The sequence below is a fragment of the Oncorhynchus nerka genome, linkage group LG9a, assembly GCF_034236695.1.
Source record: "Oncorhynchus nerka isolate Pitt River linkage group LG9a, Oner_Uvic_2.0, whole genome shotgun sequence".
Classification (NCBI taxonomy): Eukaryota; Metazoa; Chordata; class Actinopteri; order Salmoniformes; family Salmonidae; genus Oncorhynchus; species Oncorhynchus nerka.
This window is the reverse complement of record NC_088404.1, coordinates 42504001-42792358: the sequence shown is the minus strand read 5'-3', so window position 1 is coordinate 42792358 and position 288358 is coordinate 42504001. Positions and strand designations below refer to the sequence as shown.

At 44.4% G+C, this 288358-nt stretch overlaps 8 protein-coding genes and 1 pseudogene across 9 annotated transcripts; 5 read left to right on the top strand and 4 right to left on the bottom strand.

The window, feature by feature from the left end:
• Nucleotides 1-74973: 74973 nt before the first annotated feature.
• trhr2 (thyrotropin releasing hormone receptor 2) lies at nt 74974-95339 on the bottom strand. The gene is made up of 3 exons (XM_029668966.2): nt 94954-95339; nt 93056-93479; nt 74974-75594 (listed from the first exon to the last, which is right to left on the bottom strand). Exons 1-3 carry the CDS (start codon nt 95337-95339, stop codon nt 74974-74976), a joined length of 1431 nt encoding a protein of 476 aa, XP_029524826.1.
• Nucleotides 95340-121119: 25780 nt separating this feature from the next.
• Nucleotides 121120-160707, top strand: LOC115134335 (zinc finger CCCH domain-containing protein 18-like; annotated as a pseudogene).
• An 8896-nt stretch (nt 160708-169603) lies between these two features.
• On the top strand, nt 169604-170486 carry LOC115134770 (interleukin-17C-like). The gene is made up of 3 exons (XM_029668964.1): nt 169604-169630; nt 169777-170030; nt 170237-170486. The coding sequence occupies exons 1-3, from the start codon at nt 169604-169606 to the stop codon at nt 170484-170486; spliced, it is 531 nt and encodes a 176-aa protein (XP_029524824.1).
• Nucleotides 170487-171574: 1088 nt separating this feature from the next.
• tango6 (transport and golgi organization 6 homolog (Drosophila)) lies at nt 171575-201486 on the top strand. Its single transcript, XM_029668174.2, has 18 exons — nt 171575-171734; nt 171993-172642; nt 172901-173017; nt 174001-174157; nt 174325-174431; nt 174538-174700; nt 176339-176406; nt 176501-176613; nt 176805-176981; nt 177233-177359; nt 177488-177682; nt 178358-178498; nt 178639-179289; nt 179991-180048; nt 180325-180474; nt 182671-182822; nt 184771-184884; nt 200778-201486. Exons 1-18 carry the CDS (start codon nt 171683-171685, stop codon nt 200952-200954), a joined length of 3369 nt encoding a protein of 1122 aa, XP_029524034.1. The 5' UTR covers nt 171575-171682; the 3' UTR covers nt 200955-201486.
• Nucleotides 201487-204422: 2936 nt separating this feature from the next.
• On the top strand, nt 204423-218792 carry has3 (hyaluronan synthase 3). The gene is given in 5 exon segments (XM_029668172.2): nt 204423-204728; nt 213390-213624; nt 213627-214039; nt 214783-214884; nt 215007-218792. Coding segments are annotated over 4 exon segments (1680 nt in total). The 5' UTR covers nt 204423-204728; the 3' UTR covers nt 215937-218792.
• On the bottom strand, nt 218508-220227 carry chtf8 (CTF8, chromosome transmission fidelity factor 8 homolog (S. cerevisiae)). Its single transcript, XM_029668173.2, has 3 exons — nt 220032-220227; nt 219193-219310; nt 218508-219085 (listed from the first exon to the last, which is right to left on the bottom strand). The coding sequence occupies exons 1-3, from the start codon at nt 220055-220057 to the stop codon at nt 218852-218854; spliced, it is 378 nt and encodes a 125-aa protein (XP_029524033.2). The 5' UTR covers nt 220058-220227; the 3' UTR covers nt 218508-218851.
• Nucleotides 220228-220285: 58 nt separating this feature from the next.
• On the top strand, nt 220286-228627 carry LOC115134330 (U3 small nucleolar RNA-associated protein 4 homolog). The gene is made up of 17 exons (XM_029668171.2): nt 220286-220382; nt 222184-222352; nt 222544-222732; nt 222846-222930; nt 223316-223405; nt 223567-223778; nt 223977-224151; nt 224260-224351; nt 224441-224537; nt 224696-224760; nt 225560-225682; nt 226865-227021; nt 227156-227262; nt 227380-227475; nt 227654-227839; nt 228024-228134; nt 228301-228627. The coding sequence occupies exons 2-17, from the start codon at nt 222194-222196 to the stop codon at nt 228415-228417; spliced, it is 2061 nt and encodes a 686-aa protein (XP_029524031.2). The 5' UTR covers nt 220286-220382; nt 222184-222193; the 3' UTR covers nt 228418-228627.
• A 298-nt stretch (nt 228628-228925) lies between these two features.
• wfdc1 (WAP four-disulfide core domain 1) lies at nt 228926-246109 on the bottom strand. Of its 2 annotated transcripts, none has more exons than XM_029668170.2 (7): nt 245487-246109; nt 231488-231686; nt 231231-231314; nt 230998-231138; nt 230864-230914; nt 230697-230762; nt 228926-230187 (listed from the first exon to the last, which is right to left on the bottom strand). In XM_029668170.2, the coding sequence occupies exons 1-6, from the start codon at nt 245604-245606 to the stop codon at nt 230698-230700; spliced, it is 660 nt and encodes a 219-aa protein (XP_029524030.1). In that variant the 5' UTR covers nt 245607-246109; the 3' UTR covers nt 228926-230187; nt 230697. The 2 variants fall into 2 exon arrangements, with proteins under 2 accessions (XP_029524030.1, XP_029524029.1); XM_029668169.2 differs by having other exon boundaries at nt 228926-230169; nt 245487-246108.
• A 15839-nt stretch (nt 246110-261948) lies between these two features.
• On the bottom strand, nt 261949-288041 carry si:dkey-246g23.4 (uncharacterized protein LOC559426 homolog). The gene is made up of 6 exons (XM_029668168.2): nt 288019-288041; nt 281558-281650; nt 279145-279417; nt 272825-272968; nt 271045-271914; nt 261949-263417 (listed from the first exon to the last, which is right to left on the bottom strand). Exons 3-6 carry the CDS (start codon nt 279380-279382, stop codon nt 263275-263277), a joined length of 1395 nt encoding a protein of 464 aa, XP_029524028.1. The 5' UTR covers nt 279383-279417; nt 281558-281650; nt 288019-288041; the 3' UTR covers nt 261949-263274.
• Between the last annotated feature and the right edge of the window lie 317 nt (nt 288042-288358).

The window sequence follows — 288358 nt, the reverse complement described above, 5'->3', positions numbered from 1 at the left end:
TTGGAGACTATATATAGTTGACATGTTGTCAATAATCATATGATTCTAAGCCAACCCAGTCTGCAAAACAACACACCAGTCTATAGTCTCTCTATAGATGGGTTGCCTCCCACAATGTACCAATGTTCAGTCTTACATGTCTGTATGCAATTATGACAGTTTGGCATTGAGGAAGGGTTGAATTGGGAAAATCAGGCTTTTCTATGCCACTACCTTATTTGCGTGTTGCCCTAGTGTAAACATCCACCAAACACAAAATATTAGCTAGCAAGATGGAGATCATAGCGGTTATGAGTAAATTTCACAAGTGGCTAGTTTGCATCAACTACCTGCACTAAAACCACAACAAAGATTTTGCCTGCAAATGTTGGTTTTGAATCGCAAAGTTCTGGCATGTGTTGGTGTTCACATACTGGAGAGGGAGTGCAAAACAACGACGCTGGACAGAGTGGAATCAAGTGTAGCAAAAAGGTAGTTTATTTAAAGTCAGAGATACCTTGTCCTGCAGTTAAGCGTGCACGGACCTAGCCATATGACTCTGTGTGGAGTCAGCTGAAAAGGCTGCTTAGACAGAGTTTGCAGCAGAATGTATACACAGAATAATGTAGGTGGAGTCTCGTCGTGTTGGTCTTCTGACTGGTCCTGAAGAGTTGGAGGCAGGCCTGCTCTAGCCAGAGCAGGAGCCCCATTGGTGTACAGCAGAGTCCTCTGCTCTTGGCACCCGACCAGTAGAGGGGGGTGGAGTGTGAGTGTACGTGCTTATGAAATGTCTGTGTGTCAAGGAAGCGTGAGATAAGGGGAACTGGCAGTTTCTGCGTTAGGCTAAGGTGTTTCCTGTTTTTGCAGGAGTGCATGCAAAGACCAATGTCAGTGAAATAGTTTGGCAGTCTAAGCTCGTTAGTGTTGCAGGATGTTCTTTGTGGTTTGCAGGGGAGTATATTTTGAGTGATGGCAGCCATGTGTCCTTCCCTTGAGCTGTTTTGTGCAAGGATAATCATGTTATTGCACGTAGGCTCTAAACTTGACTGAGGACACTGGGCCCAGAGTTATCTGAGGACATCCGGTTTAACCAGAGCGTTGGCCAGCTAGTAATGCTTGATATATGAATATTTATATAACAAATCCCCCTCTTCACGTCTATTAGACGTGAATACTATTATAAAAATGAGAAATAGCGAACGAGAAAAACGAAAAGTAGCGAACGAGTCCATCCCCCCTTTCTATTAGAAAGCAAAATAAGGTAATGGTACATAAAAATAGGAAAAAAAGGTACTCTGGTATTTACTGGCAGGAGGAATATTGTGGCGGGAGGGTATACTCCTCGAAAGAGGTCAAAACATCCTCTGGGTTATCTGTTGCCAATAACGGGTACATATGGACCTGGTCCTTGGGCATAGGGGTAATAGCAGTGGTAATTACTCTAGTGGCCAAAGTGCGGGCGCAGGGAATGCAACAACATCCGCACAGGGTTAGGATAGCTACAAAAACAGCAATGGACACTAGGATAGAGGAGATCAGTGTTTTATATTTACCAAAAGCATCCATCCAGGAGTCCCACATAGAGGTATCGACCCCAGAGTGGTATTTCATTTTACCATTAAGTGTTCGAAGTCCCTCTAGGGCAATGGTTAGACTACCATCCGTGGCTGTGTTATTGGGAATAAAAGTGCAACATTGCTCACTGAACATGGCCCATACACCACCACGTTCAGCCAACAGCATATCGACTGCGATTCTGTTTTGGAAGGCCATTAGGGATGTGGCAGCCAATTGGCCATGAACAGCCTCGAAACCTTGTTGAGTCCAGTTGCCTAGTTTCTGGACATTAAAATGAATGTAGTTTATATCACAAACAAAGGTCCAGATATTCCTAGCCTCGCCCAGGGAGAGAGAGATATCCCTCTAACTGGGCGAGGTTCCTTTTTCAGGGGAGATGGAGTTTGATACTCCATCACCTGAGTTAGGAGTGTCTTCATTTGGTATCGAAATTAGGCTGTTCAAATCAGCTCTGACTTCAGTCAGTGTTCTGGAAGGAGTTGTGGCTGGGGTCCAATGTGTAAGGTGGTGCCAAGGTGCGCCTGATTTACCTTTGACCTGGACTGAGTGTGAAGTAACCTCCTTCACTTCGTACGGTCCAGTCCACCTGGGTTCCAGCCACTTTCTTTTGTGGACTTTAACCCTCACCCAGTCACCAACTTTTACCTTCAGTAGTGGCGTGTCCCCTGGCAGCTCCCCCTCTTGGACCTTCCGAACCTGAGAAGAGAGTGCTGCAGAGAGTTCCGTCAATTTTTTTTCACATAATCCGACATTTCAATTCGTTGTACATCAAGAGCGGGCATATGACCTCCCTCCCTTGGTGGACCAGGCATGACTCTACCAGTCATTATCTCATGAGGAGAGAGATGGGTGCCTGCTCCAGGTGAGGCTCTCATGGCCATCAGCGCCAGAGGCAGGGCTTCAACCCATGTCAACTTCGTACCTGCACATGCTTTAGCTATCTTAGCTTTCAGCGTTTGGTTGCACGTTCCACCAGATCTTGGGACCGGGGATGGTACACAGAACCGAATCTGTGTGTTATGCCAAATCTTTCTTCCACCTGTCTTAGGTGTTTGTTACTGAAATGTGAGCCAGTCAGATTTGATTTGTCTTGGGATGCCATACCTGGGTATTAGTTCGGTTTGTAGCCACTTAATGACTGACCTAGCATCCTCTTTTGCTGTTGGTATTGCTTCTACCCATTTGGAGAACCTATCTACCATAACTAGGAGATAGCGTTTTCCTTTGGATACATTTTCGGGGCCCATGTCGGTGTAGTCTATGCTAATGTCCTGAAAACATGCATTAGGTACTGGGTATGAGCCCATTGGTGTTTGATATGGTTTCTTTGGGTTGTGGCTGCCATAAACGTTGCATTCGTCACAAAATAAGTCAGTCATTTCTTTCATGTGAGGGTGCCACCAGATGTGCGAGACCTTTTGAAGGGTCTTTAGTTTGCCTTCGTGTGTGGGGCCATGTGCTTCCCGTAAGAGTTCTGGGCAGAGTTTTGCTGGGGCAACCAGTCTTCCATCGTGACATCTCCAGAGTTCATCTGGGCCTTTGGTCGCCCTTTTCTGTGCCCAGACTGAGTGTTCATAGGGTCCTGCTGAGTTTTGTAGTTCCACTATAATTTTCTGGGTGAGCTCTGTTTGCGATATCTGTGGTTGCAGTACCATCTGTTTAGGCAGGTATCCTCCAGCTTTTTTGGCTGCTTTGTCTGCTGCGTCATTTCCAGCATTGACTCTTGTTTTCAGTTGCTGGTGTATTTTGCACTTCATGATGGCTACCTGTGCCGGTAATGATACTGATGCTATTAGTCTCTCCATCTGTGTCTTGTGTTTGATTGGAAGATTTCCTGTTGTGGTAAAGTTTCTTCTTACCCACTGTGGTCCATCAGTGTGGACTGCTCCATGGGCATAGGCTGAGTCTGTATAGATATTCCCAGTCTTTCCTTTTGCTCTGATGAGGGCCTGCGTCAATCCGATGATTTCAGCTAATTGGGCAGATGCTGGTTGAGGGATGATTGCTGATTCAAGGGTGACGTGTGACCCGTCTGGGAGTTGCTGCACCACCGCATAGGCTGCTATGTTTCCTTCTTCTCCTTTGTAGCAGCAGCCATCAGTGTATAGCCATTGGTCGGGATTGGTCAGTGGTTCATTCTTCAGGTCTGGTCTCAGTTTTAGTTCTTGTGCCGCTCTTTCAGCACAAGAGTGGGGCAGTCCTTCTTCTGCGTTGAGTGCATCTGCCATATTTTTGTCGGTGTTAACAAACGTGATATGTGACTATGTGCATTTGTTCTGAATCTTGGTTTTTCTTTCAGCACTGAACGTGAATTCTTTACTCATTAGATACGCAGCGACGCCATGATGGGTGTGGATCTCCAATGGATGACACATCACGAGGTGAGCTGTTTTTTCAATAGCTTTTGCTACTGCAGCATCGTATCTGGAGCATGTTGTCTGTCCTACCTCAATGTGGTCAAGTTTTGAGGAGTGGTACATCAATACCTTTCTCTCCCCCTCTTGTTTCAGGAAAAGGACGGATGAGGTGAAGCCTTCCTTTTCAGAAACATCCAAATGGAACTTGTTGTTGTAGTCAGCGCCGCTGCCGCTGAGAGATCTGTTTTCAGGAGTGCAAAAGCTGTTGATGCTTCAGGCGTCCAGGCCAGGGGTGCATGGAGGTTCCTTGGTCCTGCTCCACGCACTATTTCCCTCAGGGGTTCTGTTCTGGCTGTAAAGTCGGGGATATGTGAGCGGCTGTAGCCTGTTAGTCCAAGGAATGACAACATTCCTGATACAGTAATGGGGCGTGTGTGGTGGAGAATAGAGTTGGTTCAGTGTGCTGTTGAAAGTGTTGGCTCCCTTCTCCTGCCGTGGGTGGTGGGCATCTTCATGGCCAGGGCATGGCGTTCCCTGCCATGCCTTGGAACTGTGGTTGGTTGTAATCTTGCTGTTGCTGCTGCATGTGGCTAGGTCCTGAGTGGTTGTATGCTGGCTGTTGCTGCTGCATATGACTAGGTCCTGGTTGGTTGTAGTGTAGAGGAGGGGGTCCTCCTCTTCCTCTCCCTCTTCCTGGTGCTCCTCCACGTCCTCTTCCTCTCCATTGCTGTTGCTGCGGGGAGAGTGGTTTCATGCAATCTCTGGCAAAGTGACCGGGAATTCCGCAGTTATAACACTGGTAGTTTCCCCCTCTGGGTGGTCCAGTGTAGGGGCCCCGTTGAGGCCATTGTGGCTGTTGCTGTTGCAGGATATACTGTTGTGGGGGAGGGTATTGGGGTGGTGGGGAGTGGCTCACACACAATCTGCCCTCCTGTTATTCCGAAGCTCATAGCCCCATTCAACTGGCCCGCCTGTACACTCAGAACTGGGGCCTGTATTGCGGGCTGGGTCCCGGTGAGGAAAGGGTTACCATTGAACGGGTTGTGAGATGGGCCTCGTTGATTATGCCCCATTGAGTATGGCGGAGGTTGGGCCACCTCTATTGGTATTGGTATTTCTGGGTATAGTGAGGGAGGAGCAAACGCCGTGGTTTTGGCAACTTGGGGAACTGTGGGTAAACTCTCGAGTGGAGTTTTGGTCTCTGCTGACGTTGCAGAGGCCACACACATGATATCCAGTTTGTTTTTTGGTTGCACCCTCCTACTCTCTTCTATCGCCCACGTCCCTACTTTCAACTCCGCTTCGGCTCGCTCTCTCACTTTAGTGCCTTCCTTTTTGAACAAATGAGTCTTGTTCCCCTCTGTCTCACTTGCTGTCGTTCTCTCTACGGCTTCTTCTAGCCCTTTCTCCATAGATTGGAGTTCCTCCTCTACGGGAGGTCCCCCTCTAAGGTAACCTGCCTGTGTCCATTTTAGTTTTATCCCTTCCCACACTTTCTTTATTTTCTTGTACTGTTCTTTTCCTCCCACTCTATCAGTCATGCGCTGTTCTAAGTATTCATTGAACTTGAGTTTGGGTGTGGCTGAGCCAAACATGTTATCACAAAGTAATTATGTGAACTGCTAAGGTGATTATCAACGCGGTTAGGCAGGATATAACTAAGGCAGTGATTATCTGAAAAAGGTCTTATTTGGCTCCTATTCCCTGTTATAGCTCATCTGATAATGTCTGTAATGTGTCCTCTAGGTTAAGTCAGTTCTCTACTATGTCCTGTGTATTTATAAGACTATCTTTGTATACTTAGCCCGTCCTTGGTCGAGACCAGGGATGTATTCGCGGTGCCGGCACAGACTTATCTCTTGTACCCCACCCTCGCATACAAAGGGGTTTATCAGTATGTGGTAACTGCTGCGTATGTGTGACTCCGGTATTTTTATTCGAATTTGTTCAGTGATTTATTTAGGTATTTTCTAGAAATAATTCAGCAATTTCCTTTTGGAACAATACATTAGTAAATTCAGGCGGTTCTATAACAATTGTCAGAATAATTTTAGTACTTTGGGAAATACCAACAGAAAAAGGGAAAACCAAAAAAGATTTATTTAGGTATTTTCTAGAAATAATTCAGCAATTTCCTTTTGGAACAATATATTAGTAAATTCAGGCGGTTCTATAACAATTGTCAGAATAATTTTAGTACTTTAGGAAATACCAACAGAAAAAGGGAAAACCCAAAAATATTTATTTAGGTATTTTCTAGAAATAATTCAGCAATTTCCTTTTGGAACAATATATTAGTAAATTCAGGCGGTTCTATAACAATTGTCAGAATAATTTTAGTACCTTGGGAAATACCAACAGAAAAGGGGAAACCAAAAGTCAGTGTTCAGCTCGGCGGCTGTCCAACAGAAAAAGGGAAAATCAAAAGTCAGTGCTCAGCGCGGCGGCTGTTCAGCAGGTGTACAAGATGCTCTGAAAGCGGCATGGTGACTAGACTACTAGGTGGCTAGACTAGCAGTACGAGTACATATAATCCAGTTACGTAACTTAGCATGGCGGTTACTCCGCAACAAACGTTTCTCTCAATTGGGTATGGGATTTGTAGTCTATGGTTTTAATTTCCCCGGTCTCAAAATCGTGGAACGTCACATCAAATTTTCATTATCCATTATGTATTAGAACACAGCCTCAGTTTAACATTTTACGAACAAACTGGGTCCCAGGGGGAATCTAACACATTGGTCAAACACAATTCACTTATCCATTATGTACTAGAACACAGCCTCAGTTTAACATTTCACGAACAAACTGGGTCCCAGGGGGAATCTAGCACATTGGTCAAACACAGTTCACTCAGTTTACATTAGTTTTCAGTATCCATTATGTACTAGAACACAGCCTCAGTTTAACATTTCACGAACAAACTGGGTCCCAGGGGGAATCTAGTACATTGGTCAATCACAGTTCAATAAAAAATAAAAAGTTTTTTAGCAAAACAAGATCTCTTTGATCAATGCCTTTGGTTCTTATGTCAAAATAATTTAGCAACGATTCATACTCACACTCAGTACTTCTGATCAAAATTTGGTTTAGACTATAATATAATATGCAGATTTTGATTTAACAGGTTCTGCTTACCTTTTGGTAGAGCGCTCTGATCAGGTTCCTGAGGCAAGACGAATGGTTGATGGTCTCCTGGACGACAGATCACTCTTCTGTCTGATTTATAAGTTATAAGGAAAATAACTTAAATATGATTAGGTTAGGCTATAGTTGACTAAAGTATGCTATAGTTTACTAAATAAATCTTAGTCTCTAATCCTGAATAATGATGAGTAAGAAAGTTACAGAGGGTCAAAGATCATACCCCCAAGACATGCTAACATCTGCCGTTAGTGGTGGTAATGGTGAGAGGTTAGCATGTCTTGGGGGTAAGATTTTGACCCTCTGTAACTGTTTTACTCATCATTATTCATGATTCATTCAGGATTATCCGTAATCATGGTACTATCCTCATTAATATAGAAGTATTTAGAGACTAAATACTAAACTTTTGACTACTTTCTACATAAGAATCTTTAGGAGAGTCAATCATTTTGACCCCTACTTTTTTTTATGAAAAAAAAGTATTACTTGTTAAACGAAGTGTATTTCTCTGAGCAGTTGTATTGGTATAACAATTTCCCATTAAAAAAAAAGCATACAACATATGTAGCTCAGTATTTGAATTATTTATTTTTATACAGTCATTATTGTTCATCTTTATCAAGGGTATCTCACTACATGTATTGGAGCATACACCACACTAGGAACTATAGGTGTGTCATAGGTCAGTAGTGTAGGAGCTTTCTTTGTTCTTTGAGATATTCTTATATCAATTTCTGCTTTCTCCCTTTCTTCTGGGTTGTATTTAACTGGGTCAGATTCCTCAACCTCATTTGTTTCATCTCCGTTTGTTCCATTTACTTCCTCAGCTTTATTTGTTTCTGTTGCTTTTTCAGCTTTGTCTTTCATTTTAATCTCCTGATCTTGCCTCAGGTTCTACAGTCATTCCATTCGAAGCGATGTCCGAGTCCAAACTGAAAGGTTCTGACATTTCTTCATCTTCTCTGTCTTGACATGCACACTTTATATGATTACATAAGGATAAAGGTATAGTTACAGTAACCTCAAAATGTGGACATGGATGTGTTACTCATTTTAAGCTTGAATGTTAGATTAGTTTGTAAGATAGCCTTAACTTTAGGATATTTACTGTATTACAAAATTAATATTGAATTGTGTTTGGGTGACAACACAACCAAATATCAACATTTAAAGGAGATGTGTCTACTACTTGTGTATTTCCATTTGAGCAACTGGCCTACTCCCATTCTTTAACTGTTATTTTTGGCTGAGTTGGAATCCAACATATAATTTTAATAGGCTATTTATTGCACTTAAAGTGATATTGAATTGTATTTGGTTGTCAAGGCAAACAAATGTATCTTCTGCTTTGATAGTTCCCTCTGTGCCACTGACTCTGGATTCACGTCTCCATCTCAAACGAAAATGAAATAAGAGGACTAAATCAAATCAAATGTAAAATGCACTTTAAAAGTTTGATTTGATTTAGTCCTATTCTTTAACTTAGATTTTTGGTTGAGATGGAGACTTGAATCTAACATACAGTAAGTGTGAGGGTTGAAAATATGCTTGGCCTATCATGAGGGTGTCTGTATGTGTTAGAAGTAACATTTTGCAACATATGGTGTGACTAGCGGAAAGGATGTGGCTGGCCTTGGGTGTAGGCAGTTATTATGAGTTGTGGTGGACACATACAGAACATACTGTTGCGAGAACAAACAGTATTTTGTTAGATAACAGGAGCCAGGTGTGTGATAACTGTATTGAGAGTATGAGCGCATAGATATTCTACACAGCAACAGTTACATCTATCAACTGAAGCGCCTAGGGGCTGGGACAAGCTCGTGCGCCAACAATCAACGATAGGCTGAGTGAGTTTAAACCACGCCCAGTCTCTACTCTGACTGGCCAGCTCGGAAGCAGGAACTACTTCTGTCAGAGTATTTTAGAAGATAATATTAGTGTGTTGGCCAGTTCTCTGTTCTACCCAGCGTGGTGTTACAGCGGACCCGTATATACGAAAATTGCATTTACCATTTATTGCTTAAGTTAATAAAAAGTACTTATAGAATAAAATCGATGTTTCTGAAATTCACTCTCTAACCTGAAACCAGATTCGAATTAACACAACCCCTTACATGGTGACCCAGACGTGATCTGGTTGAAGGATTTCGCTGGAAACTGCCCGGCCGATTGGACATTGCTGTCGTCGGACGGTGTGTCTCACAAACTAGACCGGTCAACTAAAAAAGGTAAGCAGACACCTATTGTGAATAACTAAAGTTCTGCACATTGGCATTATCCAAATTTATTTTGTGAGATACCTGTTTGATATAAGTAACCAATATATAAGTAAGTAAGGTATAATTAAGGTTGGTGTTCAACCTTCCCAAGTTCTCTCACGTCACCCCGCTCCTCCGCTCTCTCCACTGGCTTCCAGTTGAAGCTCGCATCCGCTACAAGACCATGGTGCTTGCCTACGGAGCTGTGAGGGGAACGGCACCTCAGTACCTCCAGGCTCTGATCAGGCCCTACACCCAAACAAGGGCACTGCGTTCATCCACCTCTGGCCTGCTCGCCTCCCTACCACTGAGGAAGTACAGTTCCCGCGCAGCCCAGTCAAAACTGTTCGCTGCTCTGGCCCCCCAATGGTGGAACAAACTCCCTCACGACGCCAGGACAGCGGAGTCAATCACCACCTTCCAGAGACACCTGAAACCCCACCTCTTTCAGGAATACCTAGGATAGGATAAAGTAATCCTTCTCACCCCCCTTAAAAGATTTAGATGCACTATTGTAAAGTGGCTGTTCCACTGGATGTCTTAAGGTGAACGCACCAATTTGTAAGTCGCTCTGGATAAGAGCGTCTGCTAAATGACTTAAATGTTAAATGTAACCAAATTGTATTAGTTTATATTGGTAAAGGATAATTTATTTATTTGACCTTTATTTAACTAGGCAAGTCAGTTAATTAGAGCTACTAGTTCCCCTTTGGGAACTCACCCCACCCCCCCTGAGCTGTAATGTGGCGCAGGGAACGCAAGAAATAATCCTAAAAATATTTAACCTCCACAGAATCGCTTGAAAAATGGCTCAAATGAAAGATAAAGAAGTTATTTATCTACCCAGCAAGTCAGATTTCTAAAATGTTTTACGGCGAAAACATAGCACATATTTATGTCCAACCACCACTGCATACATACCTCATTAGCATAGCCAAGTAGGAAAAAATATGCAATCAACAAACGCAGGATTAAAAGAAAAATCATTTCACTAACCTTTTGAAATCTTCATCAGATGACAGTAATATAACATGTTACACAGTACATTCATTTTTTCAATAATATGCAATATATATCCATAAATCTCTGTTTACAATTATGCATCGTTCAAAAAATGCTACTGCAATGTCAGGAGAAATAAATAGCTCCGGCAGATAACGTCAGCTAACAAGGAATACACATCATAAACTTTGACTAAATATGCATGTTTTACATATGTATGGCAAGATAAACTTCTTCTAAATGCAATTGCTATGTTACAATTATTTTTAACGTTACATTTGGCGTTTACTAGGCTATAATAGAGAGTCGGCGCTCTCATTTAGCATGCTGACTCCTCTATCATTGAGTCGACAGAAACCCAAAATGAAGACGTAAATATTCCCTTACCATGGCTGTTCTTGCTTCAGAAGACGTGGAAGGGTTAATACTCACCAAGTTAGCGTTCAGTTTGCAAGTCTGTGTCTTTCCGTTCTCAAACTAGACACTTTTCGGTCGAAATGTATGCAAATTTCAAGTGGATGCGCACCAAAACGTCGAAAGTATACATTATATTTCGAGTAAACTTGTCAAACTATGTTTATAATTAAGCCTTAGCATGTTATAAAGGTCTACAGCAATCGTGAGGGCGAACAGATTAGCACACGTTGTTCAGTCTGTCCTGGGAGAAAGAGAGAGAAATATCCAATCTCCCATTGGTGAAACTTTTTTTTTGCGTCACCGGGACGTTTGGTCACGCTGAACGTCTCGTGAGCACGCGATTCTCACAGTTACACGCCTCATCGAAAGCAGGCTTCACGCTGAAGACATAGAACGTGTTTCCATGGTTATAGCTGTTTGGGAAGTGTGTATACAATGACGTCAAAGTGATGGCAACTTTTCCCATTACAAGAGAGACTTTGGGAGAATGCATGCCCTGAGACTTCTGCTTTAGCTAGAGACAAAATTTAAACGGTTTTATAAGCTTTAGAGTGTTTCCTATTCGATAACAATTTTTAATTGCATATATTAGCAACTTTTGACAAAAATTTATCATGGTTTATATGGGTGCCGAATTCCTCCAGAAGGGGCAGTATTCTGGGGTATCCTTAACAGGTTTTAAGAATAAATTCTTATTTTCAATGACGGCCTAGGAATAGTGGGTTAACTGCCTTGTTCAGGAGCAGAACAACAGATTGGTACCTTGTCAGCTTCAGGATTTGAACTTGTAACCTTTCGGCTGCTAGTCCAACACTCTACTCACTAGGCTAACCTGCCATCATAAGGAATACATAGTGGTGAATGCAATTTTGACTGGCCAGGTATTCTATGATATAACGAACGAATGTGATGTAGTAGGTGAGATGCCAAGTGTGTATGAATAGGGTAAGATGCCCAATGAATTGGGTGATATGCCCAAAAGTATGAGTGAGGTTGGGGATTAATACAACAGTGAATGAAGTGTACTAGGTGAGATGCCAAGTTTGTATGGTGTAAGTTGAAGCTTACTAGTGTGAATGAAGATTTAGAGACACTCAAATCGTATGAATGAAGTACACTTGATATTTCAGTAGGAGCTGGTATCAGTTTGAATGAGGTCAAGGACCTTCAGATGAGATGTCTTTGTTTTATTAACTGAAACTGCCAAGCGATTGTAGTACATTAGATATTTCAGTTGGAGCTGGTATTGGTGAGAATTATTTTTAAGGGTCACGGACCTACAGATGAGATGTCTGTAACAGAGTTATATTATTGAATATTAAGGAGGACAGATAACTGCGCATTTGTATGATTTAAATTGAGGATTCCAAATTTTGTTGATACTTAGCTAAGGTTTTTGGTAAATAAATACTTTATAGGATTTAATAAAATACGATAAAATAATGGCAAGCCAGGAGGTAGAGAAGGTATTAAAAACACTTAAGTCAACATTAGAAGTTAACGGTGGTAAAAATGGGAAGATTGGAAGAAGCGGGGAGAAAAGCTATACAGGGAGTGGACAGAAGAGGGCAGCATTGCCGCGCACCACGGGCTCCCAGTCGACGGGGAAGGGGTAAACTCAAAGAAGCCATGGAGAAGGCAAAACTAAAGGAGCGCATAGGCTTGGCTATGCTGGAGAAACTCAAGAAAATGTGTAAAGATTGACAGCCTACCCAATCCGGGTTGTATCCGCACATTCCTTTTGCCTGGAAAGATACTGTCGCTAGTGTTTGTATAAGATATAAACTGAAAGTTTTAATAGCTTGTTTGGTTCAAATTGATAGAAGGGATAAATTGAACTTTTTTAATAGTTTGTTTAGGTTGAATTGAGAGACTAATTCATTTAAAATAATGGCGAGGCAATTTCTATGTAATACGTTGTGTTGCCCAAATGATCTGCTGGAATAACGTATTGGGAATGGAGTCGTATTTTAAAATGCTGAATCATAGACGAGACAGTTACCTAAATCTGATGAATTCTAAATAATAATGAAGAGACAATTACAATTTGTGCCCTTTGAAATGTTCTTATGAATTTAGTGAAGTACATGATACGTTTACATTTTGGGGTAGAGAGAGTTGGAAAGTAAAACTGCGTCATTACGTTGGATACACAATAACGTTACTCAAATTGATTTGACCGTTGTTCAGGTACACTCTTTTCTGTACTTCTGGCAGTACAATTTTGATTGAGAGATGTTGATTGATGTTGTAAGTTCTATTAAAGATCCAACAGTTGTGATAAATTGGGTTGGGTTTATCGAACCCGTACTACTGCTACTGCAGTTAGCCAACAATGATTTGGGCTGGGCTGAGCGCCTGTTGCTGAGATCACTCACAATGCACTTTTGCAGTCAGGCAAGGATGTTGTGACTGAAGGTGACAGAGAAAATTGGTTGTGTCATTTAGAGGGAAAATGCGTGCATTATAGCTTTGAGTCACTTCAAAAGTTGCTAAAAAGTTCCAAATACATTTTTAAAAGTAGCTGAATATCGTCAGCGTAGTCTGAAAAGATGCTAAAACTAGCAACAAAATTGCTAGGTGGCCATCACTGATTGGTGGCGTACACCGGGCTATATTTGGCTATAAGAGAGGGAGTTCTGAATAGTTGTATCGTAAAAGGTTTGTAATAAACATTTGGGTTTGAGGGGATTTCATTAGTACAGCCCAGCGACAAGATATCTTAAACGGATACACTCACATATAGAATATTAGAAGTTTTGTTTTCTGAGTTTTTCACTAAATACGTGAACTCGTTAGATAAAGGGTTCTTTAATGTCTAATATAGTATAGAACACGACTGAAAAAGGGTGGTATAACCTTTGACCTCTGTCATGACTTACCCGTGTGGTCTGATCAGCCACAGGGGAGGGCCATTTGGATAATGAATTTGTGGTCATTTGTGATACTGGTTTTAAAGGTAAATTAATTGTAATGGAGTTTACAGCTCTTGGACATAATTATAGTTTGAACCACAGAGGAGAAAGTGGAATTGAGGCAGGACAAATTATGGGGAGCGGGGGAATAAACTCTAGTGAGGAAGAGGAAGAGGTTCAGGATTCTGTTTTAAACATTGGCTGTGAAGGTTTTGAATTGGCTACTATTGATTTAGTATTACAACAGGAACAGAAATCATATTTATCATTGATAATAAATGGGGGAGGACATAGTTTAAGCCAATAGGGCAGGAAAATACATGATAGAAAAAGTGATTTTATAAGCATTAAAATTATTTATGAAAAAAAACAAGTTGCAGTTCTTAGAGATGGTAAATTACTGTAGATAAGGTATCCCAAACTATGCAACATATATTAAATGATTGATGTGACTGATTTTTAAGGTTAACCCATGTTATTGTTAGATAAAATACAGTGGATTCCCGAAGGAGAGATTTCATTAGCACAGAAAAGAGATATGATATGATTAGCATTCATTTGGCTTTATTTGACCATTAGAATATTTTTATTTAAATAGTATTAGAATGGACAGGGATATATGACATCTGTGGTGATTTAGTAATTATGGATAGGATCGAGATAACCTTAATTAACCTATATAAGGACTTTAGAAATTGCCACCATAGACATGTTTTTCTAAAAGATCCATGAGTTTAGATAAAGCCAAACAGTGAGACATTTAGTTAAAATTTGGAAACAACACATAGTTGTTACAGACAGATAGGGGAAAGGGCAGACAGAGGAGTCCTCCCCGCACTGCTGAGACCTTGAAGGTTTGAGAGCAGAGAGGAGAGGGTTTAGAAGGGGCGCCAGGACATGAGCAAGATAACAGAATGGGTGGATAATAGTTACTGAGTGGAGACAAAAGGGAGAATTGGGCATGTGGAGAATGAAAGGGGCGCTCCTACATGATAATGTCAGAACAGAAGGATAATTTACTAATATTACCTAAGTCATTGTTTAGAGTAGGCAAGGTTGTTACCTAGGCAGAGCCAGGTATCAAAAGGGGGATGGGTAAGTTGTGGTCTAGGATAGGATGTGGCCTATTGGATAATAAACTAATTTTTTAAAAATGAAAAAAATCTAGCTAACAAATAAAGATATAATCAGATAAAACAAATGAGAAACTGTTTGTTAACCAAACCTGTATGTCCAAGATTGTATGCACTACAGGTGAATTACAGGAGAAGGTGATTCACTCAATCCAGTCCCTGTGGAGAATAGACGGGAAGCAGCCCATTGGATGGGGCCATACCAAGGACTCCTGGTGACAGCCTTTGCTGTGAGAATAGCTGAAAGAGCTACCTGGATTCATATCGCATTGCAAAGGGGTAGGACACAATGACACTGTCGAACAATCACAGTGTTCGAGAGGAGAACTGGAATCAACAGGATCCGGGGGTCATCTCTCTAATGAAAACTCCCTAACCCCGTCATTTCATCCCTGTGTTTGTTCATAGAAGTGGAAGTGTGTCTGGCCTCTGGCTGCTGATGTGTTTTCCGGGAAAGGGTGGGGCTTCACAGGTGTGCTGGCCGCCCTGAGCTGTCTGATCGTGGGAGCCATATTCCTGATACACCACGTCCCACCTGAGTATGCAGAAGGTGGTAATTTGACCCATGGTTTAGATGACAAGGATTTTGTATCAACCAAGCATAAGAGATCCCTAGATCTGGATAGACAGGAAGTTAGAGTAGAGATTGGGAAGGATGTCTCAGTGGAGTTCTATGTAGACCAAATGGGGTCTCTGACTCCTTGGCAGTCTAGGACTATGAGCCATTATAGAATATATCTGTACAAGTCCCCATGTAGTTTATGGACACAGGCCATAGCTCACACTGAGAGAGGGCAACATAAATCCACATACTCAGTATGGAAGAAGATGGATTTTGTCTTCAATATCATGGTTTGCTTTTTCAACACCACAATAAATAGACTTTGTCGATCTCACCAAACAGAAAATACATCCCTCCCTACCTTGTAGGTCTACCCAGTATTGAAGGCTTGGCTTGACAATCTCCAAATGTCAATAAACTTTTTGGTGTTTTGTAACATATGTCTTTTTCCATTATTCAAATGGCTGCTGCACAGTTTGGATTATTTCATAGATTTAATTTGCAGTTAAAAAATACACACTTGTTAAAAGTGACCGGGATTGCACAATAAAGTTGGGGACTTAAATCCATTGTGGCCCCTATTTTTATAAATAAATACATACACGATTACATAGATACATAGACAAAAAAAAGGTTATACTGTTCACAAATTAGCCAGCTTCTGACATTCTTTAAAAAATGATTATGGTTGGTATGGCTATGAGTTTATGTGGAAGTTTGTACCCCTCAACATTGCTGGTATATTTTTTTTTTTTTTTTTTAACCTTTGTTTAACTAGGCTAGTCAGTTAAGAACTAATTCTTATTTACAATGACGGCCTACCAAAAAGCAAATGGTCTCCTGTGGGGACGCGGGCCTGGGATAAAATCACATCACAACAACAGAGACAACACAACACTACATAAAGAGAGACCTAAGACTACAACATAGCCATGCAGCAACACAACATAACAACAACATGGTAGCACCACAACATGGTAGCAGCACAAAACATGGTACAAACATTATTGGGCACAGACAACAGCACAAAGGGCAAGGTAGAGGCAACAATACATTACACAAAGCAGCCGCAACTGTCAGTAAGAGTGTCCATGATTGAGTCTTTGAATGATGAGATTAAGATAAAACTGTCCAGTTTGAGTGTTTGTTGCAGCTCCTTCCAGTCGCTAGCTGCAGCGAACTGAAAAGAGGAGCGACCCAGGGATGTGTGTGCTTTGGGGACCTTTAACAGAATGTGACTGACAGAACGGGTGTTGTATGTGGAGGATGAGGGCTGCTGTAGATATCTCAGATAGGGGGGAGTGAGGCCTAAGAGGGTTTTATAAATAAGCATCAACCAGTGTGTCTTGCAACAGGTATACAGAGATGACCGGTTTACAGAGGAGTATAGAGTGCAGTGATGTTTCCTATAAGGAGCATTGGTGGCAAATCTGATGGACGAATGGTAAAGCTGTCTAGCTGCTTAAGAGCACCCTTACCTGTGAATCTATAAATTATGTCTCCATAATCTAGCATGGGTAGGATGGTCATCTGAATCAGGGTTAGTTTGTCAGCTGGGGCGAAAGAGGAGCGATTTCGATAGAGGAAACAAAGTCTAGATTTAACTTTAGCCTGCAGCTTTGATATGTGCTGAGAGAAGGACAGTGCACCGTCTAGCCATACTCCCAAGTACTTGTATGAGGTGACTACATCAAGCTCTAAACCCTCAGAGGTAGAAATAACACCTGTGGGAGGAGGGGCATTCTTCTTACCAAACCACATGACCTTTGTTTTGGAGGTGTTCAGAACAAGGTTAAGGGTAGGGAAAGACTTAACCAAATATTAAATTAGGATATAGAAAGATAACCCAGATGAACAAATAGGTCAAAAATCTTTAACACCACCGTCCTCATAAAACAAGGTTACGGGTAGAGAAAGCTTGTTGGAAACTAAGAAAGCTTTGTTGTAGGGCATTTAGAACATTATCCGGGGATAGGTGAGCTGTATCATCTGCATATAAATGGATAAGAGAGCTTCCTACTGCCTGACCTGTGTTGTGATGTAAATTGAGAAGAGTGTGGGGCCTAGGATCGAGCCTTGGGGTACTCCCTTGGTGACAGCCAGTGGCTGAGACAGCAGATTTTCTGACTTTATATACTGCACTCTTTGAGGGAGGTAGTTAGCAAACCAGACCAAAGAACACTCAGAGAAACCAATACTCCTTAGCCGGGCCACAAGAATGGAATGGTCTACCGTATCAAAAGCTTTGGCCAAGTCAATAAAAATAGCAGCACAATATTGCTTAGAATCAAGGGCAATGGTGACATCATTGAGGAGCTTTAAGGTTGCAGTGACACATCCATGACCTGAGCGGAAACCAGATTGCATACCCAAGAGAATACTATAGACATCAAGAAAACCAGTCAGTTGATTATTGACAAGTTTTTCCAACACTTTTGATAAACAGGGCAAAATAGAAATAGGCCTATAATAACAGTTAGGATCAGCTTGATCTCCCTTTTAAATAAAGAACGATCTATGGCTACCTTCCAAGCAATGGGAACGTGCATGTGCATCAGATAGCAACAAGATCACATTGTACAGCAATATCATCAGATAACATGAATACAAAGCCGGTGAGAGGTGGATAGAATAGGATGGGAGGCCAAAAGTCTGTGTAACCAATAGAGAGTCAGTGTCCCGAGTGTGGGAACAAACATAGTCTGTCCCACGGTTGGGTAAATAAAGTTTGTAGTCAACAAAGTATGCAGGAGTCATGAGGCAAATAGCAAAATAGCAGAATGCACAAGAAAAAAAATATATAACAACTTGGGGCTAGCCATTGTAAGTTGAGTCACTCGCCCCAACAGTGCGTGTGTGCTGGAGGCGAGCGAAAGCTCGGGAGAGAGGGATGAGTGTGGTGGAGGTACCTGTACCAAACGGGGGGACAGGCCAGGGCAGACGGTGAACATGTCGCCAGGTGGAATCCAAGCAGCAGTGCAGCAGGCGATGGGAGTAGGTGTCACACCCACTTGGGAGAAGCTTTTATTTCTGGAGGCAGATTTCTAGTACAAAATGTCAGTGAATGGTCTTTGGAGCAGGAGGAGGCTTCAGAGGACGCTTCAAAGACTCCTGACACTTGTTGGGCCCAAAGGCCTTTTACTTCACACCTTAGAGCTAATTTAATTTGTATCTGGCTCAGTTTTAGGTTGAAATGGTGTCCTCAGGTCTCTGCTGTTTGTTGGCTAGAGCACCCTCCGTGTAGCTTGGAAAAATAAAACCCTGGAAGCAGTAATCTCTCCGGTTAGTTTTGGTCAAAATTAGGTTGTAGGTTTGAAGTTTTGAAAATAGCTTTGAATATTTTGGTACTACTACTGGAAAGCCCTTCTTTGTCTACACCCATTCAGCATCGTTCACACGCTCTTAAGCTTTAGCCCCACCCATCTTTAAGGGTTGATCTGAGCGTTCTGTAGTAGTAGTCAAGCACCCAAGCTAACTTGCTAGCTACTTCCAGACACAAATGAGAGAACAGCTCACTGAACATTACTCGCCCTAGAAGAGCTGGTTAGGCTGTTATGTTATCCAGAGCGTTGGTGACTGTAACTGTGCTGGCAACAATTTAATTACGCTTTTTTGCCGATGTTTACTGACACCGTCCATATTCAATGGGTGTTGAGCGTTCGTAAATTCATCAGTTATTCTGTGCTCTGGCACACTCAGATGAGAGTCTTTTGTTAAGACACGTAGCTAGCTAGCTAGGTAAACAATTAACCATAATCCTAATTCATGACATTACTACCCTGCATGAATCTGCAGGTAGCTAACCAACAAGGTTCAATGTTAGCTAGCTAACATTAGGCTATAACTTGTCATGCAAATCTCTCTCAGATATGAATAATAATATCATACATGTAGCATTAGCTAGCGAGCCAGCCAGCTAATGTTAGCTAACTAGCCAACGGTACACTTTAACTTGAAATGAAAAGATTTTATGTCAAAATTAGAAATGTGTAATATCTGAAAATGTAACTAGCTACCCGTGGTCTGAAATCGGAGTAGATAGCCAAAGTGAATTGACCAGCTAGTACCTCTAAAAACAGTTGTTGCAGTGACATTCTATTGAAATGGATTATTGCGCATAGTGGAGTCTTTTGTTAATAAAACATGTAGCTAGCTAGCTAAACAATGAACCATAATCCCAACTCAGGACATTACTACCCTGCAGGAATCTGCAGGTAGCTAACCAACCAGGTTCAATGTTAGCTAGCTAACATTAGACTATAACTAGCTAGCAAACCAGACAGCTAACGTTAGCTATCTAACAGTACACTTTAAATTGAAATGAAACCACTTTCTGTCAAAATTAGAAACGTGTAATATCTGAAAATGGAGCTAGCTAGACTATCATGGATGGATGCATCTCCTGTCGGATGCCATGGTTGCTCTTAGTTTGAAAATGTAATCTCCTTAGCTATCATACTCTAATTCCACTGATTTTAAAACTCGGTCCTCCAGAAATTGGAGAGCATACACGTAAGGTTAGCTAGCAAGCCAGCCAGCTAACGTTAGCTAGCTAACAGTATACTTTAACTTGACATAAGGCTTATGGAGTTATACTACGCAATACATACAATTTAAAAAAGCTGTGTTAGACAGGATTACCTAGACATGGTGACCAGTTCAAATAGACAGAAGCATGCTATATGGTAGACCAATTCAAACTCATGGCTAGCGGGAAAGTTGCTCACTTTTTCTGTGGCTTAACCATCTAGGCTCGTATTTTAATCATTTTATTTGTATTTACAGATGGCATACAAGTTTGTTATTAAGGCACATGAAAGTTCCCATGCTCGAGAAGGCATTTCTGCCAAAAAATGCATTTAGATTTAAAAAAAAGTTTACATTCAAACGGCACTCCCGTGAAGTAGTGACCCGCGACAAACGCCTAGTTTCCTGAATTGGGTCACAAATATTAGAGTCTATGGCTCTGGTATTATGCTGGTGGACATCTCTAACAAATTAAAAATGGTTGGATAGGTTCCCGGGGGCTGAGTCTGTGATAATTATGTGGACCAGACCAAGTTTAATTAATACTACTCTTTTTGTCAACAGATAGCCAGGCTAGCTGCTTAAAATCCTGGACCTCCAGATTAGTATGAGGGTGGAGTTTAAGTACAATTCTTACAGGCTTGTTTTGTCTGGTCTGTAGCTTATTCTTTAGATGTTTGGGGCTAATGGTGAATCATGATGTGCAGGCATAATCAAAGTGATACTAGACTAGTGCACTTGCCAGTGGTTCGGGTGACAATAGCTAGGTTTCCATCCAATTTTCACTTTTCATGACAGATTTTCATGTGAATATTCTGAAATCTGCATAAAAACAATATGAGCATTGTGTTTCCATCAAATTGACTCGTTGAGTATAAAAGTCTATGCGTAAATACGTAGTGCACATAAAAAGTACTTTTGCGGTTAAATTCCTATGTACAAAATAAAAATACAAGTTAAATGATTTTCCATTGCATTTGCACTTTTGGCCTTCTTACAGATACAGTGCGGGTATATTCTACATGATAAGATTATTATGGATAAAAGTGGGAGATCATCAAGTCACCAGAATAAGACCCTCAAAATGTATTGAAAGGCACATCAAGCTCATCACCGTGCACTTTCACCACCCTGTGAAGTTCATCCTAACTTATTTAATCTGTAGCCTAATAAACTGCATGCTTTCCTGAGTCGTAGTGGGAGGACCACACAACATATCATTGTGTGAATCCAAGTTTACTTCGATATGATGGTTATTAAATCAATATTTGGTTGTGTTTACGCCACATATAAAGGGTAATACTGTACATTTTAAAAGTTAAATTATACATTTTTAGGCTATATTGAAGTGTTAAATTCTAGGGACAGTAAGGGAGGAATAGCCACTCGGATTGGAGACACGTTAAGCTATCCTGAATAACTGAGCCTGCCAGGAGAATTTGTTGCCACAGTATTATAGGACTACTTGGGAGAATGATGATCAACAACAGACAGTGCATGTCAGGATCAGAAGTAAAAATACAGCCAGGTTGGCCTGCTACTGTGCCTTTCTAAACCTTATAAACTGTTGAGAGTAGAGCCACAACTGATCCAAATGGAATGAAACATTCAAATCACAGGGCTTTTGCGCCGTTGTTCAAATGACAATTTCATTTCAGCCTAGAGTATCATGTTGTACTCATTTCTAAACAATAATGCAATTACTAATTGCATTGTGGTGTTGTAGGCTAGTTTAGGTAGGATCCTTGTATTGTCCCTAAACAGGAAAAATAGGGGAACTTTTTGAGCTGCATGTCTGATGTCTTCACTGTTCTTTCATGCGCAATGATGCACCTGGCCTTGTGGATTCATATAGAAAATGTATGCAGCTTTCAATGCTTTTATGTGTGGTATGATTGCTGGCTAGCCTATTGCAGATCTGGACAAACCATCCACCTACCAATATTATAACTATGAATGGTGGATATAGGGCAGGACAGATAGACTATATATTTATTGATTTATTTCACCTTTATGTAACCAGGTAGGCTAGTTGAGAACAAGTTCTCATTTAGAAATGTGACCTGGCCAAGATAAAGCAAAGTGGTGCGACACAAACAACAACACAGAGTTACACATGGAATAAACAAACATACAGTCAATAATACAATATAAAAAGTCCATATACAGTGTGTGCAAATGAGGTAGGATAAGGGAGGTAAGGCAGGATAAGGGAGGTAAAGGCAATAAATAGGCCATAGTGGCGAAATAATTTCAATATAGCAATTAAACACTGGAGTGAAAGATGTGCAGAAGATGAATGTGCAAGTAGAGATACTGGGGTGCAAAGGAGTAAAATAAATAAATAAATAACAGTATGGGGATGAGGTTGTTGGATGGGCTTTTTACAGATGGGCTATGTACAGGTGCAGTGATCTGTGAGCTGCTCTGACAGCTGGTGCTTACAGTTAGTGAGGGAGATATGAGTCTCCAGCTTCAGTGATGTTTGCAGTTCGTTCCAGTCATTGGTAGCAGAGAACTGGAAGGAAAGGCAGCCAAAGGAAGAATTGGCTTTGGAGGTGACCAGAGAAATATACCTGCTGGAGCGTGTGCTACGGGTGGGTGTTGCTATGGTGACCAGTGTTCTGAGATAAGGTCGAGCTTTACCTAGCAGAGACGTATACTGTAGATGACCTGGAGCCAGTGGGTTTGGCGACGAATGTGAAGCGAGGACCAGCCAACGAGAGCATACAGGTCGCAGTGGTGGGTAGTATATGGGGCTTTGGTGACAAAATGGATGGCACTGTGATAGACTGAATCCAGTTTGCTGAATAGAGTGTTGGAGGCTAATTTGTAAATGACATCGCCGAGGTCAAGGATCGGTAGGATAGTCAGTTTTACGAGGGTATGTCTGGCAGCATGAGTGAAGGATGCTTTGTTGCAAAATAGGAAGCCGATTCTAGATTTAATTTTGGATTGGAGATGCTTAATGTGAGTCTGGAAGGAGAGTTTACAGTCTAACCAGACACCTAGGCATTTGTAGTTGTCCACATATTCTAAGTCAGAACCGTCCAGTAGTGATGTAGTGATGCTGGATGGTCGGGCATGTGTGGGCAGCGATCGGTTGAAAAGCATGTATTTAATTTTACTTGCATTTAAGGGCAGTTGGAGGCCATGGAAGGAGAGTTGTATGGCATTGAAGCTCGTCTGGAGGATAGTTAACACAGTGTCCAAAGAAGGTTCGAATGTATACAGAATGGTCTCGGCTGCGTAGAGGTGGATCAGAGAATCACCAGCAGCAAAAGTGGCATCATTGATCTATACAGAGAAGAGTCAGCCTGTGAATTGAACCCTGTGGCACCCCATAGAGACTGCCCGAGGTCCGAACAACAGGCCCTCCGATTTGACACACTGAACTCTGTCTGAGAAGTAGTTGGTGAACCAGGCGAGGCAGTCATTTGAGAATCCAAGGCTGTTGAGTCTGCCGATAAGAATGCAGTGATTGACAAAGTCGAAAGCCTTGGCCAGGTCGGTGAATACAGCTGCACAGTATTGTCTCTTATCGATGCAGATTATGATATTGTTTAGGACCTTGAGCGTGGCTGAGGTGCACCCATGACTAGCTCGGAAACCAGATTGCATAGCGGTAAAGGTGTGGTGGGATTCGAAATGGTCAGTAATCTGGTTCTTAACTTGGCTTTCGAAGATCTTAGAAAGGCAGGGAAAGAGAGTTTGAATAGGCTAGTAATAGGGGTTGCAACAATTTCGGCGGATAATTTTAGGAAGAGGGGGTCTAGATTGTCTAGCCAGGCTGATTTGCAGGGGTCCAGGTTTTGCAGCTCTTTCAGAACATCAGCTATCTGGATTTGGGTGAAGGAGAAATGGGGGAAGCTTGGGTAAGTTGCTGTGGGGGGTGCAGGGCTGTTGACCGGGGTAGGGATAGCCAGGTGGAAAGCATGGCCAGTCATAGAAAAATGCTTATTGAAATTCTCAATTATCGTGGATTTAGCGGTGGTGACAGTGTTTCCTAGATTTTTGTATTGTAAACCTGAAATGTTCGTAATTAGAAAGAGGCTCAAGACAGGGATGTCCCCTCTCTCCCCTCCTGTTTGCATTGGAAATTAAGCCGTTTGCAGAAAGAATTAGACAGGACCCAAACGTAACAGGTAGAGTATAAATATTGGTAAACATGAATATAAACTACATTTATTTGCAGATTATGCCTGACCAATATCACTCCCTAAAAACACAACTTTCGGGAACAATAACGATAAAGGCCTCCTGAGTGGTGCAGCGGTATAAGGCATTGCATCGCAGTGCTAGAAGTGTCACTACAGACCCAGGTTCGATGCCAGGCTGTGTTGCAGCTGGCAACAACCGGGAGATCCAAGAGGCAGCTCACAATTGGCCCAGCAATGTCCGGGTTAGGGGAGGGTTTGACCAGCCGGGATGCCCTTGTCCCATTGGGCTCTAGCAACTTCCTTGTGGCAGACCGAGCGCATGCACACTGACTTCGGTCGCCAGTTGTACGGTGTTTCCTGCGACACAGTGGTGCAGCTGGTTTGGGGGTTAAGCGAGCAGTGTGTCAAGAAGCAGTGTGGCCTGGCAGTAATTAATAACTTCATCATGCTTAAAGGGATATTCAATGTCTACTTTTTATTTTTTACCCATCTACCAATAGGTGCCCTTCTTTGCGAGGCATTGGAAAACCTCCCCGGTCTTTGTGGTTAAATATGTGTTTGGAATTCACTGCTCGACATAGGGACCTTACAGATAATTGTATGTGTGAGGTACAGAGATGAGGTAGTCATTCAAAAATCATGTTAAACACTATTATTGCACACAGTGAGTTCATGCAACTTATTATGTGACTTGTTAAGCACATTTGTACTCCTGAACTTATTTAGGCTTGCCATAAGAAAGGGGTTGAATACTTATTGACTCAAGAAATTTCAGCTTTTACATTTGAATTAATTTGTAAAAATGTCTAAAAACCTAATTTCACTTTGACATAGGATATTGTGTGTAGGCCAGTGACAAAACAAATTGCAATTTAATCCATTTTAAATTCAGACTAACACTTGAACTGGACTGCTCTGATTCTCTGCACCTTAACTCACATGCACTCACTCACACATGCCCCCATACATACACACACACACTCATTCACATATACACTCATGCTACATACAGATCACAACAGCTGCTACCAGACACTTATTATGATTGCTAAATACTGAATATTTTAAACAATTGCCCCAAAAACCACCATCCCCAAAACACGTGGACTATAAATATTGGACTATAAATTGTGCCTTCCTGTATTATACGTATGCTGAAATGTTTTCTATTCTACTGAGCCATTTACTTTATGTTCGTATTCTTCAGATGGTATATCAATACACCCAGTCACTACAAAGATACAGGCGTCCCTTCTAACTCAGTTGCCGGAGATGAAGGAAACCGCTCAGGGATTTCACCATGAAATCAATGGTGACTTTAAAACAGTTAAAGAGTTTAATGGCTGTGATAGGAGAAAACTGAGGATGGATCAACAACATTGTAGTTACTCCAAAATACTAACCTAATTGACAGAGTGAAAATAAGGAAGCTTGTATAGAATAAAAACATTCCAAAACATGGATCCTGTTTGCAATAAGGCACTAAAGTAAAACTGCAAAAATGATGTCAAGGAAATATGCCTTATGTCCTGAATACAAAGCATTATGTTTGGGGCAAATCCTACTCAACACATCACTGAGTACCACGCGTGGTGGTGGCTGCATCATTTTATGTGTATGCTGGTCATCAGCAAGGACTAGGGAGTTTTTTTAGGATAAAAATAAACTGAATAGAGCTAAGCACAGGAAAATCCTAGAGGAAAACATGGTTCAGTTTTCTTTCAAACAGACATTGGGAGACAAATTTACCTTTCAGCAGGACAATAACCGAAAACACAAGGCCAAATATACACTGGAGTTGCTTACCAAGATTATATGGCAAGACTTGAAAATGGTTGTCTAGCAATGATCAACAACCAACTTGACAGAACTTGAAGAATTTCAAAAAAGACTAATGTGCAAATATTGTACAATGCGGGTGTGCAAAGTTCTTAGAGACTTACTCAGAAAGTCTCACAGCTGTAATTGCTGCCGACAGTGATTCGAATATGTATTGACTCAGGGGTGTAAATACTCATGTAAATGATATATTTCTGTATTTAAATTTGCAAAAAATGTCTTAAAACGTTTTGTAATTATGGGATATTGTGTGCCATTTAGAATTCAGGCTGTAACACAACACAATGTGGAATAAGTCAAGGGGATTGAATACTTTCTGAAGGCACTGTAGGTGTTCATCTTGTCCAGATGTGTTACGGACGTGTGCATAGCGATGGAAATGGCCTCTTCCGTGATCTGTTAGAGTGGTAGGCAATTGGAGAGGGTCCAGTGTGCCTGGCATGCTGTGCTTGATGTCGCCCATAACCAGCCTCTTGAAGCACTTCCTGATGACTGGGGAGAGTGAGATGGGGTGATAGTCATTTGGGTATGTTTTCTTGGGTACTGGGATGATGGTGGACTCCTTGAAGCAGTATTACTTCATAGAGATGGCTATTTGCTTTCATGCAAGACAAAAACATGGATTCTCCTTTTAAAGAGGGGAAGGGGTGAATCTCAACAGCTGCTTTACATTAAGCACATCATTCCTGTATGTGACTCTCAAAGTACTGAATAATTTAGCTGAGTAAGCATTAAGAACAATATTTTTATATTTAATTTTTTTAATTTAACCTGTTATTTAACTAGATATCTCTAAACATTTCCAGGGGAATTCCCACAGAGCTCCCCTCCATATTTTTACATTTAACATTTACATTTACATTTAAGTCATTTAGCAGACGCTCTTATCCAGAGCGACTTACAAATTGGTGCATTCACCTTATGACCTCCAGTGGAACAGTAGTGCATCTAAATCTTTTCAGGGGGAGGGGGGGTGAGAGGGATTACTTTATCCTATCCTAGGTATTCCTTAAAGAGGTGGGGTTTCAGGTGTCTCCGGAAGGTGGTGATTGACTCCGCTGTCCTGGCGTCGTGAGGGAGTTTGTTCCACCATTGGGGGGCCAGAGCAGCGAACAGTTTTGACTGGGCTGAGCGGGAACTGTACTTCCTCAGTGGTAGGGAGGCGAGCAGGCCAGAGGTGGATGAACGCAGTGCCCTTGTTTGGGTGTAGGGCCTGATCAGAGCCTGGAGGTACTGAGGTGCCGTTCCCCTCACAGCTCCGTAGGCAAGCACCATGGTCTTGTAGCGGATGCGAGCTTCAACTGGAAGCCAGTGGAGGGAGCGGAGGAGCGGGGTGACGTGAGAGAACTTGGGAAGGTTGAACACCAGACGGGCTGCGGCGTTCTGGATGAGTTGTAGGGGTTTAATGGCACAGGCAGGGAGCCCAGCCAACAGCGAGTTGCAGTAATCCAGACGGGAGATGACAAGTGCCTGGATTAGGACCTGCGCCGCTTCCTGTGTGAGGCAGGGTCGTACTCTGCGGATGTTGTAGAGCATGAACCTACAGGAACGGGCCACCGCCTTGATGTTAGTTGAGAACGACAGGGTGTTGTCCAGGATCACGCCAAGGTTCTTAGCGCTCTGGGAGGAGGACACAATGGAGTTGTCAACCGTGATGGCGAGATCATGGAGCGGGCAGTCCTTCCCGGGAGGAAGAGCAGCTCCGTCTTGCCGAGGTTCAGCTTGAGGTGGTGATCCGTCATCCACACGGATATGTCTGCCAGACATGCAGAGATGCGATTCGCCACCTGGTCATCAGAAGGGGGAAAGGAGAAGATTAATTGTGTGTCGTCTGCATAGCAATGATAGGAGAGACCATGTGAGGTTATGACAGAGCCAAGTGACTTGGTGTATAGCGAGAATAGGAGAGGGCCTAGAACAGAGCCCTGGGGACACCAGTGGTGAGAGCACGTGGTGTGGAGACGGATTCTCGCCACGCCACCTGGTAGGAGCGACCTGTCAGGTAGGACGCAATCAGCGTGGGCCGCGCCGGAGATGCCCAACTCGGAGAGGGTGGAGAGGAGGATCTGATGGTTCACAGTATCGAAGGCAGCCGATAGGTCTAGAAGGATGAGAGCAGAGGAGAGAGAGTTAGCTTTAGCAGTGCGGAGCGCCTCCGTGATACAGAGAAGAGCAGTCTCAGTTGAATGACTAGTCTTGAAACCTGACTGATTTGGATCAAGAAGGTCATTCTGAGAGAGATAGCGGGAGAGCTGGCCAAGGGACGGCACGTTCAAGAGTTTTGGAGAGAAAAGAAAGAAGGGATACTGGTCTGTAGTTGTTGACATCGGAGGGATCGAGTGTAGGTTTTTTCAGAAGGGGTGCAACTCTCGCTCTCTTGAAGACGGAAGGGACGTAGCCAGCGGTCAGGGATGAGTTGATGAGCGAGGTGAGGTAAGGGAGGAGGTCTCCGGAAATGGTCTGGAGAAGAGAGGAGGGGATAGGGTCAAGCGGGCAGGTTGTAGGGGCGGCCGGCCGTCACAAGACGCGAGATTTCATCTGGAGAGAGAGGGGAGAAAGAGGTCAGAGCACAGGGTAGGGCAGTGTGAGCAGAACCAGCGGTGTCGTTTGACTTAGCAAGCGAGGATCGGATGTCGTCGACCTTCTTTTCAAAATGGTTGTGAAGTCATCTGCAGAGAGGGAGGAGGGGGAGGGGGAGGAGGATTCAGGAGGGAGGAGAAGGTTGCAAAGAGCTTCCTAGGGTTAGAGGCAGATGCTTGGAATTTAGAGTGGTAGAAAGTGGCTTTAGCAGCAGAGAGAGAAGAGGAAAATGTAGAGAGGAGGGAGTGAAAGGATGTCAGGTCCGCAGGGAGGCGAGTTTTCCTCCATTTCCGCTCGGCTGCCGGAGCCCTGTTCTGTGAGCTCGCAATGAGTCGTCGAGCCACGGAGCGGGAGGGGAGGACCGAGCCGGCCTGGAGGATAGGGGACATAGAGAGTCAAAGGATGCAGAAAGGGAGGAGAGGAGGGTTGAGGAGGCAGAATCAGGAGATAGGTTGGAGAAGGTTTGAGCAGAGGAAGAGATGATAGGATGGAAGAGGAGAGAGTAGCGGGGAGAGAGAGCGAAGGTTGGGACGGCGCGATACCATCCAGTAGGGGCAGTGTGGGAAGTGTTGGATGAGAGCGAGAGGGAAAAGGATACAAGGTAGTGGTCGGAGACTTGGAGGAGTTGCAACGAGGTTAGTGGAAGAACAGCATCTAGTAAAGATGAGGTCGGGCGTATTTCCTGCCTTGTGAGTAGGGGGAAGGTGAGAGGGTGAGGTCAAAAGAGGAGAGGAGTGGAAAGAAGGAGGCAGAGAGGAATGAGTCAAAGGTAGGCGTGGGGAGGTTAAAGTCGCCCAGAACTGTGAGAGGTGAGCCGTCCTCAGGAAAGGAGCTTATCAAGGCATCAAGCTCATTGATGAACTCTCCGAGGGAACCTGGAGGGCGATAAATGATAAGGATGTTAAGCTTGAAAGGGCTGGTAACTGTGACAGCATGGAATTCAAAGGAGGCGATAGACAGATGGGTAAGGGAGAAAGAGAGAATGACCACTTGGGAGAGATGAGGATCCCGGTGCCACCACCCCGCTGACCAGAAGCTCTCGGGGTGTGCGAGAACACGTGGGCAGACGAAGAGAGAGCAGTAGGAGTAGCAGTGTTGTCTGTGGTGATCCATGTTTCCGTCAGTGCCAAGAAGTCGAGGGACTGGAGGGAGACATAGGCGGAGATGAACTCTGCCTTGTTGGCCGCAGATCGGCAGTTCCAGAGGCTACCGGAGACCTGGAACTCCACGTGGGTCGTGCGCGCTGGGACCACCAGATTAGGGTGGCCGCGGCCACGCGGTGTGGAGCGTTTGTATGGTCTGTGCAGAGAGGAGAGAACAGGGATAGGCAGACACATAGTTGACAGGCTACACAAGAGGCTACGCTAATGCAAAGGAGATTGGAATGACAAGTGGACTACACGTCACGAGTGTTCAGAGAGTTAAGCTTACGTAGCAAGAATCTTATTGACTAAAATGATTAAAATGATACAGTACTGCTGAAGTAGGCTAGCTGGCAGAGGCTGCGTTGTTGACTAAGTAGGCTAGTTGGCATTGGCTGCGTTGTTGACACTACACTAATCAAGTCGTTCCGTTGAGTGTAATAGTTTCTACTGTGCTGCTATTCGGGGCTAGCTGGCTAGCTAGCAGTGTTGATTACGTTACGTTGCGTTAAAGAACGACAATAGCTGGCTAACTAACCTAGGAAATCGCTCTAGACTACACAATTATCTTTGATACAAAGACGGCTGTGTAGCTAGCTATGTAGCTAGCTACGATCAAACAAATCAAGCCGTTGTACTGTAATGAAATGAAATGAAAAATGTGATACTACCTGTGGAGCGAGCGAAATGCGACCAGTTGTTGAGTGCAGAAGTTCTGTTCGGTAGCGTTGGCTAGCTGTTGGCTAGCTAGCAGAGTCTCCTATGTTAAGGGACGACATAAAACTACACACTCTAAACTACACAATTATCTTGGGTACGAAGACAGCAAAGACAACTATGTAGCTAGCTAACACTACACTAATCAAGTCGTTCAGTTGAGTGTAATAGTTGTGCTGCTAATCGGTAGACGGTGGACTAGCTAACGGTGGACGTTAGCTAGCTGGCTAGCTGCAGGGCAGTGTAGACTGCGTTAGGACGACGAAATACGATAATTACGCAATTATCTATGATACAAAGACGGCTGTGTAGCTAGCTAAGAAGAAATTGATAAGATTAGACAAATCAAACCGTTGTACTATAATGAAATGTAATGAAATGTAATACTACCTGCGGACCGAGTGCAGATGCGACCGCTCGCTCCAACCCGGAAGTGGGAAGACAGAAAAGTAACTTGACTGTTGATCAGTCAGCACAAACTTTGAAAAGTAACTTGACTGTTGATCAGTCAGCACAAACTTTGATGAAAATGTCATGAAGAAAATTGCATTGACAAAAGGAAGGAGCGTACTGAATAAATGCATCATGTATCACGTTTTAGGGAAGACCCAGATGCAGACAGTGTCGAAGTAACAAAAGTTTATTACTAGAACAGGGTCAGACAGAAGTCAATAATCCAGATCAGAGTCCAAAAGGTACAGAAAAGCAGGCAGTCTCATGGTCAGGGCAGGCAGGGGTCAATAATCCAGTGTGGTGTGACAAGGTACAGAACGGCAGGCAGGCTCAGGGTCAGGGCAGGCAGAATGGTCAAAACCGTGAAAACTAGAAAACAGCAAGGGGAAAACCGCTGGTAGGTTTGACGAACAAACCAAACTGGCAACAGACAAACAGAGAACACAGGTATTTTTTTAATATTTTTTTTATTTTTTTATTTCACCTTTATTTAACCAGGTAGGCTAGTTGAGAACAGGTTCTCATTTGCAACTGCGACCTGGCCAAGATAAAGCATAGCAGTGTGAACAGACAACACAGAGTTACACATGGAGTAAACAATTAACAAGTCAATAACACAGTAGAGAAAAAAAGGGGAGTCTATATACAATGTGTGCAAAAGGCATGAGGAGGTAGGCGAATAATTACAATATTGCAGATTAACACTGGAGTGATAAATGATCAGATGATCATGTACAGGTAGAGATATTGGTGTGCAAAAGAGCAGAAAAGTAAATAAATAAAAACTGTGGGGATGAGGTAGGTGAAAATGGGTGACCTATTTACCAATAGATTATGTACAGCTGCAGCGATCGGTTAGCTGCTCAGATAGCTGATGTTTAAAGTTGGTGAGGAAGATAAAATTCTCCAACTTCAGCGATTTTTGCAATTCGTTCCAGTCACAGGCAGCAGAGTACTGGAACGAAAGGCGGCCGAATGAGGTGTTGGCTTTAGGGATGATCAATGAGATACACCTGCTGGAGCGCGTGCTACGGATGGGTGTTGCCATCGTGACCAGTGAGCTGAGATAAGGCGGAGCTTTGCCTAGCATGGCCTTGTAGATGACCTGGAGCCAGTGGGTCTGGCGACGAATATGTAGCGAGGGCCAGCCGACTAGAGCATACAAGTCGCAGTGGTGGGTAGTATAAGGTGCTTTAGTGACAAAACGGATGGCACTGTGATAAACTGCATCCAGTTTGCTGAGAAGAGTGTTGGAAGCAATTTTGTAGATGACATCGCCGAAGTCGAGGATTGGTAGGATAGTCAGTTTTACTAGGGTAAGCTTGGCAGCGTGAGTGAAGGAGGCTTTGTTGCGGAATAGAAAGCCGACTCTTGATTTGATTTTCGATTGGAGATGTTTGATATGGGTCTGGAAGGAGAGTTTGCAGTCTAGCCAGACACCTAGGTACTTATAGGTGTCCACATATTCAAGGTCGGAACCATCCAGTGTGGTGATGCTAGTCGGGCATGCGGGTGCAGGCAGTGATCGGTTGAAAAGCATGCATTTGGTTTTACTAGCGTTTAAGAGCAGTTGGAGGCCACGGAAGGAGTGTTGTATGGCATTGAAGCTCGATTGGAGGTTAGATAGCACAGTGTCCAATGACGGGCCGAAAGTGTATAGAATGGTGTCGTCTGCGTAGAGGTGGATCAGGGAATCGCCCGCAGCAAGAGCAACATCATTGATATATACAGAGAAAGAGTCGGCCCGGAATTGAACCCTGTGGCACCCCCATAGAGACTGCCAGAGGACCGGACAACATGCCCTCCGATTTGACACACTGAACTCTGTCTGCAAAGTAATTGGTGAACCAGGCAAGGCAGTCATCCGAAAAACCGAGGCTACTGAGTCTGCCGATAAGAATATGGTGATTGACAGAGTCGAAAGCCTTGGCAAGGTCGATGAAGACGGCTGCACAGTACTGTCTTTTATCGATGGCGGTTATGATGTTGTTTAGTACCTTGAGTGTGGCTGAGGTGCACCCGTGACCGGCTCGGAAACCAGATTGCATAGCGGAGAAGGTACGGTGGGATTCGAGATGGTCAGTGACCTGTTTGTTGACTTGGCTTTCGAAGACCTTAGATAGGCAGGGCAGAATGGATATAGGTCTGTAACAGTTTGGGTCCAGGGTGTCTCCCCCTTTGAAGAGGGGGATGACTGCGGGAGCTTTCCAATCCTTGGGGATCTCAGACGATATGAAAGAGAGGTTGAACAGGCTGGTAATAGGGGTTGCGACAATGGCGGCGGATAGTTTCAGAAATAGAGGGTCCAGATTGTCAAGCCCAGCTGATTTATACGGGTCCAGGTTTTGCAGCTCTTTCAGAACATCTGCTATCTGGATTTGGGTAAAGGAAAACCTGGAGAGGCTTGGGCGAGGAGCTGCGGTGGGGCCGGAGCTGTTGGCCGAGGTAGGAGTAGCCAGGCGGAAGGCATGGCCAACCGTTGAGGAATGCTTGTTGAAGTTTTCGATAATCATGGATTTGTCGGTGGTGACCGTGTTCCCTAGCCTCAGTGCAGTGGGCAGCTGGGAGGAGGTGCTCTTGTTCTCCATGGACTTCACAGTGTCCCAGAACATTTTGGAGTTGGAGCTACAGGATGCAAACTTCTGCCTGAAGAAGCTGGCCTTAGCTTTCCTGACTGACTGCGTGTATTGGTTCCTGACTTCCCTGAACAGTTGCATATCTCGGGGACTGTTTGATGCTATTGCAGTCCGCCACAGGATGTTTTTCTGCTGGTCAAGGGCAGTCAGGTCTGGAGTGAACCAAGGGCTGTATCTGTTCTTAGTTCTGCATTTTTTGAACGGAGCATGCTTATCTAAAATGGTGAGGAAGTTACTCTTAAAGAATGACCAGGCATCCTCAACTGACGGGATGAGGTCAATGTCCTTCCAGGATACCCGGGCCAGGTCGATTAGAAAGGCCTGCTCACAGAAGTGTTTTAGGGAGCGTTTGACAGTGATGAGGGGTGGTCGTTTGACTGCGGCACCGTAGCGGATACAGGCAATGAGGCAGTGGTCGCTGAGATCCTGGTTGAAGACAGCGGAGGTGTATTTGGAGGGCCAGTTGGTCAGGATGACATCTATGAGGGTGCCCTTGCTTACAGAGTTAGGGTTGTACCTGGTGGGTTCCTTGATGATTTGTGTGAGATTGAGGGCATCTAGCTTAGATTGTAGGACTGCCGGGGTGTTAAGCATATCCCAGTTTAGGTCACCTAACAGAACAAACTCTGAAGCTAGATGGGGGGCAATCAATTCACAAATGGTGTCCAGGGCACAGCTGGGAGCTGAGGGGGATCGGTAGCAGGCGGCAACAGTGAGAGACTTATTTCTGGAGAGAGTAATTTTCAGAATTAGTAGTTCGAACTGTTTGGGTATGGACCTGGAAAGTATGACATTACTTTGCAGGCTATCTCTGCAGTAGACTGCGACTCCTCCCCCTTTGGCAGTTCTATCTTGACGGAAGATGTTATAGTTGGGTATGGAAATCTCTGAATTTTTGGTGGCCTTCCTGAGCCAGGATTCAGACACGGCAAGGACATCAGGGTTAGCAGAGTGTGCTAAAGCAGTGAGTAAAACAAACTTAGGGAGGAGGCTTACACTGGGGATAATGGGGAAGATGGGTGACATAATGGGGAAGATGGGTGACACCTGAAGGGGGTGGAAACCAGCACAAGGACAGGTGAAACAGATCAAGGTGTGACATCAGGAGTTAGGGCTGGAATTTGCTAACATGCATGTGTACACTGTAATGCACAGCAGATGCTACTTGCATGTGCATTGGCTGGGTTTAGATTTAACATGTTTTTTGGCATGGTAATTAGTTTCATCAGTTACAGTTTGTGTTTTGAGAAGTCATGGTTGATCTTGGTCGAAGAAATGTAAGCTAACTAGCAGCTGTGTGTGCTGAAACTTTAAGCTAGCCAGTTTGACTGTATAGAGTAGCTAGATGAGCTATACCCATTGCATATTGTAAGTTAGCAGCAGGTCAGTTTACAAAACTTCCCAGAGTTTGGTATTGACTATGAACTTTCCTTAGCCATCTAGCTATCTAGCTATGCTTTGTGGGATAATGTAGGATACATTGTTAACCTTGAGTTGTGGTGCACGATCTGCCCATAGAGCTACAGTCTTGTTGTCTTGTAGCTACTGGCTAGTTGGCTAGCTAACTGGCTATAATAGCAGTCAAGGATGTTCGCTAGCTTATTTTGTTTGTGCTCTAATTACATGCAAGTGTGGAGGTCAGCAGTTTACACAAATTACTTCAGCCATAGAAAATTATAGCTAGCTTCCTTTGCTTGTAGCTTGCCTCTCATCCCACTGCTGTTAGCTAGCTTCAGATCATAGCCTGCTACTAACTATCATATAATTAGGAATTTGAATACTAGAATGGACACAAACCTTTTTATGACAGTACAAAGGTCAGCCATTTTGATAAGGGAGTTTGTCAACCAAATTAGCTGCCAATACGCCAACATTCCATTGACATTAATCAACAACCATACATTTCCGCTGTTTACCTCTGCCAAGTGCTTTCATGTCATTTTGATTGATCAAGACTATCCGATATCCGAAAAAATGTCATTATATTATTCTGATAGTACAATCATTTAAAATGCTATGTTTCCTTGCCATTGGTGACATAGTGGCTTAGATGTGATGGTAAGAAGATTTATCGTCACAACTATAATTTAGACGTGGGATATCAACAGGAAACATTAAACAATTGCTGGAGTGTGTCTTTAAATATGCAGCAATGAGTCTGAAAATAATTTGTTTTCGCCTGCAAAGTGAGGATTAAGTTAGTTTGTTGATTCAGTGATTTTCTCATTTCAATTTGTTTTTTTAACAACGTAATATTCAAATGTGACTTTTTGAAAACAGCAGGAGTATTTTTAGTACTTTGAAATGAGAAGTTCAGTTGTAGCAGAGGATTTGGTTGAGTTGCAATATTATATTATGCATAATTAAAGATACTCAAGATTAGTAGCAAGTATCTCATTTCATGTTCAAATTCCCACATAGCGGCCAGGCAATGGAGATGTCTGGATGAGAATAATAGATGGACAGATATCACCGCATGAGTTCCTCTGAGAAGGCGTTAAGTTAATCCAAGCAAAACTGACACTAGCCATTATCACATTGTTGCTGTAGCTTCATTCACCTGAGTCAATAGGGGACTTAAAATTCTACAAACACATGACATACAAGAATTTGCTGCTTGCTACGCACAAGCACAGCACCTGGATAAAACTCAAGTTTAGTTTCATGTCAAATCGAACAGCAGTTACCTGCTCATCTACTAATGCAATTTTTACCTCTGCAATGTGTTGAGAAAAAGTCCCGGTGGTCCCTGCAGCTGCTCTCCATAAAGCCAGCCACCCATACAAACAGCCTTCCCTCCTGCTCCTAGGCATCTGCATGGTCCTAACATCAGCCCCTAATGCCGCTAAACTGCATTTGCCTTTAAATTAAATTGGAATGATTTTAGTAGCCTATTTTAAATTGTTGGTGTTGAGCTAGGGTATGGCAACTGGTGTTTCATAGTGTAACTAGATTGACGTGCCTGAATCAATGAGATTACATTATTTCTAGAGCTATGTTTATAAATGAGGGATGATGATAATTGTTGACCCTGTTTTTCTGTTAGACAAAGTGCACAGTTGGGTGCCAAACTGATCCCCTGGTCATGAATGGATGCCAGGACCTACCAGGAGCAAAGATGGATATCATAACATGTCCAGCAATGTGATTGCAATGGTTGAGCGACCTCCCAAAATAATTGAATTCACTGTTCACTTGCTATTTTCACAGCTTGTCAGGCAAGACCTCAGAATAAAAGTGTGCCATGCGACACAAGCACACGTGACACCTCCTCCGTGGTTTCCAGAGTCTCCCTCGACTCCTATGAAAAGGATATGCCATCATGAGGCATCTGGTATTGACCCGAGTTACTGCCTTGATGACACAGACGGCTTCATCAGTAATGTGTGTTATGTGAAAAGTTGTATAAAAAATTACCCGGTTTGATATACTAGTAGGTTAATTACCCAGCCATGCAGATACATACAAGTAGTAGATTAATTTTGGTTGTGAAGTGCATTATCAAAAAGCTTAGTCCTTTCTTCATAACACAATGCAATGTACCACTTGGCTGTCTACTGTATCACCCTGTCACAGGCCTTAGCAGTCAACACCAACTCATAAGATTACATTGTTTATGAGGATTGCCTGCTGCATTTGTTCGATAGGTGTCCAATTTGTAGCCGAACATGCAACATAGAGAAGACCAGCAAGGGGACCCTCAGCATCAAGCAGACCTGCCCTCGCTGTGAGCATTCCTATAAATGGAACAGGGAAGACACTTGAATCAGGTTGGTGACATTTGAACTGATCAAAGGTCAAAACAGTTTCAAGTTTTATCCCAATCCACCTTCTTAACTAGGTTGGGGGAACCAGGGTCATTGCTGCATTTAACACTCTATTTCCCTTCACATATTGTGATACCTGAAGTGAAATAGAAAGGTGAATGCAACGATCAGCTTGGTTCTACCTTGCTAATCATAACCAACATTGTTATTGTAATCAGTGCTCTGTGTGTGTGTGTGTTGGTGTGTGACCGACTAGTATCTTTGATGAGGGGACAGGAGCTGATCTAAGCTGCAATGCCCATCAATGGGGCTCTGACAAAGACCTCACAGTTGCTTGCAAAAGTATTCACCCCCTGTGGAATTTTCCCTATTTTGTTGCCTTACAACCTGGAATTTAAATGGATTTTTGGGGGGTTTGCTTCATTTGATTTACACAACATGCCTACCACTTTGAAGATGCAAAATATTGTGTTTGTGAAAACAAACAAGAAATAAGACAAAAAAACTAACTTGAGCGTGCATAACTATTCACCCTCCAAAGTCGATACTTTGTAGAGCCACCTTTTGCAGCAATTACAGCTGCAAGTCTCTTGGGGTATGTCTCCATAAGCTTGGCACATCTAGCCACTGGTATTTTTGACCATTCTTCAAGGCAAAACTGCTCTAGCTCCTTCATGTTGAATGGGCTATGCTGGTGTACAGCAATCTTTAAGTCGTACCACAGATTCTCAATTGGATTGGGGTCTGGGCTTTGACTAGGCCATTCCAAGACATTTAAATGTTTCCCCTTAAACGACTCAAGTGTTGCTTTAGCAGTATGCTTAGGGTCATTGCCCTGCTGGAAGGTGAACCTCCGCCCCAGTCTCACATCTCTGGTAGACTGAAACAGGTTTCCCTCAAGAATTCCCTGTATTTAGCGCCATCCACCATTCTTTCAATTCTGACCAGTTTCCCAGTCCCTGCCAATGAAAAACATCCCCACAGCATGACGCTGCCACCACCATGCTTCACTGTGGGGATGGTGTCCTCGGGGTGATAAGAGGTGTTGGGTTTGCGCCAGACATACAGTTTTCCTTGATGGCCAAAAAGCTCAATTTAGTCTCATCTGACCAGAGTATCTTCTTCCATATAGTTGGGGAGTCTCCCACATGCCTTTTGGTGAACACCAAACGTGTTTGCTTATTTTTTCTTTAAGCAATGGCTTTTTTCTGGACACTCTTCCATAAAGCTCTGTGGAGTTTACAGCTTAAAGTGGTCCTATAGACAGATACTCCAATCTCTGCTGTGGAGCTTTGCAGCTCCATCAGGGTTATCTTTGGTCTCTTTGTTGCCTCTCTGATTAATGCCCTCCTTGCCTGGTCTGTGAGTTTTGATGGGCAGCCCTCTCTTGGCAGGTTTGTTGTGGTGCCATATTTTTTCAAATTTTTAATAATGGATTTAATGGTGCTCCGTGGGATGTTCAAAGCTTCTGATATTTTTTTATAACCCAACCCTGATCTGTACTTCTCCACAACTTTGTCCCTGACCTGTTTGGAGAGCTCCTTGGTCTTCATGGTGCCGCTTGCTTGGTGGTGCCCCTTGCTTAGTGGTGTTGCAGACTCTGGGGCCTTTCAGGACAGGTGTGTATATACTGAGATCATGTACCTCTTAGATTGCACACAGATGGACTTTATTTAACACATTATGTGACTTCTGTAGGTAATTGGTTGCACCAGATCTTATTTAGGGGCTTCATAGCAAAGGGGTGAATACGTATGCACGCAGCACTTTTCCGTTTTATTTTTTTATATATTTTTTTCGAAACAAGTCATTTTTTAAATTTCACTTCATCAATTTGGACTATTTTGTATGTCCATTACATGAAATCCCAAATAAAAATACATTTTTAATTACAGGTTGTAACACAACAAAATAGGAAAAACGCCAAGGGGGGTGAATACTTTTGCAAGGCACTGTACCGCCAGCCTCACCCCCCTTGACTTCTCACCAACACTTGCGGATGGGGAGACCAGAATTAGCTATAGATGTAGGATCTTAACTTGAGACAATTTTCTTCAGCAGGAAAATAAACCTTCATCAAAATAACATTATTAGATTATTATTAGAATCAGATTGGAGATTCTATTTAATGGACATATTTTAAATGGGTTGATAGATATGACATTTGGGAAAAATCAAGTCAAAATCTTTTAAGCGCAAATTACAAACTTTAGAAGCCTTTTTAAACCATAAATACACTACACGTTTGCATTTCATACTGTGCAGGAACATTCTCATCAACAGAATATTGATCAAATTAAGATCATACAACTCAAAGTTGAGTCTGATCTGTTCAAACTTCAACATAGGATATGTTTGTTTGTCAGATATCAGATATCCTAACCTCCATTGGCAATAGAACAGTGACTATGTGTGTATGTATGTGTTCACATAAACATGTGCTGTATAGAGCCAGCACATTTAGACTACTGTGTTTTTTTATTATCAAATTGAATGGTATCAGTCAATATGGGGAGGGAGAAACCCTGTGTATTCTGCAGCAGGATCAATTAACTCTGTTTTCTAGAAGGTACACCACAGGTATGACCACTCTGACATATTTTCCCAACCTGGTCTCAGAGGATTTCATATTATTCTGTATGTAAATCCAATACATTCCATTTGGTATGTATATATTACGTTAGGTATGGGTACATAAGATAAATGGCTACTTAAGGCATAAATTAAAGGAGCTTGGTTGGTCAGGGTGGATGGGTGGGCGTACAACACGAACGTATCGCAACCCAAAGGTTGTGAGGTTTGAATATCATCATGGACAACTTTAGCAATTCAGGTAATTAGCAACATTTCAGCTACTTATTACTTTTAAGCTGCTTTGCAACTACTTAGCATATTACCTAACCCTTCCCCTAACCTTAATCCTTTTAGCTAACCCTTCCCCTTCCCCTAACCTTAACACTTTAACATAACTCAAATTCCTAGCCTAGCCAATGTTAGTGAATTTGTCAAAAATATATGTAACATATTGTACGGTTTGAAAATTTGTAACATATTGTACAACATATAATACGAATTGTAATACATAACATATCATACAAAATGGGTAATGAAATCCACAAATGTATACATACCATATGAAACATATCATACATATCATACTAAAAGAAGTGGCCCGGATTTACGTACAGTATAAAACAAAATTCTCTGAGACCAGGTTGGTTTTCCAAGGTAGCCCGATTACCACCAGACAAAATACCAGCTGAGAATGACAATGACAATGAAAATGAAAGGTGCACATTGCTACTGTATATTAGCAGAGCAGATTCCGTGGTATTATTCAAGGGGTTGTTTATTCTACATGGACCTTTAGGTTCCGTGTTCCATGTAAATCATTGGCTTATTGGTGAAATTAGCAATCAGACAAGATATTCTTTAAGTAAATCAATCAAACCTTTATTAATGCAATTGCAGAAATAAGTTGACAACGGAAACACAGCACTTATGTTTCAGAGTAAGTTCTGCAAAATAAAAAAGGTCAAAGTTGCTTTAATATACTTGCAGTTGACCCCTAGTGGTCTAACTGCCTATGTCAACACCTTCTACTCATGAGACCAAGCCCATGCATATACAGTTATACAAACTTGCAGTACAAAATAATAGTCCAGTGTTTTCTAAGGGCTCAGCAGTAATTTTCCATTCATTGTCTTGCAGTGGTATGTCTGACTTATCTCTAATCTATTTACTCCCCTGCAGGGGTCTGTGTCTATGTACAGTGGGGCAAAAAAGTATTTAGTCAGCCACCAATTGTGCAAGTTCTCCCACTTAAGATGAGAGAGGCCTGTAATTTACATCATAGGTACACTTCAACTATGACAGACATGAGAAAAAAAATCCAGAAAATCACATTGTAGGATTTTTTTAATGAATTTATTTGCAAATTATGGTGGAAAATAAGTATTTGGTCAGCTACAAACAAGTAAGATTTCTGGCTCTCACAGACCTGTAACTTCTTTAAGAGGCTACTCTGTCCTCCACTCGTTACCTGTATTAATGGCACCTGTTTGAACTTGTTATCAGTATAAAAGACACCTGTCCACAACCTCAAACAGTCACACTACAAACTCCACTATGGCACAAGACCAAAGAGCTGTCAAAGGACACCAGAAACAAAATTGTAGACCTGCACCAGGCTGGGAAGACTGAATCTGCAATAGGTAAGCAGCTTGGTTTGAAGAAATCAACTGTGGGAGCAATTATTAGGAAATGGAAGACATACAAGACCACTGATAATCTCCCTCGATCTGTGGCTCCACGCAAGATCTCACCCCGTGGGGTCAAAATGATCACAAGAACGGTGAGCAAAAATCCCAGAACCACACGGGGGGACCTAGTGAATGACCTGCAGAGAGCTGGGACCAAAGTAACAAAGCCTACCATCAGTAACACACTACGCCGCCAGGGACTCAAATCCTGCAGTGCCAGACGTGTCCCCCTGCTTAAGCCAGTACATGTCCAGGCCCGTCTGAAGTTTGCTAGAGAGCATTTGGATGATCCAGAAGACTTGGAGAATGGCATATGGTCAGATGAAACCAAAATATAACTTTTTGGTAAAACCTCAACTCGTCGTGTTTGGAGGACAAAGAATGCTGAGTTGCATCCAAAGAACACCATACCTACTGTGAAGCATGGGGGTGGAAACATCATGCTTTGGGGCTGTTTTTCTGCAAAGGGACCAGGATGACTGATCCGTGTAAAGGAAAGAATGAATGGGGCCATGTATTGTGAGATTCTGAGTGAAAACCTCCTTCCATCAGCAAGGGCATTGAAGATGAAACATGGCTGGGTCTTTCAGCATGAGAATCATCCCAAACACACCACCCGGGCAACGAAGGAGTGGCTTCGTAAGAAGCATTTCAAGGTCCTGGAGTGGCCTAGCCAGTCTCCAGATCTCAACCCCATAGAAAATCTTTGGAGGGAGTTGAAAGTCAGTGTTGCCCAGCAACAGCCCCAAAACATCACTGCTCTAGAGGAGATCTGCATGGAGGAATGGGCCAAAATACCAGCAACAGTGTGTGAGAACCTTGTGAAGACTTACAGAAAACGTTTGACCTCTGTCATTGCCAACAAAGGGTATATAATAAAGTATTGAGAAACTTTTGTTATTGACCAAATACTTATTTTCCACCATAATTTGCAAATAAATTCATTAAAAATCCTACAATGTGATTTTCTGGAATTGTTTTCTCATTTTTTCTGTCATAGTTGAAGTGTACCTATGATGAAAATTACAGGACTCATCTTTTTAAGTGGGAGAACGTGCACAATTGGTGGCTGACTAAATACTTTTTTGCCACACTGTATGTCTTTTATTCTTGAGGCGCTTTCTCACAGACACCCTGTTTTGACTGCAATGGCTCACACATCTGCTCAGACCATTTCTTATAAGAGGCAGAGATTTGAAAAGAACTGTGGAACAGTATTAAACCTTATAATGCATATATTGCTAATATATCGTGCAGGACCCTATAGATGTAGTGGGGGAGGGTTTTATAGCCCTCCCCTTCTATTAATACAACATAATCCATTATTAGAATACATCAATCATTTGGTGCAGCTCCTATCATGACCCCAAGGTGACCGCCATCATTCCCCACTTTGAGACTAATTAGTCTCAGTTTCAAATCCCCCAGATGCATTTGATCCCAGGGATGGCCTGGGATGGCCTGCTAAAGGGAGAAACAACTCCTGAGGTTCGTGGAATGCTGGTGGGTGGGGTGAGTCTGTCTATATTCCCATTCCTCCTGAGTCCTGGGAAGAACCTCACGAGTTGGATAGACAATGGGATTAAGAAAACTAGAAATGCACCAGTCTCACCATCAGCACGATTTGTATCAGCTTCCACTTACACCATCACTCCAGCATGTTCAAGGGCAGTTAAGTCATTTTCTTACAAATATAAACAGTAGCCAAAATCACTAATCCTCCTACAAGTATAGGAGTAAACAATGAAAACAAAGTTAACATCACTTCCCCCATGACATTTCCATATGTAGCATTAAACCAGTGACCAATTTTGTCAAAGACAGGTTTTTCAGATTTTGAGAGAGTTTTACTAAGATCAGCAATCTTAGCAATTATTGCAGTCATATTCTCAGGGGAGACAGGGAGGAGCATAACACAATTGTCAGGCTCAACAATATCTAGTGCTAGTTTCTAGTTTCTCATTACCTCTCTGCATAAAGTATAAAAACCCACATTCAAACTCCATCCTTCTCATAGGCTCTCAACCGGACTCCCGATCAGCTCAGGGGTTGATGTAGGCTTTCTAAATATTAAAACCTGGGTTCCTGACCTCTTAGTCTGATTTCCAATTTCTCACCATTTGTATCTTTGTTTTCCTCAAATCCCCCAAGGGGTCTCGTGGCTGAGCCAACAAGGAGACCCATGGAAAGGATGATGGGGAAAACAAACCCCAGACCGGTGTAATCTGTTTCCTAGTTATAGAACCTGCGTGTGAGTGTGAAATTATGTCCCCTCCTTCTGCTCATTGGCTAGAGCCTTCTTCTTCATCTTTCTTTCTGGCCTTTTGGTCTGGGCCCTCTGCTTCTGTCCTTTGGCTCAGACCTTCATCTAAAGGAGGAAGTTCTCAGGGCTCTGCTCTCCCTCCAGTCGCTCATCCATGGCTTCTACTCTGGGAGGTGCTTACAGTGGGAGAGATGATGGCAGCCGGACCTCTTCGCCACTCGCAGGGCTGTTGGTATTACCATGGTTACCTGGAATGGACCCATCCATCGTGGTTGGTTCCATTTTCGCTTGTGGACTCTGAGTTTCACCCAGTCTCCAACGTTTATGGGAAGCTCATCAGGGTCCTCACCTGGGATAACCTTGTTTGCTTTCCTGTGGGCAGAGTGGAGAGACCTGACAATAGAAGTTATTTCTTTCATATACTCAATGTGATCACATTGTGCCTCAGTTATGTCTATCTGTCGGTCAGTCATAGGTCGAACACCTGGTGTGTTCATGGGTCATCCTGTTAACATCTCGTAAGGTGTACACCCAATACCCTTGTTAAGGCTGCTGCGCATTTTCATGAGGACAAGGGGCAAGCATTCCACCCAGCTCATTTTTGTGGAATGGCAGGCTTTTGCAAGCCCCCTTTTGCATGCCAGACAAAAGACGTAGCCATAAGCCAGACCTAGGACAGAGAGCACACCCTCTCTCCCTCCACACTTGGTGATATCAGCCTGCTGCTGTTTCTCAAGATCAGTAGTTTAGGATGACAAACGACTAAAAATAGAATGCATGTGTGTGACAATGGGAAGCCGCCAATTTGGCCACCTCATCAGCTATGCTGTTACCAATACTAGCATAATCACTCCTACCCGTGTGTGCCTCAACCTAATAGCCAATTTGTTAGGTTTTCGCATAGTTTCAACCAACTGTTCAACATAAGGTCTCTTTTTAATAGGTGTGCCTGTGGTATTAATAAACCCTCTTGCTCTCCAAATCCCACACCAGGATAGACAACCCCCAATGGCATATGCTGAGTCTGAGTAGACAGTAAGGGTCTTCCCTTCCCCCAATTTACAAGCTGTTTTCAGAGCTAATAATTCTGCCTGTCACGCTGATAAATGTTCTGGTAGGGGCTGTATAACCTCAATATCACCTTCCACATCTACTACAGAAAATCCTACATGTTTCTGTCCTGTGCTTTGATCTATATACGCAGAACCATCAACAAACAGCACCATGTCAGAGTCAAGCAGAGGTTCATCAAACAAGTCTTTGTCCAGAATACATTCCTGGGCTGTCCCGTTACCCCTGTTACTGTTACTGATGATTTGCTCAGGGAAGCCCGAACAATTTCTCCAGGTTTGCCTAAATAGGAACAGTGAGCTCCAGTGTCTATTAGAAATGGTAGGTAATGTCCATTAACATTAAGAGTACTCACTGGCTCTTCTCTTCCATCATTGAATTCGTAGTGGGAAACACTGGAGCAGGGGAGTCGGGCGCCCTGTTGGTGTTCTGATTTCCCATTGGCCATGGCTGTCCTCTGTCATTAACTTGTCCTCCTTGTCCATAGGTAGGGCATAGGTGGCCCCTGGGGGGAATTTTCCGGCCCCGGGCGAGTGGTACTGTGGCTGAGGAGCATACTGTTCAGTAGTGGGGTAGTACACTCCATGATGTGCATTAGTAAAGTTTCCTCTTCCTCTGCCAGGCTCAACATTTCCTCTGCCCCTGTTGTAACCCCTTCCTCTTTCATTTCCCCCACACTGCAAACTCACATGCCCCAACTTCCCACAGGTCCAGCATTGTTCTAGTCACCTCTTCCTCTTTCATTTCCCCCACACTGCAAACTCACATGCCCCAACTTCCCACAGGTCCAGCATTGTTCTAGTCACCTCTTCCTCTTTCATTTCCCCCACACTGCAAACTCACATGCCTCAACTTCCCACAGGTCCAGCATTGTTCTAGTCACCTCTTCCTCTTTCATTTCCCCCACACTGCAAACTCACATGCCCCAACTTCCCACAGGTCCAGCATTGTTCTAGTCACCTCTTCCTCTTTCATTTCCCCCACACTGCAAACTCACATGCCCCAACTTCCCACAGGTCCAGCATTGTTCCAGTCACCTCTTCCTCTTTCATTTCCCCCACACTGCAAACTCACATGCCCCAACTTCCCACAGTTCCAGCATTGTTCTAGTCACCTCTTCCTCTTTCATTTCCCCCACACTGCAAACTCACATGCCCCAACTTCCCACAGGTCCAGCATTGAGTGTTGTTCCAGTCACAAGGGGCTCTGGCGGGCCCACCTCTTCCAGTCCATGTTTGTGGGTCACCAAAAGGCAGAGTGTTGAAAAGCACATACCCTGCAGGCACCAGGTTCATGGAGACTGTGGGGGATCTGCAGGCTATGGTTTTGGTGAGCCTGTAGAATCAACTTGATATATATTGTGAGTAGAACCACCACTTCCTATCTCGATCTGTGCAAGCTGGGCCATCTTCAGTGCAGTGTCTAGTCCTCCTTTTTTCTTGATTTCTCATCAGTCTTTAGTTTCTTCCAGTTTCTGAACCAGTGTCAGATACTCTTCTTTCTCTCCTCCAGTCCTTCTTCTTCTCTCTTTCTGTCTTCCTTCCCTTCCTGCTCTCTGAATAGGTCACCCATGGATGGTGGCACATTGTACATGTATTTTACTTCTTCAGTAGTTAGTATGTTTTCTACAGGCAGTCATATGTCTAGGGTCTTCCAGTCTGCTCCTTTTTGTGGAGTGAGTTGGGGTGGCAAAGGAAACTCCCTCCAGGGACTGTGCCTCCTTTTGTCATCCAATTCTATTGTTCTCATGCCGCTTGTTGTTGTGTCCTACACCTCTTTCATCATAGTCCCCTTGAGGATAATTGTGGTTGCTTCTCCATTTTCTTCTGTCAGTGGTATGAGAGGGTAGATCTGTGTATAGTCACCCGGGGGTCCTCTGGGTTGAGTCTCATACGGCGGCGGGGCGGTGGGGAGTTCTCCTGTTCTGCCTCTGTCCTGACTCATTTCTTTCCTCCCACACTCTATTTTTATCTCCAGCTTTAGTTGGGTCACGGTAGCCTTGTTCATGAAGATCTGTCCTTCCAGAATCATCATTCCCATCACAGTTTCTGATACAAGGGTACTTTTCTTCTTCCCCATCTTTTTGTCCATTTTTATTTTCTGAATTATCTCCTTGACTAAATCCAACCTAGTCTTGTTGAATGAACCATCCAGTGGATATCGGTTTTCTCCTTCCATTTCTGTCCAGACATGCCATTTCTTATAAGTTAATGTAAATTCCATAGCGGGAAACTTATTTAGCATATATTCAACAGGCGTGACAGGCTTCATTGCTCCTATCTCCTCATTCTGGTTTGACAGTGCCATGGTGCTCTTGCTTTTTATTTAGAAAGTCTGCGTGTAATGTGTTTTCTAATTTCTATAGGGTTATCCTAAAGTGGGTGTAATATGTATGAATATGCCTATATAAATTATTCTCTATCTCCTTTCAGTGTGTGTTAAACAGTGGGTGATACTGAAATCCTAATTATACACTCACTTAATGCAGGCTATAGTAAATGGTTATACTAAACTCAAATATATTTCACACACTGGCCTCACAGAAACAACCGCATGATAGACTTCAATTCCTAATATTATATCTTACGGGTGTAGAGTAACAGTAATATTATATCCACCAATGCCCCTGGTGAAAGCGTCACAAAGTAATTTTCTATAAAAATCTCTACAGAACACAACTTCCTTGTAATATTTTACTGGTATACTAAGGGTTGTGCATTTCCTATACTGTCCAATGGTAGGAAAGTGTTACTAACAAATACGTTCAACCTTTTAATCAAATAACTTCTGTCCTACTCCTAACTTTTTATTCCACCATTGGGCAATTTCCCAATAAAACCGCCATAATCTGCAAGAACAAACAAATAAATAAAACATACAACACAACGTTCATAAATAATTCAATTCATTATTTAGGTAACTGTCCCTGAATTACCTCCCAAAATGAAATAGATGATTATCGCTGAACCACCTCTCCAAAATAACTAGTATTTGGGTAATTGTCGATGAATTACCTCAACAGAATCATCCCACCTCTCCGGAGTACTATATTTATTCATCAATGATTCATTCCATTCATCATATATTGACATCATGCATTTCACCAATAGCCAGTTATGTAATATCTCCAATCTAGAATTCGACTATGTCATATTCAAAGGTTATGTATTTATTTTAGAGTGAGTGAGGTGCCACTTACTTGTTAGGGGGAAACCACACCAGTGAATGTCAATTAATTACAGACTTAGATTAAACAGGTGTCTGCTTACCTTGTTCAATTTGGAGCTCTGGCACCATGGTGTGGAATCTCCTCCAACCGGGGTGGACACTCACTCCTGGCAAGCTCGCCAAATGTTGGGATAGGTTCCTTGTTAATAATTGGCTTAATGCTGAAATCAGCAATCCGACAATATCCTCTTTAACCTCTTCAATCTATGGGGGCGCTATGTCATTATTGGATAAAAAGACGTGCCCGTTTTAAGCGCAATATTTTGTCACGAAAATATGCTCGACTATGCATGGAATTGACAGCCTTGGAAAGACAAAACTCTGACGTTTCCAAAAGTGCAAAGATATTATCTGTGAGTGCCCCAGAACTAATGCTACAGGCGAAACCAAGATGAAGTTTCATACTGGAAATGCCCCAGATTCTGAAGGCGCTGTGTTCCAATGTCTCCTTATATGGCTGTCAATGCGCCAGGAATGAGCCTGCCCTTTGTGTCGTTTCTCCAAGGTGTCTGCAGCATTGTGACGTGTTTGTAGGCATATCATTGGAAGATTGACCATAAGAGACTACATTCACCTGGTGTCCCGCCCGGTGTCCTGTGTCGAAATTATTGCGTAATCTGTAGGTCCATGCACGTTCCATTTCTTCAGAAGAGAAAGTCAACTGCCACGAAGGATTTTATCGTCGATAGATATGTGAAAAACACCTTGAGGATTGATTCTAAACATCGGTTTGCCATGTTTCTGTCGATATTATGGAGTTAATTTGGAAAAAAGTTCGCGTTTTAATGACTTAATATTTTTTTCTTTTTTTTTTCTTACCCAAACGTGATGAACAAAACGGAGCGATTAGTCGACACAAATAATGTTTTTTGTAAAAACTGAAAATTTGCTATCTAACTGAGAGTCTCCTCATTGAAAACATCTGAAGTTCTTCAAAGGTAAATGATTTTATATGAATCCTTTTCTGTTTTTTGTGAAAATGTTGCATGCTGAAAGACAGGCATAATCCTATGCTAGGCTATCAATACTGTTACACAAATGCTTGTTTAGCTATGGTTCAAAAGCATATTTTGAAAATCTGAGATGACAGTGTTGTTAACAAAAGGCTAAGCTTGAGAGCAAATAGATTTATTTCATTTCATTTGCGATTTTCATGAATAGTTAACGTTGTGTTATGCTAATGAGCTTGCGGATAGATTTACACAATCCTGGATACAGGTTTTTTTCGTAGCTAAACGTGACGCAGAAAACGGAGCGATTTGTCCTAAACAAATAATCTTTCAGGAAAAACTGAACATTTGCTATCTGAGAGTCTCCTCATTGAAAACATCCGAAGTTCTTCAAAGGTAAATTATTTTATTTGAATGCTTTTCTGTTTTTTGTGAAAATGTTGCCTGCTGAATGCTAACGCTAAATGCTACGCTAAATGCTACGCTAGCTATCAATAGTGTTACACAAATGCTTGTTTTGCAATGGTTGAGAAGCATATTTTGAAAATCTGAGATGACAGTGTTGTTAACAAAAGGCTAAGCTTGAGAGCAAATAGATTAATTTCATTTCATTTGCGATTTTCATGAATAGTTATGGTAATGAGCTTGAGGCTGTAGTCACGATACCGGATCCGGGATGGCTCGACGCAAGAAGTTAAGTAAATAATCAAACCTGTATTAATGCAATTGCAGACAGAAGTTGACAATGGAAATACAGCACGTATGTTTCAGAGTAAGTTCTGCAAAATAAAAAAGGTAAAAGTTGCTTCAACCTCTCTGGGATATGTGAGACGCTCCCACCTGGCCAAAAGCCAGGGAAAATGCAGAGCACCAAATTCAAATAAATTACTATAAAAATCAAACTTTCATTAAATCACACATGCAAGATAGCAAATTAAAGCTACACTTGTTGTGAATCCGGCCAACATGTCAGATTTCAAAAAGGCTTTTCGGCGAAAGCAAACAATGCTATTATATGAGGATAGCACCTCCGTAAACAAAGAGAGAAACCATATTTCAACCCTGCAGGCGCGACACAAAACGCAGAAATAAAAATATAATTCATGCCTTACCTTTGACGAGCTTCTTTTGTTGGCACTCCAATATGTCCCATAAACATCACAAATGGTCCTTTTTAATTCTGTCGATATATATCCAAAATCTCCATTTATTTGGCGCGTTTGATCCAGAAAAACGCCGGTTCCAACTTGTGCAACGTGACTACAAAATATCTCAAATGTTACCTGTAAACTTTGCCAAAACATTTCAAACTACTTTTGTAATACAACTTTAGGTATTTTTTAACATAAATAAGAGATCAAATTGAAGACAGGATGATCTGTGTTCAATACAGGAGGAAAACAAACTGTAGCTAGCTTTCTGGTCACGCGCCTCTATCTAACAGTACACTTCAAGTGACCCTCGTTCAAGATGGCTGTACTTCTTCATTACACAAAGGAATAAACTCAAACAATTTCTAAAGACTGTTGACATCCAGTGGTGACATCCAGTGGAAGCGATAGGAACTGCAAGAAGGTCCCACTGGATTCCCAATGAAAACTCATTGAAAAGAGTGACCTCAAAATAATAAAATCTGAATGGTTTGTCCTTGGGGTTTCGCCTGCTAAATAAGTTCTGTTATACTCACAGACATGATTCAAACAGTTTTAGAAACTTCAGAGTGTTTTCTATCAAAATCTACTAATAATATGCATATCTTATCTTCTGGGGATGAGTAGTAGGCAGTTGCATTTGGGCATGCATTTCATCCGGACGTGAAAATATTGCCCCGGCACCAAGAAGAGTGGCAGACAGACTCAAGGTCAATACAGGCAGAATAGTCAGGCAGGCACAGAGTCCAGAACAGGCAAGGGTCAAAACCGGGAGGACTAGAAAAAGGAGAATAGCAAAGACAGGAGTATGGGAAAAACCGCTGGTTGACTTGGAACATACAAGACGAACTGGCACAGAGAGACAGGAAACACAGGTATAAATACACTGGGGGAAACAAGCGACACCTGGAGGGGGTGGAGACAATAACAAGGACAGGTGAAACAGATCAGGGTGTGACAGTAGGTCATGTAACTGTTTGTTAAATGCAATATACTCCAACTTCACCAGACAGATGTTGCTGTCCGGTTTTGTGATGAAAGAAAGGTGTGGTTGAATTTCTTGTCTCGGCCTTAGGCCTATACATCACCATCGCAAAGCATACGACTTAATAACAGGTTATCTTTGTGGGCTATACTCAGCCTTGTCTCAGGATGGTAAGTTGGTGGTTGAAGATATCCCTCTAGTGGTGTGGGGGCTGTGCTTCGGCAAAGTGGGTGGGGTTATATCCTTCCTGTTTGGCCCTGTCCGGGGGTGTCCTCGGATGGGGCCACAGTGTCTCCTGACCCCTCCTGTCTCAGCCTCCAGTATTTATGCTGCAGTAGTTTATGTGTCGGGGGGCTAGGGTCAGTTTGTTATATCTGGAGTACTTCTCCTGTCCAATTCGGTGTCCTGTGTGAATTTAAGTGTGCTCTCTCTAATTCTCTCTTTCTCTCTTTCTTTCTCTCTCTCGGAGGACCTGGGACCATGCCTCAGGACTACCTGACATGATGACTCCTTGCTGTCCCCAGTCCACCTGGCCGTGCTGCTGCTCCAGTTTCAACTGTTCTGCCTTATTATTATTGGACCATGCTGGTCATTTATGAACATTTGAACATCTTGGTCATGTTCTGTTATAATCTCCACCCGGCACAGCCAGAAGAGGACTGGCCACCCCACATAGCCTGGTTTCTTCCTAGGTTTTGGCCTTTCTAGGGAGTTTTTCCTAGCCACCGTGCTTCTACACCTGCCTTGCTTGCTGTTTGGGGTTTTAGGCTGGGTTTCTGTACAGCACTTTGAGATATCAGCTGATGTACGAAGGGCTATATAAATACATTTGATTTGATTTGATTTGTTATAGAGCAAACAACACAATTATCACAATACGTAGGTTGTAATATGGCTTTTTTTCTGGCTTGGCCTCCCCAGTAACTTTACCCACGCACTGCTACTGTCACACCCTGATCTGTTTCACCTGGCTTTGGATTTGTTCACTACAACATCCTGCCCGGCAAATAAAGAACAATCTCCCAAATGTTCTGGTCCTGAGTATATGAGCCAATCATTTAATAATACACAATCCATAGCTTAGCTAATGTCATTTTCTATAAAAGAGAAAATAAAAACATTGTTTTAGTGAACATGTCCTGTAACCTAGTGTCAGGCTTCTTGCATTAAGTCAACAAAACAGGATTTGGAAAGATACTACCTGTACCTAACCTCTTCATTAGTCCTAAACATGCCAGATCCAGTGTGGGACTAGGAGCCTCTTGAAGAGCTCCTCTCCTGTCACGTCCTTGCCTCACTTTGATGTAATATTGATGTAATGACCTCACATCTCAATGAGAACATTTCATTTTTCACAGTTGCACTCTAAAACCTGACAAACCGGGTCAATGTAAAAAAGAGCCAATCATTTTGGATCTTTTTCTCCCCAAAATGTGATAGTGGTGCCACTTTAAGATCACACTCATGCCCCTGAAAAAGTCTTAGTTTCTGGAGATTACACATATCCCCTGACAAAGCAGCCCTTGGAGTGGGAACAGAGATGTGGCTGTGAAGATTACTACAGGGCCAACCACAGCACAGATGAGAACGATACAATCTGAACATCAGACAGAGAAAGCGCTTTGAAAAGTGTCCTTCACTCATTCGTTCCCTGTGATATGTCTCACAGGCTTTGGAGGAGTAAATCCTTGTGCAGAACTATCCATAGATTTTAAAGTCATTAATATGCTACATTACAAAAATGGCATCCCTGCTGATTGTATGGACTGTAAGTAGATCAAGGTTCAGGTTATGCTAAGACATAAATGTAACAGAGACCCTCATCTTTCAAAATGTTAGCATTAGAAATATTACTTGATTGACTTCTAAAATGATGACTTGCCTCTCTAGGCTATATAATCAGTATTATATAGACATGACCCAAGGCACCACATCATTTTTAATCATCGACAGAACTCAATTCACTAACCCTGAGCACTCACTGCCAACTAATCAAGTCAGACATAAATCATCATTCCGGAGACAAACAAAATTATCATATTTCTTGCTCAATATTTACCCACGTCCCATGTAAATCTATAGGACATTGCCCTGGTGTGTAAAGATACATAGACAGAGATGTAAATGTTGCAGCTTAGTTTGGCATTTATACTCTCCACAGGGCCGCTAGTGGAGGAGCGACTTAATCCTGATATTATTCTAATCAGACCAGCAGCTTTCAGGACCATGTATACACTAAGATTTTTATGTCATTTCAATAGTTAAACACAGGGAATTCACAGTAAAATACCTTAAATGTGTTTTACAGAATTAATGCCTTTGATTGCACTGCATTGTGGGTAAAATGCTGTTATTAACTGTAATTGGAAGCCTCGTAAAATTACTCTAACATACTGTATTCTTTAACAGTAATAGCTTATGCCTACTGTAGATTCACATTTTCAGTTTCAGGTGCCAACCTAACGCTGTTAGGTGACACACATGAAGCAAAAATGTTTTATATAATTTAATTTCTTACATGCTTTGTAAACAACAGGTGTAGACTAATAGTGAAATGCTTACCTTACAGATCCTTGTCCAACAGTACAGAGTTAAAGCTAACAACAAATGATTATAGTGACATGAAGAATAAATACACAATGAATAACAATAACAAATAAAAAACAACATCCAATCCTCTGTATGTAATTATTGGAGGAGAGTCACGTCATATTTTTAGATATACTGTAGGCCTACCGTAGGCAACACGAGTCTCACTAGTGTTGAGTAATGTGGTGTATGTCTTATCTATTTAAAGAGCATATTGAAGTTAGAAGCAATAGGATTTGAAGCAATAGGCTACAACTAAATTTTGGCACCATTTTGCACTGTTCTGAGACAAGCATGGGGCTGGTCTTGATAAATCCATGAGATTTTTATTTTCACTGAATTTCCATTTGGGTATTGGTTAGACTACAATTATACAATTAGGGTGTATAAATGTTATTTAACGAGGCAAGTCCGTTAAGAACAAATTCTTATTTACAAGCACAGTCTACTCCTTCCTCCCCATCGGGGAATTGAACCTCAGTCTCCTGCGTGCCTGCACGACATGGGGATTCTTTAGCTAAATAGTCCAGTACTGTAGCCTACTCCTGACCGTCACGTTGTACAGCGCCATATTTTCCGTTCCATCCTAATGGAAACCCAGAGGGTTTTTCGTTTTTCTTGGAATAGAAACACCATAATATTAATCAAATGAATTAAGCAACATTTCTTAAAATCAGTCCCATATACAATGTTCTTACAAAAAAAGTTGAACATTATCTAGTACAGACACTATTGAAGGCTATCAAATGCTTCTCAAAGATGCCCTCTGGTGGTCAAACTAGCACTAACTAGCATTAATGGGAGCAGTGGTTGACACTTAAATAACGTGCCACAGAATTCTGCGGCACCATGCAAACTGTGCTGTAGTACGCTGCAACATTTAAAGGATGAACCACTGTATGGACTTGGTCTTTTACCAAATAGGGCTATCGTCTGTGTACCACCCCTACTGATTGGCTCAAACGCATTAAGGAAAATAATTCCACAAATACATTTTTAACAAAGCACACCTGTTCATTTAAATGCATTCCAGGTGACTACCTCATGAAGCTGGTTGAGAGAATGCCAAGAGTGTGCAAAGTTGTCATCAAGGCAAAGGGTGGCTACTTTGAAGAATCTCAAATATAAAACATATTTTGATTTGTTTAAAACTTTTTTGGTAACTACATGATTGCATATGTGTTATTTTATAGTTGTAATGTCTTTATTGTTATTCTACAATGTAGAAAATAGTAAAAATAAAGAAAAACCCTTGAATGTGTAGGTGTGTCCAAACTTTTGACTGGTACTGTATATACAGTGCATTCGGGAAAGTATTCAGACCCCTTGACTATTTCCACATTACAGCCTTATTCTACATTGGATTCAATTGTTTTTTCACCTCATCAATCTACACAATACTCCATAATATCAAAGAAAAAAAGGTTTTTTAGAACATTTTGCAAATGCACATAAAAACTACTGAAATATCACATTTACAGAAGTATTCAAACCCTTTACTAACTACTTTATTGAAGCACCGTTGGCAGCGATTACAGCCTCAAGTTTTCTTCAATATGAAGCTACAAGATTGGCACACCTGTATTTGGGGAGTTTCTCCCATTCTTCTCTGCAGATCCTCTCAAGCTCTGTCAGGTTGGATGGGGAGCGTTGCTGCACAGCTATTTTCAGGACTCTCTAGAGATGTTTGATCGGGTTGGGTTCAAGTCCGGGCTCTGGCTGGTTCACTCAAGGACAATCAGAGACTTGTCCCGTAGCCACTCCTGCGTTGTCTTGGATGTGTGCTTAGGGTCATTGTCCTGTTGGAAGGTGGACCTTTGCCCCAATCTGAGGTCCTGAGCGCTCTGGAGCAGGTTTTCATAAAGGATATCTCTGTACTTTGCTCCATTCATCTTTCCCTCGCTCCTGACTAATCTCCCAGTTCCTGCTGCTGAAAAACATCCCCACAGCATGATACTGCCACCACAATTCTTCACCATAGGGATGGTACCAGGGTTTCCTCCAGATGTGACGCTTGGCATTCAGGCCACATCTTGGTTTAATCAGACCAGAGAATCTTGTTTCTCATGGTCTGAGAGTCATTTAGGTGCCTTTTGGCAAACTCCAGGCAGGATGTCATGTGCCTTTTACTGAGGAGAGGCTTCCGTCTGGCCACTTTACCATAAAGGCCTGATTGGTAGAGTGCTGCAGAGATGGTTATCCTTCTGGAAGGTTCTCCCATCTCCACCAAGGAACTCTGGAGCACGGTCAGAGTGACCATCTGATTCTTGGTCACCTCCCTGACCAAGGCACTTCTCCCCCGATTGCTCAGTTTGGCCGGGCGGCCAGCTCTAGGAAGAGTCTTGGTGGTTACAAATTCCTTCCATTTAAGAATGATGGTGGCCACTGTTCTTGGGGACCTTCAATGCTGCAGACATTTTTTGGTAACCTTCCCCAGATCCTTGCCTCAACACAATCCTGTCTCGGAGCTCTACGGACAATTAGCTTGGTTTTTGCTCTGACATGCACTGTCAACTGTGGGACCTTTTATAGACAGGTGTGTGCCCTTCCAAATCATGTCCAATCAATTGAGTTTACCACAGGTGGACTCCAATAAAGTTGTATGTTGTTTCATAGCAAAGGATCTGAATACTTTGTTTTTTAAACAGAAAACATTTTTTTAAAACTGTTTTTGCTTTGTTGTTATGGGTTATTGTGTGTAGATTGATTGTGATTTTTTAAATTTAATCCATTTTAGAATAAAGCTGTAACGTACCAAAAGGTGGCAAAAGTTGATGGGTCTGAATACTTTCCAAATGCACTGCATGTATTAGTAATGTCCCTAGCCGCTCATTTGTGGGGGCTCTTCCGGGATATTATATTATTGTTTTCCTTGAATGATACCGGTGTATGTTGCATACTTATTAACCATAATTGCTCAACTTTTATGCCGAGTCACTGTACTGAATGCAAACTGCTAGTTGTTAGTGCTGTGATTTTTTTCTCACACTCTCGCTGCCTAATTAAGTATACAACATGGAGGTAGATGATATTGTAGCCTGGAGCACTGAGCAAATAATAGTTCCACTGAGTAATGTATCTGTTGAAGTGACAGATGAAGAACTAAACAATGTCACGAATCCTGCTTCCTGAGTCTGTGTTTGCCTGTGTTTCTGTCCTGGAGTGTGTTTCCGGTGACCTGGAACGAACCCTGTCTGGTTGCCGGGCGAATTAGCTTGTTGGGAGATCGATGTTCACCTGTTCTGTCTTCAGTTACTCACCCGGATCATTTACCCCATTCCCGCCTGGTCGTCGGCGGAGGATTCCGCTACCCCATTGGATCCACCTATTCACTCCCATCAACTCACCACCGCTGCCCGCTACGCCACCTGGATATATCTACCCATTCACATTCACTTGTAAATAAATACTCACCTTCTTCCTACTCTCCTTGTCCTGGTCTGCTTCTGGGTTCGATTTTGAAAGAACGTGACAAACAAAGACTTGAGTCATGTCAAAACTTTTGGGAAGGTTTTGGTGCCCAATCAATGTTCATATTCCTCTGGTAAAAAGCAGCAAATCTTGGTTGAGATATCACATGACGTAAGACAATAGTGTCAGATGTAGGGATACCTGGGGAGGTTGGTCCCTGGCCTGTGCATGTCATTGTTACATCACCTGCATCTCCTGCTGATTGTGAATATTTCCAGTCTAAGCTCTGTATCTTCTGAGGAATAAAGAGAAGATTGTTGCTGATGTATAAGTCCTGCCCTTGCTGTTGATCTAAACACTGAGCTGGTTAGCGCCATTATCTCATTGGTGGAGAAATGTCACAGTGTGCCTACTGATATGCTACTGTAAGCTACGCATGTTCTCTGGTGTGAAGTCTACTCCCAGTAGAGAAGAGGAGCATGATCCTTGGGCTGAGCAGCTTTCACCCCAGTTGCTGCTGTAACCATATACTGCAAGCTAACAGTAAAATGGAGCTGCTGAGAAAATAACAGAATCATTTGAAAACTGAGATGACTCATCTTATGTCTGCTGCTGTCACCACAAGTAAGCGTGACACATACTCTCAGAAGTCAAATTCTGCTTTCAAAGTCAGACAGAAGAATGCTTATCCATCTCAAGGCCCTACCAAGGGTGAAGGTAGACTTGATATCTTCTGCTATAAACGTGGAGAGGATAGACACTTCAAATGAGACAGGGCAAAGAAAATCTGAAGTAATTCAACAAGAGTCTCATAAGCCAGAAACAGTCAATGGGAAACTACAAGGGACCCAGTAAAGGAGCGACCTGACATCCCGGCGAAGATACGTTCCACCAAGTGCAGCAAGAAACATGCAGAAATTAAAGTCGTACTACCTACTGGCTTAGTGGGCCCTAGCGCTGTTGTTCCCGTACAGATTTAAGGCATCTATACTAAAACTTTACTTGTTAGTGGATCTCAGATTACTTTACTCTCCAGGTCCTTTTACAAGTACTTGACGCATCTGCCATTAAAGCCCATTGAACACTTAAAGATTAGCTCAGAGCAATACCCCTACGATGGCTATTTGTCGCTGAAGTTCTTAAGATCAGTAGTAGGTGTAGCGGAGTCTATTGATGCACTTGTGTTGGTATTTCCAGACTCGGCCATGACAGTTGAAGTCGGTACGAACATTTCTGTGGTGATATGGCTGATGACGGCCTGCGAAGAGAAAGGAGGTGAAGACTTCCTGAGCACACTACGAGTTCATCCTGAGAAATCCCAACTGATGTTGATGACGAGAAAAGAGGAACGGTATGGTTCTCACAGACAAAACCAGTAACATTGCTACCTGGTGGAATAACAAGACTCACCAGAATTCCAAAGTTTCCTGGATCACCTTGTACCCAAACCATCCTCGTGGATAGGCCTGACGAATTCCAATTTCCAGAAGATTCCCGGTGTCCATAAGAACTTCTTGTGAGACCTGAAATTCAGACATGCATAACAGTTGCAGTCAGGAATGTGTTATTGCAGGAAATCACCTTAAAAACTTGGCATGCCCATTGCTTACCTGTTTCCTGTAGATATAGCTCCTGATCCTGATGCCACTGAGGGGATAAGCTCAACTTACCTGAGAAGCTGACTACTTCTTCATTCGACTTTGGTGATATACCTGTATCTGAAGATTGGAAGAAGAGGTTTTAACTGTGTCAGGATTTGGCCAGGGTTGTTCCGGTTTTTGTTCACTTTGTTTTCCCTTGATCCCCATTATTATTTGCACCTGTGCCTCGTTTCCCCTGATTGTATTTAAACCCTTTGTTTTCCTCAGTCCTTTGCTCTGTGTTTGTATGTTAGCACCCAGCCCTAGTATTCTGTGAACTCTTGTTGATCCCGGTGGACGCTCTTGTGGAATTCTGTTTTTTGTTCTTGTTTATTTATTTTTGAGTATCTTTTGAGGCTTTTTGTGCTATACCTACCACCTTGTGGATTTACGTTTTTGTCTTGGAGGATTACCTTTGTTCTTGTGGAATTCCTTTTGAGGTTGTGGAGTTACATGTGTTCCTGAAGGACTTCACTTTTTACTTCATTAAATACACCGTCTCAAGTACTGCTGTGTCTGCCTCATCTTCTGGGTTCTGCCGACTATTCGTGGCTCAGATGGTTAAGTGACTGTTTCTCACTCCGGAGACCCGGGTTCGTAACCGGGTCCTGACAAACTGATAAGATGATGGAACGAAAATAAGTTCTCAACTCATGAGTTTGATGTTGGTTGTTCCAAGAGTACTCACCATAACATCAGAGTCACTGATGACACATCATTTAGGGAGAGGTCTCGGCTGCTTGCCCCGGCTGACATGGAAGATTTGAGAAAGCACCTGAAAAATGCTGAAATAATTTCTCAGTCAAGAAGACCCTGCTGATTGTGGTGATGAGGAAGAAGAACGGAACCATATGAATGTGTGTGGAATATAGAACACTCAACAGACATACAGTTCCTGACCAATACCCATTTCCACTGATTGAAGACACCCTGACCAATTTGAATGGAAGCAAATGGATCATGTTGGATCAAATAAGTCGATATTATCAAATTCCGATGACTGAAGGTGTCAAAGAGAAGAATGATTTCATACACTGAGTATACCAATCATTAGGAACACCTTCCTAATATTGAGTTTAAAATGTAATGATATTTTAGTGATATTGAATTGTATTTGGTTGTCAAATCAACCAAATATCAACATTTGAAGGAGATGAATCCTCTGATTAGATAGTTACAGGTTTCAGGTTAGAGAGTGAATTTCAGAAACATTGATTGTATTCTATAAGTACGTTTTATTAACTTAAGCAATAAATGGTAAATGCAATTTTCGTATATACGGGTCCGCTGTAACACCACGCTAGGTAGAACAGAGAACTGGCCAACACACTAATATTATCTTCTAAAATACTCTGACTGTCACGCCTTGGTCTTAGTATTTTGTGTTTTCTTTATTTATTTGGTCAGGCCAGGGTGTGACATGGGTTTATTTTGTGGTGTGTTTTTGTATTGGGGTTTTAGTAGGCATTGGGATTGTGGCTGAGTAGGGTTGTCTAGGAAAGTCTATGGTTGCCTGAGGCGGTTCTTAATCAGGGGCAGGTGATTATCGTTGTCTCTGATTGGGAACCATATTTAGGCAGCCATATTCTTTGAGTGTTTCGTGGGTGATTGTTCCTGTCTCTGTGTAGTTCACCAGATAGGCTCAGTCACTTGGTTTTTTCTTTTCAATTGTTTTGGAAGAGAAGAGAACGAGCGCCATTCTCCTTGCGGAGATGGTGCTAAATACATCAACACGGTCGGTCCCTGGGATTGGGCTGGCCAACACGATTCGGTTTGCTTGGAAGGAAAAGGAGTTTGAGCCTTTAGGACGGGAATCCTTTGGAAGGATAATATTGATGGGGATTCTAAAGCTGACGGTGAAGGACGTGTTTTGTTTCCAAGGCAACTCGTTGGAGGGAGCATACGACGTTGCACTATATACAGAGGAAAAACACGATGATATCCTGAGAAGGGCAAGAGCAGTGGGAGGTGAGAGGCCGATGTGCCACTACGAAATAACAAGCCTGGCGAAGAATAACTTTAGGGTTGTAACTGTGAACATTTACAACCCTTACGTTAAGGACGAAGAGGTGAGGGCTTTTCTGGGGAGATACATGGATAACGTCTCCTCAGCAAGGCACCTCAAAGACTCCCTTGGGTTTTGGAATGGGAGGAGAGGCTTCCAGGCCCTCCTCAGAGAGGACCCAAGGGGACATGGTGGCTACCTCCATCCTCCTGCTATGTTCTCCCTAGGGGCTGACAGGGGGACGTTGTATTATGCACGTCAGCCCCCATTTTGCAGACGCTGTATGGCCTATGGTCACATATTCGCCTCATGCAGTGCAAGAAAATGCAGATTTTGTGCATCTGAGGATCACGAGGCGAGGATTGTGACAAGCCTAAGACGTGCCATGGGTGTGGCTCGTCAGCACACCTGTGGAGGGGTGCCCGGCCCGTCAGAGGTCATATGCGTCTGCGGCTGGGGGGAGCAGGAGCGGGGGATGGGGGAAGAAGAGGAGGGGAAGGAAGCACGCCTCATGACCAGAGTTCAGGTCCAGAGGGGAAGGCCACAAGGAAGGAGGAGGAGCCAGAAGCGGCGGATGGAAGAGAGAAGGAAACGGAAGGCACGGGAGTAGGAGAACCAGAAAAAGCGGCGGAAGAAGGCAACCGAGTGGAGGAGCATGAGAGAGAAGAAAGCGAGGGAGGAGTGGTGGAGAAGGAGACGGTGGAAGAGAAAGTGGACTGGGGGGAAAGTGCCATGGTGGAAGAGATGAGGGGTATGGTGGAGGAGCTGGCGGGGGGGGAGGGTGGTATCTCTTCACTGCCGCCATCACCAAAGAAGAGTATGAAGAGGAGGGGGCGATTGGCCGACAGTGAGGGGGAAGGGATGGCCAAGAGAGTGATGGGGGCGGGAGAAACCTCTGGGTTGCTGCTGGTTTCCCCAGGCCCTCAACTTCTGTTGGGTGGGGACACACATAACAAGACTCAGGACTGGGTACAAGAGGAGGTGGGGAGTTTTTTGTTTTGGGACTTTTGTCCAAACCAGCTGCAACACTGGGGAGGGGGAGGATTGTGGTGGTAGACCCAGGGTGCAGGGCACTCCGGAGCCAAACACTATTCCTGCATCCTGGGAGGGTGTGATGGAGGAAGAGGGTGGGATGTCGGGATTACGGATGGTGTTCTCACCGGTAGATATGGAGCAGGGGAGCATCGTGTGAGTCTCCTGTTTTATGTTTTTTTCTGTCTGGGTTTAGAATTTGAGTGTATTAAATGTATTTATTTTTCTTGGAGTCTAATTTTACTTTTGTTAGTTTAAATGTAAGGGGTTTAAGGGATTTTGTTAAGAGGAGGGCGGTTTTTAGTTATTTGGAGGGTGTGGGGTTTGATTTTTGTTTTTTACAGGAGGTTCACCTGAGGGATGGAGGGGTTGTTATTATGTTTAAGAGGGAGTGGGACAAGGGGGAGTCGGTTTGGGGTGTTGGGGGGGTGCACTTATCGGGGGTAGGGATTTTGTGTGGGCACAGGGAGGTAAAAGTGGAGGATTCTTTCGTGGTAATGCAGGGGAGGGTTATAGGGGTGGATGTCACGATAAGGGATTGTACACCAAGTCACTTGGCTCTGTCATAACCTCACATGGTCTCTCCTATCATTGCTATGCAGACGACACACAATTAATCTTCTCCTTTCCCCCTTCTGATGACCAGGTGGCGAATCGCATCTCTGCATGTCTGGCAGACATATCAGTGTGGATGACGGATCACCACCTCAAGCTGAACCTCGGCAAGACGGAGCTGCTCTTCCTCCCGGGGAAGGACTGCCCGTTCCATGATCTCGCCATCACGGTTGACAACTCCATTGTGTCCTCCTCCCAGAGCGCTAAGAACCTTGGCGTGATCCTGGACAACACCCTGTCGTTCTCAACTAACATCAAGGCGGTGGCCCGTTCTTGTAGGTTCATGCTCTACAACATCCGCAGAGTACGACCCTGCCTCACACAGGAAGCAGCGCAGGTCCTAATCCAGGCACTTGTCATCTCCCGTCTGGATTACTGCAACTCGCTGTTGGCTGGGCTCCCTGCCTGTGCCATTAAACCCCTACAACTCATCCAGAACGCCGCAGCCCGTCTAGTGTTCAACCTTCCCAAGTTCTCTCACGTCACCCCACTCCTCCGCTCTCTCCACTGGCTTCCAGTTGAAGCTCGCATCCGCTACAAGACCATGGTGCTTGCCTACGGAGCTGTGAGGGGAACGGCACCTCAGTACCTCCAGGCTCTGATCAGGCCCTACACCCAAACAAGGGCACTGTGTTCATCCACCTCTGGCCTGCTCGCCTCCCTACCACTGAGGAAGTACAGTTCCCGCGCAGCCCAGTCAAAACTGTTCGCTGCTCTGGCCCCCCAATGGTGGAACAAACTCCCTCACGACGCCAGGACAGCGGAGTCAATCACCACCTTCCGGAGACACCTGAAACCCCACCTCTTTCAGGAATACCTAGGATAGGATAAAGTAATCCTTCTCACCCCCCTCCCTTAAAAGATTTAGATGCACTATTGTAAAGTGGCTGTTCCACTGGATGTCTTAAGGTGAACGCACCAATTTGTAAGTCGCTCTGGATAAGAGCGTCTGCTAAATGACTTAAATGTAAATGTAAATGTAAATTGTAAATTTAGATTAGTGGTGGTGTATGGGCCACAGGTGGTGGCAGACAGAAGGGAGATGGTGGACTGTCTGACGCCCCTGTGTGTCACAAATAGGAAATTAGTGATAGGGGGGGATTTTAATACAGATTTAGGAAGAGGGGGGATAGCAGTGCGGGCGCCATTGCCAGGCTAATGGCTTGCCATGGTCTGGTAGATGGTGGTCTGCACACTACTCCGAAAATGGACGGTCCTACATGGCGTAACTCCAGGGGGGTTGAGCGGAGGCTCGACTATATTTTTGTACCCAGGTCTTTGGGTAAGTTGTCTGGGCGGCTGTTGCCTGTTTTCTTTTCGGATCACGACGGGGTGCTCCTGCAGGTGGGGTCGCCAGTCTGCCTCTTTGGTAGAGGGTACTGGAAGCTAGATCGGGATGTGCTGGAGGAGCAGGCTTTTGTTGACGGGTTTTATGGTTTCTTTTTGAGGCTTGAGGGCCTCCGGTCCATGTGCGAGGGGGTGTTAGAGTGGTGGGAATTAGTTAAGGTGAGGATTAGGGCTTTTATAATAGGGTATTGCAAGAGGAAAAAAAGGGAGGAGAGGAGGGAGGTGGATCTTATCCAGAGGTTAATTGAACTCGAATACGAGGCAGGCAACCTCGGCGGGTCGTTTGACTGGGAGAGATCCGCAACCCTAAAGGCGCAGCTCAGGGAGTTGCAAGAGCGGAAGGCTCGAGCTTTCCTTGAGCGAGCGCATAGTGGCTTTCTAGAACATAATGAGACTTGTTCTGCTATGTTCTTTAAGTTGGTTAGGGCAAGACAGAGTAGGAAGGTAATGCATGGTGTTAGGGAAGAAAATGGTAGTATAGTTAGAGAACCAGAGGATATGGTCAGGGTGACAACTGATCATTTCCAAGGTTTATTTAAGGAAAGGGAAATAGATGTAGAGCAGGGAAATGTGTTTTTAGAACACTTGTCCAGGCGGTTGCCGGAGGACATTAGAGAAGTGATGGAGGCCCAGATCTCACTAGAAGAGGTTGAGAGCGCTCTTAGGAGGATGGGAAAAGGGAAGGTGCCTGGGATAGATGGGCTGCCGGCTGAGTTTTATCTCAAGTTTTGGGGTATACTTGGACCAGTGGTCCTCAAAGTCTTGAAGGCCATCCTTGAGACGGGGGTCCCGGGGGGATCAATGGCTGTTGGTGTGCTGTCACTTTTATATAAGAAGGGGGAAGTAATAGACCTTGGCAACTGGCGGCCGTTGACCATGCTGTGTGTAGATTACAAGCTACTTGCAAAGGTTTTAGCAGACCGGTTGCGCACAGCCCTTCCCTACGTCGTTCATGAGGATCAGACATGCGGGGTAGAGGGCCGCTCTATTAGATGGAACCTACAGTTAATCAGGGACTCCATCGCTTGGGTTGAAGATAGAGGTCTGCCTTTAACCTAGCGCAGCCAGCGCTAGATCAGGCGAAAGCCTTCGATCGCGTGAATAGATCCTTTTTATTCATAGTGTTAGGTCGATTAGGATTTGGGGAGAAGTTTATAGGATGGATTCGTACATTATATGTCGGAGCGGGGTGCCGAGTTAGTGTAAATAGTCACTTGGGTGATGTTTTTGACCTCTCGTCTGGGGTCAGGCAGGGGTGCCCACTCTCGGCTCTCCTCTTCGTTCTGTACATGGAGCCTCTGGGGGCTGCCATTAGGGCAGACACAGGGGTGGAAGGTTTGCTGATCCCTGGAAGTGGTGGGCTGCGTGTTAAGATGACGCAGTACGCCGACGACACTTCCTTGCTGTTGTGCAAGGACTCGTGCCTGACAAGGTCCCTTGCCATCTTTGGGGATTTCACCCGAGCGTCGGGAGCAGTTCTGAACCATGCAAAGTCTTCAGTCAAGTTTTTCGGAAGATGGCGCGGTAGAACGGATGTGCCTGGGGGGGTTATCTCTCTGTGAGGGGGCCCTGAGGATTCTCGGGGTCCATTTTGAGACCTCCGGCTCAGCGACGCTAAACTGGAACATGCATATCGCAGTGGTACAGAGGAAGCTAGCAATGTGGAAAGCTAGGTATTTGTCTTTTATGGGCAAAGTCCTGGTCCTAAAGGTGGATGTGTTGCCGTCTCTTTTGTATTTGGCATACATCTACCCATTGCCGGCTTGTCTGAGGAGGCCTCTAGTGAGGCTTGTGTTTCAGTTTATGTGGAGTGGCAGGTGCGAGTGGGTCGCCAGGGCACGCATGATCTGTCCCATCGGGGAGGGAGGTAGGGGGTACCACATTTCCCCTCAAGCTGGACTCAATTTTTGTTTCCTTCTTGTTAACGGAGCTTGCTCAGCCAGTGATACACCCGTCCGGTTACCTCCTGCGGGTGTTTTTCTCGTATCAGGCGAGAAGCATAATGGTGTGGTCTAACACGGGTCCTCGGGCGGAACAGCTGCCGTGGCACTTTGGTCATGCGGCCAAGTGGCTGCGTGCGCACCCTGAGGTTGAAGTTGCCCGAGTAGGTTTAGATCACAGGCACCTGTACGAGGAGGTCAGAAAGGCAGGGAGTCCGGCGCCTGTAGTGGGCATCTCGGAAGTGGTCTGGGAGGGAGTGCAGGCGCGGGGTCTGGATAACAGGCTCAAGGACCTGAATTGGTTGAGCCTTCATAAGTGTTTGCCGGCACGTTCCATCTTGTACCGGTATAATTTGGTGCAATCCCCCACCTGTCTAAGATCCTCTTGTGGCAGGGAGGAGACTGTGCGCCATGTCTTTTGGGACTGTGCCTTTGCCGGAGTAGTATGGGCTAGGGCACGGGTGTTGTTAGGTTTGGTAAAGGGGATTTTGTATTGACGTGGGCCAGGTTAGAGAGGGGTGTAGGGAGAGCGAGAGGGACGGATAGGGACAGGTTTCTGCTCTGGCTTCTCATGAGTCTCTTTAAACGGGGCTGTGGGAAGCAAGGCAGAACATGGTGAAGACAGGGAAAGATTGTGGGGTGGAAGGGATAGTGAGGAGGGTGGAAGGAGATTTGAGGGGAGGATGAAGAGGGAGGAGAGGAAGTGGGGGCAGCATGCTGCTCGGGAGAGGTGGAAGGGGGATTTAGGGCTGGGTGTCATTTAGATTTGTAAGAGGATAGATTAGGGACGGGGAGATAGGGAGAGGTATTTTGTAGGGTAACGGGGAGGGAAGATGCTCCCTTGAGGTTTTGTTTGTGGTTTATGTTTTAGTTTAATTCGTTTATTTAAAATACCATTATTTGTGTATGTATGTAAATTATGAGTTGTAAAGAATGAATGGTATTGAAGATAATAAACTATTTTTATTAAAAAAAAAAAAATAGGCTGTATAGGTTTTCATGTTCCGTTTGTTGTTTTGTAGATTTAAGTTATTTCATGTATCGTTCATTTTCCATTAAAGAACATGAGTAACCACCACGCTGCATTTTGGTCTGCTTCTCCTTCTACAGACGAACGTCGTTACAGAATCACCCACCACACCAGGACCAAGCAGCGTGGTGACAGGCAGCGACAGCAGAAGCAACAAAGAGAGGAATGGACATGGGAGGATGAATTGTTCGGAGAAGGACCCTGGGATCAGCCTGGAGAATATCGCCGCCCCAAAGAAGAACTGGAGGCGGCGAGAGCTGAGAGGCGCTGGTATGAGGAGAAGCAACAGCGGCAGCAGGAGCAACAATATCGGGACTGCACTACTTGGGAGGAAATAGACAGGTGGGCGGTCGACCCAAGGAGAGTGCCGGAGCCCGCCTGGGATTCTCTGGAGCAGTGCGAAGAGGGTTATAGGAGAATGGAGTTGGAGAGACAAGCACGGCGGCGCGGAAGGAAGCCCGAGAGTCAGCCCCAAAAATGTATTGGGGGGGGCTCAGGGAGGGTGTGGCAGAGTCAGGAGTCAGACCTGAGCCAACTCTCCCTGTTTATCGTGAGGAGCCAAGGAGGAGACCAGAACCAGAGCCGGTGTTAGAGGTGAGCGAAGCAGAGACTGTGAAGGAGTTAATGGGGAAATTGGAGGAGAGAGTAATGAGGGAGTTGCTAGTTTGGTGCTTTAGGTACGATATTCGTCCAACGGAGCGTGTTGGGGATTTGATGGCAACTGGGTCAGCGCTCCATACTCGTCCTGAGGTGCGTGTTAGTCGGCTGGTGAAAATTGTGCCAGCCTCACACACTAGGCCTCCTGTGTACCTACCTAGCCTTGCACGTCCTGTGCCAGCCCTGCTCTCAGGCTCTCCAGTACACCTTCACGGTCCGGTCCATCCTGTGCCACCTTCACACACCAGCCCTCCGGTGGCAGCTCCCCGCACCAGGCTTCCTGTGCGTGTCCTCGGCCCAGTACCACCAGTGCCAGCACCACGCATCAGGCATACAGTGTGCCTCGCCTCTCCAGCGCTGTCGGAGTCTCCCACCTGTTCAGCGCTGTCCGAGTCTTCCTCCTCTCCTGCGCTGCCAGAGCCTCCCGCCTGTTTAGCGCAGCCAGAGCCTTCCTCCTCTACAGCGCTGCTGGAGTCTCCCGCCTGTTTAGTGCAGCCAGAGCCTTCCTCCTCTCCTGCGCTGCCGGAGTCTCCCGCCTGTTTAGCGCAGCCAGAGCCTTCCTCCTCTACAGCGCTGCTGGAGTCTCCCGCCTGTTTAGCGCAGCCAGAGCCTTCCTCCTCTCCTGCGCTGCCGGAGTCTCCCGCCTGTTTAGCGCTGCCAGAGCCTTCCTCCTCTACAGCGCTGCTGGAGTCTCGTGCCTGTTCAGCGCAGCCAGAGCTGCCAGCCTGCATGGAGCAGCCAGAGCTGCCAGCCTGCATGGAGCAGCCTGAGCTGCCAGCCTGCATGGAGCAGCCTGAGCTGCCAGCCTGCATGGAGCAGCCTGAGCGGTCAGTCTGCATGGAGCAGCCAGTTCTGTCACGCCTTGGTCTTAGTATTTTGTGTTTTCTTTATTTATTTGGTCAGGCCAGGGTGTGACATGGGTTTATTTTGTGGTGTGTTTTTGTATTGGGGTTTTAGTAGGTATTGGGATTGTGGCTGAGTAGGGTTGTCTAGGAAAGTCTATGGTTGCCTGAGGCGGTTCTTAATCAGAGGCAGGTGATTATCGTTGTCTCTGATTGGGAACCATATTTAGGCAGCCATATTCTTTGAGTGTTTCGTGGGTGATTGTTCCTGTCTCTGTGTTTGTTGTCACAAGATAGGCTGTATAGGTTTTCACGTTCCGTTTGTTGTTTTGTAGATTTAAGTTATTTCATGTATCGTTCATTTTCCATTAAAGAACATGAGTAACCACCACGCTGCATTTTGGTCCGCTTCTCCTTCTACAGACGAACGTCGTTACACTGACCGAAGTAGTTCCTGCTTCCGAGCTGGCCAGTCAGAGTAGAGACTGGGCGTGGTTTAAACTCACTCAGCCTATCGTTGATTGTTGGCGCATGAGCTGGTCCCAGCCCCTAGGCACTTCAATTGATAGATGTAGCTGTTGCTGTGTAGAATATCTATGCGCTCAGACTCTCAATACAGTTGTCACACACCTGGCTCCTGTTATCTAACAAAATACCGTTTGTTCTCGCAACACTATGTTCTGTATGTGTCCCAGCTCATTAATTAAATAGATAAATGCTTTTTGAGTCCCCCTTTTGACTGTCACTCATTATCATTTATTTCAGCGGTCCCAACATAGTAATATGTTAATAGCATTTCATGAAAATAATAAATATATATATATATATTTTTTTTTTTACAGAAACACAGAAAATCAAGAGTCCTAGAAATAAGAACCTTTCACAACGGAATCATCCACACAAAACTAACACAGTCACACAGGTGAAGATAGCCCACAATACAGTGATCATGACATTTTCCCATTTTCCAAACATACTGTCAATCCAATTAGTCAGAGACGTATCCACCCCAGAGTTCTCTGCCAGCTCGTGAGCAAGGGTGGTTAAACCAACCAGGGCCTTGGTCACTGATCCATCCGGAGCTGTGTCATCGGGGATGAAATCACAACATTCTGCTCAGAACCTCATACACCCCCCCCACCCTTTTCAGCCAGTGACATATACAAGACTATTCTATTCTGTCATCCCATCAACCTAGTTGCAGCTGTTATCACCAGAAGATGCTTGATTCCTATCCAGAACTCATCAGGTAACCCCCTTGGAACTCCAATGCTATCAATGTAAACTCTATTGTCAAAATATCCTGATGGAGCACTCCTTCTCACTCTTCTACCTGACTCTGGGTAAGAGTAAAGACTCTTTCCTATGGCAAGCTCTATGTTCTTACTTCCCCTACGTCCCATCCATGTGTGGTGTAGCGAGCCATACAATAATAATATCCTCCTGTAACTGTGAAAGGGGGAAGTCTGGATGTAATCGGCACCTGGGGACAGATATCACAGATCAACGCAACTGTCATTGTTCATCTCCCTGCCCTCTGGAATAGAGGCCATTCAGGCCATTCCCCTAGGTGAACAATTCCATCAAATGGAAAGGGAATGGTTATGAACTGAGGTTTATACTATACCTGGCTTTGTACTGAATCCATTCTAACCATAGGTTAGAATCCCCATAACCAGTTTCCACCTCAATCACTTCCTTAAGGAATAATGATATAGCTGACAAACAAAATTAATTTATTACATTTTGGCAAAATTGTAAACACAACACTATACTTACTGCACATGCATATACTGTACACCACACACCAGTACATAACTTATTTATCATTACAATCACGAGTTTAGCATTTCTTTATAGCACTTCCAAATTAAATACAATTCTAAGCTTGAGTTTACAGCGCACTGATGACGCAAGATCAAAGTGGCAAGCTTTCTAGCTCCCAATAATAGTCACAAAATCAAATCAGCCAAAAATATACAGCTTTTTAGAGTACAAATAATGCTACAAAATCATATCAGCAAATCAATAAACTGAGTAAGCAGTTAGATAAAGAGCATTTGTTAAAGCACACATTTGTTTATTTGCAGTTATGTTAGAGAATGTTATAATTAGCCATAACAAAGAGAATGATGTTCTACTTTTCAAATCCATGATCAACATTAATTATGTTTTAACAGTTTTTTTGGCAAAATGACAAAAGTATTCTCAATTTATCTTAATGATGTAGGGAGAATGGATACGTGCTTTTCTTTAAAGCTAGAATCCTTAGTTGCATTTTGACATACATTTTTGACTTCTTGAAGAATATAATTTATAAATGCCTCATGAACTTAGTTCAACTGTCGTACCCCATCAGAACAAGGTATATACCCTTGTTTTACTCCAATGTTTGTAAATAATGTAAATGTCAGCAAACACTGTCTTGATATCAAACTCTACATGTGATATCATGGATGGTCAGTCCTTGCTTCCATAACTCTGTCTATGAATTTGAGTGTTACATTTCTCCAGCCCCATCCCTTAACTTTTTAGAGAAACAGAGGAAGGGATAGCGCTTAATTTATTATTTGCCTTTCTTTCTTTTTTTTGGGGGGGGGGGGGTGTATATATCCTTTAATATTGCAGATATATTGTAGGTTCTATCAATTTAATTGTTTGTATAATTTCTAATCCCCTCATAAAAAAACCCATCTCTATACCTTTTCCCCCCTAACCCTACCATCCCTACCCTGATTTGATTAAACTAGCAAACAACAATACTTTCAGCTATTTTCGCTCACATCTACGCTACCTGTAGTTAAATAGGTATACATAAATCCCTAATTTCCTCTTTCTTCAAGTGCTAGGTTTTCACCCACAGCGGCCAATCCACCATTCATTCTGACCTTAACTCCAACCCTCCGATGTCCACAGGGATAACGCTTTGTTATTGTTTCATTTAAGGATTTTAGCTTGAAGGCTTATTTGTCCCCCTAAAAATGAATAGCACATTGTTAGAGCTTTGAAATGAATCACGTGTGTTCCCACATCACCTCCACACAAGTGGTACCTCGAACTGCATTCAACTCCCTCCATTATACTCATTAATTAATGCTATATCTTTTGTTTTCAGGAGATCCAGGGATATACAGATGCAGTATCTTAATTTGACCCTGCTTCTCACAGCAGGCAAATAATCCTGCAGCAATAAATGGCCATTTTTGTCTGGGTTGATACTTTTTTCGTTAGGAAAAATCAAGTCTGACATTTTTTAAAGTGGAAATATATTAGAAGCCTTAAGATAGCAGATCTGTACATGCAGACCATTAGGCTTACTTCTACTCTTACAGGTGTTCATATTTGCGTAATAAAACGTTATAGTCTGATGACCACTGGGATTGGAGAACCACATGTAAGATCACCCAGGACACCTGTATCTGTCTAACATTAACGTATGATTACATATGCTTTTCAGGGTTGAAATCAGCAATGTAACATGTAGCCTGCCAGGGTTTATGAACTGATAGACAAAACAATGTTGGAGTTTTATTTTATTTTTATAATTAAAATTATTATACAAAATTCGTGCAAGATTTTGCTGCGAAGAGACAGAATCATTAGATAATTTGTTTTGGTACTGTCCATATGTAGCTTTTTTTTGGTCGCAGATTCAGGAATGGCTGAAAAACCACAACATTTACTTGAAACCATCTTTGCAAATAGCACTGCTGGGTGGTCAGTCGATCAATAATATAATAGTACTTTTAGTAATGCTGGATGGGTTTTAGAGATAGATGGGAGAGGTTGATGGTAGCTGAAGGGTAAAAACATTTTTTATAACTAATGTAAAAGGTACCATGTACTGTGTCCCGTGTCCATAAAATGTATATAGTATGTATAAGCTGGAAGTAGAAGCCTAAGTATTGTTGTCCATTAGTTTACTCCAATTAGGGGAGGGGAGGTAGGGTTAGGGGAAAAGAATAAAGGAAAATACACTGCTCAAAAAAATAAAGGGAACACATAAACAACACAATGTAACTCCAAGTCAATCACACTTCTGTGAAATCAAACTGTCCACTTAGGAAGCAACACTGATTGACAATAAATTTCACATGCTGTTGTGCAAATGGAATAGACAACAGGTGGAAATTATAGGCAATTAGCAAGACACCCCCAATAAAGGAGTGGTTCTGCAGGTGGTGACCACAGACCACTTCTCAGTTCCTATGCTTGCTGGCTGATGTTTTGGTCACTTTTGAATGCTGGCGGTGCTTTTACTCTAGTGGTAGCATGAGACGGAGTCTACAACCCACAGGTAGCTCAGGTAGTGCAGCTCATCCAGGATGGCACATTAATGCGAGCTGTGGCAAGAAGGTTTGCTGTGTCTGTCAGCGTAGTGTCCAGAGCATGGAGGCGCTACCAGGAGACAGGCCAGTACATCAAGAGACGTGGAGGAGGCCGTAGGAGGGCAACAACCCAGCAGCAGGACCGCTACCTCCGCCTTTGTGCAAGGAGGAGCAGGAGGAGCACTGCCAGACCTGTATCCAATTGAGCACATCTGGGACATCATGTCTCGCTCCATCCACCAACGCCACGTTGCACCACAGACTGTCCAGGAGTTGGCGGATGCTTTAGTCCAGGTCTGGGAGGAGATCCCTCAGGAGACCATCCGCCACCTCATCAGGAGCATGCCCAGGCGTTGTAGGGAGGTCATACAGGCACATGGAGGCCACACACACTACTGAGCCTCATTTTGACTTGTTTTAAGGACATTGCATCAAAGTTGGATCAGCCTGTAGTGTGGTTTTCCACTTTAATTTTGAGTGACTCCCAAACCAGACCTCCATGGGTTGATAAATTTGATTTCCATTGATCATTTTTGTGTGATTTTGTTGTCAGCACATTCAACTATGTAAAGAAAAAAGTATTTAATAAGAATATTTCATTCATTCAGATCTAGGATGTGTTATTTTAGTGTTCCCTTTATTTTTTTGAGCAGTGTATATTTAAAAAAATAAGAAAGAAAGAAATATATGGGGGATTGGAAATAATGCAAACAACTACATTGATAGAACCCACAATCTATCTGCAATATTAAAGCTGATCTAACCCCTATTTTTTTACAAACATTCAAATAAAACACGTAGCTATGTATTCAGTATTTTACTCCAGTTTCCTAAATGTACATTATATTACATTTCTTCTCCTGTTCCCAATCTAGTACAGTAACCGTCTCACAACAGTGACTACAACCATATAGGTAATGTGTCTCCATCCAGCGCAAACTGCACTACAGGGAGCGATCAGAGTTGGCTGGACTCTCTATAGTAAATACAGACACTCAGGCACTGAGGTAGCCACAGTCAGCGACCTGTAGACCTCTAGCAGGAAAAATACAATGGCACAGATCATCCATAACTCTCTGACACTATAACTATTCATAGTAAAAAGCTGCAAAGCTTACTCATATTGACAGAGCTTACTCATATTGACAGAGCTTACTCATATTGACAGAGCTTACTCATATCTCGATTGCTACTAGCTAGAAATTATTGAAACTAAAGTGGGATTCTCATTACAGTATTAGTTAATTGCACACATTCCCCTTTTATTCAGGATCTGTAATGTTAAGGAACAATTTGAAAGAGACTCAGCCTGGGCTGGGACCATGACTCATCATGAGGTGTGGATGTGTAGAAGATGATCCACTCTTTCATTAATGCAACGACTTGAACTAATTTTCGCTACGTGGTGAACCACTTTGAATCAAAGGCCAGCATCCTAATATCCCCACTTCTCCAAACATTGTTAATGGATCATTTGTATCCGTTATTCCGGATATTAACTCAAACGTTAAACATCTATGGGCTCTGTATACTTGCTTTTGTTGAATTCCATTCAGCCACAAATGAATGGATCACTAACTCCGGTTACCCCACCCATTCCAACTTTCTCATGTGGCCCAGAACATTCAAATTAATCTCTTGGCAAAGTGGAGGTAAAATAATAGCAAAATGTCTTATGCTCTGAGCTGGGGCTTTTGTGCAGAACAAATGGTGGTGCTGTACAGTGTTGTCCCTGGGTCAAGGGGTAGAACTTTTTAGCTTTATATATTTTTTATATCAAACTTAGAAATGTGTTGTTTTCACATATGTAGACACTGGTATTGTGCTTGGGATAATAAAAATGAGGTTGAAAAGTGGTGAATTTGCCCTTTAAAGGCAGTTAGTGCTCTCTCTCTTAACATCATGTTATTCCTCTTTCCCTCTGAGTATAACAACCTAATGAGAAGCGTACCTAATGAAATTCACTAACAAGAGCAGAGTAGCCCTGCAGTGATCCTTGGGAGTGACCCATAACTCTCTGCAGAGGAGTTAGGTGTTGATGATGGTTTTTACGATCAGCCAAACACCCAGAATCCTAAATTATAATACTGTTAATTGCCTGAATCTTTTCATTCTGCAATAGGTGATAGTGCTTATTCAAGGGTAATTATATGGATTACTTTTCCATTCTAATGCATCCTGCAATACCATAAAGCAGGGGTTCTTAAACTTTTTCAGCTCGAAACCCAAATGAGAAATTGACCGTCCTCATGTTACTCAAATCATCTTTCAACAACTCAAATTAAAAGAAGAATCACTGTATATACGTAGATGTATAATGCCCAGGACCCACTTTGGGTCCCGATCCATAGTTTGAGAAACCTTGCCCTAAAGGGCTTGATATGTTACCACATTTTTTGGGGGATTGGCGAACGAAGAATACTCACTTACTCATGTTAAAACAAGCTTGCTTTATCTACAGCAATGTGTGATTAATTCCTGCCTCACTCATCTCAGGTTGCCCAGGTGTGGCTTTGATCTCAGTTTGCCCAGATGTGGAGTTGGTCTCAGATTGCCCAGGTGTGGAGTTGGTCTCAGATTGCCCAGGTGTGGAGTTGATCTCAGATTGCCCAGGTGTGGAGTTGATCTCACCAAAGCTTGTGTTTTTCCTCTCTTCCTTCAGGTGATGCAGATCCTTCCTCTCTTGGGCTGAGGAGGTGTCTTTGCTCTGCCACTCTGTCACTGTGTCAGTGCAGGTCACTCTCCTTGCCCCCTGTTTGGTCTCGTTGCTAGTCTGTTGGGAGGTGCGTGGGTCCCTGGCCATGCTGTAGCCGGTCTGGTTCATGGAGAGTGTACAGTGGGCCTCCAGCCTCTGGCATTGGGAGAGCCCGCGGAATGCTGAACGGAACTTCTGAGACATCAGGTTGTACACTACAGGGTTGATGGCACTGTTGGCATACATACAAATCCGACAGAACAGTACAAACCAGGCGTCCAGGTAAGGTGTGTCAACGAAGGAGTTAATAAGGACCAAGGTCCGGTAGGGCATCCACAGTAAGGCGAACAGGATCACCACCACTGACAGCATCTTGGTGACCTGTGGTAGAGACAGGAGAGGTGAGACCAGGGAAGACGTGTTGCAGTATCATTATAACACAATTTGGTATGTATCTGTGTGAGGCTTGGTTTAAGCAAACAAACACACTTTGGCCACTCTCAGCTAGAGTGGATTGGGTCTACGAGGCCCCAGTTGCCCTGAGTGACTTAGGGAGAACAGGCCCCCATCTGAGAGCTAGGCACATCCTCAAAGAAATCAGAGAGAGAGTACTGTAGGATCACTCAGCCCCTGGCTTTGTGACCATGGTGACGGCACACAGGCAGACATTCCAGAACCCCGGTGAGACAGATGGAAAGAACCACCGTAACCACCACTCATTAGCCTTATCACTTCCAAACAATGGCACAGGCTTTCTTTTATCCCCTGCTCACCTTTCTGTCTGTATGAATTTTAAACATGTGTTGTTGAAGCATGGCCACCTTTTTTTAGTCTTCCTATGTTTGATCATGGCAACACAAAAGAGGCAGGTTGACATTTATTGGGATGAGTCTTGTCCTTGTGTCAGAACTGAGCGATTTCCGCTAGATGGGCCAGCTCCAAAGTCAAAATTGGTTATTATTGTAAAAATGTATGTAAACAAAAATGAGCTTTTTGGTCTTAATTTAAGGTTAGGGTTATGCATTTGGGTTAGCAGTGTGGTTAAGGTTAGGGTTAGGTTTAAAATCAGATTTTGTGACTTTGCTGCTGTGCCAGCTAGTGACCACACTGCAGAGCTGCCTCCAGAACAAAAAAGGTAACCTGCACAAAAGAGGGGCAGTTGATAAACCTATCAAACACGACCTATTTAAGCTTAATGCTATTCGAGATAAAGTACGCTTGTTAAACAGCAGTCATTGACAGCAATCCAGGTTGAAATAAAGAAATTCATGATACAACAAAGTGTTTAATTGAGGCGAGAGAAGTAGGGAGGTGGAAGCTTTCATTTTCCAACGGTGAGATGATGACACTTATCGCATCACCAGTAGAGGGATTATCAACATGAAGCCACAAACAAAACAGACAGCTTCAGGTTTGCATTAGGTTGAATACAGAACTCCAGTTTACCTTTGGATACACTACAATGATAATCACTGGTCTAGCTAATAGTGCGGAAAGAGTCGCCCTTTGCAGCATCCTTTCTTATTAGGTACATTGGGAGATTGTCGACAAAAATCATATACTTATACTACGGCCTCGATTCAATCAGATCGAGCGTTAGCCTGAGTTAGCTGACAACCGCATGTTTTGGCGCTCTTGGAGGTGTATGAGCTAACAAATCAGTGAGCGGCTGCTCGTGTGTCAAAAACCACTCCCTTCCTATTATCCTTGCCACGTTAGAAGTTCAAAAGGGCAATATAAAGTGTAGGCTCTATTAAGTATAGAAATTTATCATTTGTGGATTTGACAGCTCTATGTCATGGTTCCACTGTCTACAGAGGGCAGCAGAGACCGCCCTAGAGACATTAACGACACTCAGGTGTGTCCTATTTACTCATTATGATTTCCCTGTTGAAACAAGTGTGTTTTCTGTTATCCTTTGCTGAAACCTTGAATTGTGTGGAATGTGCATTTGTCTCCTGAGTGAGTTTGATACTTAGTGTTTGTTGTTTTCCCAGTGTTACTGTGTTCCTTCCGGTACCATTTCTAAGTAAAGTACTATGTTATCCTTAACCACTGATTCATCATCTGGTCTCTTCACCTCACCATGTCACAGCAAGCTTACAGCACCTGGGGTTCCCAAGCAGTCTCCCAACCAAGTACTAACCAGGCACAACCCTGCTTAGCTTCCGAAATCACACGAGACAGGGCTTATGGCCATACCAGCCTGAATATGCCAGATCTCGGCATATTCATGCAATTCCAGTCTTGTTACATGACTGAAGACATTAGCAGAATATAATTGTTTTATACCACCATTATTCTGAGCTAATAGTCGGCGGTCCAATTAATATACCTACTCTATTTAATGACAATAATATAATAATTTAGATAAAATCACCAATGTCTCTAGTAAAGGAGTTTTGTAGCCTATGTTTATTTTCTCTTCCATACGCGGTCGCTGTTTGCAAATAATTACATCTGAGACCTCGTATGATCCTAAGCAGTGTAGCCTACTTTCAAAACGTACCCTTACACCGCAGACAGAGACCCGACAGGGGGTGGTTCTACTAAGTTGACATATGGAATTGTTTTAAGATGGTCATACCATGGATTATTTAGAATTTTAGGACACCTGTAGGTATGAATAAAACATATATATAAAGTTGAAGTCGGAAGTTTACATACACTTAGGTTGGAGTCATTAAAACTTGTTTTCAACCACTCCACAAATGTCTTGTTAATTAACAAACTATTGTTTTGTCAAGTCGGTTAGGACATCTACTTTGTGCATGACACAAGTAATTTTTCCAGAAATTTATGTCATGGCTTTAGAAGCTTCTGATAGGCTAGTTGACATCATTTGAATCAATTGGAGGTGTACCTGTGGATGTATTTCAAGGCCTACATTCAAACTCAGTGCCTCTTTGCTTGACATCATGTACAAATCAAAAGAAATCAGCCAAAAAAATGTGTAGACCTCCACAAGTCTGGTTAATCCTTGGGAGCAATTTCCAAACGCCTGAAGGTACCACATTCATCTGTACAAACAATAGTACCCAAGTCTAAACACCATGGGACCACGCAGCCTTCATACCACTCAGGAAGGAGAAGCGTTCTGTCTCCTAGAGATGAACGTACTTTGGTGCGGAAAGTTCAAATCAATCCCAGAAATACAGCAAAGGACCTTGTGAAGATGCTGGAGGAAACAGGTACAAAAGTATCTATATTCACAGTAAAACGAGTCCTATATTGACATAACCTGAAAGGACGCTCAGCAAGGAAGAAGCCACTGCTCCAAAACCGCCATAAAAATGCCAGACTACGGTTTGCAACTGCACATGGGGACAAAGATCGTACTTTTTGGAGAAATGTCCTCCTTGATGAAACAAAAATAGAATAGCTGTCTGGCCATAATCACCATTGTTATGTTTGGAGGAAAAAGGGGGACGCTTGCAAGCCGAAGAACACCATCCCAACTGTGATGCACGGGGGTGGCAGCATCATGTTGTGGGGGTGATTTGCTGCAGGAGGGACTGGTGCACTTCACAAAATAGATGGCAGCACGAGGAAGGGAAATTATGTGGATATATTGAAGCAACATCTCAAGACATCAGTCAGGAAGTTAAAACTTGGTCGCAAATGGGTCTTACAAATGGACAATGACCCCAAGCATACTTCCAAAGTTGTGGCAAAATGGCTTAAAACCTGTTATGGCTGCTGTCCCTGTACAGGGATCAACATCAGGGGAAATTTCAGAGTGACAACTAAAAATACAATTTCGTAACATTAAGGACAACAAATCCAAGGTTTTGGAGAGGCCATCACAAAGCCCTGACCTCAATCCCATAGACAATTTGTGGGCAGAACTGAAAAAGCGTGTGCGAGCAAGGAGGCCTAAAAAAGCTGACTCAGTTACACCAGCTCTGTCAGGAGGAATGGGCCAAAATTCACCCAACTTATTGTGAGAAACTTGTGGAAGGCTACCAGAAACGTTTGACCCAATTAATCAATTTAAAGGCAAAGGCAAATACTAATTGAGTGTATGTAAACTTCTGACCTACTGGGAATGTGATGAAAGAAATAAAACCTGAAATAAATCATTCTCTCTACTATTATTCTGACATTTCACATTCTTAAAATAAAGTGGTGATCCTAACTGACCTAAAACAGGAATTTTTACTTGGATTAAATGTCAGGAATTGTGAAAAACTGAGTTGAAATGTATTTGGCTAAGGTGTATGTAAACTTCTGACTTCAACTGTATATTGGATGAAACTTTGAATGAAGATTTAATGCTATTAGCCCAGAGAAATGATTTTAATAATGTTTTGTACACTCAGTGTATAAGGATATATGTTTTACTGTGGATTGACCCGGATACCTTTGACACTGAAATGCTCTATTCACTTTCATTCATGTTTCAGCCCCGTACTCGGTTACCTAAAGATGAGGCTTGAGTCATAGTGCAATACAACCTACATGTAGGCCTACGTGTTCGTGAGAGTCTCAGCTTTTGAATGGTGGGGTCATATTAGTTGCTATCCCAAAGCATTTGGTTTTTCAGGATGTCACCTGGTCTGACAAGCACAGATGTAGCTCTGTCACCTTCCACCGCAGGTACAGAAGCAGGTTGATGTTTATTGTCATGAATCTTGACCTGGAGGCAGAACTGAGCTCCAAACTTGGCTATTATCATAAAAATGTATGAAAACAAACATTTGCTTTTTGGTCTAAATTTAAGGTTAGGGTTAGGCCTTAGGGTTATCAGTGTGGTTAAGGTTTGGGTTAAATCAGATTTATGACTTTGTGGCTGTTCCAACTAGTGACCCCTCTGCAGAGCTGCCTCCAGTACATGAGTTATGACAATAAATGCCAATATGTGTTGCGGAAGGCCGACATGTAACGTTTATTTAACTAGGCAAGTCAGTTAAAACAAATTCTTATTTACAATGACAGCCTACCCCAGCCAAACCTGGACAATTGTGCACCGACCTATGGGACTCCCAATCCCAGCTGGATGTGATGCAGCCTGGATTCAAACCAGGGACGCCTCTTGCACTGAGATGCAGTGCCTTAGACCGCTGCGCCACCCGGGAGCCCAGATTGAAATGCTGTGGATTGAGATGCAGCCCATGCAAGAATATAGAAACCTCTAACTTAAACAGGGATTTTGATTGGGATTTTTTATTATCCTCATTAAATTTCCTCGTGGGCGCACACATCGACTCTAGTTAAACACCTTTTTAACAGAAGTTGAATAGCTCAATTGATAGCAACATAGGACTATTACTTCCCAAGCAAAGTCTTTTTTTTGTTTTTCTCAACTATAGATCTTCGTAGCTCAGCCTCTGAATTTCATAGAGACAAACTAAAGATATCCCAATATGCATCGGAGTCAGTGGAGGCTGCTGAGGGGATGACGGCTCATAATAATGGATGGAACTGAGCCAATGGAATGGCATCAACAACATGTAATCCATGTGTTTGATGTATTTGATACAATTACACTTATTACGCTTCATCCATCAGCCTGTCCTCACCAATTAAGGTGTCACCAACCTCCTGTGATCGGAGTTGCATCTTTCTTGTGCATTTTGCAGCTAATTTTTAGCGTAATGTATTGCGGAGGAAAGCGTCATTATAGATTGCTTTATACAATCAGAATCCGGTTTCGTTTTTCAAAAATGTAAGCTAACAAGGGGTTTGCTTTTTGCCATTTTCTTTAACAAAAATAGACTATGGCATACCCTCACATAGGCCTGCCCCTTCAATTCAAGCACTGGTTTTAACTTAACACATCAAGCCCTTCATGGACACAGAGGTATTTAAAGAGTGGTGACACTATTGGCTGACAAATCTGTGGACAGTCCATCATTTAGTCTGTTAAACAGGTGGGCCTACCTCTTATTGATTGCGCTGCGGCTGCCGCTTCATGTTTCAGCACCACAAAGCTGTCATGCAGTCACTCTAATCTGGTTTATTGTGAGGTCAATACCGCTGATAAAAAGCCTCATCATGCCTCACCTTTGGAGAGGCAAATATCAAAGATGCGACGAATATAAGCCAGGAGCCGACAGCGGCAACTCATGTGGGGACTTTGGCATAGGCTAGTGTATAAGGAAAGTACCAAAATACCTTGATAGGGGAGTCACTTTGTTGCAAGTAAGTTTGCTTTAAACACTCAGGTGCATGTAATCTCCCAGTAGTAGCTTTTTAAGAAATCCGTTAGTAAAGCGTAGCACAGCACTACAGCACTAAGAATTTATAACGTATAAATATCCCACACTTTAGATGAGGACACATAAAACGACTTAACTAATGGTTAGTAAATGGTTTATAAGGACCTGAACATCTTATGAGTGATGTTATTAATCGTTATTAAATACTTTAAAAGTTGTTTATAAATGCGTGAATAACTAGATTACTATCATGATAAATAATTTACTAATTCATTATAAATGCTTTAGCACGTGGTGTTATTATAAAGTGCTACTGATGATTATAGTCTCAGTTCTCCAACAGATACTCTTTGCTCTTTTATTCATTGGAAGTCTGAAGTTCTGATGAAACTCCTGTATTCTTTTGAATGACTGGGCTAGATTCTATCAGATCCACGCCAGCCGACATCCGCAAAGCAGTTTTGGCGGTGTCGGAGGTGGAACTGCATTAGAGTGTCATGGTTCTACCTGTCACCAGAGGGCGGCAGAGAACATCCAAGAGACATTAACGACACTCAGGTGTGTCCTATTTACTCATTATGATTTCCCTGTTAAAATAGGTGTGTTTTCTGTCCTTTGCTGAAGCTTGAATTGTGTTCCTTGTGCGTTTGTCTCCTGAGGGTGTTCGAAACTTAGAAGTAGTAAGCCTGTATTTCATTCAAGTGTTTCCCCTAAAATGGCAAAATAATACGGCCTAATATACAGTGGGGCAAAAAGTATTTAGTCAGCCACCAATTGTGCAAGTTACCTCACTTAAAAAGATGAGAGAGGCTATGGCTATGGCTAGGCTTCAACTATGACAGACAAAATGAGAAAAAAAAATCCAGAAAATCACAATGTAGGATTTTTAATGAATTTATTTGCAAATTATGGTGGAAAATAAGTATTTGGTCAAAAACAAAAGTTTATCTCAATACTTTGTTATATACCTTTTGTTGGCAATGACAGAGGTCAAACGTTTTCTGTAAGTCTTCACAAGGTTTTCACACACTGTTGCTGGTATTTTGGCCCATTCCTCCATGCAGATCTCCTCTAAAGCAGTGATGTGTTGGGGCTGTTGCTGGGCAACACGGACTTTCAACTCCCTACAAAGATTCTCTATGGGGTTGAGATCTGGAGACTGGCTAGGCCACTCCAGGACCTTGAAATGCTTACGAAGCCACTCCTTCGTTGCCCGGGCAGTGTGTTTGGGATCATTGTCATGCTGAAAGACCTAGCCACGTTTCATCTTCAATGCCCTTGCTGATGGAAGGAGGTTTTCACTCAAAATCTCACGATACATGGCCCCATTCATTCTTTCCTTTACACGGATCAGTCGTCCTGGTCCCTTTGCAGAAAAACAGCCCCATCAGGCTCAACTATTCCACAACTGGAGGTTCGTAGCCGACGCATCCCCCCCGAGCCCAGATGAGCGACCTACTATGCGTCACCAGGGGATGGCTCCTAACCGATGTATCCACCCTCTCTATCCTAGACAAAGTGGTCCTGGATCGCTTCCTACAGGCACTACCCCACGACATGAAGAGGGCAGCAAGTCTATGCGCGCCCCAGACCTTGGAGAGCCTCCTGGAAGCAGTGGAGACACATCAGAATGCTCAGGCCCTGCTGAGTGGGAGCCGGGCCTTGTCGGCGACCCATTCGAGGAGTCGGAAGGACAGCCCCACTGCTGGGTACCCCGAACCGACAGTCGGTAGGGCCAAAGGACCTCAAACCCGTGGAGAGACGGCTGGGGTAGGGCCGACCTGCCACCGACAACTCCAGGTAGATGGAGAACAAAGGTGTTTTGAGTGTGGCGCCCTGGGGCACATGGCCTGGAATTGCCCGGCTCGAAGTCGATGCCATCAGCAAGCCCTGGAAGCGAGGGGGATCACGCAGTGAACTACGTCATCTCCTGTTGGGTACACCATGAATCAACTGCACCCATGGTCCCGGTGAAGGTTAACGGACATGACACGGAAGCTCTATTAGACTCTGGAAGTCTGGTTACCCTCGTAACCATGAGCGTGCTGAACCAGGAGACCGAATGTGGTAGGGAGATGTCCATTTTCTGTGTTCAAGGAGACACAAAGCGGTATTCAACCGTATAGGCCAACATCGTGATGCCACAAGGGAAATGCAAGATGATTGTGGGTGCAGTACCAGAGTTGCCGGTACCTCTCCTAGTGGGACGAGATTGTCCACTGTTCGTGGCCCTGTGGGGGCACGAACTGAGGAAGAAGGTAAGAGCAGTCCGGAGACGAGAGCGAGGATGACCCATCTCCTGTGCGGCCCGGAAGCAAACGGTTGACCAACCTGTATCTACGGGTCTGGGGTCGGAGTCAGGGGGGTGCCGGAACCCGACCCCCCTGGGGAACCACGGGAGGAAGAGCCCAGCTTCCCTCTCCTCGATTTCGAGGGGCCAGTCGAGACACCCTCTGGGGGCCAACTGTGGGGACAATTTGGGACGGCCCAGTGGGAGGACCCTAACTTGAAAGTCGCCGCAGCCCGAGTGATAGAAGGACAGCTACTTCCGTGGGTGAGTGACTGGCGATACCCCCATTTACAAATCAAGAATAACCTTTTGTATCAGGCGTCGAGCCAACAGGAGGAACTTCGAGAGGTATTGCTGCTACCCCGATGGTACGTGGAAACTGTTCTTCAGCTGGCCCACACCCACCTGTTGGGGGCGCACCTGGGAATGGTGATGACCCGGGAACAGATCGCCACCCTGTTCCACTGGCCCGGGATGAGGAGGGCCGTGGAAGACTACTGTCGCAGCTTCCGGAGTGTCAAATCACTGCCCCAAAGGCACACTTCCGAAACCCACTGGTCCCCCCTACCGATCATCGAGGTGCCCTTTGAACGCATTGCCATGGACATAGTGGGAACCCTGGTAAAAACAGCACGAGGACACCGGTACATCCTGGTAATCGTAGACTATGCCACCCGTTATCCCGAGGCCATTCCCTTACGGGCGGTGGTGTCCAAAGGAATCGCCCGGGATTCAGCCAGTACCAGTTACCTTCAGACGAGTCCCGTGAAACTTGCGGGGGTCATAGAGCAAAACAGAGAACACCATCGTATTTGTGATAATTTGTGATAATCTCCCCTTTCCATAGCGCTGTCATAAAAGTTTGTAGACCAAACAGTTCGGACGCTACAGACAGAAGTTGACACATTGGCGGTAACAACTTCTTGGGAGTCGTGGAGCAAAACAGAAAACAGTATTGTGTTCACGAGAGTCTCATCTTTCCATAGAGTGGTCATAGTAGTTTGTAGGCCAAACATTTTGGATGCAACAGACATTTTGATGAGAAGACTGATTTTCGGGATGTCTCATGGTCTGACGAACATCATCTGTAGCTTGGCCACCTTCCACCGCAGATGAGGAAGTCTGACAAAGGCGGATACGGTGGATTGCAAAAAAACAGGTATCTCTAGCTTAAATTGGTGAATTTTGATTGGCATTTTATAATACATTACTTAGATTGAAGCACAAGCTTTAAGGCTCAGACTTAAAGCTTGTCAATAGACTCATAAAACTCAGACGCACAGGTAGTGTTGGCAAACATTTGCCTGTCAACAGTACTTAGCACCTCTGAACAAAGTGTTGGCAATCAATCTCTTTTGTGTTCAAACCGCAAAGACCTTGGAAGTCGTCAGCCACTCAACCTTGTTAAAATACTCAAAACTAGAAGGTGGCAGTAGCTACCATCCCATAGCATACTTTGCATATGAAGTGTGACTGGCTCATCAGTGGATGTATGGAGGTGCCCGCTTTTTTGGGGGGCTCCCCTATGTATGGGTTCGTTTGGCTCAAAGTCAAGTTGTTGGCCACTAACGAGAATTGTGATTCTACTAGGAGAATCAATAGGTATGTTGCTACCGGGATAGCACGCAACAGGTATAGTTTTTGTTCTAGCAAGAGAAGGGTCAACCTCCCACTGTGATGAGTACCTATTGGCAGTTTATTGGCAGTGAGATTCTTGTTGTGTTTCATGCATCACACTAAAATGGCATTATCAAATTTTTTACAATTTCACAGTATTATTTCAACCTCATAATATAATATATATACTGTATGCAAACAACATGACCCAAATTATGTGGGCACCTGCTCACCGAACATATCATTCCAAACTCATGGGCATTAATATGAAGCTGGTCCCCCCCTTTGCTGCTTTAACAGCCTGGCTCGCAGTTTGTGTTCCAATTCATCCCAAAGGTGAAAGATAGGGTTGAGGTCAGGGCTCTGTGCAGGCCAGTCAAGTTCTTCCACACCGATCTCGACAAACCATGGACCTCGCTTTGTGCATGGGGGAATTGTCATGCTGAAACAGGAAAGGGCCTTCCCAAAACTGTTGCAACAAAGTTGGAAGCACAGAATTGTCTAGAATGACATTGCATGCTGTAGCTAAGATTTCCCTTCACTGGAACTAAGGGACCTAGCCCAAACCATAAAAAGTAGCCCCAGACCATTATTCCTCCTCCACCAAACTTTACAGTTGTCACTATGCATTCGGGCAGGTAGCATTCTCCTGGCATCCACCAAACCCAGATTCATCGTCGGACTGCCAGATGGTGAAGCATGATTCATCATTCCACAGAATGCATTTCCACTTCCACTGAGTCCAATGGTGGTGTGCTTTACACCACTCCAACTGATGCTTGGCATTGCGCATGGTGATCTTAGGCTTGTGTGCGGCTGCTCGGCCATGGAAACCCATTTCATGAAGCTCCCGATGAAAAGTTATTGTGCTGACGTTGCTTCCAGAGGCAGTTTTGAACTCGTTATTGAGTGTTGCAACTGAGGACAGAAGATGTATATGCACTACACGCTTCAGCACTCTGGTGTCCATTTCTGTGAGCTTGTGTGGCCTACCAATTCACAACTGAGCCATTGTTGCTCCTAGACGTTTCCACTTCACAATAACAGCACTTACAGTTGACCGGGGAAACTCTAAATCAAATCAAATTCTATTGGTCACATACACATGGTTAACATGTGTTATTGCAAGTGTAGCGAAATCCTTGTGCTTCTAGTTCAGACAGTGCAGTAATATCTAACAAGTAATATCTAACAATTCTACAACAAATACCTAATACACACAAATCTAAGTAAAGGAATGGAATAAGAATATATAAATATATGGATGAGCAATGACAGAGCGGCATAAGCTAAGATGCGATAGATAGTATAGAATACGGTATATACATATGAGATGAGTAATGCAAGATATGTAAACGTTATTAAGGTGACATTATTAAAGTGGCCAATCATTTCAAGTCTGTATGTAGGCAGCAGCCTGTCTGTGCTAGTTTAACAGTCTGATGGCCTTGAGATAGAAGCTGTCTCTCGGTCCCAGCGTTGATGCACCTGTACTGAACTCGCCTTCTGGATGGTAGCGGGGTGAACAGGCAGTGGCTCGGGTGGTTGTTGACCTTGATGATCTTTTTGGCCTTCCTGTGATATTGGGTGCTGTAGGTGTCCTGGAGGGCGGGTAGTTTACCCCCGGTGAATCATTGTGCAGACCGCACCACCCTCTGGAGATCCCTGCGGTTGTGGACGGTGCAGTTGCCGTACCAGGTGATGATACAGTGCGACAGGATGCTCTCAATTGTACATCTGGAAAAGTTAGTGGGGGTTTTAGGTGACAAGCCAAATTTGTTCAGCCTCCTGAGGTTGAAGAGGCACTGTTGCGCCTTCTTCAACACACTGTCTGTGTGGGTGGACCATTTCAGTTTGTCCGTGATGTGTACGCTGAGGAACTTAAAATTGTCCACCTCTCCACTGCTGTCCCGTAGATGTGGATGGGGGGGTCCACCCTCTGCTGTTTCCTGAAGTCCACGATCATCTCCTTTCTTTTGTTGACGTTGAGTGAGAGGTTATTTTCCTGACACCACACTCCGTGAGCCCTCACCTCCTCCCTGTAGGCTTTCTCGTCGTTGTTGGTAATCAAGCCTACTACTGTTGTGTCGTCTGCAAACTTGATGATTGAGTTGGAGTCATGTGTGAACATGGATTACAGGAGGGGGCTGAGCACGCACCCTTGTGGGGCCCCAGTGTTGAGGATCAGCGAAGTGGAGTTGTTGTTTCCTACCTTCACCAACTGGGGGCGGCCCATCAGGAAGTCCAGGACCCAATTGCTCAGGGAGGGGTTGAGACCCAGGGCCTCAAGCTTAATGATGGACTTGAAGGGTGCTATGGTGAATGCTGAGATATAGTCAATGAATAGCATTCTTACATAGGTATTCCTCTTTTCCAGATGGGATAGGGCAGAGTGCAGTGTGATGGCAATTGCATTGTCTGTAAATCTATTGGGGGGGTAAGCAAATTGGAGTGGGTCTAGGGTAGCAAGTAGGGTGGAGGTGATATGATCTTTGACTAGTCTCTCAAAACACTTCACTTCGCAACAAAGCATCCTTCACTCATGCTGCCAAACGTACCCTTGTAAAACTGACTATCCTACCGATCCTTGACTTCGGTGATGTAATTTACAAAATAGCCTCCAACAATCTACTCGGCAAATTGGATGTAGTCTATCACAGTGCCATCCATTTTGTCACCAAATCCCATATACTACCGACCAATGCGATGTGTATGCTCTCGTTGGCTGGCCCTCGCTTCATACTTGTCACCAAACCCACTGGCTCCAGGTCATCTATAAGTCTTTGCTAGTTAAAGCCCCACCTTATCTTAGCTCACTGGTCAGCATAGCAGCACCCACCCGTAGCACGAGCTCCAGCAGGTATATTTCACTGGTTATCCCCAAAGCCAACACCTCCTTTGGCCGCCTTTCCTTACAGTTCTCTGCTGCCAATGACTGGTACGAATTGCAAAAATCATTGAAGCTGGAGCCTTATATTTCCCTCACTGACTTTAAGCATCAGCTGTCAGAGCAGCTTCCCGATCATTGCACCTGTACACAGCCCATCTGTAAATAGCCCACCCAACTACCTCATCCCCATATTATTATTATTTATTTATTACTCCTTTGCACCCCAGTATCTCTACTTGCACATTCATATTCTATACATCTATAACCCCAGTGTTTAATTGCTAAATTGTAATTATTTTGCCACTATGGCCTATTTATTGCCTTATCTCCCTAATCTCACTACACTTGAACACACTGTATATAGATTTTTCTATTGTGTTATATGTTTGTTTATCCCATGTGTAACTCTGTGCTGTTTGTGTCACACTGCTTTGCTTTATCTTGGCCAGGTTGCAGTTGTAAATGAGAACTTGTTCTCAACTGGCCTGCCTGGTTAAATAAAGGTGAATTAAAAATAAACAAAACAATTATGACAGAAGTGAGTGCTAGTCATTTTGCTTTCTTGGGTACAGGAACAATGGTGGACATCTTGAAGCAGACTGGGATAGGGAGAGATTGAAAATGTCAGTGAAAATACCAACCAGCTGGTCTACCCGGGCTCTGAGGACGCGGCTAGGGATTCCGTCTGGGCCGGCAGCCTTGCGAGTGTTAACACGAAGAAGTATTATCTTCAAAGGGGGCAAAGAAGGTTGTTTATTTTGTCTGGAAGCAAGATGTCGGTGTCCGTGACGTGGCTGGCTTCCTTATGTAGTCCGTGATTGTCTCTAGACCCTGTCACATACATCTTGTGTCTGAGCTGTTGAATTGCGACTCCACTTTGTCTCTATGCTCACATTTTGCTTGTTTGATTGCCTTGCAGAGGGAATAACTATACTCTTTGTATTCGCCATATTCCCAGTCACCTTTCCATGGTTAAATGTGGTGGCTTTGCGTGAATGCCGCCATCTATCAATGGTTTCTGGTTTGGGCAGGTTTTAGTAGTCACAGTGGGTACACCATCGCATATACACTTCCTTATAAAAACTCACTCAGCGAATCACGGAAGTTAGAGTAACAGTGGTCCAGTGTTTTTCCGGCGCGAGTGCTACAGTCGATATGCTGATAGAATTTAAGTAGCCTTGTTCTCAAATTTGCTTTGTTAAAATCCCCAGCTACAATAAATGGAGACTCAGGATATATGGTTTCCAGTTTGCATAAAGTCCAGTGAAGTTCCTTGAGGGCCGTTGTGGTATCGGCTTGAAGGGGGAAATACACGGCTGTGACAATAATCAAAGAGAATTCTCTTGGGTGATAATATGGTCTGCATTTGATTGTGAGCAATTCTAGGTCAGGTGGACAAAATCATTTCCTGTATGTTCCTGTATGTTGTTACAATTACACCATGAGTCGTTTATTCCTGTCGGCTTGATGTTTATTCCTGTCGACGTGACGCACTGACAATCCAGTGGCTGTATTGACTATGACAGCATATCCCGAGAGAGGATATGCATGTTTCCGTGAAACAGAGTATGTTACAATCTCTGATGTCTCTTTGGAAAGCAACCCTTGCCCCGATTTTGTCGAACTTGTTATCTAGGGACCGGACATTAGCGAGTAATATACTCGGAAGTGGTGGTTGGTGTGCACGACTCCGAAGTCTGACCAGAAGGCCGCTCTGTCTCCATCTTCACCGGCGCTGTTGTTTTGGGTCGGCCTCTGGAATCAGTTGAAATGCCCTGGGTGGTGCGGACAAAGGATGCGCTTCGGGAAAGTCGCATTCCTGGTCGTAGTGTAAATTGTAAATTGACATCGCGCTGATATCCAATAGTTATTTCCGGCTGTATGTAATAACACTTAAGATTTTCATCAATGTAAGATTTTCTGTCAATGTAAGAAATAATACATAAAGAAAACACAAATGAGCTGGAAAACTTCGTTTTAGCTATTTTCCAGCAATTCTACGCATTTTGTCATGGGGCGTCTAGAAATCTAGCAGGGCATAAACGTGACAAACTGACTTGTTGGAAAGGTGGCATAATATGATGGTGTCAAGTTTGTTGGGGATTAATCAGAATTAGTTGGGTAACATAGATAAGATGTTTTATTTTCATGATATGCTTATGAGTTATTTCTCATAAGAATGTATTTTGTTGTACCATAGTGGTGGCCATTTGCAATGATCTGTTCTCTGTCAAGACTAAGTTGCTTGGGCCGCAGAGAGGGGAGAGGTCAAGGTGTCATCATGTGTAAACATATCTTTTAAACCATGTGAAGGGATGATTGATGGGGAACCAATTATCTTTTGGCTCCACTGTGTCTGTGTGCCAGTCACTCCCTACTTTTCCCATCGGGGAGAGGAGGATGGCAGTGTCTGGAACCATTCTATGTTCTCTCTCGTTGCCCTATCTTGACCTAGAAGCTCACTTTCCTCTCCATGAGCTTGTCCAGAATTGGTTGTATTTAGGATGGGGTATCTAAAATGACAATTTGATATATATCATTGGGTGGGGGTAATGTCTTGGTACCATTTTGTACCAAGGATGAGATAAGAGCTTTGTTTAGGAGACCAAACTGAACGATAATTTATAGCCAATTCTGTCTGGCTAGGGGATATTCCTCTCTGAAGTAAGTCTTTCTTTGTGTAAGTTCCTAAGACCTGTGGTTTGTCATGTCGTCTAGGGGGGGGGGGGGGGTCTTTGCTATAAAGGATCCCAGTTGCCATTATGTTGAGCACTCTCAACTTTTCATTAGAGATACTGAACTGTTGAAAGTCAAAATGCTATTGCAAAAGCTTAATTATTATTAAAGGTGAAGATTAAGCATAACTCTGACTGGTGTGTGATTTCATCATTTGGTAATTAAGGAAATCATCTCTCTCATCATTTGGTAATTAAGGAAATTTCCACGACACTTTGAAAGTCACTAAGCTCTTCAGTAAGGCCATTTTACTGTCAATATTTGACTATGGAGATTGCATGGCTGTGGGACAGATTTTATACACCTGTCAGCAACGGGTGTGGCTGAAATAGCCAAATCCACAAAATTTTGAAGGCGTGTCCACATACTTTTGTATATATAAATACACGTTTTTGACTGCACTGGGCCTTTAAAATTAACATGAGCCAGTGAGATACCCTGAAGGAGCAGAGCCTAATGCTAAGACTAACATATTGTATGTAATGTAATCTTTTTCTAATGGTTGAATGAATGCGTGGTGTATCATGTCTGAACCAAGTATATTATATTCCAAAACACAAAAAAATGTATCTGATGATTTTTGCATTGGATGGTGCCCATATTGATCATGCCAATTATAAATATCTGGGCATCTGGATTGATGAAAAGCTATCTTTCAAAAAGCATATTGATGAGTTAGGTGCACCGTTTGGTGTCACATTGTTAATCAGTATGTGTTACACCTGTGCTGGTTGCCATCTCATTAGTGTTTCACCTTTGCTGGCCCTAATGGTATTCAAGAGTGGCTGGCCTAGTGCTCCAGTGGTCTTGAGAGATGTGGAGGGTTAACACGTTTAGTTGGCGCTCCCTATTTTAACTTCTAGACAAACAATCCTTTATTTGATCCTCCCTGTTTTTGTTTTGCTCAACTTTTTGGTCTGCTTCCTGTCTTTAAGTTTGGTGTGGGTTTCTTTTTTGTTTGCCTCTTCTTGGGCAAATTTATTGGGAGCTCGTGGTGGGTGTCTTTTAGATTCCAGTTGTTGTTGATAGTCAACTTTCAGTGGACACCTCCATGAATGTCTTTTAGAACCCCTCCTAAAACCCCACCTGTTTCGTTTTGCCTGTTGTCAGTGACTCTTTGTTAGTTCCCCGTTCTGAGAGTGACAGTATTTTGTTTTCTTGCTGGGGAACATAACACATTTTAAAGCTAAATTCCAGCAATTCAACACATTTTGTCATAACTTATGCCATGTTAATATGATATCTGAGTGAGAGTGACAAAATAAATGGGGGCCCCCTGGAGGTCAGGGCCCCTGGGCATGTGCCCTGCATGCCCGGTTGGTATTCGGCCATAATTACTACAAGTTTAGATAGCTGGCTAGACTAATTTAGCAACACCATTTTTTTCAAATCAATTGATCGAAATCTTGTTCTAGGTCATTGACAAAAACTCTGGTAATCAATATGGAAATGACTATAGACAACTTTTCAGAACCACTACCGGGTGAAGAATCCTTTGTTTTTGAATAATTGAAACACAAAGTGTTTATGATCTACTATTTTGAACAAAATAATGAGAAAGGAGACAGTAGAGGACGCTGACACACTACAAATCAAAAAATTGTTGGCTGACAATGGCAAATTGAGTGACTGTCAATAACTGACATAATAAAAACTGCTGACCCCCGGGCAAAATATTTTGTATCAGAAAACAGGCTAGACTTCTTTAAAGTCTTGTAAATCGATCCATTGCACAAACTTCCACCGTACCTTCATTGTTAACATACAGACGTCCGAGCTGCCAGACCCGGTCTCAGGGATGGCTAGCACTGGGGATCCCTTCCATCTCCACTGAGTTACTGTAGGTCAATCTGCTTTTAGTTTTTTGCACCTTACTTGTGGAATAATCTCCAAAGCTCTCTGAAACTGATGGATTCGGTGCCTCTAGGGCCATTCAGACAGCTGATTGAGGACCCTTTTAATGAAGAATGTGTTTTTCTATGATTGAATTGTGTCTCTCTGTTTTGCTTTTCTTAGTGTGATTTGTATATTCTTTGTAATTACAAGGCTCCTCTGTGGAAGACAATTTGGTCTCAGTAAGCTATGACTCTCTGTCAAAATAAAGGTTACATAAAATAAAGGGTGCTCCATATTCGTTGACACACGCACCTGTTTCCTGGAGAAGAGCACACTCTTCGGGCGGCCCTGACGACCCCCTTTTCCTTCGTCTGCTGGTTCCTTGCAGCTCCTGCGGAGCGTGGTGGCGCCAGCAGAGACTGTACCCGCGTCGGGCCGGTTGGGGAGTTGGTTGAGGTACAGGACGCGGGCAATGAGGCCGTACAGGACTATGGCCAGGAGCAGAGGGATCACGTAGAAGATGGCAAAGTCAATGAGGTAAATGGGGAGGTAGAGGTCACGGGACACCTTGTAGCCACACTGGATGGTGCTGTCCTTCATTACCTGGATGTCCACCAGGAAGAACCACAGCAAGCAGTAGACACAGGTGAACACCCACACCCCTGCTATGATCCGCTTGGCCCGGGACAACGTACACACTGTCTGGGCCCTCATTGGGTGGCAGATAGCAATGTACCTGGAAATGGAGAAGAACAAATAATAGACTCTTCAGCATGTTGTTCTACAGAGACGTTTATACAGTAAATTATTCAGATATTTTTTTTGTATACAGTACATTAGGAAAGCATTCAAACCCCTTGGCACTTTTTCCAAATGTTGTTATGTTACGGTCTTATTCTAAAATTGATTAAATAAAAATGTTTACTCATCAATCTACACACGATACCCGATAATGACAAAGCCAAAATGTTTATACATTTTTGCAAATGTATAAAAATAAGAAAACAGAAATACCTTATTTACATACAGTTTGGACACACCTACTCATTCAAGGGTTTATCTTTATTTGTACTATTGTCTACATTGTAGAATAATAGTGAAGACATCAAAACTACGAAATAACACATATGGAAACATGTAGTAACAAAAAAAGTGTAAAACAAATCAAAATATATTTTATATTTGAGATTCATCAAACTAGCCACTCTATGCCTTGACGACAGCTTTACACACTCTTGACATTAACCTGTTAGTGATCTCTTTGCGCGCCAATCCCTTTAGCGGGATCGATTTGACAACATCCAGTGAAATTGCAGAGCGCCAAATTCAAACTACAGAAATATCAATATTCAAGATTCACGAAAATATAAGTGTAATACATCAAAATAAATCTTAACTTCTCAAAAGGCATCTAAAAGACTTTCAGACCATGAGAAACAAGATTATCTGTTCTGATGAAACCAAGATTGAAGTATTTATCCTGAATGCCAAGCGTCACGTCTAGAGGAAACCTGGCACCTTCCCTACGGTGAAGCATGGTGGTGGCAGCATCATGCTGTGGGGATGTTTTTCAGCGGCAGGGACTGAGAAAACCTGCTTCAGAGCACCCAGGACTTCAGACTGGGGTGAAGGTTCACCTTCCAACAGGGCAACGACCATAAGTACACAGCCAAGACAATGCAGGAGTGGCTTCGGGACAAGTCTTTGAATGTCCTTGAGTGACCCAGCCAGAGCCCGGACTTGAACCCCGTCGAACATCTCTGGATTGACCTGAAAATAGCGGTGTAGTGACACTCCCCATCCAACCTGGAGTACGGATCTGCAGAGAAGAATGGGAGAAACTCCACAAATACAGGTGTGCCAAGATTGTAGTGTCATACTCAAGAAGACTTGAGGCTGTAATCGCTGCCAAAGGTTCTTCATTAAAGTGCTGAGGGAAGGGTCTGAATACTTATGTAAATGTGATATTTCTGTTTTTTTAATTTTTTTTTTATAAATTAGCATATGTTTCTAAAACCCTTTTTTTTCATTATGAGTTATTATGTGTAGACTGATGAGGGGAAAATAACTATTTAATCCATTGTAGAGTGAGGCTGTAATGTAACAATAATTGGAAAAAGGCAAGGGGTCTGAATACTTTCTGAATGCACCGTATATGGCTGGTACTTGATGATGTGTAAATGGGGTACGGTAGTTGAGGTGTCACTTACCTCTCCACAGTGAAGGCTGTAATGGAGCAGGAGGACACATTGATGCCAAGATACTGAAGGTAGGTGATACCAAGGCAGCCAGCATGCCCAAACACCCAGGTGCCCATCAGGCTGTCTGACACATTAGGCAGACCAGCGGCCACCAGCACGGTCAGGTCCGCTATGGCCAGGCTGACCAGGTAGCAGTTGGTGGGCGTACGCATGTGTCGCGTGGTGAGGACCACCAGAACCACCATGACATTACCCACAATGCCAAGTCCACAGACCAGCAGAACCAGGAACACTGCCACAGTCTTGTACTCCAGAGACTGAGATATGGGGTCCCCTGGGCCCACCAAGGAAATGTTGGTTGGGGTGTCCATCCTTGAGCTTACATTTTCTGTCATGATTGCAGGTAGTGAGTTTGTTTCTATTTGAGTAAGACAGAGAGAGTGAATGACACATGAACTGATACGCTTGGGAATGTAGGAATAAGTGTCCCTGTATGTGTTCTGTACTTTTTGCTAATGATAGTAACGCCTTTTAATGGTTTACTATGTTCTGTCTGTCTTTCAACCTATTGATATATTTTGTTTGTTTCTCCTCTTTAAAGCCTCAAAGTCGTGTAGGGATCTACTTCGACTTCAATAATCAAATTAGCATGTTGAAGCTAATTTTCCTCTGCCTTTAGCCCTTTTAAACAAATGAGTATTCCATTGATCCGCCTGAAAATAGAAAAATAATTGTAGTTAATTGGAAGAATACTACTACCAAGGTATCTACCTTTGGAAAGACATGCATTGCTGGACATTGTAGTTTGCTGTTTGATTGAATGTCGACATTAGGAGTCAAACAATCGGCTCGACATATGGTGGTTAAACAACACGTTATAAACCATCTTTATATAACACCTGCTAGGTGCATATTCTCTGCACTGAACATTAATAACAGGGAAACATGATAAGCTACCACAGAGAATGATTAAAATGAGACATTTTAGTTCTGCCCAGCACTAGCTCAGCATAAGAAATTCCTAAAAAGCATGCCAGCACTTTCCAGACACATTCCCAAAAGGATTCATGTCTAAACAACATAACGTATGTTTACTTGAAGACCACATAAAGCATATAAATATTAAATAGAATATTATTAACCTTAAGGAAAACAGGTTTAAAAGCTTAATGAGTGGGTGAAGTACAATAGAAGCGTCTATTCTCATATATTCAACACAATATCAATCCAATTCAACAAAAACATCAATATAATTTACACAAATATCAATCCAATAACCTCCTCTCATTCCAGAGAATGAGTGTTTCAAATCTGCTTTAGGCTTAGTCAGAGTGCACATTTAGTGAGTGAAAGCCATCCAGACATCTGTTGCTCTTTTCAGTCTCCTTCACTTGTAATTGAAATCCGGGTTTTCTCTCCGGAGGGCTATCTTTAATAAATGGAGGTGGAAATTAAAAGTAATCTAACTGAAGCCCACCATCAATCAGACCCCCCCCACGTCTCACAGTTCTACATTTTGAAATAAAGTAAAATAAAATTGTATTTGTCACATGCGCTGAATACAATGGGTGTAGACTTTACTGTGAAATGCCTTCTTATGAGCCCTTCCAAATGATGCAGAGTTAAAAGGCAGATATGTACATTAAAGCAGGGTAAATTGACTAGGCATAGATAATAATAAAATTATAAAGAACAGGGTAGCAGCAGCATATGATGAGTATAAAAGTGTGTGTGTGTTTGTGTTGTGTCGGTATGCATCAGCTCTTAGAAAAAAAGTTCCAAAAGACATATTAGGCTGTCCTCATAGGATAACCATTTTTGGTTACAGGTGGATCCCCTTTGGGTCCCATGTAGAACTATCTGTGGAATGGGTTCTATATTGAACCCAAAAGGGTTCTACCTGGAACCAAAAATGTTTCATCGAAGGGTTCTCCTATGGGGACAGCTAAAGAACCCTTTCAGGTTTTAGATAGCAGCTTTTTTTCTAAGAGTGTGTGATGTGTGTGGGGGGGTTGTGTGAGTGTATGTGTATAACGTGTGTATATATAGTTTTGTGAGTGTGCATAGAGTCAGTGCAAGATAGGGTCAGTGCAGATAGTGCAGGTAATCATTTAATTAACTATTTAACAGTCTTATGGCTATTTAGCAGTCTTATGACTTAGGGGGTAGAAGCTGTCTTGGAGCCTGTTGGTCTGAGAGCCGGTCCCCCGGTATTGTTTGCGGGTAGCAGAGTGAGGGTAGCAGAGTGAACAGACTCTGGCTTGGGTGAGTTGAGTCTTTAGCAAGACTAGGGGTCTTCTTCTGACACGGCCTGATATAGAGGTCCTGGATGGCAGCGAGCTTTGCCCCAATGATGTACTGGGCTGTCCGCATCACCGTCTGTAGCGCTTCGCGGTCGAGGGTGGTGCATTTGCCATACCAAGCGGTGATGCAGCCATTCAAGATGCTCTCGATGGTACAGCTGTAGAACTTCTTAAGGATCCGAGGGCCTATTCCAAATCTTTTCAGCCTCCTGAGGGGGAAGAGGTGCTGTTGTGCCCTCTTCACGACTGTGCAGTGTGTGTGTGGACTATGTTAAGTCCTTAGTGATGTGGATGCCAAGGAACTTGAAGTTCTCGACCTGCTCCACTACAGCCCTGTCGACGTGGATGGGGGTGTGCTCTCCCCTATTTCTCCTGTAGACCATAATCAGCTCTTTGGTCTTCCTGACATTGAGGGAGAGGTTGTTGGCCTGGCACCACACTGCTAAGTCCCTGACCTCCTCTCTATAGGCTGTCTTATCGCCGTCGGTGATCAGGCCTACCACCGTTGTGTCGTCAGCAAACTTAATGATGGTGTATGAGTCTTGCATGGCCACGCAGTCATGGGTTAACACGGAGTACAGGAGAGGACTAAGCACACACCCCTGAGGGTCCTTCATGTTGTGGGTCAGCGTGGCGGAGGTGTTGTTGTCTACCCTCACCACCTGGGCCCGGCCTGTCAGGAGATCCTGGATCCAGTTGCAGAGGGAGGTGTTCAGTCCCAGGGTCCCCAGCTTGGTGATGAGCTTGGAGGGGACTATGGTGTTGAACGCTGAGCTTTAATCTATGAACGGCATTCTCACATAATTATTTCCCCTCTTGTCCAGGTGGGAGTGGGCAGTGTGAAGTGCAATTGGGACAGCGTCATTTGTGGATCTGTTGGGGCTGTATGTGAATTGGAGTGGGTCCAGGTTGTCTGAGATGATGGTGTTGAGGTATGTCATGACCAGTCTTTCAAAGCACTTAATAATTACAGATATGAGTGCTACAGGGCAATAGTCATTTAGTCAGGTTACCTTGGTTACCTTTAATTATGTTGGGCTGTTTGGCTGAAGCAATTTCATATCATCACTATGCAGAGTGTAGTCCATGAGCCAGATCCCCAAGTTTGGGCTGTTGGGCTCACATGGGCCGACGATGTCTCATAGTGATTTTCTTGAAGGTCTATGTCCCTAGAGTTGGAACATGTGTGAGACAATGGCAGTGAGGCAATGGCAGCTTTATCTGTGTTATCACTCTTTCTTTCATCTCTCCATCCCATTCATTTTTCCCAGTGGTGTAAAATACTTATTAAAAAATACTATAAAGTACTACTTAAGTAGTTTTTTGGTGTGTATGTACTTTACTATTTACTTCACTACATTCCTAAAGAAAATTATGTACTTTTTACTCCATACTTTTTCCCTGACAACCAAAAGTAGTCCTTATATTTTGAAGGCTTAGCAGGAAATGGAAATGGTCCAATTCACTCACCTATCAAGAGATCATCCATGGTCATCCCTACTGCCTCTGATCTGGTGGACTCACTAAACACAAATGCTTAGTTTGTAAATTATGTCTGCATGTTGTATTATGTCCCTGGCTATCCATAAATACATTTAAAAAACAAGAAAATTGTGCTCTATGGTATGCTGAATATAAGCCATTTAAAATTATTTGTACTTTTACTTTTGATACTTAAGCATATATTTTTACATTTACAATGATACTTAAGTATATTTAAAACAAAATACTTTTAGACTTTTACTCAGGTAGTATTTTACTGGGTGACTTTCACTTTTACTTGAGTCATTTTCTATTAAGGTATTGTGGTGTCCCAGGAGGTCTATCCCAGGGGAGGGTAATAGAGGGGAGGTACGTGAGGCAACGTTGGCTCCCTCTGCTGGGAATACGGGAGCTGGGCACCCCGACACAGACAGCTCTAAATGGAGGTAATTAGAGGAAAGTGCCAACCAGCCGTGGAGGCCAAATAAAAGGAGCACGGTGGCACACCGCAGGAGAGAAGGGGGAGAGACTGACACCAAGTAAAAGTAGAGAAGAAGGACTGAGCGAAACCGAAGTGATTTTCTTTGCTATATTTATTTTCTGTCTTAGTAAAGTTGTTTTTGCGGACAGGGGCCCAAGCGGAGAGAGGAGATGCTGTGAGGGGGATGAACAACACAGAGGCGAGGAGCTGAAGAGGGCCCGGACAGAACCAGCCAAGGCTGTAAAGCGGGAGGGTGACCCAAACCGAAGCCGGTGGCTGCTGGACCCAGATCAGAGATGCTGCTATGAGTGCGGTGAGCCGGGCACCTCACGTGGAGCTATCCGGGCCGGGAGGGGGCTATGCCCTCCGCATCTCCCAGCTCTGGGGTAACCCGGATGGCGAGTTACGTCACCTCCTGTTGGGCGCACACCGAGACAGCCCCTCCGATGGTTCCTGTGCGGATAAATGGCATCGACACCAGTGCTCTGCTGGACTCCGGCAGCATGGTGACCCTGGCCCACCCGCAGTGGCTCACCCGAGAGGGGAAGGAGGAACCGGGGGACAAGGAGGAGACAGTGTCCTGGGGACACGAAGAGGTACCCAACGGTGCCAGTGAGGATAACCACCCCAAGGAGGGAGTGCCAGATGCACGTGGGAGCTGTTCCGAATAACCTATCCGTGTCCATTCTCCTTGGTCGAAACTGCCCTCTCTTCCAGGCACTGTGGAGGAGGGACCTGGGGAGGCGAGCACGGGAGGTAGGAAGAAAAGAAAAACGGACGGTGGCCTGTGCAACCCAACCCCCGCCACAAGAGGTGTCCACTGGGCCCGAGTCGGACCCGGAGGAGGGAGACGACCCTGCTCCGGCAAGCGAGCCACCGGGCGAGGAAGACCTCAGGCTCCCCTTTATGGAGGTGGAGGCCCTAGATGGACCTCCCGACATGGGAATCCTCACAGGTCAGTTTGGGACGGCCCAGTTAGAAGACCCCAATCTCCAGAACACTAGGGGCCAGGTGATTGTGGTGGATGGCGTACTGTTACCTGGGATAAGTGATTGGCGCTACCCCCACTTCACAATTAAGCATAATTTATTGTATCAGGTAGTAAAGCATAATGGGAGACAAAAGACTTGTTACTCATACCCAGCCAGTATGTTAGGACTGTTGCAGCTTGCCTACACCCACCTGCATGGGGCCACCTGGGGATGGAGAAAACCAGGGAGCGGATCGGGAACTGGTTCCACTGGCCCAGAGTCAAGTGCCCTGTGGAGGACTACTGCTATAGTTGCCTGGCGTGCCAGATCACAGCTCCGAGGGTGCATTATCGAAACCCTTTGGTTCCCTTGCCCATTATAGGAGTGCCAATTGAGTGGGTGGCAATGGATCTGGTGGGTCCATTGGTGAAGACCGTGAGGGGAGACAATACATCCTGGTAATCATGGATTACACCACCCGGGATCCCGAGGCAATCCCGCTAAGCATGGCGGCAGTAAAAGGTATCGCACGGGAGCTCTTCCATTTATTTAGCCAGGTGGATATTCCGCGGGAAATTCTGACGGACCAGGGCACTGGATTCATGTCTCGTGTGATGATGTCTGCAATCTGTTACGAATCAAACAGGTGAGGACCAGTGTGTACCATCCACAAATGGACGGGCTGGTGGAACGCTTCAATAAGACCCTAAAACAGATGCTGAAGAAGGTCATCGAGAGAGACGGGAGGAACTGGGACCAGCTGCTGCCCCACATGATGTTTTCAGTGAGCGAGGTATCCCAAGCATCCACGGGGTTCTCCCCCTTTGAGCTCCTGTATGGCCTGCTGGACCTAGCCAAGGAGGTCTGGGAAGAGCAGCCGAACCCCCCCCCCCTCACAGTGAAGTAGAACATGTGGAGGAGATGAGGGAGAGGATGATGGCGATTTGGCCAGTGGTGAGAGAACACATGCCCAGGAGCATGTCAACAACCCGGGGGCCCAACCACGAGAGTTCCTTCCCGGTGAGAAGGTCTTGGTGCTGATCCTTACAATGGAGAGTAAACTCCTGGCTACGTGGCATGGGCCCTATGACATTGTTGAGCGGGTAGGCGACGTCAACTATAAGGTCCACCAACCGGGGTGGAGAAAACCCCTCCAGCTTAACCATGTTAACTTACTGAAGAAATGGCACGCACGCGAGGCTATATTCTCCGAGGTGCCGGGGCGCACGGATCTCGTGGAACATCAGATCCACACCCCTCCGGGAGAAAAAGTGCATAAACGGCCATACCGGATACCAGAAGCCATACCAGTGGCAGTCCAGGGGGAAATGACGACAATGCTAGAAATGGAGGTACTGGAGGAGTCACACAGTGAGTGGTCTAGCCCCATAGTGCTGTCCGCTTCTGTAATGACTTCCGGGGGCCTAAATGAGGTCAGTAAGTTTGATGCCTACCCCATGCCCCAAATGCACGAACTGATCGACCGCTTGGGGATGGCGAGTTACGTCAGCACCTTGGACATGACGAAGGGGTACTGGCAGATACCACTGGCAGAGGCCTCCCGGGAGAAGACTGCCATCTCCACCCGGGCGGGGGGGCTCCACGGGGCACCACGGGGCACCAGCGACCTTTCAGCGACTCATGGACCGCATCCTGCGGCCGCACAGTGAGTACGCAGCTAATTATCTGCATGACATCATTGTGCACAGCGACAGTTGGGAGTCATCTTTGTAAGTTACAGGCCGTGGTTGATGCGCTAAGGGATGCGGGCCTGACCGCAAACCCCCACAAGTGCAAGCTGGACTACGCCGAGGTGGAGTACCTGGGATATCAGATCGGGAGGGGAAATGTGAAACCCCAAGAAAAATATTTGCTGCCATTAGGAGATGGCCGGTCCCCCGGACCAAGAGGCAGGTGAAGTCATTCCTGGGTTTAGCAGGGTACTACAGTAGATGTGTACCTAACTTCTCAAAAAATCTCCTGGTCCAGAGAGACATGTCTGACACAGGGGTAGGGGCTGTTTTGTCCCAGGAGCAGGAATGTGAGGAGCACCCCATCATGTATGTCAGCAGGAAGCTCCTCCCGAGGGAGAAGAAATACTTGATTGTCGAGAAGGAGGGCCACGCCATGAAGTGGGCACTGGACACCCTCAAGTATTACCTCCTCAGGAGGAAGTTTACCCTAATCACTGACCATGCCCCCCTTGTGTGGATGGCAAGAGGTAAGGACACGAATGACCGTGTCACCCACTGGTTCCTGTCCTTACAGCGATTCTCTATCATCCACAGGTCGGGGGCCCAGCACGGCAATGCGGACGCCCTATCCAGGAGGGATGCAAACCTAGCCCTGAGCATGCCTCCCTCCCAGTCGGGGCTAGGGGGTAATGGAGGGGAGGTGCGTGAGGCGACGTTGGCTTCCTCTGCTGGGAATACGGGAGCTGGGCACGCCGACACGGACAGATCTAAGTGGAGGTAATTAGAGGAAAGTGTAGGAGAGAAGGGGGAGAGACCGACACGGACAGATCTAAGTGGAGGTAATTAGAGGAAAGTGTAGGAGAGAAGGGGGAGAGACCGACACTAAGCAAAAGTAGAGAAGAAGGACTGAGCGAAACCGAAGTGATTTTCTTGTTATATATATTTTCTGTCTTAGTAAAGTTGTTTTGCGGACTAAAGCCTCCCTGTCTCTGTGTCAATCTCTGCATGCTCAACCCAACACCCCACGGTTTACCACAGTATCTTTACTTTTACTCAAGTATGACATTTGGGTACTTTTTCCACCACTGATTGTTCCCATAGGGATTTTACCCTATGACAAACAATGGCTTTTCATCACAAAACCGTTTGATGTTGCCTATTTTAATGATTACTTTATTGGCAAAATGCGCAAACTTAGGCAGGAAATGCCAACAACGAAGAGTGAGCCATCGTACCCATGCATAAAAAAAAATTATGAAAGAAAAGCAATACAGGTTTGAATTTTGTAAAGTTAGTGTGGGAGGGTGGAAAAAGTATTGATTGTTGTTGATAATAATGACACACCTCCAGGCATTGACAACATAGATGGAAAGCTGCTGAGGATGGTAGTTGACTCTATACCCACTCCTATCTGTTATATCTTTAATCTGAGCCGAAAGGAAAGTCTTTGTCTTCAGGCCTGGAGGGACGCCAAAGTCATTCCACTACCCAAGATTGGTAAAGCGACCTTTTCTGGTTCTAACAGCAGACCTTTCAGCTTGCTGTCAGTTCATAGCAAACTGTTGGAAAAAATTGTGTTTGTCCAAGTACAATGCTACTTCTCTGTAAATAAATGGTTCAGCATGCTTATAGAGAAAGGCACTCAAAATGCACTGCACTGACATAATTGACTGATGATTGGTTGAAATAAATTCATAAGAAGACTGTGGGAGCTGTACTGTTAGATTTCAGTGCAGCCTTTAAATATTATTGACCATAACCTGTTGTTGGGAAAACGTATGTGTTATGGCTTTTCAACCTCTGCCCTATCGTGGATTCAGAGCTATCTATCTAATAGTGTTTTCTTAAATGGAAGCTTCTCTAATGTCAAGCATGTAAAGTGTGGTGTACTCTAGGGCAGCTCTCTAGGCCCTCTACTCTTTTCTATTTTTACCAATGACCTGGCATTAAACAAAGCATGTGTGTCCATGTATGCTAATGAAATGACTGAAACCCTTAAAGAGTTGCAGTCTGTTTTGAAATGGGTGGCAAGTAATAAACTGCCCCTGAACATCTCTAATACTAAGAGCATTGTATTTTATCTTATATAGCGCAGGTGAACAGCAAACTAGGTTTAAAAAAAACAAATAAAGCAACACCACATGGCACTTGTTGTGTGTACTGACATGTACAGTATCAGTCAATAGTTTGGACACGCCTACTCATTCCAGGGTTTTTCTTTATTTGTACTATTTTCTTAATTGTAGAATAATACTGAAGACATCAAAACTATGAAATAACACAGATGGAATATTGTAGTAACATTAACATGTTAATGTTGTTAAATTTATGTAAATCGTAAAGTATTTTGTCTGTAATGTCTTTTCATTAAATGTCGGACCTCAGTAAGACTAGCTGTCACCATTGGCACCGGCTAATGGGGATTCTAATAGATCAAATCAAATATCAGTATACATTACAAGTTATTGCTCACATATACCCTTTAATCATACAGTTGAAGTCGGAAGTTTACATACACCTTAGAAAAATACATTTAACTGACATTTAATCCTAGTAAAAATTCCCTGTCTTAGATCAGTTAGGATCACCACTTTATTTTAAGAATGTGAAATGTCAGAATAATAGTAGAGAGTGTAACGGCTGTTGGTGGAAAAAGACCAAGGTGCAGCGTGGTACGTGTTCATATTTATTTATTGAACACTGAAATAACAAAAATAACAAAGAGAACGAACGAAACCAAAACAGTTGTCTGGTGCAGACACAAAACAGAAAACAACTACCCACAAAACCCATGTGGGAAAAAGCTACCTAAGTATGGTTCTCAATCAGAGACAACGATAGACAGCTGCCTCTGATTGAGAACCACGCCCGCCAAACAACAGAGAAATACAAAACATAGAAAATGAACATAGAATGCCCACCCTAGTCACACCCTGGCCTAACCAAAATAGAGAATAAAAGACTCTCTATGGCCAGGGCATGACAGAAAGAATGATTTATTTCAGCTTTGATTTATTTCATCACATTCCCAGTGGGTCATTAGTTTACATTCACTCAATTAGTATTTGGTAGCATTGCCTTCAAATTGTTTAACTTGGGTCAAATGTTTCGGGTAGTCTTCCACAAGCTTCCCACAATAAGTTGGGTGAATTTGGCCCATTCCTCCAGACAAAGCTGGTGTAACTGAGTCAGGCTTGTAGGCCTCCTTGCTCGCACACGCTTTTTCAGTTCTGCCCACAAATGTTCTATAGGGTTGAGGTCAGGGCTTTGTGATGGCCACTCCAATACCTTGACTTTGTTGTCCTTAAGTCATTTTGCCACAACTTTGAAAGTATGATTGGGGTCATTGTCCATTTGTAAGACCCATTTGCGACCAAGCTTTAACTTCCTGACTGATATCTTGAGATGTTGCTTCAATATATCCATGTAATTTTCTTTTCTTATGATGCCATCTATTTTGTGACATACACCAGTCCCTCCTGCAGCAAAGCACCCCCACAACATGATGCTGCCGCCCCCATGCTTCACGGTTGGGATGGTGTTCTTCAGCTTGCAAGCCTCCCCCTTTTTCCTCCAAACATAATGATGGTCATTATGGCCAAACAGTTCTATTATGGCCAAACAGTTCTACATTTCTCCAAAAAGTACGATCTTTGTCCCCATGTGCATTTGCAATCCGTAGTCTGGCATTTTATGGCGGTTTTGGAGCAGTGGCTTCCTTGCTGAGCGGCCTTTCAGGTTCTGTTGAAAATAAGAATTTGTTCTTAACTGACTTGCCTAGTTAAATAAAGATTTTAAAAATAATTATATATATATAGGACTTGGTTTACTGTGGATATTTACTGTTTCCACCAGCATCTTTCACAAGGTCCTTTGCTGCTGTTCTGGGATTGATTTTCATTTTTCGCACCAAAGAACGTTCATCTCTAGGAGACAAAAAGCATCTCCTTCCTGAGCGGTATGACAGCTGTGTGGTCCCATAGTGTTTATACTGCATACTATTGTTTGTACAGATGAATGTGGTACATTCAGGCGTTTGGAAATTGTTCCCAAGGATGAACCAGACTTGTTGAGGTCTACAATTGTTTTTATGAGGTCTTGGCAGATTTCTTTTGATTTTCCCATGGTGTCAAGCAAAGAGGCACTGAGTTTGAAGGTAGGCCTTGAAATAGATCCACAGGTACACCTCCAAAACTATTTGTGGAATGGTTGAAAAATAGTTTTACTGACTCCAACCTAAGTGTATGTAAACTTCCACCTTCAACTGCATATCATTGGAAAGATTCAGAGCTATACATCAGACACATTTTTGGAATGTTCTGGTCAACAAAACCTTGACCATTGAGCTCAAGGATACCATGATACCTTTGATCTCTAGGGGCGGCAGGTAGCGTAACGGTTGGGCCAGTAACCGAAAGGCCGCTGGTTCGAATTGCCAAGCCGACTACGTGAAAAAAATATGTTGATGTGCCCATGAGCAAGGCACTTAAGATGAGCATCTGCTAAATGACAACAATTGTAAACATGTAAATGATGCTACCAAGATTACGGATAATCCTGAATGAATCGTGAATAATTAGTTGAATAATTAGTGTCAAAGACCATACCCCCAAGACATGCTAACTTCTCACCACACAACCAAATGAGCCAGGTGTGCCAGATATAAAGATGTTCAATTATTTATAGAGCTGTGGTAAGAATGTTCCCAAAAAACTGTGTGAATTGCAGATTTCTGAATATGTCATAATTGCAACATTTAATCTTCAAACATATAAAAATGTTAACCTATTAACTCTTTTCATAAAATCCCAATACATTTAACCTAGTATATTGATGATGAGAGCAGCAAACCATTACACATAGTTTGACTCAATTAAGGTGTATTCTTACTATGGGCCCATAGCAGATTGGTCTGTTACTAGAATACTAAAAGTAATATAATTGACCTCAACAGGCCCAACATTGGATTTTTACTACATTGTAATGGAATATATGGGGCAGGTTTATAGTCCCCAGTTAAAGGATAACATTGTTTATCATTTTAATCAGCCCAAATCCATGATTATTTAGATGTTTAAATCCATTTCACATGTTTGAAGATTAAGTATTGCAATTACGGATTGAAACATACAGAAATGAGTGATTCGGACAGGTTTTTGGGAACATTCTTACCACAGTTCTGTGAATAATTGAACATCTTTACATATCTGTTGCACTTGGTTGTGTATTTTACATCACTATGAACATTTTAAGATATTATTGGGCAAGCTACAATTATGGTCATACAAAATTGAGTTGTTTGGCGGCCATATTGGATACGTGAATCCTTTGATGGCCCTGTTTCTACAAATCTTTTTAATACCCTGTTCTGGCTGTGTGTGTGAAATGTTGTGCCTCTATCACCAAATTTATAATCCAAAAACATAGCTGCCCAACTACATGGAATTCAATCGCTTATCTTCTGACATTTTAATGTCAATTGGCTATTTTTAAACAATAGTTGTAGCTGATAGCAAAGTTGATTATATTACATATAATTTGAAAGGTAATTTTATGACATTTCAGAACTCAATTCAAAAGGAACTCGCATATCTGAGCAATCTTATTTGCAGGTGCATGGCAACAATTGAACAAGATGAAGGAAAAAGTAAAACCGCACACTGCTCTTGATAGTATCACTGATCTTTAATAAGCTTATGTATCGGCCTCACGGCCTTCGTCAGAGCTTTTGTGAGTTTTTATTTTATTTTCACCCTCATGTAAACCTAGCCCCACCCACATCCGTTCCACACATCGAAGGGGGTTGGAGGCAAAGGAAAAACAAATAAGTGCTACCAAATATAACAATATGCATTTCATAAATATTACACACGTGTATAAATAAGACGTATGAAATACGTCTGTAAAAGCACAATGAGGACATGTTTTCATTAGTCATTGGGTACATTGTACGAAAAACATAGTAATCTTAAATAGGCACATAATTCATGTTCAAATTCACAACATAACATACATAGGCGTTTCATCATTAAGTCCTTTAGGAAATAATGTCTGGAGGGTGAAAATCCCAAAACATTCTCTTTTACTCAGAGTTTTATTGATATCACCTCCCCTGTCTGATATCTTAACTTTCTCTATGCCACAAAATCTAAAGGTAGAAATGTCATGCTTCAGATGATTGAATCATACTATCAAGAGCAGTGTTCGGTTTCCTTTTTCCTTTTTCCTTCATCATGACATTTCAGAAGCACTTCAAATGTACCAGGGTTTCGTTTTTTAAACTACTTATACAGGTAATTATGATATGTACCCTAGAGATCAAAGGTCAAGGTTCTGTTGACCTGAACATTCCAAAAATGTGTCCGATGGATAGCTGTGAATCTAAGCTTTCCAATGATATATTGTAAAATTAAAGGGTATACGTGAGTAATAACTTGTTCAAAGGAGGCTGGTGGGAGGAGCTATAAGAGGACATGCTAATTGTGATGGCTGGAATGGAATAATGGAAACAAATTACAATGAGCCTGTCCTCGTATAGTTCCCACCACCAGCCTCCTCTGATTTTGTTTTATACCAACATTGTTTGTAATAGGGTAAAATTCTTATGGGAAAACTGAATGGGATGGAGGGATGAAAGAAAGTGTGATAACACAGAGGAAGCTACCATTGCTTCACTGCAATCACACATTTACCAACTTTAGGGACATTCAAGAAAATCACTATAAAACATCATCGGCCCAAGTGAGCCCGACCAAACCCACTGGCTCATGGACTAGAGATGATTGGAAGAAAAATAATTCTGTATTGTGGTCAGTAGGTCATCATCTACCAGCTGCAGGCTGTACCTTTAACGAACTGTTTAATAAACTGTTTAATTTGACCTTAAAAAAAATGGAAGTTAGCCTTGTCTGCTAACAACAGATACCTTGCTGTGACTATTACATTTAAAGGCCTTAATTTCATTGTTTCAATTTTGCATATTCATCTAATGACATACATCTTTACAGTGTTCTCTGCAGTTTGAACTCTCTGCTGCCATCGGTTGCTCAGCTCATTCCTGCGAAACACACAATCGTGAGAGTCATTATTGCTCTGGGCTTCAATTGCCTTGCTGTGTCATGACGAATGGCAACTTTAATTCTGATTGTGTTGGAAATTACATGATGGTAACTGAAGTCATGTGATGTAAATTAAGCTGTTGCAGATTTTGTGTCCCCTGACAGTATGGTCATAAATGGAAGAAACAATTTGGAACTTGTTTGTAAATCTGTCAGTGTTTTTGTGCCTGAGCTTAATAGCAGTATCTGTGACAACAGCATGAGAATCCACTGAGTCCAGTATAAGTTGTTTAAAATAGGTGGCTCATAGAGGCTTATCACAGTCTTTGGGCATCAAGGAGTATTGTCACTTCAAATGTCCAAGTAAATTAACTAAAACAATACTGTCATACAGATCTGCATAATTACTGAAATCAATTACATTAACTAATCATCAAACTCATAAATAAATATTCATTAGTCAATATTCAGCATTAACTTTACTGAGAATTAAATGTGATAGGCTTATCAGGTCGTCATGTCTATTTGAGAGACTTATCCACAAAATAATAAACAGCTACAATCTCCCACTACATGTCATTCTCAAATGCATAGCCTATCATACTGTCACCAAAACCCACAAAGATATTCCACAGAACCCTGCTGTAGCGGCATCTCCCAGAGATGATTAAAAATGTATGGTGAATTTTGCAGGAAAATTGCAGTAAAGTATGAGGCAAACAATGTGAATGAATTATGGCGTTAATAACTTTGATCCCTTGCACATCTCTGGCACTAGTCCTCCACAACATTTGCACACCTACCTTATATCCATTCTTGATGATTGACGTGCATGGACACACTTCCCCAATTTCTTGTTTCTTCAGATTATTTTCAGCTCTGTTATTCACCTGGAATACTGTGTAGCTAATAATTGTTTCTGTTGTCTAAGAGAATTTACAGTCTCGCGGACCAGCGATGAGGCTATGATGCGCCTTCACAGCCTCTTCAACGCTCTAAGTACCGCATGCTTTCATCATGGCTCATGTCTCCCCCTTGCGTTGAACTGCTTCCCAAGTGCTGTCATTCACATAGCCTAGGCTACTACTGTTCTTCCATCTTTCACTTGCATTAAATTGTTATGGGGGTGCGTTTTGTTAATCATTAACCCCTGTAATCCCAAAATATGCAGTTCTGCATGCAGGAATACAGACTCCTATAGATAATTCAGCCAGTCATCAAGATCTACAATTATTTTTGACCCAGCTATGGAGGCTTCTTACAGGGTTCTGTTATTCTTATGGTAATCACTAGCCTGTAGCCTACAATGTACATTATTCCCTAAAATTAACACAGCAGGTCTAGCCCTCCACTTACACTTCACCTTCACAAGTCCATCACCTATGGGACAGCACCATCCCACTGAAATCAAATCGTATTTGTCACATGCGCCAAATACAACAGGTATTCAGTACCTTACAGTGAAATGCTTACTTACAAGCCCTTAACCAACAATGCAGTTTTGAAAAAATACATAAAGAAAAATACAAAATAAAAGTAACAAATAATAAAAGAGCAGCAGTAACATAACAATAGAAAAGCTATACAATATGTGGGGTCACCGGTTAGTCGAAGTAATTTCGCCTCAGCAATCTCACTAGGATAACGACCTCCTCGATTCCTGTCATTATTGAAAGAGATCGTGATACCTCACATCTCAAAATAGGGCAACTTAATGTTAGATCCCTTACTTCAAAGGCAATTATAGCCAATGAACTAATCACTGATCATAATCTTGATGTGATTGGCCTGACTGAAACATGGCTTAAGCCTGATGAATATACTGTGTTAAATGAGGCCTCACCTTCTGGCTACACTAGTGACCATATCCCCCATGCATCCCGCAAAGGCGGAGGTGTTGCTAACATTTACGATAGCAAATGAGCTTCTAGTCATGAAATCTATGCAGCCTACTTAATCACTTTTTATAGCTACTGTTTACAGGCCTCCTGGGCCATATATAGCGTTCCTCATTGAGTTCCCTGAATTCCTATCGGACCTTGTAGTCATAGCAGATAATATTCTAATTTTTGGTGACTTTAATTTTCACATGGAAAAGTCCACAGACTCACTCCTTTCGGAGCCATCATCGACTCAGTGGGTTTTGTCCAACATGTCTCTGGACCTACTCACTGTCACAGTCATACTCTGGACCTAGTTTTGTCCCATGGAATAAATGTTGTGGATTTTAATGTTTTTCCTCATAATCCTGGACTATCGGACCACCATTTTATTACGTTTGCAATTACAACAAATAATCTGCTCAGACCCCAACCAAGGAACATCAAAAGTCGTGCTATAAATTCACAGACAACACAAAGATTCCTTGATGTCCTTCCAGACTCCCTCTGTCTACCCAAGGACGTCACAGGACAAAAAAAAACATTTAACCACCTAACTGAGGAACTCAATTTAACCTTGCGCAATACCCTAGATGCAGTTGCACCCCTAAAAACTAAAAACATTTCTCATAAGAAACTAGCTCCCTGGTATACAGAAAATACCCGAGCTCTGAAGCAAGCTTCCATAAAATTGGAACGGAAATGGCGCCACACCAAACTGGAAGTCTTCCGACTAGCTTGGAAAGATAGTACCGTGCAGTATCGAAGAGCCCTTACTGCTGCTCGATCATCCTATTTTTCCAACTTAATTGAGGAAAATAAGAACAATCCGAAATTCCTTTTTAATACTGTCGCAAAGCTAACTAAAAAGCAGCATTCCCCAAGAGAGGATGGCTTTCACTTTAGCAGTGATAAATTCATGAACTTCTTTGAGGAAAAGCTCATGATTATTAGAAAGCAAATTACGGACTCCTCTTTAAATCTGCCTATTCCTTCTAAGCTCAGTTGTCCTGAGTCTGCACAACTCTGCCATGACCTAGGATCAAGAGACACTCAAGTGTTTTAGTACTATATCTCTTGACACAATGATGAAAATAATCATGGCATCTAAACCTTCAAGCTGCATATTGGACCCTATTACAACTAAACTACTGAAAGAGCCGCTTCCTGTGCTTGGCCCTCCTATGTTGAACATAATAAACGGCTCTCTATCCACCGGATGTGTACCAAACTCACTAAAAGTGGCAGTAATAAAGCCTCTCTTGAAAAAGCCAAACGTTGACCCAGAAAATATAAAAAACTATCGGCCTATATCGAATCTTCCATTCCTCACAAAAATTTTAGAAAAGGATGTTGCGCAGCAACTCACTGCCTTCCTGAAGACAAACAATATATATGAAATGCTTCAGTCTGATTTTAGACCCCATCATAGCACTGAGACTGCACTTGTGAAGGTGGTAAATGACCTTTTAATGGCATCAGACCGAGGCTTTGCATCTGTCCTCGTGCTCCAAGACCTTAGTGCTGCTTTTAATACCATCAATCACCACATTCTTTTGGAGAGATTGGAAACCCAAATTGGTCTACACGGACAAGTTCTGGCCTGGTTTAGATCTTATCTGTCGGAAAGATATCAGTTTGTCTCTGTGAATGGTGTGTCCTCTGACAAATCAACTGTAAATTTCGGTGTTCCTCAAGCTTCCGTTTTTAGGACCACTATATTGTTTTCACTATATATTTTACCTCTTGGGGATGTCATTTGAAAACATAATGTTAACTTTCACTGCTATGCGGATGACACACAGCTGTACATTTCAATGAAACATGGTGAAGCCGCAAAATTGCCTCGCTAGAAGCCTGTGTTGCAGACACAGGACAAAACAGAGATGCTTGTTCTAGGTCCCAAGAAACAAAGAGATATTCTGTTGAATCTGACAATTAATCTTAATGGTTGTACAGTCGTCTCAAATAAAGCTGTGATGGACCTCGGCGTTACTCTGGACCCTGATCTCTTTTGACGAACATATCAAGACTGTTTCAAGGACAGCTTTTTTCCATCTACGTAACATTGCAAAAATCTGAAACTTTCTGTCCAAAAATGATGCAGAAAAATTAATCCATGCTTTTGTTACTTCTAGGTTAGACTACTGCAATGCTCTACTTTTCGGCTACCCGGATAAAGCACTAAATAAACTTCAGTTAATGCTAAATACGGCTGCTAGAATCCTGACTAGAACCCAAAAAATGTATCATATTACTCCAGTGCTAGCCTCCCTACACTGGCTTCCTGTCAGGCAAGGGCTGATTTCAAGATTTTACTGCTAACCTACAAAGCATTATATGGTCTTGCTCCTACCTATCTCTCTGGTATGTCCTGCCGTACATACCTACACGTACGCTACAGTCACAAGACGCAGGCCTCCTAATTGTCCCTAGAATTTCTAAGCAAACAGCTGGAGGCAGAGTTTTCTCCTATAGAGCTCAATTTTTATGTAATGGTCTGCCTACCCATGTGAGAGACGCAAACTCGGTCTCAACCTTTAAGTCTTTACTGAAGACTCATCTCTTCAGTGGGTCATATGATTGAGTGTAGTCTGGCCCAGGAGTGTGAAGGTGAACGGAAAGGCTCTGGAGCAATGAACCGCCCTTGCTGTCTCTGCCTGGCCGGTTCCCCTCTTTCCACTGGGATTCTCTGCCTCTAACCCTATTACAGGGGCTGAGTCACTGGTGCTCTTTCATGCCGTCCCTAGGAGGGGTGCGTCACTTGAGTGGGTTGAGTCACTGATGTGATCTTCCTGTCTGGGTTGGCGCCCCCCCCTTGGGTTGTGCCATGGCAGAGATCTTTGTGGGCTATACTCGGCCTTGTCTCAGGATGGTAAGTTGGTGGTTGAAGATATCCCTCTAGTGGTGTGGGGGCTGTGCTTTGGCAAAGTGGGTGGGGTTATGTCCTTCCTGTTTGGCCCTGTCTGGGGGTATCATTGGATGGGGCCACAGTGTCTCCTGACCCTTCCTGTCTCAGCCTCCAGTATTTATGCTGCAGTAGTTTATGTGTCGGGGGGCTAGGGTCAGTTTGTTATATCTGGAGTACTTCTCCTGTCCTGTGTGAATTTAAGTATGCTCTCTCTAATTCTCTCTTTCTCTCTTTCTTTCTCTCTCTCTCTCGGAGGACCTGAGCCCTAGGACCATGCCTCAGGACTACCTGGTATGATGACTCCTTGCTGTCCCTAATCCACCTGGCCATGCTGCTGCTCCAGTTGCAACTGTTCTGCCTGTGATTATTATTATTTGACCATGCTGGTCATTTATGAACATTTTAACATCTTGGCCATGTTCTGTTATAATCTCCACCCGGCACAGCCAGAAGAGGACTGGCCACCCCCGTAGCCTGGTTCCTCTCTAGGTTTCTTCCTAGGTTCTGGCCTTTCTAGGGAGTTTTTCCTAGCCACCATGCTTCTACACCTGCGTTGCTTGCTGTTTGGGGTTTTAGGCTGGGGTTCTGTGCAGCACTTTGTACAGCTGATGTACGAAGGGCTATATAAATACATTTGATTTGATTTGATTTAATTGAAGTAATATACACATGTAGGTAGAGTTATTAAGAGTTATTAAAGTGACTATGCATAGATAATAACAGTAGCAGCAGCGTAAAAGAGGGAGGGGGGAGCAGTGCAAACGGTCTGGGTAGCCATTTGATTAGATGTTCAGAAGTCTTATGCCTTTGTGGTAGAAGCTGTTTAGAAGCCTCTTGGACATAGACTTGGCACTCCGGTACCGCTTGCCATGTGGTAGCAGAGGGAACAGTCAATGACTAGGGTGGCTGGAGTCTTTGACCATTTTTAGGGCCTTGCTCTGACACCGCCTGGTATAGAGGTCCTGGATGGCTTGAAGCTTGGCCCCAGCTATCTACTGGGCCGTACACACTACCCTCTATAGTGCCTTGCGGTCGTAGGCCAAGTAGTTGCCATATCAGGCAGTGATGCAGCCAGTCAGGATGCTCTCGATGGTGCAGGATCTGAGGACCCATGCCAAATCTTTTCAGTCTCCTGAGGGGGAATAGGTTTTGACGTGCCCTCTTCACGACTGTCTTGGTGCTTGGACCATGTTAGTTTGTTGGTGATGTGGACTCCAAGGAATTTGAAGCTCTCAACCTGCTCCACTACAGCCCCGACGATGAGATTGGGCATGCTCGGTCCTCCTTTTCCTGTATTCCACAATCATCTCCTGACACCAATGTAGGATTTGATTTGTATACAGTTGAAGTCGGAAGTTTACATCAAATCAAATCCAATTTTATTTGTCACATACACATGGTTAGCAGATGTTAATGCGAGTGTAGCGAAATGCTTGTGCTTCTAGTTCCGACAATGCAGTGATAACCAACAAGTAATCTAACTAACAATTCCAAAACTACTGTCTTATACACAGTGTAAGGGGATAAAGAATATGTACATAAGGATATATGAATGAGTGATGGTACAGAGCAGCATACAGTAGATGGTATCGAGTACAGTATATACATATGAGATGAGAATGTAGACAAAGTAAACAAAGTGGCATAGTTAAAGTGGCTAGTGATACATGTATTACATAAGGATGCAGTCGATGATGTAGAGTACAGTATATACGTATGCATATGAGATGAATAATGTAGGGTAAGTAACATTATATAAGGTAGCATTGTTTAAAGTGGCTAGTGATATATTTATAACATTTCCCATCAATTCCCATTATTAAAGTGGCTGGAGTTGGGTCAGTGTCAATGACAGTGTGTTGGCAGCAGCCACTCAATGTTAGTGGTGGCTGTTTAACAGTCTGATGGCCTTGAGATTTTTCAGTCTCTCGGTCCCAGCTTTGATGCACCTGTACTGACCTCGCCTTCTGGATGATAGCGGGGTGAACAGGCAGTGGTTCGGGTGGTTGATGTCCTTGATGATCTTTATGGCCTTCCTGTAACATCGGGTGGTGTAGGTGTCCTGGAGGGCAGGTAGTTTGCCCCCGGTGATGCGTTGTGCAGACCTCACTACCCTCTGGAGAGCCTTACGGTTGAGGGCGGAGCAGTTGCCGTACCAGGCGGTGATACAGCCCGCCAGGATGCTCTCGATTGTGCATCTGTAGAAGTTTGTGAGTGCTTTTGGTGACAAGCCGAATTTCTTCAGCCTCCTGAGGTTGAAGAGGCGCTGCTGCGCCTTCTTCACGACGCTGTCAGTGTGAGTGGACCAATTCAGTTTGTCTGTGATGTGTATGCCGAGGAACTTAAAACTTGCTACCCTCTCCACTACTGTTCCATCGATGTGGATAGGGGGGTGTTCCCTCTGCTGTTTCCTGAAGTCCACAATCATCTCCTTAGTTTTGTTGACGTTGAGTGTGAGGTTATTTTCCTGACACCACACTCCGAGGGCCCTCACCTCCTCCCTGTAGGCCGTCTCGTCATTGTTGGTAATCAAGCCTACCACTGTTGTGTCGTCCGCAAACTTGATGATTGAGTTGGAGGCGTGCGTGGCCACGCAGTCGTGGGTGAACAGGGAGTACAGGAGAGGGCTCAGAACGCACCCTTGTGGGGCTCCCGTGTTGAGGATCAGCGGGGAGGAGATGTTGTTGCCTACCCTCACCACCTGGGGGCGGCCCGTCAGGAAGTCCAGTACCCAGTTGCACAGGGCGGGGTCGAGACCCAGGGTCTCGAGCTTGATGAAGAGCTTGGAGGGTACTATGGTGTTGAATGCCGAGCTGTAGTCGATGAACAGCATTCTCACATAGGTATTCCTCTTGTCCAGGTGGGTTAGGGCAGTGTGCAGTGTGGTTGAGATTGCATCGTCTGTGGACCTATTTGGGCGGTAAGCAAATTGGAGTGGGTCTAGGGTGTCAGGTAGGGTGGAGGTGATATGGTCCTTGACTAGTCTCTCAAAGCACTTCATGATGACGGAAGTGAGTGCTACGGGGCGGTAGTCGTTTAGCTCAGTTACCTTAGCTTTCTTGGGAACAGGAACAATGGTGGCCCTCTTGAAGCATGTGGGAACAGCAGACTGGTATAGGGATTGATTGAATATGTCCGTAAACACACCGGCCAGCTGGTCTGCGCATGCCCTGAGGGCGCGGCTGGGGATGCCGTCTGGGCCTGCAGCCTTGCGAGGGTTAACACGTTTAAATGTCTTACTCACCTCGGCTGCAGTGAAGGAGAGACCGCATGTTTTCGTTGCAGGCCGTGTCAGTGGCACTGTATTGTCCTCAAAGCGGGCAAAAAAGTTATTTAGTCTGCCTGGGAGCAAGACATCCTGGTCCGTGACTGGGCTGGGTTTCTTCTTGTAGTCCGTGATTGACTGTAGACCCTGCCACATGCCTCTTGTGTCTGAGCCGTTGAATTGAGATTCTACTTTGTCTCTGTACTGATGCTTAGCTTGTTTAATAGCCTTGCGGAGGGAATAGCTGCACTGTTTGTATTCGGTCATGTTGCCAGACACCTTGCCCTGATTAAAAGCAGTGGTTCGGGCTTTCAGTTTCACGCGAATGCTGCCATCAATCCACGGTTTCTGGTTAGGGAATGTTTTTATCGTTGCTATGGGAACGACATCTTCAACACACATTCTAATGAACTCGCACACCGAATCAGCGTATTCGTCAATATTTTTATCTGACGCAATACGAAACATGTCCCAGTCCACGTGATGGAAGCAGTCTTGGAGTGTGGAGTCAGCTTGGTCTGACCAGCGTTGGACAGACCTCAGCGTGGGAGCCACTTGTTTAAGTTTCTGCCTGTAGGCAGGGATCAACAAAATGGAGTCGTGGTCAGCTTTTCCGAAAGGGGGGCGGGGCAGGGCCTTATCGCGGAAGTTAGAGTAACAATGATCCAAGGTTTTACCACCCCTGGTTGCGCAATCGATATGCTGATAAAATTTAGGGAGTCTTGTTTTCAGATTAGCTTTGTTAAAATCCCCAGCTACAATGAATGCAGCCTCCGGATAAATGGTTTCCAGTTTGCAAAGAGTTAAATAAAGTTTGTTCAGAGCCATCGATGTGTCTGCTTGGGGGGGGGATATATACGGCTGTGATTATAATCGAAGAGAATTCTCTTGGAAGATAATGCGGTCTACATTTGATTGTGAGGAATTCTAAATCAGGTGAACAGAATACGCGTAGGTTGGAGTCATTAAAACTCGTTTTTAAACCACTCCACAAATTTCTTGTTAACAAACTATAGTTTTTGCAAGTCGGGGAGGACATCTACTTTGTGCATGACACAAGTAATCTTTCCAATAATTCTTAATAGACAGATTATTTCACTTATAATTCACTGTATCACAATTCCAGTGGGTCAGAAGTTTACGTATACTAAGTTGACTGTGCCTTTAAACAGCTTGGAAAAATTTGTGCCAATTGGAGATGTACCTGTGGATGTATTTCAAGGCCTACATTCAAACTCAGTGCCTCTTTGCTTGACACCATGGGAAAATCAAAAGAAATCAGCCAAGACCTCAGAAAGAAAAGTTTGAGACCTCCACAAGTCTGGTTCATCCTTGGGAGCAATTTCCAAACGCCTGAAGTTACCACATTTATCTGTACAAACAATAGTATGCAGTTATAAACACCATGGGACCACGCAGCCGTCATACCACTCAGGAAGGAGACGCGTTCTGTCTCCTAGATATGAATGTACTTTGGTACGAAAAGTGAAAATCAATCCCAGAACAACAGCAAAGGACATTGTGAAGATGCTGGAGGAAACAAGTACAAAAGTAACAATTTCCACAGTAAAACGAGTCCTATATCGACATAACCTGAAAGGTCACTCAGCAAGGAAGACGCCACTGCTCCAAAACCGCCTTAAAAATGCAAGACTACGGTTTGCAACTTCACATGGGGACAAAGATCTTACTTTTTGGAGAAATGTCCTCTGGTCTGATGAAACAAAAATAGAACTGTTTGGCCACAATGACCATCGTTATGTTTGGAGGAAAAAGGGGGGAGCTTGCAAGCCGAAGAACACCATCCCAACTGTGAAGTACGGGGGTGGCAGCATCATGTTGTGGGGGTGCTTTGCTGCAGGAGGGACTGGTGCACTTCACAAAATAGATAGATTCATAAGGAAATAAAAGTATGTGGATATATTGAAGCAACATCTCAAGACAGCAGTCAAGAAGTTAAAGCTTGGTTGCAAATGGGTCTTACAAATGGACACTGCAGGTTAGCCGGTTAGCCTAGTGGTTAGAGCGTTGGACTAGTAACCGGAAGGTTGCAAGTTCAAACCCCTGAGCTGACAAAGTACAAATCTGTCATTCTGCCCCTGAACAGGCAGTTCCTAGGCCGTCATTGAAAATAAGAATTTGTTCTTAACTGACTTGCCTAGTTAAATAAAGGTGAAGTATTTAAAAATAAAAATACAATTTAAAATCTCCTCCTCATGGACTGCACCAAATTTACCAGTTCGTGCTGTGAGATGTTACCCCACTCTTCCACCAAGGCACCTGCAAGTTCCCGGACATTTCTGGGGGGAATGGCCCTAGCCCTCACCCTCTGATCCAACAGGTCCCAGACGTGCTCACTGGAATTAAAATCCGGGCTCCTCGCTGGCCATTGCAGAACACTAACATTTCTGTCTTGCGGTAAATCACGCACGGAACGAGCATTATGGCTGGTGGCATTGTCATGCTGGAGGGTCATGTCAGGATGAGCCCGCAGGAAGGGTACCACATGAGGGAGGAGGATGTCTTCCCTGTAACGCACAGCGTTGAGATTGCCTGCAATGACAACAAGCTCTGTCCGATGATGCTGTGACACACCACCTCAGACCATGACAGACCCTCCACTTCCAAATCGATCCTGCTCCAGAGTACAGGCCTCGCTGTAACGCTCATTCCTTCGACGATAAACACGATTCCCACCATCACCCCTGACAGAAAAAAACGCGACTCATCATTGAAGAGCACTTATTACCAGTCCTGTCTGGTCCAGCGACGGTGGGTTTGTGCCCATAGGCGACGTTGTTGCCGATGATGTCTGGTGAGGACCTGCCTTACAACAGGCCTACAAGCCCTCAGTCCAGCCTCTCTCAGCCTATTGCAGACAGTCTGAGCACTGATGGAGGGATTGTGCATTCCTGGCGTAACTTCGGGCAGTTGTTGTTGCCATCCTGTACCTGTCCCGCAGGTGTGATGTTCAGATGTACCGATCCTGTGCAGGTGTTGTTACACGTGGTCTGCCACTGCGAGGATAGTCAGCTGTTCATCATCCTCCTAAAACAAGGTTAAACCACATGACCTTTGTTTTGGAGGTATTCAAAACAAGGTTAAGGGTAGAGAAAGCTTGTTGGACACTAAGAAAGCTTTGTTTGCCAGCTGTATCATCTGCATATAAATGGATAAGAGAGCTTCCTACTGCCTGAGCTATGCTGTGATGTAAATTGAGAAGACTGTGTGGCCTAGGATTGAGCCTTGGGGTACTTCCTTGGTGACAGGCAATGTCATTTACAAAATAGCCTCCAGCACTCTACTCAGCAAATTGGATGCGGTCTATCACAGTGCCATCCGTTTTGTCACCAAAGCCCCATATAGTACCCGCCACTGCGACCTGTATGCTCTCGTTGGCTGGCCCTCGCTTCATATTCCTCATCAAACCCGCTGTTTCCAGGTCATCTATAAGTCTTTGCTCGGTAAAGCCCTGCCTTATCTCAGCTCACTGGTCACCATAGCAGCACCCACCCGAGGCACGCGCTCCAGGTATATTTCACTGGTCAACCCCAAAGCCAATTTCTCTGTTTGGCACCTTTCCTTCCAGTTCTCTGCTGCAAATGACTGGAACGAATTGCAAAAATCACTGAAGCTGGAGACTCATATCTCCCTCACTAACTTTAAGCGCCAGCTGTCAGAGCAGCTCACAGATCATTGCACCTGTACATAGCCCATCTGTAAATAGCCCATCCAACAACCTCATCCCCATACTGTTACTTATTTTTGTTGCTCCTTTGCATTTATTGCCTTACCTCCCTTATCCTACCTCATTTGCATTCACTTGTATATAGACATTTTCTATTGTATTATTGACTGTGTTTGTTTATCCCATGTGTAACTCTGTGTTGTTGTTTGTGTCGCACTGATTTGCTTTATCTTAGCCAGGTCGCAGTTGTAAATGAGAACTTGTTCTCAACTAGCTTTAAATAAAGGTGAAATAAATTTCAAATTTAAAAATCACTGCGGAGTGGTTTTTGTTTTAACGGTATTGAAGTCATGTTTAATATTGAGCGCACGGTGGCGCCAAAGGACAATAACGTTGCCCGTTTATGGCTTAAACTGACAGTGTCGTATTTTGATGACGTCACTGCAATGGCCGCTCTCACTGTATCGTGTAGGTTTTTTTTATTTCCTCCAGCATAGCAGATAAATAACCATACCATTATTTATTGTAGAGCCTCAGACAAAAAGGAAGAGAGACGGGGTTGTTCTTAACGCCGCCTGTCTTCAACGAGGTTCAGGTTGGAAAGGTGACTGAAAATATTTCAAGTTTATGTAGCTAACGTTACTGGTGTTTGTAGGGGGAGGGTTGCATTGTTAATTGAACAGACAAGCATGCTTCGATAGCAGACCAGAAAGTGCTATTTTGCGTGTATAAAGTTGCTTTCCAGTTGCATTGGTTGGTTAAACCTTTTTAACTCATTGTGGCATCTTCTAAATTGAAATCAGACGTTAGCCTCTTGTCTGGTATAGCCCTCGCAGTTTTCGGGCCTGCTTCACCCGGTAACTAGCTAACGTTAGCATTGTTGTTGTAAGCTAACGAGACATCTTTTCGTCCTACTGCGCTGAAGTTGCCTCTTAATTTGCTTATATCTAGCTACCGCATTGTTATACTAAAAACACAGTCACCCAGTTTTAATAAGAAAATTGTGTTGAAGGCAGCTATGATCACCTTCTCAAGTTGAAACACAACTAGTTAACGTTCGCTTACTTCGCTAGGTAATTTCCCAATAAAATGTGATTTGATATAAAATATCCATATGTAATCATCTCTGACAGACTTATTGACCTGCGTGAAGTTTACTATTCTCGAGATATGGCGGATGCACTCGCTACATGCATGTATCTTATTACGAACTTTGGGGCCATATGCAATCAGATTACCATCTACAATTCGCGTTTTGACGTCTTCCATCGAGATGATTTAAATGAAATCACATTTTCTTGGTCACATACAGTACCAGTCAAGTTGACACTTACTCATTTAAGGGCTTTTATTTTTTACTACATTGTAGAAAAACTATGACATAACACATGGAATCATGTAATAACCAAAAAAGGACTAATCAAAACATATTTTTGATTCTTCAAAGTAGCCACCCTTTGCCTTGACAGCTTTGCACACTCTTGGCATTCTCTCCACCATCTTTACCTGCAATGCTTTCCCAACGGTCTTGAATGAGTTCCCACATGCTGAGCACTTGTTGGCTACTTTTCCTTCACTCTGCTGTCCAACTCATCCCAAACCATCTCAGTTGGGTGATTGTGGAGACCAGGTCATCAGATGCATCACACTCCTTCTTGGTCAAATAGACCTTACACTGCCTGGGGGTGTAAAAACAAATGATAGTCCCACTAAGTGCAAACCAGATGGGATGGCGTATCACTGCAGAATTCTGTGGTAGCCATGCTGGTTCAGTGTGCCTTGATTTCAAAATAAATCACTGACAGTGTCACCAGCAAAGCACCATCACACCACCTCCATGCTTCACGGTGGGAACCACACATGTGAAGGTCACCAGTTCACCTGCTCTGCGTTTCACAAAGACACAGCGGTTGGAACCAAAAATCTGAACTTTGGACTCATCAGACCACTGGTCTAATGTCTGTTGCTCGTGTTTCTTGGACCAAGCAAGTCTTCTTAATATTGGTGTCCTTTAGTAATGGTTCCTTTGCTATAATTTGACCATGAAGGCCTGATTCACACAGTCTCCTGTGAACAGTGGATGTTGAAAAGTGTCTGTTACTTGAACTTTGTGAATCATTTACTTGGGCTGCAATTCTTGAGGCTGGTAACTCTAATGAACTTACCATCTTCAGCAGAGGTAACTCTGGGTCTTTATTTCCTGTGGCAGTCCTCATGAGCCAGTTCCATCATATTTCTTGATGGTTTTTGTGACTGCACTTGAAGAAACTTTATTAAGTTCTTAAGAAGAAGAAACTTTTTAAAGTTGTTAATTTTTGATATTGACTGACCTTCACGTCTTAAAATAAGTATGGACTATTGTATCTCTTTGCTAATTTGAGCTGTTGCCATAATATGGACTTGGTCTTTTACCAAATAGGGCTCTCTTCTGTGTAGCATCCCAACTGATTGGATCAGATGCATTAAGAAGGAAAGAAATACCACAAATGAACTTCTAACAAGGCATACCTGTTCATTGAAATGCATTCCAGGTGACTACCTCATGAAGCCTGTTGAGAGAATGCCAGGAGTGTGTAAAGCTGTCATAAAGGCAAAGGGTGGCTGCTTTGGTGAATGTCAAATATAAAATACATTTTGGTTACTACATGATTCCATATGTGTTATTTCATAGTTTATTTCTTCACTATTATTCTACAATGTAGAAAATAGTATAATTAAATAAAAAACCCTTGAATGAGTAGCTGTGTCCAAAATTTTGGCTGGTACTGTATGCTGAACAAAAATATAAACCCAACATGAAACAATTAATGATTTTACTGAGTTCATATAAGGAAATCAGTCAATGTTCTGTTATAATCTCCACCCGGCACAGCCAGAAGAGGACTGGCCACTCCTCATAGCCTGATTCCTCTCTAGGTTTCTTCCTAGGTTTTGGCCTTTCTAGGGAGTTTTTCCTAGCCACCGTGCTTCTTCACCTGCATTGCTTGCTGTTTGGGGTTTTAGGCTGGGTTTCTGTACAGCACTTTGAGATATCAGCTGATGTAAGAAGGGCTATATAAATTGATTTGAAATTAACTAAATTCATTAGGCCCTAATCTATGGATTTCACATAACTGGGCAGGGGCGCAGTCATGGGAGGACATAGGCACACCAACCTGGGAGCTAGGCCCCGTCAATCAGAGTTACTGACAAACATATGGTCCTAGCTCCCAAGTGGGTGGGCCTATGCCCACCTATGGCTGCACCTAGTTTCATCAGCTGTCCGGATGGTTGGTCTCAGTTGATCCCACAGGTGAAGAAGCTGGATGTGGAGGTCCTGGGCTGGTGTGGTTACACGTGATCTGCGATTTTGAGGCCTGGTTGGACATACTGTCAAATTCTCTAAAATTATGTTGCTTTATGTTTGAGAAATTAACATTCTATTCTCTGGCAAAAGCTCTGATGGACATTCCTGCAGTCAACATGCCAGTTGCACACTCCCTCAAATTGAGACATCTTTGGCATTGTGTTGTGTGACGACAACTGCACATTTTATAGCGTCCTTTTCTTGTCCCCGGCACAAGGTGCACCTGTGTAATGATTGTGCTGTTTAATCAGCTTTTTGATATGCCACACCTGTCAGGTGGATGGATTATCTTGGAAAAGGAGAAATTCTCACTAACTGAGTAAACAAATTTGTGCACAAAATTGGAGTGAAATATGGAACATTTCTGTGATCTTTTATTTCAGCTCATGAAACATGGGACCAACACTTTACATGTTGCATTTATATTTTTTTCTCTGTATATTTATCAGATGTTATTGCAGGTGTATCAAAATGCTTGTGATCCTAGCTCCAACGTTGCAGTAATATCTAACGATACACACTAATGTAAAATATTGGAATTTAGAAGTATTAGGAAGCGCAATGTTGGAGTCAGGACTATGTATATGTACAGTTGAAGTCGGAAGTTTAAATACACCTTAGCCAACTACATTTAAACTCAGTTTTTCACAATTCCTGACATTTAATCCTCGTAAAAATTCCCTGTTTTAGGTAATTTAGGATCACCACTTTATTGTAAGAATGTCAGAAGAATAGTAGAGAGAAGGATTTATTTCAGGTCTTATTCCCAGTGGGTCAGAAGTTTACATACACTCAATTAGTACTTGGTAGCATTGCCTTTAAATTGATTAATTGGGCCAAACATTTTGGGTAGCCTTCCACAAGCTTCCCACAATAAGTTGGGTGAATTGTGGCCCATTCCTCCTGACAGAGCTGGTGTAACCGAGTCAGGTTTGTAGGCCTCCTCGCTCTCACACGCTTTGTCAGTTCTGCCCACAAATTTTCTATGAGATTAAGGTCAGGGCTTTGTGATGGCCACTCCAATACCTTGACTTTGTTGTCCTTGAGACAATTTTCCACGACTTAGGAAGTATGCTTGGGGTCATTGTTCATTTGTAAGACCCATTTGCGACCAAGTTTTAACTTCCTGACTGATGTCTTGAGATGTTGCTTCAATATGTCCACATAATCTTCCTTCCTCATGACGCCATCTATTTTGTGAAGTGCACCAGTCCCTCCTGCAGCAAAGCACCCCCACAACATGATGCTGCCACCCCTGTGCTTCACAGTTGGGATGGTGTTCTTCGGCTTGCAAGCATCCACCTTTTTCCTCCAAACATAACGATGGTCATTATGGCCAAACAGTTCTATTTTTGTTTCATCAGACCAGAGGACATTTTTCCAAAAAGTACGATCTTTGTCCCCATGTGCAGTTGCAAACCGTAGTCTGTCTTTATGGCGGTTTTGGAGCAGTGGCGTCTTCCTTGCTGAGCGGCCTTTCAGGTTATGTCGATATAGGACTTGTTTTACTGTGGATATATATACTTTTGTACCTGCTTCCTCCAGCATCTTCACAAGGTCCTTTTCAGTTCTGGGATTGATTAGCACGTTTCGCACCAAAGTACGTTCATCTCTAGGAGACAGAACGCATCTCCTTCCTGAGCAGTATGATGTCTGCGTGAGTCCATGGTGTTCATATTTGCGTACTATTGTTTGTACAGATGAACATGGTACCTTCATGCATTTGGAAATTGCTTCCAAGGATGAACCAGACTTGTGAAGGTCTCAATTTTTTTTTCTGAGGTCTTGGCTGATTTCTTTTGATTTTCCCATGATGTCAAGCAAAGAGGCACTGAGTTTGAAGGAAGGCCTTGAAATACATCCACAGGTACACCTCCAATTGACTCAAATGATGTCAATTAGCCTGTCAGAAGCTTCTAAAGCCATGACATCCTTTTCTGGAATTTTCCAAGCTGTTTATTGGCACAGTCAACTTAGTGTATGTAAACTTCTAACCCACTGGAATTGTGATACAGTGAATTATAAGTGAAATCATCTGTATGTAAACAATTGTTGGAAAAATGACTTGTCATACACAAAGTAGATGTCCTAACCGACTTGCCAAAACCTTGGTGGAGTGTGGAGTGGTTGAAAAACGAGTTTTAATGACTCCAACATAAGTGTATGTAAACTTCCGACTTCAACTGTATGTGTGGTAAGAAGTATAGACATTATGGACAGTATATGAATATAATATGTAGTATATCTGAAGAGTGGTATATGTACAGCAGTATTTATACAGTGCATTCGGGAATGTATTCAGACCCCTTCCCCTTTTCCACATTTTGATACCTTTCAGCCTTATTCCAAAAAGGATTGACATAAATACAAATTCTCATCAATCTACACACAATGACGAAGTGAAAACAGGTTATTAGAAATGTTTGCTAATTTATTTACATAAGTATTCAGATCCTTTGCTATAAGACTCGGGTGCATCCTGTCCTTGAGATGTTTCTACAACTTGATTGGCGGCCAACTGTGGTGAATTCAATTAATTGAAAAAGAAAAGGAGAGCTGCACACCCTAGGAGCTCAGATGAAATAATTAAATAACCTAATATCTAATGTTTCGACAGACAAGCTGTTTTCATCAGGGTATTTCAATTCATTGGACATGATTTGGACAGGCACACACCTGTCTATATACAGGTTGACAGTCATGTCAGAGCAAAACCAAGCCACGAGGTCGAAGGAATTGTCTGTAGAGCTCTGAGACATGATTGTATTGAGGCACAGATCTGGGGAAGGGTAGCAAAAAATGTCTGCAGCATTGAAGGTCCCCAAGAACACAGTGGACTCCATCATTCTTAAATGGAAGAAGTTTGGAACCACCAAGACTCTTCCTAGAGCTGGCCAAACTGAGCAACCGGGGGAGAAGGGAGGTGACCAAGCACCCGATGGTCACTCTGACAGAGCTCTAGAGTTCCTCTGTGGAGATGGGAGAACCTACCAGAAGGACAACCATCTCTGCAGCACTCCACCAATCAGGCCTTTATGGTAGAGTGGCCAAACAGATGCCACTCCTCAGTAAACGTTACATGACAGCCCACTTAGAGTTTGCGAAAAAAGGCACCTAAAGGACTCTCAGATCCTCTGGTCTTATGAAACCGAGATTCAACTCTTTAGCCTGAATGCTAAGCATCACATCTGGAGGACACCGGTCACCATCCCTACGTTGAAGCATGGTGGTGGCAGCATCATACTTTGAGGAGCTTTTTCAGCGGCAGGGACTGGGAGACTAGTCAGGATCGAGGAAAATATGAATTGAGTGAATTAAAGCTCCAGAGCACTCAGACTGGGGCTAAGGTTCACCTTCCAACAGGACAACGACCCAAAGAACACAGCCTAGACAATGCAGGAGTGACTTCGGGGCAAGTCTCTGAGTGGCCCAGACAGAGCCTGGACATGAACCCAATCTAACGTTTCTGAAGAGACCTGAAAATAGCTGTGCAGCAACTCTCCTCATCCAACCTGACAGAGCTTGAGAGGATCTGCAGAGAAGAATGGGAGAAACTCCCCAAATACAAGTGTGCCAAGCTTGTGTCATACCCAAGAAGACTCAATGCTGTAATCGCTGCCAAAGGTGCTTCAACATGGTACCGAGTAAAGAGTCTGAATGCTTATGTAAATGTGATATTTCAGTTTATTTGTAATAATTTTGCAAAATGTCTAAAAACCCATTTTTGCTTTTGTCATTATGGGATATTGTGTGTAGATTGATGAGGGGGGAAAGTATTTAATCAATTTTAGAATAAGGCCATACGGTAACAAAATGGGAAAAGTCAAAGAGGTCTGAATACTTTCCAAATGCACTGTATAGGATAGGCCTTGACTAGAATACAGTACATACTTATGAAGTGGGTAAAACAGTGTGTAAACATTATTAAAGTGACCAGTATTCCATGACGATGTACATAGGGCAGCAGCCTCTAAGGTGCATGGTAGAGTAACTGGGTGCTAGCTGGCTAGTGACAGTGACTAAAGTTCAGGGCAGGGTACTGAGTGGAGGCTGGCTAGTGGTGACTATTTAACAGTCCGATGGCCTTGAGGTTCAGTTGTTTTTCATCCTCTCGATCCCAGCTTTGATGCACCTGTACTGGCCTTCTGCATGGTACTGAGGTCAACAGGCTGTGGCTCGGGTGGCTCAAGTCCTTGATGATCTTCTTGGACTTCCTTTGACACCGGGTGCTGTAGATGTCCTGGAGAGCAATGTTCCCCCGGTGATGCGTTGTGCAGACCATGTGATAAAGCCCGACAGAATGCCCTCAATGGAGCATCTGTAAAAGTTTGATGGTTTTAGGGGCCATGCTGAATTTATACAGCCTCCTGAGGTTGATGAGGTGCTGTTGTGCCTTCTTTACCCACACTGTCTGTTTGGGTGGACCATTTCAGATTGTCAGTGACGTGTATGTCGAGGAACTTTAAGCTTTTCAATTCATCCACTTCGGCTCATCGATGTGGTTGGGGTCATGCTCCCTCTTCTGTCTCCTGAAATCCATGATCAGCTCCTTTGTTTTGTGGACGTTGAGGGAGAGGTTATTTTCCTGGCACCACTCTGCCAGGGCCCTCACCATCTCCCTGTAGGCTGTCTCGTCGTCGTTGGTAATCAGGCATACCACTATTATTGTCTGCAAACTTGATGATTGAGTTGGAGGCGTGCATGGCCACGCAGTCATGGGTGAACAGGGAGTACAGGAGGGAGCTGAGCACACATCCTTGTGCGGACCATGTGGTGAAGCTCAGTGGAGTGGAGATGTTGTTTCCTACCTTCACCACTTGGTGGCCTGTCAGGAAGTACAGGGCCCAGTTGCACAGGGTGTGGTTGAGACCCAGGGCCCCAAGCTTGATGATGAGTTTGTTAGGGTAACATGGTGTTGAAGGCTGAGCTGTAGTCTATGAACAGCATTCTTACATAGGTATTCCGCTTGTCCAGATGGGAGAGGGCTGGGTGCAGTGTGATGACGATTGCATTATCTGTGGATTTATTTGGGCGGTATGCAAATTTCAGTGGGTCTAGGATGTCGTAAGGTGGAGGTGATATGATCCTTACTAGCCTCTCAAAGCACTTCATGATGACAGAAGTGAGTGCTACGGAGCGATAGTCATTTACCTCAGTTATTTTGCTTTCTTGGGAACAGGAACAATGGTGGACATCTTAAAGCAAGTGCAGACAACAGACTTGGATCGGGATTGAATATGTCCGTAAACACTCCAGCCAGTTGGTCTGCGCATGCTCTGACGCGGTTAGGGATGCCGTCTGAGCCGTTGCGAGGGTTAACATGCTTAAATGTTTTACTAATGTTGGCCACGGAGAACGAGAGCTCACAGTCCACGGGAGTGTTGGTGGCCCGTGTTGGCGTCACTGTGTTTTCCTCGAAGCAGGCAAAGAAGGTGTTTAGGTTGTCCGGGAGAAAGACGTTGGCGTCCATGACGTGGCTGGTTTCCCTTTATAATCTGTGATTGTCTGGAGTCCTTGCCACAAATGTCTCGTATCTGAGCCGTTGAATTGCGACTTCACTTGATTGCCTTACGAAGGGCATGACTGTTTGTGCTCAACCATTTTCCCAGTCACCTTGCTGTGGTTAAATGCGGTGGTTCACGCTTTCAGTTTATTTTGGCAGTTATCTGTATATTGCCTAGAGACATTGTCTTTGTGTATTAAACCAAATGTATCTATTTTATTGACAGACAATTCTATAAGTAAATTCTTTCTTCTGTTTTAGTGGATCATTCTCCAATGGACACCCCTGAGAGTCCCACCCAGTCTCCTGAAAGCCCCAACCAATCACCCCAATCCCCAGAGGAGGAGAGGGCAATTTCTGACAATGAGTTCCTGGCATCCCCCGAGGAGGAGGAGGACAGGCTGCTCTCTGACAGTGAGCTGCTGAATGATGAAGACAACGGTGGTTTAGATGAAGAGGGTGGTGAAGGTGGGGACTCTGAGCTGGATGATGACGAAGATGGGGGGGTAGTTCAGGAGCGTATCTCTGACCCAGAGGATGATGAAGCTGATGGGGAAGGTGGAAGGGATAGGCATACTATTCTAGAACAGGAGCAGGAGGAGTCAGTGGGGATGGTGATGATGGGACAGGAGCGACAGGAAAGCCAATCAGATGAGGAGGAGGACCGGATCAGCCAAACTCCTAAGTCCCCTGATTCTGAGCCAGAGCAGGAGAGGTCATCCCCTTTAGCTGAGGAGATGTCCAGCCATGAGAAGGAAGATGAGAGTGGGGAACCGTCTGTGAAGCTGGCAGTGGAGACAGCAGAAGTAGATGATGAAGAGGAGGAAGAGAGACTGAGGAGGAGGAGGGTGGTGGTGAATCAGATGAAGGAGGAGTTGTCGTCTGTGTCCAGAGAGCTTGACGAGCATGAGCTGGACTATGACGAGGAGGTTCCTGAGGAGCCCAATGTTCTAGCGCCTGAAGAAGATGACGAGGTGGAGAAAGGACCCAGAGAAGGGGATGAGAAAGAGGACAAGAGCGTCAAAAAGAAAGAGAAGATACCAATCCTTCCTCCATCCCCAAAAGACGGTCCACCTAAGAAGCCTGAAGAGTCCAGGGCTCAGGACAGAGGAAGGAGAGATTCCTTTCGTGACAAAAAGGACGAGGATGATGGAGAGATTGATGATGGAGAAATAGATGTAAGTAATGTGATTTATATGCTCTCTTCAATCTGCATTATACTTTTAATCAAGAAACTGATTTCTTTGAGTATGCAGGACTACTCACACTGAGATATGGGAAGGAAGCAAAACAGGAGAACAGATCAAGTACAGAACTGCAAAGTCAGAACTGGGGCTGTTGCAGTGACCATATTACCGTCACACCAACAGGCATGCATGTGTATTGACCACAGTCAAATTCCACGTGACCGTTGAGTCACGGTAATCTCCTATGCACTCTGTACATGAATGGCACTGATGCGTTGGGACTACACAACTCGCTAACGACCGTCAGGCCGCTAATGACTTGATACGCAGTGCACTATTGTCCCTCTAATCCAGCGTTTCCCAAACTCTGTCCTCTGGAATTTAGTTTTTTGCCCAAACACTACACAACTGATTCAAATGATCAAAGCTTGAGGATTAGTTGATTATTTGAATCAGCTGGGTAGTGTTTGGGCAAAAACCAAAACGTGCACCCCTTGGGGTCCCGAGGACCGAATTTGAGGTACCCTGCTCTAACCACTCTGACATCAACGCAAATACACTGGAAAATCACATCAAACACTCATCATCAAAACAGTATTGTGCTTTTAAAACTCACTGTGATCGATCAACTTGAAAAAAGAAGTTCAAAAACAGGTTGAAACTAAGTGAAAAACGTGTTCGTTGTGGATCTTGTTTTAAATCCAAACAAAGAAATGGACAGCACTTTCTAAGGGGATGATTCATTAAAAGCAATTGACGTGTCATGTAGTACGCCTATAGGCATATTAGAGCTTATGCATATGCCTATATATGATCACGCCTGGGGAAAAAGTCTGAATTAATGTAATGATTGTGCCGTTATACAATAGCCTACCACATATTCTTTGGTACGTAATTGGTCTAGCCTATATTATAAATTAACCAAATTCTAGTATTTGCCTTTGAGTGTGGACTGAATTATTATACATACTGGATGGACGGTTTACCTTATGCTACACGCCAACATTACTATCCATGAGTCTGGGAGAGAACCTACAGGCCTAGGTGATGCTGTTGGTTCATTGATTGTGCAGGGCGGCTACAGAGTAGGCTGGTTAGCCTACAATTACAGTGAATTAGTATTTGATTTATTTGATTAGCCTCACCACCATGTGTTTCCATCTCCTCTCTCGCTCTCCTTCATTCCTTTTTGTGAGCGCATAGAGAGAAATATGTTTCATTGTGTAAACATGTTACTATCAGTGTTCCTGAACAGATTTCACTTGGTTGCTTTCCCAAACGAAGCACTGTGTAGCTGCAGGAAGAGGGTTGGAGACCCCTTGAATATCACCAGCTCCTCAAACAGCCCAAACATTTCTATATGCAATCCACAGGAGGCTGGTGGCACCTTAATTGGGGAGGACGGGTTCGTGGTAATGACTGGAGCTGAATCAGTGGAACGGTGTCAAATATATCAAACTCATGGTTTCCAGGTGTTTGATGCCATTCCATTTGCTCCGTTCCAGCCATTATTATGAGCCGTTCTCCCCTCAGCAGCCTCCACTGATACAATCCTGTGTGGAACGCAGAGTTTTGATGATTGCCACTTAAAAGAGGATTCCAGCTTTCTACTGCAACTATATTTATTTCTCAGCTGCTAAATGAAGCACATTGCTCCGCTGTAAAACCAGAGTCGCCTACCCGGCACGATGAAAAAAGGAGCTATGGTAAAAAGCAGCCTCCAGTCGCTATTCGAGTGCATACGGATAACGTCTTTTTTCCCTTGCCCCAGTTCTGCACATTTGATAATGGCCCATTTTAAAGACAAGATTATATTGAGAATAATCTGATGGGTGCGAATGTGATCACTTGATGAGAGAACAGCGTGTGCAGCCTGAGGCAAGGAACAGAGCGCAAGCTTTTTTTGTGACTTTCTCAAATCATCAATATACTCGCATCATGCAGCCCTTATATGTTTTGATTTCTAAGACATTCTAAGGTTTGTATTATTCACAGCTAAAGTTGCAAAAAATGATTGACTTTTTAAAGGGAAGACTTTCCAAAGGCGCCCATCAGCGGCTTGTATGTGTGAAGGCCTGAAGATGCTGAACGTGTTCATTTAAAGGCAAATTACAGTGAGATCAGCAGTCGTTTGCATGACAGTTACCATCATTTAATGACCGCCATAGCCCGAGTCAGAACCATGTGGCAATACAAATAACCTGCCTTGCACCCTGTCCCACTGACCTAGAGTCATAAGGTTACTTCACGGATGCACATGGGGAAGTGAGTTGATATTTAGCTGTTCCATTTGTGCAGGATGATGACCTGGAGGAGGGAGAGGTGAAGGACCCCATGGACAGGAAGGTCAGACCAAGGCCCGTCTGCAGGTTCTTCATGAAAGGTACCTCAACGTACTCTCCTGTGCACCACTCGCGTGTACAACACCTGTCTTTTGACGAAACTACACTGTGCAAACATTGCGTGTGCAACTTGAGCATTCCATTCTACACCAGAGACGTATCATGAAGGTTAAACCGAAGGTAAAAACGCGAACCACTTGATCAGCAACACAAGTCTTGCGTGTTGTTGCTTCACTGATGTTCTGCTTCTGTGGCCTGTGTAGCGTTTCTCTTCTTCAATGTAACGGTCCTTTTGAAGCAGTGATATTGAAGACACTTGTTTCAGACAGCAGGGGGAAGCATTGTACTTCATAACTTAAATGAAGATAGTGTGGTAATGGATTATTATTAGGAGCTAAGCCACATACAGCGATGATGGATGTCAACTTACACCCAAACACCATTTACTTCAAAGTATTTGAATTCAATGAAAATATGCTTTTTCCAATTCCCATGTGTCTGTTTTCCAAATGATACAGCTCTGTTTTTCTTTTCCAGGTAACTGCACATGGAGTATGAATTGTAGGTTCATCCATCCAGGGGTCAACGACAAGGGCAACTACTCTCTCATCTCCAAGCCAGACCCCTTCTCTCCCAACGGGGCACCACCTGGAGCACCCCACCCTCTCATTCCTGGAAGCAACCCCTGGGTATGCACCACCTCTGGCCTGCTGTATTTGGACCTGAAGAGTGTGTGTGTGTTTCTGCATTGGGTAAATGTATTGTGTTTACATCTGTTTCCCTGTCTCAGGGTGGACCTGCTGTTGAGGAGCTCCCTCCACCCCCTCCTCCAGTGGAGCCTCCTGTGGAGAGTGCCTGGGAGAGGGGTCTGAGACATGCCAAAGAGGTACAACACCCTCTCAGCTCTTATAAGCATATATGTACTCCTCTTCTGTACAGGTTATTTTTCAGCACCAGCTGATATTGAGTATGTAGATTTTTTTAATTGACATGTTTTCTGAGAGGGTCACCCAGCTACATTTGGCTCGTGAAGCGTCTTTATAATAATACAAGTGTGCATGTGTGTTTAGCCTCTATGGGTTTGTTCAGTCAGCAGGTTATGGTGAAATCCCAGACTTTCCTTGTGTAAAAATTGCCCTATTCCCATAGGTGTTGAAAAAAGCTACCATACGCAAAGAGCAGGAGCCAGACTTTGAGGAGAAGCGCTTTAACGTGACCATTGGAGAGGATGAGCGAGACTTTGACAAGGAGAATGATTTCTTTAGGGAGCGCAGCTACCGCATCACCAGAGAAATCAGAGACCCGGGGTAAGCTCAGGAGCTATGGTTCAAAAGAGAGAAAATATCTTGCCATGGTGGATGTTTTCAAGAATTGTTTTAGACTACGTCTCTGTTTAAACTGTTTTTGGCCTTTTCTTCCCCCGTAGTGACTTGGAGTTCAGAGACCCAGTCTATCCGTAAGTACAATGTAGGGGGCGGTAGTAACGTCCTCTTTTCATGCATCTCTTATCTCTACGTTTCCCTGCTTGATTATCAGCTCCTGCTCTGCTGTAAGAATCCAACTGGTCAGTTATAATGATCAGCCCACTCCACTAGGCCTTATGATTCACATGTCTAATTATGGGTTTGTTCAAATAAAATTAACCCTAAATTATATAGATGGTGAATATCTCTATTGTACGATTTGTCCTCGTTTGTGATGTCATTTCAGTAATGACCCTTATGCTGATCCATACTATGACTATGAGATGGAGGCCTTCTGGAGAGGGGGACAGTATGAGAACTTCAGAGTGCAGTACACAGAGACCCCTCTGCCCTACCACTACAGTGTAAGTACACTCAGAGCGACATCCACCACCCAAGGACTACACAACTTTAAACACAAATGCACAATCAATATTAACTTTGTTGGATTTGCATTTTACTTGTAAGTCTTTTGGTTAAAGAGAACCTTGAATGTGCTGTTGGAAGCGTAAAGCAGGTTGAGCCTGGCTGGAGGTCTATGGCAGTGTGTTTACAAACCCACCTGTATGAATGTTAGAGCGTGAACGTGAGCGGGACCCGCGAGAGCGCCATCGTGACCGTGAGCGGGACCACCGCGAGCGAGAACGCCGGCAGAGAGAACGTGAAAGGGAAAGAGAGAGGGAGCGAGAGAAGGAGAGAATGCGCAGAAAGGAGGAGTGGGAGAGGGATCGCATGAAGCGTGATGAGAAGGAGAGGCCCGTCAGGGAGCGGCCTCCACGCGAACCTCGGGAGAAGAAGGAGGGGGAGGACAAGCAGCCTAAAGGTCCCCCCAGGTCCCCCATCGATACCAACATGCCCCCCAAGTGAGTTGCATGTCCTTTATTACAGGTAGCATGTCCTCTAGACCAGGGGTTCCCAAATTCGGTCCTGGACCCCCCCCCCCCCCCCTCGTGCACGTTTTTTTTTTTTTTCGAGCAATACACAGCGGATTCTAATAACCAACTCATCATCAAGCTTTGGTTATTTAAACGCGCTGTGTAGTGCTCAGGCAAAAAAACAAATACTTGAACCGGGGGGAAATGACCGAGTTTGGGAAACTCTGCACTAGACCAGGGGTTCTTAAACTATTTCGGCTTGAGACCCAAATGACAAATGGACTATTCTCCCATGACTCAAATAGTCCTCCAATGACTTAAAGGAAATGATGTGTGATTTATAGATGTATTCTCAAAACTCGTGACCCACCTATCACATGCTGGGTCCCAACCCATAGTTTAAAGCCTCAATCCTTAGTTTAAACTAGGGATGGGCATTTTACATTTTTGCACTGTATTTATCAATATGCCAAGAGATCGCAACAATAACTAATTTATCATGACTATTACAGATAACAAATCCTAATTGCTGATTTGCCGCATATATATGATATACATGCATACATACAGTTGAAGTCGGAAGTTTACATACTCTTAGGTTGGAGTCATTAAATCTCGTTTTTCAACCACTCCACACATTTCTTGTTAACAAACTATAGTTTTGGCAAGTCGGTTAGGGCGTCTACTTTGTGCATGACACAAGTAAAATTTCCAACAATTGTTTACAGACAGATTAGTTCAAATCAAATGTATTTATATAGCCCTTCGTACATCAGCTGATATCTCAAAGTGCTGTACAGAAACCCAGCCTAAAACCCCAAATAGCAAGCAATGCAGGTGTAGAATCACGGTGGCTAGGAAAAACTCCCTAGGAAGAAACCTAGAGAGGAACCAGGCTATGTGGGGTGGCCAGTCCTCTTCTGGCTGTGCCGGGTGGAGATTATAACAGAACATGGCCAAGAAGTTCAAATGTTCATAAATGACCAGCATGGTCGAATAATAATAAGGCAGAACAGTTGAAACTGGAGCAGCAGCACAGCCAGGTGGACTGGGGACAGCAAGGAGGCATCATGTCAGGTAGTCCTGAGGCATGGTCCTAGGGCTCAGGTCCTCCGAGAGAGAGAAAGAGAGAATTAGAGAGAGCACACTTAAATTCACACAGGACACTGAATAGGACAGGAGAAGTACTCCAGATATAACAAACTGACCCTAGCCCCCCGACACATAAACTACTGCAGCATAAATACTGGAGGCTGAGACAGGAGGGGTCAGGAGACACTATGGCCAAACAGGAAGGATATAACCCCACCCACTTTGCCAAAGCACAGCCCCCACACCACTAGAGGGATATCTTCAACCACCAACTTACCATCCTGAGACAAGGCTGAGTATAGCCCACAAAGATCTCCGCCACGGCACAACCAACCCAGACAGGTTGTTCACTTATATGTGACTGTCTCAAAATTCCAGTGGGTCAGAAGTTTACATACACTAAGTTGACTGTGCCTTTAAACAGCTTGGACAATTCCAGAAAAGTATGTCATGGCTTTAGAAGCTTCTGATAGGCTAATTGACATAATTTGTTTCAATTGGAGGTGTACCTGTGGATGTATTTCAAGGCCTACCTTCAAACTCAGTGCCTCTTTGCTTGACATCATGTGAAAATCAAAAGAAATCAGCCAAGACCTCAAAAAATATGTGTAGACCTCCACAAGACTGGTTCATCCTTGGGAGCAATTTCCAAACGCCTGAAGGTACCATGTTCATATACAAACAATAGTACAAGTATAAACACCATGGGACCACACAGCCATCCTACCGCTCAGGAAGGAGACGCGTTCTGTCTCCTAGAGATTAACATACTTTGGTGTGAAGATGCTGGAGGAAACAGGTACAAAAGTATCAATATCCACAGAAAAACGAGTCCTATATCGACATAACCTGAAAGGCCGCTCAGCAAGGAAGACGCCACTGCTCCAAAACCGCCATAAAGACAGACTACGGTTTGCAACTGCACATGGTGGCATCATGAGTAGGGAAAATTATGTGGATCTATTGAAGCAACATCTCAAGACATCAGTCAGGAAGTTAAAGCTTGTTCTCAAATGGGTCTTACAAATGGACAATGACCCCAAGCATACTTCCAAAGTTGTGGCAAAATGGCTTAAGGACAACAAAGTTAAGGTATTGGAGTGGCCATCACAAAGCCCTGACCTCAATCCCATAGAACATTTGTAGGCAGAACTGAAAAAGCATGTGCGAGTAAGGAGGCCTATAAACCTGACTCAGTTACACCAGCTCTGTCAGGAGGAATGGGCCAAAATTCACCCAACTTATTGTGGGAAGCTTGTGGAAGGCTACCCAAAACATTTGGCCGAAGTTAAACAATTAAAGGCAATGAGGTGTTAAAAAAAAAGTAACAAAAGTAACAAATAATTAATCAATTAACAAATAATTGTATATAGCGAGGCTATATACAGGGGGGGTACCGGTGCTGATACACTGGTTTGTCGAGGTAATTGAGGTAATATCTACATGTAGGTAGAGTTATTATAGTGACTATGCATAGATGATAACAGAGTAGCAGCAGCGTGGAAGAAGGGGGGAAATGCAAGTAGTCTGTGTAGCCATTTGATTAGATGTTATGGCTTTGGGGTAGAAGATGTTTAGAAGCCTCTTGGACCTGTTGGGTCAGTAACTGGGGGATTTCGACTCATCCTTAAGTCGCTCTGGATAAGAGCGTCTGCTAAATGACTTAAATGTAAATGTAAATATGGGATGTGCAAATTCATGCTCTCTCCCCCATGTTGATATTAGACTGCAACCACAGCACACATAACACGCACAACCAGTTACTTAGTGGGGAGACCAACAGCAGACTGTCAAAACAGCCGTGTTTCCCTGTCTTCGCTCACTTTGTGACCGACGGGCACCTGTCCTATCAATAGATCACTAGAAGGTGCATATCATTCATTCTAGTGGGAAAGGGCAATAGTGTGCAACTGTAGCCAGCAATCCGGGGCATTCCTGCATGTGGACAATCTTGCAGGAAGGCCTCCTCTGAGCGTCCCATTGGTTCCATCATCCCTTCCCACCCCCTCGATCACCCCATTGGTTCCTCTCCAGAGGGTGGTATGGACCTCCAGGACATCTACAGCACCCGGTGTCACAGGAAGGCCAAGATCAGAGGACCTCAGCTACCCGAGCCACTTCCTGTTCACCCTACCACCATTTAGAAGGTGGGAGACAGTGCAGGTTTATCAAAGCTGGGTCCAAGAGACTAAAAAACAGCTTCTCTCTCCAGACAATTAAACAGTCACCACTGAGCCAGCTGTTATGAGATAATCGAAAGTACATTTCTCTACCATAAGCTGCCTCCAACGTCGTTTTAGAGAATTGGGCAGTACGTCCAACTGGCCTCACAACCGCACACCACATGTAACCACGCCAGCCCACGACCTCCACATCCGGCTTCTTCACCCGCGGGATCGTCGGAGACCAGCCATCTGGACAGCTAATGAAACTGTGAGTTTGCACAACCTAATAATTTCGTAACAACTGTCGGCAACCGTTTTAGGGAAGTTCATCCGAATGCTCGTCGTCCTCACCAGGGTCTTGACATGACTGCAGTTTGGCGTCGTAACCTAACATCATGGGCAAATGTTCACCTTCGATAGCCACTAGCAAGCTTGAGAAGTTTGCTCTTCACGGATGAGTCCCAGTTTCCCGGTATGGCATTGTGTGTGTGAGCTGTTTGCTGATGTCAATGCTGTGAACAGAGTGCTCCATGGTTGCGGTGGGGTTATGGTATGGGCAGGTATAAGCTACGGACAACGAACACAATTGCATTTTATCAATGGCAATTTGTAAGCACAGGATACCGGGATGAGATCCTGAGGCACATTGTTGTGCCATTCATCTACCACCCATCACCTTATGTTTCAGCATGATAATTCACTGCACCATGTCACAAGGATATGTACACAACCCCTGAAATCTGAAATGTCCCAGTTCATGGCCTGCATACTCACCAGACAAGTCACCCATTGAGCATGCTTGGGATGCTCTGGATCGACCGCGCGTTCCAGTTTATATCCAGAAACATCGCACAGCCATTGAAGAGGAGTGGGACAACATACCACAGGCCACAATCAACAGCCTGTTCAACTCTATGTGAAGGAGATGTCACACATATGTATATTTAAGGTATCTGTGAACAACCGATGCATATCTGTATTCCCAGTCATGTGAATTTCTTAAGACACTATGTTTGTGTTTCCATTATTTTGTCCGTTTCAAATAAAATGTTTTTGGTCGCGTACACATTTTGCAGATGTTATCAGGACGAGCAATGTCTGAGCCCGGAAAATAAATATATATGTATATGATTGTGTGTATAATAGACTGTATGGACAATTATATGAATCGAAAAGTGTGTCCAGCAGTAGTTATATAGGATGAGCCTTGACTAGAATACAGTGTGTATACATAGGAAGTAGGTAAAACAGTATGTACAATGTATTAAAGTGGCAAGTGTTCAATGACTATGTACAGTGAAAAAAATATGAAAGGCGACGTGCAACAATTTCTAAGATTTTACTGAGTTGCAGCTCATATGAGGAAATTATTTAATTGAAATAAATAAGGCCCTAATCTTAATAAGGCATTGGGCAACCACGAGCCATAACAAATTCAATGCACCTTGGCTTAGATTCTCCAAGTGTATGGAACTCTATTCGGAGGGATGCGAGACCATTCTTCCACGAGAAATTCCAGAATTTGGTGTTTGGTTGATGGAAACCGCTGTCCAGAATCTTCAATAAGTGTTCAATTGGGTTGTGATCTGGTGACAGAGATGGCATATGGCTTACATTGTTTACATGCTCATCAAACTATTCAGTGACCACTCATGCCCTGTGGATGGGAGCATTGTCATCCTATGGGGGCATAGCCATGGTAGCCAAAATAATGGCTTGCCCAAAATAATGTCCCTAAGCATGATGGGATGTTAATTGCTTAATTAACTTAGGAACCATGTGTGGAAGCATCGGCTCTCAATATACTTCGTATACCTAATTTACTCAAAGGTTTCCATTATTTTAGCAGTTACCTGTATCTTAGTTTGCAAGGTTGGAAGACTTTAGAAAAGCAAGTACTGAATAATACTCACATTCCTTTCAATCTTTTACCCAGATTTTAGCAGAGAAGCATATTTACACCAGTCAGGTGGATACAGACAGGTCACTACTGTATACAACTTAACAAGCAGAGGGGGATTCAAAAGTACAGTCTTCGTCAGCCGATATGTATGAATCATTAGGGCCGGGACGATACCAGTATGGCAAAAACAAAAACATTCAAAACCTGCTGTATGTAAAATATTGTGTGCTTGGAAAATGAACAAACTGGACTCTGGATGATAACAATGATGTTTGTTTCCAACATTAGGGCTGTTTTCCTAAAGAAATTAAATCTGTTTTGTTTCTTTGACATAACACTAACGAGTATCCTGATAAGGGTATCGTCCCGGCCCTATAAATCATGTCAAAACATTTAGCAAAAGATTTCTCGAAATATCCCAACCAATTTTTGCAAAATACATTTTACATATACATAAGTATTCAGACCCTTACTCGGTACTTTGTTGAAGCACCTTTGGCAGTGATTACAGCCTCGAGTCTTCTTGGGTATGACGCTACAAGTTTGGCACACCTGTATTTGGGAAGTTTCTCCCATTCTTCTCTGCAGATCCTATCAAGCTTGAATGGGCAGCGTCGCTGCACAGCTATTTTAAGGTACCTCCAAAAACGTTAGATCGGGTACATGTCCAGGCTCTGTCTGGGCCACTCAGAGACTTGTCCCGAAGCCACTCCTGCGCTGTCTAGGCTGTGTGCTTATGGTCGTTGTCCTGTTGGAAGTTGAACCTCGCCCCCAGTCTGAGGTCCTGAGCACCCTGGAGCAGGTTTTCATCAATGCTCCGTTCATCTTTCCCTTGATCCTGACTAGTCTCCCAGTCCCTGCCGCTGAAAACATCCCCACGGCGTGATGCTGCCACCACCATGCTTCACCGTAGGGATGGTGCCAGGTTTTCTCCAGACACGACGCTTGACATTCAGGCCAAAGAGTTTGATCTTGGTTTCATCAGACCAGAGAATCTTGTTTCTCATGGTCTGAGAGTCCTTCACTATTGTGTTGTAGATTGAGGATTTGTTTTTAATCAATTTTAGAATAATGCTGTAAAGTAACAAACTGGTAAAAGTCAAGGGGTCTGAATATGTTCCGAATGAACAGTAAATGTTGAACTGGAATGCAAAAATGCTCTGTAAAATTAGTGGCCCTGTCGAGCCAGTGACTGACAAGATCCACTTGCCATCGTGTTAATGTTGAACCCTGCACGCAAAATAAAATAAAGGTTGAGCATTGTGCGTCCTGTGAAACACGACCCAGCCAAGCCGCACTGCTTCTTGACACAATGCCCGCTTAACCCGGAAGCCAGCTGCACCAATGTGTCGGAGGAACACTGAACACCTGGCAACCATGTCAGCGTGCATGTGCCCGGCCCGCCACAGGAGTCGCTAGAGCGCGATGGGACAAGGACATCCCGGCCGCCCAAACCCTCCCCTAACCCGGATGATGCTGGGCCAATTGTGTACCGCCCCATGGGTCTCCCGGTCGAGGCTGGCTGTGACAGCCTGGACTCGAACCAGGATCTCTAGTGGCACAGCTAGCACTGCGATGCAGAACCTTAGACCACTGCACCACTCGAGAGCCCCCCACACCTATTTTTAAACATTCTGGTAAACAATCCTTATTTACTAGCTTTGTATGAAAGCGCGAATGTTCAGGTTGGGAAACTCCTATACCGAAATTTTCGCCACACACAAGGAGCAACAAAGAACTATTGGCTTTCTGTTCAAAAGAGGTTAGGCCTACATTTAGGTTATACCCAGCCATACAAGTACTGGAACTGTGATATGATGGCCTAGATGAGTGCATAACATGGCATCAGCATATGATGTAGTCTAGGCTGTGTGTTTACACTGCAGCATCAGATTTGGCTCTGGGTTTGTTGAGACTTTCTGTTTGAGCGTCTGTCCAAATATTTGGCTGAGGAAATGGGAGAGATTCCCAGTGTTGAAACAGCTCTGATCCATATCTTAGACTCTACAGAGAGGACAGTGAAACATCGCATCCCTTTAACCTCCAATCAGTCAGTGACTGGACTGGTGCTGTCACTAAACATTCTTTTGCCATCACAGGAACAGTCCTTTGTGCAGAATGTTTTTGAATGTGTGAATAATTATTTTGAGATAAGATATTATCAGATAAGGTCCGTCCGTGACAGCTTGTTCTGCGCTCATCTCCTCCAGGAATGTTGCAACACATCATGTTGTGATTTCAGTGTCTTTGTTTCTCTTACCTGGGAATAACTGAAGGGAGGTCATGCCATACTATGTTATGAACATAAACTGAGGAATGAAAACAGTGTATGGAACCTTCTTTATTTTGTATCTCTCTCTCATTCGTTTGTGATGCTTTATTGCTAAATGTGTGATTGATTTGATTGCCTCTCTCAACCCCTCTTCCCAGTCGGCCGATGATGGAGCCGCCTCTCAAAACGGAGCTGATGCCCATGTCCAAGCGGCCAGATGAGTGGAAGGACCCCTGGCGCCGGTCTAAATCCCCCAGGACACGTCCGGGCATGTCCGGGTCACCACCGCGGGGCCGCCGGCGTCACCGGCCCTCTGGATCCTCTGTCTCACTGTCCAACTCCTCTAGGTAGCTTTCAATTCAGCCTTACCTCTAGTCTGATACTCTGGTAACACCTTAAATCAACACTTTAAAACAATGTTTTTATTCTGCAGTAATTTATATCTACTTGAGTACTATGGGTTTCTGTGTGTGTGTTAAAGAGTGAGGTTAACTGTGGGTTTTGTTCTGCAGGTCTTCGTCCCGCTCTTCCTCCTACACAGGCTCCGGATCATCCCGGTCTCGCTCTCGCACCTCGTCCTTCAGCTCGTACTCCAGCCACTCCTCCCAGCACAGCTCCTTCAGCGGGAGCCGCTCCAGGTCCATAACACACACTCTGCCTGTCTGTCTGTCCACCCCCACAACACTGTCTGTTGAGTAGGACACCCATTCACTGAGAGCATGGTAACCTGTAATCTCAGGTCTCCCATAAGAGAGCTGATATGTATCATGGATCGGAGATGACTTAGGGTTGTAATTAAACGTGGCCTTCTGTTTGTCTCACTGCAGGTCCAGATCGTTCTCCTCGTCTCCCTCTCCGACCCCTTCAGCACAGAGAAACGCCAAGAATAAAGCAGCGGCCCCACTGGCCCTAGGGCCCAAAGGGTAAAGCTATACTCATCCGTCCATAGACATACTGTATATTCATCGGTTGTGCTGTGCACTTCCATACACAACTCACACAGATCATATGTACTTTTCCTTTCATGGCTCGAGTCAATATACAGTGGGGAGAACAAGTATTTGATACACTGTCGATTTTGCAGGTTTTCCTACTTACAAAGCATGTAGAAGTCTGTAATTTTTATGATAGGTACACTTCAACTGTGAGAGACGGAATCTAAAACAAAAATCCAGAAAATCACATTGTATGATTTTTAAGTAATTAATTTGCATTTTATTGCATGACATAATTATTTGATGCATCACAAAAGCAGAATTTAATATTTGGTACAGAAACCTTTGTTTGGAATTACAGAGATCATACGTTTCCTGTAGTTCTTGACCAGGTTTGCACACACTGCAGCAGGGATTTTGGCCCACTCCTCCATACAGACCTTCTCCAGATCCTTCAGGTTTCGGGGCTGTCGCTGGGCAATACGGACTTTCAGCTCCCTCCAAAGATTTTCTATTGGGTTCAGGTCTGGAGACTGGCTAGGCCACTCCAGGACTTTGAGATGCTTCTTACGGAGCCACTCCTTAGTTGCCCTGGCTGTGTGTTTTGGGTCGTTGTCATGCTGGAAGACCCAGCCTCGACCCATCTTCAATGTTCTTACTGAGGGAAGGAGGTTGTTGGCCAAGATCTCACGATACATGGCCCCATCCATCCTCCCCTCAATACGGTGCAGTCGTCCTGTCCCCTTTGCAGAAAAGCATCCCCAAAGAATGATGTTTCCACCTCCATGCTTCACGGTTGGGATGGTGTTCTTGCGGTTGTACTCATCCTTCTTCCTCCAAACACGGCGAGTGGGGTTTAGACCAAAAAGCTCTATTTTTTTGTCTCATCAGACCACATGACCATCTCACATTCCTCCTCTGGATCATCCAGATGGTCATTGGCAAACTTCAGACGGGCCTGGACATGTGCTGGCTTGAGCAGGGGGACCTTGCATACACTGCAGGATTTTAATCCATGATGGCGTAGTGTGTAACTAATGTTTTTTTTAGACTGTGGTCCCAGCTCTCTTCAGGTCATTGACCAGGTCCTGCCGTGTAGTTCTGGGCTGATCTCTCACCTACGTCATGATCATTGATGGCCCACGAGGTGAGATCTTGCATGGAGCCCCAGACCGAGGGTGATTGACCGTCATCTTGAACTTCTTCCATTTTCTAATAATTGCGCCAACAGTTGTTACCTTCTCACCAGGCTTTTTGCCTATTGTCCTGTAGCCCATCCTGGCCTTGTGCAGGTCTGCAATTTTATCCCTGATGTCCTTACACGGCTTTCTGGTTTTGGCCATTGTGGAGAGGTTGGAATCTGTTTGATTGAGTGTGTGGCCAGGTGTCTTTTATACAGGTAACTGGTTCAAACAGGTGCAGTTAATACAGGTAATGAGTGGAGAACAGGAGGGTTTCTTAAAGAAAAACTAATAGGTCTGTGAGAGCCGGAATTCTTTTTACCTTTATTTAACCAGGCAAGTCAGTTAAGAACAAATTCTTATTTTCAATGACGGCCTGGGAACAGTGGGTTAACTGCCTGTTCAGGGGCAGAACGACAGATTTGTACCTTGTCAGCTCGGGGGTTTGAACTTGCAACCTTCCGGTTACTAGTCCAACGCTCTAACCACTAGGCTACCCTTACTCGTTGGTAGGTGATCAAATACTTATGTCATGCAATAAAATACAAATTAATTACTTAAAAATCATACAATGTGATTTACTGGATTTTTGTTTTAGATTCCATCTCTCACAGTTGAAGTGTACCTATGATACAAATTACAGACCTCTACATGCTTTGTAAGTAGGAAAACCTGCAAAATCGGCAGTATATCAAATACTTGTTCTCCCCACTGTAGATCAATCAATATTGATACTTCATAGTCTTACATAATAATAGGGTAGTTTGCATGTAATGCACATGCTGTATTGTTCATCTTAGACATGTAGCTAGCATGCTTCTAGTATTAGTCTGTAGAATCACTGTCTCTTGAACAAAGCATGTGTTTTTCCCTCATGGATGTGACGTGTGTAAATGCTGCATGCCAAACAACAAACCAATGTCTTATCATCCTCAAGCATCCTGTCGAAACCTGGTGCGCCTTCCCCTCCTGGTAGGGAGAAGGCTCCCCCCAAGAAGGCTCCAAGCCCACCACTGCCAGGCCAGCCTGGGAAACCCCCCAAACCCACCCTAGAGGGGGCTAAGCCTGGCAACTCCCGCGAGCCCCGTGAGGTGGGCCGACCCATGCCGCCTCAGGAGGTGGGCCGACCCATGCCGCCTCAGGAGGGGGGCCGACTCATGCCACCTCGGGAGGGGGGCCGACCCGTGCCCCCTCGGGAGGGTCAGGGGGGCCGACCCGTGCCGCCTCGCGAGGGTCAGGGGGGCCGACCCGTGCCGCCTCGGGAGGGTCAGGGGGGCCGACCCATGCCGCCTCGGGAGGGTCAGGGGGGCCGACCCATGCCACCTCGGGAGGGGGGGCGACCCATGCCGCCTCGGGAGGGTCAGGGGGCCGACCCATGCCACCTCGGGATGGTCAGGGGGCCGACCCATGCCGCCTCGGGAGGGGGCCGACCCATGCCGCCTCGGGAGGGGGCCGACCCATGCCTCCTCGGGAGGGGGCCGACCCATGCCGCCTCGGGAGGGGGGCCGACCCATGCCGCCTCGGGAGGGGGCCGACCCATGCCGCCTCGGGACAGGGGCCGACCCATGCCGCCTCGGGAAGGGGGCCGACCCATGCCGCCTCGGGATGGTGGCCGACCCATGCCGCCTCGGGAAGGGGGCAGACCCGTGCCTCCTCGGGAGGGGGGCCGACCCGTGCCTCCTCGGGAGGGGGGCCGACCCATGCCTCCTCGGGAGGGGGGCCGACCCATGCCTCCTCGAGATGGAGGCCGAGCCATGCCGCCTCGGGAGGGGGGCCGAGCCATGCCGCCTCGGGAGGGGGGCCGAGCCATGCCTCCTCGGGAGGGGGGCCGACCCATGTCACCTCGGGAGGGGGGCAAACCCCTCAACCTGCGGGAGGGCCGACGGAAGGAGCGGCAGCAGCACAATCCACCCAGGAGGTAGGACAGAAGTACACATTTGGTTAGAGATGGCTATCTATCTTTCACAAGTTCCTTTGTCACATTCAACACAGCCAACCTGAAATCTCAAGGTTATCCAATGATATACAAAGGTGTAACAGGGCTCGACATACAGGGCTGCCCGCTTGCCTAGGGATGTTTTGGAAACCCCCCGGGCCTGTCAATCATTCATGTCAGTGGCCCGCTTTGGCCAGTGAAAAAAACATCATAATAATGGTATTTTCAGTCTAGACTATAAAATTAATTTAAAAATTACATTAATTCCCCGAAGCTGTTAGTTAATGTACATTGCTGTGAAAAAGTATTTACGCCCTTTCTAATTTTCTCTACTTTTGTATATTTTTGATGAATGTTAAAAGATCTTCAACCAAAACCTAATATTAGATAAACAGAACATGAGTGAACAAATAACGCAACAGTTAAATACTTATTTCATTCATTTCGTAAACAAAGGTATGCTGTGTGAAAAAGTATTGCCCCTTACACTCAATAACTGGTGGTGCCACCTTTAGCTGCAATGACTCCAACCAAACACTTCCTGTAGTTGTTGATCAGTCTCTCACACCGCTGTGGAGGAATTTTGGCCCACTCTTCCATGCAGAACTGCTTTAACTCAGCGACATTTGTGGGTTTTCAAGTATGAACTGCTTGTGTCAAGTCCTGCCACATCTCAATTGGGATTAGGCCATTGCAAAATTTCTAATGTGTATACTTTTTAGCCATTTTCATGTAGACTTGATTGTGTGTTTTGGATCATTGTCTTGCTGCATGACCCAGCTGCGCTTCGGCTTCAGCTTACAGACGGAGGGCCTGACATTCTCCTGTAGAATTTTCTGATGCAGGCAGAATTCATGGTTCCTTCTATTAAGGCAAGTCGTCCAGGTCCTGAGGCAGCAAAGCATCCCCAAACCATCACACTACCACCACCATGCTTTACCGTGGGTGTAGGGTTCTTACTGTGGAATGCGGTGTTTGGTTTTCACCAGGCATAATGAGACCCATGTCATCCAAAAAGTTATACGTGTGACTCATCTGTCCATAGAACATTCTTCCAAGAGTCTTGATGTTCTTCCAGGTGCTTTTTGTCAAACTTGATTGAACTTTTTGGATGAGATGGGTCACATTATGCCTGGCGAGAACTGAACACTGCATTCCACAGTAAGTACATTGGCCTACCCACTTGGAAGTCAGGCCCAGCCAATTAGAATGAGTTTTTCCCCACAAATGGGCTTTATTACATACAGAAATACTCCTCAGTTTCATCAGCTGTCCGGGTGTCTGGTCTCCGAAGATCTCGCATGTGAAGAAGCCGTATTTGGAGGTCCCGGGCTCCGGTTGAGCCGTATGCGGTTGAGGCCGGTTGAATGTAATAACAAATTCTCCAAAACAACGTTGGAGGTGGCTTATGGTAGAGAAATCAACATTAAATTCTCTGGCAACAGCTCTGGTGGACATTCCTGCAGTTAGCTAAATTGAGACATCTGTGGCATTGTATTTTGTGACAACTGCACATTTAAGAGTGGCCTTTTATTGTCCCCGGCACACGGTGCATCTGTGTAATGATCATGCTGTTTTATCAGCTTCTTGATATGCCACACCTGTCAGGTGGGTGGATTATTTTGTCAAAGGTGAAATGCTCTCTAGCAGGGATATAAACAAATTTGTGCATATAATTTGAGAGAAATTAGCTTTTTGTGCATATGGACATTTTCTGGGATCTTTTATTTCAGCTCATGAAACATGGGACAAACACTTTACATGTTTTGTTTATATGTGCAGTTTTGTCATGCAACACAATGCCACAGATGTCCCAAGTTTTGAGGGAGCATGCAGTTGGCATGCTGACTGCAGGAACGTCCACCAGATCTGTTTCCAGAGAACATCATTTTCATTTCTCTTCCATAAGCTGTCTCCAATGTTGTTTTTGAGAATTTGGTAGTATGTCAGACCACCTGTATGGCTTCGTGTGGGTGAACGTTTTGCTGATGTCAACGTTGTGAACAGATTGCTTCATGGTGGCAGTGGGGTTATGGTATGGGCAGCCATGAACAATGAACACAATTACATTTTATCGATGGCAATTTGAAAGCACAGAGATACCGGGACGAGATCCAACGGCCCATTGTCATCAAATCAAATTGTATTGGTCACATACACATGTTTAGCAGATGTTATTGTGGGTGTAACGAAATGCTTGTTCTTCTAGTTCTGACAGTGCAGCAATGTCTAACAAGTAATATCTAGCAATTTCACAACATATACACGCAAATCTAAGTAAAGGAATCGAATGAATATATAAATATATGGACAAGCAATGTCAGAGCAGCATAGACTAAGATACAGTAGAATAGTATAGAATACAGTATATACAGTGGGGCAAAAAAGTATTTAGTCAGCCACCAATTGTGCAAGTTCTCCCACTTAAAAATATGAGAGAGGCCTGTAATTTTCATCATAGGTACACTTCAACTATGACAGACAAAATGGGAGAAAAAAATCCCGAAAACCACATTGTAGGATTTTTAATGAGTTTATTTGCCAATTATGGTGGAAAATAAGTATTTGGTCAATAACAAAAGTTTATCTCAATACTTTGTTATATACCCTTTGTTGGCAATGACAGAGGTCAAACGTTTTCTGTAAGTCTTCACAAGGTTTTCACACACTGTTGCTGGTATTTTGGCCCATTCCTCCATGCAGATCTCCTCTAGAGCAGTAATGTTTTGGGGCTGTTGCTGGGCAACATGGACTTTCAACTCCCTCCAAAGATTTTCTATGGGGTTGAGCTCTGGAGACTGGCTAGGCCATTCCAGGACCTTGAAATGCTTCTTACGAAGCCACTCCTTCATTGTCCGGGCGGTGTGTTTGGGATCATTGTCATGCTGAAAGACCCAGCCACGTTTCATCTTCAATGCCCTTGCTGATGGAAGGAGGTTTTCACTCAGAATCTCACAATACATGGCCCCATTCATTCTTTCCTTTACACGGATCAGTCGTCCTGGTCCCTTTGCAGAAAAACAGCCCAAACGCATGATGTTTCCACCCCAATGCTTTACAGTAGGTATGGTGTTCTTTGGATGCATTCTTTGTCCTCCAAACACGACGAGTTGAGTTTTTACCAAAAAGTAATATTTTGGTTTCATCTGACCATATGACATTCTCCCAATCTTCTTCTGGATCATCCAAATGCTCTCTAGCAAACTTCAGACGGGCCTGGACATGTACTGGCTTAAGCAGGGGGACACGTCTGGCACTGCAGGATTTGAGTCCCTGGCGGCGTAGTGTGTTACTGATGGTATGCTTTGTTACTTTGGTCCCAGCTCTCTGCAGGTCATTCAGTAGGTCCCCCCGTGTGGTTCTGGGATTTTTGCTCACCGTTCTTGTGATCATTTTGACCCCACGGGGTGAGATCTTGCGTGGAGCCCCAGATCGAGGGAGATTATCAGTGGTCTTGTATGTCTTCCATTTCCTAATAATTGCTCCCACAGTTGATTTCTTCAAACCAAGCTGCTTACCTATTGCAGATTGTCTTCCCAGCCTGGTGCAGGTCTACAATTTTGTTTCTGGTGTCCTTTGACAGCTCTTTGGTCTTGGCCATAGTGGAGTTTGGAGTGTGACTGTTTGAGGTTGTGGACAGGTGTCTTTTATACTGATAACAAGTTCAAACAGGTGCCATTAATACAGGTAACGAGTGGATGACAGAGGAGCCTCTTAAAGAAGAAGTTACAGGTCTGTGAGAGCCAGAAATCTTGCTTGTTTGTAGATGTCCAAATACTTATTTTCCACCATAATTTGCAAAAAATTAATTAAAAAACCTAGAATGTGATTTTCAGAAGAGAAAAAAATCATTTTGTCTGTCATAGTTGAAGTGTACCTATGATGAAAATTACAGGCCTCTCTCATCTTTTTAAGTGGGAGAACTTGCACAATTGGTAGCTGACTAAATACTTTTTTGCCCCACTGTACATATGAGATGAGTGCAAGATATGTAAACATTATTAAAGTGGCCAATGATTTGAAGTCTGTGTATATAGGCAGCAGCCTCTCTGGTAGTGATGGCTATTTAACAGTCTGATGGCCTTGAGATAGAAGCTGTTTTTCAGTCTCTCGGTCCCAGCTTTGATGCACCTGTACTGACCTTGCCTTCTGCATGATAGAGGGGTGAACAGGCAGTGGCTCGGGTGGTTGTTGTCCTTGATTTGCTTTTTGGCCTTCCTGTGACATTGGGTGCTGTAGGTGTCCTGGAGTGCAGGTAGTTTTCCCCCGGTGATGCGTTGTGCAGACCGCACCACCCTCTGGAGAGCCCTGTGGTTATGGGTGGTGCAGTTGCCGTACCAGGCAGTGATGCAGCCCGACAGGATGCTCTCAATTGTGCATCTGTAAAAGTTTGTGAGGGTTTTAGGTGACAAGCCACATTTCTTCAGCCTCCTGTTGCGCCTTCTTCACCCACTGTCTGTGTGGGTGGACCATTTCAGTTTGTCAGTAATGTGTAGGCCGAGGAACTTGACACTTTCCACCTTCTCCACTGCTGCCCCATCGATGTGGATAGGGGGGTGCTCCCACTGCTGTTTCCTAAAGTGCCATTCATCTGCCGCTATCACCTAATGTTTCAGCATTATAATGCACGGCCCCATTTCTTGAGGATCTGTACAATATTCCTGGAAGCTGAACATGTCCCAATTCTTCCACGGCCTGCATACTCACCAGACATATCACCCATTGAGCATGTTTGGGGTGCTCTGGATCAACGTGTGCAACTGCCAATATCCAGAAACTTAGCACAGTCATTGAAGAAGAGTGGAACAACATTCCACAGGCCACAATCAACAGCCTAATCAACTCTATGCGAAGGAGATGTGTCACGCTGCATGAGGCAAATGGTGGTCAAAACAGATACCGACTGGTTTTCTGGTATCTGTATTCCCAGTTGCGGAATCAATAGATTAGGGCCTAATGAATCATTTCCTTATATGAACTGTAAATCAGTGAAGTCTTTGAAATGGTTGCATGTTGCGTTTATATTTTTGTTCAGTATAATAGCTTATTGGTAGTGAACACTGTTGCTGCGCTACTAGCTAGAGACTTCACTGGGTCTCATTTTGATCTTTTGCAAATCAAGTTGTTTTCATTATTTTCAGGCTGTATTTCACAGGTAGGCCTAATACCAGGCATATTTGTGTGGGTTTGTTTTATTTTTATTGAACTTGCATGACCGGTATCCCTCAGCTCACAAAGACACTTTGTATGGTAGCTAGATTAGCATCAGGAGGGGCCTTTTCCGTGAGCATTGCTGTGTGTTGGTGGAAGAGCTATCCTCTGTCTGAGGGTCAGGTGACACTATGGCTGGGCCTTCATCGGAAAGAACCTAGGTCTGGTGCTGTGCTGTAGAAGGGAAGGAAAGCACAGCGTGGGGGCAAGCCACTAGCTTTGGTTTCTCTGCCTGCCTTGGTAGAATACACTAGGCTCACTCTATGTGTGTGGCGTGGTGTTCCCTGTGGAAAACATCATGTAAAACGTTTTGTCCAGTGGTCCTGCAGCTCTAAAGACACATTGTCCTCCCATGTAAAATGACTTGACCACACTTTTTATGTTAGTCATTTTGTTCAGCAATGATTCATAGTTAATAGGGTGACAGTTTTATACTTTTGCTTGACTCCTATTTAGTGGAACATGATCCATTACTTAAATTCATACCATGCATACATTTTGAATAGGCTACTGTATGAATGCTTTTTTTTATCTCCACTTTTAGTGGTTTATAATATTGAAAGGATGGGAAAAGTAGTTAAATACAAATATTTGTGCATTTATGTTAATTTCATTTACATAGAGTGCTTTGGAACTGATCACCAACCTCCATGTACAGTCGTGGCCAAAAGTTTTGAGAATGACACAAATATTAATTTCCACAAAGTTTGCTGCTTCAGTGTCTTTAGATATTTTTGTCAGGTGTTACTATAGAATACGGAAGGTTAATTACAAGCATTTCGTAAGTGCCAAAGGCTTTTATTGACAATTACATGAAGTTGATGCAAAGAGTCAAGATTTGCAGTGTTGACCCATCTTTTTCAAGACCTCTGCAATCCACCCTGGCATGCTGTCAATTAACTTCTGGGCCACATCCTGACTGATGGCAGCCCATTCTTGCATAGTCCATGCTTGAAGTTTGTCAGAATTTGTGGGGTTTTGTTTGTCCACCTGCCTCTTGAGGATTGACCACAAGTTCTCAATGGGATTAAGGTCTGGGGAGTTTCCTGGCCATAGACCCAAAATATCTGTGTTTTGTTCCCTGAGCCACTTAGTTATCACTTTTGCCCCATGGCAAGGAGCTCCATCATGCCGGAAAGGGCATTGTTCGTCACCAAACTGTTCCTGGATGGTTGGAAGAAGTTGCTCTCGGAGGATGTGTTGGTACCATTCTTTATTCATGGCTGTGTTTTTAGGCAAATTTGTGAGTGAGCCCACTGCCTTGGCTGAGAAGCAACCCCCACACATGAATGGTCTCAAGATGCTTTACTGTTGGCATGACACAGGACTGACACTCACCTTGTCTTCTCCGGACAAGTTTTTTTTCCGGTTACCCCAAACAATCGGGAAGGGGATTCATCAGAGAGAATGACTTTACCCCAGTCCTCAGCAGTCCAATCCCTGTACTTTTTGCAGAATATCAGTCTGTCCCTGATGTTTTTCCTGGAGAGAAGTGACTTCTTTGCAGCCCTTCTTGACACCAGGCATCCCCCAAAAGTCTTCGCCTCACTGTGCATGCAGATGCACTCACACCTGCCTGCTGCCATTCCTGAGCAAGCTCTGTACTGGTGGTTCCCCAATCCCGCAGCTTAATCAACTTTGGGAGACGGTCCTGGTGCTTGCTGGACTTTCTTGGGCACCCTGAAGCCTTCTTCACAACAATTGAACTACTCTCCTTGAAGTTCTTGATGATTCAGTAAAAACATGGTTGATTTAGGTGCAATTTTTCTGGCAGCAATTTCCTTGCCTGTGAAGCCCTTTTTGTGCAACGCGATGATGACGGCACGTGTTTCCTTGTAGGTAACCATGGTTGACAGAGGAAGAACAATGATTTCAAGCACCACCCTCCTTTTGAAGCTTCCGGTCTGTTATTTGAACTCAATCAGCATGACAGAGTGATCTCCAGCCGTGTCCTCATCAACACTCACACCTGTGTTATCGAGAGAATCACTGACATGATGTCAGCTGGTCCTTTAGTGGCAGGGCTGAAATGCAGTGGAAATGTTTTTGGGGGATTCAGTTCATTTGCATGGCAAAGAGGGACTTTGCAATGAATTGCAATTCATCTGATCACTCTTCATAACATTCTGGAGTATATGCAAATTGCCATCATACACACTGAGGCAGCAGACTTTGTGAAAATGAATATTTGTTTCATCCTCAAAACTTTTGGCCACGACTATACATGGTTACTTGGCACAAGAACAGGCAAATCAAATTGAATTGGTCACATACACATATTTAGCAGATGTTATTGCGGGTGTAGCGTAATGCTTGTGTTCCTAGCTCCGACAGTGCAGTAATATCTAATAATTCACAACAATACACACAAATCTAAAGTAAAAGAATGGAGTTAAGAAATATATCAATATTAGGACAAGCAATGTCTGAGTGGCATTGATTAAAATACAGTAGAATAGAATACAGTATATACATTTGAGATGAGTAAAGCAGTATGTAAACATTATTAAAGTGGTCAGTGATCCCATGTCTATGTATATAGGGCAACAGCCTCTAAGGTGCAGGGTCGAGTAACTGGGTGGTAATCGGCTACGGATGGCTATTTAACAGTCTAATGGCCTTGAAATAGAAGCTGTTTTTCAGTCTCTCGGTCCCAGCTTTGATGTACCTGTACTGACCACCTCTTCTGGATGGTAATGGGGTGAAGATGAATTTCTTCAGTTTCCTGAGGCTGAAGAGACGCTGTTGTGCTTTCTTCACCACACTGTCTATGTGGGTGGACCATTTCAGATCATCAGTGATATGTACGCAGAGGAACTTGAAGCTTTTCACCTTCTCCACTGCGGTCCCGTTGATGTGTATAGGGGCATGCTCTCTCTGGTGTCTGGAGTACAGGAGGGGGCTGTGCATGTACCCTGTGTTGAGGATCAGCAAAGTGGCGGTGTTGTTTCCTATCTTCACCACCCGGGGGTGGACCGTCAGGAAGTCCAGGACCCAGTTGCACAGAGATGGGCTCCGAGCTTAATGATGAGCTTGGAGGGTACTATGGTGTTGAAGGCTGAGCTATAGTCAATGAACAGTATTCTTACATAGGTATTCCGCTTGTCCAGATGGGATAGGGCAGTGTGATGGTGATTGCATCGTCTGTGGATCTATTGGGGTGGTAAGCAAATTGAAGTGGGTCTTGGGTGTCCGATAAGGTGGAGGTGATATGATCCTTAACTAGCCTCTCAAAGCACTTCATGATGGCAGAAGTGAGTGCTACGGGGCAATAGTCATTTAGTTCAGTTACCTTTTGCTTTCTTGGGTACAGTGGTGGACATCTTGAAGCAAGTGGAGACAGCAGACTGGGATAGGGAGTGATTGATTATCTCTGTAAATACTCCAGCCAGCTGGTCTGCGCATCCTCTGAGGACACGGAAGTAGGAAGTACAGTAATATAATTAATTGATTGCACAGATCTCATGTGGTATCAGAATAGCTTCAATGGAACTATTCACGTAGTGCAGATTGTATTCCACAACCTGGCACTACTCTGTCTGTTCATGGTTTAACAAAATATTATATGTTGCTTAGTTTGGCAAGTGGAGTAGGACAGCTTGTTAATAAGATGAGTAGGACTTGAAGACATGCTATTGTAGGCTGTTTCTTGGGTTTTCCTCTCGGGTGAACTTGTATTGTCAGTCAGTTTATGTTAGTGTTTCTTCTATATTTACAAAACAAATCTGCCGGGATGCGCTTTTAAAGGGATATGGTGATATTTTGGCTATTAAATCATGAACTAATGGATACCATTTGTCTCTGTGTGCAGTTAGAAGGAAGTCGCTAACGAGCGTTAGCGCTGTTTCTAACAGCTAGCTATGCTAGACTCAAGTCATTGCGCTAACACTAACTTCGAACTGCACGCAGAGCCATGCAAAAATCTCACATTATCCCTTTAAGATCAGTGGCAAGTTACAATGTATATAAGTAAACAGAGAGCAGTGGCGCGAATGAGCGCCTCGAGTGCACAGCCACCGCTTGCTCCTCATAATCTCCCTACAGTGAAGAGGCGCCCATCAGTTCTATTTCAGTTGGTGGCAATATAATTAAATGTTCATGCATTTTGGAGTAGAATGTCCTTTTAAAAAGTCACCAGAAGTGGCCTTCTCACAGTCATTCTACAACAACACTCCTGCCCTGACTAAAATCTTCCGTCATATGTGATACCACACTCCATTCCTCCTCTGCAGGGACAGTAGTTTGTTTTCTATTATATGAATATGACCTATAAACCCTTGCCAAGTATGCAATGGGACTGATGCGTTGTTACAGTGATGTACAATCTGCTATTAAAAGTATGCTGATCTTTCCTCTCCTGTCTTTCTATTCCACTGCTTCAGGCAGACGGTCAGTGGCAGTGTGAGTGGCAGTAGTTACTCTGGCTCCAGCTCTCGCTCAAGATCCCATTCCTCCTCTGCAACCATCTCACCTTCCGGGTCCAAGAAGTCCAGGTAGAAATAACAGATCCTACTTCCACTACTGGGTAAATGCGGTGGTGGAAAAGTACCCAAGTGTCATACTTGAGTAAAAGTAAAGATACCTTAATAGAAGTAAAAGTGAAAGTCACCCACTAAAATACTACTTGAGTAAAAGTCTAAAAGTAATTGCTAAAATATACTTAAGTAAAATATACTCAAATTCCTTATATTGGGAATGGGGCGGCAGGTAGCCTGGTGGTTAGAACGTTGGGCCAGGTTGCTGGATCGAATCCCTGAGCTGACAAGGTCAAAATCTGTTGTTCTGCCACAGAACAAGGCAGTTAACCCACTGTTCCCCGGTAGGCCGTCATTGTAAATAAGAATTTGTTCTTAACTGACTTGCTTAGTTAAATAAAGGTAAAACAAAATGTATATTAAGCAAACCAGATGGCACCATTATTATTAAATTACAGATAGCCAGGGGCACACCAACACTCAATCATAATTTACAAACGAAGCAAGTGGGTGAATTAGACCATTTTCCTGTCTTTGCTAATCATTCAAAATGTAACGAGTACTTTTGGGTGTCGGGAAAATGAAGATTTTTTTTATTTTTATGGTGTTTAGTAAAGCACTTTGAAACGGACATGTATTGAATCCTTTCTCTCTTCTTGCTATGTATCCACTGGTCAACTTTGTAGAAAATCCAGGTACTACGTCAATTTTATCAGCCTTTTTCCCCCCTGTACATCTGCTTCTCTTCATTCCTATTAACTGTAATTCATCTGTTTGATTGATTTCTTCTCCATGTTGCCCCACCATTCACTCATTTGTTACCCTCTGTACGTGTGTGTTGTAATCAATTTTTTTCTCACTCTAAAATATATATATTTTTACTGTGATGTATGAGTTAAACTATGTGTAAACAATGTGTTTTTGTGGCGCAGCACTGAGTCTCTTTCCCTGTGTTCTGTGTGGTCTCTGTGCAGGTCTCTGAGTGTGAGCAGTGTGTCTAGCGTGTCCTCGGCCTCCAGCAGCAGCTCTGTGAGGAGCGCTGACTCAGATGACATGTACGCCGACCTGGCCAGCCCTGTGTCGTCAGCCAGCTCCCGCTCCCCAACCCCAGGACACCCCCATGCACGCAAGGAGAGGGGCCCCCACGGGACAGGGGCCCCAACAAGGACAAAGGTAGTGGTCAGGCTTTTGTTATAGACTCTTGACTCACTCTGTATTGTGTTTAGGTTGGTGTGACACAGCTATAACAGAATCGCATCATTTATTGGTTGTTGGTGACATACGTAGTGCTCTCCACACAGGGAAGCCCACTAAGAAAGATGAGCCCCATCCCCCCAGGGAGGACCGGAGGAAGATGGATCCCTCAGGCCTCCCTCCCAGAAACACTCACGGTCCCATGCCCAGGTCTGGGCCTGGCAGCAGGGGCCATGGTCCTGGAGGCCACCCCATGCACCCGCCGCACGGACCTCCCATGGGTCCCCCTGGAGGTTACGGCCAGCACAAAGACATCAAACTCACGCTCCTCAACAAGGTGACTAGTACTGGATTACTGTTGGAAGTCCCCAACCCAGGTAGACTACAAGTGATGAGTCTTTGAAGTTCTCTGAAGAGTATGTAGATACGAGTTACACTAATATCTCACCCTGTGACACTGATGTCATTACAGGGTTTTGACTTTGGGGAAGGACAGTCAGTGTCTGACTTCCTCATACTCGTGTGATGTTATCAGTGAGACTGAATAAGTAGATATATTATTATCAAGCCTCTGTATACAATACTTTTGTTTTCGCTAACATTTACTCTCGGTTAACTGAAAAACAAACATTATTTGAATACCACCATTTAAGATGTGATTTGATCTCAATTTAATGTACTCCATTTTGCATTTGGTGCTTGTTGAATGTCTGACGAACCATGGCTCTCTCTCACTCTGTAGCAGCAGGCAGAGCGGGGTAACAGGAAGCGATACATGCCTTCAGACAAGGACAGGCCGACCTCTCCCCTCAGCAAGAGGATAGCAATGTCTCCTGAGAGAGGTGAGGGCCTCAAACTGTCCAGAAAAGTCAGGGATGAATGTGTTCTTTCCAGGGAAATCACACACACACACAGACACACACGTAGACACACAGACACACACACATACACAAATATGTGGTTCAGTTAACCCAAATGTGGAAATCCAACACCAGAGAAACCTCACAATAGGCTGCATTCTCTATGATCTGTCCACACGTCCCTGTTGTATTGTTGGTAATCAACTTCCCCTCAATGTCCTGCAGGTCGTGGTGACAGGAGGATGCCTGGACGGCCCCCACTCTCTCCTAGAATGGACCGGCCCAGAGGCCAGGGCCCTCGTCCCATGCCCCCCCCGGGAGAAAGGTAGGTGCCCTCTGTGCTGCATCTCACCCCAGATCACACACACGACCCCAACCTGCCACCCTTTTGTTGGTGCTGCCCTTCTCCACTGCAGTAGTGATGTCATTTTAAGATTTTAGAGCAACCACAAGCCTTTGTTTTGAATGTGGATCAAGTCACGAAAGTGGAATCCCAGAAGTATATGATATTTAAGCAATAAGGCCCGAGGGGGTGTGGTATATGGCAAATATACCACGGCTAAGGGCTTTTCTTATGCATGACACAGCGTGCCTGTACACAGCCCTTACCCGTGGTATATTGGCCATAAACCACAAAGCCCAGAGGTGCCTTATTGCTAATATAAACTGTTTACCCACGTAATTGAATGTTTTGTCATAGAAATGGTCTGATTTGACAAATCAATACTTGTTTTATGTTCAAGTGTGTAAGGAGGGCAACAGTGAACCTGACACAATGCTGTAAAGCTAAAGAGACTTCCTTAGTTGGAAATCTAGTGGCCAATCAGCATTCAGTCCTCGAACCACCCAGTTTATAAACACCAATAATACACAGGGCATGTGACCATGGTGCCACACCATGTAGAAAACTCACACAATGTGAGCCAAATCTACAGGTATCGTCTCTACCCTGGTAGATGTATCCTCATGATAACCCTTGTAAATTGTCATAGGCATGTGGCTCTAAACCCAACCTTGTTAATTCCCTGTTTAGAAAACGTCCTCTGTCCCCACCACCCAAGTCGTCTGGGAAAGGTCCAGGGGGGTTGTCATCGGGCTCAGGCAAGCAGCCCCCGGGCGGCCCGGGCTCAGGCAAGCCTAGCAGCACACTGTCCCGCCGTGAGGAGCTGCTGAAACAGCTCAAAGCTGTGGAGGACGCCATTGCCCGCAAGAGGGCCAAGATCCCTGGGAAATAACCCTCACCCTGCTCTCCCGCCTGTCTGCCCAAGTCACCCAGGCAACTACAAGCATCAAGGGACATAAAATCACCAATCCCATTCATGACGCCTAGCGTTCTCTGGAGATTTTAAAAAGGTTTCTGTCCCAAAATGTAAAGGCTATTGTGTAATTGTTCCTTGACAAAATGGCCACCAAAACATTTTTGCTTGTTTGCCCTCAGAGAGAGGTTGTCTTGATGATTTTACAGTACTGAAGAAATTTAGTAGCAGGGTGTCATTGTTGCTCTCTCTTGTCTGTTTAATAAGAAAGGAGAATATTGACATTGTCTCAATGATAAGGTGAATTTATATACTTTTGATCCACTCTCTCGGTCTGCCCCTTTTACTGTCTCATATCTCTCATGTCTTATTTTTATCGATTTTTTGTTGTTATTTTGGGGTTGGAGTTGGTCTTGCCCTGTTCGATTCTAAAATCCTGGAAACCGCTTCTAGGCTCCCATCTGGTTCTCTGTACAAACATTTAGCTTCTGTATTCATTCAGACTGAGAAACATTGAACACGCTCAAAGGACCTCTTGTTCATGGTGGTCACATCTTAACCAATTACTTTTCCACTTCTAGGTCTGTGCATTGTGTTATCTTACAGTGTGTATTTTACATACCGTTTTCAATCATAGTGAGCATATGACAAGCACCCTTTTTTTTCTCAAGTGTATGATTATAGAGAACAAATTGACAAATTGCTTTTTTTTTCTCCAGCTCTTCTCAAGTGATAAACTGTTTTATTTGTCCCACATTTTTAGTTGACACAGGAGTGTATGTTTGTGCTTTTGTGACAAAAGGCTTCTAAATAAACTATTTTGATAAAGCAAAACCATCTGAGCCAATTCCTTCTCTCCACACCCTCACTCTGCTGCGTTTCCACGATCCTACATGACTTTGATGAATCAATTCTTGAATTGCTTGTTTCATATTGTTTCTCACAAGAGATGGCGCTTCATGTACTGCATGTTAACATACATTTTCACTACCAAATATAATTAAAACACCTTGACTATCTCATCATGATTACTGCAGATTGTATGCATGTCAATGGGCAGGACACAATTTGGTGCTTTCAATGGTGGGGCAAGGACATCACGTTAACTTTTTTTGCCCCTACTAGCACTGATTTTAATAATGACTAAGATTTGTGGTTGTCCCACCTAGCTATCTTACCCCTCCGGTTGTCCTCATATTCTGTATACACCCCGGGTCAAACTGACCCGCCTTGACTAAACCCCCAATGAGCACATGTGTGACAGTATGCATGTGCACAGCCTTTGCAGATATATTTCTTACACCTGCAGCACAGTATGCATTGTAGAGTGCTTTGGTGGGCAGATCTGACACCTCTTACTTGCCCCAGCTGGGGCAGTGGCTAGTGGCTCCTCAGGTTGATCATGAGAGCTGGCCCTCTGAACAGCTTTCACAACTGCTGCAGATGCGTCTGCGGGGGAGACGCTCCCTTCTTTTGATGAATGGAATTACATGTGCCGTTCCCAGCTGCTCCACGAACACCCTCTTCTTGTTGCGCTTACGAGTTATCCAGCTAGAGTTGTTCTCTCTCCATATCACAAAGGTATTGTAGGAGGAAACATCAATGATGTTGTGGAAGATGACCAGGGGCCAGCGGGCAGTCATCCTTCTGCAGCTGTATGTTCCAATCACCTTATTTAGGTGATTTAGGATCATGGCTGGCTTCCTGTCCTGGCGATGGCTAATTTCAGCCTCTATGTGCAGTGTGCTCAGAAGTAACACATTCTTGTTTTTCTTTGGGAGGTAGGAAACTAGAGTGGTGGTGGGCGTGAAGGCAAACCTTGATGAGAAGACCTCTCTGTCCTTTGACGCAAGCAGTGCAGGTGGGATCTCAGGGATCTGCTAACCGTTAGCTGTCTTATCGGCTGCTATCTGACTATTTAGTTATTTATTTTTATTATTATTATGTTTTCTTCTTGGGCCTCTATAACTATATCTGTTTTTATTTTTGTTGTTGTGTGATTTGGATTAATCCCCTCTACCACACGGAACCCCACTAATCTACTGACGGAACGCAAGAGGTGGCTAATAACAGACCTCCATCCTATGCTAGCTTGCTACCGATGGCCTGACTAGCTGTCTAAATCGCCGTGACCCCCAACCAACCTCTCCACTCACCGGACCCTTTTGATCACTCGACTAAGCATGCCTCTCCTTAATGTCAATATGCCTTGTCCATTGCTGTTCTGGTTAGTGTTTATTGGCTTATTTCACTGTAGAGCCTCTAGTCCTGCTCACTATACCTTATCCAACCTATTAGTTCCACCACCCACACATGCAATGACATCTCCTGGTTTCAATGATGTTTCTAGAGACAATATCTCTCTCTTCATCACGCAATACCTAGGTTTACCTCCACTGTATTCACATCCTACCATACCTTTGTCTGTACATCATACCTTGATGCTATTTTATCGCCCCCAGAAACCTCCTTTTACTCTCTGTTCCAGACGTTCTAGACGACCAATTCTTATTGCTTTTAGCAACACCCTTATTCTACTCCTCCTATGTTCCTCTGGCAATGTAGAGGTGAATCCAGGCCCTGCAGTGCCTAGCTCCACTCCTATTCCCCAGGCGCTCTCTTTTGACGACTTCTGTAACCGTAATAGCCTTGGTTTCATGCATGTTAACATTAGAAGCCTCCTCCCTAAGTTTGTTCTATTCACTGCTTTAGCACACTCTGCCAACCCGGATGTTCTAGCTGTGTCTGAATCCTGGCTTAGGAAGACCACCAAAAATTCAGACATTTTAATTCCAAACTACAATATTTTCAGACAAGATAGAACTGCCAAAGGGGCGGGGTTGCAATCTACTGCAAAGATAGCCTGCAGAGTTCTGTCCTACTATCCAGGTCTGTACCCAAACTATTTTAACTTCTACTTTTAAAAATCCACCTCTCTAAAAACAAGTCTCTTACCGTTGCCGCCTGCTATAGACCACCCTCTGCCCCCAGCTGTGCTCTGGACACCATATGTGAACTGATTGCCCCCCATCTATCTTCAGAGCTCGTGCTGCTAGGCGACCTAAACTGGAACATGCTTAACACCCCAGCCATCCTACAATCTAAACTTGATGCCCTCAATCTCACACAAATTATCAATGAACCTACCAGGTACCTCCCCAAAGCCTTAAACATGGGCACCCTCATAGATATCATCCTAACCAACTTGCCCTCTAAATACACCTCTGCTGTCTTCAACCAAGATCTCAGCGATCACTGCCTCATTGCCTGCATCCGTAATGGGTCAGCGGTCAAACGACCTCCACTCATCACTGTCAAACGCTCCCTGAAACACTTCAGCGAGCAGGCCTTTCTAATCGACCTGGCCGGGGTATCCTGGAAGGATATTGATCTCATCCCGTCAGTAGAGGATGCCTGGATATTTTTTTTTAAATGCCTTCCTAACCATCTTAAATAAACATGCCCCATTCAAGAAATTTAGAACCAGGAACAGATATAGCCCTTGGTTCTCCCCAGACCTGACTGCCCTTAACCAACACAAAAACATCCTATGGCGTTCTGCATTAGCATCGAACAGCCCCCGTGATATGTAGCTGTTCAGGGAAGCTAGAAACCATTATGCACAGGCAGTTAGAAAAGCCAAGGCTCGCTTTTTCAAGCAGAAATTTGCTTCCTGCAACACTAACTCAAAAAAGTTCTGGGACACTGTAAAGTCCATGGAGAATAAGAACACCTCCTCCCAGCTGCCCACTGCACTGAAGATAGGAAACACTGTCACCACTGATAAATCCACCATAATTGAGAATTTCAATAAGCATTTTTCTACGGCTGGCCATGCTTTCCACCTGGCTACTCCTACCCCGGTCAACAGCACTGCACCCCCAACAGCAACTCGCCCAAGCCTTCCCCATATCTCCTTCTCCCAAATCCGTTCAGCTGATGTTCTGAAAGAGCTGCAAAATCTGGACCCCTACAAATCAGCCGGGCTAGACAATCTGCACCCTTTCTTTCTAAAATTATCTGCCGAAATTGTTGCCACCCCTATTACTATCCTGTTCAACCTCTCTTTCGTGTCGTCTGAGATTCCCAAAGATTGGAAAGCAGCTGCGGTCATCCCCCTCTTCAAAGGGGGGGACACTCTTGACCCAAACTGCTACAGACCTATATCTATCCTACCATGCCTTTCTAAGGTCTTCGAAAGCCAAGTCAACAAACAGATTACCGACCATTTCAAATCTCACCATACCTTCTCTGCTATGCAATCTGGTTTCAGAGCTGGTCATGGGTGCACCTCAGCCACGCTCAAGGTCCTAAACGATATCTTAACCGCCATCGATAAGAAACATTACTGTGCAGCCGTATTCATTGATCTGGCCAAGGCTTTCGACTCTGTCAATCACCACATTCTCATCGGCAGACTCGACAGCCTTGGTTTCTCAAATGATTGCCTCACCTGGTTCACCAACTACTTCTCTGATAGAGTTCAGTGTGTCAAATCGGAGGGTCTGCTGTCCGGACCTCTGGCAGTCTCTATGGGGGTTGCACAGGGTTCAATTCTTGGACCGACTCTCTTCTCTGTATACATCAATGAGGTCGCTCTTGCTGCTGGTGAGTCTCTGATCCACCTCTACGCAGACGACACCATTCTGTATACTTCTGGTCCTTCTTTGGACACTGTGTTAACAACCCTCCAGGCAAGCTTCAATGCCATACAACTCTCCTTAAATAAATTGCTCTTAAATACAAGTAAAACTAAATGCATGCTCTTCAACCGATCGCTACCTGCACCTACCCGCCTGTCCAACATCACTACTCTGGACGGCTCTGACTTAGAATACGTGGACAACTACAAATACTTAGGTGTCTGGTTAGACTGTAAACTCTCCTTCCAGACCCATATCAAACATCTCCAATCCAAAGTTAAATCTAGAATTGGCTTCCTATTTCGCAACAAAGCATCCTTCACTCATGCTGCCAAACATACCCTTGTAAAACTGACCATCCTACCAATCCTCGACTTTGGCGATGTCATTTACAAAATAGCCTCCAATACCCTACTCAACAAATTGGATGCAGTCTATCTATCTATCTATCACAGTGCAATCCGTTTTGTCACCAAAGCCCCATATACTACCCACCATTGCGACCTGTACGCTCTCGTTGGCTGGCCCTCGCTCCATACTCGTCGCCAAACCCACTGGCTCCATGTCATCTACAAGACCCTGCTAGGTAAAGTCCCCCCTTATCTCAGCTCGCTGGTCACCATAGCATCTCCCACCTGTAGCAGACGCTCCAGCAGGTATATCTCTCTAGTCACCCCCAAAACCAATTCTTTCTTTGGCCGCCTCTCCTTCCAGTTCTCTGCTGCCAATGACTGGAACGAACTACAAAAATCTCTTAAATTGGAAACACTTATCTCCCTCACTAGCTTTAAGCACCAACTGTCAGAGCATCTTACAGATTACTGCACCTGTACATAGCCCACCTATAATTTAGCCCAAACAACTACCTCTTTCCCAACTGTATTTAATTTATTTATTTATTTTGCTCCTTTGCACCCCATTATTTTTATTTCTACTTTGCACATTCTTCCATTGCAAAACTACCATTCCAGTGTTTTCCTTGCTATATTGTATTTACTTTGCCACCATGGCCTTTTTTGCCTTTACCTCCCTTCTCACCTCATTTGCTCACATCGTATATAGACTTGTTTATACTGTATTATTGACTTTATTATTATTGACTGTATTATTGACTTATTGACTGTTTCCATGTGTAACTCTGTGTCGTTGTATCTGTCGAACTGCTTTGCTTTATCTTGGCCAGGTCGCAATTGTAAATGAGAACTTGTTCTCAACTTGCCTACCTGGTGAAATAAAATAAATAAATAAAAATAAGAGGTGAAGAAATTGTCGCATGTGACACATCAAGCACAACCCGCATCCCCTGGTTCTTCTCTGGGCCTCCACTGGTTGGCTTCCCGGTGTAGACTTGCATCTTCCAAGCGTAGCTGGATTTGGCGTCGCAGGCCACCCATGAATTGATGCCATATTTTGCTGGCTTGCTGGACATGTACTGCCGGAAAGGACAACGTCCTTTGGCAAGAAGAGATTGGCATCGTGGGTAATTATTAGTATCGGTGTCACACAGAAACAGTCACGGACGTCAGTAGTGAAAATCACTTTTATTATATATATATAATTTGATATTTATTTATAAAGCCCTTCTTACATCAGCTGATATCTCAAAGTGATGTACAGAAACACAGCCTAAAACCCCAAACAGCAAGCAATGCAAGTGTAGAAGCACAGTGGCTAGGAAAAACTCCCTAGAAAGGACAGAACCTAGGAAGAAACCTATATACACTACCTCTGAATGTAACCAGTTGCTCATCCACTGTCACGTCAGGCCCTGGGTTGTAGAGGACTGGCAGCCGCTCTCAGACCTCTCTTATGGCTGCCAGTTTGTCTGTCGCACGTCTTACAGGTCTTGACTCACGGTCATCAAATCGTAGCAGTCTTGAGTAAGTGTGAAAGAGTTTGAGTGGCATGGTGGCACGGAAAATCGCCCTTCCACTCTGCATCCCATAGACTAGCTGCAGCCTCACCTCGGGACCTGTATACACCTGCTAAGATTAGCAGCCCTATGTAGGCATGCAGGTCAGTCTCATCAATCCCTTTCCAGCTGTCTCCATATTTTCGAAACCCCTCCAGATTTGTCATGTCCAGGATGATTTTTTCTATTGCCTGTGTGATGAACAGGTAGAATGTCAAGGCCATGTCATGGGCATGGGAAATGGCATACGTTGTGGGTCCCGGGGTCATCTCCAGGCCCTTATGCTCTGCCATCCTGCCCTGGTAGTGATATGCTACTGAGGACCATTTGATTTTGCCGTTTTTTGACAGGAAAGTCTCTCTTTTAGCTTGAGGGAGTTCTTCTTCTTCTGAAGATGATGCATTGTGCTCTGGGTTGTATTCCTCCCCATCTTCATCTTCTGACACATCCTTCACTTCCTCTTCAGAATCAGAGTAGTCTTGCTGGACATTTGAAAAAATCTGTTCTAGAACCTGTTCAGCAGTGAAACACACTGTCATTGTTTCAGCACCTTGGACAAGACCACATGTCCGGACATGTACGGACGGACTTGTCTGGACATGTACCCATGACAATATTAGTATCTGTTGCTTCCTACAGCTTTCATGGATACATGAAGAAAGGCAACATTTCACTTTTGTACTACTGGGCTCAGTCTAGGACAAGTCATCAAATATCTGTAGTGTATGGGTAATTGTCTACAGGGAAGTCCAGCGCAGGAGAGCAGAATTGGGTAGCAAACGGAGCCCTTTATTACGGAGAACAGACAAACAGCACTAAGAACAATAAAGAAACACTGGTTGTTTTAACCTGGCGCAAAACAGGTCTAACGTGCACATACACGTAACAACAAACAATTCCACACACAGACATGGGGGGAACAGAGGGTGAAATACACGTCAAATAATGAGGGAATGTAAACCAGGTGTGCGGGAAAGCAAGACAAAACAAATCTGAAAATGAAAAGTGGATCGGCGATGGCTAGAAGACCGGTGACGTCGACCGCCGAACGCCGCCCAAACAAGGAGAGGAACCGACTTCGGCGGAAGTCGTGACAATGTCAAGTTGAATAATATCCTAGAGGGGATTGTTCTCACTGCTCCACATGTCTGGACATGTACGGACATGTACCCATTCACTTTTGTACTACTGGGTTCAGTCTAGGACAAGTCATCAAATTTCAAGTTGCATAATATCATGGAGGTGATTGTTTTCACTGCTGTAGAACAACACAGTGTCGGGTTGGGTCAAAATGACCCAAGGACAGCGGGAGGGTCAACAATGTGTGGGGTTAAAATGACCAGAGGACAGCGGGAGGGTTAAGATTAAATGTGTTTCCATGTAGGTGACATGTCATGATAATTTACTGAAAGTTAGTAAGGTGGAAATGTGAGCCCAGCTGAACTGGTCAATGGTGCAAATCTACTGATTTAACATTTTATTATTGGAAAGTGAAACAGACATTGGAAAGTTCAAGGTACCAGCATTGGAAAGTTCCATTGTACAAGTCTATTTATTTAACATGTTTGCTCTTTGGGGCAGGGGTTTGATCATTGGAAAGTTCATGGTACTTGCCCTTATTGGGCTAGACTCATCTTTTCACCGAGCCTTTTCAAAGTGGCAGATTTGTATCTCTTAGACATATTACTCAGTGGCAGATTGATAGTCTAGGGTCAGTTCCATCATGACCAGAATGTATTAGAAGAAACACACTAGTAGTTTATCTCCATGATAGCTCATTAGCTTGCAGATGGAGGGAACTTCTACTTTATCACAAAGAAAACTACCTATTTATAATGAAGCATGTTGACTTCTGACAGTTTACTGTACCATGTGGAGTCCTTTCCATATTTCTCTTTGCCTATGTATTGGCTTGATGGTGAGAATACCTGGCATTTTGACAATCTCACCTGATAGTTTATTACAATGCACTGATAAGGCATTATTGTATGCCTATCTCTCACTGCTGTACAAACACATCATGCTGTTCAAGAACCACCTTTGTTGGAAAGAATTCAATCAGGAAAAACACAGATTAAAAATACTTTCGGAACTCTGTGGCATCGACTTGCTCAGTGTGAACTGCATTGTTGGTTAAGGGCTTGTAACTAAGCATTTTACGGTTGTATTCGGCGCATGTGACAAATACAATTTGATTTGATTTGATGGTAGTGAAGGAAAAGGATCCGATGGGGGGTCTGGAGAGAAGGAAAAGGCTCAGAATGTTTTGCTTTATCAAAATAGATTATTTAGAAGCATTTTGTGGGACAAATAAAACAGTTTATCACTTGAGAAGAGCTGGAGGAAAAAAAGCAGTACTTCACATCAATGTTAATTTGTTCTCTATAATCACACACTTGAAAGAAAGAAAAAACCCGTTGAAGTGGCCGTCCTGATGAAAACCATTGATTGCATCAGAGTGGGAAGACCCAGGTTGCAGGAGAAAGTTGTGGTCTTGTGGGAAGGCTGATGAGGTTTCCTAGTGAAGCAGCTAAATATACTGTATTGACAATTTAAGCATCATGTTCTGATGAACATAGCAAAATCATCAGCAAAGCAAAAGCCCATTGGTCTAACAACTAAATTAACCATAATATAAGAAAATTATAATTTAATACATTATGTTACATTTATTATTAGTAGAAAACTGTGAAAAGGTGTAGTAGGATAAGCCACAATTAGGCTACATTTATAGATGGATGCAGATCGAATCAGTTTTAGCATTGTATGTATTAATGAACAGTTTTGTTACATTTCTTCATAATTCCTAGCTTCTGTCTTGACTGAGAACATATCAGTAAGATTACTGTCAGTCGTAAATGACTAGGGGATGCAGGTTGTCTGATATTAGATCTATCGTCAGCGTCAATATAGTAATTACATCAGATAAAGAAATCCATGTGTATAAGCTATAGTATAAATCGCATGAGCTCATATAAATCAGGTGATCTTAATGTAGACACTCACTGTAGGAAAGAGGATGCAGGGAACTCAATATTCCATTTCCTCCTACATGTGGATTTCCCCAAGCAGATAGTAGACTTGCCTATAAATTGTGTAGGAGCATGGGCATGATGGCACAAACCGAGCAAAAGCACCTGGGCTCCTCTACTACCAAGATATTTGATATTTTAACATGCCAGGCCTATTCAAGATTATGCAGGTAAGTGAGAGATTGACTGCCCTGATGGAATGAAGTGTATACACCTCAATTCATGTTGGGTTGCCTTCTAATCCATCATTATGGATAGGCCTTAATCAAATGGCAATTTCAAAATGTTTTTAATTTATTTCATCATTCCTTTGCAGACTCTAATTTTACTTGGACTTGTTATTGCTAAATGTACACGGACAGCAGAGGCACACAAGTATAAGGGATGCTTCAGTACAGAAAAACTGGAGCATAGAGCTCTCAAGATCCTTCACCGAAACCGGTACCAGACAGATGTTCATATTGATGAAACACAGTATCACAAACTGGGTATGAAGAAGACCTGCCCCACTGTGCTTCGTTCACAGTCAGTAGACTACAACAATCGTTCAGTCTCCCCCTGGCGGTACAGGTAAGGCATCTCGTTCTCCTCGAAGTAAATACCTTTTGATAGGTCGAACATTGTTTTAACCATGCATCCATAATATTGTCAGTCTGACAATAACATCATTTGAGTAAATGTGCATGCCATATGGTTTGGAAATACATTTTTGGATAGCATTTTTCATTGATTAATAATTGGCTATTTTGATAACTGGATTGCCACTTTTCCCTTAGCATCGATAGCATGGAGGGACGATTCCCTGAAAAGATTGTTGTTGCTGAATGTCTATGCGAGGGATGCCTCATCATTAAAGGGCCCGGACATCACGGGGCCCAACATCATGCATATAACTCTGTGCCTATAGAGCAAACTCAGATGGTATTGATGAAGACCGTATGCCTGAACAACCCAGACAAATACTCACTTACATCACACTTTGTCAAAGTGCCCATTGCCTGCACCTGTGTCAGGAGTAGGATATGATTGCCTCTCATAGAGGACAGTCTTTAGACAAACTGTCGTGACATGTTTCACATTTTGTTGTTTGTTTTTAAAATGCACTTACGCTATTGAAAGTATTACACTTAATATGCTTATGGATAATAAGCTATAGAGAATATATGCATTTTTATATGAGACCAAATTATTTGTGTACAGTATTTATGTTTCAAGATTGTATTTATTTAATGATCTATTGACTATTTATTGAACTAGCTATGTTCTAAAGCTGTTTATTTATATGTGGTTTTTGGTGACTTTTGTTAATAGGCCTGCCTATTCCTTTCAACATCAATGTGTTCTTCTGTTGTTGTTATCCCATCAGCTGCTCCACAGGCTCCTGAGTGGCGCAGCGGTCTAAGGCACTGCATTTCAGTGCTTGGGGTGTCACTACAGACACCCTGGTTCGAATCCAGGCTGTATCACAACCGGCCAAAATTGGGCGGCGCACAATTGGACAGATTTGGCTAGTGTAGGCCAAGAATTTGTTTTTAACTGACTTGCCTAGTTAATGGATTGGAATGGTTACATTTTTTAAAAATGTATATATATATATATATATATATATATATATATATCCATGGATATTGATTGGTAGTGATGCATTTATAGAAATGTAGCATCATTTATGGGATTTTATTGTTGATTCCTTAATAAAGATGCCTAATGAAATATCTGCCCCTCTTGTTTTATTTAGTCCAGCCTACACATTCAAGAATGACAGATTTTCTATACACTTGACCAATAAACTTGACCACTTGATCAGTAGACAAGGTTAATTAATTTAGGATTAAATATTGGTTTAGCTTCATGGGGGTCATAATGTATAATAACGTTATTAAATAGACTAAAGAAAAAAAACGCGCAATGGAAAACGCTGCATTATTACATTACATTTAATAGCCATACATTTGTTTAGATTTGAGAATCAGCGCAGTTGAAGTCCCTGATCTTTAGCCAACGTCATGACTGCAATTCCTTCTAGGCGTCCGCCATTTCTTTATCCCTATTTTATGCTTTCAAATCTTTGAAATTATGACCAATCGGATGCACTCCTGAGCTACCCACAATATTACGTATACTTTCGGCGACAAGTGTTTTTAGCAGCATGGCTAAAAATGAGTAGCGGGTCTTGAATTGAAAACTGCAGGACCTCTGCTGTAGCGAAATAAAACATAAATATGACTTCAGCCATATTGTCTGCACTTTGTGTCCTCACTAAACCTATCGGAGGTAAGTTAATATTCAGTGTGATTTAGCTAAATACGTTCCTCATTAATATATATGTGTACAGTGCTAGCTAGATTAGCCACGTATGATACGGGAACGCTGTCTACGTTTAATTTGATCCGCTATACTGCATTTCATTTGATCCATGTCAGAAGAAAAGGCGCTGTTACTAGCTAGCTTGGTAAATCAACTCAATCAATGGGCTTTGACTAAATCTGTCTGGATGTATGTGTGTCTGCTGACCCTATATGTCCCCTCCAGAGACCATAGTGCATGGTACTAAATACACTGAACAGGAGGCACTGATGGCTGCACTCCAAGCCAACCAGGCCCTGCTGGAGGAGCGTCTGCAGGGGGAGAAGGGCCTGTACGAGGTGCGCAGACTGCGGGAGGAGGTGAGGGCAGGGGTGCCCTGGATCTGCACCGATACAGAGGACGTCACATGGAGCTTTGTCCAAGAGTGTCTGCTGCTGTTGCTAAGCCTGGCCCGTAACCTCACTCTCCAGCTAGAGCTCTTCAACCAAGCCCCCAGTCCGGCTATGTCCAGGTTGCGGACCCCTGAGATGGCCCCTCCTCTGCCCCCTGACGTGCTGAGCGTGGCCCAACAGAAGACACTTGGTGCAGCTCTTCAATTTGTTGTCTCCCTGGGCCTCTGTCCCTACCTGGCCCTGGGGGTGGGGGTGCCACTGGGGCGCAGGTCAGCGTTTGGGAAGTTGGTGGAGGGGTTGGTGTGTCATGATGTGGCCCCTGTCCCTGAGCGCCGTCTCCTGACCACCACTGCTGTTCTGCTGGAGCTGTCTGTGCTGTCATCACTGGCCACCATGGTCTACACTCGCCACCTGGGAGATGTCATGGCAGCGCTATGCCAGCTAGGATACCGCCCAGAGAAAGGCACCACTAAGGAAGAGAAGGTAATTCACTGTTCCGGCCTGACGATGTTGAATATGAATGGTATTATTATAACTTGATATCATGGATTTGGATATCAGTTTTTCAGCAAAATAAGATGCCCATGTAGTTTCCTGTTTTGTCTATTTGCCATTATGAAGTCAGTTATTCAACTTGTGATAGATAGGATTGTCATAATACCCTTTTGCCACTAGATGGTGGAAGTATTAAGCGGAGGGACAAGCAGGCTCACTCTTTTGATCACTCTTTTGATAATGTAGGAGATCAGTAAGGAGGAACGCAAGAACTGCAGGGAGGCTCTTCAAAAACTCTTGGGGAAAGTCTACCAGCCAATCGTTATCAAAGAGCTGCTTATTCTCCAAGGCAGTCCCAAACAGGTAGAGCGCAGTGAAGTATCTCTACACCATTACATATCAGTGTGTTTTCCTCTATGTACTTGTATATGGTGCTGTCTGTCTTCCCTGGTGTAACCGAGTGTAGCAGGCGTAAAAGAAACGCCTGAGCGGCCTTTCTTTCTTTTTGATCATAACAAGAGAGAAAAAACTGTAGAGGGAGATTTTCTAATGCACTATTCATCCAATCCAGTAAATGTGGAGGAGGAGTTAAGATGGAGTATCACCTTGTTAACGTCCGAAAGCCGGAAATCCATTTTTCCTGAAAACCGTAAACATCTGGTTGTTTTTGACACTGCTGATGGTAACTCTGGTATGATCTTCAAAGAGTATCTTAAAGGTCCAATGCAAATGTTTTATCTCAATATCAAATTATTTCTGGGAAATAATTAAGTACCTTACTGTGTTTTCAATTCAAATGGTAAAAAATAAACACAAATAGCTTCTTAGTGTAAAGGAAGTCACGCTGCTTGCTTAGCGAGTACCACTTCCTCCCGAATTGGGCCATACCTGGCGCAAACTCGGAACCCGTGTCTTGCTAGCACACGTGACCACCCTCCTCAAGCATCTTACCAGCTTGCACTGACCTGTCATCTGGCGCTGGTCTTTTTAAACAGTGGGGACACTTCAGGCTGAGGAGTAAGTTTCACACATCCCCATGTGCTACATTAGCAAAGAGCATTTCTCAAGCAATAATTTTGCTAGGAGTGTCTGGGAGTGGTCTGAGTGGGGAGGGGATACTGAAAACTATCTGTTATTGACAAAGAGGTTTAGAACTCTTCCTTATTAGTTTATTAACTAAGGTCAAGCCAAAATTCCAAACAGCTCTTACACTAAAATGGCATTACTTACTACGACTGTGATATGTGGTCGTCTCACCTAGCTATCGTAAGATGAATGCACAAAGTCGCTCTGGATAAGAGAATCTGCTAAATGACTAAAATGTAAATGTCTCTCTGCCCTTCCAGGCCCCTCCAGGCCATGGTACTAGTGGTGGCAATAGGAGCCCCCTGAGCCAGGCTCCCCCATGGCTGAGGCGTCTGTGTGGGCAGCTGCTGTCTGAGAGGCTGATGCAGCCCAATGGAGTCCAGTCTGTGGTGAGGGCTATCCTAGAGGGAGGCGCAGGTGAGCTTCGCTGGAGACGTAGGGGGGACATTTAGAAAACCCTGGCCATGAGATGGGCAAGAAACATCTACCAAACACTTAGGTATTATCAGTTGTTGTGATGAGTGACCCATGAGTGACCCATAAAATAATGCAGTTTCACTTTTTGTTCCCTTTCTCTCTAATAGGAGTAGAGTCTGATTGGAGGAAATGTGATGGTGTTGCCAGGATCCTAGCAGCTTGCCCTCAGCAGTCTCTATCTTCAGACAGCTACTACAGTCAGGTTTGCCCCCAGGTAAACCTGTCATGTTATTAAAGATTTATGGAAATTAAACCTGCTGTACATACCGGCATAAAAGTCTAGATTCATTCTGGTAATAATATTCTGTCTTAATGGTCAGATTCTGGAGCTCCTGCACTTCAGAGACAAGCTGACAGCTCAGCAGTTCCAGCGTGTGGCCACCAGGGCGGCTCTCACCATGGTGCAGGACTGCCCAATGTTTGCTCTGCAGTACCTGCTCACTCCCCTCTTCAGCTCCCTTCACCGCTGTGGTCGGATGACAGGTCAGTGCAAGCTGTGCAGTATCTCTGAGAGAACAAATGTACTAATTAGTTGCCTAAACTATATATGCAAATGTATGTGGACACCCCTTCAAATTAGCGGATTCTGCTATTTCAGCCACACCGTTGCTGACAGGTATATAAAATCAAGCACACAGCCATGCAATCTCCACAGACAAACATTGGCAGTAGAATGGCCATACTGAAGTGCTCCGTGATTTTCAATGTGGCACCATCATAGGATGCCACCTTTCCAACAAGTCAGTTCGTCAAATTTCTGCCCTGCTAGAGCTTCCCCGGGCAACTGTAAGTGCTGTTATTGTGAAGTCGAAACATCTAGGTGCAACAATGGCTCAGCAAAATGCTGTAGCGTGAAGGGAAATCTTAAAGCTACAGCATACAATGACATTCTAGACAATTCTGTGCTTCCAACTATGTGGCAATAGTTTGGGGAAGGCCCTTTCCTGTTTCAGCACGACAATGCTCTCGTGCACAAAGCGAGGTCCAAACAGAAATGGTTTGTCGAGATCGATGTGGAAGAACTTGACTAACCTGCACAGGGTACCGACCTCAACCCCATCGAACACCTTTGGAAAAAATTGGAACGCAGACTGTGGGCCAGTCCTAATTGCCCAATGTCAGTGCCCGACCTCACTAATGCTCTTGTGGCTGAATGGAAGCAAGTCCCTCCCTGCAGCAATGTTCCAACATCTAGTGGGAAGCCTTCACCAAAGAGTGGAGGCTGTTATAGCAGTAAAGGGGGGACCAACTCCATATTCATACTCATGATTTTGCAATGAGATGTTCGCGCAGGTGTTCACATTCTTTTGGTCATGTAGTGTACATTGGTTTGTTAAAAATAACAATTTCTGTAGGCTATATAACTGAAAAATAACCACCACTGTTGTTAGCTTGCAGAGCTGATTGCAGCTGCTCACCGCTTTCTATCAAATGATTTGGTCTGTGCATCAGGGAAATTGACACTACTGCAGAGATTGACTCCGCTGGCTTTTAATTAGAGTCTGCCGGTCAATGTCCTTACCACTCTGAAAATGACTCTTGGTATTTTACTTGTGTGTGTGCGTGCATCTTAATATGTGCCTGTGTGTGTTTGTTTGCGTGTACATGTATGGGTGCCCATGCCTGTGTGTGTAAATTGTGGTATTGCTTGAGGAGCACTCTGTAAAGTTGGGCTAATTGAATATGGATGTCCCCCTGCTGTTAACAGGCCTGTGGTCTGGCTGCTGATCTGACAGATAGATAGTACACAGACACAGCAAATCTGCATCAGCAAAGAACTCCTCATTGATCCACTTAACCAACACAGGACACATCTACCCTATGAGACTCATCCTTGGCCTCTTTCTGTTTTGAATAGTATCTAAGTTTAATTTAAATCCTGCCCCAGTTACTATATTTTTTTAACATGTATTATGTGTGTGTGTGAACAATTATCCTCTATTCTGTAGGTATTGTCCCTCGCTGAATTCAGCGTGTGTTTTTTAAGCTTGCGAAATTCTGGCTCACGATTAAAGATGTCTGCTGGCTGTAAGTGCTTGTTTACGTGATGCTGAACATGAACCTCTAGGTTCAGACACCGCTTGGGTGGCTCTAGGCACTGAGTATGTCTGTATTTGTCAGGGGAGGGTCAAACCCGGGTCACAGTGGAGGAATGGGAGCTGACGCGCTGTGCGGAGGACGTGTTTAAGGTGAGTGGAACACAGACGATTAACTCAACCAATGTAAAGGCCAAACCTAGAGATTTACTGTATCACTCTTTCCTTCCATCTCTCGATCTCTCAGATCTGTGTGGTGGGGAACAGCCCGTCTGCTCCTTTGCTGAAGGCTCTGGGAGAAGTGGTTCCTGTTCTCTTCGATCTGTACTGCTTTACCAAGAAGAATGCTTCCCACCTACGGTCAGTTCTCTGTTAGAGAAATACTGAGCAGTTGAAGCATTTCAATATCTGGCTATTACTAAATAGTCTCAATAAGCCCTATTTGTGATGGTCACTTCAGCGATATAACAATGGTTTCACCTGTATCAGTCTCTGCTTTTCAGGTAGTTTCTAACTTTTCCCTGTGTATGTGTATGCTGTGTGCTCCACAGCGCCCCCTGTCAGGAGATCCTGCTCTGGTACTTTGGCAACTCTGAGCTTTCTGTCGCCCTCTCAACCCTACAGCAGCTGTGTGCCATGGATGGAGGGGCAGGCGGGGTATCCTCTGGCTTCCACTTCACCCCTGGTAGTGACGGAGGGGCACAGCTTAACCCCTCAGAGACCATCAGGTGACTGGCATTCAACATCACACAGTTACTGGTCTCCAATGCTCCCATATGAGAAGAAGATGCTAGTAAAACCCCTTCATTGGGCGGAGGGGTTGTTATCACTGATCTGATGACTGGGATTGATGGATGTAATGTAGTGGAAACTGCAAGTGCACCTATCCAGTCATGTTAGAAAAAGCATTTAAATATACAATCATGCACCAAGTCTCTCCCATCATGTGTGTTGGTCTCCTCTACCCTTCATGTCTCAGTGATGAGGATGATGCTCTGTATGAGAAGGTGTCTGGGGAGCAGTGGAGGGTGGAGTGTCTGGCCCAACTGCTGGCTGAGATGAAGGATAGCGACCTGCCTGGAGACTTCTTCCTGGAGCTGCTGCAGGTATCTAATGTACCACACACCCAGACACAGACAGACAGAGAGACAGCCTATGGCTTTGGCCAGTATTGTCCTGCTGCGTTCCCCAGGTGGGGTTGGTGTGTAAATATGGACGCTCTCTTCCCTGGCAGGCGCTGACTTGCTGGGCTGCAGAGGAGGAGGAAGAGGAGCAGGAAGTGGACACGTCAGCCATGACACTACTGCAGCTGGAGCAGCATCTGTTAGGGAAAGTCACAGGGAGGGGTCAGAAGCTGGCCCTACTGCAGGTGCTGGCTGTCATGTGTGAGGGCCTACCACACACTCTACTGCTGCGCAAGCCAACCCAGGTAACTACTGGTATACACCCCACAGCTCAACTCAATGACCTTGCTCCTGTTCAAGATTGGATCATGTCAGATGCCAACAGTTGATTGACTTGAGTATTTTTTTTCACTGCTTAACTATTTATCTCCAGCTCTAAAGTTTCAGTCTCCCATCGTTTACGTTATTATCTCAGTTTATGTTCACCATTTTTCCGCTTGTACTTTTGTGATGAGCTTTTATCAAACTTTAAGTCTTTCTGTCTCTCCCTCCGCATCAGGGCTTTACAGAACACTGGTCCTCTGGGCCTCCTTATTGAGGAATGAGGGCATGATGAGTAATACTTTAAGAGCTCTAAGAATAGTGTGGTCTATCTCTGATTAGGTAAAAGACCCAGGGCTAGTGCTGTGCCATTTTGCCCAAGGAAAACCATTCACTCTTAGATTAGGAAACTTCTCTGATAAACTGGCTTCAGTTCAGTTGATAAGCAGTATTTTTAGCCATTTTATCTTGAGGGCCCTCAGCCAGGGGTTTTTGCAGAGACATTTTAAAGTTTTTTTTATGTTTAAATCTGTGGGTGTGAGAATTTAATAGCACTAGTTAATATGCACCTCTTGGTAGGAAATGTGTGGTTTGTATACATGCAGCTGTCTGTCTGTCCGTCTTGGAACTGATATGTCTGTCTGTGTGTTCTCTCCCAGGTGGTGGAGTTCATCGTGGCCATGCTGCAGAGGGCCTGTGTGGGTTTGGACCAGGTCCGGGCTGCTGCAAGTCCAGTTGAGACCCAGACACTCAGCATGGGAATGGGCCTGGTGGCCACCCTGCTGTCAGGACCCTCACCGGTACTGCACACACAGCTAGGGAACACACACCATTCTGTTCAGGAAACAGGCTTTACCTTTGATACTACTGTAGATGAGTATGGTATCATACTGTTTGATATGTGGCATTTTGTTTTGATGTCTCTCTCTCCTTGTCGCAGCTGAGTGCTGAGGACTACTCCTCGATGTCCAGGCTCCTCCCACCTCTGGAGGAGATTTCCCAGAGGCACCCTGAGGTGGTCATCCAGGAGCTGGCCTCAGACCTGCGAGCCGCCATTGCCACACACGGTGCCTACCAACCTGACAACGTGACACGAGCCACTCAATATCAAAGTCCCAAAACGGACAATAACGTGCCTGCTAAGAAAAACTTCAATACCCAAACAAGTCCCTCGCAAGTCTCCCTAACAAGACTCTGCTCACCCACCCTTCATAACAACCCCAGCACAGACACTACTCAAACGCCTAACACTCGAGCCTCAATTCAGACCTGTATCCCCAACCTCAGAACACAGAGCAGCTCTGGTGATAGTCTTGCCCAGAAAACTAATCTATCCCAGAGGGTATCATCTGGGGCTGGCCAGGGTCCTGCAGGGGTGTCTGCTCCTGATGGGGGGCAGTCAGGTGGGAGGGGTGGCAGCAGTAGCAGCAGTGAGCCCTCCAGTGGCACCCCCAGTAGGGCCTTCTCAGACTGCATGCTCGGGGCATGTGATCCTGAGGTCCCCACCAGAGCAGTGGCCCTGAGAACCTTAACACGGGCCATACAGAACGGAGACCGGGAGGCTCTTCAGAATCAGGAGAAAGTCCTCACGGTGAGTAGAGCGGTGGAGAACCAGTAAATATTGCATGTAGCTTATAGAATATGACTCAGTGGTTTGACTGTGTATCAACCAGGGGACCCATTGCAGTCATGGGTTTAATAGGTTCCCTCTGATTCAGTGTTATCCATCTTTCTACCTCCATCGCTGACTTCCAGGGTCTCCATCTCCCTTGAGAGGGGTCTTCCTCTAACACCATAGCCTCACACAGGCCCTGGAGGTATGGACAGTAGCAGCAGGACCTGTCTCTGTGGGGGTTACTGTCTGTTTGGGTGGAGAGGATGTTTAATAGATGAGGGGAGTTGATCAGAGACCCTGGGGGAATGCAGTGTGGTCTATGGGGACTTGTTAATCTGGTTGAGGGGTGGTGAGGTTGAGGGAACTGGATTATCACACTGGGTCTGGATCTCATTTAGTATTCAGTGTAATGAGCACCCCTTCTGTGTGCACCTTCCACGACCCCCCCCCCCCCCCCATCCCGTCTCAGCCTAGGGGGTCCAGTACCTGGTGGGGGGTGGGGATCCTCTTTAATCTCCATCCTATTGTACTTCTCTTTGTGTTGGGTTGTTTTGGGACAAATTACAAGCACTATGAAGAAAATTATGTAGTGGTGAAATGATCATTTTTATAGGATGTCAGATGGGAAAGTTGAGCAGCTTTGGTATAATGTGTCCTGTGATGGCTTTGTCTTCCAGCTCTTCCTGGAGAACTTGGAACATGAGGACACGTTTGTGTATCTGTCAGCCATTCAAGGTAGGAAGTCGATGGTCTCCAGGTGGTGCTTAACCTTACATGTGTAAACCTTTGGTCTTTTACTTTAGTTTTGTGGGGTGATATTAACCTTTGGCTTCGGCTAGCTTTCCTTTAGCAAGTTGTAGCAAGTATAACTAGGATATAACTGTTGTATCTCATCTAATTTGCCCTGGAAACTGGAATGACATTAACTTGCAGTGGCATCTTCTTCATGGTATATAGGTTTTGCTGGGCTTAGTTTCTGTGACTCATTCTGTGTCCCTCTCCTCCCTGCAGGCCTGGCGGTGTTGGCAGACTTCTTCCCTGAGAGGATCCTGCTGCGGCTGCAGGAAGAGTACCAGAATGTTCCATCCTCTCAGAAGGAGAGGTCCCTGGAGACACGGTTGAAGGTTGGAGAGGTGCTGATGAGGGCTAGCAGGGCTATGGGTGAGTGGACTATTATCAACACAACTAACTGACCTACTAAAAACCTGCTCACCACACATCCTGGGAGAGGCTCCAGCAATACACTCATTAACTCAATGAGATTATTATATTTTGGTGTGTAGATTTGACCACACAGAGAAGGAAGTGCCTGCAGCTAGCCTCAATGACACAGTTTTGAGGTTAGGTTTTGACAGATTCATAGGCTGTTTTGTGAGGGATGTGTATGAATGATTGTGAATTTGCTTACTCATGTTAGTGTTTCCATTTTAATTATGTGTACATGTGTGTTGGTCTATGTTAACGGTGTATGGGGCCCAATTATAGTTATAAAGTCCTAAAACGGTCGTAAAACAGACAGTACATGCTTGTTCCACACTGAGGGGACTATATCAAAACCTATCCCTCTCTGTTAGAATTCCTTGTTTGTGGTCTTTCCCTCTCCCTGGTTTTGTCTGCCAGATCTCGATAGTACCATTTTCCCGGGACAAGTGAGGGGTTATTCGGCATGCCCCCCTTCCCCTCCCTTATCTTGGATGTGAAAGTCCCCCAGACAGACCAGCGACGGTCTCTAATTGGCCCTGCTCCACTAGCCTAACAGAACATCATCTCAGCTTGTTTGTCGCCTCATTAGATACCCACAGGAATCTTTTGTCACTCCTCTGGATCATTCTCCCCTTTCTTCTGCATCTGGGGAAAATACCACCGTCTGCCAAACCCTATAATCTGAATCGAACCATATTAGCACCCCGTCTTTTTTTGTGTCCCCCCACATACTACAGATGGGCATTTTAAATTCCTTTACTATTCAAGTAATATCATTATATTTTTCTGGGATAGCCGGAATGCAAAATCATAATACAGAATTTGCTCTACAATACAACATGATGGCAGAGGTCAACAGAGGACAGACTGCATTTCTCAGGTAGTTTTGGCTAACAACAACAGCGAAAGAGAAATATGATTTTCGCCATGGTAGAACTGATTATAATACAAAAAGGTTTTCTGGTGAGTATTTTTGTATTGATCTGTGTCAGGTCCTGTGGAAACTGTTAGGTGCGCGCCTGTAATTGCTATTTGACGTGCGGAACATAGCATACCAATGCTATGAGGGATAAAAACAAAGTGTACATGTATTTTTATTTTTTTGAGGAATTTAAAATGTTGTGCTATATCCTTGCAGGTTAAGCTTTTTCGCTGTATAAATAGGCCTAAAAATAATTTAACACTCACTCAAGTAAGCGAATACAAACATCCATTAGGATATTCGATTAACCATGCCCATCCCTACCACGTACTGTATCCCCAGTGCACAAAAGGCCACTTTCCCTTTGCTTTTTCAGTGTATTGCACATTAATACATTTCCATCAAAGGAATTCTTGAGATTCTTTGGCCCAGGTCAGATCTTGGTCTGAGAGTGTTGTAAATGTACAGTTTTGACTGACTGGACAAAGGAGCTAGAATGAGTCAGGAACAGATAGTAGTAAATGGACAAGGGAAGCATGAGAGTAGCAACTGGACGAATACAGGCCTGCTGACCTGGATAAAACACACAATCATTCACAAACCGACACCCGTTATCTCTTTTATTAAGGCAGTTAATAAAATACCATCCTTTGAAACATGGCTCTGACTGAGGAGTGGCCAGCTGAACTGGTGTGTATGGGTATCTGGAAGGTGGAGGCCAGGCTGAATGATATCTCTCATGGTGGATCTATCTGACTGGGCCAGCAGACTCCGCTGCAGGGACCACGGCCCAGTCCACCCATCTGGGTCTTACTTGGACACCCAGTCACCTGGCCAACTCCATGGCTCCACTGCTTTATGTTGTGGAATAGAGCAGGTTTTGCACTGTCAGTGGGGGGCTGTCTTAGTAAGACAGATTTACACACACTGAAAGGAGTAAAGCGTCTTCTCTATTTTAGTTTCTTTGCAGATTTAGCAACCACCTTTGTAAAAAAAAAAAACACACACGAGTCAGCTCTTTGTATAGATTAAAACAACTTCACCAGCTGGACCAATAGGCAGGTAGTGTGATGCCATGTCCTCCTGAGGTGCATTGGAGGACAGACCAGATGTGGGGAAGTTTCCTCAGCACTGTCAGCAGCCAGTAGTCAGTTTTGCTGGCAGCCAACAGTACAGTATTGATAATCGTTAATAAGAATACAAACTTTATCATCTTCCTTCCTGTGTTTCAGGTGACCTGGCTCCCCACCATGGCCGGCCTCTGATCGGGGTCTTCCTGAGGGGGACGAGGGACGAGGACCGCAGTGTCCGCGCTAGCTGCCTGTCCAACCTGGGAGAGCTCTGCCAGAGACTCAACTATGCCCTGGGGCCTTGGTCTCAGGAGGTGAGGACCACTAGTAAACCATGTCATATGGTTAAACAAATGTCTGTCAGTTTATTTGCCTATAGTTTCTAAGTACAGTACCAGTCAAAAGTTTGGACACACCTACTCATTCCAGGGTTTTCCTTTATTTTTACTATTTTCTACATTATAGAATAATAGTGAAGACATCAAAACTATGAAATAACACATATGGAATCTTGTAGTAACCAAACAAGAAAGTTGAAAGTTTCGTCAAGTGCAGTCACAAAAAACATCAAGCGCAATGATGAAACTGGCTCTCATGAGGACCACCACAGGAAAGGAAGACCCAGAGTTACCTCTGCTACAGAGGATATGTTCATTAGAGTTACCAGCCTCAGAAATTGCAGCACAAATAAATGCTTCAGAATTCATGTAACAGACACATCTCAACATCAACTGTTCAGAGGAGACTGTGTGAATCAGGCCTTCATGGTCGAATTGCTGCAAAGGAACCACTACTAAAAGACATCAATAAGAAGAAGAGACTTGCTTGGGCCAAGAAACACAAGCAATGGACATTAGACTGGTGGAAATCTGTCTGATGAGTCCCAATTTGAGATTTCTGGTTCCAACCTCTGTGTCTTTGTGAGACGCAGAGTAGGTTAACGGTTGATCTCCGCATGTGTGGTTCCCACCGTGAAGCATGGAGGTGGAGGTGTGATGGTGTGTGGGTGCTTTGCTGGTGACACTGTCAGTGATTTATTTTGAATTCAAGGCACACAACCAACATGGCTACCACAGCATTCTGCAGCGATACGCCATCACGAAAGCATTCCACTGATGCTAGCCCATGTTGACTCCAGTGCTTCCCACAGTTGTGTCAAGTTGGCTGGATGTCCTTTTGGTGGTGGACCATTCTTGATACACACAGGAAACTGTTGAGTGTGAAAACCCCAGCAGTATTGCAGTTCTTGATACAAACTGGTGCTCCATGCATCTACTACTATTAATAATATTCCTATTATTATTTGTATTGTTTCATTCACTTCTGTTGTACCTGCACTGTTCTAGCTCGGAGCGTAAGAATTTCACTGTACCCTGCAAATGCATCCGTGACCCTGTGCATGTGACTAATAAAATAATCTGTCAATGAATCATCCTGAATTTGCCAATCACTGATTATATAGTGACGTAACTACTCCCTCTCTTAAATCTGTCAATGAGTCCAGATGTCCCCTGTCTTGGCGTATGGCTACACTTATAGCCATAGGATGGTTGGGGTCAGGGTGGGATTCATCTAGGGGTCCGGCGTCAGGGAACAGCAGGTATTGCCCAAGGTTAAAGGTCACGGTTCACTTTCTTCAGAGGGAGAGAACTGAACTGTGACTGTTTTGTCCTACTGCCCCTCTCTCAGCCTGTGCCTCTGCCCATGACACATTTTTCCCAGCTCAGCAGTATTGTGTGTTGGAGTGTCCTCTCCTAAAGAGCCCCTCCCTCAGTGCTGAGATCAGGCTTTTCACTGGTGGGGAGAGCATGAGGGGGAGGGGCCGGAATCACTTTACTCAAACGCTCGTCCGCTCTAGTCTATGTTTGAGTTGACAGAAATGTGTGTGTGTCAGGGCAGCTTGTGGAAGGCCTGTCTGCCTGCTGCAGTGGTAATGGTCCTAAATAAAGCTGCTTTGACGACCAGGGGTCTGTCAGCGAGGTCTGTGCACTGCAGACTCTGCTTCATGAATACGCATCTCTGTCAGGCTGAGTAACAGGGATGCCTATTCATGAGAGCCATGGCCCTCTGCTCTCTGCTACAGCCTAATCCCTCTCAGTCCATCGCAGCCTGCCGTCGGTGTGTGTCTATCCTACCAATATGTTAATCAACCCAGTGCACTAGCGGTAACCACAGCACTGTGGACCTTGGCAAGGTCACTGCTCCTTTTATAGATCCTCTGAGAGTGTGTATTTACCTGTGTATGTGTTTGTTCTTCCTTAGTTGAGCACCTGTTTGACGGCACTGATAAAGACCGAGAAGGAGGCAGAGGTGCGGCGAGCTGCTGTCCACGTCATTGCCCTGCTGCTCAGGGGCCTGAGCGACAAAGCAACCGAGGTACAGTACTAGAGCAGTTGTCTGTACCCGTACAGGTACAAGAGCCACATGGATACACAAATTTGTTGAGCACTCCTACACACATTTGTTGAACACTCCTACACACATTTGTTGAGCACTCCTACACACATTTGTTGAGCACTCCTACACACATTTGTTGAGCACTCCTACACACATTTGTTGAGCACTCCTACACACATTTGTTGAGCACTCCTACACACATTTGTTGAGCACTCCTACACATTTGTTGAGCACTCCTACACACATTTGTTGAGCACTCCTACACACATTTGTTGAGCACTCCTACACACATTTGTTGAACAGTCATAAGAAGTAAAAAATGGTCATAGGTATGGCCTCTTACAGAATGTAATCTAATATAGTTGACATATTAGTGCGTGGAGATGTGTGTTGGAGGGCCGGCGGGTTGCAACAGAGATCGTTGCAGTCATCATACTGCGGTCATCATACTGCGGTCATCATACTGCGGGCGGTCTTTGGAGGGTTTTTTGTCCTGCAGAATATTTTGAAACGGTTGTCATTCTGCTTTGTATGCATTAACTTTGGACCACCTATTGTATTAAAAGTAGGGGTAAAAGTAGATTTTATTTCTTACCAGTACGGGACAAACACTTTTTTTTTTTTTTTAATAGGCTAGGTTTAATCATAGAATTACATAGGCCTATAGAATCCCTAATCATTTCATATATGATCTCTGTGGTCTTAGCCTAGGCCTAGTAAAACAATGTATGACCTTTTTAATGTGGCATAAACAAAACCAGTCATGATGTTTTAATCTGATTGTCAAACAATCACTTCAAAAAGGTGCTCCTGTAGGCTACCTGTGCATGTTCGTCCACTCACTAAATCATTCCAGCATCCAAACCCCAACAGTGCGCTGTGTATCCGCAATGAAAAGAGACATCTGTTACAAAACACCTACATTCTGCGGTTGTCATTATGCCTTCACTTGTAGCCTGAATTGATGTGTCCACTACCTATGCATAGGCAGAGAATCACATGGCAGTTATCTTTCCAAGGAAATTAACTTAAATATGATTACACTATAGTTTACTACGGTGTCTGTGAATAAATATTGATAATGGAAACAAGTGGAGGGCACTTAACCAACGTGAGTCGAGGTACAGTCAAAAATTGTGATTATCATTAAAAAGGAAAAGATGCAATGGCAATACCATGGTGAGCGAACGTTGCGCCTTTTCAATAAACATTGTTTGCCCATTTATTTGTCCCTATCTGCAAATCGTTGTGAAAGGTAGGGTAAGCATACCTATTAAACCCACTTTCCCATTAAGCCCACTTCCATATTTGGATGCCAAAAATGTAATAAAATAAAACAACTTTTCTGCTGTTAAACTTGTCAACTAATTCATTTGGTTGTTACACCCAACTTTTTTATTCTAAGCCGATCAGATGTTGTGTTATTCAGGTATTGACAGTTATGTATAAGTTCCCACTAATGGCTAATTTCAAAGCTGCAAAAAAACTTGTGTTGAGGCTACCCTCAGATAAACAACATCTTCAGATATTTTAGAATGTGTTGATATATGATAGCATGTTTCATGAGAATTCATTGCTATTTTTTGCCAATTTAAATAAGTGTTGTTCATGCTAGCAGTCATACATGCATGCCACAGTTACACAGTAGCAACAAATTGGTGAACTACAGCAAGATAATAGATTTCAGGCATTCTCAGCTTACATTTTTTTTCAAAGCATTTAGTCCAATTTTACTGTTAAATCAACCTTGCATTGATATACATAGATGCCATTGACATTTAGTTGTGCTTAAAAGGTACAGTAGCACAAAAAGCACTCCCTCTATACAGAGTGTAAATGACAAAGAAATATTGTTCAATATGATCAATACTAATTTAGCATAATATTGTAGTCTATAGTGTATATTTATAGCCCAGCCCATTCGTTTCCAAATATTTTATGAGTAGACTTTGCTCTTCTGTCTTTTTCACCATAAATCACTGTTTGTTCCAATTAAGCCCAGTATGCTCCTTTTTAGGCCCAGTATGCTCCTTTTTAGGCCCAGTATGCTCCTTTTAGGCCCAGTATGCTCCTTTTAGGCCCAGTATTCTCCTTTTAGGCCCAGTATGCTCCTATTAGGCCCAGTATGCTCCTATTAGGCCCAGTATGCTCCTTTTAGTTCCAGTATGCTCCTATTAGGCCCAGTATGCTCCTATTAGGCCCAGTATGCTCCTATTAGGCCCAGTATGCTCCTTTTAGTTCCAGTATGCTCCTATTAGGCCCAGTATGCTCCTTTTAGTTCCAGTATGCTCCTATTAGGCCCAGTATGCTCCTATTAGTTCCAGTATGCTCCTATTAGGCCCAGTATGCTCCTTTAGGCCCAGTATGCTCCTATTAGGCCCAGTATGCTCCTTTAGTTCCAGTATGCTCCTATTAGGCCCAGTATGCTCCTATTAAGCCTGGTTTGTATTGAAACACATGGGGATAGTGTGTTGATATCCCTAATATTCAATTACCAAAACTTTTTTTTTCTTCTCAGATTTTTTGGTCAAAACACACAAAAACTACAGGTATGCATCTAGCTATGGTGCCTTTACCAAGATAGAAACCTCTGTACTCTCTCCAATACTTTTGGAGTGGACAGGTAGTCCTTGATGCAGAGAGAGAAGAATAAGATCAGGGTTGAAGGATAGAAGACCTACAAGAGGTGACAAAAATGCAAACAAATGAGGGACAGGAAGATGTCAATTTGAAGACTGCTCATGCACTTTTGGGTGGGGGAATTGTCATATTGTTGTCTTTCATTCATCCAGGTGATTCTGTTTTTGGGTCCACCACCTGTACCTTAATACACAGTAGGGAGGAAGATTTATGTTCTAACCAATCAGTAACTCAACTCATTGAAGTCAATGATTAGTTGAATCAGGTGTGTACTGGTTTGCAAGAACAAAAGTCCACATTGATCTCTGTGGACTGTCAGGATGAATAGCAATGATCAGTTTATTCTAATAACTTTAGGGGAGATACATTTTATATTAGAAGGATTTCCACGTCTCCCTCTGTTGGTTCTCAGTCCAGGAAAGTAGAGTTGTTTTTGTTCTTTCTTTGATAGTACTTGTAAATGTGATATTTCAGTTTTTAATACATTCTGGGTGTATTGTGTGTGGACTGATGAGGAAAAACAACCATTTTTGAGTAAGGCTGTAATGTAACAAAGTGGGAAAAAGTCAAGGGGTCTGAACACTTTCGAATGCACCACCATATGTTAGAAATGTGTAAACTTAGATTTTGGTGGACTTAATAGGTACCCTTACCCTATATGCAAAGTGTAGCTCAAGAAAAGGTTAGTGTCTGCTTTCATCATCCAGGCTGCTTCATGATCAGTAGCCGTACCTCTACGCTTCTAAATTGAGCGTGTGAGATCAGGTGTGCGTGTGGCCACAATTAAATAGAGTATTCATGGGAAGAGAAGCAATAGGCAGGTATCTTTCCAAGGGAATTTACTTCCTAAATATAATTAGGCTATAGTTTACTACGTTGCCTAAAAATAAATATTGCTCACTCATATTTGTCTGTCTGAGAATCATCCCACTCCTAAAAGGTAGGCTATATGCATAATGTAGCTCAAGAGAAAGTTAAACTCTGATCTATTCAAACGATGTCTAGCCTACTGGCTGATATAGCCATAGCCGCAGCAAGATGTCTGCCCTCTCTACAGATGACTATATCGGTCTGCTAATACAGGACTAGTAAAGGGCCAGTGCACTACTTTTGTGAGAGAAAAAAGTCTCCATACATGTTTTTCTATGAATATATATTTGATTAATTCAGATTTTAACACCCCTACTTCCCATTGCTGTAGATATAGCCCAGTAATGGGCCATGTGAGAATCTCTGGTAATGTAACCAGTGGAGGCTCCTCAGAGGAGGAATTTCATATAAATAAAAAGAGTGAATCATTAAAAAATGTACCCTTTTTTGATAAAACTATAGTAAATATATTCACATGTCACCAAATAATTGATTAAAACACACTGTTTTGCAATGATGGTCTACAGTAGCCTCAACAGCACTCTGTAGGGTAGCACCATGGTGTAACCGGATGATAGCTAGTTTCCGTCCTCCTCTGTGTACATTGACTTCAATACAAAAACCTAGGAGGCTCGTGGTTCTCATCCTCTTCCATAGACTTACACAGTAATTATGAGATTGTCCTCCAACCTATCAGAGCTCTTGCAGCACGAACTGACATGTTGTCCACCCAAAGGGTCAGAGAATTAATCTAGCACTGAAAGCATAAGCTACAGATAGCTAGCACTGCAGTGCATAACATGTGGTGAGTAGTTGACTCAAAAGAGAGAAAGACAATAGTTGAACAGTTTTGAACAAATTCATCTCTTCAAAATGAAGGAGAAGCGAAAGAGAGAGAGAGGGATAGCCAGCTAGCTAACATAGCATCCCTCTCTGTTTGAGCAGGGTGTTTACTTTCACTTACTAAGCTGGTGAATGCAGCTAGCTAGTTTAGCCTATTCAAACACCTGGCTTAAAGAGCGAGGGATGAGAGCTAGCTGGCTATGGCTATCCAACACTGGAACTCGTCAAGGTTAGCTTTTGGTTTTATAAATGTATTGCCACAGGGGCCTGCTGGTGTAACTGCTAAACTGTTTGCTGCTGACTGTACTGCATGATTGTAGCTGGTTTACTAACACTGTTAGTTCAATTAGCTATGTTGACATTAATATGGTGACAATGTAAACTGTGTAGCGCTTAGCAGAAGTTTTTTTCGCCTGGTCAGACAGCTGATGTGTGAAGTCCACTGAAGTCCACGAGCGAAGTGAAAGAGTGAGAGGAGAAGAACGTGTAGATTTGAGAAGGAATTATACAATGATCAAATGGGTCATGCTGTTTGTATTTGGCTGCTATGAAAGTGAACTGTGTTTACATGTATTCATTCTGCTGATTCTGTTGAAAAACTTTTCTTTAACGTAAGCAAAGGGAACAGGGATAAACATACCTGAATTTGTCCAATAGTAACTCTCGTTTCAAACTGTTGGACTAATGATTACACACTAGATCAGCTAGATGCAGGCAAGAGTGTGCAGGCGGTATTTGTCCATGTCTGTCACCTTGATTACTCAAATTTCTTTCAACCTGTGCACCTACGTTGTAAACTTTCATTCATAGGCTAGGTTGTAGTAACCTCATGATGGGTGTAGGGATTGTTTTTAAAATCATGTAGTAGCCTAAACCTATCGACGCAACATTGAATTGGGTGAATGGAATATGAATGACAAATCAAATGTTATTGGTCACATGCGCCGAATACAACAGGTGTAGACCAATCATGGTCCAAATGTGTGTTTGGACCATGATAGTTTGTTGATGTGGAGCGGGCAGAGAGTTTCAAGTTCCTTGGTGTCCACAACAGCCCTGTCGATGTTAATGGGGGCCTGTTCGGTACTCATTGTCCTGTAGTCCACGATCGGCTCCTTTGTCATCCAATACGCTGTAATAGAAATAAGGCCATGCTCATTAGAAAAATAATTGTCCTCCCTCATCTTAAACTGTACCGACCGCCACTGAATGTAACCTATTTCTTTGGTTATTTTTTAGCATTTTGAAATTGCCTAGAGGGCACAAAATTATTGGGACCATGGCTGGCAAGCGAGCTGCGTCACATACACCTAAATAACATTGCAGGACTAGTTATTGCAGGAGCGGGTGGGAGTTGGACAGAAAGCCAGTGAGAGCGGGCAGGAGCGGTATGAAAAGCTGTGGGTGGGAGCTGGATGAAGACCTCAGTCCCGTGCAGACCTCTGTATGTCTTGGTGAACATCACCGTGTTTAGGCTACATGTGCAATCCTGGAGCCAGCTGGAATGGAGAAACAAATATCCCAGTCAGTGGTGATTTTAGCATGTAAATCTTGGTGGGGCAAATTCCCCACCAAAATTGTTGATGCATGCCAGCAAAGCAACTACACAACACAACACTAAACAATACATGAATTGCACTATAACGGTGATAAACGGCACCCACAACTGTTAGGACCTACATAAAGCTGTTCCAACAGCAGAGCTTTATTTTCAGCACCATGGAGTGAATCCTTACCACCACTACACCTGGCTTTCAGCAGAGCCTTATCTGGCAGCGAAACAGTTCATTCTGCCTCATTTACATCGCCCCCTTATGCCATAGTTTGTACATCTCAATTGTCAGTAGAAACCACATTTTTTAAAGTAAATCAGCCATAAATCTGCCTTTTTAAAATATATTATTTTAAAAGGCAGATTTATGGCTGATTTACTTTAAAAAATGTGGTTTCTACTGACAATTAAGATGTACAAACTATGGCATAAGGGGGCGATGAGCGAATAAGAGGCCATCCGTAATTTAGATTAAAACATTAATTAGCGAGCTTGGATGGACGTAGTCAATATAACTATTTGTTCAGCACTTTTGAAACATACAGTGACAGAATTCAGAACATGGACCGTTCTTACAGTGTTCTCCCTGCACACAAGTCAGAAATAAAGGGGGCATATAATCAGACAGTGGAAGCTCTTACAATATTCAATGATTACATTTCTATAAAACAGGCTACATGTGTACCACCAAGTCAGAACAGGCTAAGTTATGAGGGGGAAAGGGACCAAATTATTAGTGTGAGGCACACGGGCTACTAACATATTACTACATAACTAACATTTAGTCTTACTTTCTTAGCTACAGTATACATATCTCCCTGGCATATTACATCATTTATGCAGCAGCATACAATACATTTTGGACTCGCCTTGTTGTGCTGTGCTCACTTGAACAGGAAGGTGGTGTGGCGGTCCCTGTGGGCAAATTTGATTCATGATGATGACTGCTTGCTATCTAAGATTTTGAAAATATGATGTTAACATGATCAGTCCAATCAGTAGGCTAATGCAATTGAATGCTTGTATCAAATTGTTGCTTACTGAAACTCCCAAAGCATTTCAATCCTTGTATAACATTTGAAGCAATAACATACCCACTTCAAATCAAATTTGATTGGTCACATACTCGTGATTAGCAGATGTTATTGCGGGTGTAGCAATGCTTGTGCTTCTAGCTCCGACAGTGCAGTAATATCTAACAAATTACACAACATATACCCAATACACATAAATCTAAGTAGGAATTCATTAAGACTATATACATATGGACGAAAGACAGCTGCGGTGGCGATCTGCATTCCTCTTTTGGCGTGTCACGGACGGCTTCCCATGTCTCCTCCGTGCGCCTAAACCAGTCGTCCGCCGCAGGAACCTTGGTCTGACCCTGATGCCAAGGCGCCAGAACCAGCTGGTACTCTGGTACGCACAAGAAGAGAGAGAGGTTAGTGGAGTAATGGCAGAGCAAGTTCTGTGCCATCTCGGCCCAGGGCACAAATGCTGCCCACTCCCCCGGCCGGTTCTGGCAATAGGACCGCAGAAACCTGCCCACATCCTGGTTAACTCTCGCCACCTGCCCATTACTCTGGGGGTGAAGCCCTGAAGTAAGGCTGATCGAGACCCCCAGACGTTCCATGAATGCCTTCCAGCCCCTAGATGTGAACTGGGGACCCCGATCAGACACTATATCCTCAGGCACCCCGTAGTGCAGGAAGACGTGTGTAAACAAGGCCTCCGCAGTCTGTAGGGCCGTAGGGATACCGGGCAGAAGGAGGAGTTGACAGAACTTAGAGAAACGATCCACAATGACCAGGTTCGCGGTGTTACCCTGTGAGAGTGGAAGATCAGTCAGAAAATCCACCGGCAGGTGCGATCAAGGCCGCTGCGGAACGGGTAAGGGGTGTAGCTTACCTCTGGGCAGGTGCCTAGGAGCCTTACACTGTGCCCACACCGAGCAGGAGGAAACATAAACCCTCATGTCCTTAGCCAAGGTAGGCCACCAGCACCTCCCGCTCAAACAGCGCACTGTCCGACCGATCCCAGGATGACCAGGGGAGGGTGACGTGTGGGCCCAATAGATGAACCGGACACCTAGCGGGACACTGGACGGGAGCGGGCTCTGCACGTAACGCCTGCTCAATGTCCTTATCCAGCTCCCACACTACCGGCGCCACCAGGCAGGAGGCGGGAAGTATGGGAGTGGGATCCATGGGCCACTCCTCTGTGTCATACAGCCGGGACAATGCGCCTGCCTTCACATTCTGGGAGCCTGGTCTGTAAGAAAGGGTAAACACAAAACGGGTGCAAAACATGGCCCACCTTGCCTGGCGAGGGTTCAGTCTCCTCGCTGCCCGGATGTACTCCAGATTGCGGTGGTCAGTCCAGATGAGAAAAAGGTGTCTAGCCCCCACAAGCCAATGTCTCCATGCGTTCAATGCCTTGACGACAGCCAACAGCTCCCGGTCCCCCATGTCATAGTTTCGCTCCGCCGGGCTGAGCTTCTTCGAGAAGGCACAGGGGCGGAGCTTCGGTGGCGTACCCGAGCGCTGAGAGAGCACAGCTCCTATCCCAGCCTCTGATGCGTCCACCTCCACTATGAACGCCAAAGAGGGATCTGGTTGGGCCAGCACGGGAGTCGAGGTAAATGGAGCCCTCAGGTGACTAAAAGTCCTGTCCGCCTCAGCTGACCACTGCAAGCGTACCGGGCCCCCCTTCAGCAGTGAGGTAATGGGAGCGGCTACCTGACCAAAACCCCAGATAAACCTCTGGTAGTAGTTGGCAAACCCTAAGAACCGCTACACCTCCTTTAACGTGGTGGGAGTCAGCCAATTACGCACGGCTGCAATGCGGTCACTCCATCTCCACCCCTGAGGTGGAAATGCGGTACCCTAGGAAGGAGACACATGCTCGGCGCAGAGTATATCAAAATGTCATCAATATACACCACTACACCCTACCCATGCAGGTCCCTGAAAATCTCATCTACAAAGGCTTGGAAGACAGATGGCGCATTCATCAACCCATATGGCATGACGAGGTACTCCGAGGTGGTACTGAAAGCCGTCTTCCACTCGTCTTCCTCTCGGATATGCACCAGGTTGTAAGCTCTCCTGAGATCTAGTTTGGTGAAGAAGCGCGCCCCGTGCATAGACTCTATCGCTGTGGCTATGAGCGGTAGCGGGTAACTATACCTCACAGTGATCTGATTCAGAACCCGATAGTCAATACACGGGTGCAGTGAAGGCGGGTGAAGTGGAGGACCGAATGTACACCTGATGTAGGGATTCGGAGACATATGTTTCCATAGCCTCCGTCTCTGCCTGTGAGGGGATACACGTGACTCCTGGGAAGTGCAGCGCCTACCAGGAGATCAATCGCCCTGTCGATGAGGTGGTAATTGAGTCGCCTTCTTTTTGGAGAGGGCGAGAGACAAATCGACATATTCAGGGGGAATGCTCACGGTGGAGACCTGGTCTGAACTCTCCACCGTAGTAGCACCAAAGGAAACCCCTAAACACCTACCTGAGCACTCTCGCGACCACCCCGTGAGAGCCCTCTGTGGCCAAGAAACAGTGGGGTTATGACAAGCTAACCAGGGTAGGCCCAGCACCACGGGTAATGCAGGAGAGTCAATAAGGAAGAGACTAATTCTCTCCGTTTGACCCCCAAAGGAGGTGTCACCATGCCCAAAGGAGCAGTGACAACCCTGACCCTAATGGTCGACTATCTAAGGCGTGAACGGGGAAGGGCACATCCACAGGAACGATGGGGATCCCTAAACTATGGGCTAACGCTCTATCAATAAAATTCCCAGCCGCGCCTGAATAGACGAGCGCCTTATGCTGGGAATGCGGGGGAAACTCAGGGAAAGTGACAAACACAAACATATGTGCAACAGAGGGCTCTGGGTGAAAATGGTGCCGGCTCACCTGGGGTGACGCCCTGCCTGCTGCCTCGATCCCCAGAGGAACCAAGCCAGCACCGACCGGCAGTGTGACCTCTGCGGCCACAGATGGTGCACGAGCTGGAACCCCCTCCGGTCTCCCTGCGCACCGCCCCTCCCAGCTCCATGAGTATCGGAGAGGGTTTCCTAGAGGATGGAACCACCAGACCCCGATCTGAAAGTCCGCGGGTAGCCTGCAGGTTGTCCAGCCGGATGGACAGGTCTACCAGCTGGTCGAATGTGAGGGTGGTGTCTCTGCAGGCCAACTCCCGATGGACGTCCTCGTGCAGACTGCAGCGGTAATGGTCGATCACGGCCCTGTTGTTCCATCCAGCGCCGGGAGCCAGGGTCCTAAACTCCAGGGCGAACTCCTGGGCGCTCATCGTCTCCTGCCTCAGATGGAAGAGGCGTTCACCTGCCACTCTACCCTCGGGCGGGTGGTCGAAGACTGCCCGGAAACGGCGGGTGAACTCCTCAAACTGGTCCAATGCCGCATCTCCCTCTCTCCACTTGGCGTTGGTCCACTCCAGGGCTTTCCCGGTGAGGCACAAGACGAGGGCGGACACCCTCTCACGGCCCGATGGAGCCGGGTCGGTGGCCTGGTATAGGTCTAATTGTAGCAGGAACCCCTGGCAGTTCGCAGCCTTCCCGTCGTACTCGGAAGAGGGGCTCTCAGGGGTGACCCCGGTGGTGCTGGTGGAGGCTCTGGAAGAACTCCCTGTCTCTCTGAGCGGTCCATTGTCCGGACAGCGCGGTCCATGGCGGTGCCAAGATGGTGAAGCATTGCTGCATGCTCCTGGACGCGCTCCTCCACCTCTATACCCGGAGTACCTGCTCCTGCTGACTCCATAGTTTGGGTCTGTGATTCTGTAAGGGGTGTGAACTGGCAGCAGAGAAGTCAGACGCAGGAGAGAAATAACTGCGTTTCCAACAGCGCAGTTTATTAACGAAACCCACCGGAAAACAGAATCAAATAAATTGGTACATAACCCAACGCACACCAGGACAGACGTGCACAAGCACTTACAATAAACAATCACCGACAAGGACATGAGGGGGAACAGAGGGTTAAATACACAACATGTAATTGATGGGATTGGAACCAGGTGGGATGGAAGACAAAACCAAAGGATCAGCGATGGCTAGGTCGGTGACGTGGATATTAGTTAGGCTACAATTGGGATATTGGGATGGGAAATGGTAAGTTGAGGTGAATGCTGCCCATGATCATCTTGTTTAATTTATTAGAACATTTTGCCATGTTATGTAGTTTAACAAGTTTATTACTTTGCTCTTCTCGCGGTCACTTAGTAAGTAGCCTAGGCCTACTCCTAACCAAAACCCTGTGACTTCACTCACTGACTTGTCTGATAATCAATCAATGTGATTTTGTTTCACTGAATCTCCGTCTGTATAGGCTATTTGGTTAATTGGTTTCTGGCTCCAGCATCCCAGAGTCGCCTCTTCACTGTTCATGTTGAGACTGGTGTTTTGCTGGTACTATTTAATGATGCTGCCAGTTGAGGATTTGTGAGGCATCTGTTTCTCAAACTAGACACTCCCTTGTCCTCTTGCTCAGTTGTGCACCGGGGCCTCCCACTCCTCTTTCTATTCTGGTTAGAGACAGTTTGCGCTGTTCTTTTTAGGGAGTAGTACACAGCGTTGTACGAGATCTTCAGTTACCTGGCAATTTCTCGCATGGAATAGCCTTCATTTCTCTGAACAAAAATAGACTGATGAGTTTCAAAATTAAGTTTTTGGTTTCTGGCCATTTTGAGCCTGTAATCGAATCCACAAATGCTGATGCTCCAGATACTCAACTAGTCTAAAGAAGGCCACTTTTATTGCTTCTTTAATCAGGACAACAGGTTTCAGCTGTGCTAACATAATTGCAAAAGGGTTTTCTAATGATCAATTAGACTTTTAAAATGATCATCTTGGATTAGCTAACACAACGTACTATTGGAACACAGGAGTGATAGTTATTGATAATGAGCCTCTGTACGCCTATGTAGATATTCAATTTTTTTTTAAATAGCCGTTTCCAGCTACAATAGTCATTTACAACATGAATGTCTACACTGTATTTCTGATCAATTTGATATTTTAATGGACAAAAAAATTGCTTTTCTGTCAAACAAGGACATTTCAAAGTGACCCCAAACTTTTGAATGGTAGTGTATATTCTAAATGGATTTATTGAAATAGACACACATCTGCACACCACTACTACCACTCAACCCCGGCATGCACACGAGAGGTATAAAAAGTGTATGCAGGCAAGAATGTGATAAAAGTAGGCCTGTTTTTAAGGGGGAGAAAGAAACATTGCCCTTCTTTTTTTACAGGCAAAATACCGTAACTCCTATGTGAAAGCAGTTAAAGAAAACAGTGGATCTGTCTTTTCCTCTTCCCTTATTTGGAACACCAGTCTGAAAGCCACCTTTTATAGTTTATCCCTGAATACCTTTCTGCAGACATCATGATTCTCTCACTCACACAACCTTCAATACACACACCACAGTTTACAGCAAGTACCAGTGTTCCACAGTACAGCTCCCTGAATTCAACTGTTATTATGTCATGCACGGTTATAAATATGGAGTTACTGCCCAGGCAGGATATTTTTAGTTAGTATTTTGGTGTGTGCTGCACTCTGTGACCCTAGAGCATGTGAATCAGGTGTAGTAGGTTTGCTTCCACACGAACTGATTTCATTGCACTGTGGCCATCCTGGTTCCACACTCAGGAGGTGTGTGTTTGATGTGGTAGGAATGTTACCTTGGTGCCAGTCTGTGCCACTGTGACTCCATTGGTAGATGCCCCTCCACCCCCCCTAACCTGATTGTTTAAACTGAGTTGACAGTCTGCTTATGGAGAACAGAGCCCGACTGATATGGGGGTTTTGGACTGATTCCGATGTTTTTTGGGGGTTAAAACGTACAGATACCGATATCTGCTGATATACTGTTTTACAGCGGGAAAATTAACAAGTAAAATTTGTCCACACAAGGCTTCTCAAAATTGCCATCCAAATGTGCAATTGTCAAAGAAATATGCTTCAAATGTTGATTTCTTACATTGTGACAATATTGACACATTATGAGAATGGCCACAAGTGTTCAGATAAGCATGAGATTCCCTTTTTTCCATCCTATCTATTGAATTTTGGTTATCGGTGGAAATATCGTTAACAAGCCAATATTGTTTGATAATATCAGCGAACCGATATATTGATCAGGCTCTAATGGCGAGGCCACACTAATACAGAACTGATTGTGCATTAATGCTGTGACACTTTCTGAATTTTGAGAGTCCCATATCTTAAATTGATTGAAGGAGGGACTATACACAAAAACGTTGGGCAAAAGACTCAAGGGGTTACAGGCAATACTGGTTCTTTTGATCGCTCAATAGTTGGTTCTCTGCTAACCGTGTGTGAAAATGTTTGTGTGTGTACACTTCGTTTCATTGTATCAGTAGACGCAAAAGGCCAAAAGTTCAGAGATGTCATGTAGACAACATCCCTGTGTAGCCAGGGCCTCAGAATGTGTTCACCAAATATGGGCATTCCTGAAAACAATGTAGGCTAGTAGAGGAACCCTTTCTGTGGAGGAAGAAAACAATGCCCATATTATCACCTCTGGTGCTCTACACTGGCCGGCATACTGAAAACACTAGTAGAAGTGTGAAAACATTAGGTGTGTTCAACAGTAGAATCTGTTCTTTGAAACAATTGGTCCTCTAATCTTGTGTCACCATGCTCCACAGTGTGATTACAGACTGTTGGCAGATTCTCACCAAGAACAGGAAGGAGACTTAGTAAAAGCATCCTGTTTTGGACTTGCATTGTAACAACCATGTTATCTGGGGAAAGTCCATGCTCATCTTGTATGACATACTCTCTGTCCAACCAGAGAGTCAAACGCTGAATACAAAGAACAGCTAACTCTCAAACTTCAGGACTGGACACTGATGTGTTGCTAAGGGTCAGTACAGTCTGGACAAAGAACCTGTTAACTTTACCCCCTTGTTTTATAGGGTTATTCACTCTCCATTCTATCTAGGCTGCTTGTCCGACCTTTGCATTACTGACCATTTTTGATTCCTTCGTATAGGCCAATATCTAGTCCCGCGTAGCATAGCTCCAAACCACATTGTCCACTCCTTTTGGAAGTCTGAAGAATGTTGTATTAGCCGAAACAGCTAGAATGGTCCAGTCGCTACATTTTGACTGAATGTTAAATGTCAAGGACCCCCCCCCACTGATTTTACACCGGGTTTCCAACCCATTGGAGCTACTTTCTGCCATTGACTTGATCAGGCTTACCGATTTAGAGATGCCTGGTTCTCGACTAGGCTAGCCAATATCTAGTTAGCTGTCTTTTGGTCGTATGACTTATCAAATCTGTAACTGGTCTTCACAACACACTTTTCCCTTGGTTAAGTTTCTCAGTCCTGTCATTTGGTTAATTGCTGTAGCTGTGTGTGCAGCTGTTGTGGTGGCAATAACACTGAGTCCATGTGAAAATATCAGTTGGGTAGAACCTATCGGCTGCCTTCGATACTGTGAACCATCAGATCCTCCTCTCCACCCTCTCCGAGTTGGGCATCTCCGGCGCGGCCCATGCTTGGATTGCGTCCTACCTGACAGGTCGCTCCTACCAGGTGGCGTGGCGAGAATCTGTCTCCTCACCACGCGCTCTCACCACTGGTGTCCCCCAGGGCTCTGTTCTAGGCCCTCTCCTATTCTCGCTATACACCAAGTCACTTGGCTCTGTCATAACCTCACATGGTCTCTCCTATCATTGCTATGCAGACGACACACAATTAATCTTCTCCTTTCCCCCCTCTGATGACCAGGTGGCGAATCGCATCTCTGCATGTCTGGCAGACATATCAGTGTGGATGACGGATCACCACCTCAAGCTGAACCTCGGCAAGACGGAGCTGCTCTTCCTCCCGGGAAGGACTGCCCGTTCCATGATCTCGCCATCACGGTTGACAACTCCATCGTGTCCTCCTCCCAGAGCGCTAAGAACCTTGGCGTGATCCTGGACAACACCCTGTCGTTCTCAACTAACATCAAGGCGGTGGCCCGTTCCTGTAGGTTCATGCTCTACAACATCCGCAGAGTACGACCCTGCCTCACACAGGAAGCGGCGCAGGTCCTAATCCAGGCACTTGTCATCTCCCGTCTGGATTACTGCAACTCGCTGTTGGCTGGGCTCCCTGCCTGTGCCATTAAACCCCTACAACTCATCCAGAACGCCGCAGCCCGTCTGGTGTTCAACCTTCCCAAGTTCTCTCACGTCACCCCGCTCCTCCGCTCTCTCCACTGGCTTCCAGTTGAAGCTCGCATCCGCTACAAGACCATGGTGCTTGCCTACGGAGCTGTGAGGGGAACGGCACCTCAGTACCTCCAGGCCCTACACCCAAACAAGGGCACTGCGTTCATCCACCTCTGGCCTGCTCGCCTCCCTACCACTGAGGAAGTCCAGTTCCGCTCAGCCCAGTCAAAACTGTTCGCTGCTCTGGCCCCCAATGGTGGAACAAACTCCCTCACGACGCCAGGACAGCGGAGTCAATCACCACCTTCCGGAGACACCTGAAACCCCACCTCTTTAAGGAATACCTAGGATAGGATAAAGTAATCCTTCTTCCCCCCCCTAAAAGACTTAGATGCACTATTGTAAAGTGGCTGTTCCACTGGATGTCATAAGGTGAAAGCACCAATTTGTAAGTCGCTCTGGATAAGAGCGTCTGCTAAATGACTTAAATGTAAATGTAAATGTAGAACAGACATGACCTTAAACCTGATGACTCAAACCTGGTGATTGAGAAGAAACAGCTGATGGCTGAAGACCTGTGTCTACATTGTGCTCCCAGGAACACTGATCACCTACCTACACCACACTCATTATGGCCCTGTGAGATCACTCTCTTATTCAGTTCTGTATACATCCCTCTAATCTCTCTCCCTCCATCTTTTTCTCTCACCTTTTCTCGTCTGTCTTAATCTCCCAGGTCCTGAGTGATGTTCTGCTGGACCTGTACCGGGCATTGAAGTGGGTGGTGCGCTCAGACACTGATGATGTCACAGTGCTCCATGCTCAGCTGGCTCTGGAGGACCTTGACGATGTCATGAGGAGGTTCATCTTCCCTGCACAGAAGCTGGAGAAGAAGATAGTGGTTTTGCCATGAGATTTTAGGAACATGAGCCCACAGAACAGCACACACACCAACTAACCAGTGTTACGAGAACTTTTTAGGAGTATCCAGGAGTAGGAACTAGGGGATAGTTTCAGACTGGGCACAACATTCCACCTTTTTGTCCAAGTTCCCGCTGAAGGTGAAAGGGCAGGCATTGAATGATAGCTGAACTGTGTGTAAAACATGACTTTCTCAACAAACAGAGTTACCTCTCTTGGTCATTTTCTCAGTGTTTGCAGTACATGGAGTTCCCCCAAGCCAGTATGTGTCATGCTATCATTGTGACCATAGGGAATGAAGGGTATTTTATCACAATGACAGATCTAGGCCTTCTGCAGAGGCACCAAACTTTCCCTCTCTGGAAACCACGCCTGTATGTGCCTATGAATCTTATAAACAGAGGTTACAGGTCGACATTAGAGGTGATGATGATCAGCTGATAATGTGTGTGTGTGCCTCTGAATAAAATCCCATTACAGTGAAATAAAATAAAGGGATATGAGATTCCTTTTGTATGAACAAGTGCCTGTTCCTTTGTTTGAGCGTTGTTCTTTACGGTGACCTCAGGCTGTTGTAGTTTGTGTTTTAGGCAGATGGCCCAGTGGAGCTGAAAGTAGCTCAGGAGCAGGGACTCCGAGCCACTAGGGACTAACCATGAATTCACCAGCACAGCACTTTTAGCTTCCAGCAATGAGCTTAGTCCCGTATTCATAACCATAAACAAGGTCAATTCTTGTAAGCAGTTGGCTAGTTATGTGATCCTTGCCATTATAAGTGTATAAAATTGAGGACTGTACTGAAAAAACTTTCGATCTAAACATGCCATGAAGATATGTTATTATATCTTTATTTAGATCAAATTTCATGTATACAGTATACAGTTATGGTTACTTAATCAAATAGCTTATCATTCTCTATGGAGAGAGGGATGTTACATTAATACTGTAATGAATTTGCGTTTATTTTCAGCAAATTTGTGTAAATATTTGTATGAGCATAAGATTCAACAACTGAGACATAAACAACAAGTTCCACAGACATGTGACAAACAAATGGAATAATCTGTCCCTGAACAAGGGTGGGTCAAAATGAAAATTAACAGTCAGTGTATGGTGTGGCCACCAGCTGCATTAAGTACTGCAGTGCATCTCCTCCTCTTGGACTGCACCAGATTTGCCAATTCTTGCTGTGGGATGTTATCCCACTCTTCCACCAAGGCAAGTTCCCTGACATTTCTGGGGGGAATGGCCCAAACCCTCACCCTCTGATCCAACAGGTCCCAAAGGTGCTCAATGAAATTGAAATCCGGGCTCTTCGCTGGCCATGGCAGAACAGTGACATTCCCGTCTTGCAGGAAATCGTGCACAGAACGAGCAGTATGGCTGGTGGCATTGTCATGCTGGAGGGTCATGTCAGGATGAGCCTGCAGGAAGGGTACCACATGAGGGAGGAGGATGTCTTCCCTGTAACGCACAACATTGAGATTGCCTGCAATGACAAGCTCAGTCCGATGATGCTGTGAGACACCGCCCCAGACCAGGACGGACCCTCCACCTCCAAATCGATCCCGCTCCAGAGTAACGCTCATTCCTTCGACGACAAACGCAAATCCGACCATCATCCCCGGTGAGACGAAACCGCAACTCGTCAGTGAAGAGCACTTTTTGCCAGTCCTGTCTGGTCCAGTGACGGTGGGTTTGTGCCCATAGGCGACGTTGTTACCTTTGATGTCTGGTGAGGACCTGCCTTACAACAGGCCTACAAGCCCTCAGTCCAGCGTCTCTCAGCCTATTGATGGAGGGATTGTGCGTTCCTGGTGTAACTCGGGCAGTTGTTGTTGCCATCCTGTACCTGTCCAGCAGGTATGATGTTCGGATGTACTGATCCTGTGCAGGTGTTGTTACACATGGTCTGCCACTGCGAGGACGATCAGCTGTCCGTCCTGTCTCTCTGTAGCGCTGTCTTTGGCGTCTCATATTACGGACATTGCAATTTATTGCCCTGGCCACATCTGCAGTCCTCATGCTTCCTTGCAGCATGCCTAAGGCACGTTCATGCAGATGAGCAGGGGCCCTGGGCATCTTTATTTTGGAGTTTTTCAGAGTCAGCAGAAAGGCCTCTGTAGTGTCCTAACTTTTCATAACGTTGACCTTAATTGTCTACCGTCTATAAGCTGTTAGTGTCTTAATGATTGTTCCAGGTGTGCATGTTCATTAATTGTTTATGGTTCATTGAACAAGCATGGGAAACAGTGTTTAAATCCATTACAATGAAGATCTGTGAAGTTATTTGGATTTTTTTTATCTTTGAAAGACAGGGTCCTGAAAAAGGGACGTTTCTTTTTTTGCTGAGTTTACCTTTTTAAGCAACATGAGGTTCAGGTAAGTCATACTAGTGCAGCCGGACGTAGAAATGCAGGAATGATGTGTGTGCCAGCCTGCCAGGGTTTGTCTCCTCAGCTTGACTGCCAAGGACATCCACACAGTGAGTGGGATGCTCTGATAGTGTGATGCTATGCTCTGATTCACCTCAGCTCACCGCAGGACAGTAACCCTGAAACACAGCCAGCCAAGTGGCGTACCACCCCACAGGCCCCATGCCATTGCTATCCATGAAATGGCTCTTACACTAATTACAGTACTGCCACGCCCTCTGAGCAGGAGATGGGGTGAGAGAGTAAGTGGGACCAGACACAGTTGTATACCGTATGTGTTATAAGATAATTGGTAACTTGGTGTTCAGGGTATGACTTGAGTAGTGTATGTGATTACAGGATGTACTGAGTGTGTGTGTCAGAGCTTTCTGCAGTTTCTCTCCCTCAGTCTATTAGCCTGTGTCAGACCTGCAGGCTGTCGGCAGCACCGGCGCAGGAGAGGAGGGGTGGGTAAATAAATAAGCCCATAAAGGATGCTTTGAGCCAGGCAGTGTGGAGGAGGGGAGAGGGGGTCTGCCTGAACAGTCCCGAGTCTTGTTGGAGGCTGGCTACACTGCAGTGAGCTAGGACAGGGAGGGGGAGCTAGTGAGAGGGTAGAGTGGTCTTGAAGGTGAGAGTAGGAAAAGCAGCATCAGTCTGGGCAGCTATGCACCGAGCCGGGACAGTGTGACAGAGGAGAGCGGAGCAGGGATTTGGGCTGTGCTGCAAAGGGATGCAGAGTGGAGCTTCCACTGCAGCAGGGAAGCGAGATCGAAACAGAGAGGGTGACTGAAGGACAGGCAAGCAGGAGGCTACGGAGACCCAGTATCAGACCTCCAACCTCTACCACATTGTGGCCCGACCGCTTGCCCATGGGAGAGACCCCCGAGCAGACATGGACTCAAGACCGGATGGGTGAGATCCAACCAGGATCAGGGATGGGATCAGCTCATCTGCTATCCTCTTGTACACTTATCTCTGCCTAACACTCTCAGCTGTTGGGTGAGACTGGGATCTGAGGGCCTTCATGCCCTAAGACTGTCCAGGTAGATAGAGGAGAGGGAGAGGAGGAGGGGCAGGGGGAGGTGGGACAGGGGAAGTGAGGGAGAAGGAGGCTGAGGGTGAGGTAGAGCTGTATTTTTGGATGAAGGACTCCCGAAATAAGCGAGCTGGAATAAAGATGTAGTGTGAGTGGGAAGCAGAACAAGTAGTGTGCTGTGCTGCAGAGTGTGGTGGAGTGGGGCAGACCGGGAGCAGGGGGTGGACTGACGGACACACAGGCGGCCTGACGGAGCTGCAGGGGTGACTCCAGTGGGGGAGACAGAGCCTGAGCGGTCCACTGGATCAGGAAGGTATGGGACAATACTATGTTTTATGTTACTATGTGTGAAAGAAAGAAAGAAAGAAAGAAAGAAAGAAAGAAAGAAAGAAAGAAAGAAAGAAAGAAAGAATGTGGTACGTTTGTGAAACCTCTGTGTAAGTAAGAACATAAACATTTAGAGAGAGCCTTGTGTATAGAAAATGTATGCAGAATATTTTATGGAGAAAATGTGCTTGTTCACTGTGCTAATGGCCAAAAAAGAATGTCAGACGAAAGGTAGAAAGTAACATTTGGTTTGAAACAAACATTACCATCTCAGAATATATGTATGTTTAATTGTATGTAAGTATTAGAAATAGAGGGAGTATGTCATGGGGTAAAGAATGAGTCACATTCTGTTTATGAGGAGATGAATGTCTCTTTGTGTGTGGGTGCGTGCGTGCGTGCGTGCGTGTGTGCGTGTCGGCTTGTGTCAGTTTAGTGTTTTGAAAGTGTAGGGTACAGAATTATGTATTTTGTGTTAGAGCACAGTGGTTGGTTCCCTGAGGCTGGCGGAACGTTAGAAAGAAACGACAGCAACGCCTCAGACTTCTGTTTGAAAAAGTGACCTCTCCAAGGAAAACGTTGATTGTTTGACTTTCCATGGCATCACTGGTTGACTCCAAATTGGGGTCTGGTGGCCATTTGAAAAGGCCCTGTTGGGATTTGCCATCAGGCCTTATGGGAAGCGGTGCTGGTTTCTCAGTGGTTTCTATTTGACTAACTGGCCCAGTTACCAACAAGCTGAACCTCGGCAAGACGGAGCTGCTCTTCCTCCCGGGGAAGGACTGCCCGTTCCATGATCTCGCCATCACGGTTGACAACTCCATTGTGTCCTCGTCCCAGAGCGCTAAGAACCTTGGCGTGATCCTGGACAACACCCTGTCGTTCTCAAATAACATCAAGGCGGTGGCCCGTTCCTGTAGGTTCATGCTCTACAACATCCGCAGAGTACGACCCTGCCTCACACAGGAAGCGGCGCAGGTCCTAATCCAGGCACTTGTCATCTCCCGTCTGGATTACTGCAACTCGCTGTTGGCTGGGCTCCCTGCCTGTGCCATTAAACCCCTACAACTCATCCAGAACGCCGCAGCCCGTCTGGTGTTCAACCTTCCCAAGTTCTCTCACGTCACCCCGCTCCTCCGCTCTCTCCACTGGCTTCCAGTTGAAGCTCGCATCCGCTACAAGACCATGGTGCTTGCCTACGGAGCTGTGAGGGGAACGGCACCTCAGTACCTCCAGGCTCTGATCAGGCCCTACACCCAAACAAGGGCACTGCGTTCATCCACCTCTGGCCTGCTCGCCTCCCTACCACTGAGGAAGTACAGTTCCCGCTCAGCCCAGTCAAAACTGTTCGCTGCTCTGGCCCCCCAATGGTGGAACAAACTCCCTCACGACGCCAGGACAGCGGAGTCAATCACCACCTTCCGGAGACACCTGAAACCCCACCTCTTTAAGGAATACCTAGGATAGGATAAAGTAATCCTTCTCACCCCCCCCCCCCTTAAAAGACCTAGATGCACTATTGTAAAGTGGCTGTTCCACTGGATGTCATAAGGTGAAAGCACCAATTTGTAAGTCGCTCTGGATAAGAGCGTCTGCTAAATGACTTAAATGTAAATGTAAATGTACCTCAGCTCAGTCTGCCACAGAGGTGCTTAAGCTGCTTTACCAAAACTCTCTGCAACCACATGTCTCTTTGTATGGGGGAATGTGAAAGATGACTTTTTATTCAATAATTTAAGGAAAGAGTTCAATGTATTTTCCATGAGTATTTTTGCCATATAGTCTCTGCTTTTTGTGTACTCCTTGAAAGTGCCTCAGTCATTGTAAATGTGTTATGAGATTTAAAGAGAGCCCTCTAGTGGGGAATAGATGTGCATTGTTATACATTGGCCTAACTGAAGATGATATATTATTATATTCTGAGTCATGGTGACAATATTACTAAATGCATACTGCAAGAAGCTGAGTCTCCTGTGCATGAAAAGCAGAAAGATCTCTGGGTTTCTCAGAGAAAACTCCAGGGCTTTGATTCACAGGCTTGTATCTGATTGGATGAACCATGACTCATGAAAGCAAGGCTGTGGGAGTTACAGTATTGATAGAGTAGATTGATGAAGAGTCAAGTTGAAACCCAGCAATCAAGAGACTCCACTCACTTCCCCCATCCATCTCTCCCTTCACATGGTCATCCACTCCCCCTCCTTTGCTTGCTGTCATCTCTCCCTCCTCTCCTCCCTCCTACCCTTCTTCACTAGCCTCTGTAGATGTCCCCTGTCCCACAGCCCAAATGCTCATGCAGTCTGCACCAGCCTGCCATCACACCTGAGAATACAATCCATTCATTCTGTTGGAGGGGCACATTACACCTGCAAATACCTACCTGGGACCTGGGACTCACCTGAGAATAGCTACCTGTGCCCATTGGCTCTCCTCTGTGAATGCTGAACTGCAGCTCACCCTTTAGCCACTGGATTACACAGCAGATTCTTCATTTGAATGGGACATCCAAGATAGAGGAGACACTCCAGGAGATACTCCAGGAGATACTCCAGGAGATACTCCAGGAGATGTATGTTTAGGTAGCAGGGACAGAAAAAGCCTTGATCATGAACTGAAATCCTGCTTCTCCAGCTGTCACCATTACCACCACAGTGAGTACTTGCCTTTGACCACTGACTACTCTAAGGACTTAACCATATTGTTCAGGTATTCCCTCAACTCTGTTGTCGAAATGTAGAATTATACTCAGTGCTTGAAAGTGCATTGTGGTAGAAGGGTCCCACTGGGCACACCATGTCAATAATTGGGTAATATTTGGTTGATACTTTGATCAATGAGATTACAAACTATTTTCATCCACTCACAAAGACAGTCAAAAGTTTGTTGAATTCCCAATGTGTTATCAGTACTGTATGCTTTCAAGCACCTAAAAACACTAATTAATCTATGTCAGATTTTTGGTTTAGTTGTCAGTTGAATGCGATATCCCTGCGCTTTCAACCAATTAAAAGCACAACAAAGTTCAAATGGGAATACAATGTTAGATATTTTGTTTAAACAACATCTTAATGTGTTATCACTGTGCTTCATCTACTAGCACAACTAAATGACTTGAATTGCAGTTGAGATTATTTAAGTACATTGTGCAAGTGATCAATGTCGTTTGAGATTCTGCGCAGATTGTTATAGCAAGTGTGAAGATTTCCAGAGACCTACATGCATTTGAACATGCACGCTTTCTATGATTACGTAACACATTTATTGTCAGAACAACCTCCAAATGTGGCCACGATGTATTCATCATTTTAAAGTTGAATAAATAGTTTTATGTTAGTTTGTAAGATAGACCTAACTTTAGGCTATTTATTGTATTACAGAGTAACATTGAATTGTGTTTGGTTGACAATGGAGATGTATCTACTGCTTGGATAGTTCCACCTGAATCCAACATATTGTTTGTTAACGGGTCGACAAGTTAATATTTACTCTACTGCAAAAGTGATTTTGAATTGTGTTTGGTTGTCAATGCAACCAAATATCATCATTTGAAGGATATGTATCCTTGGATAGTTCCGTCTGTGTCACTGAATTCCAGTTTGTCTACAAATTAATAATTGGTACAGTATGTTAGATTCAACCAAAAATCTAAGTTAATTAATAGGACTAAATCAAATCAAACTTTAAACAGGGTGGCAGGTTACCTAGTGGCAGGTAGCCTAGCAGTTAAGAGCATTGAGTCAGTAACCAAAAGGATGCTGGTTTGAACCCCTATTCAGACTAGATGAAAAATCTGTTAATGTGCCCTTGAGCAAGGCACATAGGCCATAGTAGAATGACCAAATCGCTCTCTAGTGGCCTCACATGTGGAATGTTATTCATAATTAATCAAATAAATTCATAATTAAACCCTCTGAAAAATCCAGTGTTTCTATGTCAAATGGTTTTGTTTTATTTCAGTTTTCTGTGATGTACGGTACCAGTCAAAAGTTTGGACACACCGACTCATTTCAGGGTTTTTCTTTATTTTTGCTATTTTCTACATTGTAGAATAATAGTGAAGACATCAAAACTATGAAATAACACATATGGAATCACGTAGTAAGCAAAAAAGTGTTCAACAAATATATTTTATATTTGAGATTCTTCAAAGAAGCCACCCTTTGCCTTGATGACAGCTTTGCACACTCTTGGCATTCTCTCAACCAGCTTCATGAGGTAGTCACCTGGAATGCCTTTCAATTAACAGGTGTGCCTTGTTCTCTCCTTCTTAATGCGTTTGAGCAATTGCGACAAGTTAGGGGTGGTATACATTAGATAGCCCTATTTTGTAAAAGACCAAGTCCATATTATGGCAAGACCAGCTCAAATAAGCAAAGAGAAGTGACAGTCCATCATTACATTACATTACATGAAGGTCAGTCAATGTGGAAAATCTCAAGAACTTTGAAAGTTTGTTTAAGTGCAGACCTAAAAACTATCAAGCGCAATGATGAAACTGTCTCTCATGAGGAGGTAAGGAAGACCTAGAGTTACCTCTGCTGCAGAGGATAAGTTCATTAGAGTTAACTGCACCTCAGATTGCAGCCCAAATAAATACTTAACAGAGTTCAAGTAACAGACACAACTTTTCAGAGGAGACTGTGAATCAGGCCTTCATGGTCGAATTGCTGCAAAGAAACCACTACTAAAGGACACCAATAATAAGAAGAGACTTGCTTGGACGAAGAAACACGAGCAATGGACATTAGACCGGTGGAAATCTGTCCTTTGGTCTGATGAGTCCAAATTTGCGATTTCTGGTTCCAACCGCCGTGTCTTTGTGAGACACAAAGTAGGTGAACGGAAAATCTCTGCATGTGTGGTTCCCACCGTGGAGCATGGAGGAGGAGTGATGGTGTGGGGGTGATTTGCTGGTGACACTGTTGGTGAATTATTTAGAATTCAAGGCACACTTAACCAACATGGCTATCACAGCATTCTGCAGCTATACGCCATCCCATCTGGTTTGCGTTTAGTTGGACTATCATTTGTTTTTCAACAGGACAATGACCCAACACACCTCCAGGCTGTGTAAGGGCTATTTGACCAAGGAGAGTGATGGAGTGCTGCATCAGATAACCTGGCTTCCACAATCAACCGACCTCAACCCAATTGAGATGGTTTGTGATGAGTTGGACCGCAGAGTGAAAGAAAAGCAGCCAACAAGTGCTCAACATATTTACATTTACATTTAAGTCATTTAGCAGACGCTCTTATCCAGAGCGACTTACAAATTGGTGCATATAACATACAACATATAACATATGTGGGAACTCCTTCAAGACCGTTGGAAAAGCATTCCTCATGAAGCTGGTTGAGAGAATGCCAAAAGTGTGCAAAGCTGTCATCAAGGCAAAGGGTGGTTACTTTGAAGAATCTCAAATATAAAATAGATTTTGATTTGTTTAATACCTTTTTGGTTACAACATGATTCCATATATTTGTAATTTCATAGTTTCGCTGTCTTCAGTATTATTCTACAATGTAGAAAAAAATACAAAAAATAAAGAAAAACCCTTGAATGATAAGGTGTGTCCAAACTTTTGACTGACACTGTACATAAAGTGTAATATTGGGATGCAAACCCAAAATGTAATACATTTCAACTCCATATCTGACATGGTACAGATGTGTTATTTTGTTGTTGTTGCTTATAACCATGTGTGTGAGGTGTGTTTCAAAGTAGATGTGTTTAGGACTACCAAGAATCACTCTATGTGACCTTGACTCAGCCCACTGCAGTAAAGGTTAACCTAATTGCTCCTGTAAATCGCTCTGAGTAAAGAGTCTCCTAAATTACTTTGACTACTAACTTGTAGATTCCATTTGAAATCAGCCAAAGCTTGAAACCGTAGGCCTATCTGTCTTGTCTCTTTTTAGTTGAACCCTGGGTTGAATTTATACAATAGCCGTCGATGACTTTCCAAATGTTATATAGGATTAATAGCATCATTGATGATATATGAGTGATAACGTATAGTTACATTTAATTTGCTCTGTTAAATCTACCTTTTGGAAAGACTTTGATAGCAACAGTGAATAAGTGGATATTGCTCAGCAATCATCCTCACAATAGCACATGGGTAAAAGTCAGTGATACATATTAAAGCAAAGCTGGGCTTTGTTAAACCCTGGATGGGAGACCAAAGGGTAGCTGTAGATAGATTCAGTAGGAGGTGCTTCCCAGCCTATTGTTTTTTTTTGCTTTTAGCAGATATTACATTGAAGATCTGACTTTGTTTCAAAGGTACAAATTCAACATATTTTATAGAAGGTTTGTCAATTGGTTACCAATGATGGCATAATGCTATGGTTGAAATTTCACCCTCCCAACAGTTTACATTGAAGACTCTTTTCAAATCCAATGTATTTTCCATGTAGATTCCACGTCACAATGCGTTGACATATTACGTTGAAAGAACATATGATTTAATCAGTTTGTGCCCAGTGCCGTCTCTCTCTCTCTCTCTCTCTCTTTTCATTTAGGAGATGTTAATGAGAGATTGAAAAAGAGGGTGGGTCCAGAGATTCCAGGTGATTTATACAGTATGTTTGGTGATGTGCCACAGCAAAGGCTGGAATTCTATGGAGTTCTGCATCAGTGATCAGTGACACTACTCAACTACTCTACATTTTCAATATGGCATAAAAACAGTAACTACTCTTTGTTTCATTTATTCATTGTTTTATTCATCGGCTGTGCAGTCCAACTTGGAAGTCCATCTTTCTACCTGAAACATGATTTTCAGTCCATAGAGTTTGATTTTCAGTCCATTCTTCTCTAATCCTGCTTGCTAACAGCCCCCCCCCCAAAAAGTGAATGTGGCCCTCTAATTAGTCTGTCTGCCTGCCTGTCATCTCCTGTATGCCCGGAGGGCATTAATGGCGTGCTGGCTGCCTCACCCTCTTATTGTCCCCCATGGTCCCCAGATCATAGACTGGCCCTCAGAGGGGAATAGTTACTGTATATGTGTTGTCAGTGGACACTGAATTAATCTGCACTCACTTTCACATAAGCAATTCTAGATGCAATATCAGGCATGGTGGAATATTAATGGAATAACGTAATATTATGGAAATTCTGTTCAGGTAGTGTATTACTTATCCTGGTGGTGTACAGTATTGACAATGCCTACAAGTAGCTTACAGAGTATTATTACATTGAATGCAGGTTGTATAGAAAAGATGAGTGGTAAACTGCCTGAGGACCATGATGTAAATTCACTTTATGAATTCCATTTCTGCCAATGCTTTCCCTACAAGTGGATGTTATGATATGAGGTCTGTGAATGAAGGCCGTCTTTCTCCAGCAGAACCGAAGCAGGGGGCACATGGAGGTAATTTCATCAATGAAAGAGGGGATTGTTCTCCATTCTGGCCACTCCCGAGTGCCTTCCAAGCCCTGCCTGGTCTTTAATTAAAGTGATTAACCTGGGGGGGCAGCAGATGTCTAACTCAGTGAACTGGTCTCATTTCCATTTAATGTTTGAAGGTTGTAAATGGCTATGTTGTTTCCCCATGTTTATTCAGCTTTCTGTAGGTGGGGTCATTTCATTTGGAATTTTTGAGATCATTTTTAGATCTTCATATTTACATGTTTAGTGTTATGAACAATGCATATAGTTATTTATGTTTCAGAAGAAGACTGATTATGAAGAGTGTGACGGGTAAGACAGGAAAATTCAATGTGATGACGTTGAATCAAAGTTGAGAACTTATTGAATTTGTAAAAAAGTAATTCAAGTAAGGGATGACACACAACTACTTTTCTCTTTCCCCCCTTTTGACACCCAGGTGGCGTCACACATCTCTGCATTCCTGGCACATATCTCAGCTTGGATGTCGGCCCAACACCTCAAGCTCAACCTCGACAAGACTGAGCTGCTCTTCCTCCCAGGGAAGGCCTGCCTGTTCCAAGACCTCTCCATCACGGTTGACAACTCCACTAAAGGACCATGGTACTTGCCTACAGAGCAGCAAGAGGAACTTCTCCTCTCTACCTTCAGGCTATGCTCAAACCCTACACCCCAACCCAAGCACTCTGTTCTGCAACCTCTAGTCTCTTGGCCCTCCCACCCCTACGGGAGGGCAGCTCCCGCTCAGCCCAGTCCAAGCTCTTCTCTGTCCTGGCACCCAAATGGTGGAACCAGCTTCCCCCTGAAGCTAGGACAGCAGAGTCCCTGCCCATCTTCTGAAAACATCTGCAACAACCCTACCTCTCCAAAGGATATCTTAAATAATCCCACAGCCCCCCAGACTTGTGAACTAACACTGGCATTCTTTCCCCCTTAATAGGTCTGACTTTGCTGATAGACACTTTATTGACGAAAAATGTGCTTGTCTTAAGATGAATGCACTGTAAGTCGCTCTGCATCAGAGCGTTTGCTAAATGACTAAAATGTAAATGTAAGTGTAGTCTTTTTTAACCTAAATCCATTGACGTGGTTACATTTTTTTTCTTTCACATTGAATTCACGTTAGTTGACAACTCAACCAAATGTAAATAAAAACTAGACGTTGAACGTCTGTGCACAGTGGATGAGCTCTGTCTTTCGTCCATCAGTTCTTTCTGTAATCATGAATCCATTCCCTCTCTTGTTCCCTCCAGATGCCCTCTCGCTGTAGGACTGTGCTGCATATCGTGACGACCACCCTCTTTGCCGCTGTGGTCCTTTTTGGGATCCTGCTGGCTTACGTGACTGGCTACCAGTTCATCCACACAGAGCAGCACCACCTGTCTTTCGGCCTGTACGGAGCCATCCTATCTCTGCACCTCTTCCTCCAGAGCCTGTTTGCCTTCCTGGAGCACAGACACATGCGCAGCCCCGCCCAGCCCCAGCACCTGCGCGCTCTGTGGCCCTGTGCATCGCTGCCTACCAGGAGGACCCAGACTACCTGAGGAAATGCCTCCGCAGCGTGCGCCGCATCTCTTTCCCCGGCCTGAAGGTGGTGCTGGTGGTGGACGGGAACAGGCCGGAGGACGGCTACATGATGGACATCTTCCAGGAGGTGATGGGTGGAGCGGAACAGGCCGGCAGTGTGGTGTGGAAGGGGAACTACCACAGTGACGGGGGCGGGGGTGGAGGGGTGGGCGGAGGGGGGGCCAGAGCAGCGTCCCTGCATGCGGAGGAGGCTGCACGTGTGGCCAGGCTGGTGAGGAACTGTCGCTACTCCTGTATCATGCAGGAGTGGGGAGGGAAGAGAGAGGTGATGTACACAGCTTTCAAAGCCCTGGGAGACTCTGTGGACTATATGCAGGTAAGTCTCTCTCAGTGGTTGAATTTTGCATCAGTGTGTCATCTGTCCTGCTTGATAGAAATAGGTCATCTAACCTCATTCTGAGTCTCCACAGACATTGTCACAAGGCCTTGTTTTGATGCTCTTCGATTAGAGAACAATATCACAAATCTGCGAACACGTACACACATGCAGACACACACATATACTCACACACACACACACACACACAAAGACACACCCTTTTATTACATATTATAGCAACGGACTGATATTTCTGTGTTGCTCCTGGGCTTGTGGATTGTTATAAAAACAAAGATGCACATTGAGCCATACACAGTGCATTACTGCATTGTCAGGGTCGAAGTTCAGTTGTTCAGCTGACCCTCACCTGTGTGCTTCTGGAACACCTGTGTGCTGTCAGCAGTCTCTAAATTATCTCAGGTAACTTGAGTGGCATCTGATGAAACATAATGGAACTAAAACACCTGCTGTGGCCCTAGGCTGCCGTATTGAGTATTTCTCAATCATCAATAGACAGTTAATCACTTGTTTGTTAATGTAGACCAGTGTGTATTGTAAACATACTGTATGATCCCAACAGCTATCGTAACGTCAATAGTAAGATCAATGGCCTATTGTGTGATGGATAAGCAAATCAGTTTAATCCACTGTCTAAACCAATACACATTACCACAAACTTGGCTTCATGTCAGTTATATTATAAGGGTAGAAATAAGGCCCCCATGTGTGTGCCATTGCAGGTGTGTGACTCAGACACAGTTCTGGACCCAGCGTGCACCATAGAGATGCTGAAGATTCTAGAAGAGGATGCAAAGGTGGGGGGAGTAGGTGGAGATGTTCAGGTGAGAGACTTCTTTCTCCAAGAAGACCCTTCACAATGGTGTTATTGTCTTCCTTCCTATACTAGTACACTGAATCAATCATCTGCAACAGTTTCTCCTGTCCTCTTATTGTTTCCCTTCAGATCCTGAATAAGTATGACTCGTGGCTCTCCTTCCTGAGCAGTGTGCGTTACTGGATGGCCTTCAACGTGGAGCGGGCCTGCCAGTCCTACTTTGGCTGTGTGCAGTGTATTAGTGGTCCCCTGGGCATGTACCGTAACTCCCTGCTGCAGCAGTTCCTGGAGCCCTGGTATCACCAGACCTTCCTAGGCAGCAAGTGCAGTTTCGGTGACGACCGCCACCTCACCAACCGCGTGCTCAGCTTCGGCTACAAGACCAAGTTCACCGCTCGCTCCCAGTGCCAGACTGAAACGCCAACGCGCTACCTCCGCTGGCTCAACCAACAGACCCGCTGGAGCAAGTCCTACTTCAGGGAGTGGCTGTACAACGCTCTCTGGTTCCACAAGCACAGCCTCTGGATGACCTACGAGTCTGTGGTGACAGGCTTCTTCCCCTTCTTCCTTGTTGCCACAGTGATCCACCTGTTCTACCGCGGGCGCCTGTGGAACATCCTTCTCTTCCTGTTGACAGTGCAGCTGGTTGGCATGGTGAAGGCTACCTACGCCTGCTTCCTGAGGGGCAGTCTGGTCATGATCTTCATGTCTCTCTACTCCCTCCTCTACATGTCCAGCCTGCTGCCAGCCAAAATCTTTGCCCTGCTCACTATCAACAAGGCTGGCTGGGGCACATCAGGACGGAGGAAGATTGTGGTGAACTTCATTGGGGCAGTGCCTGTCACAGTGTGGGGGGCTGTGCTGCTGGGTGGGGTGGCATACACCATCTACTGTGAGACCCAGGAGCCCTTCAGTGAGACAGAGAAAGCCCTGCTCATCGCTGGGGCCATCCTGTACGCCTGCTACTGGGTCATCCTGCTGGTTCTTTACCTGGCTATAGTAGCCAAACGCTGCAACAAGAGGGAGGAGCAATACCACCTGCCGTATGCAGAGGCATAAGACATGAATCAATTATCAGTGTTTCAATGGTGCTGCTGGAACAGCTGAGCCAGTCTTTGGCCCCACACCTCTCATGCCATTCTGTTTCCATGGTGCTAAACCTCTGGTTCTAAGGGACATATGTGGTATGAATGTGTTGTAGAGTGCTCTACCAGTGGTCATGAGTTACAAGGGCATGGTGCTTTCCATAGATATAAAGCACATTATCATACAACCCGTTTACAAGAGATTGTAAGAGCTATGACACAGGCCTGGGGGTTTGGGCTTATCAAAACAAGTATATGTGTCAGTATGAAGCAGTGTTGATATGTCTCCAGCCTGAGTTAAATGACTGAACATAGAGACAGTAAGACACATGTACAGAGGGCCCTCTTTGCCTCAATCAGGTGACACAATGATCTACAGTTGTATTTCTTTAATACAGTAATTTAAAGACAATCCAACATTTATACATAACTCATAAATACATTTTTGGTGCTGTTGAACAGTTCCCAAGATAAAAGTTTAGCTCATATGGTAATAGTCCAATCTTCCAATGCCTGCAAGGATATTTAAATCCAATTAAATGAGTCAGATAATTTTGTGTGGGCATTTTATTGTATGAGTGCCACATTGTATACACATTACATAGAGTATCAATGCTCATTACAGGATATAATTTACCAACTGAGGATAATCCATCATTCATTCCATCATGTAAACTGCTATGACCAAAGACCACTTGTTTTTTGACCGCATGCCTGACCATTAGTATAACGCAAGTACTAACTCCACATTGCTGTTATTAGTTGTTAAATCCAGAATAAGAAAATAGAAAACCATGATCCCCTTTTAACAAGGCCATTGGTATTAGTGTAGGTGCCATGTCTAAGTTGACATGTTTTTGTTGTTGGAGAATGGAGATACTGTCGTGGAAGTTTCCACTCTTGTGCTTTTTAAGTTGTGTCAATATTATTTTATTCAGTGAGAATTGCATGACTTGAAAGTGCAAACAAGACACAAGAAACAAGGCTTGTTTACAGGGTTGCTCAGCCTCTGGCGCAGTAGGTCAATTTGACGGTACAGTATATTTCCATGACCACACAGAGGAGATCAAAGGTGATATGACTTTCTTTCCCTTTTCAGTCTGAGTAGATATTAAAGGACAAACTTGGTAGGTCGGCCATCCATATGCATTTGCAGTGTTGTCTTGGCTGTAAATCAGAGTTTGCTGTTGTTGGGGCTCAAAACTGCAACCTCAACATTAGCCACAGGAATAATGTTTCCCTCTACTTTCAAGGGTGTATGTAATGTGACTGTGTAATAAGACTCACAGTGGTATAGATATTGGGATTACATGAAGAAATTAGAGGCATAAATAAAATAGAGAGAGGACTGCGATTGATGTTGTATGGTGTGTAGATATCATATACAATATTTGTTATAGTAGCGTATCTATCAGGCTGAACATCTGCTCAGTCTATAATATTGTCTTTCATGCCGTTTTTGATTTCCTTGATACTTCCTGCCTCTGATGTACACTCAGACCCTTGAGCTGTGACAGTTTCCGACCACTCACGTTTGACAATAAATCAATGGGTCTCATAACGCTGAGTGACAGTAATGTCCACCCATATTTTATAGGCATATCTTACATGGAAAAACACTCTTATAATAGAACTTGTTTGAATATAATTATAGAACTATTCAATAAGTCTTAACGTGACTTAAAATCGATACCAGAATGTTCTAGGCATTCTCTCAATGCCACAGAACGACTGTTGAGCCTAACCAAAAAGCCATGGCAGCTCAGCTCATACATCATTCAATGTTTACAAAAGGCAATGTTTCAAAGAATATTGCAAAGTAATATATTTTCTGTATTGAACATTTACAAAGATATTTTGAAGATGCATTAAGAATGATGGGGTGAAGAACAGGCTTATATTTAAAAGGAATTATGGAGTTCTGACATTTCATGAAACAGCTGTTTACATCATGTTTATAGTATGATGTAGCTAGCACATCATGGTCAGTGAATTCAGTGTGGTTTGGTCTCTAGAGCTCAACATTGCTACACTGGTATTTGTGAAGTTACATGGATGAGAGATAAGACTTATTTTATATGACGATTTAGGGATGATATGTAGATTTAGAACAGGTAGGTATAACTGTCATGTAGAAGTAATTAACCAACAGATAACATTTCTAACAGTAGCATGGTAAAAAAATATATTTAAAAAACCTCTCAGAATCAAGCAACAGCATATGGCTATTGATACACAACATAACACATATAGTTTTATTGGTATAGAATAGCTGAAAATAAAGTATTGTAACCACCCATGTATTTCATTATGACCATATTTAAATACAGTATAAAATACATGTTTTTGGAAAAAGGTTTTGTATTTAAATTTCAATCAGAACATTTATTTTTTACACTTGTACAGCGGTTGAAAAACTGTATGTTTTTGTATCTGAATAAAAACATGCTCCTTCCACTGTTATACTGATTTCTTTCCCATCTGAAAATAAACACAGTACAAATGGCATATCAACACATTAAATCATGTCACAAAAATGCAAAAATGATTGAAATATCTTGATTTTACTAATACACCACCGCATACAGCAAATTCGAGGAGCATAACCACTTACATATCTAAACAAATATGTACACAGTCTAGTTCCAGTGGTCGATAACCTCAAGCCAGAGGAGTGTGTCCCGAATACAGTCTTGCACTGTGTGCTCCATACTTGTGGATTTGATGTCATTAAGAGAACGGCATGTACTTTCCTCCCACAGAGGTGACCAGGGTCATTAGGCACAAAACGGAACACTGAAACAAAGAGGGACAATCTGAACTTGTCATATTTTTCAGTAAAAAGGGTTTTTCGACAGTGAGCCCTAATGCATACGACCAAGTACTTTACTACACTTTCTTGGGCACATTAGTGATGATGGGCTTTGGGCGAGTCTTGAAGATGAGCTTCTTCTTGATGAGGGCGGCGACAGAGTAGGTGGTGGGGTTCTGATGGTTGGTTTCCATGGGAACCTCGTCCCCCTGCGGGAGGCCAGAGTGTTTCATCAGGACAGCGAAGGGCTTCTCCAGTTTGACCACCTTTCCATAGAGGATGTGGTGTCCCACGATGAGCACAGGCACACCCTGGGGGAGGGGATACAGGTGAAGACAAACAACATCTCAGAGTGGAAAGAGGTGAGGTAAGAGAAGAGTGTACTAACACTATATTATAGTGCCATGTTGTCCTGTACCTCTTTGGTGTAGAGCAGATCTCCCATCAGGTTCCCAGCCAGTCCAGAGTTCTGCCTGGACACCATCTCCCCCTGGAGTTCAACCAGAAGCCACTCAGCAGGACCAGCCCCATCCACACTGGACAGGGATGGACAGGGGAGTAGAAACAGACGTACTCACCAATTACATAACTAGACATCAAGCAGTCACTAAACATAAATTCATCTTTAACACACTACAACAGACTGATTGACACATTTTATTAACCCTTATTTTACCAGGTAATTTGACTGAGAACACATTCTCATTTACAGCAACAACCTGGGGAATAGTTACTGGGGAGAGGAGGGGTGTGAATGAGCCAATTGTAAACAGGGGATGATTAGGTGGCCATGATGGTATGAAGGCCAGACTGGGAATTTAGCCAGAACACCAGGATTAACACCCCTACTCTTACAATAAGTGCCATGGGATCTTTAGTGACCAGAGAGAGTCAGGACACCTGTTTAACCTCTCATCTGAAAGACAGCACCCAACACAGGGCAATGTCTCCAATCACTGCCCTGGGGCATTGGGATATTTTTTTAAACCAGAGGAAAGTGTGCCTCCAACACCACTCCCAGCAGCATCTGGTCTCCCATACAGGGACAGACCAGGACCAACCCTGCTTAGCTCCAGAAGAAAGCCAGCAGTGGGATGCAGGGTGGTATACTGCTGACAGATCTAACTCTGTTCATTAACATCTTATGAAATTAAATACATAGCTAGGTAAGGTACACTACTCTGAATCAATGTTTTATACTGCGACGAGACAGACAGAAGCCGTGTAATAAGAATTCAGATGATTGACAAGTCTTACCTTGAATTTATGATTATTTGAACCATCGTACTGCTCGCAGAAATATAACTAAAACACAGAGGGGGTGAGGAGAAGAAGAGAGATGCAACATAGGCACTTAACTAGACATTGTTAGGTACATATAATGATGCGTTAACGCTTATTCTGTCTTTGACAAATCCTGATTGTTTTCATGTTTTTCCCGCCAGCAACATGTACCACCTTCTTCCGGCGCACAGCAGCGTCACTCACATCTAGGTTTTCCGGTTCAAATGTGTCCAACGTGGTGTTTGCTGTAATTCAACGTTTGAAACTCTTAGCAATGAACGTTTGGTGAAAGTGAAGAAAATACTAAAGAAGGGGGTGATACAAGTAAGCGTATTTGTTTTACTCTTTCTATGTTCAATATATATCGGTACTTACCAATAATGTAATTATTTGTTGATAGGCATGTTCTTGTCTTTCAGTGTAACGTTACAGCGAGCGTAGCTAGCTAACCGGCCAAATTGTGAGCTAGCAAGCTAACTTTAGTTATCTTTATCCAAGTAGGCTAGTTTTGTAGTTGATAGTTATCTTGTTGCGGCTTACATTTCAAATTATATATTTAACATGATGGTCGTTTATCCGCTAACTAGTTATTGTAACTAAGTCCATCAACGTTAGCTAACATTACTGTTTTCCATGCAAAACTATTACATTTACATTTAAGTCATTTAGCAGACGCTCTTATCCAGAGCGACTTACAAATTGGTGCATTCACCTTATGACCTCCAGTGGAACAGTAGTGCATCTAAATCTTTTCAGGGGGGGGGGGTGAGAGGGATTACTTTATCCTATCCTAGGTATTCCTTAAAGAGGTGGGGTTTCAGGTGTCTCCGGAAGGTGGTGATTGACTCCGCTGTCCTGGCGTCGTGAGGGAGTTTGTTCCACCATTGGGGGGCCAGAGCAGCGAACAGTTTTGACTGGGCTGAGCGGGAACTGTACTTCCTCAGTGGTAGGGAGGCGAGCAGGCCAGAGGTGGATGAACGCAGTGCCCTTGTTTGGGTGTAGGGCCTGATCAGAGCCTGGAGGTACTGAGGTGCCGTTCCCCTCACAGCTCCGTAGGCAAGCACCATGGTCTTGTAGCGGATGCGAGCTTCAACTGGAAGCCAGTGGAGGGAGCGGAGGAGCGGGGTGACGTGAGAGAACTTGGGAAGGTTGAACACCAGACGGGCTGCGGCGTTCTGGATGAGTTGTAGGGGTTTAATGGCATAGGCAGGGAGCCCAGCCAACAGCGAGTTGCAGTAATCCAGACGGGAGATGACAAGTGCCTGGATTAGGACCTGCGCCGCTTCCTGTGTGAGGCAGGGTCGTACTCTGCGGATGTTGTAGAGCATGAACCTACAGGAACGGGCCACCGCCTTGATGTTAGTTGAGAACGACAGGGTGTTGTCCAGGATCACGCCAAGGTTCTTAGCGCTCTGGGAGGAGGACACAATGGAGTTGTCAACCGTGATGGCGAGATCATGGAACGGGCAGTCCTTCCCGGGAGGAAGAGCAGCTCCGTCTTGCCGAGGTTCAGCTTGAGGTGGTGATCCGTCATCCACACGGATATGTCTGCCAGACATGCAGAGATGCGATTCGCCACCTGGTCATCAGAAGGGGGAAAGGAGAAGATTAATTGTGTGTCGTCTGCATAGCAATGATAGGAGAGACCATGTGAGGTTATGACAGAGCCAAGTGACTTGGTGTATAGCGAGAATAGGAGAGGGCCTAGAACAGAGCCCTGGGGGACACCAGTGGTGAGAGCACGTGGTGTGGAGACGGATTCTCGCCACGCCACCTGGTAGGAGCGACCTGTCAGGTAGGACGCAATCCAAGCGTGGGCCGCGCCGGAGATGCCCAACTCGGAGAGGGTGGAGAGGAGGATCTGATGGTTCACAGTATCGAAGGCAGCCGATAGGTCTAGAAGGATGAGAGCAGAGGAGAGAGAGTTAGCTTTAGCAGTGCGGAGCGCCTCCGTGATACAGAGAAGAGCAGTCTCAGTTGAATGACTAGTCTTGAAACCTGACTGATTTGGATCAAGAAGGTCATTCTGAGAGAGATAGCGGGAGAGCTGGCCAAGGACGGCACGTTCAAGAGTTTTGGAGAACTCATCCTCTTTTTAAATTTGAACATGTATCTGTTTTCTTAGATACCCAACAATGGGGGAGTTCAAAGTGCACCGGGTTCGGTTTTTCGACTACATGCCCACAGCGATCAGAGCAATGGCATTCAATGCCCACACAGAGAGATTAGCCCTTGCACGAATGGATGGGAGTGTCGAGATTTTCAACTTCACTGACCACTATTTCCAGGAAAAAGTTAGTAGCTTACTTAATTATTTTATGGCATGTTCAGAATGTAAAGAAACATTTTGTTTGGCCATTACATTCTAGCACATTTAAAAAACTTCGAACCTCTCTCGTTTGGCCATTGTTGATCGACATTGTTGACAGAAATTGCCTCAGTGTGGTTGCTAAACTTGCCATTAACACTTGTTTTGGATCTGCAGGTTATCCCAGGGAAAGACTCCCGATCCATCGAGTCTCTGTGTTGGGTTGGAGGACGCCTTTTCAGTGCTGGCCTGAATGGAGAGATCGCAGAATATGACCTGGAAAACCTAAGACCCAAGTACTCCCTGGAGGCGTATGGGGGCCCCATTTGGACCATAATCAGCAATACTCAAGGGACACAATTAGCGGTCAGTTATCCCTCTAGAATCAATGTATTTTCAGAAATATTCCAAGTATGCTTGCTGTATGTGTATTTATTTAGCTATTAAAACAATGTAATTGTGCGTTTTTCACCTGTTAGATTGGATGTGAAGATGGGACAGTGAAGTTGTTTGAAGTACTTGAAGAGCACATACAGTTTGAGCGTAATCTGGACAGACAGAAAGGTAAGAGAAACGGTCCTTCTGATTTAATTGTTAAAAAATGTGTTCCTTCCTTAGATTGCAGCCTTTCTTATGCTATATAAGGGGCGGCAGGGTAGCCTAGTGGTTGGAGCGGTGGACTAGCAACCGGAAGGTTGCAAGTTCAAACCCCCGAGCTGACAAGGTACACATCTGTCGCTCTGCCCCTGAACAGGCAGTGGTTGGAGTTCCTAGGCCGCCATTGAAAATAAGAATTTGTTCTTAACTGACTTGCCTAGTTAAATAAAGGTAAAATATGGGCATCCTCACTCACACTGTCAATGGGATTAGGGACATTGCCCATGGGTGTTGAGAACTAAACCTCTTGTTGTATTGCAGCCCTGTTCAACATTCTAATCCTGTCTTTCAGGTCGCATCATATCCCTCTCCTGGCACCCCTCTGGCACACACATCGCTGCTGGCATGATGGACATGATCCGTGTCTTTGATGTTCCAACTGGTGAGCTATGATCTGCTTTGAATAATCAATTTACATTCGAAAAGTAGTGTTGAATTCATACTTGTTCCAATGGGCCAGTGAGGTTGCAGTCTTTGTCAGTACTCTGATGTCCATGTAGCTACTTGTAGTTTGATCCTGACCCCTAGTGTTTGTTGTCTCAGGTCATGCTGTACAGAGGCTCCTGGTGGACCGGGGCTTTGGAGGCTCTAAGAGTCGGGAGACAGTAGTCTGGAGCGTGGCCTTCCTGTCAGACCATACTGTCGTCAGCGGGGACTCTGCTGGGAAGGTCCAAGTCTGGGACGGACACACCGGCGCTCTTGTCAAAACACACCTGGTGACCAAGTGGGATGTGCTGGCACTGTCTGTCTCTAAGGTGAGCGGATATTCTCTGTGATGGACACCTGACGTTAACAAACATCTTATCTCTCCTTCCGGATTGGCGCGCACTATTTTTATTCAGAGGGGAGAGAGCAGGGTGACATGTCTGAAGGCATGTATTTGTTTGACACAACTACTGTTTGTTTCACTAGAATGGAGCTTCCTTCCTGACTTGGCCTTGTGTGATTGACAGGACGAGAGCAGTGTGGTGGCAGGGACGTCAGAAGGCACTGTGATCCAGTTCCAGTTCATTGCTCCTACTCTGCATCAGCAGCAGGACAAGGAGTGGGTCAGAACCAGGACCTTCAAGAACCACACGCATGATGTCAGAGCCCTGGCTGAGATCGAGACTGCCATCGTCTCTGGAGGTCAGTACTACTGCTCAAATGGGGGAAGATGAAATGCTACTGTAGTACAATAAATGTTGCTTTATATTGACTGCATAAAGACTCATTCTGGATACATTATTTTCTCAGGCATGGATACCCACCTTGTAGTGAGACCCCTCTTGGAGAAGTTTGATGAGAAGTCACACGCTTCAGGACTTCGGAAGATCCACTTTCCCCACGTGAGTACAGAAATGGCAGAAATGACTCATTATTATAGAATTGCCTTAAGGCTGGGTTCGATCCTGTTTTATTGTTGTTTTTTCCCCAGCGGAATCTAGTATCCTGTGCGAAGAAGGCAGGACTACTGCTCTTCCAGTTCCCTGGTCAGCTGGAGCTGTGGAGACTGGGAGATAGTGATGGACATGGTGAGAACCACACACACACACACACACTGTCTAGGAAGATGGGAGAAATACAGTCAATATCATTGACTCTTTCAAACAAAAGGCAGTGGTCATCACACTTGTCTAGTAGGTATAGTTGTTGTGTGCAGTATTTGACAACTCATCTGTCTTCCTTTCAGGGAAGCCAGGAGACCACTTGCCTCTGAAGAGGAAGCCGGAGAAACTCCTCCTTCTGAAGAGAAAGGTAGCTACGTGGCTCCTGCATAACAACTTGATCAGTAGAACCATCTAAGATCACCCGACCTTCTAGCCTTTCCTCTTAGCTTATCTGAGCACAGTATACAGTGAATCTGAGTGGCATAGTCTTGAGTTTATAAACTCAGCAAAAAAAATAAACGCCCTCTGACAAGGCTATTAAGATACAGAAAATGTAGCTAAATCAACGTTTTCCCTCATGCTCTGGGGAAATTTGACCCGGAACAGAGTTTGAAATCACTAAAATACTATTTTAAGTAATTTTTCCACCATATCAAACCAAATATATGTATGAACATAAGATTCAACAACTGAGACAAACTGAACCAGTTCCACAGCCATGTGACTAACGTACATTTAATAATGTGTCCCTGAACAGGGGGGGTCGAAATCAAAAGTAACAGTTAGTATCTGGTGTGGCCACCAGCCATACTGCTCGTTCTGTGCGTGATTTCCTGCAAGAATGTCAGTGTTCTGCCATGGCCAGCGAAGAGCCTCTTTAGTGTCCTAACTTTTCATAACTGACCTTAATTGTCTACCGTCTGTAAGCTGTTAGTGTCTTAACGACTGTTCCAAGGGTGCATGTTCATTAATTGTTTATGGTTCATTGAACAAGCAGTCGAAAGTGTTTAAACCCCTTACAATGAAGATCTGATGACTTGTAAAACATCAAAATATCTTATCTTTGAAGACAGGGTCCTGAAAAGAGGACGTTTCTTTTTTTGCTGAGTTTATAATGTTAATGAAATGCTGTTTAACTGTAGTATTGTTGTGACCTTTGCCCCCAGGGTGAAGATCATATCTGCTGCAGTGCCCTGTCCTCCTGTGGAGGATGGCTAGCTTATTCCACCGTGTCCTGCGTGCGTATCTACAGGCTGCAGATGGACAATAATAACATCAGTATTACCAAGGTATTACCAAATCCTGAGTGTGGATAAAGTCAACCTTCCTCGCCTCTACTGTATCATGCGTGTCGCTCTGGCAGTAGTGGCAATGACAACAAAATGTATTCAAATATTGAGATATTTCTTCTACTATTTGATCTCTGGTTATGAACTGATTTCCCCGATTGTGATCTAAAGTCAACTAAGTCAATATTCCAGGATTGATTTCTCATTGTTTGACTAATTCATAAGATCCTGTTCTTGTTGATTGTCATTTGAGCTTGTGGAATCTGATCATGGATTGTGTTCAGTTTTCCCAGGGACGGTGATATTTGCAATCATTCAAATGGACCAGCCATTATTTCTATGCCATTATTAATTCATCAACGATTTCTTTATGGACCTCACTTTGTTCATGGTGGCATTGCCATGGTGAAACAGGAAAGGGCCTACCTCAAACTGTTGACATGAAGTTGGAAGCACAGAATTGTCTAGAATGTCATTCTATGCTGTAGCATTAAGATTTCCCTTCATTGGAACTAATGGTCCTAGTCTGAACAATGAAAACAAAAAACAATTAGACCATTATTCCTCCTCCACCAAACTTTACAGTTGGCACTATGCATTCGGGCAGGTAGCGTTCTCCTGAGATTCGTCCGTTGGACTGCCAGATGGGGAACTATGGTGCATCACTCCAGAGAATGTTTCCACAGTTTTACACCGCTCCAGCCGACGCTTGGCATTGCGCATGGTGATCTTAGGAGTGTGTGCTGCTGCTTGGCTATGATAAGCTATTGACACAGTTCTTCTGCTGAAGTTACTTCCAAAGGCGGTTTAGAACTCGGTAGTGAGTGTTGCAACTGACAGACACGTTTTACACATTTCCACTTCACAATAACAGCACTTACAGTTGACCGGGACAGCTCTAGGACAGAAATTTGACAAACTGACTTGGCATCCTATGACGGTGCCACGTTGAAAGTCACTGGGCTCTTCAGTAAGGCCATTCTACTGCCATGTTTGTCTCTGGTGATTGTATGGCTGTGCGCTCTATTTTATACACCTGTCAGCAATGGGTGTGGCTGAAGTAGCCGAATCCACTGATTTGAAGGGGTGTCCGCATACCTTTGTGTGTATATATAGTGTAGGTTCAGCAATATTTTATTTTTAGAATATATTTGAACTACCTCACTTGTCTTCCCCTCCCAGGTATCCAAACTCCCAAAGGCTCTACGCTCTGCACACCAGCTCTGCTTCTCCTCGGACTCCTCCAAGATGTTTGCTGCCTCCAGCCAATCATCAGTCCTCATTATTGCTCTTACCCAGTCTGAGTGCAAGTATGTGCACACCCTCAAGCCCAAGTCAGGTCAGTGGATCCTCCGATATGTCACCTCAGTTTGGTTGTTCTTCACTGGAAAACCATAGCTTTCTTTTTGTATAATTCCGATTCTAAACTCTGATTGTGGCAGCATGGTCTCACTCTGACGTTTCCTTCTCCAGGGTCCAGGCAGCCCATTCACCTAATGACTACCAGTGTAGATGGGAAGTGGCTGGCGGCCGCAAATAGTGACTGTGAGATCCACGTCTACAATCTACAGAAACTAAAGGTGGGTGGGTTTTCCAGCCAAGCTCTACAGCTGCTTGTTAGACTACAAGTAACATTGTAAAAGTTGTATAATCTTCTACCAATGACAGCCGCTCATGGCCCTGTTCTTGTGTTCCAGCTCCATTGTATAGTACCTGTTTATGGTTCCTGTCCCAGTGCCATGGGGATCCACCCCACCACCAACAACATGACAGTGGTGCACGCTGACCAACAGGTAACACCATGCCATCCCCTCACATTGCTGCCACTGCAGTTGTAGATATTAGTATCTCTCAATTATACCTTTTACAGGCTTGATCTTGTTGAAATTGTTGTCATTTTCCTTGTAGGTTAGGATTTAGTACTCTTGACACGTGTAGTTATGCTGACTGTTCTGTGGTGCATGTCTGTAGTTATTTGAGTACTCCATAGTGGAGAAGCAGTACACAGACTGGAGCCGAAAGCTGCAGAAGCAGGGGCTCCACAGCGTGTGGTTGGACCGGGACACACCCGTCACCCACGTGACCTTCAACCCGAAAAACACAAATCAAGTTGTCCTGCACGACATGCACATGTTCTGCATAATCGACCAAAGTCTGGTAAGAAACCTGCATTTCCCAAAGGCATCCTCCTTTTTGTTTTTCTTTCAAGTGTTTATTCATCAATGTCCTTGTCATAATGGCCTTATTGGTTTTAGTGGCCTAGAATGGATCATACTGAATGTATCATTTAGAAATACACCTGCTGTAAGTGGCCTGTGAGGTTAACCCTTTTCCCCCTCAGCCCCTCCCTGACCAGAAGACCCAGTTTTACAATCAGATGACCCTCAGGAGCCTATCAGAGCAGGAGAGGCCCAGTCACCTCCATGCTTTCAAAATATGCAAAACCTTCCAGGTGAGTCTCCTCTTTTTGGCCAGGTAGAAACCAACCCCAAACTGGGACAATATCAGGATTCTGTTGGATATACCCTATATACAGTGATGTTTAAATTCTGTAAATATAACAGGTCAAATCAGTATGTTTTATTCATGGGTCTGTTCCTATGATATGTCCTGTGTAGGACCTGCTGTGTGTGAGCCTGTTGGATGACCAGTCTCTGGTGGTGGTGGAGCGCCCTCTCCTGGCCATCACATCTCAGCTGCCTGCTCCAGTCCGACAGAAAAAGTTTGCAACATAAACATGGCCGAGAAGTGTGTTTTTTATGTTTGTCTGTGGCTGCACTTCAATTCTCTAACCTCCCTGAGGTGGACATACATTCATTGGATTTGAAAAGAATGCCATTTCAGGGAGCCAGGGAGGGAATCGGAATACAGCCTGTGTCTTCACCCCTTGACCCATGCTTTGTAAAGACTGTTTGATACGTTAATAAATGAAATATTTACTGTAATGTACAGACTGTTTTGTCATCCACCCCAAGGTAGTCACCTAAGGTTAGCAAGAATGGTAAATCGTGCTTTTGCGTTAATGGTTAGGTTTTAGTGTAACGTTTCGCACTTATTTAGGTCTGTACAATAATGTGAATAACAGACCATGCCCCAAACCAAGTTTATTTAGGTCTGTACAATAATGTGAATAACAGACCATGCCTCAAACCAAGTTTATTTAGGTCTGTACAATAATGTGAATAACAGACCATGCCTCAAACCAAGTTTATTTAGGTCTGTACAATAATGTGAATAACAGACCATGCCTCAAACCAAGTTTATTTAGAATACACAAAGCAACATTACAGCACCAGTTTGACAACATTTGGATATCACTGTTTCACTCAGAGTTACATCTTGTTCATACCTCTAGCTTATTAGTTGTGTAATTCATTCTTTGTGTGTAGACCCGCTTATTGTCCTGGAACTGAGCACCATTTCATTTAGTACTCAAATACAGACATGGACTCCTAACCACTCACTGTTTATTATACTAAAGCACATTTTTGTGAAAATACTGGATGGAATAGGATCAATTTGATTCACTTTCGATAGTTTGAACTGTTCGATGTTCTGAAAGTGATGTGATCATTGGTGTAAGGCCTAGCTTGCTCTCCCACTATGATAGACAGACAGGCTTTGTTCAAGCTGTCAGTAGAGTGGAGGGTAGTTGTGAAGTTATTACATGAATGTATGGAGTCTGGTTGACCCCCAGCTGTTTCTGGGTCTGTTTCTGGGTTTCAGTCTGATAACCATAAATCCTGTGTGTTTATGGGACCTTCATCCTGCTCGCCTGAAGGGTGAGTGGGCCAACAGCAGCACATGGTTCTTATTTTCTATTGACCAGCCCTCAATGGGCCTCAGGTTAGGATTCAATGTCTGGGTTTACACAGGCAGCCCAATTTTGACATTTTTTCCACTAGTTTTGAGCAATCGCATTTCTTTTCACAGATCTTTTTCAGAGCTGATCTGATTGGTGAAAATACTTATTAGTTGGAGAAACATTGGTCTGCCTAGGTGTCGGGTGTGTGTGTGCATCTAGTTGTGGAGTGTTTTGCAGTGGATCTACTTAGATATTATGTATAGAATAATGGCATTTTTTAATTTTTATTTCCCAGTTTGAGATTGAAAGAAAAGTGCTTTGATGTTTACTGTCTTATTCCTTTCTCTGCTTCAACCATAATGCCATTATTCTTTACCCATAACTAAATCACAACACGTTTCTGTGTGTGTGTGTGTGAGTCTCTCAAAGTAGTGTATTATGTGTTAATCCTGCCTGGACCATTATTACAACAAAAGTGAGTATACCAGTTAGAGAAGAGGTAGGAAATGTAGGCTTGTTTTCGTCCTTTTCCCAGGCCAGACATGAGAAATGTAACGCACCGTGAGGTTACCAGGTCTGGTTTGGTTGTGTTCTGTTGACCTGGTCTGGTTGTGTTCTGTTGACGAGAGGTTTGGTATCTGGGCTCTGATAGCTGAGGTTCTGTGGAGAGGTATCCAATGCTCTAAGGAAAGACATTGATCTGTTGTGATGAGTATGAGCATTTACTATCTGTCAGAAATTGTTATTATAGATTGTTAGATTGTCCTCTGATAGCTCTGGCATAGGCAAAACATTTTGATGAGTGGAAAATCGATACTGTTACATAGAGCAATATTATTTTGGACAATATATCTTTTTAGCTGGTGCTAAATTGACTGTACCTGTGCCAAAATGCTTGTATTTTTCATCCTATAGCTTCTTCTCCATCTTTTAAAATAGTGAGCCAACATGTTTTCAGGTATTTCATTTCCATGATTGATCAAAACAAATGTACTTATGCTCTCTCTAGTCTCTCTGCAGCAGACATACAGAGAGCAATATCTTTGGAACATCAAATCATAATACATATTGTATTGGCACCTAAATATCGTGATAATATCATATAGTGAGGTCCCTGGTCATTCTCAGCCCTAGCAAATCATTTAGGCTATATTATGTCCTATTTGTTTTTCTAAATGCCATCTAGTTTTCTATCCCAGTAAGACCTACCTCATCCCAGATGTTTGTGGTGGTGTTTCTCATAGGCCACAGCATTATTAGAGCTGCTTCCAGTTCCTATGGTGGAGAAATGACAGGTGTATAAAAGAGACCCCAGTAGTTGATCCAAATGCAGTAATAATGATTGAGTATACAGGACAGTTGGTCATCACACCTACCCAAGTAATCCTTATAGTCCTTGTAGGACTTTTGCCTCATGGGACGTCCGTCTGGAAGAGAGAGAGCACCTCCAGTTAGTTTATGGCAGTTTTTAGAATTACATTGCATGGGTGTTGACTGAATCTGACCTTACCAGAGTTACCACGCGACTTGATGCACTGTCCCCTGTTGGGGATGCCAACGGCGGGGTTTCCTTGGTTGATGATGTGGCACTCGTAGCCCGTGGGACAGTGAAGGGGCTCGTCACCATCCTCTGTGGTGCTGCATGCCTCCGCTATTGGGAAGGGGACACACAGGTCAGAGGTCAACTAAACACATACTGATGATGTAGACTTCAGGTGGGTTTAATGGTTCCAGGCTACTCACCCTGCAGTACCTCCTCTGGACCGTCTAGAAGCCAGCCATTCCCTCCCAGCCACCGAGGCTTGGGTTGAACCAGCCAGTCCAGCACTGGTCAACACAAACACACGTCATTGAAAAGTTTGATCCTAATTATATCGTCAGGACTTTAATGCATATCCTTGTGGTTAGAACCATGCCCATGCTATATATGACCATGTGTGTTGTCAAATGGGTCGATAAGTATGATTTTGTTTACTGTATACTAGATCTATGGTGCTCACCTGGTGGTGGCTGCACTGACTCCAGACAGGCGTAGATGCAACCGTTGTAACAGCAGCGTTTGTGGCGCTCACACTCTGAGTCAGAGCGGCAGCCGGGCACCTCGCAGGCCCGCTCCGGTAGCATCTGAGGTGGGGGTGGGCAGCGGTCGTTCTTCTGGTGCTGGGTGGACTGGGACTGCTGGTTCGGATACTCATAGTCCTGAGAGGAGATGAGATAAGATATTTACTTTATTGTTTGCACAGAAATTTGCTGAAATATAAAGAGACCTGGATCCTTTCCAACATAATAGCTATTGTAGGCCTACGAAGATAAATAATGGTGTGCTTGTCCTATCCTTTTGACCAGCAGGTGGCAGTAACTGATTAATGTATCATACTTGTTGCAACATTATCCATCAGCTTCTTCTATTTCTTATGTTTTCAGTGTAATGTAGCTGTCATGCCTGCCAGTACTCTAAAGATGTGGGGGGATGAAAAATTTAAGAGTAACTCAATATGGGGGGAAATAGGGCTGTGAACATGAGCCAGAGATCTCCACAAGTGATACACTGTCAATGAGGTCCTGCCTGCCTCAAACCCACACACATTCCCCACCTCTCCTGAACAGTGGTGGTCTGTGATTGTTTCTCAAACCCACACACATTCTCCACCTCTCCTGAACAGTAGTGGTCTGTGATTGTGCCTCAAACCCACACACATTCCCCACCTCTCCTGAACAGTAGTGGTCTGTGATTGTGCCTCAAACCCACACACATTCCCCACCTCTCCTGAACAGTGGTGGTCTGTGATTGTGCCTCAAACCCACGCACATTCTCCCCCTCTCCGGAACAGTGGTGGTCTGTGATTGTGCCTCAAACCCACACACATTCCCCACCTCTCCTGAACAGTAGTGGTCTGTGATTGTGCCTCAAACCCACACACATTCCCCACCTCTCCTGAACAGTGGTGGTCTGTGATTGTGCCTCAAACCCACACACATTCTCCCCCTCTCCGGAACAGTGGTGGTCTGTGATTGTGCCTCAAACCCACACACATTCCCCACCTCTCCTGAACAGTGGTGGTCTGTGATTGTGCCTCAAACCCACACACATTCCCCACCTCTCCTGAACAGTAGTGGTCTGTGATTGTTTCTCAAACCCACACACATTCTCCCCCTCTCCGGAACAGTGGTGGTCTGTGATTGTGCCTCAAACCCACACACATTCTCCCCCTCTCCGGAACAGTGGTGGTCTGTGATTGTGCCTCAAACCCACACACATTCCCCACCTCTCCTGAACAGTGGTGGTCTGTGATTGTGCCTCAAACCCACACACATTCTCCCCCTCTCCGGAACAGTAGTGGTCTGTGATTGTGCCTCAAACCCACACACATTCCCCACCTCTCCTGAACAGTGGTGGTCTGTGATTGTTTCTCAAACCCACACACATTCCCCACCTCTCCGGAACAGTGGTGGTCTGTGATTGTTTCTCAAACCCACACACATTCCCCACCTCTCCTGAACAGTGGTGGTCTGTGATTGTGCCTCAAACCCACACACATTCTCCACCTCTCATGAACAGTGGTGGTCTGTGATTGTGCCTCAAACCCACACATATTCTCCACCTCTCCTGAACAGTAGTGGTCTGTGATTGTGCCTCAAACCCACACACATTCTCCCCCTCTCTGGAACAGTGGTGGTCTGTGATTGTGCCTCAAACCCACACACATTCTCCCCCTCTCCTGAACAGTGGTGGTCTGTGATTGTGCCTCAAACCCACACACATTCCCCACCTCTCCTGAACAGTGGTGGTCTGTGATTGTGCCTCAAACCCACACACATTCACCTCTCATGAACAGTGGTGGTCTATGATTGTGCCTCAAACCCACACATATTCTCCACCTCTCCTGAACAGTAGTGGTCTGTGATTGTGCCTCAAACCCACACATATTCTCCACCTCTCCTGAACAGTAGTGGTCTGTGATTGTGCCTCAAACCCACACACATTCTCCACCTCTCCTGAACAGTGGTGGTCTATGATTGTGCCTCAAACCCACACACATTCTCCTGAACAGTGGTGGTCTGTGATTGTGCCTCAAACCCACACATATTCTCCACCTCTCCTGAACAGTAGTGGTCTGTGATTGTGCCTCAAACCCACACACATTCTCCACCTCTCCTGAACAGTGGTGGTCTATGATTGTGCCTCAAACCCACACACATTCTCCTGAACAGTGGTGGTCTGTGATTGTGCCTCAAACCCACACACATTCTCCCCCTCTCCGGAACAGTGGTGGTTTGTGATTGTGCCTCAAACCCACACACATTCTCCACCTCTCCGGAACAGTGGTGGTCTGTGATTGTGCCTCAAACCCACACACATTCTCCACCTCTCCTGAACAGTGGTGGTCTGTGATTGTGCCTCAAACCCACACACATTCTCCACTTCTCCTGAACAGTGGTGGTCTGTGATTGTGCCTCAAACCCACACACATTCTCCCCCTCTCCGGAACAGTGGTGGTCTGTGATCGTGCCTCAAACCCACACATATTCTCCACCTCTCCTGAACAGTAGTGGTCTGTGATTGTGCCTCAAACCCACACACATTCCCCACCTCTCCTGAACAGTGGTGGTCTGTGATTGTGCCTCAAACCCACACACATTCTCCCCCTCTCCTGAACAGTGGTGGTCTGTGATTGTGCCTCAAAACCACACACATTCTCCCCCTCTCCGGAACAGTGGTGGTCTGTGATTGTGCCTCAAACCCACACACATTCTCCCCCTCTCCGGAACAGTAGTGGTCTGTGATTGTGCCTCAAACCCACACACATTCCCCACCTCTCCTGAACAGTGGTGGTCTGTGATTGTTTCTCAAACCCACACACATTCCCCACCTCTCCTGAACAGTGGTGGTCTGTGATTGTTTCTCAAACCCACACACATTCCCCACCTCTCCTGAACAGTGGTGGTCTGTGATTGTGCCTCAAACCCACACACATTCTCCACCTCTCATGAACAGTGGTGGTCTGTGATTGTGCCTCAAACCCACACATATTCTCCACCTCTCCTGAACAGTAGTGGTCTGTGATTGTGCCTCAAACCCACACACATTCTCCCCCTCTCTGGAACAGTGGTGGTCTGTGATTGTGCCTCAAACCCACACACATTCTCCCCCTCTCCTGAACAGTGGTGGTCTGTGATTGTGCCTCAAACCCACACACATTCCCCACCTCTCCTGAACAGTGGTGGTCTGTGATTGTGCCTCAAACCCACACACATTCTCCACCTCTCATGAACAGTGGTGGTCTATGATTGTGCCTCAAACCCACACATATTCTCCACCTCTCCTGAACAGTAGTGGTCTGTGATTGTGCCTCAAACCCACACATATTCTCCACCTCTCCTGAACAGTAGTGGTCTGTGATTGTGCCTCAAACCCACACACATTCTCCACCTCTCCTGAACAGTGGTGGTCTATGATTGTGCCTCAAACCCACACACATTCTCCTGAACAGTGGTGGTCTGTGATTGTGCCTCAAACCCACACACATTCTCCCCCTCTCCGGAACAGTGGTGGTTTGTGATTGTGCCTCAAACCCACACACATTCTCCACCTCTCCGGAACAGTGGTGGTCTGTGATTGTGCCTCAAACCCACACACATTCTCCACCTCTCCTGAACAGTGGTGGTCTGTGATTGTGCCTCAAACCCACACACATTCTCCACCTCTCCTGAACAGTGGTGGTCTGTGATTGTGCCTCAAACCCACACACATTCTCCCCCTCTCCGGAACAGTGGTGGTCTGTGATCGTGCCTCAAACCCACACATATTCTCCACCTCTCCTGAACAGTAGTGGTCTGTGATTGTGCCTCAAACCCACACACATTCTCCCCCTCTCCGGAACAGTGGTGGTCTGTGATTGTGCCTCAAACCCACACACATTCTCCCCCTCTCCGGAACAGTGGTGGTCTGTGATTGTGCCTCAAACCCACACACATTCCCCACCTCTCCGGAACAGTGGTGGTCTGTGATTGCTCGTAAAGAGCTTGTGAAACACTTACATAATCAGATCTGTAATACAGCCATGACTGTGCTTACTGCTTTGCTTGGTTCAATAAGCTACAACTATTTCCATGCACCCATGTGGTGAACTTCACCCATTAGAGGCTGCACTTCCTGTAAGCTCTGGAGGAGGTCATAGGTCAAACACAGGTTTATTTAAGTTTGTGGTCACTGTATGTGATGTGCATTCAACCACACCACTTTCCTCATATTTTCTAGTGTTATTCCACAGAGGAGCTGCTCTGGCCCAGCAGCAGATCCAGTGAGGTCAGGTTTCCAGTTGAGGTATTGTACAGTGCCAACCAGACTCACTCTGCCAATACAAATTCCTCTGCTCTATCATCCTTCATCAAGCAGTAGTTAATCAGAATGCAAATATTCCGCATTGTCTGGCCTAGAGAGAACCAAAGCCCATCTATAGCATGGAGCCCCATAGCAGATGCTGTAAACTCAGGTGTGCATCCTGCTACTCACGTAGTGGATGCCCTCTCACTAATTAGTTAATGTGCTTGCAGACTGATCAAAATTGTTAAAACTGCACTGTTTATATGGCAGACTAAGCAACTGCTCTTGCAAATCAACCGTAAAAATTAAAAGCAAATGTTTGGTATGGGTGTTTGTGACACACGGAATGCATATTTGCAATAAACACACAAATCGTTTGCTTCATCAGCTGCCAGCCTGGTGGGTGGGGTGCCGGGTCTCACCATGGCTTAGTGACTGAATCAACTTGTGGCGTTGGCGTGGCAACACACAGAGGCACTACTTTTTGGCCCTCCCTGTCAGTGTGACCACAGTGCGTCCTCAGGCTGTGCCTTGGTTAGGGTATTGATCTTGATTTGACGCCAATTGACTACGTCTTAGGACCACTTCCAGATTGTTTATGTGCTTTACAGTGATTCACCTTCTTCAAAGTGAATCTTTTGAGCTCTTGACTTCATCAGGGTTCTCTTCATACTGAGAATGTGTGCTTTTAGCAGCCATGGTCTACGTTGGCCAGATTGGAACAAGCATCTCTCAGATCTTCTGACTGTCTGTCTCCTGAGGGTTTCTAGGCCTAGTCATATTAACCTAACCTATAGTATCTCAAAACCAGTGGAAAGGTGAAAGAGAAGCTAATCAAATGTCATAATGCTGTTCAGTCTACAAAATGATTCTAATCCTATAAACACATGATTATGGGATGCAAAGTAGGCCATTCACTTTCATCCTCATGTCATCCTATATCTTTACAAATGCAACTCCAGGTTTAAAGTACAAGAGTGAGACTGATTATCTCTGTGAATGGATAATGTGAGTTACAGTGACCATGGTTCATTATATGCTCAGTTCCCATCGTTTCTCCTCAGATCTCAGTAACAGAGGAAGTAGTGTCTGGATCCTGTCTGTCAGTCTATCAGTCTACCTGTCTGAGTGCCAAGCTGCCCTACCCTGCGATGCACTGTGCCGTGCTGCATGTGTCTGTTTGATGTTCAGTCTCACATTGTTTATTTATTGTTTATTGGTATCTTCCTGCTGGGCCACAGAGATGCCGGCAGCCCTGTTATACTGGTGTTTACTGGGAGCATTGTCTTCCAGGGCAGGGTTTTCAAAGCTGAGCGCTGCAGCTGTGGTCTAAAGCAATCAGAAACCAAATTTGGCTGCAGACTGCGATAAAACTGTGATCAGGCCATTGAGGTCTGTTTTGTATCTAGTTCTTAGATCTGACACTTCCTGATTCCGAGAACTCCAGGAAGCACACCATGCAGCCTCTCCAGTGACTATGTGTAATGTGATACTGTCATACAGCTCAAATGGATTGCACTGATTATTTCATACTAGTCATACGTATGGCCATGCTATATGGATCGGTATCTCCTCCTTTACATTTACATTTACATTTAAGTCATTTAGCAGACGCTCTTATCCAGAGCGACTTACAAATTGGTGCATTCACCTTATGACATCAGTTTCATAACTCTACATCCCTGTGCAGATCTATCACATACATATAGATCAGTTTCATAACTCAACAGCCCTGTGCAGATCTATCACATACATATAGATCAGTTTCATAACTCAACAGCCCTGTGCAGATCTATCACATATATCTAGATCAGTTTCATAACTCAACAGCCCTGTGCAGATCTATCACATATATATAGATCAGTTTCATAACTCAACAGCCCTGTGCAGATCTATCACATATATATAGATCAGTTTCATAACTCAACAGCCCTGTGCAGATCTATCACATATATATAGATCAGTTTCATAACTCAACAGCCCTGTGCAGATCTATCACATACATATAGATCAGTTTCATAACTCAACAGCCCTGTGCAGATCTATCACATATATCTAGATCAGTTTCATAACTCAACAGCCCTGTGCAGATCTATCACATATATATAGATCAGTTTCATAACTCAACAGCCCTGTGCAGATCTATCACATATATATAGATCAGTTTCATAACTCAACAGCCCTGTGCAGATCTATCACATATATATAGATCAGTTTCATAACTCAACAGCCCTGTGCAGATCTATCACATATATATAGATCAGTTTCATAACTCAACAGCCCTGTGCAGATCTATCACATATATATAGATCAGTTTCATAACTCAACAGCCCTGTGCAGATCTATCACATATATATAGATCAGTTTCATAACTCAACAGCCCTGTGCAGATCTATCACATATATCTAGATCAGTTTCATAACTCAACAGCCCTGTGCAGATCTATCACATATATCTAGATCAGTTTCATAACTCAACAGCCCTGTGCAGATCTATCACATATATCTAGATCAGTTTCATAACTCAACAGCCCTGTGCAGATCTATCACATATATCTAGATCAGTTTCATAACTCAACAGCCCTGTGCAGATCTATCACATATATCTAGATCAGTTTCATAACTCAACAGCCCTGTGGTGTAGACCTGACGTAAGGAGAGACGAGACAAAACTAGACGTTTAATAATTTTGTGTTGTAGAACAGCTGACTTACTCCAGCTCTTCACACAACATGGCAAAATCTTTGCGAGTCATTAATTTAATGGAGACAGTCTGAACCATAGAGAGAGATAGAGGACTCTGGATTTGGATTTGTCCTACTTTTGCTTTGCTTTTGGCCATGCTACAACCACCGGAATTTGAATTAAAAGCTATTTCATGACATTTTTAACAGTACAGCACCTACTAACGCGAAACAGGTACAGCCACACAGTGATGTTAGCTTGCATAGAAAATGTTTTTGGTTTTTAGATGTTGCTAGATGTTTGTTTGAACGAGGAAGTCCTGAACACAGCTGAACTTATTAAGGGTAAGCCCCTCCGGGGTCTGCAGGCCTTTGTTCTAGCCCAGCACTAACATACAAGATTTGTTCAAAAAACTCAAACTCAGGGTTCATAACTAAGTCTATTGCTGAAGCATAGAGACAGATAGAGGACTCTAGATGGATATAACCCGTTTTAGCATGGACATTGCAATTGAGGGCTTCCACCATTTTAAACTAGCAAATGATTAGAGCATTGTCTTCAAATGGAGTTGCGTATGGTTAGGAAATGTCTTTAAAGCAGCAATCTACAGTAGAAACAATAACAAAGGGTTCTTCCTGCCCCTGGTTCAGTAAACAGCTGAGGGAATGAACCACTCTCATGTTCATAGACAAAGCTATGGATGCAAGGACTGACCATGATATCAACATTATAGTTTTAACCATGTTTTGAGGCCATATAGTGTTTGTTAACATTTTCTTTGTTTACAAACGGAGTAAAACAAGCTTAAATTTTGTGTTCTGATGAGGTAGGACAGATGAAGTAAGTTTATGAGGCATTTATAAGTTCAGTGGGAACATATAATTAATTTATCCCCATAAAATGTATGTAGCAACTGCTGATTGCCACTTTAAGCCATATCACCTCAATCTAGTGACCAAAATAAATGAATTTCACACAATATTTGGTTCAGGACTCAGTGTTACAGGTGGCGATAAATCACCATATTAGCTTTACGCTTTCTTCAAATGGACCCGTTTAAAATAGCACTATAACTCTTAATTCACACACAGCTTTAATCTCAGAGACCTACAATTGTCAAAACAAGAGCAACGGTTTCTCAGTCCCATAGAAAAACCACGATGAATAGGGTAGTCTTGCTGCTCGCTTTTCACACACCAGCAGCAGGGGAACCACAGAGATGTTGACTGCTTTTGACTAGTGAAATATCACTCTCTAAATGAATGGTTCATGCTTTTGGCTCGATGATGAAATATGCCTCTTTGGTTTAACCATTAATAAACTGTCTGTAAATCATTATGTAATCCTAATTTAGTTATCATTAATGAGTAAATTAATATGTATTAACAATTTGCTATGAGAATATATCTCAGGAAAAAAGCTATATGTATATACGTATATAAACTCCACAAAAAAAGAAACGTCCCTTTTTCAGGACCCTGTCTTTCAAAGATAATTTGTAAAAATCCAAATAACTTCACAGCTCTTCATTGTAAAGGGTTTAAACGCTGTTTCCCATGCTTGTTCAATGAACCATAAACAACTAATGAACATGCACTTGTGGAACTGTCGTTAAGACACTAACAGTTTACAGACGGTAGGCAATTAAGGTCACAGTTATGAAAACTTAGGACACTAAAGAGGCCTTTCTAATGACACTGAAAAACACCAAAATAAAGATGCCCAGGGTCCTTGCTCATCTGCGTGAATGTGCCTTAGGCATGCTGCAAGGAGGCATGAGGACTGCAGATGTGGCCAGGACAATAAATTGCAATGTCCGTACTGTGAGACGCCTAAGACAGTGCTCCAGGGACACAGGACGGACAGCTGATCGTCATCGCATCGGCAGACCACGTGTAAAAACACCTGCACAGGATCGGTACATCCGAACATCACACCTGCAGACAGGTACAGGATGGCAACAACAACTGCCCGAGTTACACCAGGAACGCACAATCCCTCCATCAGTGCTCAGACTGAGGGATTGTAGGCCTGTTGTAAGGCAGGATCTCACCAGACATCACCAGCAACAACGTCGACTATGGGCACAAACCCACCGTCGCTGGACCAGACAGGACTGGCAAAAAGTGCTTTTCACTGACGACTCGCGGTTTTGTATCACCAGGGGTGATGGTCGGATTCGTGTTTATCGTCAAAGGAATGAGCGTTACACCGAGGCCTGTACTCTGGAGCGGGATTGATTTGGAGGTAGAGGGTCCGTCATGGTCTAGGGTGGTGTGTCACAGCATCATCGGACTGAGCTTGTTGTCATTGCAAGCAATCTCAACGCTGTGCATTACAGGGAAGACATCCTCCTCCCTCATGTGGTACCCTTCCTGCAGGCTCATCCTGACATGACCCTCCAGCATGACAATGTCACCAGCCATACTGCTCATTCTGTGCATGATTTCCTTCAAGACAGGAATGTCAGTGTTCTGCCATGGCCAGCGAAGAGCCCGGATCTCAATCCCAATGAATACCAAGATGGCATAGCAGTCGGACGTGTGTTTTGTCTTGTCCCGTCCTGTATAGTGTAAATATAGTTTTTCCTCGTTTTTTTCTGTATATATTTCGTACATATTTTAATCTCACTTTCCAACTACAGGCTGAATATACTCTCCTGCAACCCGCATCACCCAATGTGGTACGGATCTGCTTTTTCTATACTTTAGAATCGGAACCCTCATCAGAAGCTAGCCAGCTAACTAGCTACTAGCTAGCGGTCTTCAACGCTAACTAGGACACCAGCGCGACATCTACCCAAAGCATATCAGACTGCTTTTTCTCTACCGCATCTCCGGATTCCTACCGCAAGCTCTGAACCTTTACACCGGATCATCGCAACTAGCTAGCTGCAATCCGAGTGGCTACTCCTGGCTAATGTCTCTGTCTCAGAGCAAGCACCAGTTAGCCTGGAGCTAGCCTCGAGCTAAGCCCATCTCCCGACTAGCCGAAGAGGTCCAACAATACCTATTTTGCCAATTGGCCTGGACCCTCTACTGCCGACACGGAGCCCCGCCGATCCATCACGACTGGTCCGCCGACATAATCGTCCGAGGGGGTTTCAACAGACTTTTCCGCTGCGACATCGCCAAAGATCCATCTGCTGGCCAAGGCCCGCGAGCTTTCTGAATCGCTGTATCTCCAGCTCACCGCATGAAGAGGAATAAACAGACTCACCCCATCGCGACGTCCCCCAAAGGTTAACTCTCTAGCCCTCGCTATCTCCCTGCTTGCTAATTCGGCCTGCTAACGGCTAGCTTGTCAAGCTCCGGTCCGCTAACTGCATGCTATATGGATCGGTATCTCCTCCTTTCTCATGTAATATAACTACATGCATTATCCAGCCTCCTTTTCATGCAGAGTTCTCCTGTGCTGTGAAAGGTCTCTAGACCAGCCTTGCTCTAGACGTTGTGTGGCCCCTGGGCACTTAGTTCATTTCCTGCACCGACTCTAACTGACAGCTGGCAGTGTATAAAGTCTATAAAGAGATGGAGTGTAGCCAGACAAATAGTGGGGAGGGGGTGAAATTATGTTTTAGTCAGATATTATATCTGTTTGGGCTTCTTGCGTTCAATTTGCAGTCTACAAATGAACTGTAGCTATGTTCCGGCACCCTGAACATCCACTCATGAAAAAATTGGCCTTCGGCTGAATCTAGTTGATGGTGTACAGTAACGTACAGACCATGCTCACATCATCTGACTGGGATTAACGTTCAGAATGCCTATCAAAGTCCACATCACCTGACCACCTCTGCCAGCGGACTGAGTGGATTAACTCTGACCTACCCAGCAGTATCGTCAAACCAAGTATAAAACATACCTTACCTCCTGTGGATTTCTTCCAGAATATTTTTTCCAATATATTACTGTATGGCAAGGCCATATGTTTTGTATTTGTTACGAATATTTTCAATTTTTGTCCTCATAGACAGAGTGGTATTTACTGGCTACAATAGAGGGATTGTCTGCTATATTGAGTCCAGCCATCTTGGAATAGCCTATACTGTAAATGAACTTGGCCACCATGCTGGAATGTGCAAAGTTAGGATGCCTGTTCCAATTCGGTTCGTTCTGATGTTTTAGCACACAGACAGCCCAATTCCATGGGATTAATTCCCTTATAGCTCCCATGGATAAAGAGCTGTAGCTGTAAGATGGTAAACAGAGGTGTGAGAATCACCTGGGGAGGACATAAAATGCTGAGAGAGGCCAAGGCAGATGGGCCAGAGCAGAAACAGAACAGGAAGGCCAAAGATTTGCTGAGCATCTGCAGGCCCAATCTAATTTCAGAGCCTGACAAAAGCCTGTCCCCATCGAGGGAAATTAATGGAACTGTACAGATTTAGTACAGTTGAGAACATCACAAACATTCCTATATCCCCCTGGATGGGACACAATAAGAGGAGTGTTACTCCAAAATTTGCATCAACATTCTCTGGGTGCTGTCTAAGCAGTGGCAGCTGTGGTTATTGAAATGCTCTCCCCATGCTAGCAGAATGTTTGCATGTTTCTGGCTGTGCTAGCCGGCTGTGCTGGCCGGCTGCTCATTCTACTTTTCTGGTCTGGAGGGAGAAAGAGAGCTGCACCTTGTGCCCCTCTGCCTCCTGCACCTCTCCCATCTTTCCCCTCCCTCCTCCCCTCCCTCTGTCTGCTGCTCTCACACAGGAGCCCCTCTGTGACAATGGCCATGCTCTGTTTCTCTGTGGTCTGTCTTCTGCATGACTGTCTGTCACTCCTCCACTCCTCACACAGCCTTCATGAAACCATAGTGCTGCTATTGCTAAGACTGAGCACACTGGAAGGGTTTACATGAATAAGATGCCTGGGCTTTTAAAAGCTGTGTAATGATTGAATGACGAGGGCAATGATATTGACAATAGCTTATAAATGGCCTCACAACAAGGTGTCCATGCAGTCAATACTGAGTTCATGCCTCATCCATTAAACACCACTCTGTGGGCACTCTAATGGAGAGGGGTCACTTGGGGCTGCCTGGCAATGGGATGAAATCATTTAATTAAACAGTCCAATTCATTTGAGTCATCTCACTCAAGAACTTTGGCACTTATGAACTTTGCAGTTTAAGCTGCAATTACAGTGGAGCAAAGTGCCAGAAGGATTTGACCCAGTGCCCCAGTTCTGGACTAATCTGAGCCAACACTACACTACGACTACTGACCTGAGGTGACCCAGTGCCCCAGTTCTGGACTAATCTGAGCCAACACTACACTACGACTACTGACCTGAGGTGACCCAGTGCCCCAGTTCTGGACTAATCTGAGCCAACACTACACTACGACTACTGACCTGAGGTGACCCAGTGCCCCAGTTCTGGACTAATCTGAGCCAACACTACACTACGACTACTGACCTGAGGTGACCCAGTGCCCCAGTTCTGGACTAATCTGAGCCAACACTACACTACGACTACTGACCTGAGGTGACCCAGTGCCCCAGTTCTGGACTAATCTGAGCCAACACTACACTACGACTACTGACCTGAGGTGACCCAGTGCCCCAGTTCTGGACTAATCTGAGCCAACACTACACTACGACTACTGACCTGAGGTGACTCAGTGCCCCAGTTCTGGACTAATCTGAGCCAACACTACACTACGACTACTGACCTGAGGTGACCCAGTGCCCCAGTTCTGGACTAATCTGAGCTAACACTACACTACGCGTCTCCTGTGCTACACACACATCACAACTGCTGTTACCAGACACTTATTACACTGCTCAGTTTATACTGACCCCCCACCCTCCCCAATACACGTGTAAATATTGAACTATATATTGTGCCTTCCTCTATTATAATATTAGATTCTACTGAAGGAACCATTTTGTTGGACGTTGTATACTATGCGTATCCCATACATACTGTACGACTAATACAACTTGAAACCTGAAACCGACTCCCATCCACTGTACGGTTAGACAACTCAAATATTTAAACTAGTCGGATAAGCTCACCTAACATCCTGCAACCATTACTGGCTTATTCAGACAAAAAAGAAAGGCAAGGGAAGGCAACAGGTGTTGCACATGCTGGTGACATGGAGTTGTGAATGAAGAGTGAAGGAAGTGAAAGAGGTGGAAGGCTTGGAGAATAAAGCATTAGGTCACGGCCACCTCAGCATGTTCCAATTAAAGTGGCTTTGAAGCAGTGTCCTTGAAGAATGTCAGTTTGGCCATCGGTCGTGAGGGAGGGAGAGAGAGGGAGAGAGAGGGAGAGAGAGGGAGGGGGAGAGAGAGAGGGAGGGAGGGAGAGAGAGAGAGAGAAAGAAAGAGGGAGGGAGAGAAAGAGGGAGGGAGAGAGAGAGAGAGAGAGGGGGGGGTACCATAGTGCACCGGCCCTCGTTAACTATGATCAATCAAACCTGCACTGAGCTGAGTTAACGAGCTAAGGCCCACTGAGTTCCTGCCCCAATAACCCTAACATCCTTTACACCAGGTTCACACAAACACATACACTCGTACCGCACACACACGCATCCTGCTCTGTACCTTCTATTTTGTAGTCTTGTGAGAGTTTTTTTGATAGAGTTCAAGCACATTACTCAGTACGTTTATCTTCAGACATACACACCTCTACTGAGCTCTTCAACAGAGACATAGTCACATTACTGTTAACACCCTCCTCTCACCTCAGCGCCAAAACTGTTTTCAGTGTGAAACCTTCAAACTACACCCCTCTGCCACCCTGCTAAAACAGAGTATGTATTGTATTTACACCATCCTTTCCCTCTCCCTTCTCACACACACACACACACACACACACACACACACACACACACACACACACACACACACACACACACACACACACACACACACACACACACACACACACACACACACACACACACACACACACACACACACACACACACACATTGCTGCAGAAACAGTGTAGGTACTCATATCAGCTCTAACTAACCCCCACCTTTTGGTTAAGCCCTCTCTTCCTGATCCGCCGGGCGCCTCCTGACCCACAGGACAGCACCAGCATGCAGAGCACCAGCATGCAGAGCACCAGCGGTGTCCGGACATGACAGCCAGGCATGGTCTAACACGGAACTCTTCCTGTACTCCTCACACTGTTTTGTCACTTCTTCTGCCACTCCTTGTATTCTGTATTGTATCCTTCTTCCTTGGAGTTTAGAAAAGTTGGCCTGTTTTTCTTTGTATGTCTTATGTTTTATCCTTCCCTCCAACGCTGTGTTGTTCAGTCCAGTGCTTGGTATTCCTTATTGGGCCGGTATTGAGGCAGGGGCTCCTGTTCTCGTGTTCCTGTGAAGCCAGCGATTACACAAGCTCTGCTACAGGACAAGTCTTTATAGCCATCTGAGCAGGGAAAACTGCAAGGGAAAATCAGGAAGAGGAACGGAAAGGAGGAGAAAGAATGAATAGAGCTACTGTGGAGAGAAAAGGAAAGAGGGAGATAGTTAGCGGAGTCAAGGAGAGGAAGTGAAATGCAGCTGTCTGTGCATCAGTTATTCTGAGGAGAGGGTTAAATCGGTCTGCTGGCAGGACAAGCACGTCTGCCTATGACTGAGCGAGGGAAGGAGGGAGGGAGGGAGGGAGCGGGAGGAGGGAGCCCTAAGGAGGGAGGGGAGAGAACAGAAGACCGAAAGATGTGTAGAATGAGATATTGTTGCCCCATGTGTCTGTAACTAGAGAGAGAGAGAGAGAGAGAGAGAGAGAGGGAGAGAGAGACATCCATCCTTGAGTTTGGGTATATAGTATTTGTCTTTGGGAATGTACTGTATGTGTTAAAGAGAGTAGGAAAAACATTGAGGGCTAATTCTGACCGCATATAGTACATTTCCAGTATGGACTGTATGTTAGAGTTCATGTGTATGTATGCCTGTATTCAGTTATGATTGTTGTATACATTGTTGTATATATTGTTGCATACATTTTACATAATGAGTTTAATTTGTGGAGATAGGAAATGCATGATATACAGTCGTGGCCAAAAGTTTTGATAATGACACAAATATTCATTTTCACAAAGTCTGCTGCCTCAGTTTGTATGATGGCAATTTGCATATACTCCAGAATGTTATGAAGAGTGATCAGATGAATTGCAATTAATTGCAAAGTCCCTCTTTGCAAATGAACTGAATCCCCCCCAAAAACATTTCCACTGCATTTCAGCCCTGCCACAAAAGGACCAGCTGACATCATGTCAGTGATTTTCTCGTTAACACAGGTGTGAGTGTTGACGAGGACAAGGCTGGAGATCACTCTGTCATGCTGATTGAGTTTGAATAACAGACTGGAAGCTTCAAAAAGAGGGTGGTGCTTGGAATCATTGTTCTTCCTCTGTCAACCATGTTTACCTGCAAGGAAACACGTGCCGTCATCATTGCTTTTCACAAAAAGGGCTTCACAGGCAAGGATATTGCTGCCAGTAAGATTGCATCTAAATCAACCATTTATCGGATCATCAAGAACTTCAAGGAGAGTGGTTCAATTGTTGTGAAGAAGGCTTCAGGGCGCCCAAGAAAGTCCAGCAAACGCCAGGACCGTCTCCTAAAGGTGATTCAGCTGTGGGATCGGGGCACCACCAGTACAGAGCTTGCTCAGGAATGGCAGCAGGCAGGTGTGAGTGCATCTGCACGCACAGTGAGGCGAAGACTTTTGGAGGACGGTGTCAAGAAGGGCCGCAAAGAAGCCACTTCTCTCCAGGAATACATCAGGGACAGACTGATATTCTGCAAAAGGTACTACTGAGGACCGGGGTAAAGTCATTCTCTCCCCTTTCCGATTGTTTGGGGCATCCGGAAAAAAGCTTGTCCAGAGAAGACAAGGTGAGCACTACCATCAGTCCTGTGTCATGCCAACAGTAAAGCATCCTGAGACCATTCATGTGTGGGGTTGCATCTCAGCCAAGGCAGTGGGCTCACTCACAATTTTGCCTAAGAACACAGCCATGAGTAAAGAATGGTACCAACACATCCTCCAAGAGAAACTTCTCCCAACCATCCAGGAACAGTTTGGTGACGAACAATGCCTTTTCCAGCATGATGGAGAACTTTGACATAAGGCTAAAGTGATAACTAAGTGGCTCGGGGAACAACACATTAATATTTTGGGTCCATGGCCAGGAAATTCCCAAAACCTTCATCCCATTGAGAACTTGTGGTCAATCCTCAAGGGTGGACAAACAAAAACCCACAAATTCTGACAAACTCCAAGCATTGATAATGCAAGAATGGGCTGCCATCAGTCAGGATGTGGCCCAGAAGTTAATTGACAGCATGCCAGGGCGGATTGCAGAGGTCTTGAAAAAGAAGGGTTAACACTGCAAATATTGACTCTTTGCATCAACTTCATGTAATTGTCAATAAAAGCCTTTGACACTTATGAAATGCTTGTAATTATACTTCAGTGTTCCATAGTAACATCTGACAAAAATATCTAAAGACACTGACCTATTGGGGGGTCAGCAAATTCCTGAGAAGGTTATATATTGAAAGGATGATGTAGACGGTCAACCAGAAAGAATAAAAGCATGTTGCGTGTTCCAGGGAAGGAGCCACTTGTCTATGAAAAAAACATGTTCCCTCTCAAACTAGGACATATCCCCTCACCCTTCTCACTCCCTAACTCCCCCTAACCCCCGTCATTCCCGTATCCTGCATTGAAAGGGGGAAAGAATGCTAAGCCTGCAAAAATCTCCGTCATTATTAGTTTTACAGGAGCAAGGCCCATGCCACAATGGGGCCCAAGCTATAGTAACACAAAAGAGAGAGAGAATAGCGAGAGAAAGACATGCCTGTCTGTCGCCAGCGGGGCCTGGATGGGGCATGGGGTGGGGAAAGTAGCTTTACTATAAAGACCCCTGATGATGTAACCATGGGATGTTCCCTGTCAGGAATGGTACTGCATCAATAGCGGAGGTGATACAGTAGCTACAGTAATAACAGCAGAAACCAAAAATTATGGAGCTAGGAACTAAAACTATGATAACATACCTCAGAGAACCATAATGCAACAATATGTGGAACTCAGACCATTCATTACAGGACGGTTGGGTCATGTTGATTGTCGCTTTAAGCTGATTATAACCACGTAACAAAGCAGTGGTAAACTTGTTGAGTGGTGTTTATTGGCATGGTGATTATAGCCAGACTAGAGACAGCTAAGTGTAGACATGTGGCTGTGCTCCATGCAGATGACAGTCACTCTCATTTCTGCACTGGTTAGGTTAGAGAGTCACTTCCCCTGTCACGGTCACCTGTCACCCCAGACTGCCCCCCCCCTGCATTCGTCACTTGCCCATCCCTGTGTTAGCCTAAACCCAAGTACACTCCACTCTGTCTACCACCCAACCACCAGCACAACTCTTTGTCCCCTTCTATAGCAAGGGCACAGAGAAACTTGACACGGAACCTGGGCGCCCCCTTCACCATGCAACAGGACCTGACTATGTTGAGTGTCTCTGTGTTCGTTAAATTCATTCTTATCCGGTCTTGTTACACAGTGTGTATGTATATGGGTGGCAGTTTGAAGTTACAGTGTGACCGTATTGGTTTTCCCAGGCAGTGTAGAAAGATATCGCAAACAGATATTCTGTGATGCATGCTGATTAAGCAAGGCAACACACACACACACACACACACACACACACACACACACACACACACACACACACACACACACACACACACACACACACACACACACACACACACACACACACACACACACACACACACACACACACACACACACACACACACACACACACACACACACACACACACACACACACACAGAGAGAGAGAGGCATACATTCCTTTGATCTGAGGCAGTGTTCTCTGGAGATTGGGATGTTTCTGTTAGAGCAGAGAGGGCTTTTTGCACACATCACATGCTTCAGATCTCAGTGTGTACTGCTGCTCTAATGCAGCCCAGATGGACCACTGTCACGTCTACTCCTGCTCCCCCTCTCCAGCGCTCGACGTCTCCGATCTACTAACCAACGGTCCTGGCAACCATCATTATGCACACCTGCGCCCCATCATGAGGCACACCTGGACTTTATCACTCCCTGATTACTTCCCCTTTATCTAGTGCTCCGTTGTTTCACCCATTAGGTAGTATTGTTTCCTGTTTTCATGTTTAGACCCTGCTCCTGTTTTTCTATTCACTCCATGTTCAAGCCTATTAAACTCACCAACTGCACCTGCTTCCTGACTCCCTGTGTCTCCGTTACAACCACGGTGGATAGCCATGTCACAGGGCATTAGGGACCTGAGTATGGTGATGAGACAAATCAAATCAAAATGTATTGGTCACATACACATGGTTAGCAGATGTTATTGTGAGTGTAGCGAAATGCTTGTGCCTCTAGTTCCGACAGTGCAGCAATATCTAACGTAATCTAACAATTCTACAACAACTAACTAATACATACAAATCTAAGTAAAGGAATGGAATAAGAATATTACATTTACATTACATTTACATTTAAGTCATTTAGCAGACGCTCTTATCCAGAGCGACTTACAAATTGGTGCGTTCACCTTAAGACATCAAGTGGAACAGCCACTTTACAATAGTGCATCTAAATCTTTTAAGGGGGGTTGAGAAGGATTACTTTATCCTATCCTAGGTATTCCTGAAAGAGGTGGGGTTTCAGGTGTCTCCGGAAGGTGGTGATTGACTCCGCTGTCCTGGCGTCGTGAGGGAGTTTGTTCCACCATTGGGGGGCCAGAGCAGCGAACAGTTTTGACTGGGCTGCGCGGGAACTGTACTTCCTCAGTGGTAGGGAGGCGAGCAGGCCAGAGGTGGATGAACGCAGTGCCCTTGTTTGGGTGTAGGGCCTGATCAGAGCCTGGAGGTACTGAGGTGCCGTTCCCCTCACAGCTCCGTAGGCAAGCACCATGGTCTTGTAGCGGATGCAAGCTTCAACTGGAAGCCAGTGGAGAGAGCGGAGGAGCGGGGTGACGTGAGAGAACTTGGGAAGGTTGAACACCAGACGGGCTGCGGCGTTCTGGATGAGTTGTAGGGGTTTAATGGCACAGGCAGGGTGCCCAGCCAACAGCGAGTTGCAGTAATCCAGACGGGAGATGACAAGTGCCTGGATTAGGACCTGCGCTGCTTCCTGTGTGAGGCAGGGTCGTACTCTGCGGATGTTGTAGAGCATGAACCTACAAGAACGGGCCACCGCCTTGATGTTAGTTGAGAACGACAGGGTGTTGTCCAGGATCACGCCAAGGTTCTTAGCGCTCTGGGAGGAGGACACAATGGAGTTGTCAACCGTGATGGCGAGATCATGGAATGGGCAGTCCTTCCCGGGAGGAAGAGCAGCTCCGTCTTGCCGAGGTTCAGCTTGAGGTGGTGATCCGTCATCCACACTGATATGTCTGCCAGACATGCAGAGATGCGATTCGCCACCTGGTCATCAGAAGGGGGAAAGGAGAAGATTAATTGTGTGTCGTCTGCATAGCAATGATAGGAGAGACCATGTGAGGTTATGACAGAGCCAAGTGACTTGGTGTATAGCGAGAATAGGAGAGGGCCTAGAACAGAGCCCTGGGGGACGCCAGTGGTGAGAGCGCGTGGTGAGGAGACAGATTCTCGCCACGCCACCTGGTAGGAGCGACCTGTCAGGTAGGACGCAATCCAAGCGTGGGCCGCGCCGGAGATGCCCAACTCGGAGAGGGTGGAGAGGAGGATCTGATGGTTCACAGTATCGAAGGCAGCCGATAGGTCTAGAAGGATGAGAGCAGAGGAGAGAGAGTTAGCTTTAGCAGTGCGGAGGGCCTCCGTGATACAGAGAAGAGCAGTCTCAGTTGAATGACTAGTCTTGAAACCTGAATGATTTGGATCAAGAAGGTCATTCTGAGAGAGATAGCGGGAGAGCTGGCCAAGGACGGCACGTTCAAGAGTTTTGGAGAGAAAAGAAAGAAGGGATACTGGTCTGTAGTTGTTGACATCGGAGGGATCGAGTGTAGGTTTTTTCAGAAGGGGTGCAACTCTCGCTCTCTTGAAGACAGAAGGGACGTAGCCAGCGGTCAGGGATGAGTTGATGAGCGAGGTGAGGTAAGGGAGAAGGTCTCCGGAAATGGTCTGGAGAAGAGAGGAGGGAATAGGGTCAAGCGGGCAGGTTGTTGGGCGGCCGGCCGTCACAAGACGCGAGATTTCATCTGGAGAGAGAGGGGAGAAAGAGGTCAGAGCACAGGGTAGGGCAGTGTGAGCAGAACCAGCGGTGTCGTTTGACTTAGCAAACGAGGATCGGATGTCGTCGACCTTCTTTTCAAAATGGTTGACGAAGTCATCTGCAGAGAGGGAGGAGGGGGGAGGGGGAGGAGGATTCAGGAGGGAGGAGAAGGTGGCAAAGAGCTTCCTAGGGTTAGAGGCAGATGCTTGGAATTTAGAGTGGTAGAAAGTGGCTTTAGCAGCAGAGACAGAAGAGGAAAATGTAGAGAGGAGGGAGTGAAAGGATGCCAGGTCCGCAGGGAGGCGAGTTTTCCTCCATTTCCGCTCGGCTGCCCGGAGCCCTGTTCTGTGAGCTCGCAATGAGTCGTCGAGCCACGGAGCAGGAGGGGAGGACCGAGCCGGCCTGGAGGATAGGGGACATAGAGAATCAAGGGATGCAGAAAGGGAGGAGAGGAGGGTTGAGGAGGCAGAATCAGGAGATAGGTTGGAGAAGGTTTGAGCAGAGGGAAGAGATGATAGGATGGAAGAGGAGAGAGTAGCGGGGGAGAGAGAGCGAAGATTGGGACGGCGCGATACCATCCGAGTAGGGGCAGTGTGGGAAGTGTTGGATGAGAGCAAGAGGGAAAAGGATACAAGGTAGTGGTCGGAGACTTGGAGGAGTTGCAGTGAGGTTAGTGGAAGAACAGCATCTAGTAAAGATGAGGTCGAGCGTATTGCCTGCCTTGTGAGTAGAGGGGAAGGTGAGAGGGTGAGGTCAAAAGAGGAGAGGAGTGGAAAGAAGGAGGCAGAGAGGAATGAGTCAAAGGTAGACGTGGGGAGGTTAAAGTCGCCCAGAACTGTGAGAGGTGAGCCGTCCTCAGGAAAGGAGCTTATCAAGGCATCAAGCTCATTGATGAACTCTCCGAGGGAACCTGGAGGGCGATAAATGATAAGGATGTTAAGCTTGAAAGGGCTGGTAACTGTGACAGCATGGAATTCAAAGGAGGCGATAGACAGATGGGTAAGGGGAGAAAGAGAGAATGACCACTTGGGAGAGATGAGGATCCCGGTGCCACCACCCCGCTGACCAGAAGCTCTCGGGGTGTGCGAGAACACGTGGGCGGACGAAGAGAGAGCAGTAGGAGTAGCAGTGTTATCTGTGGTGATCCATGTTTCCGTCAGTGCCAAGAAGTCGAGGGACTGGAGGGAGGCATAGGCTGAGATGAACTCTGCCTTGTTGGCCGCAGATCGGCAGTTCCAGAGGCTACCGGAGACCTGGAACTCCACGTGGGTCGTGCGCGCTGGGACCACCAGATTAGAGTGGCCGCGGCCACGCGGTGTGGAGCGTTTGTATGGTCTGTGCAGAGAGGAGAGAACAGGGATAGACAGACACATAGTTGACAGGCTACAGAAGAGGCTACGCTAATGCAAAGGAGATTGGAATGACAAGTGGACTACACGTCTCGAATGTTCAGAAAGTTAAGCTTACGTAGCAGGAATCTTATTGACTAAAATAATTCAAATGATACAGTACTGCTGAAGTAGGCTAGCTGGCAGTGGCTGCGTTGTTGTTGTTCTATCTCTCTATAGTGCTGTTTCTTGTATTGTGGTCTCTTGTTTCTTTAGAGGTTTCACTTTGTTGTCCTTTTTCTTTTCCTTTTTCTTCTGTCCTTATTTTGTCTTCCTTTCTTCTGTTAACTAGATATTTTTTTGAATAATAGAATATATACTCTACATATAAATGTATGGATGAGCAATGAAAGAGCGGCATAGGCAAGATGCAATAGATGGTATAAATACATTATATACATATGAGATGAGTAATGCAAGATATAGAAACATTATTAAAGTGGCATTATTGAAGTGACTAGTGAACCTCCTCTAAATTGTGCATCTGTAAAAGTTTGTGAAGGTTTTAGGTGACAAGCCAAATTTCTTCAGCCTCCTGAGGTTAAAGAGGCTCTGTTGCGCCTTTTTCACCACACTGTCTGTGTGGATGGACCATTTCAGTTTGTCCGTGATGTGTACGCCGATTAATTAAAAACTTTCCACCTTCTCCACTGCTGTCCCATCGATGAGGATAGGGGGGTGCTCCCTCTGCTGTTTCCTGAAGCCCACGATCATATCCTTTGTTTTCTTGACGTTGAGTGAGAGGTTGTTTTGCTGACACCACACTCCAAGTGCTCTCACCTCTTCCCTGTAGGCTGTCTCATCGTTGTTGGAAATCAAGCCTACTACTGTTGTGTCGTCTGCAAACTTGATGATTGAGTTGGAGGCGTGCATGGCCACGCAGTCATGGGTGAACAGGGAGTACAGGAGGGGGCTGAGCATGTACCCTTGTGTGGCCCCAGTGTGAGGATCAGCGAAGTGGAGATGTTGTTTCCTACCTTCACCACCTGGGGACAGCCCGTCAGGAAGTCCAGGACACAATTGCACAGGGCGGGGTTGAGACCCAGGGCCTCTAGCTTAATGATGAGCTTGGAGGGTACTATGGTGTTGAATGCTGAGCTATAGTCAACGAACAGCATTCTTATATAGGTATTCCTCTTGTCCAGATTGGATAGGGCAGTGCGCAGTGTTATGGCGATTGCATCATCTGCGGACCTATTGGGGGGTCAGCAAATTGAAGTGGCTCTAGGTTGACAGGTAAGGTGGAGGTGATATAATAGACAGGGGAGGAAGGTATGATGTTAAAGCAGTAGTCTAATATATTGTTCCCCAAATGGGAGACCCAATCAGGTTGGTCCCCACTGGTCAGAGATTAGCAGTGATGGGCTGGTAAACCAATCCGCTTCTATTGCAGCCCCTGACATTAACTGTTGGGCATACCAGAAGGACAGTAAAATCTCCCTCAGTTTTTTATGTGACCACGTTTTCCAAAAACTCTGTTAAATATCTACTCTGAATTAATATTCAAAGATGTCTGCAGAAATAATGGGGTGTCAGCTATGATATGATGCCTTGAGTTTGAACAAATCTCTTTTGGTTATTGAACTACAGTAAGTGAAGCAGATCAACCCCCCAGTAAAAGAATTACATGATCTGTACTATCCATAATATTGAAAACATTGTGACCACTCTAACAATGGAAATACATGTCCTCAAAGATGGAAAGCAGATGGGAGGAGGTAAGATCAGATGGGACCATTCTAGCCAATGAGAGGGAAGATTCGTGTGTGACAGCCACAACTCCAATATAAGAAAAAAGTTACCGAAATGCCACGTGCATCCACTTAAAGTGAGGGAAAAAGTATTTGATCCCCTGCTGATTTAGCACGTTTGCCCACTGACAAAGAAATGATCAGTCTATAATTTTAATGGTAGGTTTATTTGAACAGTGAGAGACAGAATAACAACAAAAAGATCCAGAAAAATGCATGTCAAAAATGTTATAAATTGATTTGCATTTTAATGAGGGAAATAAGTATTTGACCCCCTCTCAATCAGAAAGATTTCTGGCTCCCAGGTGTCTTTTATACAGGTAATGAGCTGAGAAAGAGAGTGCTCCTAATCTCAGCTTGTTACCTGTATAAAAGACACCTGTCCACAGAAGCAATCAATCATATTCCAAACTCTCCACCATGGCCAAGACCAAAGAGCTCTCCAAGGATGTCAGGGACAAGATTGTAGACCTACACAAGGCTGGAATGGGCTACAAGACCATCGCCAAGCAGCTTGGTGAGAAGGTGACAACAGTTGGTGCGATTATTCGCAAATGTAAGAAACACAAAAGAACTGTCAATCTCCCTCGGCCTGGGGCTCCATTCACCTTGTGGAGTTGCAATGATCACGAAAACGGTGAGGAATCAGCCCAGAACTACACGGGAGGATCTAGTCAATGATCTCAAGGCAGCTGGGACCATAGTCACCAAGAAAACAATTGGTAACACACTATGTCGTGAAGTACTGAAATCCTGCAGCGCCCGCAAGGTCCCCCTGCTCAAGAAAGCACGTCTGAAGATTGTGAATGAACATCTGAATGATTCAGAGGACAACTGGGTGAAAGTGTTGTGGTCAGATGAGACCAAAATGGAGCTCTTTGGCATCAACTCAACTCGCCGTGTTTGGAGGAGGAGGAATGCTGCCTATGACCCCAAGAACACCATCCCCACCGTCAAACATGGAGGTGGAAACATTATGCTTTGGGGGTGTTTTTCTGCTAAGTGGACAGGACAACTGGGTCGTGGATGGGAAAATGGGTCGTGGATGGGTATTCCAGCATGACAATGACCCAAAACACATAGCCAAGGCAACAAAGGAGTGGCTCAAGAAGAAGCACATTAAGGTTCTGGAGTGGTCTAGTCAGTCTCCAGACCTTAAACCCATAGAAAATCTGTGGAGGGAGCTGAAGGTTCGAGTTGCCAAACTTCAGCCCCGAAACCTTAATGACTTGGAGAAGATCTGCCAAGAGGAGTGGGACAAAATCCCTCCTGAGATGTGTGCAAACTGGATGGCCAACTACAAGAAACGTCTGACCTCTGTGATTGCCAACAAGGGTTTTGCCACCAAGTACTATGTCATGTTTTGAGGGGTCAAATACTTATTTCCCTCATTAAAATGCTAATCAATTTATAACATTTTTGACATAATTTTTCAGGATTTCTTTGGTTGTTATTCTGTCTCTCACTGTTCAAATAAACCTACCATTGAAATTATAGACTGATCATTTCTTTGTCAGTGGGCAAACGTACAAAATCAGCAGGGGATCAAATACTTTTTTCCCTCACTGTATATCAGTGCATTCGTAACAACCTAACCAATACAAAACGTACATTTGATCAAATAGAGCTCGCCAGCTTGTAGTCCTTAAAAAACTGAAATGATTTACCTCTGGTTCATTCAGCCATTCCTTTTGACAAAATGAATAGGGAAAGAATATGGTGTTGGAATAAACGCTGATATGGTTAACACAGGCTTATGAGATCTTATACATTTTGTTTTATGAGACAGTATCAGTCAATTAACATGACCTTTATGAATGTATGTGCGTTGTGTTTTTTAAATTTTATAAACGCTTCAAATTTGACAAAAAGTGAAGATTATCTCAGAACAAAACATATAAGATCTCCTAAGCTTGTGTTTACCACAGACCTTATTTTCAGCATTTATCCATTTCCCCGTAGACTTTGTTCAACGAACCATGGCGGAGTTAGTGCCTACAAAAAGATGCATTACTATTGCGCTCTATAAGCAATAAAAAAAATTCTGGACCAAATTCGACACTCTTTCATTGACCTCCATAAAAAAATTCCTCACTTCGTGGTCTTATTTTCGTGGACAGATTTTGGGCGGAGTAACTCCTCTCACGTCGCCTCTTCCTCTCTGACTATACATAAATGCATGATTATTAATGTTCTTCTCTTCATGATGATGTATCCTAAATAGGTACACAAAGGTAGAATATTTTAATATCCTCCTTTGCATGTTTGGATATAATTCTACACATTTTATTATTCTAATGAGCTCTGCTCCCTAACAAGACGAAATCTGTACAATTCATAGTCTATGTTTCACAAGTTTGGACCTCACAGTACAGTACAATAGAGCATAATATATTACTGTACTCTACTCATGTGTGCTCTACTGTACTATACTGAACTCTATTCAAGTATACTGTACAGAACTATACTCTACTTTTCTTTACTTTATTATATGGTACTCTACTGTACGGTTCTCTATTGTGCTCTACTGTACTGTACTGTACTGCGTTGTTCTCTACTGCGACTGTGGTTTGTGACCACTATGATTTCCCATTGTGGCCAATTCAATTGCAATCATTCTGTTACTGATTTTTCTGTCACTCAGTTACTGATTTGGTTACAGAGTGACATGTTTTAATCAGTTAATAATTCAAAAACGAAATTGTTATCACTAAAAACACGACAACTAATTGGTAGATCTACCTTTACTTGTTACTTCTGTGAAGTTTCATAAAAATATCTTAAATATATGGGGGGGGGGGGTTGGTAACAGAATGACAAGACACTAGGCAATATTTTTTCAATTTATAGAAGGCAAATAATTTCTGCAAAACTACACAGAAAAAAAATATAAACGCAACATGCTACAATTTAAAAGATTCTACTGAGTTACAATTCATAAGGAAATCAGTCAATTGAAATAAATGCATTAGGCCCTAATCTATGGATTTCATGACTGAGAATATAGATATGCATCTGTTGGTCACAGATACCTTAACCAGTCAGTATCTGTGACCACCATTTGCCTCATGCAGCGAATCACATCTCCTTTCCATAGAGTTGATTTGGCTGTTGGTTGTGGCCTGTGGAATGTTGTCCCATTCCTCTTCAATGGCTGTGCAAAGTTGCTGGATATGAGCGGGAACTAGAACACACAGTCGTACATGTCAATCCAGAGCATCCCAAACATGCTCAATGGGTGACATATCTGGTGAGTATGCAGGCCATGGAAGAACTGGGACATTTTTAGCTCCTGGGAAGGAATTGTATACAGATCCTTGTGACATAGGGGCGTGCATTATCATGCTGAAACATGAGGTGATGGAGGCGGATGAATGGCACGACAATGGGCCTCATGATCTCGTCACGGTATGTCTGTGCATTAAAATTGCCATCTATAAAATGTTTGTTGTCCATAGCTCATGCCATCCCATCCCATAACCCGACTGCCACCATGGGGCACACCATGGGTCACTGTTCACAACGTTGACATCAGCAAACTGCTCGCCCACACAACGCCATACATGCTGTCTGCCATCTGCCTGTTACAGTTGAAATCGGGATTCATCCGTGAAGAGTACACTTCTCCAGTGTGCCAGTGGCCATCGAAGGTGAACATTCCAGAGCATCGTAACTGAAATCGGTTACGAGTCAAGACCCTGGTGAGTACGACGAGCACGCAGATGAGCTTCCCTGAGACGGTTTCTGACAGTTTATGCGGAAATTCTTTGGTCATGCAAACCCACAGTTTCATCAGCTGACCGGGTGGCTGGTCTCAGACGATCCCTCAGGTCAAGAAGCCAGGTGTTGGAGGTCTTTACTCCAACATTATTGTTTCTAATACCTTTTAAATCAGGAGCAAAAATGTCAAAAATCAGATGTCATACTAATTTCAGCTTTTCATCCAGTAGAAATTGCAGCATACTATTGAGGAAGAGAATCTTCTTTTCACACCCACGTGTGTTCGACAACAGCTGATGATCAGAATGAATGAATGAATGGCAGGGAACAAGCGTGATTGTGCATTCGATTGCGCCTTCTCAGTATGTATGTTGATAATTGTTGCTTACTGCATAAGTTTGTACTAAACAGTACATTCTAATAGTGTGTAGTATAATTAGTACACAGCAAGCAGTTTAAAGGTTCAATGCAGCGCTTTTATCTCAATATCAAATCAGTTCTGAGTGACAATTAAGTACCTTACTTTGAATGTTTTTCAATTAAAATGGGAAAAAAAAGAAATAGCTTCAAGAATTTTGCTAGGACTGTCTTGGAGTGGGGAGGGGAAAACAAACTGTTATCAGTAGAGAGGTTTGGAACTCTTTCTTATTGGTCTATTAACTCATTTAGCATCTCATTGCTGGGACAACTAGAAAATGCAGTGGCTTGCGAAAGTATTCACCCCCTTGGCATTTTTCCTATTTTGTTGCCTTACAACCTGGAATTAAAATATATTTTTGGGGGGGTTTGTATCATTTGATTTACACAACAAGCCTACCACTTTGAAGATGCAAAATATTTTTTATTGTGAAACAAACAAGAAAAACACAAAAAAACAAAACTTGTGTGTGCATAACTATTCACCCCCCCCCCAATGTCAATACTTTGTAGAGTCACCTTTTGCAGCAATTACAGCTCTTGGGGTATGTCTCTATAAGCTTGGCACATCTAGACACTGGGATTTTTGCCCATCCTTCAAGGCAAAACTGCTTCAGCACCTTCAAGTTGGATGGGTTCAGCTGGTGTATATCAATCTTTAAGTAATTTCACAGATTCTCAATTGGTTTGAGGTCTGGGCTTTGACTAAGCCATTCTAAGACATTTAAATGTTCCCCTTAAACCACTCAAGTGTTGCTCTAGCAGTATGCTTCAGGGTCATTGTCCTGCTGGAAGGTGAACCTCCATCCCAGTCTCAAATCGCTTGAAGACTGAAACAGGTTTCCCTCAAGAATTTCCCTGTATTTAGCACCATCCATCATTCCTTCAATTCTGACTAGTTTCCCAGTCCCTGCCAATGAAAAACATCCCCACATCATGATGCTGCCACCACCATGCTTCACTGTGGGGATGGTGCCCTCGGGGGGATGAGAGGTTTGGGGTTTGTGCTAGACATACATTTTCCTTGATGGCCAAAAAGCTCAATTTTAGTCTTATCTGACCAGAGTACCTTCTTCCATATATTTGGGGAGTCTCCCACATGCCTTTTGGCGAAGACCAAATGTGTTTGCTTATTTTTGTCTTTAAGCAATGGCTTTTTCTGGCCACTCTTCCATAAATCCCAGCTCTGTGGAGTGTACAGCTTAAAGTTGTCCTTTGCAGCTCCTTCAGGGTTATATTTGGTCTCTTTGTTGCCTCTCTGATCAATGCCCTCCTTGCCTGGGTTTTGGTGGGCGGCCCTCTCTTTGCAGGTTTGTTGTGGTGCCATTTTCTTTCCATTTTTTAATAATGGATTTAATGGTGCTCCATGAGATGTTCGAAGTTACTGATATTTTTTTTATAACCCAACCCTAATCTGTACTTCTCCACAACTTTGTCCCTGACTTGTTTGGAGAGCTCCTTGGTCGTCATGGTGTCGCTTGCTTGGTGGTGCCCCTTGCTTAGTGGCGTTGCAGACTCTGGGACTCTTTCAGAACATGTGTATATATACTGACACTATGTGGCACTTAGATTGCACACAGGTGGGCTTTATTTAACTAATTATGTGACTTCTAGAGGTAATTGATTGCACCAGAACTTTACATTTTTTATTTTTTTAAACAAGTTCTTTTTTTTCATATCACTTCAACAATTTGGACTATTTTGTGTATGTCCATTACATGAAATCCAAATGAAAATCAATTTAAATTACAGGTTGTAATAGGAAAATAATAGTTTTTCATCTTGGCTTTCAAGATTGTTTAGTTTTCAGTCTTTATTCACTTTGAGTCTAGGATTTTGAACTTTAGCATTTTAGAATTTTTACAACTTTGTTTAGAACACTCCCCCCAAGTTGACTAATGAAAGACACTATAGCTGGTTTTAAACTGCTCATCTGGGAGGGTCTTTGTGCTTGTAGCTGCTCGTTATCCTAACCCCCTGCAGCTGGCCCAATCACAACTCATTAGGACCATTTCCCCATGACCTCCCCCAATCAGTGCCGCTCTTCCATCCCCAGGGAGAGAGGGAGCCATCCACACTGGGCTGGAGGAGTATCCTTTTCCCCCTTTAACCTAGGCTTCTACCTACCATTTTCACCCTCCGCCTTATTAACCTTCTTCACTTTCTGCGCACCTTTTTCCACTCTATCATTTCCCTTTCATCTCCTTACCAACTTCTCTGTCTGTTTCTTACTTTTCCTTCATCCCTCAAACCTCACTCTGCCCCTGCTTCCCCCCCTCTCTCTGCCTCCAGCTGTCCCTCTCTACCCTCACCCTACAGCTACAGCCAGGGGCCCTTTGAACTCAGGTAGCTGCCCGAAATTCCACAATGTGACCCCTGAAAGCATGGTCAAAGCAAACATTTAAACTTGTAGTTACTATAGCGACATTCTTCCCTGGAGCCCAACAGTGAGGTCAAAGTGAAGGGGGGTTGATTAGGGTTGGGGATGTGGTAGGGACTGGGGGGAATGGGAGGGGAGATGGATCGGAGATCCTATTGAGTTCTTTAGGACTCCAAAGGACTCTGTCTTCCTGCTTTATAAGAGTTGAAGACTGAGGTCACCTGAGGTCCCATGTCCCACTTTCCCAAGGTATCGTTCTCTCCTCTCTCCCTGTAATGACAAGGCAGGAGGCCTGTAGGTGAGAACTTTATTTGTCCTACTTTTTACCATCCCTTCATCATAACTTAAGCATATGTGTCACGCTATATCTTTCAGCGGCTGTATGCATTCAAGCGGATTCCCAGTTATCTTCATTTGCCTTCCAGAACAGCACTGAGGGCTTGTGTAGTTGAATGAGGAAATATGATGCTCAGAAACGTTTTCACACGTGGGACCTTGAAGAATGTTTGCCTGATACAGTATCAACATGTATTTTTACAATGCATACAATATGCTCAAACAAGAAAGGGAGATGTGGGTTTAGATAGTTTATACTGGAAAGTGATCAAAAGATGAAACAGACACTTACAACAGAGAATAGGAGTTTTAGTTCCATGGGATGGAAATGCTGTGGTAATTTGTTTATTTGATCTGGTAGTCTTCTGTAAAAGATAATAGGTGGGCTCTATCACTTGGCAGTCGGCCATTTCACGCACCCAAAGGGTCCTGGTGTGTGTGCGTGCGTGCGTGCATTTGTACGTGACGGTATGCCTTTGTACGTGCGTGCATGTGTGTGTTTGTTTGCATGTGGTGGGAGATTCCCAAGCAAGTGTTTATGGAACAGCTGGCTTTAGCTAAACCTCCGTTTCTAGTTTATTATTCCAGGTTTATGGAAGGGGACTACTTTATTTAGGCTTATTTGTATTATTCCAGTGGTAAGATTTTTATCAGAGTGCCTGTGTTATTGCAGTTTTGTGGAGTTTACTTATCTTGGATGTATATTTTGCAAAAAACATTGTAGAGCAGAGTTTGTGAGCAATGTTTCACAGTACACAATCTAATTTCCCCTTAAATGGCTCATGTTGGGAGGATGACAATGAGTTAATGTGTATGTACATGTTTGTTCAGCTGTAGATTTGACAATTTACTACTCCAAAGGTTATTCCCCCTATTACTACTGATCCACTAAACTATTTACAACTGCTAAAATCATTATCTAACTAATTTGAGTTAGTGCCAACTCCAGCAATAAATATATTCAGACATGATCCCCACTGAGTTTAGCCATAGACTCTACTTTAAAATACCTCTAAGCTCCACTAGAGGGAGTAAGTGTTATCAAACTTGTCCCAGCTATTTGAATGAGTCATATCAGAAGCACTACACATGTCCTACAAAGCATTGTTGTGGAGGATTGCACCTTTTTGGTCATTATCACATTTTGTGTTTTGTAATGAGTCAAAAGTGAATCACTGCATAGTTGTTGTGATACTTGAGGCCATCTGGTAGAGTTTTCCTTATTAGCTCATTTAAACTCTGTGAAGAAAAGAGGTGTCTGCCAGTGTTGTGTGAGTGAATAAGGGGCACTAATTTCTGCAGAAACAGTTTAGATGATAAATCTTCAGAAGAAGGAATGTGATTGTCACTATTCTGTTGAGGTCCTTGTCTGTTCAGCATTGTTGGACTCAGGAAGCTCCCTTTGACCTAGCCCCCCCCACGTCTTCTCTCCTCTCCACCTCACCTACAGTTACAAAGACAATCTCCATCTCCTGTACAGTACTCCCAGTCTGTACAGTCCTTTTTGCTGTGCTACCGTCCACTTCCACAGCTCCTCCCCCTTCTGCCTGTCCATAGGCGAATCATACATGTCCCGTCCTGGCTGACCCCTGAGCCCTGCGGTTCATCTGGTGCAGCAGGAGCAGAAAGAGGGCAGAGATGAGGAGGGCCACGCCTGCCATGAGGAAGCCTGTCCCATAGTCACTCATCTTGTCTATAAGGAATCCTGGGTGAATGAAAGATGGGACACAATTATTACCATGTCCATGCATGTATTGTCATCTTCCGTAATTATGGGATATAAGGAATTTGTTCCCCTCACTAAGGATTGCTTTCTATTGCCACACACTAAACGGTTTAAGAACACCACAGGCCAACGCATATCCTGCTTTTAACCCTTCCTTTATGTTCGATTCGACCTACACCGTTCATGTTCCGGGTCAATTTGACCCATACAGTAAGTACATCAAGCTCATAAATGTATCATTTTAATCTCCTAAAATGTATTTTCCGGTAGCTGAGAATGTCCTTTTTCATATGCTTTTTTCCCCTGAGTTGATAGACCAGCTGTTCAATTATTTTTCCTAAATGTTTGATTACTGTACCAAAGTCATAAATTAATCAAATTATAACATTTTATGACATCTATGTAATTTCTTGCAATTTTTTTTGCCAAACATCAGATCACTGTCCCTCTGCCTTTGAACATCACAGGGAAACATACTTATATCCGTATGATCATCATGGATATATCTTTACTGCACATAAGACCGTTAGTCTCTAGCACAAAGGTCAAGGTCAAATTGACTTAAAATTGGATTCAGATCAGTGTTGCTGAGCTTCTGAACATCATAGGGAAATAAAACATATATCTATGTGATCAGCATGGTTGCAACATTCCTGCTCAGAAAGAAGCTTGTTTCTAGGACACACTGCTCAAATGTTATGTACACCAAGGTAAACTTGTGGGTCAAATTCAAATCTGTGTTGCTCAACCTCTGAGCATCATAGAGAAATATACATACTGTATACATATACATACTGTATACATACATATATATACTGTATACATACTGTATATATATATATATATATATATATTATATATAATGTGTTTTACAAGCTTGAGATACATACTTAGGAAAGTAAACTCAGCAATAAAAGACCCTGTCTTTCAAAGATAAAGGAGCGGGATCGACTTGGAGGTGGAGGGTCCGTCATGGTCTGGGGCGGTGTGTCACAGCATCATCGGACTGAGCTTGTTGTCATTGCAGGCAATCTCTGCGCTGTGTGTTACAGGGAAGACATCCTCCTCCCTCATGTGGTACCCTTCCTGTAGGCTCATCCTGACATGACAATGCCACCAGCCATACTGCTCGTTCTGTACATGATTTCCTGCAAGGTGGGAATGTCAGTGTTCTGCCATGGCCAGCAAAGAGCCCAAATAGCAATCCCATTGAGCACGTCTGGGACCCGTTGGATCAGAGGGTGAGGGCTAGGGCCATTCCCCACACCATATACTGACTGTTAATTTTGACCCCCCCCTTTGTTCAGGGACACATTATTCCATTTCTGTTAGTCACATGTCTGTGGAACTTGTTCAGTTTTTGTCTCAGTTGTTGAATCTTGTTATGTTCATACAAATATTTACACCTGTTAAGTTTGATGAAAATAAACTCAGTTGACAGTGAGAGGACGTTTCTTTTTTTGCTGAGTTTCGAAGGGTCACTACTTCCAGCGCCGACAGAGATGGCAGCCTCGCTTCACGTTCCTAGGAAACTATGCAGTATTTAGTTTTTTATGTGTTATTTCTTACATTGTTACCCCAGGAAATCTTAAGTTTATTACACACAGTTGGGAGGAACTATTGGATATAAGAGCAACGTCAACTCAACAACATTATAACAGGAATACGACTTTCCCGAAGCGAATCCTCTGTTTGGTCCATCACCCAGGACAATGGATCGAATCCCAGCCGGCGACCCAAAACAACGGCGCCGCATGAAGGGGCAGGCGGAGCATACTACTCGCCAATGTCCAGTCTCTTGACAACAAGGTATGTATGCCTTATGATTATAATGATCATAACAACATACAGGAACTCAATTATTTTTGCTCACCTGACCTAGAATTCCTTACAATCAAATGCTGACCGCATTATCTACCAAGAGAATTCTCTTCGATCATAATCACAGTCGTGTATATCCCCCCAAGCAGACACATCGATGGCCCTGAACGAACTTAATTTGATTCTATGTAAACTGGAAACCACATATCCTGAGGGTGCATTTATTGTAACTGGGGATTTTAACAAGGCTAATCTGAAAACAAGGCTCCTTAAATTTGATCAGCACATCGAATGCGCGACCTGGGCTGGCAAAACCCCGGATCATTATTCTAACTTCCGCAACGCATACAAAGCCCTTCCCCGCACTCCTTTCGGAAAATCTGACCACGACTCCATTTTGTTGCTCCCAGCCTATAGACAGAAACTAAAACAGGAAGCACCCGTGCTCAGGTCTGTTCAACGCTGGTCCGACCAATCGGATTCCACGCTTCAAGATTGCTTCGATCACGTGGACTGGGATATGTTCCACATAGCATTGGATAATAACATTGATGAATACGCTGATTCAGTGAGCGACTTAATTAGCAATTAAAACCTTCCCCAACCAGAAACCGTGGATTGATGGCAGCATTCGTGCAAAACTGAAATCGTGAACCACTGCTTTTAATCAGGGCAAGGTGACCGGAAACATGACCGACAAACAGTGTAGCTATTCCCTCCGCTAGGCAATCAAACAAGCTAAGCGTCAGTATAGAGACAAAGTTAAGTCGCAATTCAATGGCTCAGACACGAGAGGTATGTGGCAAGGTCTACAGTCACTCACGGACTACAAAAGAAAAACCATCCCCGTCGCGGACCACTCCAATTTGCTTACCGCCCCAATAGGCCCACAGACAACGCAATCACAATCACACTGCACACTGCCCTAACCCATCTGGGCAAGAGGAATACCTATGTCAATCACCACATCCTCATCGGCAGACTCGATAGCCTTGGTTTCTCAAATGATTGCCTCGCCTGGTTCACCAACTACTTATCTGATAGAGTTCAGTGTGTTAAATCGGAGGGCCTGTTGTCCAGGCCTCTGTCAGTCTCTATGGGGGTGCCACAGGGTTCAATTCTTGGACCGATTCTCTTCTCTGTATACATCAATGATGTTGCTCTTGCTGCTGGTGAGTCTCTGATCCACATCTACGCAGACGACACCATTCTGTATACTTCTGGCCCTTCTTTGGACACTGTGTTAACAACCCTCCAGACGAGCTTCAATGCCATACAACTCTCCTTCCGTGGCCTCCAATTGCTCTTAAATACAAGTAAAATTGAATGCATGCTCTTCAACCGATCGCTGCCTGCACCTGCCCACCCGTCCAACATCACTACTCTGGACGGTTCTGACTTAGAATATGTGGACAACTACAAATACCTAGGTGTCTGGCTAGACTGTAAACTCTCCTTCCAGACTCACATCAAACATCTCAAATCCAAAGTTAAATCTAGAATTGGCTTCCTAATTCGCAACAAAGCATCCTTCACTCATGCTGCCAAACATACCCTTGTAAAACTGACCATCCTACTGATCCTCGACTTCGGCGATGTCATTTACAAAATAGCCAATACCCCCCAATACCCTACTCAATAAATTGGATGCAGTCTATCACAGTGCCATCCGTTTTGTCACCAAAGCCCCATATAGTACCCACCACTGCGACATGTACACTCTCGTTGGTTGGCCCTCGCTTCATACTCGTCGCCAAACCCACTGGCTCCAGGTTATCTACAATACCTTGCTAGGTAAAGTCCCCCCTTATCTCAGCTCACTGGTCACCATTGCAGCAAGCACCCACCTGTAGCACACGCTCCAGCAGGTATATCTCTCTGGTCACTCCCAAAACCAATTCTTCCTTTGGCTGCCTCTCCTTCCAGTTCTCTGCTGCCAATGACTGGAACGAACTACAAAAATCTCTGAAACTGGAAACACTTATCTCCCTCACTAGCTTTAAGCACCAGCTGTCAGAGCAGCTCGCAGATTACTGCACCTGTACATAGCCCATCTATAATTTAGCCCAAACAACTACCTCTCCCCCTACTATATTTATTTATTTATTTTGCTCCTTTGCACCCCATTATTTCTATCTCTACCTTGCACATTCTTCCACTGCAAATCTACCATTCCAGTGTTTTACTTGCTATATTGTATTTACTTCGCCACCATGTTCTTTTTTTGCCTTTACCTCCCTTATCTCACCTCATTTGCTCACATTGTATATATACTTGTTTTTCTACTGTATTATTGGCTGTATGTTTGTGTTACTCCATGTGTAACTCTGTGTTATTCAATGTGTCGAACTGCTTTACTTTATCTTGGCCAGGTCACAATTGCCTTCCTGGTTAAATAGAGGTGAAATAAACAAATAAATCAAAATGTAAGAATGCTGTTCATCGACTCCAGCTCAGCATTTAACACCATAGTACCCTCCAAACTCGTCATTAAGCTCGAGACCCAGGGTCTCGACCCCGCCCTGTGCAACTGGGTCCTGTACTTCCTGACGGGCCGCCCCCAGGTGGTGAGGGTAGGATACAACATCTCCACCCCGCTGATCCTCAAAATTGGGGCCCCACAATGGTGCGTTCTCAGACCTCTCCTGTACTCCCTGTTCACCTATGACTGCATGGCCATGCAAGCCTCCAACTCAATCATCAAGTTTGCAGACGACACTACAGTGGTAGGCTTGATTACCAACAACGACGAGGCGGCCTACAGGGAGGAGGTGAGGGCCCTCGGAGTGTGGTTTCAGGTAAATAACCTCACACTCAACATCAACAAAACAAAGGAGATGATCGTGGACTTCAGGAAACAGCAGAGGGAGTAGAAGCACAATCATTTCGCTACACTCGCATTAAATTCTGCAAACCATGTGTGTGTGACAAATCAAATTTGGTTTGATTTGGTGGAAAAATTACTTAAAATAGTATTTGAGTGATTTCAAACTCTGTTCCAGGTTAAATTTCCCCGGAAAATAAGGGAAGAGATAATCAACATAACACTTGGATTTAGCTACATTTTCTGTATCTTAATAGCCTTGTAAATGAACTTGAAACAGAATTTGGTGATCTGATATTTTGATACTGTGCTAAAAAGAGAGAGAGAAAGGACTTCCGGCAACTGGGTGGAACTGAAATCTGGCCGAGAAACAATATGGTTCCCCCTTACAAACTGGATCAGGCCTACATTAATTTACAAAGCAATTACACGGATCGTTATGATACAGTGAGAACTACATTCCTTCCTCCTGAAATCCAGACTCTCCAACTTCAACAACTCACGACCCTTCTCTATTACTGACAGGAAAATGATAAACTCAGTTAATTGTCTCCTGGAATAGCTATAGCCACAATTAATGTCATGTTTTTTCTTTGGTGACCGGGCCAGAGTTTGACATAAGAGGTTTTTCCACCTGATGTAGTGTTGAAGGTGCTCTGAGGCAAAACACTTTCTGGCATGCCCCGAACTGTGTGGTGCAAAGCCAAGACCTGATTTGGCAGCCTATATTTACTGCTATTGTTTAGACCAGAGGGGCAAAATATCACCACCTTAGTAATCAACCCCAAATGCTATGGTTATCAGAGCCTTTCTGAAGGCAGTGGAGCACGTCTATTATACAGTTGGTATTCTTCCACTATGTGATATTGTGTTGTTTTGGTTTGTGATCCAACAGAGTTAACATTTAAGAGTACCTTTGCTATTTATATTTTTACCCAATGCTGTGCATGCAGTTGTTCACAAGGTCTTTGAAGAATCATGATCTGTGAAACATGATTTTACATTCAGACAAAGAGCTGGAGTGGAGTGTGTGTGCTAGAAGAGGAAGTCAATGGAGAGGAAACCCATCCCAGAGAAATACATTTATTATGGGGTCAATAGCCCATGAAATTAAATGTAAAGCACAATGATATACAGTGGGGAGAACAAGTATTTGACACACTGCCGATTTTGCAGGTTTTCCTACTTACAAAGCATGTAGAGGTCTGTAATTGTTATCATAGGTACACTTCAACTGTGAGAGATGGAATCTAAAAAAAATCCAGTAAATCACATTGTATGATTTTTAAATAATTAATTAGCATTTTATTGCATGACATAAGTATTTGATCACCTACCAACCAGTAAGAATTCCGGCTCTCACAGACCTATTAGTTTTTCTTTAAGAATCCCTCCTGTTCTCCACTCATTACCTGTATTAACTGCACCTGTTTGAACCCGTTACATGTATAAAAGACACCTGTCCACACACTCAATCAAACAGATTCCAACCTCTTCACAATGGCCAAAACCAGAAAGCTGTGTAAGGACATCAGGGATAAAATTGTAGACCTGCACAAGGCCGGGATGGGCTACAGGACAATAGGCAAGCAGCTTGGTGAGAAGGTAACAACTGTTGGCGCAATTATTAGAAAATGGAAGAAGTTCAAGATGATGGTCAATCACCCTCGGTCTGGGGCTCCATGCAAGATCTCACCTCGTGGGGCATCAATGATCATGAGGAAGGTGAGGGATCAGCCCAGATCTACACGGCAGGACCTGGTCAATGACCTGAAGAGAGCTGGGACCACAGTCTAAAAAAAACATTAGTTACACACTACGCCATCATGGATTAAAATCCTGCAGCGCACGCAAGGTCCCCCTGCTCAAGCCAGTGCATGTCCAGGCCCGTCTGAAGTTTGCCAATGACCATCTGGATGATCCAGAGGAGGAATGGGAGGAGGTCATGTGGTCCGATGAGACAAAAATAGAGCTTTTTGGTCCAAACTCCACTCGCCGTGTTTGGAGGAAGAAGAAGGATGAGTACAACCCCAAGAACACCATCCCAACCGTGAAGCATGGAGGTGGAAACATAATTCTTTGGGGATGCTTTTCTGCAAAGGGGACTGCACCATATTGAGGGGAGGATGGATGGGGCCATGTATCGCGAGATCTTGGCCAACAACCTCCTTCCCTCAGTAAGAACATTGAAGAGGGGTTGTGGCTGGGTCTTCCAGCATGACAACGACCCGAAACACACAGCCAGGGCAACAGCATCTCAAGGTCCTGGAGTGGCCTAGCCAGTCTCCAGACCTGAACTCAATAGAAAATCTTTGGAGGGAGCTGAAAGTCCGTATTGCCCAGCGACAGCCCCGAAACCTAAAGGATCTGGAGAAGGTCTGTATGGAAGAGTGGGCCAAAATCCCTGCTGCAATGTGTGCAAACCTGGTCAAGAACTATAGGAAACGTATAATCTCTGTAATTGCAAACAAAGGTTTCTGTACCAAATATTAAGTTCTGCTTTTCTGATGTATCAAATACTTATGTCATGCAATAAAATGCAAATTAATTACTTAAAAATCATACAATGTGATTTTCTGGATTTTTGTTTTAGATTCTGTCTCTCACAGTTGAAGTGTACCTATGATACAAATTACAGACAGAAGTAGGAAAACCTGCAAAATCGGCAGTGTATCAAATACTTGTTCTCCCCACTGTATATTTATGCACCGTCTCTGAATATAGGATCTCTGTATATGAATGTTAGTAAAAGCCATCATCTACTGGAGGAGAAGGAAGAGCTCAAATCCCTCAATGGTTAGCTACATGAAGTTATGTTCAATTAAAACCAGAACATGGTTACAGTAATCACACGGTTCATAACTTAAGATTACATTTTCTATAAGCAAATGCCTTTTGGAATTGCACAACCAGAGACAAGGTCATAGAGAATACCCTTGAGCTAATGACAGATGAGCTCACCTGCGATGGGCGGCCCCAGGAGGCCACCGCTGCTGCGGATGAGCATGAAGAAGCCGAGGGCACTCCCCAGCCGCTGCACGCCTACCACCTCAGCCAGCACGGTGATGTGGATGGAGACGGTGGCCCCGTACACCAGGCCATAGGCTGCACTGAAGGCAGCCAGCTCAAGGAAGGAGGAGGCGAGGGGACACAGCAGCAGGACTATACCCAGCAAGATCACAGTGGCAGTCAGCTGCTGCACCATCTCCACTAGATGCAGGTTGGCCACCCAGCCAAAGAACACCCGGCCCGTCAGGTCCAGAACTGCTGAGATGGACATGAGGGCAGTCGCCTGATACTCATCCACTCCCTGGCTCCGGGCATAGGGCACAAGGAAGAGGGCTGGGGCAAAAAAGCCCAAAGCAGCAAACACCCCGAACATGGAGTAGACCATGAAGCGAGGGTTGGTGATGAGTGTGTAGTCCACGTAGCGCAGGACTTTGCTCCATAGCTCAGCCTTTCTGGCCTTCTGGGCTTGGGCCTTGCCTGTCCGCTCCACTGTCCCCTCAGAGCTGGATTTAGTCTGGGGCAAGGCATCCAGCGTCAAGTCTCCTTCCTCCTCTCTGACCTCCTTGGGAGGCAGCTTAGTGGGGGTGTTCAGGGGGCGCAGTAACATCCCACAAACACACAGGTTGAGCTGCAGGCCCCCCAGCACCAACATGGCCCCCCTCCAGGAGTAGTGGTCCACCAGCAGCTGGAACAGTGGAGTAAACAGGAAGGTGATGATGCACTCTCCTGCGCTGGCCAAGGCGTTGGCCATGGGCCTCCTCTTCTCAAAATACCAGCCCACCATGGTCACTGTGGGGGTCCAGGTCAGGGCATAACCAAAACCTACAGGGCAAGTAAAGACCACAGCACTGTGTGTGGGACTGGAGAAATAATTCATTTAAGGAAAGATTGGGATTGGGGGGTTGAACTTATTAGAAACATAGTTAAATTGTAGTCAATTCTCATAAATCATGAACAGAATGCATCAATGATTCGTATTTCCTTCAACTTTCTGAAGAAGTAATGTCTGTTTCAATGCGCCTGTGTGATATTGTGTAGCCAGTTAGCATGCCTAAACAGTCATTTCTAAAAATGCTTTCCCCGAAAACCTTCTCAATGAAATGTTGACTAGGCCTACCTAGCAGAATGATATCATGAGTATTTGTATCATCGGGTGGGCATTTGAAACACCGCTACAAGAACCGCTAGCTTCAAACTCAATGGTCTCTAGCTGGTGCACAGTTGAATTAAAGGTCATCTTCACCGTTACCCCCCCCAAAAAAAAATATGATTTTCCCCAGACCTCAAAAGTAGTCTCCTAATTTAGTGTAAACATTATTGTGGCCTTATAATATCAAATGTGGTTATTTTTCAATTTTTTAAAAGTGTGTTGTTGAGAGTGAAAAACAGAAAAAATTTGGGAAAAATCCCAGACCTGGAATAACGAATCTGAGAAAATGGAATTTGGCAAAAAAATTATAAATAATGTTAATTACCATGAGACTGAGATTAACATTACATGTCATGATAAACCTTAAGCGCAGACCAAAGAGCCCAACTCCCCCTGCCCTAGGACACTATTTTCTCTATCTATTGCGGTTTAGAAAGTAAGGAGTATTGAGATTAAGTAAATGCGTATTATCTACTTGTTATTCACAACAACAACAAAAAACTAAAAAAAGTGGAAAAAAAATGTATCACTTTTTGGGTCCTAAATAATTTGCATACCTGATCTATGTGTGTTTGTACTTACCGGTTAGGAGCCCAACAGTGATGTAAAGTTGAACCAGGTTCTGTGTGTAAGCCCCAGCCACCATCCCCACACAGCTCAGTAGACCCCCTATCATCACCACGGCCCGGTGGCTGTAGCGAGCACTCAGAGCAGACGCCATGGGGGCTAGACAAGGAAACACAGGACAGACAGTCAGACTCAGCATCAACACTTTGTGAAAGACGTATGCAGTCAAGAGTTCTCAACTGATGTGAAGTTTACAGTGCTGATTACATTTCCATATTCTATTGTAATCCTGTTAGTCTGCGCTCTCATCTGATTGCAACTAGTTTGATTCATTTATCCGTTTCTCATCAACACATCTTCGTGCTCTTCATGTACACTCCATGTCACGCCCTGGTCGAAGTATTTTGTGTTTTTCTTCATGTTTTGGTCAGGCCAGGGTGTGACATGGGTTTTTGTATGTGGTGTGTAGCTTAGTGGGATTGTAGCTTAGTGGGGTGTTCTAGGAGAGTCTATGGCTGTCTGAAGTGGTTCTCAATCAGAGGCAGGTGTTTACCATTGTCTCTGATTGGGAACCATATTTAGGCAGCCATATTCTTTGGTTGTATTGTGGGTGATTGTCCTGAGTGTCTTGATGGCCGTGTTAGATGTTAGTTGACACATGTATAGGCTGTTTTCGGTTTTCGTTTCGTTTCGTTTATTGTTTTGTAGTGTTGTTTAGATTCGTGTTACGTTTGTTTATTAAAACATGAATCGCAATCGACACGCTGCGTTTTGGTCCGACTCTCCTTCACCATTAGAAAGCCGTTACAGAATCACCCACCACAGGACCAAGCAGCGTGTCAACAGGCAGGAGCCACAGGAGAAGCAGCAAAGGCAGCAACAGCGGCGCAATGAGGATTGGACATGGGACGAGATATTGGATGGCAAGGGTTGCTACACATGGGAGGAGATCCTGGCGGGAAGGGATCGCCTTCCATGGGAACAGGTGGAGGCAGCGAGGAGAGCAGAGGCAGCCGGAGAGAGGAGCCGGCGATATGAGGGAACACGGTTGGCAAGGAAGCCTGAGAATCAGCCCCAAAAATTTCTTGGGGGGAGGCACACTGGGAGTATGGCTACGCTAGGTAGGAGACCTACGCTAACTTCCTGTGGTTACCGGGGGGCTAGAGAGACCGGGCAGGCACCTTGTTATGCAGTGGTGCGCACGGTGTCCCCAGTGCGGGTGCATAGCCCGGTGCGGTATATTCCAGCTCCTCGTATCGGCCGGGCTAGAGTGGGCATCGAGCCAGGTAAGGTTGGGCAGGCTCGGTGCTCAAGAGCTCCAGTGCGCCTGCACGGTCCGGTCTATCCAGTACCACCTCCACACCCCAGCCCTCCGGTAGCAGCTCCCCGCACCAGGCTTCCTGTGCGTGTCCTCGGTTCATTACCACCAGTGCCAGCACCACGCATCAGGCCTACAGTGTGTCCCACCTGTCCAGCGCTGCCGGAGCCTCCCGCCTGTCCGGCGCCGCTGCCGGAGCGTCCCGCCTGTCCGGCGCCGCTGCCGGAGCTTCCCGCCTGTCCGGCGCCGCTGCCGGAGCCTCCCGCCTGTCCGGCGCCGCTGCCGGAGCCTCCCGCCTGTCCGGCGCCGCTGCCGGAGCCTCCCGCCTGTCCGGCGCCGCTGCGGGCTTCCCGCCTGTCCGGCGCCGCTGCCTGTCCGGGCCGGAGCTTCCCGCCTGTCCGGCGCCGCTGCCGGAGCGTCCCGCCTGTCCGGCGCCGCTGCCGGAGCTTCCCGCCTGTCCGGCGCTGTCAGAGCTACCGCCCCTCATGCCAGAGGCGCCAGAGCCCCTCATTCCAGAGGCACCAGTACTCCTCTGTTCAGCGCAGCCAGAGCTGTCAGCCTGCATGAAGCATCCAGAGCTGTCAGTCTGCCCAGCGCCGCCAGTGCTACCAGTCTGCCCAGCGCCGCCAGTCAGCCAGGATCTGCCAGATCCGCCAGTCAGCCAGGATCCGCCAGTCAGCCAGGATCCGCCAGAAGTGCCAGTCGGCCAGGATCCACCAGTCTGCCAGGATCAGCCAGGATCCGCCAGAAGTGCCAGTCCGCCAGGATCCGCCAGAAGTGCCAGTCGGCCAGGATCTGCCAGTAGCACCAGTCAGCCAGGATCCGCCAGTCGGCCAGGATCTGCCAGTCAGCCAGGATCTTCCAGATCTGCCAGTCAGCCAGACTCTTCCAGATCTGCCAGTCAGCCAGACTCTTCCAGATCTGCCAGACTCTTCCAGATCTGCCAGTCAACCAGACTCTTCCAGATCTGCCAGTCAACCAGACTCTTCCAGATCTGCCAGTCAGCCAGACTCTTCCAGATCTGCCAGACTCTTCCAGATCTGCCAGTCAGCCAGACTCTTCCAGATCTGCCAGTCAGCCAGACTCTTCCAGATCTGCCAGTCAGCCAGACTCTTCCAGATCTGCCAGTCAGCCAGACTCTTCCAGATCTGCCAGTCAACCAGACTCTTCCAGATCTGCCAGTCAGCCAGACTCTTCCGGATCTGCCAGTCAGCCAGGATCTGCCAGTCAGCCAGGATCTGCCAGTCAGCCAGGATCTGCCAGAAGTGCCAGTCGGCCAGGATCTGCCAGTAGCACCAGTCAGCCAGGATCTGCCAGTCAGCCAGGATCTGCTGAGACCACCAGCCAGCCAGGATCTGGTAGATCTATCTACCTGCCTGAGCTTCCTCTCACTCCCGAGCTTCCTCTCACTCCCGAGCTTTCTCTCACTCCCGAGCTTTCTCTCACTCCCGAGCTTTCTCTCACTCCCGAGCTTTCTCTCACTCCCGAGCTTTCTCTCACTCCCGAGCTTCCCCTCAGTCCCGAGCTGTCCTTCAGTCCCGAGCTGTCCTTCAGTCCCGATCTGCTCCTCAGTCCAGTGGGGTTCTGGGTGAGGACTACTAGGCCATGGTCGGCGGCGAGGGTGGACTATCCAGGGACGCGAGGAAGAGGGACTAAGACAGTAATTGAGTGGGGTCCACGTCCCGCGCCGGAACCGCCACCATGGACAGACGCCCACCCGGACCCTCCCTATTTGTTTTGAGGTGCGTTCGGGAGTCCGCACCTTAGGGGGGGGGGGGGTTCTGTCACGCCCTGGTCGAAGTATTTTGTGTTTTTCTTCATGTTTTGGTCAGGCCAGGGTGTGACATGGGTTTTTGTATGTGGTGTGTAGCTTAGTGGGATTGTAGCTTAGTGGGGTGTTCTAGGAGATTCTATGGCTGTCTGAAGTGGTTCTCAATCAGGGGCAGGTGTTTACCGTTGTCTCTGATTGGGAACCATATTTAGGCAGCCATATTCTTTGGTTGTATTGTGGGTGATTGTCCTGAGTGTCTTGATGTCCGTGTTAGATGTTAGTTGACACATGTATAGGCTGTTTTCGTTTCGTTTATTGTTTTGTAGTGTTTAGATTCGTGTTACGTTTGTTTATTAAAACATGAATCGCAATCGACACGCTGCGTTTTGGTCCGACTCTCCTTCACCATTAGAAAGCCGTTACACTCCATTTCTCTTATAGATTTGTTTTCTTGTGGTTTTTACTCTTTGACTGAGGTAGCATCAATTACACACTCCGAAAACTCAGGTCAGAAATGAGAGTGGTGAGCTTCAGCAAAACATTGTGCTTCTAGAGTGGGGGTCTGGCGACTAGGCGATTTATTTTTGCTTTTTCTTAAAATTTCATGCACAAGATTACTTTCTAATATATCACTTAACAACACTACAGCTAGCAAGATGGAATGTTAATGGGATGAATGGCCAAAATAAACGAGCAGCCTGCTTAGATTCCTTTTGTAGACATAACGTTTATGTTATATTTATTCAAGTCGCACCTAAAATAATCTGATGCCCAAAGATTTGCAAAAAGGCATTATGTTGCAGTGTCATCTTCTGTAGATCCCAAAACTCGTGGCTCCCTTGTTGTCATGAGACGTAGTTTAACATGGACTGTTCTGGGAAAATATGGTAGCGCTGACAGTAGGAAATCATATATCATATAACAAAACTGCAATCTTAGGTAGGTAAATGACTTTCACATCAGTATATGCTCCAACCCAGTATGAGCCTACTTAAAAAAAAAAAAAAAAAATCTAACCGTGTTGGTGGCAAATATTACAGGTTTTTCTCTGATCATACGTGCGGATATGAATGCCATTTTATTAACTTTGGCCACCAATCTCAAATGGCTTTCACACATCTCACTGACATATTCCTACGTCTAGACAATTTCGTTTTTACTCTGCTAGACATAAATCCTATTCCAGAATAGATTACATTCTATCTTCCAACACTGCATACTCAGATATTCATAATGCATCGATATGCACATGTCCACTTTCTGATCATAGCTTAGTCAGAGCATCATGCCGGCATTTCAATGTAACGTTAAAAAATAACAAACCATTTTGTACTCTATTTCAAAACTAACTAGTTTAATTAACAGATTGTTGGGTCTGTTGAAGATGTCCTTATCCAGCTCAACATTCAACACCATAGTGCCTTCCAAGCTCATTATTAAGCTAAGGACCCTGGGCCTGATCACCGACGATGATGAGACAGCCTATAGGAAGGAGGTCAACGTCAGCAAAACAAAGGAGTTGATTGTGGGCACAGGAAATGGAGGGCTGAGCATGCCCCCATTCACATCGACAGGGGTGCAATGGAGCGGGTTGAGAGCTTCAAGTTCCACATCACTAAGGATCTATCGTGGTCCAAACACACCAACACAATTGTGAAGAGGGTATGACAACGCCTCTTCCCACTCAGGATGAGGAAAATGTTTTGCATGGGCCCTCAGATCCTCAAAAAGTTCTACAGCTGCACCATTGAGAGCATCTTGACTGGCTGCATCACCACATGGTATGGCAACGGCTTGGTATCCTACCGCAAGGTGCTATAGAGGGTAATGCGGATGGCCCAGTACATCACGGGGTCCAAGCTCCCTGGCATTTAGGACTTTTATACCATGCGGTGTCAGAGGAAGTCCCTAAAAATTGTCAACGACTCCAGCCACCCAAGTCATAGACCGTTCTCTCTGTTACTGTTTGGCAAACTGTACCGAAGTCTGGAATTAAACAGGACCCTGAACATACATAAGACTGCTAAATAGTTAATCAAATAGCTACCCTGACTATCTGCACTGACACTTTTTGCAATAGCTTTTTTGACTCGTTATATACGCTGCTAGTACTGTTAATTATCTGTCACTTTATTCCTAGTTATATTTACACTACCGGTCAAAGGTTTTAGAACACCTACTCATTCAAGGGTTTTTCTTTATTTTTACTATTTTCTACATTGGGCTTTTTAACCAAAAAGGAGAGTGATGGAGTGCTGCATCAGATGACCTGGCCTCCACAATCCCCCAACCTCAACCAAATTGAGATGGTTTGGGATGAGTCGGACCACAGAGTGAAGGAAAAGCAGCCAACAAGTGCTCAGCATATGTGGAAACATTCCAGGGGAAGCTGGTTGAGAGAATGCCAAGAGTGTGCAAAGCTGTCATCAAGGCAATGGGTGGTTATTTGAAGAATCTCAAATATAAAATATATTTTGATTTGTTTAACACTTCTTTGGTTACTACATGATTCCATACGTGTTATTTCAGTTGTGATGTCTACACTATTATTATACAATGTAGAAAACAGTAAAAATAAAGAAAGTTTTACTAGCATTTAAGAGCAGTTGGAGGCCACGGAAGGAGAGTTGTATGGCGTTGAAGCTCGTTTGGAGGTTTGTTAACACAGTGTCCAAAGAAGAGCCAGATGTATACAGAATGGTGTCGTCTGCGTAGAGGTGGATCAAAGTATCCCCCAGAGCAAGAGCAACATCGATATATACAGAGAAAAGAGTCGGCCCAAGAATTGAACCCTCTGGCACCCCCATAAAGACTGCCAGAGGTCCGGACAACAGGCCCTCTGATTTGACACACTGAACTCTATCTAACAAGTAGTTAGTGAACCACGCCAGCCAGTCATTAGACACACCAAGGCTTTTGAGTCTGCTGATAAGAATACAATGATTGACAGAGTCGACAGCCTTGACCAGGTCGATGAAGACGGCTGCACAGTACTGTCTTTTATCGATGACGATTATGATGTCATAAACATAAACTGACATAAACATGTAGTAGAAATGAGTATAGTAGTAATAGTCAAAGAAATATCCAGAAGGGTTGGAGCCTTTATTTAGATCCATGTTTGCCTTGAATAATACTAGTTTAACTCACTCAGATTTCACTTTAAAGAAAGTCCAATTTCATTGGACAAGTTAAGGACAATTCAAGGAAAATCATGTTTTAATTGCCTTCGATCAAGGTTCTCACCTCCACAGTGTATGGTTGCCACAGCAATGGATGTAATCCAGGATGTTCCTGTTGCTGTGGCCTCAAAGTAGCCGTGGATCTCCATGTAGAACACTCCGAAGGCCTTGATCACTCCAAAGGTCAGCCCAAACACCAGGAAGCAGGCCAGCAGGATGAACCATCCGTAGCCTCCATCAGGGGGGCCCACCGTAAGCTGCTGTCGGTACTGCACAGTCCCACTCTTCACTGGGGAGTCCATCTCCAACCTTAGGCTGACAGGCTCTTCTCAAGCATCTATGGTAAGATACAGTAATAGATAAGATAATATCAATTTGTTCTTATATCTGCCCATCCCGTTTAAACAGGTGTTGTGATTTCACCTTTATTTAACCAGGTAAGCCAGTTGAGAACAAGTTCTCATTTACAACTGCAACCTGGAGATAAAGTAAAGAAGTGCGACACAAACAACACAGAGTTACAAATGGGATAAACAAATGTACAGTCAAAAAACAATAGAAAAGTCTATATACAGTGTGTGCAAATGTAGTAAGATTAGGGAGGTAAGGCAATAAATAGACCATAATATCGAATAAGATATGTCTCCAACTTCAGTGATTTTTGCAATTCGTTCCAGTCATTGGCAACAGAGAACTGGAAGGAAAGGCGGCCAAAGGAGGAGTTGGCTTTGGGGATTACCAATGAAATATACCTGCTGGAGCGAGTGCTACGGGTGGGTGCTGCTATCCTGACCAGGGAGCTGAGATAAGGCGGGGCTTTACCTAGCAAAGATTTATAGATGACCTGGAGCCAGTGGGTTTCGCAATGAATATGATGTGAGGGCCAGCCAACGAGAGCATACAGGTCGCAGTGGTGGGTAGTATATGGGGCTTTGGTAACAAAACGGATGGCACTGTGATAGACTGCATCCAATTTGCTGAGTAGAGTGTTGGAGGCTATTTTGTAAATGACATCGCCGAAGTCAAGGATCGGTAGGATAATCAGTTTTACGAGGGTATGTTTGGCAGCATGAGTGAAGGAGGCTTTGTTGCGAAATAGGATATATTCTAGATTTAATTTTGGATTGGAGATGCTTAATGTGAGTCTGGAAAGAGAGTTTACAGTGTAACCAGACACCTAGGTATTTGTAGTTGTCAACATATTCTAAATCAGAACCTTCCAGAGTAGTGATGCTAGTCGGGCAGGCAGGTGCAGGCATCGAGTGGTTAAAGAGCATGCATTTGATTTTACTTGAATTTAAGAGCAGTTGGAGGCCACGGAAGGAGTGTTGTATGGCATTGAACCTCGTCTGGAGGTTTGTTAACACAATATCCAAAAAAGGGCCAGAATGTATACAGAATGGTGTCATCTGCGTAGAGGTGGATTAGAGAATCACCAGCAGCAAGAGCGACATCATTGATGTATACAGATAAAAGAGTTGGCCTGAGATTTAAACCCTGTGGCACCCCCATAGAGACTGCCAGAGGTCCGCACAACAGGCCCTCCGATTTGACACACTGAACTCTATCTGAGAAGAAGTTTGTGAACCAGGCGAGAATCATTTGAGAAACCAAGGCTGTTGAGTCTGCCAATAAGAATGCGGTGATTGACAGAGTCGAAAGCCTGGCCAGGCTGATGAAGACGGCTGCACAGTATTGTCTAACCTTTCGATGGAGGTTATGATATCATTTAGGACCTTGAGCGTGGCTGAGGTGCACCCATGACCAGCTCGGAAACCAGATTGCATAGCGGAAAAGGTACGGTGGTCTCAGACAATGATCTCAGTGCTATTACACATGTAACTTGACCTTAGTTTCATCACTTATTGCCTCACAATAGCAAGACTTGAAAGAATCATTATCACACCTTACAATGTCCATTTTGTGGAATTATCAGTCTTGTTGTTAAAGCTACCTCACAGTCATGCTGATTCCCACGTAAATTAGCCTTTGAGTGACCAAAACACCACCCATAATATTTTTATGTACTTTTTCTCTCATGTCAAACTATCAGGAAGTATGAAAAGAGTGGGAAGGGAGCAAATAGTCTGAATGGGCGGGGAGCTCAACTTTTACTGACAGTTCTTTCAATTGCCTACGTCAAGCAATGTGTGCTCGATGCTGCAGTAAGATCGCCTCAAGCAAATTTGCTGATACACAAAGAACTCAAACAAATTGAAATTGCAACATCCAGTCCTGTCATACATCACGGTTTCACTGTTCACGACCTTTAAGTCATCTACACCAGAGTACAACAGATGTGTGAAGTGCAGCCTTCAACACAGCATTATTATTGCCATCTGAAATAGTTGCCAGCTTCGCTGAACTCCAGAGATATTGCCAGAACTTTAAATAGCTGAAATATTACATTGCAATTTATTTTAATTGTTGCAACAGGTGTTATGAGTTAACATACACCCCCTGAAAAAGTCACTGACCTGCCGTTACCAGAAGTACAGTATGAGAGCTACTGTATGGATGGTTTAGCTGTCATAGTGGTCTGATGAGTGGTTGGCTCAGTCAGTCCCGATCTGTAGGTAGAAAGATCACACTGACACTCACTAGCACAGACACCACATTAATTCTCCGCTAGGATACAAAGGTTAAAAATGGGGCAGAGGGGGGGGGTTACAATACCTCACTCTACAAGGAGTTCATAGTTCATGAACATAGTTGAGCATGCAAAGATCATCTGCAGAGGACTTCATATAAAGTAGGGTCAACTTTGCATTATAGAAGGAATAAGGGGTTTATCAGGCCAGTGTGACCATTACTTTTTAACCAGCCTCTCACTCTGCTGCCTAACACTAGTAAAAATGAGTCCAATGCCGGTCGTTATTTACATGTACATGTATATCAGTATGGGCAAATGATATTGCCATCCTCAGGTTCATACAAACTTGGCAGAGAGACATGTTATGATCACAGGTTCATGGTTGCTAGCTAGGCCACGTGTAGACTGCCACAGTACCAAAGTGCAATGCAATATGTCAGTATACTGTCTAAAGGACATTGATTGGTCTCATTTTGCATTCCTGTTCAGTCATTTTGTTGTATTTTTATGGGTACAGTGTTTTCCTGTGTTTTCATAACTTTTGCATACTACTCTGTTATTCAACCCAATGATTCCAAAGGTGTTGTATCACAGGTTGATGATTACAAAACCAGGGCCTCTGTCACAAGCACTGGTCATGTCCCTACGCACGGTAACTGTAACCTCATGTAACTCAGCCAAACAAGAGGACTCTCATAACCAGGCCAGACATATTCAACCCATTCCTAGCATATCTTTGTGTTAGGGTTTGTTTGTAGGCTATTTAAGGGCACTAGGCCCGCTGGGTATTTGTGTGGGCTTCTTTCTTGTTACTCTGTTGGATGGTGTTATTTGTTCGTGTCTTTATTCTCCGGACTATTTTTGTCCTGTTGTTTGGACTGGTAACTTGTATACACCCTGTGTGATGGCGTGACCGTTTTTGTTGCGCCGGTGAATACATTTGACAAACGACTGAACCCTGCTCTCTGCCACCACTCCTAGTTTATCGTGACACTATTGCTCATTTAGCTTACAGAACACCATATTATCAGAGGAGAGAGCACCTCTTTCCCTCTGGCGCAAACAGGATAACAGAGTAGAAAAATCTGAAGGCACAGACTTATGCATGCGGGTGTCCTTACACAAAACAGATGTACCCAATTACCCAATAACCAAAAACAAACGGAAAGGGAATCGATGGCAGCTAATAGGCCTGCGACGACCGCCGAGCACCGCCCGAACAGGAAGAGGCACCATCTTCGGCGAGGTTCGTGAAAAATAGAGACTGAGTTACTGGGTTACTGGTAGCACTGACTGTACAGTTGTGAGACCAGCTATATTTAATCACAGATTAGACCCTAGCAGTTTACCTGTACCTCAGAGGGGGACTGTGACGTGGTGTGCTGGGAAGGAAGGCCAAATCTGTCCCCAAGAAAACATACAGCTTTGAAGTGGATGAGAAAGTTAGTATTTTCAGTATTGATTAATGAAGCTTTTGCTGAATACTTTGTTTTTGTCGAACTTTGCTCTGTTCCACTGTCTCACATCTTTTACTTAACCCACTGAGCCAGACTAGTGCTAAAATAGCATAATTTCTCACTCCAAGGGATTCTGGTAACAAAACATTTTATGTAGTGTCATAATTAGCTATGAGGGATTTCGATAGTCTCCTCTAAATTCTTGTAAAAGTTATTCTGGAATCTCCTGTTTTGGGGTTTAAAGCTTTGAATGGAGAAATAAATACATCTGCTGCTTCCCCAGTTGGATAGTAATTTAGAAAGGAACAGATCTCCCTGCCTGTATTATGGCAACATATCTTTAAATATTACTGAATATTACACAAGATTTCCCGTAAGCGAAAGTCTGTGTGGCTCCATAGTAATAGCTTTTGCAGAAAAGCTTGTTTGGTCATGGTGATGGGACAGTAAATAATACATCTCAACTGCTGGTCAGTATGCTAAAAGGTTGATAGTGGTGAGACATTATTGAATTATACATATATGGTGGGGATACATCTGCTGAATAATACAGTTGATTGATAGTGGTCATATACAGGACGAACCCTGAATAATGGATCCATGTTGGTGAAACCCATGACCTCCTGGTGAATATGGAGGAGGAGAGGCAATATACTGTACTAAAGGACCTGTGGTGGTGTCCGGTTGTCTGTATGTGTGCTACTGGATAGCTCTGTCTTATTCCCCTACATTGTTCATTATTGTGAACTGATGGTTGTTTTCTGTATCCAGATGTTGCTGGTGTCCTGTTCTCATGGGATCAAATGTAATGCATGTTATAGTACTGAGTGGTACATCAAGATCACCCTTGGTCATATGTATTTTTTGTTTAGGATAATATCAGCAGTCTTCTATCAGCAGTGCAAACATGTATGTTATTACATTATTCCTACATATCTGTTTGGGTTTGCTTAGTCAGCTCTAATCACTAAGAGCCCTATTCAATCATGAATCTACACATTCATTTCTACACTCTTAGAAGAAAAGGGGCTATCTAGTACCTAAAAGACTTCTTTAGCTGTCCACATAGGAGAACCCTTTAAAGAACCCTTTTTAGTTTTGGTTCCAGGTACAACTCCTTTGTTCCATGTAGAACAGAGGAGGCTGGTGGGCGGAGCTATAGGAGGACAGGCTCATTGTAATAGCTGTCCAACCTTCATCAATGTCCAACCTCCAGCCAATCAACGAGGAAACTTTGAACATGGGCTAATAAAAGAAGGTCACGATAACAGAACAATGAGGTGTTAATGACTCACAGGTTATTCCACAATCCACAATCCTTGATTAGCTCTCAAATTGGATTCAGTCCAGAGTTTACATTGGAAAATCAGGCTAAATGTGTAACTGAAAAATCGCATCTGATAATTACCCTTCATTATTGGAACATACAGATTTGGACAGCAGGGTATTTCTTCCCACCCCATCAGTTACAGTGGACAGTCAATGTCTTTGTGATGACCATGTTCTTGTGCTTACAGTCTGATCTGCTCATCCATCTGAGCCCCACCTCTTTCACTTCCTCCCCCAGAATGTCTAAGTCAATGCCTTGATCAATCAGGAAGGTCCCACGGCATCCCAGTGCCTGTTTAATAATCAGAGCACACAAAGCAGCCTGATACTTCTGCTCTGCTTCGTCTAACCCATAGTGTGTTCATAGATCAGATTTGTTTTGTGTGAATTATTCCACCCAGCCAGCGAAGAGAAGACTTGCAGCGCTCGGGGCTGCTGACAGCGCCAGCCACAGCCCTGTCAGAAATACTGCTGACTCAGGCATCTTCAGGGAAGACTTGGATTGAGGCTCTGGAAATGGATTTGACCTTTGACGCGGTTAACCATTAATCCATGGCAAAACTTTGAACGTGCCCTCCGAGGGGAGGGGTGGACAGCGAGTGCAGCCACGTGTCACAACCGTGACCTGTAACTATTGTAAAGTGAAATGGTAAAACTAATGCCTCTGTCTGTCCTGTCATAAACTCTTTTATCCGCTCCGGATGAGAATGAGCTGGATATTCTGGGGCATTCTGGGGCATTCTCGTCTGGCAGCCCTTCAACTCCTGTGACATTATACCAAAAAGCACAGGTTTCTCCCGGTTTATAGAGGTGGTTCTACTGTTAGATGCTGTGTAGGAAAACCAGAAGTACAGACAAACTTGGATAACCTGTCAGGGTCATGTCATGTTCGTCTGTACCTGATCTAAGAGCTTTCCCTATTATCATGCTGGACCAGACAGATGCTGTTGGACTGGTAATACTCTAACATACAATGTTTTACAATGCAAGATTATAGAAAGACAAATACACAGTGCATTCGGAAAATATTCAGACCTGTTAGATGCATTCAGGACAAAGAGTTCAATCTTAGTTTCATCATCCTTTAGGTGCCTTTTGGTAAACTCCAAGCGGGCTGTCATGTGCCTTTTACTGAGGAGTGGCTTCCATCTGGACATTGCCATAAAGGCCTGATTGATGGAGTGCTGCAAAGATGGTTGTCCTTCTGGAAGGTTCTACCGTCTCCACAGAGCTCTGTCAGAGTGACCATCGGGTACTTGGTCACCTCCCTGACCAAGGCCATTCTCCCCTGATTGCACATTTTGGCTGGGCGGCAGCTCTAGGAAGAGTCTTGGTGGTTCCAAACTTCTTTCATTTAAGAATGATGGAGGCCACTGTGTTCTGGGGACCTTCAATGCTGTGGAAATGTTTTGGTACCCTTCCCCAGATCTGTGCCTCAACACAATCCTGTCTCTGAGCTCTACAGACAATTCCTTCGACCTCAAGGTTTATTTTTGTTCCTACACTGTCAACTGTGGGACCTTATATACAGGTGTGTGCCTTTCCAAATCATGTCCAATCAATTGAATTTACCACAGGTGGACTCCAATGAAGTTGTACAAACATCTCAAGGATGATCAATGGAAACAGGATGCACCTGAGCTCAAATTCGAGTCTCATAACAAAGGGTCTGAACTTACAGTTGAAGTCGGAAGTTTTACATACACCTTAGCCAAATACATTTAAACTCAGTTTTAAATCATTCCTGACATTTAATCTGAGTAAAATTCCCTGTTTTAGGTCAGTTAGGATCACCACTTTATTTTAAAAATGTGAAATGTCAGAATAATAGTAGAGAGAATGATTTTATTTCAGCTTTTTTTTTTTTCAACTTTCATCACATTCCCAGTGGGTCAAAAGTTGACATACACTTAATTAGTATTTGGTAGCATTGCCTTTAAATTGTTTAACTCGGGTCAAACCTGTTTCCTCCAGCATCTTCACAAGGTCCTTTGCTGTTGTTCTGGGATTGATTTGCACTTTTCGCACCGAAGTACGTTCGTCTCTAAGAGACAGAATGCATCTCCTTCCTGAGCGGTATGACGGTTGCGTGGTCCCATGGTGTTTATACTTGCGTACTATTTATACTTGCGTTTGTACAGATGAACGTGGTACCTTCAGGCATTTGGAAATCGCTCCCAAGGATGAACCAGACTTGTGGAGGTCTACCATTTTTTTCCTGAGGTCTTGGCTGATTTCTTTTGATTTTCCCATGATGTCAAGTAGAGACACAGAGTTTGAAGGTCGGCCTTGAAATACATCCACAGGTACACCTCTAATTGACTCAAATGATGTCAATTAGCCTTTCAGAAGCTTCTAAAGCCAAGACATAATTTTCTGGAGTTTTCCAGGCTGTTTAAAGGCACAGTCAACTTAGTGAATGTAAACTTCTGACCCACTGGAATTGTGACACAGTGAATTATAAGTGAAATAATCTGTCTGTAAACAATTGTTGAAAAAAATACTTGTGTCATGCACAAAGTAGATGTCCTAACCGACTTGCCAAAACTATAGTTTGTTAACAAGAAATTTGTGGAGTGGTTGAAAAACGAGTTTTAATGACTCCAACCTAAGTGTATGTAAACTTCAACTGTGTTTTCTAAAATGTCTAAAAACCTGTTTTTGCTTTGTCATTATGGGTATTGTGTGTTGATTGATGAGGAAAAACATTTATCCATTTTAAAATAAGGCTGTAACGTAACAAACTGTGGAGAAAGTCAAGGGGTCTGAATACTTTCCGAATGCACTGTACATGTATATCAGATCTATTGTCCATGCATTTATACTCTGAAAAATAAGAGGTATCTCAGTGACTCCTATTCATCTCATGAGAAATATGGAAACATTTAATTTTCAAAGAATTGATGATGTGCCTTTGACACAAAAAGAAAAGGTTATCCAGCTGCTGTTGATGAGGAGTCTAAATGTGGATCTCCCTTCTTTTTGGTCGAGCACACAGACACTGGAGAATTGTCTTGCTTCCCCTCTACTGTGTTTTCATCTGTCCTTACATAACACAAAGCCATGGTGTGTTAACGAAGTCTGAGATTTTAGCCTAAACTATGCATCGCTGTAAGATTCTATGATGATCTTTTCACCCCCATCTAAAGTTAATTAGCACTCTCTCACTGGCTCACAGATACAGTGGGCACACAGGGGATTTTGATGGGTTGTGTGCGTGTGTCTGTGTCTGTTGCAGGTGCTCAGCTCTTGGTGACCATGGTGAGAGTTGCCATTTCTTGAATCTGTTGCAGGATATCCATTAAAACACGTCTAAGAGCATCAGGGTAGGTAGTCACAATTCACTTCCATCAGTTGAGATAACATTCATGCACATTCAAATACAAACGATGTCAACTTTGGGGAAAAGGTACATGGTTATTTAGTTATCAATCGAACCAAGAAACAAAACATTCATTTTGAGCCAGAAAATCTATGTTTGAAATCTCATGGTAAGAAATGTAGGACTAGATTAGAGTCAAATTGACACTGTGTAAATGTTTCGGACAATAAGTCTTACCTGAAGATGCTCACCGTTGCCCTCCAGGTGTATCCTCAAGAGTTGTCCTCCCACTAAGAGTCCTGATGGTAGAAGCGTGTTTACAGGTTAACAGCAGAGGGGTTGGGAAGGAGCCTAATGAGGGTGGCTCAGGTAGGGTAAAGTCCCTGTGGGGATCTCTGCTCTGAGTTCATTATAAGGCTGGGATTCAAACCGATCACGCTTTGTCGACGATGCACATTTTAAAGGCATGTTTCTGCGACTGTGGAGAGCATATTCACAGTAAACACTGCATATGTCGGCTCAATATATATATATTTTTTCAAGCACACGTTAAATTGGATCTACTGGTGATTGGATT

Coding starts and splice junctions, on each gene's coding strand:
- trhr2 (XM_029668966.2), bottom strand. CDS start 95,339: ATGACAGAAAATGTAAGCTCAAGGATGGACACCCCAACCAACATTTCC. Junction 93,480..94,953: donor ACAGCCTTCACTGTGGAGAG/GTAAGTGACACC, acceptor CTCCATTTCCAG/GTACATTGCTATCTGCCACC. Junction 75,595..93,055: donor TGCTCTTCTCCAGGAAACAG/GTGCGTGTGTCA, acceptor TCTCTACCACAG/GTCACCAAGATGCTGTCAGT.
- LOC115134770 (XM_029668964.1), top strand. CDS start 169,604: ATGCCAGGCCTATTCAAGATTATGCAG. Junction 169,631..169,776: donor GCCTATTCAAGATTATGCAG/GTAAGTGAGAGA, acceptor ATTCCTTTGCAG/ACTCTAATTTTACTTGGACT. Junction 170,031..170,236: donor GTCTCCCCCTGGCGGTACAG/GTAAGGCATCTC, acceptor CTTTTCCCTTAG/CATCGATAGCATGGAGGGAC.
- tango6 (XM_029668174.2), top strand. CDS start 171,683: ATGACTTCAGCCATATTGTCTGCACTTTGTGTCCTCACTAAACCTATC. Junction 176,982..177,232: donor AACCCCTCAGAGACCATCAG/GTGACTGGCATT, acceptor TTCATGTCTCAG/TGATGAGGATGATGCTCTGT. Junction 178,499..178,638: donor TGCTGTCAGGACCCTCACCG/GTACTGCACACA, acceptor TCCTTGTCGCAG/CTGAGTGCTGAGGACTACTC.
- chtf8 (XM_029668173.2), bottom strand. CDS start 220,057: ATGGTTCAAATAATCATAAATTCAAG. Junction 219,311..220,031: donor CAAATAATCATAAATTCAAG/GTAAGACTTGTC, acceptor ATCCCTGTCCAG/TGTGGATGGGGCTGGTCCTG. Junction 219,086..219,192: donor ATCTGCTCTACACCAAAGAG/GTACAGGACAAC, acceptor CCCCTCCCCCAG/GGTGTGCCTGTGCTCATCGT.
- LOC115134330 (XM_029668171.2), top strand. CDS start 222,194: ATGGGGGAGTTCAAAGTGCACCGGGTTCGGTTTTTCGACTACATGCCC. Junction 225,683..226,864: donor ATAACATCAGTATTACCAAG/GTATTACCAAAT, acceptor TTCCCCTCCCAG/GTATCCAAACTCCCAAAGGC. Junction 227,840..228,023: donor GCATAATCGACCAAAGTCTG/GTAAGAAACCTG, acceptor TTTCCCCCTCAG/CCCCTCCCTGACCAGAAGAC.
- wfdc1 (XM_029668170.2), bottom strand. CDS start 245,606: ATGCCTGGCTGTCATGTCCGGACACCGCTGGTGCTCTGCATGCTGGTG. Junction 231,315..231,487: donor GTCAGTGCAGCCACCACCAG/GTGAGCACCATA, acceptor TGTGTTGACCAG/TGCTGGACTGGCTGGTTCAA. Junction 231,139..231,230: donor TCCAGAGGAGGTACTGCAGG/GTGAGTAGCCTG, acceptor CCTTCCCAATAG/CGGAGGCATGCAGCACCACA.
- si:dkey-246g23.4 (XM_029668168.2), bottom strand. CDS start 279,382: ATGGACTCCCCAGTGAAGAGTGGGACTGTGCAGTACCGACAGCAGCTT. Junction 271,915..272,824: donor CACTGTTGGGCTCCTAACCG/GTAAGTACAAAC, acceptor CTTGCCCTGTAG/GTTTTGGTTATGCCCTGACC. Junction 263,418..271,044: donor CCTGGGGCCGCCCATCGCAG/GTGAGCTCATCT, acceptor TCATTCACCCAG/GATTCCTTATAGACAAGATG.